This window comes from Embiotoca jacksoni, unplaced genomic scaffold (genome assembly GCF_022577435.1).
Source record: "Embiotoca jacksoni isolate LCO1_2020_lvr unplaced genomic scaffold, fEmbJac1.0.p SCAF_14, whole genome shotgun sequence".
Classification (NCBI taxonomy): Eukaryota; Metazoa; Chordata; class Actinopteri; family Embiotocidae; genus Embiotoca; species Embiotoca jacksoni.
Window position 1 is genome coordinate 3919975 of NW_027185274.1, and position 272584 is coordinate 4192558.

Here is a 272584-nt window from a genome sequence, read left to right on the forward strand (position 1 = left end):
AATGCATTAATTATGACAACATTTCATCAACATAGGATAAAATGCTTATTATAGCACCATAGCTGAGGTTAGAAGGAAATAATATTTCACATTTTTGCCAGATACTAAATTGGTGACATTACCCTGAGGTGTCCATCTTGAAACAGATTGTCATTACTTGTTTAAATGTACTTTGAATAGATTCATGATTACAGTTGTTGGTAAAAAAAAAAAAAAAAATCTAAATATGTGTGTCAGACATGGACTGAGAAGAACAAGGGGACCCACAGATGCTCCTTATGTATAAGGCCCAGAATTTGGGCGACACCACTGTTTGTAAGTAAGTACCCCCAAATTCAGAGTTACACATGGGGCGTCGGCGATTCTTTACGCACTTGAAACTTGATCAGAGGTCCTCTCTGATCAAGTTTAGGTGCATCAAAGTTTGTAACAAATTATTGGGGAACAGAAAGGAGTAGCAGGGAGCTAAATCCGACGAATAGGGATGGTAGGGAGTGACGATTTTGTTGTTGTGGGTGATCAACTTCATGTGTCATGTTGGAAAATCCAAGCGTCATCACGCCACAGTTCAGGGGCCTCATTTATAACCATTACGTACGCGCAAAACGGGGCTTGAAAGAGGCATTCGCCGCTCCAAACGCAAAAGTCGAGATTTATATTAAAACAAATATGAGGGTGAAATGTGCGCACCTGTAGGCAAACTGTGACCTATCTGTACGCACGTTTTGGAGACACACAGTGAGGTGGTGGATTAAAGCCAGTTTGTAGAAATTGAATGTGAGAGGCATCATACGTATTACGAAGCCTCTCACACCTTTAATTTCACTTCATATCACGTTATATGGACATGGGTCCACTGTATCATTTACATTCAAGCCAGCAGTGTAAGTTTTGCTCGTGACCTATAATTATTCCATAAGAAACTTTCAATTATAAATGATAGTAGCAAATCTAAATCTCAAATTTAATTCCGCTCATTATTTCATACGCGCTGTCTCGCCATCACGTTCCACCGGGCGCAGAGGAGCGGCCTGGATTCCCTCTGGTCAGTCGTGGAGCTCTGCAGCTGATGAAATGCAGGATGATGTCGGGATTTGACAGATCGGAAAAGCCTGACTTTTTTTTTCCCCGACATGAAGACTGAATATACAAAGTCCTTTAGACCCCGTTAACATGGCAAACTGATCATCATCATTCTTTGTAAAAATCCAAGATAACATCAAATATCATTCAGCTAAAGAACTGCAGAACATAGCATCAGTTTTTATTATCCATCCATCCATTATCTATACCCGCTTTATCCTGAACAGGGTCAGAGGGGGGCTGGAGCCTATCCCAGCTCACATTGGGCGAAGGCATGGTACACCCTGGACAGGTCACCACTCTATCACAGGGCCCAGTTTTTATTATCTTCTTATATTGTGTTTAAAGTTTTTAATATTGCCTAGTTTTTGTGTGTAAAAGTGCTGCAGTGAACACAATTCCTCTGTCAAGCGCACAGAGCGAAGCGGTGGCACCGCTGTCTCTGTAGTCGTAACATTTTGCCACTCGATGTGTTTTCTTTCGTTTTTGACCCCACTGCTGCGACCACCAAACAATCCGAGCCAATTCATATCCTCCACCTCGTCCTTAAGAAACCCCAAACATATAGTTACTTAATCAATAGTCATGTTTTTATTTTTATTTTAACTATTCTAGATTTAGTGTCCTCTTAACAATAAATACGACATGACAAAACCTGGTTCAGGACTTCCACAAATAGTCAACACAAATGTGCTGGTTTCCACCTGTTTAGCCACAGTGTCAATGATCACAGGCTGCACTGAGTGAAAACGGAAGGGACCATTGCTTTTGTCATCACTGAATGGATATGTCTGCATGATGGTTTGGAGCAAAACACAGTAATAACAGTGCAGGTACATGGGAAAGTGTAATTTATCTACACATCACAGATGTCAGTCAAAACCACCAACAAAAGCAGAGCTTTTCTACTGAGCTTCAGCCACACTGAATCAGTTCCACAGCATGTTAAATTCAAGGTGTGGCTGTTACACAGTGTAAGAATGAGCAGAGAGCAGATGTGTGCTTTCACAGTAAAGAAAAGGAAATGATAAAGGCGACAAACAATCAAAAGCAGTCACATTTTCAGAAATGCTTCATTTTATTTACAACAATATTATTCACATGATTTATGTTGTAACATAAAAAAGTGATGAGAGTCCAAAGTCTTTTTACAGATGTCCCCGCTCCCGCTGTCTGTTGCCTCCATATTGACACAATGTACTGAGTTTTTGAAGGAAATGAGCACTACTTTATGAGCGGTACATTTGTGCACTGGACACCAGGGACCACGAGCTTCAGATATCCTTGAACTGGATGTTGTGCACAAGCTCATGCAAGTTGTGTTGTTTGCCCAGACATTTAGGTGTGCCAACTTACATTAACAACTGACTGACATGTGGGACTCCGGCCCAGTTGTTTCCTTTTGTGTGGATTGTCCACACACAGAAGAGCAGTGAAAGTCTAACCTTCAATTCAATCTGTCTTTCCATCTGTTGAGACTGCAGTTGGAGCCAAAAGGCAACATGAAGACCTGAGAACTGACAAAAAGTAGCTAAACAAAAACTACAACACGGGAAATGAATGCATCAAATTCAGCACTGTGAAAAGTTCTGATAAAAAAAAAAAAAAAAAAACTATTAGGGGACTTATACTTCCCTGCTGCACTGCAAGATGCCAACTTCTCATCAGCAATCAAGGGAGACATTGGAATAGGAACAAACCGGAAATGTTCTGGTGCAAAGTTTTCTGGACAGATGAGACCAAAATAAATTTCTACCCAAGTGATAGAAGACACAAAGTGTGGAGAAAAACAAGAGGAACCCAGGGACCAAATGATTCCAGTTCATCCGTGAAGCATGGTGGTCCTGTGATGTCCTGGACACGTGCGGCTGATTGTGGACCTGCCTCATGGGACAGACAATGGCAGCAGCAGAATGAATTTAGAAAGGTTCATACACATTTCTTCTGACTATGTGCAAAACAATTCCTCCAGTCTCAACAGCAACATTACTGATAATTCTTGGGGTAAATATGGCTCAAGGCCAAACTCATTATCCTCTAAGGGAGACAAATTCAAAGAAAAATGTAGCAGCAAGCGGCAATCTTTGGGTTGAAGCCCTTTTGCTTTTAACAGAGAGAAGCAGTTCAATTGGGCAAAATTAAAGCCGCAACCAAGCAAAGTCACGTTATTTAGGTCTGTTTAAAGGAGTACAAACACACAGTTGTTCCATCATCATAAAGCCTGCAGTATTTCATAATTGTGCACTCATAGTTAAACGAGAACCATAATCATTAATAGTTTGGCTTGTGTTGTGCATGTATGTTTTTGTGAGTGAAAACTCCTCCCAGATTGGTCATTTTGTAGTTTAAGAAAATACTGATGGATATTTGCTGTAGAAAAACAGCTGAGCGCTAGAACCCCAGAAACACAAGGCACAGTCAGATAGATATATAGGAGATAGACAAAGCAGTCACCAGAAGTCAAGATCGATTAGATAGAGCACTAGAAATATCAAAAGCCACAGAGAGAGATGAACATAGTGACCAAATTAAAACCAGGAAATAAAGAAAATGTCACCTTCTGTTTGAAGATCTACCTGCAAAACAGTTATTGCACTAATACTGAGCTGATGGACGATGGATCACTCATTTGTCTTACCGATGACTGACAGTCATCACGATGTACACCGGTAAAATGGGGAAGTGAGTATGTGGGCGGTGATGTGGCTGGTACTGGGCCGAAGACAAAGACACAGACAGAGAAATCAAGGGAGGGGGGAGACAGACAGATAGAGAAACAAACATAGACAAGCAAGGAGGGGGGCAGACATACAGAGACACAAAGGGAGGGGGACTGACAGAAAAACAGACAGAAAGACAGACAAATAGTCAGAAGGAAATGAAATACAAAAGGACAGACAGACAGAGAGAAACAAACAAGGGAGGAGGGAGACAGACCTACAGAGACACAAAGGGTGGGAGCGACACTGACAGACAGAGACACACAGAGAGAGGGGAGACAAAAAGACAGAGACACAGAGGGAGAGGGGAGACAGACACACTGACACAAAGAGAGGGGGAGACATAAAGAAGACAGGAACACAAAGGGAAGGGGTGGAAAGACTGACAGAGACACAGAAAGAGGGGGGAGAAGGACATATAGAGACACAAAGGGAGGAGAGAGACAGACTGACAGGAGGACAGAAAGAGACACACGGGCAGAATGGAGACAGACAAAGAGGGAAAAAACAGGAGGGGAGACACAGAAGAAGGGGGAGACACACAAAGGGGGGATAGAGAGACAGACAGAGAGACAAAGGGACAGACAGAATAACAGAGAGAAAGACTGACAGACAGACAGACAAATAAACACAGGAGGACAGACACAGAAAGAAAAAGAGGGGAGAGACAGATACATAGAGACACAGACAGCGGGAGACACAACTGATGGAGACACAATAGGAGAGGAGAGAAGGAAGACAGATAATTTTGGGGAAGAGGAAGAAAGAAAGACAGACACACAAAGGGAGAAAGGATACATACAAAGACAGAAGCAGAGGGAGGGGGAGAAAGACAAAATGACATAAACAGGGATGGAGAAGACAGATATGCGGAGACATACAAGGAAAGGGAGAGAAAGACAGACTGATAGAGACACACAATTGGGGGTGCAGACATAAAGACACACAAAGGGAGGGGAGACAGGCATACAGAGAGACATAAACACAAGGAGGGGGATAACAGGTAGCAAGAGAAACAGGGAGGGGGAGACAGACAGAGACACAGGTAGGAGGGAGAAAGAAAGACGAAAAGAGACACAGGTAGTAGGGAGTCAAAGAGAGAGGAGGAGAAGGACTGAAAGAGACACAATGGGAGGGGGGAGAAAAATTGACAGACAAACTAACAGTGAACCGGGAGACAGATATACAGTGTAACAAAGGAAGCAAGAAAGACTAATAGAGACACAATGGGAAAGGGGAGAAAGACAGAGACACACAGGAAGTGGGGAGAAAAAGAGAGAAAATTAAAACTGCAAGCAGTGATACGCGGGCCCTCGCCCGGTGAACGTCGGGGAGCTGGCGGGTCGGGACCCCTGGACTCCCGACGTGCAGCGCGAGAGAGACCGCATATCCCAGTTTTAATTTTTATCTCGTTTCCTGCCTCCAGCAGGGGGCGCTACGACTATGAGCAAATATTACCATACAGGTGTCTTCAGGACGGGACTGTTATCAAAGATGTAATGTTTGAGGAAGATCGGAATATGTACGTAAAAGTAAAAGTTACAGCAACTTGTAGTTTCATGGCGAAACGCTCAAAATGGCCACCATGCCACGTGCACACCGTTGGACGAAAACAAGCCAAAACCAAGAGACTATTTTGTACATCTGGGTGTTATACACGTGTCCAACAAATTTGGTGCATGTAGGTGAAACTAGGTGCCGATCGCCTCAAGTTACTTCTCACTGTGAGGCAACTGCTCTAACCAGTTAAAAAAAAAAACCTGCAAAACCAATGAAAAAAAAATAAATCATAATAATAATAATTCCTTGAAGAACAATAGGGCTTTTGCAGAATCGGTGCTCGGGCCCTAATGAAGGGATGAAATGATTCATATGAAAACATATATGACAAAAGTCTGCTGTGTTTGTGTTTGTGGGTTAATGTCCACAGACAAGCTCGTCTCTGATTGGCTGACAGCTTATCTCTGCAGGCTGCCACACCTTGTGAGTCGTTACCATCAATGCACCTGGGAAAACACACACTGAATGAATCTTCATACAGGTGGGGGTGCCCCCCTCCCCCCTCACACACACACAGGTATCCTTGTTAGGAATTGTATTGACTTCATAAACCTGCTTTAACCAGAACCTCAAACTGGACCAGACCATTTTACGTCTTAACTTTTCATTTTAACCAGAACCTCAGTTTTAATCTTAGCTGGAACCAGAAACAGCACCACGCTGGATGTATGTGCTGCGTTTTATGATGTTTCAAGCATCCTTTGACCTTAAACATCAACTTCCTGTGTCACGGCGAAACATCAAACTTTGCCGCACCGCCACGGTGACGCCCTTTGATAAAATTGCATCAACTTCTCAATATATCATCATCAATGTCTGAAGGCTATTCTGACCCGGCTTTAGGTTCATGTGATCAACCAGCTTGACGTAGCATGTGAAAGTATGATATGAAAAATATAAAATATTGCCACCAGGGGGGGCTATGACTATGAGTGAATATTACCATACAGGGCCCCCAGAAACCAATGTCACTGACCTCAGAGTCACCCAAGTGGGCCCCTAGAGTCATTAGCCAGGCAGGCCAGAGAGTCACCCAAGTGGGTCTCCAGACTCACCAGTCTCACCGTCACCAAATTGGCACCCAGAGTCACCAGCCTCACCGTCCTCAGTGTCACCCAAGGGGGCCCCAACAGTGACCAACCTCACTGGCCTCAGAGTCTCCCAAGTGTGCCTCCAGAGTCACCAGCCTCACAGGCCACAGTTACCCTAGTTTTTCTATATTTTTCAAAATTTAGGTTATGTTAGATTAGATATGGCTTGCATCTAGTCACCGTACCTTAGTGTGCACTAAGTTAGTTGAAGTTGTGACTCGATCTCATTGGAAACCGACGATACTACGTCCCACCCATCGGTAGCCGTAACCTGACTGCACCACAGGCCTGTCAGTCAAACAGACACGCCCGCAAAAACAAAAGGAATTTTTATTTTTAATTTGTAATTAATGACGGTAATACTTTCAGACTGACCGCCAGAAAATGAATATGAAGGAGTGACTATTTTGCGAGCCAAACCAAAATAACTTGTGGTAACAAAAAAATTTGATTTACAATTTTATGAGATTCGGTGAATGGCACTCTATCCATTCAAAGGTTTTTTGGAGCCAACCCCTAGTGGCACTCAGCCGTATTAAAATGTAAGAGTCTTCCACATCGGCCTTATTTTTAAGACCCACAAGGTACGTCCAGTTTTATATACTGTCAGTGGTCGGACCTAACAACTTTATTTCCTTGCTGTGAAATGTCTTGTTGAGAGAGTTAATCTGTGTCCTACCTTTGTGCTGCTCTTCATGTCTTGCTGTCTTACACTCTACCTTTTTTTTCTTCATTACTCTTCACGAGCCTCAACTGGCTCCATTTCCAGTATATTGCTTGTTGGTTTCTCAATAGACAAATCCTTTTAGAACAGTCCTTCAACTTTTTACCACCTCCGGTTGAGTAATGTCACCTGAAAATAACACAACACCAAAGGTTAAATCTGGACTCCAGTTTTAACCTTCACCAACAGGAAAGAGTGGACATACCACAATGGTATCATTTACATAGCCATAGAAAATGCTTGGGTTTCAGGTACTTCATGCACGACTACTCATTACCATCGTACTGTTGAAACTATTGCATTTAATTCAACAAATGATACTAAAGTTGCACTCCTACCATTTTTAGTTGCAACAAATTTAATAATAGCATTAATAATCATCAGTATTGGTACCAATAATCAGAAAGACTAAAGAATACAATATATCTCAGGGAAGAATTAAAACATGCGCCTCCACAATTAGTTCAAGATATTTTTCTGTAACACACAAGAAAACCTTTTTATAATCAACAAACAGCAGAGAGATTTAAAAAAAGAATGCAGCTATATTTAGTTTTATTGAGTAAAAGTAATCTTTTCAATAAACTTAAATTTGTACATCTCTTAAAATAGGCAGCATTACATCTCCCCATTACAACAAAAGATTCACATCTTACTGTAATGTTATTTAGGATGCAAATGATGAAAGAAGTATAATTTACCTGAGCAAATACTGCTGGGAAAATAAAAGTAAGTCCTTATCTAGCACAACTCAGATCCACTACACAGAAAAAGGTAAGACAGGAACAGCAGAAGAGTGGTCTTACCTCTCCAAAGGTTGATGTGGAAATGAGGTTGGAATTTGTCCCCCTGCACTGAATGCTCGTGTCCCTTTATGATGTCATCACTGTCACAGAGAACAGAACACCAACATGCTGGTGCTGAACCCTTAAACAAACACATTCTGCCACTATGACGACCAAACGTTTCCTGCAAGGCCAGGACTTTGACTACAGACTTTCTGGTCGCAAACACACCTCTGTAACATCTGGGCCCTCATTAGTGCTGTTTATTCTGAATCAATAGTGTGGCACAATAATCTAGGACCTGTACATGAAGTCACAACATGCAAGAAGACAACAGTATTATTCAATACTCTGGCTGTCAGTTAGAATAAACCGTAGGCTGTTGGACTAGTAAACTTTCCAGTCATTTTTCATTTTACAGATAATTTTTAAACATAACTAAAGCTTCAAAACAATAGGAGAGTTGACCTGATGTCGCTCCAAAGACGCTGGAAAAAGCATTGACTCAATGGATCCACTTTTTCTTTGAATTCCTCCCCCAAATAACTAAATAACTAAATCAACAAGTAAACATATGTATCTGCATTTTGGGTAAAGAGTTGAAGAAATACATTTCTGCTTCTGTGTGGTTGAAGGGACAATAATAAACAAAGTTAAACTCATTATTACAACTCAAAGTTAGTGTGAGAATGTTCCCCATAATTAAGAAATGTCTTGACTTAAAATGAAAAAGACAAATAAAACACGTGTTGGAAACAGGCCTTGTATTGAATAAAAGTTGATTGAAGTAAAACTAATTTAGTGGAGGAGACACTCATTTTGGCTTTTTGGCTGCATTTAATATTATTGTGGATTACTATAATATCAGGACGGAACAGGTGCCAAGTTTGAAGAAAATTCCCTCAAGGTGTTCATGAGATATCGCAATCAAGAGAACGGGACGGACGACCAACCTGATGTTATGATGTTATGATGTTATGTCTCTGGCTGTCGCCGGCGTGGAGGCATAAAAAAAACGCAGGATATGAAAGATTTGTCAGGACACAGTAAAAGACATTTTTCACTCTTCTGCTCAAAACATAATCATTTACAAGTATTTTTTTTTCCAGCATGGGATATGAGTAATATACCATAAATGAAGGTATGCAGGTTTAAAGTATGGAAAAAAAAAAAAAAAAAAAAAAAATTTCAAAACTATCCTATAAAAAGGCATAAAAATGTATTATCAAGACTTGATTTTCAAAATACATCCCTTTATTCTACTGTCACGCCGGCTTTCTGAAAACACTATACAGTGCGCTGTATGTTGTAATTGTAGAGTCCGTGGCACGTACATTACTGTCTGCTACCAATCCCACAATGCAATGCAAAAATGACCACTGTCGATTATTCAGAGTGGAGAATGAGTGAGAGCGAGTGATGTCAGACACAGCCATCGTCTTTATGATCCGTCATCTGGCTACGTGAGCAGCGATGGTTAAATCAGAGGTGACTGAACACAAAATCGTGCCGTTATCTTTATTTGGATGAACGTCAGTTATTAAAGAAAAAAAACATCAAGATTGTCAGTTGCTAGATTTGACTGGAAAGCATCTTTGAGACTCAGGTGGTTGTTTTTAGACAGAATTAAAGCATCCAGGATGTTTACAGAGAAAGTCCTTTTTCCATGAATCTGTTTTCATTGGTGTGTATATTTGAACTTCATGTTGCCAGGTGATTTTATTTTTGCTTATTTCAAATATCAACAACTCAACAGTCCCAAGACGAGCGTCTGTGTATTCGTGATTATTAGACAGCCTCCTGAAGCATCACCGCTTCACTTATAGTAACCTCAGAAAAGTTTAATCTACATTATCATACAGATATTTCTATAAACCGGAATGTCTAAAGGTGTTTAGCTACACATTTTATTCTCCCATTCATTTCACCATATTGCAGATACAACTGTATATGAGTTAGAGGAGCAAAGCTGTAAATTACATTGCTCTGCAATTAGGCACAAATAATCTCATTAGTCCTTGTACATAATGGAGGGAATCCCCCCCCAAAAACAAACCTTATGGGTGATAGAAGTGGGCGTTAAGATGCCCATGAAGGCACACGCTGCTGCAGATTGTGTTTCTCCGACTTGAATCTCTCTCTGCTCCGAGAAACGCAGGAACATACCGAGTTACATTTTTCCAAAAAGATTTTTCATTAACTCTCTCTGCCAGGATCTGCAGGAGAGAGAAGTCAGAGGAAGATTTTGAGGAGATTAATATTTACCTCACGTGATCTCAGTTCTTCTGAGTGCAAGAGTAAAAAAAAGAGACCGTGCGAGTGGCTGCGATGGCTTGATACATTTTTTTTAGCAGATAAACTGAGAGCAGACAGACGGCTGCAGGGATGTGCAAACAGAAAGAAATGAACATTGAGGGTCAGAGTGCATTTTCAGTGTTCAAGTTCTGCTGTTATAATGAGAGTTAAAGGGAGGAGAATGTCTACATTTTTAAAAGCAGTCAGTTAAAACCACGAGTCCAGGTTGCCATTTGTCCAGTTAGCCTCAAAGCAGTTTGACTGGTCAAGTGGGGCTGCTGTGACGGTGGTTTATGATACGTTTCTCCCAGTAATGGATAGAAAATCACCTGGTTAAGAAAGGCAAATGAGATGCAGCACTGATCCTAGGTCAGTGCTGATTAGACATTGGACCCCAGATGGTGCTCATTTTTTTCTGTCTTTCACACATAAGCAAAGCTGATTCAAGTTCTGCCGTAGAAGTCGATCCCCCTTGTTCTCTCGGAGCAGCGGTGCCGGGATTCACAGTGTTTTCCTTCAGCACTTTGAGAAGGTTTTCCTCGTTGGTCACAGGGTGTCTGTGCGGGCGTGGCAGCTGTCACACACTCTGACCGGGTGGTCCCAGCCTCGAGAGGGCACGGGCTTGGTGTGTGTGGAGCAGGGGCCACACACACCCTGCCCACAGGCCCTGCAGTGGTGCTTCGACATGGCTGCAGTGAACGTTTTGGAGCACTGGTAGCACTGAGTGATGTTCTGGTCCGGCACCCAGTAGTCTGGTCGAGCAACGTCCTTCATGAAACCTGAAGGGAACCGACGGAGCAGTAGATATTTAGTTTGTCATCGGGGATTGTATATCATTTTTATAAGAACATAAATATAAATATCATGAACAAACATGCGGAAAACAACAAAATCACTCCACGTAAAATAAATTGTTCACATGATTCTTTTCAGCCTCTCTTTGTTGGAAGTATTTTGTTACTTTACTTTAAACTATAAAATACTGCAGAGGTGAAAATACTTAAAAAGTGTTCTATTGAAGACTGGGAGTCATCTTTTCCTTCAGTATTTGTGTATACGAACTAGCATGCATTTCCATCTACTGTATAAATATCATCTCCCCTACATCTTCTTCACTCAGGCAGCCTCAAGGTGCACGATTAATTGTATTAAAAAAATCTTTTGCACAGTCTGAGCAACACTGAAACACCCGTTTCCACAGATAATCCTTGTGCCGAGTAGGAAGAACTGTTTTTCAGTGCAGATCTGTGTAAACAGTAAATTGTGCATCAATCAAATACCCCAAACCTCAACTTTAAAATGACAGTTATTGTAAGATGGTTATTAAACATTGAAATTATATTTATCAGAGGTGTGGATATGGTACACTGAGGCTGGTGTGAATCACTAAACAGGTTCCCACGCTTAAGTAACGTTTATGAAAACAATCTCCAATTAGTCAGTCAACCATGTATTAGACGGAGGGACAGCATGGAGACCAGAAGATATTTATTTATGTCATTTATTCCTTTCAGGTGAGCTGGTGGGAGTTGCATCTCCACCTCCATGGACAGCATATGAAGGCAATGACTTCATGTGATCATGTACACATTGAGGGTTTACTACAACATTGCTCACGTCATATTCGATCCGACACAACAAGAAGCACGACCATGTGAACATGTATATAGTTGGTGGGACACAACTTAAGTTTCTCTAGAAGTTAACGTGTCGGTGATACGACAGACCAAATCAGTTTTGTCCTGTCATTTAAAAAAAAAAAAAATAATAATTTTATAGTACTCTATTAATCCCCGAGGGGAAATTTCTTCGCTACAGCAGGGGGGCTCTCAGGGGGGAGGTGCTGCAACAGGCTGCCACTAGCGCGGCGCCAGGTAACCTGACCTGAGGTGCATGTTTTTCAACATGTAATTACAATCATCTTCAACATCGGATTGGTCAAGCGACACTGGACCCAGAGATACAGATGTGCAACCAGCTGCAGTGAGCTGACAACGTGAAAAGGCTGCTTCACTTACAGAGAGGGTAGTCCACTGCTGTGGTGACCATGTCCAGTGTGGACTGGGCCACCTCCGTCACCCTGCGAGCTATCAGACCGCGAGGCTCCACCTTACAGACTGAAGAAAACAGGTGTGTGTGTGTGTGTGTGTGTGTGTGAGAGAGACAGAAAAGTAACTATAACAATATTTCAAGCCAGCAGCTGTTACAGACACAATCAGCATCAAACATAAAAACAGGGATCAATTTCAATGATAAAGCATTTTGTATACCTTAAATACTTCCTGCCTTCTTAATGCTACATGTAAAAAAACAAGGAAGAAGAAGACAGAAAGAAAGAAAGAAGCCTAGTGCACAATGCTTCAGGACACGTCTCTAATTTAACCCCCGTTTATCCACAAGCTTCTCTGATAGGCTGCGTGTCTCACCCTGGCTGTTAGTGTCAGGAAGGCCTCCCTGGCGGTAGCAGTCCTCACACACTCTCACGGGACCGCTGCCCCAGCCTCTCTCTGGCACCGGCATCCTGTGACTGGAGCAGGGATGGCAGAAACCCTCGCCGCATGATCGACAGTGATGCTTTCTCTCCGCCTCCTCGAACACCTTCTGACATCCATGACAGCTCTGAGGGGCAGCGGGGAGAAAAGGAGGATGCAATGACAGCCGCGATGACATCACTGTTGCAGGTGCTGAGTAAATAAGTTCGTTAACTTGTAGTTGCTGGTGTCATGATAGTTTCTTCTGCTGTATTAGTTGGGAGCCTCAGCTTGAGTTGTTCGTACTCACAGTGATCTCCGTGTTGGGTCTCCAGTACGGAGGTGCCACCTGGTCAGTTAACCAGGCCGTGACAGCTTTGGTGGGGCCGGTGCCGTACTCTGACACTGACTGAATCATGTAGTTCATCCCATCCAGGACCCTCTGGGCAGCGTTCTGGTGGTTGGTCAGGAAGGTGTCAAACTGAAAGAGGAGATGGGAATAACATAATAGCTAGTAAGATGACCTGGCAATACATACAGTACGTTGATCCAGTAGAATCTCTCAATTCCTGCATGTTTTCTTTACGCGAAAGATGAGGAAAATGCAGTACTTTAAAATTTGAATTTTTTTTTTTTTGGGGGGGGGGCTTTTCTCTCCACCTACTAAATATTTGTAATCATTTGTGAAATGAAACCCAGAATGTACGATGTGTGATCAAAAGATTTTGAGACCGTTCCTCTTCACAGTAATGCACATGGAGCTGTTAGGAAAAATTACTCAGAGGCTAGACTCAAAATCAAACATATCGGACATTTATTCTTGCAAGAAGGAGCAAATACATGTACACTCAAAGAGAGGTGTCCAGCATTGCTCAACGTCACTCAGGAACAAATGAGAAAGAAAGTAATTGAGATCTATCAGTCTGGAAAAGGTTGTAAAGCCATTTCTAAAGCTTTGGGACTCCATCGAACCACAGTGAGAGTCATTATCCACAAATGGAGAAAGCATGGAACAGCGGTGAACCTTCCCAGGAGTGGCCGGCCGACCAAAATTACCCCAAGAGCGCAGCGACGACTCATCCGAGAGGTCACAAAAGACCCGACAACAACATCCAAAGAACTGCAGGCCTCACTTGCCTCAGTTAAGGTCAGAATGTCCGGCCATCTGTTCGTGACCTCAAGCTGAAGTCAACTTGGGTTCTGCAGCAGGACGATGATCCAAAACACACCAGCAAGTCCACCTCTGAATGGCTGAAGAAAAACAAAATGAAGACTTTGGAGTGGCCTAGTCAAAGTCCTCACCTGAATCCTATTGAGATGTTGTGGCATGACCTTAAAAAGGTGGTTCGTGCTGGAAAACCCTCCAATGTGGCTGAATTACAACAACTCTGCAAAGATGAGTGGGCCAAAATTCCTCCACAGCTGTAAAAGACTCATTGCAAGTTATCGCAAACGCTTGATTGCAGTTGTTGCTGCTAAGGGTGGCCCAACCGGTTATTAGGTTTAGGGGGCAAACACTTTTTCACACAGGGCCATGCGGGTTTGGATTGTTTTTTTCTCCCTTAATAATAAAAACCTTCATTTAAAAACTGCATTTTGTGTTTACTTTTGTTATCTTTGACTAATATTTAAATTTGTTTGATGATCTGAAACATTTAAGTGTGACAGACATGCAAAAAAATAAGAAATCAGGAAGGGGGCAAATACTTTTTCCCACCACTGTATACAGTGTGACAAACAGTTGACAGTCACCCCCATTCCCTTTGTATCTGCTTTCGTATGGTACTACCGAGTTGGTTGCAGGTCACAAGATAAGGACACAGGGGAGTCGTCAATTAGATGCGGAAAGTAAAACAAAAGGAACATTCCAGGAGTCACTTGCAAATAAGAGTAAAACAAAACAAACCTTTCGGAGCCTGCTAGACAAGAAACTTTTCGGAGCCACAATGCAAACAAGAAGAGACAACTTTTTCCTTCCATCAGGAGCATTGGTCGCTGGATCAATATCATCCCCCGAGTTACAAATGTTCTTTGACCAGCACTATGTGAACATCTGCAGGTTCACCCTGACTCACCTGATTAGGCTCCCTGTGAATTCCTTCTGTTCCTCCAATTTTTACCCATAATCTGATGTTTCTCTGCCGATGTTTCAGGTCCGAGGTGAAATCGCAAATGCACACAAACGTGTGAAACTCAGGTGCTGATGTTGATCAAGCGATGTAACTTCTTCTTTCTCCTGCTCCATGCACATCATGGTGCTGCGTTCCACTACAAGATCAGTCTCAGAACTTTTTGTAAATTGTCAAATGAAATCCTTAATATATATCTGAAAATCTGCAGGAGATACAAATTCTACTGGTGTACATGCGAGTAAAAACAAAAAGTAAAAAAAAAAGAAAAGCAGGCTGAAGAACTCACCCCCTCCCAGACGTGCTTGACCTCAGATCGCACCACGTTGCTCTCGGGGTCCTGGTTTCCCATCCAGTACTGTCTGCTGCGGAAGATTACACCACAGCTCCCACACTCTAACACATATCTGACAGAGAGCGAGGCAGGAGAAGAGAGGAACAAGGCAACACACAATGGGCATGAGATAATTGGCTGAAAGGCGATGAAAGGAGTGCGGCGTGTGTGTTTACCTACCCTGACCAGGCGTACTTTGCCAGTCCAAACCACGGGTTGTCAGTGGAGGCTGATGTTTTGGGCACAACAATCACCTCTCTGCCTCCTTCATAGCACCGCTGAAGGTGCAAGACACAGAGAGCAACACGTAAAATACATAAAAGAGAGCATGTAACACGGTATTACGGAATAATCAGGAAGAGGAGAACAGAACAAGGCCTGAAACAGTGAACTGTGGGAAACAATAGCAGTTCACCTGGACTGGCTGTGAGGCTCCTGTCTTACCTTACAGATGAGGACCTTGTTGTTGTACTGGTGTGCATATTGACACAGTCCATCTGCCATGTGGGGGACCCTGTCTCTCAGGTGGTTCATTCCATTTTTACAGCGAATGCTGAAGGTTCAGACCAACACGACAGACGTTAGAGGGGGTGATGGGGGAAAGGATTTGTTAATATGTTTAAACTATGTGTACAGTTCATAAATCCAGAACAAGTCTTAAAGTTTCAGCCACTCAGCAAAGAAATGCAAAGAGTCAATTTTCACTTTTCCAAAAACATTGAAAAGACATCGACCTTCATGTGTGCCACTGTGGAGCGGGTTTGTATCAGCGACAACAACAACAACAAATTTTTGCTGTTGAACAATAAATTCCAATACTCTGATTCAGCCGCAGACAACATGATTTCTGTTTGGCTGTTGATGTTTCCACACAGAAAAACTTTAATTAACTGCTTACAAATGATTAAAAGGTTAATGTAAAGAGGGAAATTCTTTTAGCTCCAATTGCCATATGACCTGTCTCCATATCTTGAGGGCTGAATAAATGATATTCTTTGAGAGGGAAAAAAGCCATCTTATTTATGCAACACAATACAAGTCAATCAAAGTGCTGTACAACATCAGACAGAACAAAAACAATCAGATAGACTTGAACATTTTAAGACAATAAAGACAAAATTAAGGAAGTTAATAACAATATTAAGTCAAAGCAAACACATAAGGATGTAAGAGGAGTAATTAACAATAAAAAAAAAAGTGAAACAAAGAGATGTGTACGGTTTGCAGCTCAATAATTAAATGGAGGTGTGATACAAACATCCCACACATTCCTAGCTGTCTGTAATAAATCTTCACATCATCTAGGGATTATTCAAATTTTTTGTCAATGAAGGATGTGCAGGCAACAGACTTTTAAAAGACTAAACATTAAAGAAGGTTAGTGATGAGTTGAATTTCATTTATGCACAGATATAGCAGAGTTATAACTCAAGTCTTTAGAAAGGACTGGATCTACTTTTGGGGTTTATTTTTGCTTGAGTCAAAATTTCCGGCCCATTTCGAGCTCTCAAGTAAACACGATGATATCGACTTACTTGCAGCTGAGGCAGACAGCCGAGCAGGTGAAGTACTCGTCTGGGAAGAAGGAGTACAGTGTCATCTTCTCGTCTGATAGTTCCCCACAGAAACGCTCACTCAGACCCTGGAGAAACCAGAAAAAAGAAAGAAAGAGGTTATAGCAAAGAAAAATGGACATAAAACCAGATGAAAGCTGTTAAAGCTCTCTAAAAGTCGACTCCACCACTCACTTCCAGAGCATGAAACACGATCCCGGGCTGGCGGGGGGAGCGTGTGTGAGTGTTCTTCACTTGCTGCCGGACGGCCTCCAGCAGCCTGCTGTAGTCCGTGGGAGGTGTGATGGTCTGAGTGCCTACATACTGCACCGAGCTGAAGGCCTCCGTCCCCAAACACAGGTCGTGAAAACGCTTCTGTAGGAGCGTGTCGCCTTGGCCGGCCACATTCGCATCTACAACAGAGAGGAAAGACAAAGAACCACAGAACAAGACATGAAAACCAAAAGACAAGGCAATTATGCTTGCAAAAAATTAGATATGGTTTTGTAGACACATATGCATGCAGTTTACTGTATTTCCTTCCCTTACCATGGCCCAGCAATTGGGTGTGTGTTGTTTCCTGGAAGACAATGACAGCAGGCCCAAGGCAAGAGAGCGGCACATCCAGACCGCACCGGCTGGACAAGGCCCTCAGCTCCGGGGTGAAGTGCTTCAGGTAGGCTCCCGAAGCACTACTCAGGAACTGGAACATGTCGTTGTGGAGGCGCTCTGCACGTGTACGATAAACTACGATATCAGACACCGCCAATACCTAGAAAAGAGGATGGAGAAAATGGAAATAAGACTGAAGTAGCATCTTTGCATTAACAAACCCAGTTCTGCGTTTATTTCAACAAAGCCAACCAGCAACCACTAACATCACCTTCAGCAGCAGCCGCATTCTCTGGTTCTGATGGGCTGCGGCTCCCAAGAGGCCCTCCGTATCCAGGGCGACCAGGTTGAGACCGGGGTTGTAAGCGGCCCATACTCCAACGGTACAGGAGCTGGGGGACTTGGAGGTGTAGAACACAGTCTCGCCACCAAACAGGATGTGGTTGAGCGTGTGGGACTTGCCGTCGCCGGTGTTGCCGAAGATGGAGAGGACCTTGACGCCCGCCACGTCCGCGCAGCCGAGCCGGTCCACGAACTCGGCCTCATCGTGGACCTGGAGGAAGCGGAGGGGAACACACCGAGCAGAGAGCAGTTACTCTATAATCCCTTTTGGTTATCAGGCCCCGCAACTGTGGACCCAGCTCCCAGCTCAGGTTTTTCGGGGCTGACACGCTCTGGATCTTCAAGTCGAAGCTGAAAACTTTACTTTTTCATACGTCTTACAATTACGGCAGGCGTAACAAACGTCCTTGAACGACCCCCTCGCTGTGCTCTCCCTACATTTGCCACTATTGCATGTTGTGTTAACATTTCCTTCAGCCATTACATTTTATTGACAGTTTAACATTTATAATTAAAAAGTCTATCTGTTACTGTCATCACTGCAACTGTAAAAGTGCATAACCGAGTCTTTTAGTGTTTTTTAGTTCTCACGTTTCCTTCACGTTGTTATTTGAACGTGATTGATTTCGTGTTTGTAAAGTGTCACCAAACCATGTTTCAGGGAGATCTTGCAGGAGTTTGTTTGTGGACACACACTGAGGACTAAACTTCACGTTTAATGGATCAGTACATAATAAAGATGATTGCCCAACCTTTGTACAGCTGGAGCAACAGCACCGTTTAAAGTAGCTCCCCTCCCCTCCCCCCTCCTCCTCCTCCTCCCCTGCGGGTCAGCTGTGCGGTCGGACCCACCAGGGACTTTCCCGATGAGAAACCGGTTTGTTATTCCGCCTCCTTCAGTCGGAGTTGACGCGTTTCATCTCTTCAGGGTTTCTGAGCCTTTTGAACGATGTTAGCAAACAGCGGCGAGAAGGACGCGAATCACCTCAACTTTAGCTCAACGCTTGTTGAGCCATGTTAACAGCGTACATCCAAATAGTGACAAAATGTAGTTCGTGGCGTTTTTTTTATTTGTTTTTATTTTTAGAGTATAGGCGTGTTGTCTTAGCCTAGCAGCTAAGTGTTAGCAGCCGTTAGCTCGGGCTAACTTTACCTTCAGTTTTTCTTGCTCGTCCACCAGCAGGAAGCTCCGGCCGCCGTCGCAACACTCGTCGGGCTGCAGCGGGCTGAACGATACACTCTCCATTTCTTTCATCAGCGTGCCGGACATCGCTTTCCCCCCCCTCCAACTATTTAAAACATCTCTGTTTACGGCAAAAGGCAAAACGAAAGTTCAACATAACTGCCGTCGATCACAACATCAGCGCGTGTGCTGCTCCCCCTCCTCCCCCCCCCCAGCGTCGGAGGAGGAGCCAATAAGTACGCAGGCGGTGACGTCATACGCAGGAGTCTGTGGTTTGGTCCGTCACACCAGCACCACCGTGTGGTCAGAATGCAGTATGACACGCAACCCCGTCGTTGATTCAGCAAACTTCTGATATCGAGAGATAAGAAATGGTCAAATTAGATGAGATCACAGTCCGAGTTGTACACCATCGTGTAGTCTGTAATATAAGTTAAAGTTGACATTAAATATGGAAACAGTTCAAGTCCATGTATTTGTTCTACTACACTAAGCTAAAAAAAAAAAAATGGTGTAGAGCTATATTTTTTTAAACAGCAACTTATTCACAATTTCAGCAATAAGAAATTAAAGTTTCCATTTAACTGGCAGAGAGTGTTTTATTGGAGCAGTGCTGCCATGTTAGAGCTGCTTGCTAATGTTCATTAAATATTTGTTAGCACAGATCTATAAATATCACATGTCACTGAATGGCTTCAGCGTGGCGCCACTGCTGCTAACATGACATGGAGAAGAAGAAGAAGAAATTCCAGCATCCAACAGTTCTGGCTGAGCTTCATCCGACTATACCTCCATCCATATATCCTTCCTTCCTTCCTTCCTTCCTTCCTTCCTTCCTTCCTTCATGTAGGCCTATGCTGGCTAATTAATATTGGGCAAAGTTCCAAGAACCACAGAAACAATACTTGAAATAAACCTTTGTAGTAGCCTAAATCACGTTAGTCTGTATAACCTCTAAAAAAGGGCTGTCTGGGTTAGATTTCAGCAAAAAGACAGGGGCAAGAAAAAAAGCAAGTGGGGCAAGGATGCAATAGAGGGTGGAGTGGTGAGGGGTTTGGAGAGGGTCCCAGCCTTTCTCTGGGCTCAACCATGAGAGACAAATGTCTGAAAGAATCAATTATAGGGCTACTCCCAACCATCACCCCTGATTAATGAATAATTAAAGCTGCTCAGTGCAGGGCTATGTAGATAGGCCTAATATAAGATTAACCACGGGTCTATTAAGATGCCACCACTAACGTAAGATTATGCAGAAACAATGTCTCTTAATTTGACCTTTAAATTACTATGGGAACTCCTTATGTAGGCTATAATAATTCAGCATAGTCAACTTTCCCTTGGCAGAATACAATAAAATACCTTTATATGGTTAATTAGTAAGTTTGTATATTATAATTGCCCTAGTATGAGCATACAGGTGAGACACCTGGCATAAATTTGCACCTATGTCCATATTCCTATTCTGTAAATCCACATATAAATCCACCCTATTCCAAACAAAATTAATCATTTCTTGACATGGTTTTTAAGATAAACTCGTCAGCAGGCCAGTGTGAGCCAGTGTAGCCAAAATTCAAACCTCACCCATCACCATCATCATCCAGACAAGGCAACAATGAAACTGGTATCCTCAGACTGACAGCCCTGCAACCCATAACTGTAGACGTTTTTTTTTTTTTTTTTTTTCTATAAATTCAGATTTTTTTTTTGCGGGGGGGTCGGGAGGGGGGGGGGGTCGTTACCCTTACACGTCCGAGGCGGGACTGTGGTCCACTCAACCCGCTATTCCCGCTGGTACTTGTAGTGCGCTGCTCCCCGGCATGTTTCATGTTGACATGCGTAAAAAACTACACTTCCCCAAAGCTGTCACGGAGCGCTCCCGCCGCCCATTGGCTGCTCGCTCCAGCCGCAGCCCCAGAGAATGAATGAAATTGAAATAGCTGCTACATTACATGTACAATACCGGGCTCTGCAGTGTTGCATTCTATCATACTATATCAAAATGGCCACAGCGGTACAGAACCCCCTCAAATCGTAAGTACAACACATCTCCTGGGTGTTTGCACGTTTGTGTATTTTGTGCATGCTGTCAGTGCAATTTAGGGACCCTTAAATTGCCAGATAATTCCCAGCGTGATTTACCAACACGTCTATACATGCAATGCATACAGCAGAGACTGAGATAATGCCAGGGGATGAGACTCAGCCCTGAAGAAAAGTTGTATTTGAAGCTTACGGAGGTTTCCGTGTTTTTGGGCATGGTGGGGATTATTTTGCACTCCGATGCAATTCATATAATCATTTCCCTGAGCCAACAGCAGCAGCAGCGCGTGTGTGTGCAGGGATATGGAGGAATGCTGGAGGTAGATTTGGGTGACCCGGTATGTCCCTTGCCAGTGTAGCCAGCCAAGATCACGGTCAAAGCCAGGCTGGAGTGGCAGGCTGGCCGGGAGGAAAGGGAGCTTAGATGGCCTTAGAGTACCTCTGTGCAAATTTTTTTTTTGGGACACAGAGGGGGTAAACAGGTAGGCAGAATAAAGCTCGCTGTCCGGGTTTTAGGCTGCGGCGTTACCTTTACTGCCGGACCTCTCGGATATGCATAGGCTGAGGTAAATACGCGTGTCCGAGACTTGCTTTCATCTTCGGCGCCTAGAATAAAGCCCATAATAAAATCTCAGCATTCCGGCGTTTTATATTTAACGTAGCCCCATCACAGCGGACATTTATCTCCACTAAGGGATTTTTTTTTAAAAGCGTGGATTCCCTGTGAACTTTCTTCTGTGATGATCCCCTTTGTGCAAGAAGGGTTTTTCGGGGGTCTTTTTTTGTTGTTGTTTGTTAGTTTTCCTACGACCGGTTTCAGCGGAATGCAGACGCCTGCTGCCCGCCTGGGCTCTCGGCCAAAAGCTGGCTGATGTGTGTCTGTCAGCGGGTACACTTACACAGATCTTGCAAAAAAAAAGAGAGAGAAAAAAAAAAACCAATAGCTCCGATATAAACCTACAACCGAGGAGTGTTTGAGCACACCAGCTTAGGCAGTTTGAAACAAAGAAAAGTCACAAGACCTGTGTGCAAAAAGCCGAGGCGCACATCGGATGCTGTGCAGGTTTTACCTGAGCGGGGAAATGGGATATAGACTGCCTGTCTGTCTGTCTATCTATCTGTCTATCTGTCTATCTGTCTGTCTGTCTACCCCTCTGAGATGTAGACACAGGCGACATTTCGTGCAATTCCATGAACGACTGCCCTGTACGTGCCTGCTTTGAAGAGCACTTCACAGGAAAGAGAGCAAACTGGATTGCAATGGTATAGTGATTGGGCATCTGCCCCTGACTTGCTGTGATGGTATTTTGGTATTTTGGATAAATGCATTTGTATTGTAACAAAACAAAGACCTCAGTAATAGTAAAATGTACTGTGAGATGGATAATTTAAAGTTTTTTTTTTTTATTTTATTTTTTTTAAAGATATGTAGTAATGTTGCATCATTATGGGACAGGAATGGGCAAGTGAACCGGATGGAGGCTATACCCCTTGAGTTCACAGCTTTCTCCTCCTCTCCTCTCCTCTCCTCTCCTCTCCTCTCCTCTCCTCTCCTCTCCTCTCCCTCTTTTTCCACCATGGGATGCTCACCCAAGCAAAGCAAAAGTGTGGCCAGATTGCTCCCAGAGGCCCTCAGTGACACCATGTCAGGGGATTAAATGGACTGATTTGCATGGAGTATATACCAGGACAGAGGTTGTGGTACAAGGAAGAGGATAGGGGGGGAAGTGTTCAAGGAGTAGATGGTTAAAAAGAGTCTCAGAGCCAGTGACTATAATGAACTGCAGCCCAATTTCAAATGGTGGTCTTACATTGATTTTTAAGTGCTTGAAGTTAGACAAAGGCGAGGAAAAAATAAGGTACATAACAAAGAAGCCAAATTGTCAGCCAGTATCAGCCCTGCAGGGATGCTGCATCACTGTTTCCCCATATCTAAAGCTGAATGTACTTATTACACAAGGCCACAGCAATCAAAGCTCCCTTTAACATCTCACCAACTGTATAAATGCCATCATTACGCAGTATGGGTTTAACGATGTTCCAGTTACCACTCTGCAATGGGCTTTTAAACAAGCCCTGGTAATTAGCATGTCTACAAACAAACTTGCTATTAGAGGCTCACAAATTAGAAGCCTATCCAAAATGGGCCAAACAACTTGCAAAATTTGGTTCAAAGTCGGCCCTTAATAGGGTGGCTGGCTGGGCGCCGTGGAGACAATGCCTGTTGTGTCCCTCAATATCCTTAAATCTGGTTGGATCTCTGCAATAAATCACAGTTAACACAGTGTATGCTCGTTCTGTGGGAAGCAGTCGATGCCCACCGTCCAGCTGAGTGTGAGCGGGCCTTACAGTGAGCCATGTTGATGCGTGTGGAAGTACAGTGGAGGCTTCATTTGTGCAAATCAGCGGAGGAGAGCAGCTATAGATGCTCCAGTCTACCATGGCATATCCATACCAGTCCTCTCCCCGTCCATCTCTCCGCTGGATTAGAGACTCGTTTAATCTCTCCTTCTCTCCTCTTTCCCCCTGCTTCCCTCTCCATCTCTCTCCCCTTCGTATTTCCTCCCTGTCCTCCCATCACCCCTGCTGCCGTGTCTTCCACTTTGCCTCCCTCCTTCTTCATCACTTTCTCGATCCATCACTCGTTTGGCCGTCTCCCTTTTGTTCAGCCATTTCCTCTCTGTCTTGCTCCTTTTTTTTTTTTTCCTATTTTTCTGATTTTTGGCCTCAACTCCTCTTCCTCCTCCCCCTCCCCCACCAACCACACTTCTTTACATTGTGAATCAAGGGATGTCACTGTTTTAATATTCAGCAAAAAAAAACTATTGTGATGGAAATGTTCTATGCATTTTGTCAGATCCCTTTAAATCTTGCTGGATTTCTTCTACCTAAGAGTTCCTTTAGAGGGATTTACTGTAGATTTGGACCATCTACTGACAGAAAGGGTTTATAGTCTACTGTTGCCAAATGACTCACATTACTAAGAGTTATGTTTACATAGAAGATACAAATATCTAACCTCTAAATGTTTAACATTTCATTCTGATGAAATGAAAGCATTTAAGATGAAAACATTTGAGGGAAAAAGTGCAATTAAATCAAGCTAACAGCAGGAGTTTGACTTCAGGACAATCACAGGTTGTCAAAATGGCAGTGCATGTGGCATATATCTCAGTGATATTACTTCTTTGTGCTGGTTAGAGGGGGAGATGTAGATCATCTTGTGCTGTGGTATTTGGCAGCAGTTGTGGCAGGGCCTATGTGATATTATTTGTGCCCTGCCTGACTGAGCCGAGCTAAATGAGTTCCATGTAATAACCGGCTCTGTGTGCAAACAGCCTCGCGTGATGGCTGAAGCCACAAGCCTGAGCATCCATTTCTCGATCTTTCTTTCTCTTTCAATCTCTCCCCTTTCATTCCCTCACTCGCTCATTTGTGTGGTATCACTCGTGTGTGTGTGTGTGTGTGTGTGTGTGTGTGTGTGTGTGTGTGTGTAGAGGCACGCACATATACAAACGCACAGACAGGGAAACACGCACACTGTTGCACTCTCCCATTTCCTCTCTCACTCTCAGTTTTTTTTCTTTCTTCGTATGGGAGTAAGCCTGAGGTCTGATGTTTTTAAGGGTATTTCTTTTCCCGAGTTATTCTTTTCATCATCCCCTTATTTAGACTTTCTATCTGTTTTAGTTTTTTTTTTTTTTTTTATTTTTTTTTTTTAAGAAGACGGCATACAGAAAGACTGAGGGAGAGGGAAAGAGAGAGACATAGATAAGTATTTTTAGCTCTATGACCTATTTCTCCAGTGCTACCTAACTGACTGACAGTCAGCTCCACTGCTTTGGGACCTTGTGTGGTTTCCAGCCAGGAAATTTGGAATTTGTAGTTCTGTTTGGGTGTAACCTGAAGTCCAAAAGAAGTAGGTGCGGTAGGAAGAGGAGAGAATATAGCTCAAATATCTCCATCTCCTCTCCTCTCCTCTCCTCTCCTCTCCTCTCCTCTCCTCTCCTCTCCTCTCCTCTCCTCTCCTCTCCTCTCCACATTATTTCTACTCCCTTGTCACTCCCCATTTATATTATTCCCAGTGCCTGTGCGTGTCCAGTGGATCCCTATCAGGAGTTGTCGAGGGAGGAGTCAACAAAAAAACAACAACGGCTGCTTCCCTCTGCAGCACTTTAATAAGGATGCAGACTGGGGTGGAGAGGTGTGTGTGTGTGTGTGTGAGGGGGGGGGGGTGGCATGAAACCACACACACACACACACACACACATAGCCACACATGCACGCACACGTGCACACCCAGATACAGAAGGTAGGGAATCCATCGCCATAATAAGAGGCCAAGTGCAGTGGTGATAAATCTCACCTGAAGGAGCTGTTCAGAGGCAGATTGCCTTACCCTGATGTACTGCCCTCAATACACACTGCAGCCAGCTATGGGCTATATACACCCACACACGTGCCAGGACCGGGAATACATGCACATACAAATACTCAGCAGGCATTATAAGTATGTATGAATGATAATCATGTGGAGACACAAACACGTGCAAACAGGAAGCATACATGTACAGGGAGGCCTGCGACTCACAGACTTCGTGTGACTCTCAGATAACCACACCCAGTGGACAATGAGGAAGATACACACAGGAAATGGGATGCAAGTCTTCATTAATATCACACACAGCAGGTAACACAAAGCCCTGACAGAAATGACATGATCTGTTGCACGGCTCTGCCTATGTCTGCCGTCCTCACTCTGCCTTTCTCTGTCACATCTCGCGTCATGTTCAAATATACAAACAGTCAGTTGCAGATTCACAGACACACACACACACAGACACACACACACACACACACACACACACACACACACACACACACACACACACACACACACACACACACACACACACACATCTACACACATCTACACACATCTACACACATGGGCAGAACCAGTGCTGTGACAGCGATTCGAGGAAACTGACGTTTTCCAGCTGGTAATGTGGCAGACGTTCGCTTCTGCGCACACACACACACACACACACACACACACACACACACACACACACACACTCCTGTCGGTCCATCTGTCTGTCTGTCACTGTCAAACCAAGTGTGTGGCCTCTTTGTCTTTCCTGACTGACATGCACTCTCTCTTCTCTCCCTCTCACACACACACACACACACACACACACACACACACACACACACACACACACACACACACACACACAACACCTGTTCTCCTTTTTCTCACAGGAATTTGACGACATCATTGTGCATGAGATGATGAGAGTGCGTGTGCGTATATATATATATATATATATATATATATATACACACACACATATATATCTTCCTACTACTGCAGCCTAGCAATCTTCTGATGAGCAGTAAAATGTGTTCACGTGCACTTTGCACTTGCACACACACAGATTGGAAGAAGAGAAGAAAAAAAAGACAAATCATTTGACTGAGAGAGAGAGAGAGAGAGAGAGAGGAGAGTGGAGAAGAAATTGAATTGGGGGTGGTGGGGGTGGTGAGGGTGGAGGGGAGGGGGAGTTGGATTGGGAGGAAGAGGAGGGGTGAATTGGTAAGGGTGATATTGCATAGTTTAATCTGTTGAGTTCAGCCATGGCAGGGCTCGGGTGGGGGAGGGGAGCAGCAGGAACAGTAGTAGGCCGCCTGATATTAGTCCTCCGCTGTGCATACACACACAAAGCTCTGTAGGCCCAAGTGTGTGTGTGTGTGTGTGTGTGTGTGTGTGTGTGTGTGTGTGTGTGTGTGTGTGTGTGCATAACTGCACAGATGGACAATGGCGGATGAGACAGGTGTGTGGACCAGGTGGGCAGACTTGAGTATGGAGGCACAAGTGTTTTTACAGGCTTAAAACTAACCCAAACACACACACAGACACACACAGACACACACACACACACACACACACACACACACACACACACACACACACACACGCACAGACACGCACACACATAGAGCTCACAGTCACAGCGTCGGCAGCATTTGCTAACAAACCTTAAGTGGAGCACTCGCTCTGCCCTCAGCCCTCATAAAGACATTTACATGTGAACTACTTCATTTCCTTCCAGTTTAATTACCTAATTTCACCCAGTTGGAAACCACCATTGAATTGAAATCCTTGGTTGGCTTGGACGTTTCTCGTAATTGTGGACACATTTTTATGATTCCCTCATATTTCTCTTTGGCTTTCCCAATGATGAAGTCATCTCACCTCTAGGGGGAGCCCTCTGTTTCCCTATTGGGTGGAGAAGCAGCTAATTGGTGTGGTTAATTTGCACCATAACCAGAAACCGCTGCCGGCAGTGTTCGTGTGTTTGTGTGTGTGTGTGGATGCAACTGGACTGAGACTCAGTATGTGCTGAAGTGGACTGCTTGTGCTGGATGGGACTTGAGGGATCACCCAGAGATTCAGACAATAGCTTACCCAGGGTGGGCCTGGTGGGGTGGCTGTGCTTTTTAGGACGGTTCTATATCTACTGCCTGTCAGCTACACTAGTATGTTTATTTGTGTGTGTGTGTGTGTGTGTGCTCCCACTGATACCAGTTTCCTTAGTGTTTTCGTGGAGGCCTCTCCCTCCCTGCTGTTTGCTTAGCGCAGGCTGAGGCAGACAGCTCTGTGTGGGCTTAAGATTCATACACACATATACACACAAACACACAGTCTACATGCTCCAGGCACGCTCATTCTCTTTCCTCATCTAATCTGGAGTTGGCGTGTGTGTGTGTGTGTGTGTGTGTGTGTGTGTGTGTGTGTGTGTGTGTGTGTGTGTGTGTGTGTGTGTGTGTGTGTGGGTGCGTGCGTGTGGGTGCGTGCGTGTGTGGGTGCGTGTGTGTGTGTGTGTGTAGTTACAGGTTCATTGTCTACACTGTGCGTGCATATATGCATGTATGTCTGCATGCATATTGGCGTGCATCCTCGTTGAATACAGTTTAAACATACAGCATACATGTTTCTGGTCTTCCTCTGTGTGTCTGAGAACATGGATGCGTGCACAGGTGTCCTTTGTGTTTTTGTGCCCTTGCAGAGTGCAGCCTCGTGATTGTCATTTTTGTCATGTCTGCCTGGACATTTTTGGTAGTCAGCTCCAGTTTGTTGGAGAGTTGGCTCTACGCCAGTTCATTACTAAAGCTGCTAGTATTTCTCTCTGCGCTTGTGAGTCTGTTTGCATCCATTAATGTCGAATATAGCCGAAATAAACCAGAAATTGAAATAAATGTTGAGAAACATCACCTATAAAAAATGATCAGAGTTGTTGAATTAGTTTTCATGCTGACTGAGGCTATTGTCTGTCGGTGTGCAAGTGTGTGTGTGTGTGTGTGTGTGTGTGTGTGTGTGTGTGTGTGTGTGTGTGTAGGTGTAGAATCCGGTTTCGGCTTTCCCTTCATCGGCTGTGTGGTTTGATGATGAGGTAGCTTGGTTTCTCGCTGCCTCTCCCTGTGGTCTGTGTTTTCAGCAACTGCTTGGCCGATAGGACCACAGTGGCCACAAGCCAGAGGGCTGCAGCTGTGAGACTTTCCCTGTGTATTTCGAGGAATATCCTCTGTGTTAAACATCTGTCTCGTAGCTGAGCCTTTCTCCCTTGCAAAATAAATAGTTCAACATTTTGGGGAAATGGCCTTCTTTCTGAGAGAAATATTGATGCCACATTTTGTCACCTTTGCTGTTCCCCGTTTTCAGTCTATGTGGTAAGCTCAGTTAATAATCTCCTAACTGCAGCTCCATATAACAAACAAGCCTTACTGTCATCACGAGTGTTTTTTAAAGGACTATCTGTGTTGCACCTGCAGGTGCACGAGGCAGCACAGGATGTCCCCCGCTGAATTGAGAATAGCTTTATTTCTCTGCCATTCAGGTTTGCTATTCTATTAGCAGGCTGGCCAGTTAGCATTTTGAGGGAATGTTTGCTGATCACGCTCTTTCCGCTGCTGCCACCCACTCAGTGTTATTCTTTCGAATCAAAAGTAAGAGCTGGCGATTATTATTTTTCAAATCGGTGTTGAAAGTCTGACGACCCTTTCATTGCTATTTGCAGCTGAATTAAGGGCTTCATGGTGCAGAAAAATGTGTCTGTAGCTCTCTTTTAGATGACAGAGAGCTAAAAAATGAGGATGTCATCTGTGAGCCGCGTCCAAAAAGTGAGCTTTTCAATAAGTTCGGTTAGATTTCAGTACTTCCAGCGTCCATCACGCTGTCTTTCAAACTTTTTATATTTTCATCACTTCCCTCCCTGTTTGTCTGTGTCCCTGCCTCTTTCTCTGTCACTTTCTTCTGTCTCAATCTCCCTCCCCCAGCCCCATCTCAGTCCGTCTTCAAATGTTGCCACCCAATATTCGGTCTCTGTTTCTCTCTTTTTGGGTATCTCCCGGCTCAGCCTCCTCTTCGAGTGCCTCGGCTCTTCCTCTGTATGTGCCTCCAAAAAGGCAAACAGTCATGCAGCTCTCCTATCACAATATAATGAGATTGGAGGCACCCAAATTGAAAGGAAGCCATTTTCTACAGCTGTCAACTTATTATCGAGGGGGGGACCGACTTATTCCAGTACCTCTAAAGGCAGTAGAGGAAAGAGGGATGGAGGGGAGGAGATTTGAAGTGAGAAGGGTGCTGAGGGAGTATATCTTCCACTCCTGTTCTCTCTCTCTCTCTGGTATTTCTGATTGGTCACCTTTGCAGCCTTGAAGTCCAAGTCTTTTACTCACTATGTTCCTCTTAATATTTTAGAAAGCAGCATGTAGAGCTGGCTGGACCGGTGCCTTTTGAATGTATGTGACTGTTTGAGCACCTCTCAGTGTGTGCGAGTGTTTATTCTCCCTGCTCATCACTATTTATATCCAAACAGCAGGTACTGTATATTTGTCTCTAAGGGGAATGGATTTCTCTATTTTGGCCAGGCCTCTGCTGGCAGATGTAACATTCAGGCATTTAGGTGTCACTTTTACCCACCGGGCCTCATAATGGGTGAGCAGCATCTGACTGGCTGTGTGGATCTAACCTGCTATTTTTTGGACAGGCCTCTATCCTGCTCCATTCTTCATGCGTTTATTGTGAACTGCAGGAAGGATCAGAGGCACCGCACTAAAGCAAAGTGAAACGAGGTGAGGAAAAGTTCTGGTGACGTGACTCCAACGCAGGCCATAAAATAATGTAATGGTCAAATGCGCCGCCAACTGCAGGCGCTGAGCTGTAAAGAAACATATTCTCTTCAGCAGAAGACCGGCGGCTCATTCCCAACGACACGTTCACGGGCACGAGCGCAGCATGCCCCACATATTGACGCCCCAATCACATCCTTTAAATGTCACACGTCCAGCGGTGGCCCGCGAGGTTGCAGGACTGGTTTAGGAGGTTTTGAAGATGCCATGCACAAGCTGTCAGACCTGACCAGCATCTGCTGGGTCTGATGGCCCAGCAGAATTTGTCCATATTTCCAACCAGGACAGCTGATTCTACTTGACATTGTCTCAAGAGGATTTCCCCCCATCTTTCCTCATCTAAAAAAAAAAGTCCCATCTTTTCAAACCTTATTCTCCTTCCATTTTGCATTGTGATGATATGCTTTGTTTGTACTTCTTTAGTGTGGCGTAGTGTGCTCTTGAGGCACGCTTCAATAATTAACTCATTGAGCTTTTTTAAGGCTGTGAGTTGGTTTCCTTTTTATCTGTTCATTAGTAGATATATCAAAAAATATTTAACAGATTCCAGTGAAATTTGGCAGAAAGTTTGCCTTGGGCTGAGAATGCACTGATTAGATTTTGGTGAAGATAACCAAAAGAAAAGTGATGGTTTTTTTTCCATTATATGCCTGCAAAAAGTAATTATTTTTCTCCTGAATTGCTTCTTCTGCAGTAAGACAGTTCCATGAGCATAAGCTTGCATTTTTTGGTCTTTGCTGCTGTGGTGTTTTGTGGTTATGTTTTTTTAAATTTTGCATATCCTGGACGAGCCCCAACCTTTGACAGACCATGCTGTTTTTTTCTATAATTGTTCACCAGATTCTAGTGTATGTATCTTGTTTGTAAATGGTTAATACTCAAAAAAAAGTTGTAGTATTAAGAACTAACTTGACTTGTGGCCTTCATCAGGGAATGGGAACTTGTCCTCCCAAGAAGAATGACAGAAGCAGTGTCCTAAATGAACACATGTTTACACTCAAGTGATGCAGGCATCTCATGGTTTTGTTATTTCAGACAAAAGCAAATGACAAAGTCAAGTGACACTGTGGCAACAATATCCAAAGGTAGGGCAGGTTGAGGTGGATGTATGTCACCAAACTATCAAACTTAAATGGAAGAGATGGAAAATCATTTTTCATTTCTAACAGACAGTCAATTTTGCTTTTTTTTTTTAATTTTTTTTTTTTACCATTATCTACAACCTAATCCATACACCGACCAGCCGATTTGATCCTGGTTTTACTGATCAAACATTTTTTTGAAAAAGAACAACGTACAGAAAAATATTCTTGTGGAAATTTAAAAATGGCGAGCAGTAGAACAGATACAATGAAATGAAGCAAACGAAGCAAAACAGAAGCAAAATCATCTCCACTAAAGAATACAAATCTTTTTTACTCTAAAAATCTAGTACCGGTCGGGCTCTACCATGAATGTTCCCTAACTTCTTTCTCCAAAAGATTCCTCCAGCTCCGCTGTCACAAGGACAGATACAGGAGATCATTCCTGATACAGGAGATCATTCCTGATCCAGGAGATCATTCCTGCCGACCGCAATTAGACTGTACAATAACTCACCTCTGGCAAAATCCATCACACAACAATAACACTGTTGTCTGTGTTTCTTGGTTGTTTGTATATAATGTATATAGATATATACTGTACTGTATATACTGTGCATTTTATATTTTATAGTTTTTACTGCTATTTTACTGCTATTTTATTGCTTTTCTATTGTTCTATTATTATCTTATTGCTTCTGTATGCTGCTGTAGTGAAAAAATTTCCCCTCGGGGATTAATAAAGTAACTACCTAACCTAACCTAACCTAACCTAACCTAACCTAACCTAACCTAACCTAACCTAACCTAACCTAACCTTAACCATGTGTTTAATTTTGTAACCATGACAACAGAGATCCCCTAACCTTAAAGTGGTCACCTTAACTACAACCAAAATGTTTCCTTAAACACTTCCATGAGTTGTTCTGAAGGACATTGGCAAACAGATGTTTTTGTTGTCTAATTTGTTGACTTGCTAAAGGAAAGCTGTGATATATTAAAATTCTATAGATCAAAGTCTGTTTCAGGTGTCAGGCAGCACAACTAAAATGGGAAAAGAGTTGTAAAAAGTCTTTTGTGCCTCCAGTGGTTTCACTTGAGTCAGCTTCAGGTGCAGCTGAAGACCAAAATGGGGGTTGAGTTTCGACAGACGTTAGCTGACCGGACCTCTGTGGCTCACTCCTCATCTCTAGTTGTGGCTAGAAGCTCAAGGCTAGCTTTTACAAGCATAACACTCCGACTCTCTGAACTGAAGTGTCAAAGGTCAAGTTGCATTGTGGATAATGCAGGTGTGAGGTTTTGACAAGAGGGAATTACACGAGGAATAAAAAAAGACTCTCTGGCTCTGCTGCATGTATTTTGAGTCTGACAATGCTCTTGGAGAGCAATGCCAAATTGTTGGAGCCCTCTCATCAAAAACTAACAGCATGCAGAAACACATTGTGCGGTTGCAACCAAATTCTCCACGAATCCACATACAATCTGAGCTTTCTTCCTAAATGTCTTGCAAAATTAATCGTTCAATTAATCAGTCACGCCTTTCAGAGGCAGCACAGAAAAGAAATCCAACAAATCGTTATGTGGCTACACTGTACTGTTTTTTGCTGGGTTGCTGTTGGCCTTGCATTGTCGCTTAATGTGTGCATGTGTGTGTGCGAGTGTGTGCAGTTTTGTGTGTCCTGTATCTACCGTCTGTATAGCAGAGTGACCTTGATGTCTGCACTCAGCAGGAAGACACTAGAGAGGAGTGATTAACAGGAGAGAGACAAAAAGAAGAGAGAGAAGTGCAAAGGAAGAGGAACATTTCAAACAAAGAAGAAACAAGAAGTGTAGCGAGAGGACGTGAAGGTTGTGAAAGTTAAATTTGCAAATAAAAAACAGAAAAGAGACATAATTCCAAATAAAATGAGTGAAGGAGCGAGAGAGTGACGGAAATGTGTTGTAAAAGAAAAGCCAAACGAATGGTGGAGAAAACAGGGTGGGGTGGAGGAGTGACTCACCACACATCTATTGGTTTTTTTCTTCTTCTCCCTACAGGCAATCTGGAGGTGCAGTCATCAAGAACAGGTAAAGGGGGAGGGAGGGGTGAGAGATGGGGGGTGTAAGGGGTGAAGGGCAGGAGGGACATTGCAAGAATATTACACTGAATGTTAATCAAACTCACACTTGTACAGGTGAGAAAATACAGTGCATACATTGTTCTCGGCGAGGAAAAAATGTGTTAGAGACTCTTTTACTGTACAGTGTGTGCGTGTTAATGTGTGTGTGCGTGTGTGTGCGTGTGTGTGTGTGTGGTGTTAACAGTGTGTAGCTGCCAGCTCGTCTGCTGCGGCCAGGGTTAATAGGACTGTGCATCTCCACCGCTCGCCTACACACACACACACACACACACACACACACACACACACACACACACACACACACACACACACACACACCGTAACTGTCCATGACTCTGCACCCACTGCCCCTTTTGACTTACACACACATGTACTCATGCTACCATGTGTGTGTGTGTGTGCGCAGTGTGAAGCTTACACACACACATACACATAAAAATTTGTCCTACACCTGTCCATGAAAGTCCATTTGAACACCCTTCCACTTCTTACTCACACACATCATCTTTTAGTTGACGTTCCATCCTGTCCTTGACCTTTGACCCCCCTCCTCACACACACACACACACACACACACACACACACACACACACACACACACACACACGCACACTCACTTTAACTTCCTTCTTTGTCCTGTCTCAGTCTCGGCGAGGAGTTTTATAAGGAGGCCATTGAACACTGTCGCAGCTACAATGCCCGGCTGTGCGCAGAGCGCTCCATGCGTCTCCCCTTCCTGGACTCTCAGACCGGCGTGGCTCAGAGCAACTGTTACATCTGGATGGAGAAGAACCACCGTGGACCAGGTGTGTGTCTGTGTCTACCTGGGCACTCTATGAAGTGGTTGTCTGCGTAGCTCAAGAAGCACTCTGAATTGTCTTCTTCTTTGTTATACGATTGTGCGTGTGCGTGTTGTGTTTGCCAGCTGTCGTGCTACACAACAGTCAGCTTCCCTCTGTCCTCTACACTGCTTGTTTCTGTCTCTCTTTCCTTCCTCCCCTTTTCTAGGCCTTTCACACCTCAACTTAAAAAAAAAAAAAAACTTTCCCCAAAGGGTGTTTCCTCATTTTTTTCTTGCTCTGTAACATCAGTGTATTTTAGTAGTGAATCAGACACCCCTGTAGGCAACGATCCGCCGCTGGCGCCAACTATTCCAGAGAGAATGCACTTCTGTGTGTGTGTACTTGTGTGGTGCATTAACGATTGTAGTGTGTAGGCTGTGCCTGGTGTTTGCCACTGGAATTTTGTGTTTTGTCTGTTTGTAGTTACGGCATTAAATTGCATTGGAAAGATTTTTTGATTTGATTTTTATTTATTTAATGAATTTGAGTGTTCGTGTTTATTGTTTTTTGTTGTATTCATTTACAAAACGATTTTAACAATTACATTTTTGGTTGATCAACACTTCACCCAACAACACGACCATGAATACCACATTCGTTCATGTTTTTAGCCATGTTAAGTGAATATCTTAGCTACTAGATTAAAGTAACATTGTGCAGATGTTTGTGATCCACAGAGTGAAATATCGCAGTAAGTAATGGATGAGTTGCCATGAAATCTGGTTGAGAAACATGTCCCCCTCATAAGTGATGATCATACACTCTGGGAACCCAACAAAGCCTCATGATACCTTATATAAGGAAGCTCGAAGAGGCCTTACTTCAGGGTTTTTGGGGACAGCGACGGTCCACTTTATAATCGTGCCTTTATGGGAGGTTTAAGGGGGTTTATAGTTTTCATTGCCTAATGTGCCCAATCTGAATGACCATGGGGGGGCCCCTTTACTAAAACTTTGTTTGGGGGCTCCAAACATTTGCCTGGTTTGCATCTCTTGACTGACTGCCCTACAGGATAAACTGAAATAACTTTGGAGATCAATTATCTGAAAACACCAGAAAACCTGATTGGAAAATGTTACGCAGTAAATTAAGATATGTTAACGTTTAGCTTGAAGCTCTACTTTGCCCAAGTATGATACAGCACCTCAGAGTTTGGCATGCTAGAATTATTATGATCTAACTAAAACATATTATTATTATTTTGCACGTATCAATCATGACTGCATGTCCTATAACTACACAGTGTTTCCTCCTTTGTTTCAGGTCATGCGCCGGGTCAGTTGTACACATATCCCGCGCGCTGCTGGCGCAAGAAGAGACGGCTAAACATCTTGGAGGACCCACGGCTCGTACCAATAGAGTTCAAGATCGGTAAGTAGGAAATGGGATTGAACATTTTAAGAACTTCTATATTTTTTTTTATCACTGACATAATTTCAGTGATAAAAGTTTAGTCTATCTATGAGTTGAATATTTAAAATTGTAAATGAATGCTGGCCATTAATTTTGAACCCCACAACTTGCTGTTTTTGACATTTATATCTGCTAAAGCAAGGCTAATAATACCACATATACTGCATATTGTATGTACGTTTGTTCCAGCAGTCACTGAAGCGGTATCGTTCTATAAACATGTCGCCAAATTCAGGTATTTGGTACCTTTGAAAAAGTTTTGGACTTCAGAGTAATTTCCCACTGACCTTTGAAATAACTTGTTGGTTGTTTATGGCTGTGTGGTGTCACTGATCTTTGTGCTTGTATCATCATTTTCATGTACAGTCATAGTTTTTGCTTCAAAACCTGGGTGTTTTGATCATTCTATACAGCAACTGCTTCACCTGAGAGTACAAGCGGTACAAAATCGTATGATGCTAACATGCAGATGATCATTTCAGCCTCTGCAGAAGCTGAAGTCCTCGTGGTTTCGTGAACCAGCCAAATTTTGTTTCCTCAGGGCACTGTCAGCTCAACTGTGCATGTCAGCATGAATGTGAGATCTCCGCTGTTTCCTGATTGTAATTGTCTCATTCTCCAGACTACGAGGCCTCGCTAAAGAAGGAGGGGGGGATCCCAGATGGTCCCGTGTTGGAGTCGCTGCTCGCTGGGGAAACCCTGGACAAGAAGGTAGAAACTAAGGAAGAAGAGCCAATGAGCGAGTGTCAGGTGAGACTCGGGTTCCCCTTTCTTCCCTTCTCTTTCTTCTCTCTTTAGTTCTTTGATGTTCTCTGTGTCTTGTTGTTTTCTTCGTATGTCAGGCTGTCTATCTCCTTTCATCTGCCTGTACTACCCTCTGTGTTTGTGTTTCTTTGTCTGTCTCTGCCTTTGTCTCTCTCGGAGTGTGTGTTTTGGCGGTGACACCGGCTCCCGCGGCTCTGACAGTTCCCTCCTGGCACCGTGTGTGTGCGCGTGCTTCCGATTGAGTGTGATTGCGTGGCGGCTTGTTGTTTTACAGTGATTTTATTCCTGTGTTTAACAAAACAGCATTCAAAGTTGTTTTTTTTACCTTTTTTTTTTTTTTTTTTTTTTACATTGAAAAGAAACTTAAATTTTGTGTAAAATCTTAATACAAATCTGTCTGAAGTATTTCACCAGCTCGAGGCTGTTGCTCTTGAACTCAAATGGACAGTTAATCAATCAGCCGTGAGTGAATGGCGCTCACAGTGGCCCTTTGAGAGCTGGAGGAGTGTTTAGGGCCTTTAATCCGGGGCTTCCCCTAGCTGAAACTCTCACAGTCAGGCCACTGTGTCCGATCATCGCTCCATGTCCACTCCTTCCCTACATTCTCTTTCCATTTCTTAGGACTCAGAGTTGAACTTAGCCAAGCCACAATCTCACGAGTGTCTTTTAACATAAAGCTGGTGTTTCCCTAAATATTCCTGAGGAAAAAATAAATCCGAAAGCCTCTTGTTTTAAAGGGGCCCTCCACTGATTTTGCACATGAAGTTCAGTTTATTCATCTAAATGATGTTGACCTGTGGAACGTTTCTATTAAAAACTGCTTTACACACTGCAGGTGAGGGGTTTGAAAGAAGTGGACATCTGGGACACTCAGGATTTTAATAAAAGATGCTATCAAGTTGTATTATGGGAATTGTAGTATTTTTTTTTAGCTTGACAGAAAAATCAAGATAAATCTGCCTGTGCTGCTTGGTTTTTGGTTCTTTTTGATAGTCCTCCTGTGATCCCCCTAACTTTATAAAACTACATTGTATTAAATTACACAGTAGCCTATACTTGTTTGAATCAAATCTTAAATCAAATATGATTGCAATTAAATGGTGACACATTTGGCCGTATTTAGTGTTAATGGTTCTGTTTCTGAGTTTTTTTCCCATGCTGAGATCATGCAAATATCCTCAAAACCAAAGAAAGGAAAGGAAAGGAAAACAAAAGAAAGGCAAGGAAAAAAAAAAAGAAAGGAAAGGAAAGGAAAGGAAAGGAAAGGAAAGGAAAGGAAAGGAAAGGAAAGGAAAGGAAAAAAATAAACTAGCTAACCTGTTTTACAGTCCACCTGTCTCTCTCTCTCTTTCTCTCTCTCTCTCTCTCTCCATATATATATATCACACATAGAAGTTGCTTGTCGGGGATTTCCCTCATGAGCTGGAGGTGGACGAGCTGGAGGAAGACGTCCCAAAGCGGAAGAACCGTACCAAAGCACGGGTAAGACAACAATGGCATTTCATACTTCATTTTACTTTTTATACCTAATAAGTCAGGAAATAAACTGTTTGACTGTCAGTTTGAAAGGGCGAAGTCAATATTACACGTGTCCCAGATGTTGCTCAAAGTCTCAAGGTGATGGGCCTGAGGTTAGTGTTCAGCATCCCCTCTGTTAGATACATAAAGACATACATTGTTCTAATAAGACAACAGTTTATAAGGTATTAAGGGCTATTATTGAAAAGTCTCCCGTGTATATTAGAGAAACTGTCACTATTTTTTAATTCCTCGTCTGAGAATATGCCATATTTCACACAGTGTGAAATATGGTATGTCAGGAAGGATTTCGTGCTTCCTCTTTATACCAGACTCTGTAATGAAATACCATCTGACACACCAACAGTCATTACAAATAAATGCAGACGGATCCAGTGAATTAAATCATGCTGGGGTGACCTCTTTTTTTTTACAACTTTGATTAGATCAGACACATCTTTCCCCCCCACCACCCTTTTTGGGCATCCTATGGGAAGATAATCAAGTGTTAACAACATATTCTGAAAATCATCATACACACACATTCAGTGTGCGCACACACACATACACACACTTGCACACAGACACCAGGGTTGCTAATTGGAACTGTTGCTCCCCTGCTAGGTGTCATCAGCCCCCTCCTGTTGGAAGTGGAGCTTTACACTGAGAGCAGATGATTAGAATGCACGTTTGCATAGTGTGTGTGTGTGTGTGTGTGTGTGTACGTGTGTGTGTGTGTGTGTGTGTGTGTGTACGTGTGTGTGTAGACACTTGAACATTGAAGCGAGGACTGTGCTGTTATGCTCTTTTGATTGTGTATGTGCGTGCATTCAAGACTTATGTGATGAGTCTGGAATTTCAAACTTTTTTTTTTATCTTCCATGTGTACTTTTGTATGTGGCTGATATCCATGTGTGTGTGTGTGTGTGTGTGTGTGTGTGTGTGTGTGTGTGTGTGTGTGTGTGTTGTATTCTCCGCAGGCCTGCGGTGTCGGAGGCATGAGAAAGAGACAAGAGCTGCCTGCCATTGAAGACAGAGACAAGCCTTACGTCTGTGACAGTGAGAGTCACATCCTTCATGATTTCATCTATCTCTTTCATTACTCTGTTATTCTCAACTCACACACGTATATATAACTAATATGACACACTGCTGCATGTGTGTGTTCCAGTCTGTGGAAAGCGCTATAAGAACCGCCCAGGGCTGAGCTACCATTACACTCACACGCACCTGGCAGATGAGGAGGGGGAAGAAGACTCTGAGCGACACACACTACCCTTCCAGCGCAAGAACAACCACAAGCGTGAGTCTGCAGTCTGAATATTAAACTTACTCACGATCGTCCATCACTCATCCATTATTTACTTCCTGTGGATTCTGGTTGGCTGGACAGACTGATTCAGGCTCCTCAGTTACAGAATGAATGAACCGCTGATTGTCCCGAAGTTCCTCCTGCAGCATTACACTCGGATACAATGCTGACTGGACCGAATCTGAACTGTGCACCTACCTGCATGAAGGATAAGATTTCTCCCCGTGGACTTCTGAGTTCAGTTGACTTCTTTGACTCTCTATGATTCCCTTTTAAGACTTTGACCTGGGTTAAACAGGGGTCAGGTTATTAGGTACTTATTAGGTGATGCATAATCTTTGCAGTAATTATGTTGTTGCAAATGGGAGCAAGAACGACAACAGCATCCTCACATGAAAAGGGACAAACAGGGGAACTGAACGTTTACACTGGTTTTACTCTGAGGGATGCTGACTATGACACTTTTGCCTGTTGTTCCCTGTCAACACAAAAAAAAAAATCTACTGCAGGTGGCACATGACACCTCGATATTAGCATGATTGCTCCAGGGCTAAGTTAGCCCAAGGGTAATTTTACTCTGTTTGCTTTTGTTGCAGTGCAGCGTCTAACCTTTCACTGTGTGGGCTGCTGTAGCCCTGAGCTAATGTCACTCTCAGACCATGTTTAAACTTCTTGTACTATTACTGTATTAATACTGTGTTGAAACTTTTAAAAATGCTAATGGTCGACACATATATTGTACAATTACTATATAACATTTATCATAATGCAGTTTAATTAAGGACTGGCTTCACCTTGCTGAAAATGATGAATGCCAATTCATTCAGACAGTGCAAAGGACACTTCAATCAGCTCTAAAGAACTGCTAGTGAACAAACACTAGTTACACACTCAGAGAAATGTCCAGTGTCCTCTACATTCACACGTGTATCTCAGCTTCTAGTGTATCAATCTTTTAATTTACAGAACACCGTCTGGCTGTAGCTACCCAAGGCCCAATGAGTGTTCATTAATGCACTGGTCCATACTATCACGAGGTAGTACACAGACAGTATGTGGATGTAGAAAGGTGTTTTTGATCCAGTGCTGTGTTGTAGGATTTGGTCTACACTGAAATATCTTAATTACTTAACTTGAATTGCCATGAAATGTGCAACCCGGTATCACAGCAAAACGTGAAATGGCGACGCTTTGGCCTCTCTAGGCGTGACAGTTTTACATTTTCCTGTAGTGGACATGCATACAGCCATGTCATTTACACTGCTTAGGGTTTACTTTGTTGATCCCTTGAATTTTCCTCTAGTTCACATTTGTGTTTTTTTGGACTGACATGTCTCAACAAATATTAGATGGCTTTACCTCTAACACCATCAGTGTTTTTAAAATATCTAATGATGGTCCCATCAGCCTCAGCTGTACGTGATGTTTGGTGCTAATTAGCAAATGTTAACATGGTGACGCTAAATTAAGAAAATTGTGAACATGATAAACATCATACCTGCTTAGCATCAGCATTATCACTGGGAGCATCTAACTACGCTGATGTTAGTTCTTAGCTCAAAGCACCACTGTGCCTACAGTCTCACCGTAAACTGTAAGCTCCAGTCTTGTTACTAATTGATCCGAGATTTTGAGTGATGTGATTTACTTCATGTCCTAACAATAAATCATTAGCACAGAGTATCAGTGCTGTTGCAGTATTCGCTGTCAGGGAGCATACCCGTCAGTATATCTCATCCTAAAGGCTCCAGCCCAGTATCTTGAATTATGAATGAATTGCTTTCATATTGGACATTTCCACACCTCATGAGTTATGACCAGTGCAAACGTTCAGTTCCATTTCAGGGTGCAGTGTGTCCTTTATGAAGCAGGGCAGAGAGTGTGAAGGTCTGAGTTTGACCTTCAGAAACAATCCTTCAGTAACCTTAAACAAGTTTGTCATTGCTTAATCTGAACCAAACTTTTACCACAGTTTGTTTGGCAAACGTGCAATATTTCTCTGACTTTACTACTGCATGTTGGCATGTGCAGCTATTGTCGAAAACAAGAATAAAAAAACAATAACAGTTGCACTGGATATAAAAATGCACTGCCACAGAACATCATCTGGAGATTTGAAGAATTATCCAAAATCCACCACCGCTGTTGAATGATTTTTGAAAGCTCGCATTGACAGGAACAGCGTCATCACCTTTTGACTGAAGCGTTCAATCTGCAGAGTTAACACTCATTTAGTTTGGTGTCCCAGTTAGCTAGCAGATACAAAGCTGGGCCCTTTTTCCCAAAAGTATATTAAGTCCAAGTTGATTTTAGTCCCATTGTAAGTCTACTGAAAATAATCTTAGCATAAAGATGCTTTTGTTAAATGTACTGCAGGTCGAAACATGTAATAGCCACGTTGGTCCACAGTGCAAAACATTAGTTTCACAATAACAGCTCTAAAAGAGTAAGGGTGGTTGGATGGAACAAACACAGGACTTTCTCCCAGGAGACTGCTGTTCATGTCCGTGAGAAGGCATACAACAATGTGAATATATTTTAAGTAACGCAAGTAAGTAAAGTTTTGTAACATTTTTAACTTACGTAATGCACGTAACTTAACCTACAGTACATATGTCATGTTACATATTTAAGAAAAATGCCTTTTTTAACCCTTTAACAATGATCTTTTTCTGCACCTAACAACTCGGTTTAGGTACCTCAACCAGAGGAACCTCGGTCGCTGGCTGAGATGCCAGTGGGCCTCGACAAAACGGTACTATCTGATGCTTTGGGATGAGAACGGGTTGGACAGTCATGTCACGTCATGTGGATGTAGACCAATAGAAAAGAATGGGCCAAGGAAAAACTGAGCTGTTATTGTGAAATTACTACATTTTGCAACGTGGACCAACACATCTATTACACATGAGACGTTATAGTGCCCATCATAAAAGAAGAAACATCTCTTTGAATATCACCTCATGCCACATGATTCCGTGTGATACTTTTACCTTACAGTATGCAATACAATGAACTGTAGGTGTGGGAGTTATTGAGTGCTGGCAGACGTCCTGAAGCTATAAAGTGGCCTTATGCAAAACCTGGAGGGACGCAGGTTTGTGCAGGCATTTAAAGAAAATTGTCCAAAGATCACCTCTGCAGTGAAAAACCTTGAAATGTACTGTATGCATAACACTACTGTGGGTTGTAGGCATCCCAAGACTGCACTTAGCACAAAGCTACAAAGGTTCTGCTAAATGTATCATGGGCACAGTAAGAGAGTCATAAATGCCAGGGAACAACAAGTAAAGCAAATATTTAGGTTTCTGTGAACAGGTTGTGAATCAGACCTCAAACCTCCATCCTGTCAGCTCCAGCAGCCACATTTCTTGCTGTCTTTGTTTCTCTGTGGCTGTTTATTTTCCTCCCCAGGGCCACTTTTTCTATTGCCGCGTGGTTTTCGGTCAGTGTTGTCCTCCGTCTTCGTGCTTTGTTTGTTTCTGAACTCTTCTTTTAAGGACAATAGCATTCTGCTGCATTTGTCCTGCGGGAGATTTTGTTTTTGGTCAGTAATCATCAGTGAAATGTCTACAGTTGTTCACACTAAAAAAAAAACAAGAGAAATAGCTGTGGACATTTGAGACAGACAAATCATCCACTTTCTTTGTTCCTCCTGGTTTTAAAACAAGCAATTTGCTCAGAATAGAACACAGATAAACACACAAAACATGCACACATCCACATGATCAGTGTGTGTGCTGCACTGCAACAACGTCCACACTGAAACTATGCTGCCTTGCAGTTAATTGGCAGTGTGTGTTTTTAAATTGGCCTGTCTGACAGAGCAGACCGGCCCAGTATGTGTATACTGTATATATGTGTGTGTGTGTGTGTGTGTGTGTGTGTGTGTGTGTGTGTGTGTGTGTGTGTGTGTGTGTATGTATGTGGCCATGCTGCAGTCTTAGGTCTCTCCAGTGGAGGAGAGCAAGAGAGGCAGCATTTGAATCGTTTAATATCCCCCATCACTCCCTCCCAAACAGTCAGTAATCACGCACACGCACAGTCACACACACACACACACACACACACACACACACACACACACACACACACACACACACACACACACACACACACAACATCCAAAAAGGCTAAGCTTCCTTTTTCATTTCAGCAAAGAAGATTGCATTTTCTGAGGCCGTGTGTGTGTGTGTGTGTGTGTTGTGCATGTGTGTGACGCACAAGTGCACATGCATTTGCAAGGCTCCGTAAGTGTGTTCATACGAGTGAGTGTGCTTGCAGTGTTTTGTGTGTGTGTGTGTGTGTGTGTGTGTGTGTGTGTGTGTGTGTGTGTGTGTGTGTGTGTGTGTGTGTGTGTCTGTGTGAGAGTGTCATTATACATTTTCCCAATTTGCTGAGTGTCATGGACAGAGACTCCACCAGCCTCCACCCTTCGGTATATTGCCACATATGTAATAATATTAATATGGCTACCTTGAATGAGAGCAGCCCTGCATGCATAATTCATGCTATATTCTGTCTGTCTAGACGCAATAGTATATATGTGCAGCTCCCACAACACAAATGTGAGCCGAAACACACAAAAACTTATCACAGAAACTATAAAAGTCTGTCTTCTCTGGACCTCGCCCAGCTCCATTCTCTCTCCCTGTGTTTCCATCAGTGATAAATGACAGATTATTCCACCAGGAGATGAGATTTTCCTTCCTTCTTGTTCTCTGTCCATCTCTCACCCGTTTCTTCTTCTCACTTCGCTCTGCATCCTCACTTAACCCTCATCTCCCTTCCCTCTCTGCCCCTCGTCTTCCATCCTCTCTTCGTCTTAGTTCTCTTCATCCATCAGCTTTGGCTTTTTTTCCTCATAATTAATTTCCTTGTTTTGTGTCTGCCATCGCCAAAATCAGCCACCACTACTTACCCTCCGCGTATATCTGGATCCTAGCCGATAGACTGTTTACTCAAAATGAGCAGCGCCCATTAAAATTCATGACTGCACCACATACTATGTTCCTTTTTCCTCCAAACAGGAGAAGAAGAGGTTGGAGGTGCAGAGGGAGGGAGAGCAGGACGGAGGCTGGAGGTGTTGGGGGCTGGTTTGGCATTGATGTGATGGTGGAATGGGGAGAGGTGGGGGGCAGAAGACGAAGAGTATGGAGGCTGAGGAGAAGTGGATGAATAAGGGGGATGTTTACTTTAGAGGTCGGCCCTACAATGTCCACCTGAAAATTGGTTTTGTAGGTACAGTGAAGGGAGAGAGAGACATCGAACGAGGTCGATGAGAAAAGAGAGAGAGAGGAGAATAATGGTGAAATGGCAGGAATAGGACAAACTGAGAGACAGCAACTGTGAATGAATGAGTGAATGGATGAATGAGACAAATAAAAAGAAAGACGGATAGAGACAGAAAGAGAAAACAGAGAGAGGAGGGAGGGGCAGGAGAAAGAGGAGGAGGGGGTGTAGTTGTCATTAAATCCCCCCTCTCAAATCAGAACTGAGATTCAGAGGCCACTTTATCTGGACGGACAGACGGTCCTACGGTGTGGAGCAGCAGGGACACTGAGTGTGTGTTTCTACATGTGTATTTTTTTTTTAAAACACACACACAGACGTACATTTTCTCGGTCTGTGTGTATTTGTCCCTTTATGTGCCACTGAATTGTGTGATTGTACTATATGGGCAATCATGCCCAACTTCATGTGTGTATGTGTGCGTGTGTGTGTGTGTGCGCGTGCGTGTGACATGTAATTGAGCCCTTTGAAGGTCAGCATCCCTCTGTTCCTGCTCACCATTGTTGGTTGTTGTGTGCCCCCCCCCTTTCCATTTTTTCTTTTTGCCTTGTGTTTCAAAATGGCCTCCCTGTTCTCCTCTTTCTGTCTGCAGTCAGAGGAGTAAAGGACGAATTTTGATCAACCAACATCAATACACGACAACGTTGAAATGGCCGCTCCCTGCTCTCTGTCTGTTGTCACTTCACATGTGCAGCGCGGTCTCTGGTTTTTCCCTCTTCATTTATCTGTCTTTCTCTTCTGAATAACAGCAAAGGTTATTTGTGGTGTGGTGAGACTCCAGCTCTTGTGTTTATTGCTTTGCCATTTATAGCGGTGTCACTGGGCAGATGTGTTTCTTTACAGGAACTATGGTTTTTGTCAGTTCACGGAGTCTTGTAAGTTGTGAAGTCTTTGTACTGAAAGCAGTTTGTTGGCAAAACTTCCCAAACGTGAAAATTCTGACTGAGATTTATTAGGACAAAGTCGACCAATAAATCGTGACCTCATGTTAAATGCATTATAATTCTGCCGGTGTTATAAAATGATTCAGAGCTGCACTGTGGAACTTTTGTCACCCCCTTCTAAAAGTGGACATAGCTTCCAGGTCTGCAAAAAATGAGGCCGATGTGGAAGTGCCTTAAGCTGCAATACCACCGAGTGCCACTGGAGAGTGGCTCCAAAAAGCCTTCGACTCCATTGACTCCCATTTAACTAGTTGACTAGTTTTTATTCCACTCGTCATTTTGGTCTCATTCCCCAAAGTCGCTCCTTCTCCTTAGTTTACCGGTAGTCCAACTGAAGATGATCCCATCATTATTTGGAAAATGGGCTTCAAAATGCTGTGTTTTTGTGGGTGTGTCTGTTTGATTGACAGGCCTGTGATGCAGTCAGGTTTCCACTATCATTGACAGAACGTAGTATTGCTGGGTTCCAGTCAGATCAAGTCAGATCCACCGCTTGCTCCTCCCCAGCTTGTCCCTGCTCCAAACTAGTAAGATGGCGAACTTGAGACTGTTCACAAACCGATGCATGACGCCACTCTTGGTTACTGCTTGGTGCTTACGTCATAGGGTCCACCATAGCCTACTCCAACGCTGTACTGTTGCAACTGTAAAATAGTGGATCGATGAAATGAAAGGCATCTGTTAAATGACTTCCTTCATTCTCAGAATTTGATCCAATCTTTCCGATAACATGTGGAGAGTCCAGAAGGGCCAAGTGATTGAATTATTTTATCTCCATACCAGTTACCATAGGGCTAATTCAGAAGTTAGTTGACTGGGCCGATGGAAGTCTCTGGTGTTCATGCTTGTTTCATAGAGCATGACTTGTTTGCATCCATGTGGCCAGCGTTGGAATATCGCACCAGATACCAGATTTAAAAACTGTGAAACACAGACAGATTCATCCGGTGGATAAATTGTTTTTTTTACTTCATCTTGTATAATTTGGAAGCTCGTAGACTGCCAGGACCGGCCAAATTGCCCAAAATACTAATGTTTAATGACTCATCTTTAAAACTTCTTTCCAGTGGGCCCCAGTGGGGTGTAATTGTATGCTAATAAACAGTTGTGCCTCCAATACCTATTATTTGTGTGCTCCTGTGCACACCAACAAAAACAAAACTGGTTTTGTTTTTCACATTCAGATGAAAATCCCTCTTAATGTATTTTTATTGTTTTTTTCTGGGCCTACCCAGCCTGATAACACACGATTAATTTTAATTTCCAAAGACTGATTGATCTGCTGTACATTAATGTGATAATTGTTCATGTTAAGACGGAACATGTGGACACAGACAGCGTTCGGTGTTTTCTGAATGTCTTCTGAACTTTTCACGTACTCCGAAATGCATCCTCAGCTTTTGATTGGTTGATTGTTGCCGCTGCTGCACGGCGCAGGAAAGGAAGGGAGAGATGGCTGTTGCCTAGCAATCCGGTTGCCATAGATACCGCCAGGGCTCCCTCCTAAAGAGTACACTGTTATGTACATTGAAAAGAGAGAGAGAGAGAGAGATGGTGGAGGAGGAAGAGGAGGAGAGTTGTGGAGAGAGCAGGAAAAAAAAAAAAAAAAAAGAAGGAGTGGATGGCAGGAGGGGGGAGAGAGCAGAGAGAGAGGGAGAGAGAGCAGAATGGGAGAAGTTGAAGTGGAGAGAGGGAGCAACGGGAGAAGTTCATTAAAAATAACATAAAGAATGAGAGGAGAGAGGAAACAGACAAAGAGAGAAAGCAGAGCGAGAAGCAGAGAGTTACAACAGACTGAGAAAAAAGAAAATCTCTTCATGATTCATCATATAGATTCCCCCAGACAGTTGGAGTGGTGAAGGCAGGGTAATATTGGAGTCTGCTTCATTTGGTATTCTGTCTTAAGATGTGGTGCTGTGGCTTGCCGGCTGGTTGTTCTGTGGTCCCTCAGTTGTCTTGGCCATGTTTGGATAAGCCCCCGCACCACCACAACCCTCCCCACCCACAGTACTACCCCCCCACCCCCCCACCCCAAATCCATCCTCAACCCTCCATCCATCTCCTGTTGTCTGTTTTTCTGTGTAACAGTGAGTGTGAAACTCAGCGAGCTCAACAATACAGTAGCTACATGCCACATTCGTGAATTATTTCTATAATAATACACACGTCTAAATATCAATAACATAAGGTAGTTTATAGAGATCTGACTGAAGAAAACTTTTACAAATTAAACAAAGCCTGATGCATAAAATGATACCACTTGAAAGTCTGGTTTGTTTAATAAAATTGTAATTGGTAGTTAACACAAGCTGCAGCGATAGCCATCATGGCTGAGCACACAAAGAAAACGGCACCTACAGAAACTCCAACTCCCCATTTTAATCCAAAAAATAGGAGGCAGCTTTCCACTTTTCTTCTTTTTTTTTTTTGGGGGGGGGGGGGGATTTCTCCCTTTATTGTTTTATTCCGACTGGTCATTTTGTGACATTTCCACATGACAGTGCAGGACTGACACACAGCCGAGTGGACCATGTGAGGTTGGGCACGATTCAAACCGGATTTCACAGTCACATTCCCAGCCGGCTCTCTCCCTGGATCAAAATAGGATTAATAATTTGCATTTTAACTCTTCATTGACAGGGGCACAAGCCTGCACTGGCTAAGTGGCTCTTTTTAAGAGTGTGCAACTGTGAGTACATTTGCCCAAAGTATCGCACACATAGGCACGGGCTGTGTGTGTGTGTGTGTGTGTGTGTGTGTGTGTGTGTGTGTCTCTGTGATTTCTTTACATGCATGATTTATGGGGGAGGTAGTGCGTCTGTGTGCGTGTGTGTTATTTATTTGCATGTGTGTCTATTTGCTAAGTGTGCACATATCGTCAGACTGCAGAGCCTGACGGATTGTGTGTGTGTATGTGTGTGTGCGTGTGTGTGTGTGTGTGTGTGTGTGTGTGTGTGTGTGTGTGTGTCTATGCGTGTGTGTGTCTGTTTCTGTGGGTCAGTGTGATTACAAAGCAGCCATAGATCAAGTTTTATTATGCACCAAAACTGCTTCTGTCCTCTTTACTTTGCAATGTCATCTCTGCACACAAGCTCACATTGCACCCTCTTTCACACACACACACACACACACACACACACACACACACACACACACACACACACACACACACACACACACACACACACACACACACACACACACACACACACACACACACACACACACACAAATGCATGCATTCAGTCCCAGAATGCACTGGGAGTTACGCAACCTGCTGACTGGACATGAGTGAAAGTAGTACTTGTGTGGTTGTGTATGTATAAGGGCGCAGGGTGGGGTTGGTTTGGTGGGTGCAGAAATGGAAAAGGAGCAGAAATGGGGGGGAAAACAGAGGAGGAACAGAGCATGGTGCACTGGTGCAGACATTAGTGTGACAACAGATGGATTGCAGGAAAGAGTTCCAATTTCCTCTTTGAGAGTAAAGCAGAGGGAAGAAAAAAAAATAGCAAGACCAAATAAGGAAAGGGAAGCAAAGAAAAAAAGAAGAAGAAGAAGAAGCACAATGAAGCGCAGAGAAGAGATCGAATCAGAGGCAGAGAGAGGAGCAGCAATAATGAGAATGCATGAGAGTGCAAAGAGAAAGAGAGGAAGAGGATGGGAGGAAGAGTAAGAGGAGGAAGCTGGAGAGAGAGAGAGAGAGAGAGAGAGAGAGAGAGAGAGAGAGGAAGGAAGCCAGTGACTTTTCATCTGTGACTGACGGTTTCCATCTGACTGCATATCTGCCTCTTTGTCTGCATAAAAAAAACTGAAAATGTCTCCTTGAGCATTTGGGGGTTTTGTGTCTGTGTGAATGTACGTGTGCTTCGTATGTTGTTCATCTCTTTATTTTGTTTCATGTTAGACTATGTACAATATTTGAGACTGGAATTATGTATATGTATATGTATATGTATATGTATATGTATATGTATATGTATATGTGTGTGTGTGTGTGTGTGTGTGGCTGCACGGGGTCACGGGGACTCTCATTCATCACATTAAAGAGAGCAAGTGGGGGATGGGACTGAAACTGGACGGCAAAAGTTATTATGCAAAGGCATGGTTGTAAATCTTTGTGTGTTGCCTGTGCGCTCTACTGTATGTGTATGCTTGTGGGTGTTTTCATCTGTGTGCTTGTGTGTGCTCTCATTGTGTTTGTGTGTGCGTGCTCTACTCCTGAGAGGCTCTCCTCATTAGGCGGCGAGGCGACAGGAGTGCAGAGTGTGTGTTTTCACACACCGCTGCTCCGATACAACAGGAGCCACTTTTTTGCCTCCTTTCCTTGTCTCCCCCTTTGTGCTTCCTCATCATCCTCACACCCTCATCTTCCTCTTTCTCGCTTTCTCTCTCTTTATTTTTCCAGCTTCTCCTCATCTGTTCTTGCCACCCTTCCCTGCCTCCTCCTTTTTTGTTGTTCCTCTTTCACCCTCATACCTCCTCTTCATCCTGTCTACACTTGCCATGCTGGAGCATGTGTTGCACTCTGTAACTGTAAATAACCAATACACTCTTAAACGAAAACATTCATACATCACTTGTTATTTACCATCGAAGCCTCAACCTTGATTAACCAAGTTTTGTATTTTTGTGACAGTGGTATCCATGGAAACAAGCATGTCTTTGTTAATGGCTGCATAAATGGTAAGGATGGCAGTGTAAAGAAGCGTTTTCAATTGCTTCAATCAGTTCATGCAAATGTCACAGAAATGTCACGCTTTATAGGTTAAATCAAACAGAAAAAAAAGGAATAAATATGAGAAAATCAAAAATGTGAGGTGGAAAAGAAAAGTGAGAAAAGCCAACAGGTAGGCCTTTTATGAATGTGTGTGTCGAGAGGCCACGGTGATTCTCTTGTATGGAAGTTAGAGAGGCTTCCACTGTAGCCCATGTCAGAGTCTTGGAGGAAGATGAGGAGGAGGAGAGATTGGAGGGCTAGAGAAAAAGGGAGAGTTTGGAGAGAGACATTTAAGGGTTAATTTAATGGGCCTTAAATTCAAGATAAGGAAGTATGACAAAAACAGCTGTTTTCATTTTACTCCTTTTCTTTATTACACTAAGAGATTTAGTTCTTCCAGGACACTATAATCTCTACATAGACCTGTTTAAAAAATAAATCAAAGAGTTGAGATAAAAATAAAAAGTCTAATTTAAATTCACATTATTTTTCAGTGCCAATAGGGAAGATATCCCCATCCAGTTAAAACCACGTATCTCCAAATGTTGTGACCTTTTGTCAAACCCAAAGCATCAGTTAAACAATCTGAGAAATGTATTACTGAAAATAAGCTTGTTTTTCTTCTTAAAGAGTAAAGTTATTGGACATACATGTTTTTCAGAGGACAGCTATTTAAAATGATGTAACAGTGCAAAGAGTTTTAAAAACTGAATTTATTATGCACAATTTCAAGCAGTTTGGTGAAGAAAATAAAAAAAACATGACAACAACATGGTTTCAAATGTGAGAGTTTCAGCTATGGAGCTACTCCCCCCCCCATCCCGCTCCCCCTCCTCTTCCTCCTCTTTTGTCTTATCTTCCTCACAGAGAGCTATAATTTATCAATGTTCCCTAGCTTGACCAGAAAAACTCATTTGCAGTGTTATTTTCTTTTTAAGAATTTCTTTCTCCAACCCCTGAAAGACATTGATTATAAAAAAAATAATAAATTAATGAAAAAAAAAAGAGGAAGTATAAGAGAAAACAGTTATTTTATTAAAAGTGAAAGAAGCGACACTTCAGGTGAAATAGGAGCAGGGCAAGAGGTAGCTCAGAGGGTGAAATAACAACACGAGCTACTGAAGGAGCTGCACGGAGGAGGGAAAGAGAGAAAATGAGACGAGTGGGGGGGGGGATTATAAGCAGAGGGAGGAAGGATGGGGAAGGGTAGGTGTTGTGGGGGAGAGGAGGTGGAGGGGTGAGGAGCATTTGAGGATTCATCTCTCGCTGGATAATTCCCAGGAGGATCTCTCTCCAACACTTGAAAGCTGTGAAGTGTGCGGTTCTGCTCATACTCCTCCTGGTAATTGGAAGAGGAGAGGAGAGGAGAGGAGAGGAGAGGAGAGGAGAGGAGAGGAGAGGAGAGGAGAGGAGAGGAGAGGAGAGGAGAGGAGAGGAGAGAGGAGAGGATGGTCAGGTATGGGGAGATATGGAGGTAAAAAAAAAAAAAAAAATGGTGGTTGAAGCAGGTCCAAATTAGGAGAGGGAGAAGAAGGAGAAACAAAGGGACAGGAGGAGAGGTAAAGGTAGAACAGAGAAAAAAAGCCTGGGTGCCTCGTGATTGCCACTCTTTCTTCAATTTCTCTTTATTTATTTTTTACTTGGCATATATCTCTTTTATTTTTGCTCATTAGCTCACTCCTCTTCCTTTCCTCCCTCCCTCCCTCCCTCTCTTTGCCGGCAATGGCGTGTCTGTGGTTGCAGGCGGCTTCTGAAACATGGCCACGGGCGTTTAATCATTGATGGAGTTTTTTTCCTCCACGCAGGCAGGCCAGCGGGCAGCCCCGAATCACTCACATGCGTCAGGACCTGCTGATTCACTCTCTGGGGCCTCCGCCCCCCCCCCCACCCCACCCCCTCACCACCACACACACACACACACACACACACACACACACACACACACACACACACACACACACACACACACACACACACACACACACACACACGTAGAAATACAAAGTTAAACAAAGCTACGCACATGCACACATAACTATAGCAGATGAAATACAGCCTGAATATGTTTCATTTGTGTGTGTGTGTGTGTGTGTGTGTGTGTGTGTGTGTGTGTGTGTGTGGCTCCCCACATGTGTGCCTTTCTAGTTTATCCCACCAGGAATTGTGAGGCCCAATCAGCAGCAGCGAGCCCAAGTAAAAGCAGCGAAGATAAAAGCAATTTATTTGACCAGAACAAGAAGACAAAAACGTGTTTGCATTGGCTCCCGGCCGACACGGCACATATGTCTCTACAGCTTTATACATCCTCCTGCTCCACTCAGTAAACATCTGACTGTGTTGGTTTCTCAAAAAGTAAATACACTTATAGACTGTATCATCATCCAGTATCGCTCTGTTCTTGATGCTCTGTTCCCCCATCCACATGGAGCAGGAGCTCCTGCACACAGTCCAACATCCCGCTCTTTAGCCATGTTAGCTGTGTGGCAGTATCGATTGGTCGCTGCACCACTTTGGTTCACCCTGAAATATTTTTGGACAGATGTTCATTCTTGCTGACTTTAGTTGACCCTCCGATTCTTCCTCTTGTGCCTCAATGAGGTTGATAGTTTTGATTTACAGTGAAAATGTCCCTACAATGAATGAAAGGGTTCTATCAAGTTTGGAGCACACAATCATGAACCCCTCAGGTGATCAGTTTACTTCTCATTTCTCACCATCTTCTGGTCAAAGTTTTTATTTGGGCAGTACTTTGGTTCATGTATAAATACCAAGTAGCCTCAACTTTCACTTTGTTTTGTGCTAATTGGCAAGTGACAGCATGCTAACACTCTAAACTCAGAGCGTGAGCACGGTAAACGTTACACCTGAGCTGTGTTTAATATTGCTCCAACACATTCACTACTAATGATGACCTTTTAATGGTTAACAGTGAGCAGCATTTATGCCAACATGACTGGAATTTTCTTTACTGTGAAATAATTCAGTCGTTGGACACATCGTGCACATTTCACCTGCAGAGTAAAGACAAACAAATAGACTGGTGGACGGTAAAAAGAGTGCACCGTATGAGACGAGACATGAACCGAGAGTACGATGGTCAACATAAACGTTACACCTGCAAAGCATCAATATGTAAATATTATCAGTGTGAGCATGCTGTGTTTATTGACCTTATAGCGCTCAGATCAAGCCACAGCTGTGCCTCTGGACAGTCCCTCACACTGCTTGAATTGCTGCAGGGTATGTTAACTTACAGGGACTACATTTTGAAATGTGTTGGATTTACAGTAATATACAATATGTTAAATATTTTGGATAAAACTAAAATGTAGCAGGATTTAAATGCAGCTGGGCCAATACTGTATGTATACTGTTGTTTTCTGTTAATGTCCCTCTTCCTGTCTAGTGCTTACACAGAATTTATTTGGACTGTATAATTTCTGCAATATCATCCCACAAACGACCACTCTGACTGACTGATGTTTTTCAATTAAGGGAGAAAAAAAACAGGCCAGGACATATCTGTCCAACCTGATGAGGTGCAGGTAGCGTTCGTTCTCTAAAATGAAACAATTAAAAAAACAGCTGACACCAGCAAGATCTCATAATTTCATCACTGGTCAAAAGAGATCATTGAGAATAATGATGATGGAGCCATTTGTGTTCAAATACTAACTTGTCAATTTCATGTACTGGATATAGGAACTCTTTTAATCTGACATGCACACCACTGAAAATCCCTGTTAATGTCCCGGTCAGGAGTATGTTGCAAGTTAATTCAGTTATTATTTTTTAATGATGGTTAAACCCTAAATTTTCTCATCACCTTGGTATTCATTATTCATTTCTGAAAGTGTACAGCCCAGCACAAAATAGATGACAGCCTCTTTTATGATTTCTGCTCAGCGTAACCCTGTTGAATTCTTCACTCGCAGGTACTGCCTCTAATTTCCCTCCCCTCCTCTGTTCTCCCTCTGTCTGTCTGTTTGCCTGTCTCTCTCATCTCGATCAAGCAAGAGGTTTTGGTTTTTTTTATGATGATTATTATTATTATTATTTTATTTCTCAGAGGATTAAAGCCAGATCCTGTTGAGTAGAAACCCAATCTCTCCCTCTCACTTCTCCTTCCCGTTCTCACCATCAAATTCCATCAAATTCACCCCCTCCTCATCCTCCTCCCCTTCCGGCCAAAGCAAGACTCCACCCTGAAATGGATGGATTACTGACCTCTCTGTGTCTCATGTGAGCATACGCTCAGTATCACCTACAGCGCTGTCTGTCCGCTTTTGTTTCTCTGCAGGATGAATGGTTTTCCTATGTCTGCCCGTATGTAGGAGTGTGTGAGTGTGCACCTGTGTTATCCACTCTATTGTGTTCACTGTCCGTCCTGCTGCCTGGTGACTCATTGTGAACGACCCGACCACTGCATTACATCTTAGACACAAAAGCGCACATACAAACTAGTCTGCAGCGGTTATGTGATTGCTTCCATTAAAGTGATTATGCAATCAACAGCAGTAAGACAGACAGGAGGCAGACAGGCAGATAGACAGAGAGATGGGGGGTAGATGTGAAACACACACACACACAAATGTGCACACATATACACAGCACTCAGGCAGGCGGGGGGAATTTCTCTCTTGTTAATAATTATTATGAAACGGCTTCACGTGGAGTGCTTGCCTCTCCGTGCACAGCATGACGGCAGGTCTGTCCCAGCAACCTCCCATCTCACACACACACACACACACACACACACACACACACACACACACACACACACACACACACTTTCTTAAACCCTTCCTTCTTCAATTTCTCCCTCTCCTCTTTCTTCTCCTCCACTCCTGACAATATTTACCAGACCCCAGGGGCTCCCACCAGACATCCTTCTCTGTGCCTCCCTGTCTCCCCCCTCTCACTGCCCGGGTGAGCCGGGGTTTGGAGAGTCCCAGGCTCCAGTGCAGGCCTGCTGCGGTGCTTGTTTTTTACCAAAGTAAAAAGATAACGAGGGACAGTGGGGACTTAGTTACACGTCTTCTTTCTTATTCTTTGCTGTACATCTCAACATTTTATCTCTAATCACTGTCTCACAGCAGTTGACGATGAATCTTGGCACACGTCGGTGATGACTGCTTTGTTGATCTGTTAGGACTTTTATAGTTTTTCCTTCTTCAATCTGTCTTTATGTTGAGAGACTGATACAGCCTCATCACTCCAGGGCAACATTTCATATCACTGACTTATGAGTTCATCCCCTTTCCTCAAGAGTCCAGTTTGAAGTCCCAGTTTTTCTTACGTACCGTCTTTTCTCTTTTTCTTCCCACAGCCAAGAAAGCAGCGGATGGCTCCGTCATCGCCAACGGTTACTGCGACTTCTGCCTCGGAGGCTCGAAGAAGACTGGCTGTCCTGAAGACCTTATTTCCTGTGCAGACTGTGGACGCTCAGGTAGGGCACCGCTGAAGGGGATGATTGGCAGGAGGAAGGCGGTCCTCTGTTGATGCACAATTTTGAAATGCTTCATTTACTGATTTGATATTTACTAAATAGTAAATGCAAGTTTTGATTCCTTTTGATAAATCTTAAAATGGATGGACCATACCAGTGTTTTTTGTTTTAGCCCATCTAATACAAATACAGTATACCTAACTGCACTAATAGCCATTTGATGTAATGTTTTACTTTTTATTTTATTTATTATTCCACCACAGTATGAAAATCAGCTTGTAGAGACTTTAAATGACTTAATATTAATAAATAACCACAATGAAGACATAAACCTTAAAGAAGATCAAACATACCAAATCACATACATACTGAGGTGGGAAAATGAACTCACTAATGTTAGTCAACAAGTGAGCGTCAAACTGGTAATTAGTGACGTAATTCAGGTGAGACAGTTCTGAAGAAGGAACATCATGTCGGCTCTTTCTTTTCACAGTTATTCTGTATGTTTTGGTTCACACTGATGTGATGAGCCTGCACAACATCACCGTGCAACAGTAACATGGCTTTGGCAAAAATAGAAGAATATTGAGATTCATTGTGATGCAAATGTTTCATGATTTAATATCAAGCATCTGCAAGTTGAATACTGTATGGAAATCAGTGGAAAATAATGACTGCCTGGTAATCAGAAAACACATGAACACAAAACAGCTCCAACAATATGATGTGGTTTGGTACGGTGACTGTCGAGTAAATCACACTTACAAATCAGTGGCTGTTTGCATTAATACAGTTTGAATTTATTTTTTTAAAGGACAAACACGAAGTAATGAACAGCTTTGTAGATGATCAATTGTTAATTAGCAATAATGAAAAGTAAATATACTTGGGAAAATATATTTTTCACCTATGACCAGACTTTGAGCAACAGTTTGTATAATGCCAAGAATATCACAAGATGAGATCATAAGAAATATGTATATATCTGGATGTAGCTCCCAGTTTACGCATATATTTGGTCATTTAATGGAGTCGTTTCTGCTGATGCTACCTGATATCACTATAAACCCATTGGTCCACCAGAGGATACCACTGTCAGTGTCACGTTTAGCCTCACTTAGGTATCAAAAGTAAGGTGCCCTAAGTTTAGTCACCAAAACAACTTGGTTAAAAAAAAAAAAAAAAAAAAAAAAAAAAATCACTATTTGGGTTAAAATAAGTAATTTTATGTAAGGAATGTTACGTATCATGTAAGTTAACATACGTCATGTAAAATGACTATGTTACATAACATAAGTAGCTTACTTGTGCTACTTTAAAATAAATGCTTGTTGACTTTTGCTTTCTGACTCAAACACTGCTCATCCAGTTGAAAGTCCTGCGTTTATTTATTCCAACCTGCCCGACCTCCTCTTCAAGCAGGACGTTGTCACTCTTTCAACTTTGTCACTTGACCTCCTTATTCGACCCTGTTCATACATGCGTGTAGTTTCACGCCCAGGCGAGGCAGAGTGTGACACTGACACGGTATCCTCTGGTGGACTAATGGGTGTATTACACGCTTTTGTGTGACACCAGGCTGCCTGAGCACAACGTTCTGCTCTGCAGTTCATATAGAACATTTTTACTGATGCTGAAATATGAATGGATCCAACATTATGTCATCTCAGTGTGACCTTTTTGTCTGGCAGAAAACACCAAACTGTTTTAAACCTTGTCTGCTGCACGCCTTTTAATCCTGGCTTCTTGTACATCATCCTGATGTGATTATAAAACTTTGTGTATTTCTTCTTTTGAGAGGGTATCCAATTGTTACAAGGAACTTACATGAGTTTGTGAGAGAATGATCTCTCCTTAGTCTGTATTTTGGTTGTGAATGGCAAACACTACTGGTTTTATTGGAGTGGATTTTTTATTTTTTTTAATATGGTTGTATTATTTTTTTCCCATCATAGGTTTCACTTTTGTTTTGGTATGCAATGTGTTTGTACATTCTGGTTGTATGTATAAATGCAGAGATTGCAGTGTACATGGTGTAGAATTTGTGTACTTATTATTTGATTGCATGTACTGTATATACATCTAAATATTTATCTATATCACCACATGTTTCTTTTCATCTGAAAAATAAAAAAAGAGAACGAAAAAGAATTATGTGATTTGTAGTGAATGGGCTAATGCATGCAAAACATTGGTATGGTCCTTTTTGTTACAACCACTCACAAAGATGACAAATGGAAGGTCAGGAGATGAGGATGACATAATATTTCTATTGTCATAATCATGTAACAGCACATACCAGGAAAAGCTCAGATAACTGCGTAAGAGGAAAGATTGGTTATTTTTAAATGGCAGAGAAGTGGACTGGAAAAGGACAATTTGTTTTCTGTTAAAGTGGCGGAATTGATGTTGGATTTTGTTTCCACGTTGATTTAAATTTCAGCAGTTTTTAAGGGTTTTTTGAGACTAAATCAAACACAAGTTTACGGGGTCCTGCAATAGCTCGATGAATTCACTTTACTTTTGCCAAATAGTTTAATTCTTTTGTCAAATTCTTCAATCTATATATTAATATAGTGGGAAAAAGCTGCTTACAGTTATATATAAAACACCAATGCCGAATTACCATTCAAATAAATCATCCATATGAAGCAAACAAATTAATGGATAGATAAAGTAGGTGGATGACTGTCCTCATAATACAGACAGCGATAGTGAAAAACGTTGTGGCCATGTGGTTGTGCGTGTGCGTGTGTGCGTGTGCGTGTGCGTGTGTGTGTGTGTGTGCGTGTGTGTGTGTGTGTGTGTGTGTGTGTGTGTGTGTGTGTGTGTGTGTGTGTGTGTGTGTGTGTGTGTGTGCATGTGCGTGTGTGTGTATGTGTGCACCCAGGCCACCCGTCCTGTCTGCAGTTCACAGTGAACATGACGGCTGCGGTGAGGACTTATCGCTGGCAGTGCATCGAGTGCAAGTCCTGCAGCCTGTGTGGCACCTCTGAGAACGACGTAGGACCTCACTTTATACTACATGTTAGCTCTAATCACATGTGGCTGCACTCACGCAGACACACACACATGCACATTTTTGAATTTGTTTTTTTTTAGGTTGATCCACATTAGATGATACTCATATTTATAATCTTGAAGGGATCCATTTTTCAAACAGTGATGCAAAGGCTACAGTTTCACAAGCTTGCTCATGTACTTGAGGGCCTGGAGATTATACTCGATATGACTGAAGGACAATGTTTAACCAGGGTTGTCCAGTTAGTTTTGGATGACACCGGTTTAAAACCATAAAGATTCCAAAGACATAGACCAGAAATTCATTTGATTTATGTTTTTATTTACACTCAGTGTAATGCTATTTTTCTATGCTATTTATCTCAGTGCAGATTATTACAAAGGAAAGTTTTTAATTCAGAAATTTTAACTGCCAAACTGATGTTTTTTTAAGTAGTCAACTGGATTCACAATTCAAAAATAACTAAGAGAAGACATATATTACACCCTAACCTCTTGACTGATGTATATATAGTTTCATATTTTAAAGCACCGCACGTATTACCTTTTTACTGTTGTGTCCTCTGCTTTGATTTCTGTTCTTCTCTTTTGTTGCAGGACCAGCTGTTGTTCTGTGATGATTGTGACAGAGGCTACCACATGTACTGTCTGAGCCCTCCCATGTCTGAGCCACCGGAGGGTATGAATAACAATAAGCTCAACACAAGCATCATCATCATCATCATCATCCAGAGATGCTGCACATACGGGGGAGTCCTTACGAGTGTTCTGACCTGTATTTGGTCAGACTGCACAACCCAAGGAAACTCATCGGAGAACATTTTTGTTGTTGCGACTGAGTTATGTAACAGTCTGTACTGTAGGTGGGGAGACAGTCACACAGAGGGGAGTGAAACCTGCGGTCAGAGCTGCTGGGTTTTGCCTGCGCTGACTTTTTTAGGCAGTGAAAAAAATTTAACCATCAGGATTGTGCATCTCTTTGTTGGAACATTTATATTCTGACCAGGCCGTGAGAGGCCTGATGCTGCAGCTACAATCACAGAAACCGAGCAGGTACATCTATTTAAATCCAATTGTCATTCGCCACATAAGATGGCTGCCTCAGGATGTTTGATGGCGTTGTCATGGAAATGAGTAGTGGAAAGATAATCTGTTTCCATGGCAAAAGTGTCACTTGGCTGAACATACAGTAGCGGTGCCACTTGTGCTCAACACTCATTAACAGTGTCAAGCTCTGCCCACACACGCCATGCTTTTGATTTACAAGAAACATTTTTGAAATTCAGCAGCATTCGGTTATTTTAGGTTTACATGCTGCCACATGCACAGTTAACTTATATATTTTTTTGTAGCGTCTGTGCTGAGCTTCATGCTCACACATCACCTTTAGGCAAGATTCACATTCACTTTGAAGTATTAAGGTTGAGAGGTAAATTTGAGCATCTGTCTGGAGTTGATGTTTAATTAATGTCACAAATCCCATGCCAGAATCCGAACCAAACTACTTGTCAAATCCCCTGCATCTACAAACCCCAGGCACAGCATGTGGTGTTTCAACACGGAGCTTTAATTTACAGTGTTACTTAACACTCTGTGTGAAATGAGGGATTAATCCACAAGGCTTTACAATAGCAGTGATTGACCTGCCGATCCATGATGTGCTGTCTCTCTCTCTCTCTGTGTGTGTGTGTGTGTGTGTGTGTGTGTGTGTGTGTGTGTGTGTGTGTGTGTCTCATACAGGGAGCTGGAGCTGTCATCTGTGTCTGAGACAATTGAAGGAGAAGGCCTCAGCCTACATCACCCTCACTTAATCTGCGGAGCTGCGCCTCATCCTCTTGGCCCTTCATCCTCTCCCAAACCACCTCTCCATCACCCCTCTCTCTCCGCCTTCCTCCCTCCACCCCTCCTCATCCTCCTCCAATCTGCTCACCGCCGCTTCCTCTACAATCTGTCCTGGTGAACTTTGACATGACTGAGCACACAGCACCACAGCGCTGCACCCATTCTTGAACATCTCTCCGGCGGCGAGCCAACCTCCGTCCCCCTTTTTTTTTATGTCACTCGAATTCCCTGTTGTACTTGACCCGAACCTCCTCCATTCCTGCTCCGTCTCAACAGAGGAATTCATCAGCTGGCAATAAGTTTGCTAGCAAGACACACACTCCAGCCTGCCAAGGGCACTTCTGAGGCATGCTACTCCACAGGAACCCTCATAAGGGCCCTCGGATGAGCCCTAATGATCCTCAGCTGCAACTCAGTCAAGTAGTGAGTGAGAATTAATAAGATGGATTGGTGTTAGGCAGAGGACAGGGCACTGAAGACCCTGAATAACCACGGAGCACTATGTTTCGGTGTTAGCCAACTGTGAAATATACACCTAACCAAAATTGAATTTACTCCCTCTGTCCGTTACCGCGTGTGGCAGAGCCGAGACGATGAACTCTGCTCCGTTGTGTGTCTGCGGGGCATCCCGCCCTGTGCAGTTTCAAAGCGGGAGTGAATTGTACAGAATTGAGACGGATTCTTTATCTACACACATACATACTCCCCTCACCGGAAAACAAGGAGCATCTGGCCAGGAACTCAGACCATCTTTGACCTCACCCTGTCCTCTCTCCTTGCATGGAGGTTTCCACAAATTAATGATGCATTCTGGGATTGACACCAAGGGTTTTAGCGTACGGATGAGACGGATTTTTCTCTAATCAGCTATCTCTGATCAAACAGTGTATTTAAAAATGACAATTTAGGCTTATCATCTCTCACAAATCCTTTACCTGAACTTTATTTGACCTTTCCTTCTATGAAACAATGACTGTGAAGCCAATGTGAGACTGAAACGCTCCTGGTGCTTGGTGTGTATTATCTGTGTGTTAAGAATGTAGGATTGATGTGTGGACAATGCAGATATTTGTCTGGCCCATGCTGAGGCCCAAAAACTTATTTTTTATGATTCCTTTTTTATTTATTTTTTTCATTTGCATGTTGTTATTTCAATTGTTTTGGAAAACGTTTAATTGAAATTGAAAAGAAAGCACACTTAATTCGCAATAATGTGTTTGTGATATGAACTCTTTTGGCCAAACTTGGTGTGTTTTAAACTCTGTGTGACTGTGTGTCTGTTTGTGTGAGTTTATTTGAGCACTACAGTAGCTCCACACTAGATGGGATCTGTTTGAGGGTTTTGAGTAGCAGGAAGGTGACGTGAATGTGAGGAAAGTCAGCATTTTTTTCTTGTTCAGGCAGTCTGGCAGCGGTGAGACAAGGCTCAAGTCTTGGTACTGAAGTCCTCAGTCAAGACAAACAAATGTTAAAGGAGTTCGTTTGAGAAGTTATGGTTTCACACAAGGTTATGTACCACACTATTTCTTGGCAGTGGCTTTAGGAAGTCGTTGTGTCCAGCAAAGAAATAGTCTGGCACATAATCCATCATGAAAAACATAAGCCCCTGGTTGCACCCTTGGCTTTTATATAATATGTTAATCTTTGAGCTTTAGAGGTGCTGGTAGGCAGAATGTGTTTACTTAAGACAGCAGCCAGGCTAGCGGTTTCCCCAGCCGGAAGTCTTAACGCCAAGCTAACTATGTCATAACCGAAGCTTTATATTTATCTGACAGATATAAGAGTGGTGTCAATTTTCTTATCTAACTTTCTGCAATATAGTGAAATTCACAAAAAGTCCCAATCCCTAATATTAGGCCATGCTGTCGACCAACTTTAATGCCATTTAATGCTACACAGTAACATCTGCCTTTTATTTAGGTTCCTAAGGAAGGTACGGGACTTTTCGTGTGAGTACTTTGCCCTTACAAGCTTCAATGTTATTAAATTGGCCAAATCTATCAGCAGAGTTACAATGTCAATGACACAAGCGGTCGTCAAAAAGTTCAGAGACTCTTCCGGCTGCGAGTGAATTGAGCATGGCACCATGACGTGTACGGAGGAGGGGGAAGCAATAGCCTTCATGACTAAGTATTTCAAGTTACGTCTGTGTGACGACTGGCATGGGCGCATCTGCAATTTGAACATGAACCTTTAACTTGAGCAGAGCGCACATAAAATTTTGGTGTCAAACTTTTGAGGAACAAAAAGAAGTTGCAGGAAGCCAAACTCGACGAGCAGAGTATTGTTGGTGGGAAGTGAAAATTGTGCTAAAACTCGCATGTTGTCATGTTGGAGAACCCTGTTGCCAGAGCAACACGAGTTCTGATTGTTTGCATCGAATGTTTTCCCTCAGACACCACAGAGCGTCTCAGTGCAACTCGGTGTTGACAGTCTGGTCCTCGGGGACAAATTCACGGTGCACAACCTTACAAATGTCGGAGAAAACCTACCGGCTTGTGCTCCTGACCTGATTTTCCTTCCTTGGGTGTTGGACAGTGACGTTCTGCCCCTCTTGAAGCGCAAATGCCACTCAAAACACCTCAACCGGATCACTGCTTCAGTGCCATCGAGGGTCTCCTTTGCTGAGTTTGTCAAGTTTGACACAAAATTTGATGTGTGCTCTCTGCTCAAGTTTCAGGTCCATGGTGACATCGTAATTGATCACACTGATGTTCATCAAGTGAGGAAACTTGGAATATTTACTCATGAAGGCTTTATCTTCCACCCGGTCCATGTACGTCATGTTGCTGCGCACTGTTTCACTGCAACAGGAAACAGTCTCAGACCTCGTATGTTCGAAGATATATATTTCTTTGTTGCATCACCTCAAAGTGATGCTCAATTAAATTGTCCTTTTGAGATCAAATACACCTTAAATGTAGACATTAAACCAATCCTGTTACTTAATTATCTTCTCCACTTTGCAATTAATAGTCATAGTATCACCACAGTATGGTTCAGAGAAAGCACTGCTTCTGTTTGACATGGGCAAACGTGTAGACGTTCAAGACCCCAAAGAACAAACGATAAGTCACATTGGTGTTAAGTCAAAAGCATAAATCCACCTGTTTTGTAAAGTAAGTAAAACACGGATAGGAGAAGATGTTCAAGGATGTCTGCCATCTGCCAGTCTGCTCTGCACGTTAGAGGCCAGTATAAATGTTGAGGCAGAGTTTATCATGATGGGATTATTATGCCAGCCAGCATGCTTTTTTGTGAGATGCACTGAAAAACAAACATTTCTTTTAACTCAAAGGACCATTTTAGCTACAACCAGTTCAGCTGGTTTTCTCTTTAAAGGGCAGAAAGCTGAATTGCCAGTTTGGGAGGACGCGTTGAACATTTCTAAACTGTCGATCTGTTAGTATGTAGAGAAGGCATCCATCCACTGAACTGTGAGATTTAAGCTTGGAGACAATAGCTGTAAATATGGGATTGAGTTGAAGGCAACAAATTGCATAATACAGTATTTCACAATCTTGTGTTCACATCCAAGTATGAAATAGTTCAGATTCAGTTGGCTTCGGTTTTGAATAGACATCTCATTTTAATGCTGCATCATGTCTCTTAAATGGCATTTGTACGATCAGATGGCTCGTGAGAATGTACCGAAACTGTAATTGTGTTTGCCATCTGATACAGAAGGGCAGTCAGTGCAAATACTGTGCTGCCCCTCAATTCAATGTAACTCCACAGTTGCATGAAGACACCTGAAATGTTTCTGATTTCATATTTTGAGAGCGTCAGTCATACTTTTTAAATAACGATGAAGAAAAAAAACCTTTAACTTTCTTGTTTGTTTCCTCGTTTGTTTGTTTGTTTCACATTTTGCACAGTGTGGCTGCATTTGCTCTCCAAGTGTGTTGATGCCTCTGTGTGTGTATGTGCGTGTGTGTCTGTCTATGTGTGTGTGTGTGTATGTGTGTAGAACCACTTACGACTACTGGGAGGTCGGCGAAAAAAGCAAACCGAACCAAAACAGTCAACTGTTATTATTCTGCAGACATGTTCTTCTCAGTGGATCCAGTTGCATGGCACAGCACTGCTCGAGGATTGTAATGTTGAATACAGATTACAACAAAAGTGTACTTTGGCGTACACATTTCACACACGGCACTTGGATTATGCTGTTTCATTTTATGGTGTGCTATATCAGTGTTACATTTGCCAACAAAACCAGTAGTATCCAATCAAAAATGGTTTATTCCCATTAGCCAATCAGAGCGAACATCTCGACTTAAAGTGTGTTTGAGTGCAAATCGTTTGATGATGAAGTGGAGATGTTTAATGTTGATTGTCAGATTGAATATAATGGATATGTTTTGGATGGACGATGATGACGATGATGATGTCAATGGTGACTGAAAAGCCTTTATATCGGGAGCTTTCCTGGCACTTAATAGGAGAAGCATGGTGGAGTCAAACTACTTTTGATTGTACTATCTGGGGAGGGGTGGGGAAGCCATGTTGGGTTTTCTGAAAATTTAATGAAACTCAAGCCTTCCTTTTGTACAAATGGACACACCGAGGTGAAGGTGATCGGGGTAAGGGAGGTATGGAGTCAAACAAAAGCCACACCAGGAACCTACAGGCCTCAAGGTGATGCCATTATCCCCCACCATCTCCCCACATTTTGGGCTGTTGCTGGCTCAGTCGGAGGGTTGAGACTTTGGGCCACTCTGGGCCTCTCTTGTAAATTGTCATTCTGTGATCTTGCTTGCACTTTTTTTTTCTCCCTTTCTCCCAAAAATAAGAAACTAATTGTAAGTATGTGTGTGTGTGAGTGCGGGTGCACTTTTTATTTTCAATCTTTGCATTTTTTCAATGTGATTGTCTGTTGTGAACAACACTGGATAAAGATGAGTTTTTAATTTGTATTTTTTACCTTGAGAGGAAGATGAAATCTTCTTGGACATTTTTTAACCCCCCTCTTCCCTGCCCCTCTGTCCTCCCTCTTTCTCTTTCTCTGTCTGGTACCTGGGAATGCTTTGAAATGTGGACTGTGACCGCATTGCTGTCATCACTGCTGTCAGTCATTCTCTGTGAATTCATTCGGCTTTCTCAATTTACCCAGTTTTTTCTCTCTTCCCTTGACTCATTTTTTTTCCATTAAAAAGATGAGATTGAAAAATGAGCCCTACCTCTGCATTGTGATTGTGTGTGTGTGTGTGTGTGTGTGTGTGTGTGTGTGTTGTGCAATATTTGCTCTACTTCCTGTGGTATAAATCACTGAATATTTGTGTGTTTTTGGACAGTAGTCAGTCTGTCTGCTCGTCTGTATTGTTGCCAACTAGAGCAGCTTAGCTATTTTTTTTTTCCAGGTGCACGGGGAAGACTGGTCCACATAGTTCTTCTGTCATGTGTAGATATACTTGCGGGCTGGAAGCTGAGTCCAGCACCAACCTTCCTTGTCCTCCTTTTCACTGTGCAGATTACAATCTACCAAAGCAGCGTGTTCAAAGTCAGCTTTCAAACCCAGAATAACCAATTATCATTTCACATTTAAATTATACACTTTTCAGCTAAAACATACCAAACACAACCTTTTTTTTTTTTGCGCAGTGCTCTCCAAAAATATTTTTACCTCTTTATGTGTTTGAAAAGGGGAAGAAAAAGGATATGAACTAACAAAAGATTAAGGGACGGCATTGTTTTGCTTCTGTGGCTGACCTGAAAAAACTGTGAATGTAGGACAAAAGACTCCCATCGTCCACAATTGTTTTCGAGCAACACTGCAGAAGAGAATATACTTTGCTATTCAGGGCAGGTACAGTTTTGCTATTTGTGATGTATTCCTGGAGATGAGACATTCATCATAGCTGCTGTGTTGGCCAGACCTGGCTGAGCAACAGCAGCAGGGTGAAGTCAAGCCGATCAACAGTTCCATTTTTTTTTTTCTTCTCCGCTTCCTTCTACAACACAGAAAACTGAAAACTAGCGCATTCTTGGTTCCTTGGGGGAATATAGGTATTTTTAACAATATGTTCCAAAAAACCAATTCCTCCATCCATCCTTTGGCAGAGCTCCAACCTTATCCAAAATCCTGCACACCACCCCCAACCCGAGCCATCCTATGCATACAGAGACCCACACAAAAAACTCCTGTGTGTGTGTGTGTGTGTGTGTGTGTGTGTTCAGACATGTGTGCACACACTTTCATTTCTCTCTCTCTCTCTCTCTATTTCTCTCTCTCTCTCTCTCTCTCGCTCTCTCTCTCTCTCTCTCACACACACACACACACACACACACACACACACACACACACACACAGCCTAGAGCCCTCATCTTCTTATGAGCTTCATTACTCTGACCCCGGTCTCCCTTTCATATCTCTGAGGATGTTTATGCTGTGTGTGTATGTGTGTTTTAATACCCAACAGAATACGGGTATGTATATTTATTTAGGCCCAGAGTAAGTAAGTGTGTGTATTTGTGTATACTGTATGTCAGGTTATGAATACTGTACTGTGTGTATGCGGTGTGTGTGTGTGTGTGTGTGTGTGTGTGTGTGTGTGTGTGTGTGTGTGTGTGTGTGTGTGTGTGTGTGTGTGTGTGATGACTTCCCAGCCAATTACCACATCTCCCAGACAGACTGAGACTGCCTAGGCCCTGCCAGCCAATCGGAGATGGGCTGCGCACTGCCGGGCCGGAGGTGGTTGCTATGGTAACCAGGAGGCCTGTTTGCATGGTGGCTGATGGAAGAGTGATGGATTACAGTAATGGGATGGAGGGAGGGAAGGAGGGAGGAAGATAGGGAAGGAAGGGAGGAAGAAAGAAGGAGCGAGGCATGGGAAGAGGTAAGGATGGGAGGATGAGAGAGAGGGAGACAGAAAGAGAGGAAATGGGGGAGGAGATAAGGGAGGGGTGAGGGGGAGTGAGGAGGAGGAAGGGAGGGAGGGAGGCAGACTCATACATAAAGATATTGGAAATGTATGAATGCATCTGAAATGAAGCGACTTAAAAAGATGAAAAAAGAATGAGAGAAAATGATAAAGGGGGAGTGGGGGAGGAGATGGAGAGGGGGGGGGGGGTAGAAGATATTGGGAAATTGGGTTGGGGGGGGTGGGGTGGGGATTGGAGGTTGGAGGGGGGGGGCATGCCGTGGTGTGTGATTGAATTCCTCTTTCCTTCTTGTGTCTGGGCTGAGACGTGTGTCTGGCCATCTGTCCTTGGAGCAGACAGAGAGGTAAGTGTGTGGAAAGATGCAGTCTCACCTTTTTGCCTCCTCAGCAGCACTGCAGTCTGTTTGTACAGGAGCCACTTCAATGTGTTTCCACCTGGTCACTGCAACCCGCTCCAACTCAGACTGGAACACGAAGGCCGAGATAATGCACCTCTATAAGTCAGAGGAAACCTTACAGTCGTGCATGTTTAATGCCACGTGATGAATTTTGCTGCGTTGGCAAAACACAAACCAGTATTAAACTCTACTCGAGGACTTTTATTTTTGTGGAGAATCATGTCTCGATGTCTTTTAACAAAGAAATAAAATCAGAGTTTAACAGACTGATTGTTCGCTATTGTGTTGTGTTGACATTGGATTCACTTCCTCATTGTTCCAGACTCCATGGATTCACATATTGCCTGTGTGAAAAGAAAACAACAGTAATTCATAACCAACCATTTTCAAGTATATTTTCTTTTTGTCTAACTTTCAGCAAAAAAGAAAACACCAATTTGTGTAAAATTATTCATGTACCCTTTACAACAAACTCGTCTTGAACATTTGATAACGGTGAAGAAACAGAAATGACCATGAAACTTTCATGTTTTATGTTTTTTATGTTACACTGGCTCTTAATGTGCACCTTTATCATTTTGTCTCATTCACAGGCAGGCCCTGTTATCCTCTCTTGACAGTTTGCATGCATGACCTGCGATATACTTCCCCATTGTTGTATTTAAAATATATGTATTTTAAATAAATATATATATATAATGTATAGTGTAGTTTTTTGGCGATTTGGCGATTGCTGCTCCATACGTTGTCCTTGAGTTCATTGTTACAGATCAATGACACAACAAATCACCATTGTCATTAGAAGATGTGAAGTGACATCTGTTCCACTTCCACACAATATGATTAGTTGATGCCTTTACTCACGGTGGTAAAAAAATTGGAAAAATCTGCCTCCTTCTGAAACATGCCTCCAAAGTGTAAATACAATTCAACTCTAAAAACGAATAAAAAAAAAAAATTTAAAAAAAAAAATTGATGTGATTAAACACTCCCTAACAGCTAAAAAAAAAAAAAATGTAAACTGAGGTGACATGGTTCATTCAAATCTATTTTCGAAGTGAAAAACTAAATCTACCCCATAGAGTTTTATGTGGGACCCCTCAGATTTTTCCTGTGTCCCCTTTTGGGTGCCCCAGCCCTCTGGTTGAGAACCACTGGATCAGACCACCAAGAGGTCAAACTCCCTGTTCGGCCTTTAATGAACACACCATTTTAAACTCCTACTGCAGAAATCTTTATTACTATATTTATTATTAATCGGGTTTTTGGGGTGTGGTGCTGCATAAAAATCACTGTTTGCATATTTAGTCAACACAGAAAATCTATTAAATTTAATTATGTTTTACAGGTGGAGTCATTTCTTTAAATTTTCAAGTCCAAAGTGTTGAAACAAAATCACGTTTAGTGAACAAGGAAAGACAAATTTGAACATGAACAAGTGAATTTGTGAACAGTTTGATAAGTTAATCAGTCAAGTGAAAGCTTGGGAACAACAGTGGCCAAGATCAATTTAAATCAAAGGATGTAATTTCCTGAACTCATAAGAAGCAAAAGGCGAAAGCACTTGCTCATTCAACAGCCTTTGAACAGATTTTTTTTTTTCCTGTCCGACCTAAAGTCTCTCACACATGCAGTTTTCCTGTTGAACCACACTCAGCTTCCTCTCTTCAACAGACAGTGTCTGAAGATGCTTTTGAGTCAAGGATTAGGCTAAATCTGTGTCTGGGGAACCCAACTCCCTGTGATCTTTCCAAGCGACAAAGCGCTATTCAAGTCAATTAAAGATGCAGTCCACTAAAATTAACTTCTGGGACAAATCAAAAACATAAAAGACCTCGCTAAAAATCCGTCATAACAGCAGCTCAGTACCTGCTCTTTTCATTCAGTGTCATTTTTAATGATTATCTGCCACGCGCCTCGCTTTGAAGGCAGCTTTGAAGCCATCTATTGAGACAAATCTGTAATTTACTTGTTTTAAGTGTTGATAACACAGCCCATCAATGATTGGATCAGCAGTCAACAAAAAAAAATATTTTCCAGGTGGACAAACACTTGAATAATCTGGAATGAAGTAGTGTTCAAAAGAAGAAACACACTTCAAAGGTTCAACTTGAAATCACAATTCAACACTGCAACCTAGAGGCAGAGTTTGGCAACAACAGCAGAGGTGCAGCAAATAAATAAAAAGAAAGTCATTTAATCAATATGCTGCAGAAAAGGAGGGATTCTCACTAATAATTGATAAGAAAAAGAAAAACATAAAGGTCTAGTCGAATTGCTGTAAAGGAAAAACTGCCTCATTTTTCTGTTTTATATGTTTGGTTCAAGTGCAATTTATTTATTGTCTTTTATGTGCTGCTGCACTTCAAACAACAGCTAACAAAGGGTATATTGGTCAAATGCTGCAGGTTCTGTCCCCTTTTTTAAAAATCCTCATCTGAGTCCTTCTCTTCTCTGGATGTTTACACTATTTATATCTGAAATCATATACAGTAGAAAGACAAACACTATGGGTCATTAATTACTATATTGATTTGGTTTTCTGAATAATAAAGCAACTACACTGAGCAAACAGTTATAACATTGTGTACTGTCACGTAACGTCGTGCAGTCATTTGCTGTGAGATTTACACTGATCGTTTAATGTGAAAAATGAATGTCAGCAGAGTAATGGGGAAATACAGGCCTGATTAAATAAGTCACTTTATCTTATCAATAATGTTTTTCTGTTTTCTTTGGCATCCACCAGCCTATGTGGATTTAGTCCAAAATTATTGTTATTCAGCTCTCAGTGTCCACTTTAACCTGAGAGGACTTTAAGGACTGACAGACACAAACTTTACAAATGACATTAAAATGAATTTAGTAGCTCAGAAACTGGAATAAACGTACACAAATACAGTAGAGCTGAACTAAACCGAACACTTGAGACTTGTACAATTCAGATTCTCTCTGAAAAGACACAAGTGTCTGAAAATTCAAATATCCTTCAAAAACAATGGCACTTCTCTAATATAAATATACAAATACATGTATTTCCTTTCAACTGCAGTAGGACTGAAGGTTTCTGTGCACTGTGTATACTCTGATATTTTCACATTTATATTTCCACATCATAGAGAGAGGATGGTCATATTACAGAGTATGTCATGTGCTTACAGTGAGCAATTAAGTATATTTCATTGTCATACTGCACACATTATTTAACATCATAACTAACATAAAGAGAAGGGAAGATTGTGTATTTCACATTTGGTCAGATCATAAATTGGTGACACTAATCTTGGATGTCCTTGGATGCTGATTGTAAAGATCTTCTGTGCTGTTGAAGATGTGTGTAAAGCCTCCACGTTTTATAACTTGTTCTTTGCAGCAATATTAAAGCATCATCTGCTGTCAATCAGCATTTTTAACTAATGCATGTGAACACAAGGATTCCTTCAAAGTCTTCACCACATATGTGATATAACAGACATGGCTGTTAACTGTGACTTGACTGTTGGAAGAGGCATACAACAGCGAGATGGTAATTCTAGTTTTCTATGTTTTCATTTCGTCAATCAATTCATGGTAGGGTTTGAAAATGATCAGAAAATATCACAATGACCCAAAAGTGTCCACCATGTTTGCTTTGTCAAACCAGTAATAGAAAAATATTATACAAAAAAAAAAAAAAAAAAAAAAAAAAATTATTAAGAGATAAGGCAGAAGAGAAAAATGAATGAATGGTTATCAGTAGATTTGGAAATGAATGCCAATGCTGCAATTATATTCAATAATACGTGAATCGAATTTTAATTGAAATTCAGGTTTAATGTGCAAATACTTTAATTTACTTTAATATGTGAAGTAATAATACAGTAAATGTAGTCGACTAAAAAGTACAATATTCCCCTCAGAGATGTAGTGGACTATACAGTGGAAGCCCTTTCTACCCACCGCCCCCAGCCGGCCGCCAACCAGCGGACCAGCCCGTCTGGGGCGTATCTGCTCTCCACTGGAAACGCTCCCATTTATTCAATTGCGAGACGTGACCATAAGGTGACGCTTCCTTCACAAAAACATCATTCACATAAACCGTTGTGTGACGGCACACAGAACTGACCTCAAAGATAAGAACAGATCCAAAACTGGCTGAACCTGACAAACACTGAGGACAGTAATAATTGAAATAATTCCATTATAAAGACAGATCAAACGTCTGCAGAGTGAGAGCTTATCTTGACTCATTTCTTCACTGACTTTCAAACTCCTTTCACGAAAGAATATGTCACGAAGTCCCGATCGCTTTCATGAAGCCGACCGAAAGAAAACATATTAACAGCGGAACATCCTCTGTCTGATGATGCTGGTTGCTTCGATGTGTCGACTTTTCAGGCTAACGTATTATATAATTATGATTATAATATGCGTTAGTTGCTTCAGGCAAAGGATGAGTTTATTGTATGTCGGGCATGAACAATAATCATGATTTTTTTTTTTTTTTTTAAAGTATAGATTACAGCGGGGTTATGCGGTTGTTGCCGAGACAAACTTGTGAATTGTATCCTCACTGAGTTTGCATATGTTTGACCCGTCATTAAAATGTGATCTTCTGCCAGAAACTGACTGTCGTTCATGGGAGCGCGCTCAGCCTGTTAAAGCAGTACAGCCAGTGTCTACATGTCTGTAGCTGCTTTCATTGAGATCTAACCCCAATAACGTGGAAATACACGTTACTTTATATCCATGATAATAGCAAAGGATGTCTTTGTGAAACTCTCCGGGTTCTTTTGACCGAATTTTCACAATTGTGGACGAAGAAGTATTTGCAATATTGCGAATTTTCATATGCATTTACATGAAGATGTACGCTGCTTTCCGTGATTTTGTGTTTGGTATGTTTCATCATTTTTGACTATTAGACTAATTGATTGTAGTTAATTAAAAGAGGCGATATAAAATAAAGAGGTAACCTTTAACACAATAACCATGAGGACTGGTTTGACCTTCTCTGTGCCCTAGATAATAACTAATCCGGTCGTTTTTAGTCTATTTATAGCAAAAACAAGGTTATATTATGTTGGACAGATCATAGCTCAGCCTATTTTTTTTTTACCTGCTGAAATACTTTGAAAGACCCAATATTACCAAAAATAAAATAATGCCGTTTTTTTTTTAATGCAGTGATTTCAACTCCTCCCTGTTCACTGAAAGGTTGTTTCTGCCTCAAAGTGCCTTGATATAAATGAGTAGAGTTATATTAGACAGATTATAGCTCAGTCAGTCCTTTTTACCTGCTAAAATACTTTTAAAGGGCCAATATAACTAAATATGGCAGTTTTTCACCTGCCAAAAAGTGATTTCAGTTCCTGCCTGTTCACTGAAAGGCTGTTTCTGCCTGAAAGTGCCTTGATTTCACTCATTACAGTTATATTAGACTGATTATAACTCACTCAGTCCAATTTTTGGCAGGTGAAAAACTGCCATATTTGCATATCACTGCTTGCAGTTTTAATTTTATATTGCCTCTTTTAATTAATTACAATCAATTAGTCTAATAGTCAAAAATGATGAAACATACCAAACACATAATCATGGAAAGCAGCGTATATCTTCATGTAAATGCATGTGAAAATTAGCATTATTGCAAATGCTTCTTCGTCCAGAATTGTGAAAATTCGGTCAAAAGAACCCGTAGAGTTTCACAAAGACAATCTTTGCTAATATCATGGATATAAAGTAACGTGTATTTCCACGTTATTGGGGTTAGATCTCAATGAAAGCAGGTGCAGACATGAAGACACTGGCTGTACTGCTTTAACAGGCTGAGCGCGCTCCCATGAACGACAGTCAATATCTGGCAGGAGATCACATTTTGGCACGACACCGAGCGCAAAACAGGAACTCATTCAAGCCATTGAGACCTTTTGGGAGACGAGAGTGACACAAGATTTCTGCAACAGACTGATTAAAGGTTTGGCCAGCTTTATATGACCTTTATTTATGACCTTTATTTAACCAGGTAAAATCAATTGAGAACCAATTCTCATTTACAATGATGACCTGTCAGCACAGTCCAATCTCCAAAGCTTTATCAGACTGGTTGTAAAAGAGTATGTAAGTATAAAATAGCATGGAAAGGAAACAACCCAATACCGCTTATTCAGTAAAATAAGAGTCTTCTAAACACTTTAACCCAGCACAGTGGGTTATATGAAGAAGTTGAATCCACTTTTGTATATCTAAGTTTTGTTCTCAAAGAAGACAATTTTGCGAGAGATCGATAGGAGATTTAACTCAAGGGTGGATGTGTTGAACAACTGGACAATTGATGACCCAAATATAATATTTTGGAGCATGTCATGTTTTAATTTTGGTAAGTGTACGTAAGAACAAGCCTCCAGTCTGCTGATGTTTCAGGATGCAGATCTGTTTACGAGCAGCTGGATGACTGCTCCGTCACTGAACCTGTTCTCTGAGGGCACACAGAGCAACTTTAAAGCATGGATTCTCTCAGGAGTTCTCACATTTAGTTTTGTGTTGGGTGAAGTTAGATAACTGGGAGGAGTCCACATGTGAGGTTCAAACGAAGCTGGTGCTGAGATCGTGGGAAAAGCAGCACATGAAGAGATATGTCAGTGTTACCTAACCAGGAGCAGGTTGTGGGAAATTGTGAGTGAGTCTGTCAAAAGCACATGTTATAAATATTTCAGGAGGTGATCATGAGATCAAATAACCACAATGAAAATTAAAGCATTTATAGCTACAGTGTCTTATCTCACCATCACCAAAGCGCTGCGACTTCCTGTATGACTTACAGTAACAGTACAATGATCTGGTTTCCCAGGAATCGGACAGGAGCTAAAAATAGTCAACCATGTATTGGAAATATGCTTGATTTCATAGAGTATTAGTTTAATGCTTTAAAACCAGAGGAAGACGAAGTACTCAGATCTTTTACTTGAATAAACACAGTGTAAAAATATTGTGTTAAGTAAAAGACATGAAATACAAATTTTACTTCTTAAAAATACATTTAAAAAGTAAAAGTACTGATTATTCAGAACTGACAACTTTAGAATAATGTATTAGTGATTATTGACATGATCATGCGGTGCTGGGGTGGGCCTCATTTTAAATAAATAATGGGTAACTTTTTTAATTATAGGGACCAATAAAATCTTATCTTAACATTTATCAAAGTTTTTCTAGAGGAGTCGAAGTAAGTAGCAGAAAATGTACCTCAAAATTGTACAGTATTTGGATTACATGAAGTGTTGTCATCGTGATAACACATCGATGTCCTCTTCATATGCAGGATGTTGTCACATATCCTCCATAAATTATATTCCACTGGTGCTAATTTTAGCATTTCTTTATCATTGTTCCATTTTTACACACCCACTCACGCCGACATCGCAATATGTGGTTGCCAAATCCTGCCTCATCCCATGCAAACATTACATGTTAACTAACAGGAGTTCAGGTACGAGGAGAGGACAAACTGGGGGAGAGGTGGTGAGCAGAGGTCATATAAAAGTCAGTTTCTTCAGGGAAAACTGTAGCGACAGACGGGTGCACCAGTAGGTGAGTGGAAATACACACACACAAACACAGATGGCTCAAACAAACTGATCCTCCTGAGCTGTGAAAGTAGAGCTCTTCACCACACACTGCCCTGTTAAATAAAACTCTACTATTTGTTTTTAATTTAATTCTAATGGACTCTTTATCCAGAATGGACCCCTTGGAAACTTTATGCGCTCTTCTCCTGCTCCTTTTTTCTGTTCATGCAGATGTTGTGGAACGTTTTGAGGTTTGCGTTCTCTTCTCAGTTCATTCACACACTTAAGTAACTTTAAATGTGTGCATTGTGTAGGAGGTTCACTTGTGTTATTTTGTGGCAGGATGTGCCGGACTGTGTGAAGTACTTTTATAAAGAGAAGGTGCCGGAGTGGGGGGCCTCTACATCCGGTGCTGTCCGTCTCTGTCAACGCTTTGTCAACAGGTAATTAATGGGCAGAAATAATACTTTACACCTGCATGCTACAGTATACACAGCACTATAATGTAATCATCTAAGGGTAGTTAGATGGCTCTTTATATACGGTATCTTTTCCATACACCTTTATTTAAATCTCAGAAAATCTGTCTGATCTAATATTGCAACTAATATTTTTTAGCACTGTTTCCTTGGTCCTCGTTTTCCATAGCAGCACCTCTAGTCTCCCAATCACTATTGTTAACCTTTGCACCATCAGATACCACTTTGCCACCCTGTATGACACCAACCATCGCATTGCTGTTTACTCTGCCTACCAATTCCAGCCCAGCAACGGAGGTGGCAGGGAGAGAAGGTGGTTTGTGGAGCCTCAGGTTGGTACTGCATGTACTGTCTGAGTGCAGTATTTAATGTGCTCACAATAATCAGAATGGGTGTTATACAAAGGTATGGAGAGCTCTAAGGCATTTAATGTGCTGTTTTTGTTCTTTTGGATGAGTTTGGATTGTAAGGACTGAACCATTAGCATCATGGATTGTCATCATTTAAACCGTTTGCACATTAATATCTCAGAGTTTCTCATGTGCCCCAGCTGGTAAATATGTCCTGGCAAGCAGAGATGAAGGATGGCTACTGGCTGGGGAAGGACCACCCTGGGGTCTACCTTGGAGAGAGACAAGCTCTGAATGAAGACTACACTCACTCTGGCTTCGACCGTGGTCACCTCAACCCCAACGGACACCACGCAGGTAGTGGAGGTTGAACATGGCTGTTTTTTGGGAGTAGAGACAGCAGGTGGCACTACAGTACTTGAGAGCTCTGATGCAATGCATTGATTATTGCAATCTAAGATGTAGAGCAGGATTCTCCTGCTTCATCATGCACCATTCGAAATCACCTACATGTCTTTTGAATTAGTTCATTATGAACTAATATAAAGTAAACAAATGTATGATAACCATCAGGCATATCCAGCAAATTCATCATAAAATTGATATTAGGGGAAAATTTGAAATTTGCACACACAATATATCTATTTTTTTGGGGCTCAAGTTTCTGAGATAGATTATGTCTTTAAGAATACTGTTCTGAGACACATTAAGGAAAAGAGACAGCATTTTCTGTGCTTTGCAGCCACGCTTCACATTCATCTGTAACACAAAAGCATGGAAAGTATTACTTTATGATTTCTGAATCACAGTTTGCAGATGGGATGTTTGTTGTCATTGCAGCCTCTAGGCTGGGTACAACCAGAGAAATATGGTGTACAGCAAGCAATATCTTCAAGATTACTTTTGCAATGTATTTACACCTTGTAATTGTGGCTCCAACTAATCAGTCACTCCTCTCTCTGGCAGTTCCCGGTCGCAACGCCACTTTCACCCTGACCAATGTGGTTCCTCAGAACCCCAAGATGAACCAGAATGCCTGGAGGATCCACGAGTCCCAGCTCACTGACCTTTTCCGTGACAAGTGCTCGAAGGCCTTCGTGCTGGTTGGTGCCGTCCCCTCGGCAGACAACTGGATCGTCAAAAACAACGTGAAGCGAGTCAACATCCCCGACTATCTGTGGAATGCCTACTGCTGTGTGGACAACAATGACAGGCCCGTCCAGAGTGGCGCTGCCACAGTGAGGAACACGGAGGAGAACCGGGTGGAGAAGCTCTCTCTGGACAAACTGGGAGAGTTCCTGCAGCAGTTCTCCAATCAACCAGTAGGGGAGCTGTTTCACAACAACTGCAGCGAGTAAAGGATTAGCTAAAGGATTAGCATAGGATGATGAAAAAAGAATTTCAGGTCCTACTACTGCTACTACTTAAATTTTTAGCTTTTAATTTTTTTTATATTTGGGTAAATACCAGAACATATTTTTGGTATGGATTCAGTTGCAGGAATATAATAAACAAATGTTTCACTTTGTTGTCAGCATGGTGTTTGTTACCATTTAACAGCTTTAAGACTAATGAATTCCTTATTCCGCCCCTCCCTAAACACTGATTAGATGATTAAAACAGGCTGACGATTAAAAACAGGCTTTTTATTGGAGTCTTTTTCATTGGCAGTAAAGACAGATATCAACATAATTAAGTGAAAACCATGAAGTGTCAATCTTATCGACAAAGCTTGAATCACTGACTGTAATAATGCAGTCTGGGAATGAATAAAGAAATTACACAAATTTTCTTGTCTTGTCAAAAAGATGAGCCACAACTTTCAGAGTTACAGTATGAAGTGTTTTTCTCTCCATAGAAATAAACTAAAATATAACTTATTCATGACACTGACAGTTTGAGTGTTTATTATTTAATTTGCAACCTACAAGATAGTTTTGCATTTACTTGATACTTCAACAGGAAAGCAGGAGTGCGTCAATAAATCAGAACAACAACCGGAGGGACAATTTCAGTGAATAAAATGAAGACAATAAGAGGAGGGAGATTAGTCATCCAGCCCAGTCAATGAGGCTATTGAGGTCGAGATCAGTGGAAAAATCATTAATTAACCGACAGAATGGACTTCAAAATCTACCTGTCAACACTGTATACCAGTACCACATAGTATACGTGTTAGTTAGTACACGTGTACTATACGTGTTAGTTAGTCACAGTCAGGGTGTACCCTGTGTGACTGGACAAGAAACCTGTTCATCAGTTGGCACAAAACACTTTGTGGGTGTGGCGCCTGAAATAATGCATTTAGACAAATGTCTGATAGTGTCTTTATTTCTGGAGGACACCTACTGAGACAATTTTGTTATTTTCCATTGACAGTAATCAAATATCAGTGCAGTAAAATTACAGACGTGTCTTTTTATAAAGCCCAGCTGGCTTATTGTTTCTCAGTACAGTAAGAATTGAAACAAGCCCCTGTGTGAGGCAGCAGTTACAGTTCAAGAGCCAAGTACAGGTTAAGAAGCAGAATCAAGTAGCTCTGAGTCAGTGAGAGCTGACCGACCGCTGCAGAAGTATTGATGGCGAAGGTTCAGATGAAACAGATCTCACTGTCAGAGAGTCTTGGTAGCTGAATGATTTAAGCACATGCAACGGAACTGCACTGTCTGGTTTGATGCCAGCTAAGGACCTGTGCAATTTGTCATATCCTCTGTCTCATCTCATATTTTGTGTCAGCCCCTTCACTACCAACTGTCCAATAAAGGCAAAAATGAATCCCCAAAAAAGGATAAAAAAAAACAACAACCAAATAAATAAGTAAAAACCTCACTGTTAAGTAATCTTAAAAGTCTAGTCTACCTGACAGAAACTTTTGGTTTTTGGTATTTTGGTTCTTAAATATTTAGCTGTATTTCCACCACTAAGATAACGATAATCAATTTCAAATCAAAAATGTGTATCTAGTCATTATTGCAGCAAAACAGAGACAAAGTATTGTAACTTACTTCCCGTTAATATAGTTTTAAAGTATGTCTCTGGTCTTTAATCTGCAGTACTTTAGTTGTACTGGACCATGGGGTGATCACTCCAGGCAGGCAGATTGGAGAGTTTCTCCTCAGTGGCTGTGTCTATGGGCCAACCCCAGGCATTAAAGAACCCAGTCAGGTTCATCTCCACAGTCTGGGAGAAAGTCTCAGCATACAGGTTCATCTTTCTTTTGTTGTCTTTAGGAAAGCTGCTCATGCTGTGGTAGGCAGCAAACACCTTCTTGAAGGCATCCCAGCCAAACTTGTCCTGGAGCTACATCGAAGGAGAACAAAGGAAAATCTGAAAATAAATTCTTTTTTTTTTTTTTTTATCCTGCATTGTTGCTATCTGAGTATGTTCCTTCACTCCAATGTGATTTCAGCTCAGAGCGTTATTCTCTCACCTGCATATACGTCTCCAGGGCCACCCACACAGTCCAGGAGCTGAAATCCTTGCCACCCTTAGCGTACTCCTCCGCTCGCTTGTTTCGGTTTTCTAAAGTCATAGCTGAATGAGCCTGCAGTGAACAACATGAAATGAGTCTGTGAAATACTGTAATCCCAGTGAAAAGCTAAACATTCTCTGGTCATAGGATAAAAGAAGAAAAGTTGTCTTTCACGTGAAGCAACACGACCTTAGACTTGACCTCTCTAACCGTTGGTTTCAAAGACACAACAGATTTACTCCACCTGTGCTCTTTTGATCCCCAGCACCATCTCATGCACATACACGGACCACAAGTTGCATGTGCACTCTGTGGTGTGAGGCGGGAACTCCCAGCAGCCTCTCTGCTGGTTGTGTCCCAGCTCGTGGATCGGGCCCCACAGGCCTGCAGTCTTAGCATGCTGAATGCTGACCAGCTGAGCTGCTGTGGACTTGTGCGTCATGATGGGATAACCTGCGTGCATCCAACCTGGAAGACATAGGAATGCAAACAGTGGTGTAGTAATTGCTTTTGTAGAGAAACATAGAACAAGCATATCCAATCATAGCAGAGAACAAAACACAAGCTGCATATTAGCGAGGGCTGTTATAGAACTCCTCATTTATTTACTTATTCTATTTCATGATGCAGTCTGCACCGGATATCATGAAGGTTCAGGTAATGTATTTTTAATATCCAGTGTATTGTATGCACTTTACACACAGTCGTAGCACTAAGCATTTGGTGAGGCATTTGGGATTTGTTGAAACTCTCAATTGGTATAAATGTCAATGGCTCTATGACAGACTGGTCCATGTTGCCCTGCCTGTCACTTAGCATGAGATGGGACAGGCTTCATGTCCTTGAAACTTTCAACAGGATAAGAAAATAAGAGGCAGGTGTAAACAGATACAAACAAACTTACCATGCGAAATCTGCACATCCGCTACAAAACGCTCTTTGCGAGGAAGTTTGTGGGGTATGACAGCCAGGTCGGCTATGGCCTTCATGATGTCATTCCAATGCACCGCCAACTCATCGGGGCGCTCCAGGTTCCGAACGACATCTGACGGCACGGTGAGGATGATGTTGTCAAACTCCAACTCCGCCCACGGTGAAGGAGCCGTGCGCAGCGAGGACCATTCGGCTGCTGTTGTCACACCTGAAAAGAACAAATGAATGGGTGGATTTGAAACGGAACAAACGATTATAATTTTATTATCTTGTTAAATGTCCCATTACAGGAAGAGTACTTCAAAATCTACATCTCCAAGAAGAAATCTTCATAATAAGGAATCATTTGTACCTTAAGTGCTCGATTCATTGAGGATATTATACAGTAATACAGAAACACAGTCAGTAGCCAGATTGCAAACAGGTCCATTAAAAACATGCATTTTATATAAATTAATTGTCCAAAAAGGCCTGTGGTTTTATAGATTTTACACAATGTGTTACATCTGCAGTATTACTGGCCAAGACTTGTAAACACACTCTGAACTATAAAATGGTGGTGGTGCAGTAGCCCTGATTAAGCAAACCATGTGAGCTATTTAAGAAGAACACTTAAACCAGTGAGTCTGAACAGGTCCAGCTGCAGGACCCACATTTATGAGCCTCTCATCAACAAAAAAAGTGAAACAACAAGTTCTACACAATCCAACTGAATACAAATGCAGTCCTAGCTTGAATTAGAGGTATACATGCTTTTCAAACAAATTTAATCGGGGGATGCTCATCAAGTTTCAAGAATCTACATTGAAATGCATGAAATAAAAAGTCAGATTTATCAAATCCTGACCACTGGTGTGATGACTTTAGTTTTGGTCTTTACTATAATGACAACGTGGGCAGAAAACGGCTGTAGCACACACACTGCACAAGAAGACATGTATCCTTAAAAAAAAAAAAAAGCACAGCATTAGATATCTCTACAGACTTCAAAATAAAAGTATAGTTGTTTTTTTCACACAAATTTGCAACCTACTGAAAATAGCCCCCAAAATAACCATATTTATCTCCTATTACACAGACCATCCACCCAGCACAGACTCACCAGATTTATAATATGGTGCAGGTACAGCCATCTGTACGGTGGCCTCCACCCCTTCCACCTGTGTTTTGGGTGGGGCCACCAGGTAGATGAGTCCCCCCCACAGGTTCCACACCTGCATCATCTCTGAGGTGACAGGAAATCGCTCATGAACACACGGTGCTCTCTTCAACTCTGTGGCCTTCAGATGATCTGTTTGACAGCCGATCTGAATCTGAGGACACATTGAATATGTGTTACTGCTTCGTAAGTATGGTATGTACCATAAATAAAAGGATGCGAGGCTGGAAAGATGGATAAGTGGATGTTACATTGACAGCTGTGCATGACTCAGTGACTTGTAGTGTCTGACACAAAGTAGTTTTTATTTCCTGGATTTGGGGATTTTGAAGAAAATTACACCCGAGCATTAAAGAGCAAGTGGATCGGGACTCTGCAAAGAAGCTTTCCAGATGTCTTGGTGACATTTTGTTCCCTGGGGATTTGCACTTAAAAAGCCAGGCCAGGCCTGCAGAGGGTTAGGACAGATAATGGGGTCAGAGTTGGGTCATCGCAGGCAGTCCACCCTGACCTAGTTGTTGGTGTGATTTTGCTGCTGCTGCTGGTAGATCTCTGCTGTCAGCGGGGTCTGAGATTGTCACAGGGGTGGGGATAAGACTGATTTAAATAGTGGGTTGTGCTGCCATTCCTTTAATATTGACAGCCACCGCAGAGGGTCTGCTGCCACCACACGGGGTGGGACAGATGTTGGGTTTGGGCTGATCCACTAAATGAAACAGGCCCTGGCTGTAAATGCTTTGGGACCTGTTGCAGTTGGATGAGGTAAGACTAGGATTGATATTAGGGGTTTGGACCACCACATTATCAGAAAGACAATGCAGTCATTCATTATTTGATTTCGTGTACAGTACCTTCCATCCCTTGTTGACAATCCCTGGTGGAATGGAAATGTAGGTCTTCATACCGGGAGAGAGGTAGAGACCTGAACTGATCCACTCATCCTTTCCTGATATATACAAACACACACGCACACAGTACAGATATTACTGCAACACACTGACTCCTGCTGTGCATACCAAATATGTAGTGTTCACATATTGCACGCATGTTGAAGTCATGACAATGAGATCTGACCTGCTGTATTAACATTAATCTTGATAGTGTGGTTGTAGACAACTGGCATCAGTGGGTTATGCTTGATGAGGTAGGGCAGGAGGGCATCAGGGTCCGGGCACACCTTATACACCTCAGCCCCCACGCTGAGGAGGAGGTGGTCTTTGGGGCTCTTCACAGGGCAGCTGTCACTCACCTTGAAAGAAAAAGACGTTCCTCTAACACATGTGACAGCTGTGGTATAATGACTGATGAAGAACAGAAAAATGTTTGGTCTTCTTACCTGCGGCAGGCCCGACCTCATTAGGATGTGAGTGAGCGTGGACACCACCTGTGTGTAGGAGGAGCAGTCGTGAGCCTTCATGTGCAGGTAGTTGGCGCAGTCGCTGCCCAGCTTTTTAAGACACTCCTCCTCGTGCTTGTTAAGTTCTTCACCCGCATTTACGTGACCAGCGAAGCGGTGCAGAAGGTGCCGGAAGTGGTAGGTGTCCTTGATGGCCTGGCTGGGTATCAGCGCCTTGAATACACCTGCTTTGATTGTTGCCGCCAACAGGCTCAAGCCCATTTTGTTCAGGATCTTGTTCCCTGAAAGACATTACAGCAAATCTGACTTTCTCTACTGTGTTTGTGGATTAAAAAGACACTACTAGTATTTTTTAGTTTGAAGACCAAGCTTAAAAGTGAATTTGATACTCAGCATTTTATAAATCTCATGCAGTTCTGCTAAATATATAACACAGTCACCTATCATTAACACACAAGTATGCTCCTTGGTATATCTTGTGCCTCTGGATATTTTCTTGTGCGTAAATCCTGTAATTCCCCACTTGCCCTCTCGATGTCCTCAGTGCCTGCCTGACATCCTCACCAACTGTGGTTCACATGATTAATTATCTTCCCTTGTGTGGCTGCTGTTCATGTACAGAAGATTACAAGTTACCAAATATACTGCACATTCCCTGTTGCATTCACCTTTGACAGTATTTCTTGTGTGTCCCGTCAGTTTTCGTCCCAAATGTTTTAGTTTCAGTTTAGTTTTGCACATTCAGGGCTGCTTTCCTGCTTTGAGGGTTACACACTATCTTAGCCACACAACGCTGACATCTGACTTCATGAAGTAACTTAATGTTTTCTGGAAATTTGCACAAAAAACATTCACACTCAGGGAAAAGTTTTGTGCACATTTGTTTTAGATGATGTGCCACCACCAAGCCGCTTTCTTGGTATTTTCTGGCGAATTCCTTAATATTGCCTTTCCCTGATCCTCCAAGCCCACTTCCTGTTTTCGTGCAGGGGAACATTGTGCCTGTTTCCTCAGCCACCCACCCAGACTGGTTTCACTTGCATATTCTGAGCAATGTAGCTCCTAGTGCCTAAAAAAACTATGGATTATGGGAAAACAAAAGAGAACACCAGATGTACAGTAAAGGCCATGATCAGGCTGTAAAATGCTGGGGAAAAAAACAAAACTATGCTTCATATTTCCCTTGGAGGAGGACATATTCTTTATATTTCTTTCAGTTTTACAATGTGGTTCAGGTCTCATATTTTCAGATCCTTCTTCTTCTTGTGAGTGTCATTTGTGGGTATTGTCTTGGTTTGGTCCTCCATAATCCAGCTCTACTGTCTCTGTTTCCAAACTACATTTAACCAATACATTAAAACGTTACCCTGAATCTGCTCTGCGGCATTTAAGTCTGCACTGTTGTGAGGATCCTTGCAGCCTGGTTCCTCTCAGTCCTGGCAGTGCTACTCTGTGCTGTCTGAAATATTTCCCTCTTCCCTGAAACACTCCCCATCATTTCCTCTCAAAGTCTAGCTGCCAGTCGAAGCAGCAGGTTACCAGGAGAGTTTTATTTCTCTCTGTGGCTGCCTGGTACTCCCTTTCACTCTTCTTCACTTCTATGACCAGTTGTTTTAACATCATTTAAATGCTGGTATCATTGAATTGAGAGGTGACCAAAGCCAGGCAGGTGAAAGTCATATTATCAGGACCAGAACCAGCCAGATCTCCAGCCTACCACTCTGTAATGTTATCAGACTCTTATGGTGCATCGTACCTGCGAAGTCTGTCAGTGGGTTTTGTCCATGGTGTGTCTGGGCCCAGTACCAGGCATGTCCACCAATCACCAGGCCTCCCCCCTCTGCGACAAATTGTACAATTTCCTCCATGTGGTCGTTGGTGTACGCCGTGCTCACAAAAACACTGAGGTCGTCCCTGAATTTGCTCATCTCACACTTCATCCCTGACTTGCTGAGAGCTTGGAAGGCTTGATCCTGCACTGCACCAACAACCCCGTTACGGCCTTCATCCAACCAATGAAGGGCGTTGGTCCAAAATGGAAGCATTGACTGCAATAAAAGGAATTATTGCAGTAAGTTAGTTCCATAAAAAGATCGGCACACATTTAGTTTTTAGCACACTGCAGACAGCTTGGCCAGAAGTTTAACGTGTAACAACATAAGTATGGAAAATAACCATATTTACTGTCCAAATTAAATCATGCTCTGTATGAAATATCAAGGCTTGTACTGGCACAATATGAGCTGATTGTAATATGTTCATATGGACTTATTTAAGCTTCCTTAAACCAATATTGAAGATTGACTCTACCTCTTGTCTCAGAAGTCCTTCATGTGTAACCACGATGACCCGTCCCTGCCCGTAGTAGGCTCCGGCCAAGAACGCCCGTCCTTCGCCTGTTGTCCCGATGGGAAAGGTTAGCGGGCCGTGGACCAGAACCTCCGAAGCTAAAAGTCCAGGCGGGATTTCAAACTGTGAAACCCCCTTGAGTAAGAACTCCAAGTCATCCTCAAAATCCTTCCCTATTCTGTATTTGAAAGGAGGAAGAGGCAGAGGGCAGCTCAGTGTGGATGTGTTTTAACCAAACAGTTATTTGGACAGTGATTACATCCATTTATTTTGATATGATTAGAATAGGAAAATTATTTGCTATACACGATAATCTCTCATATTTATTATAGCCTGACTGAAACAGGATTTTTGGGGCTGATAAGGAGTAAAAAAAAAAATTCTGATACGATATGTCGGACGATGTCTTTGCATATATCCTATATATGCAGTATTTGTAAACCAGCTCCGTATCATGCCAAAGCAGGTAATGCTCCCATCAGTCCACCACAACATACTGCTTTAGTGTCATGTTTGGCCTTGCATAGGCCTTGACCCTGGTCATACATGCGTGTACTTCTCACATTTAGGCGAAGCAAAGTGGACTGACAGGTGAATTTCACGCTTTGGTGGGATACCAAGCAAATATGGACACTAATTTTTTGCAATTATCCCTCAAAAGTTGTTATCGAACACTTTTGACACGTAACATAGATATGAAATAGAGGCGGGATATTTTACAGTTTATTATCCACACTGACATCAGTGCATTGAAACAGTAAATTTGACTGGGAATATAATAAATGTAGATAAATACATAAACACAAAAACACAAATAAAACAATTTATAATTTTATTAATTAAATAAATTAAAACTTTTATAAACAAATTTAAGTATATTTTTCCCCACAAGGTTCTGGAAATTTTTTTTTTTCATAATGGTGCCAATATATATGCTGATACCAATAGATTGATGGTCATAATCATGGTCATTATTGAGTTTATATCAGTTGGGCTCTCATATTTATTATAATAAATAAATAAAAAAAATTGTAAATGGCTTTAATGATAAAGTAAACATTTAAATGTGAATAAAGCTATCTTAATAAGGAGGGCCAATTCTGTGGAGATGTTTTCAGATCTGCAAAGTGGAACCTTTCTAAGTGTGCAGTAAAAGAGAAATAGAGGATACACTCACAGTCCAGCCATCCAGGAGGACGGGATCTGAGGGTAGACAGGCAGGTTCTCTCCCTCACAGTGATGGTCAGAGAAGTAGATCCCCGCCACACCAGCCACCTTATTCCCTCCAAACTGAAGCAGTGTGTTCTCCTTCGGGTGATCTGCAGCCCAGCTCCATGCCTGTCCCGCTATCAGTACTCCTCCTCCTGCTTTCAGGAAAGCCACCAGATCCTTTGTGTCAGCACCGACACTGTAGGCATCTGTCACATACACACCAACCCCCAGTTTGTCATGAAAGGCCCCCACAACTTCTGCTTTGAAGCTGGACTTTCTGAGGTTATCAGCAACCGCCTTGACGTTTTTGTGCACCCCGACAGACAGGTTGTCAGATCCATCTCCTCGCAGCCAGGTCAGAGCGTTCTCTACCAGAGCAGGAACGGTGGTCAGGTAGCCCTCGTGACCCAGGACCACGATCCGCCCATGTCCATATAGAGAGGCGGCCATCAGGACCTGGCCTTGGCTGTTCATCGCTAAAGGAAAGGCATGGTCTCCAATCAGCACCAGGTCACTGGGAACGCAGGAGCCATGCAGGTTCAGCTCTCTCAGGCCTCTCAACAGGGAGGAGTAGGCCGTTTCATGGATGTTTTGGGTGGAGTGGTTGGACATGATGTGAAGGGTTTATACTCTGCAGATTAGTGAAGAAGGTGGAGGGCAGGATGGCAAACAAAGATTAATTGCGTTAGCACATAAAGTGGTGTCAGTCAGGCTGTCCTGTGGGAACAGAAAGAAAGGTGACAGTGATTAAAACATAAAATGAAAGTACAACTGATAAGTTTCACTTTATGGTAATGATCCAAGAATTCAAAGGTTTTCATGAAAAACAAACACTTTTTAAAAGCACAAAGTGATTTTAATTTTACCTGAAAGTTAAATTGTCCTTCTCGCGGTATATCTAGACTCCAGCACGACAGGTTTTCAGACAGGTTTCAAGAACACGATCAGCCAGGAGGGAAGAAAGAATGTAAATGAGAGCAGGAGAGGGAGTGCGTACTTCAGGGGAAAGATAATAAGAGGAGGAACTTCAGAGAGGAGAGCCCAGCAACAGGTTGTCAGTGATGATCCTTTATAAAACATTAGTGACGACACCTGTGTGTCAACATTCTCCGTGTGTGAGCTTTTCTAATTACACATGCAATTATAGACCAGGATACACCCTAACTGAGACTGTGGAAAACCTGCTTATCATGTAGGCTTGGGTCAATATCTCATGATGTTGGGAACACAACAGAACACTTAAATATACACATCTGTTTCTGTTTATTAGTTGTTATATAGCTATGTTTTGCTTGTTTGACTTTGTGATGTACTCTGGTTTGAAAAGATTAACTCGTGTTTGTGTATGTATAGTAGCAACACGGAGAGACATATAAACAGTATGTTTAAAGTGAAATCATGAGAAAGGTATATCCTAAATTGGTATGGTTTTGATCTAGTTTCACAAAAACCTACAAATTAAACTCCATTAAACATGTATTATTAAATAAATTAACTTAAAAAGTGAAAAGATTTAATCAAGCCACCAGACGCAGCCATATTGACCAAGTGTATCATTTGTAATTGTGAAAAACACCACCTCCAAGTTCTAATGTCTGCTGATGTGGACTTATATCAGTATTTCTTTTGTTTACATTTTTTTTTATAAAAACTTTTGAATGTAACATGTTACATTTTAACAGTAGCTATGTCACTAAAACAAACAGGTACACTTGCATAAAAAAAAGTTTCACTTACACAACTAAGTTATCCTCTAAAACTGTTTGTGAGATGAAGCACAGGTAAAGGTGCCGAACATAAATCTCTTCGTGCTTCTACTAAATTAGAAAATTAGAGTGCATATAAGCATCCAAGGTACACATACGTATAAACTCGAGATTTCCTATTTTTTATTCTCTATTTCCGCATAGTTGGTTGTTGGTCTCGTGTGTCTGACTGGGTGGAGGATCAAACAATCAAAACAGTGACTCACCCTCTACTGTCCTGCGCAGCATTCAAAACCTAAACTGCACAAGAAAAAAAAAAAAAGTACTGCAAAAAAAAAAAAAAAAAAAAAATTTTTTAAAATGAAAGTGTTTTTAAAAAGGAATCTAATTTACCAATACGCTTTCTTATAAATGACTAGAGTCAACAAATAAATAGTTTAAATATATTAAACGATTTGAATTGGTGCGTTCGTAGGTAGCATCCCGTCAAGTCCGGGCGGAAACTTTATGGGGAGCACGTTTCCAGACGAACATATTTTTCCGATGGACCTCGCGGGTCCGCAGCAACACAGGCCCCATCCGGTTTATTGTCCCGCTAACATCCTTAACAACCAACCGGGGAAGCCGACTGGGCCTGCAAGAACAAAAATACTTCAAAATACGAAGTTGTTGTCGTCACCTTACACCGCCTGGTGGATGTTGAACTTTCTGTGTTTCGATTCATAATTACATGAAAGGAGTTCTCGAGCTCCTCGTAGCTCACATGTCGTGCACGCTGGTTGGCGCCTCTGGAGCGCGGATCCCTCTGCAGGACGGACGGGCTGTGATTCTGGGCCGGGGTCCGGACACCGGGGTCGCCGACAAGAAATGCTCCAGACACCAGGGTGAGTCAGCGCTGCTCCTCACGCTGCACCCCGGGGGTCGCTTACATGTCAGGTTATATTGATTAAAAGTGCTTAAGATGCAGATCTCGTCCTCTGTGAGGTCCCTGCAGGAAGTGTTTGTACAACGCATCATGAGCTGCTCAATAAGAAGCAAAGACACGGTTTTAATGTGACTAGCAGCTTTGTTTTAATCGTGCATTCAAGACAACAAGTGAAGGAAGTGTTTAAAGTCATGTTGGTAGGTTGTGTGTCAGTATTTTGTGGTTGTGACACGAGACATATCGCGAGGAACACAATTCAATTCATCTACATTGGTGCTTGAAAGTTTCTATAAATTTGCAAAATGTCACCTAAAACTTCCTTAGATTTTCACACAAGTCCTAAAAGTAGATAAACAGAACCGATTCAAATAAACGTGACAAAAATATGACACTTGATCATTTATTCATTGAGGATAATGATCCAATATAACAGATCTGTCAGTATGTGAACCCTGAGAATTAACAATTGATTTGAAAGGTGCTATCCGTTTCAAACTCATAAAAAAACCTTTTTCACACTCAACACCAGGGCACCCTCGCACCGGGGACATGGCATTGAGCCTTTAGGCTTAATAAAAGCCATAACATTTTATGTCTTGTCATGTCAGCAGTGTGTTCATTTTGGGCCAATGCAAATATTTAATATTAAAGCCTTAATCAGCTGATACCAGTTTGGCGATTTTATGTGCGAGTCATTTTGTTTGCAGCCACTTAAATGTGCAGCTTTGCTTCGTTTCTCTGTTTTGTTTCACTGCAGACTGAATATTTTGGGGGTTTTGGGCTGATGATGATAAAAAATAACTGTTATTGTGTTTATGTGCAGGTAAGTTACCTTTCCCCTGAATCAGTGTATCACATTACAAACTGGGATAAAAAGGTGTGACTATCTAAACCATCTTTGTAGGCCTTGGGTGTGCATATTTCTTGATAAATCTGTCTGTGATTAGTCAGTTAGTCATCTTGGCTTTAACATTTGTGCTTCTGTCTGTGAGTACATCTTTTAATAATCCTTGTGTTTCTCTCAGTGAAGGTGGTGGCTTGCTTTGCAGACCAAGATGTGGTTGTTACTCAGGTATGCAATCAAACACTTGAGTGATATAATGAGCCTCACTGCACTCAACTCAACCATGGAGGGTTCATATTTGTCTCTGCACAGTCAAACAACAGCGTTATGGGTATAAAGAGGACATCATCATACCTTTGTCTTTATTGCCTGGACACACCTTGGTTATGTTACAGTCCATAAACTGAGTAAAAGTGTGTAAATGCTACAGTCCACAGTCCATAGTGTCGTGTTTTCCTCCACAGCTGGGTCCCAATCCCAGCTCCCTGGATGGTGAGAAGCTGAGCCGGGGCCAGTCTGGTAGACTCGCCCATGGAGCCACACTCTACCTGGTTAACCAGAACCACCCATTCACACTGAGGTACTCTCTGAGCTTCAACGGAGCCGCCTGCAGTGCAGCACAGAGAGGCCCGACAGCCACAGACAGGACCAAAGCAGGGAGGAGCGGGAGAGAAAAAGAGGCCCAGTCGAGTCCAACGCCCAAGCGCAGTATAAAGGATTTCTTTTCTACCTCTCCCATGAAGGTAACTCATCTGGCACTGTTTGGTTATTGATTTGAAACTTGTGTGGTCCATTCTTATTTGCTTATTTCTGTAATGTTACAACATATCAGATATTGTTTATCATATTTGATTTGTATTGAATTTGTTTTGTTTAGTCAGCTAAAAGGCAACTGAGTCCAAAGAGGGCGAACCCTGGAGGGAAGCGCCAAAGAAGAGACGAGGATGCCTCTGATAGACAGATGAAAGAGGAAGAGGAGGAGGATGAGGATGAGGAGGAGAGACTGGCAGAGAAGAAGCTCAAACATCTGCAGGAGTTGGCAGGAAAATCTATGCTGAGGAAGAGCAACAGCATCCAATCTTCATCTTCCTCATCGACTTCAAAAGCGTGTCTGAAGAGCAGCTGGCAGCAGATCGGCAACCTGATGCTTTATACTGCTGCTGGTGTCAGAGGGAGTGAGAAGGTGGGGACTGTTTCACACCAACACCTTTATTGCTTCTCTGATTTCCAAACTCCACTGTCTCTGTCAAAGAAAAGCAGAAAATAATCTTAAAATGAAAACATCTGGTTTAACTGATTTATTTGAGGCCTCAATAAAATATGTTTAATTGCATGAATAGTAAAAGCTACATTTACTTATTCAGGTTATGACATCATACAGCTAATGTGTCTCTTCTGTGCCTCCAGGTTGCTGGGTTCGACATTGATGGCTGTATCATCACCACCAAGTCTGGAAAAGTGTTTCCCACCGCACCAGACGACTGGAAGTATGTCTGCACTCATGAGGGTCCCCTGTTAAATTGTTAGCTACAGCTAAACAGTGTAACAAATGACTCTCCTCTTTCACTTCATCATGTCTGCATTTCCTGCTCTGCTCAGCTGATATAGATTATATCTGTTGAATTGCCAGGATTCTGTTTCCTGAGATTCAGCCCCGGCTGGCCAGCTTGCTTAAAAAAGGATACAAGGTGGGGAGGAGCAAAATGATTGCTAATGTTAATAATTCTTGAAACTTTGCAAGTGATGCGAGTGTGCTTTAGTAGCGTGTGTCACTGAATGTCTCTCTTCCTGCAGGTGGTGTTCTTCACCAACCAGTTGGGGATCGCTAAAGGCAAACTGAGACCTGAAGTCTTCAAGTCTAAAGTGGAGGACATCCTCGCCACACTGCAGCTGCCCGTGCAGGTCGGTCATGTTGCAGGTTTTACTCTCATCACTAATCTACATTGTGGATTCACAGCAACATCTGTATCTCCTCCTCGTCTGTGTTTCAGGTGTTTGTAGTGGCCGGTCCTGGTATTTACAGGAAACCAGTGCTGGGAATGTGGAATCACCTGTGTGAGAAGGTGAACGGGACACACACCCACACACACATCCATGTCATTTAAGGACCACACCTCACATATGGTATTTTCACTGAGATAGGCCAAACGAAGAATTAATTACCAGTTAGACTGAGTCACTTCTCACAGCTTTGTTTACTGTTTTCTTTGCACTTTTTCTGATTAAAATCGTCTGTTCTAGTTGAACTGTATGAGTGTTTACATGTATGTTTCCTGCTCAGGCGAATGATGACGTGACTGTTGACAAGACACAGAGTTTCTATGTTGGAGGTAAGTGACTGTTGTCACAGTAATAAACAGCACATATTTAAAAATACACGCACACACACACGCACGCACGCACACACGCACACACACACAATGTTGATCTACATTTTGGAAACTAAACTTTTATTTTAGATTAAAAAAAACAAAAAACTGAACAGTTCCTAATTTCTCAAAATCTTCCACACTCTTCAACCCGTAATGAAAACCAGTGTAAACCTAACATACAAGAGGAAACAAACATACATACACTCTATCTCACTTTACTTTTGTGCCCAGATGCTGCAGGACGGCCGGAGAACTGGGCTCCTGGGAAGAAAAAGAAAGATTTCTCCTGCAGTGACCGGCTGGTAAGAGCTTCGATTTTTACTACTCCTCCTCTTCTTTCTCCGTCTCCTCCTCTTCTTCCTCCATCTCCTCCTCCTCTTCCTCCTTCTCCTCCTCTTCTTCCTCCTTATGTCATGACTTGCTGAGTGGGCTAATTTGCCATCACACAGGTCTCTTAATGATACTTTAATGGGAAAAAAGTGCTCTAAACTGTGTTCCTTCTTCTTGTTGTAGTTTGCTCTGAACATTGGGCTGCAGTTTCACACCCCAGAGGAGTACTTTCTGGGTTGGAAGAGCGCCCCCTACAACCTGCCTCAATTTGACCCTGTGAGTACGGTGGAGTCGGTCGTGTGTCTTAATTCTCATACTTGCGTACATACACTTGCTATTTTGAGTGAATAAGCGTGTTCACACTGACCGGTATGCAACATGCAGTTCAGCTCAGTGATGGCTCTCGGCTACAAACTGTTTTTGAGCCTGCAGTCGGGTCTTTAAGACCTTGTAGCACCTTTCAGATGGCAGCAGAGAAAAGAGATGGTGAAACGGGGGAGTAACATCCTCCAGGATGTTGTTTTATCTGAGTATGTCTTCCAGTGAGGGCAGGAGGAGGCCGAATTTTTTCTGTAATGTGCTGACAACCCTCTATTGTGATGTCAAGACACTTTCCATGAGCAGCAGTAGAAAGACAGCATCTTCACGGACTGGTTGGTTTTGTGCTTGAACTGAGGGCACAAAACAGGTTCATATCTAAGCAAAATGACCAAAGCGGGCAGATACTTTGTGGGGCGATGCCTTCAAATGTTGAGGTCGTCACTACCGCAAAGTGCATAAGAGCAGTGTGAAATTTGAGACAACACAAACCTGTTATAATTCACGCACTAACAAAAGTATGCACATTGAGACATGGCCCAAATGTGAGTGTTGTCTGTGTCTGTATTTTGTTAATGTTCTCTTTTTCTGAGTAACTAGAGGAAGCTCGACTCCACTGCGCGGCTGTACGACCCACCGTCCGCCTCTCTCACCTCCAGCAGGACAGAAGTCATTGTTGCCGTGGGTTTCCCTGCATGTAAGGAAAGCAGTATATCACCTCTCGAATGTCCATTCCCACAAAACCCTCTTCTGATCTTCATCCCTCTCCTTTTTCTCTACAGCCGGTAAATCCACCTTCTTCCACACCCACATTGTTCCAAAGGGCTACGTCTACATCAACAGGGTGAATGGAAAAACAACTGGTTTCATACGAAACAATATTTTGACTTATTTCCACTATTTAAATAATGACAATAATTGCCGACATGATTGTGAGTATATTCCAGATGTTAGTGGGTCCTCTCCTTTTGTTTGTGTTTCAGGACACACTCGGTTCATGGCAGAAATGCGTCTCGGCATGTCAGCGCGCTGTGAAAGAGGGCCGCAGCGTCGCCGTAGATAACACCAACCCAGACTCAGAGTCTCGCACGCGGTAAAGCACAAGTGTACTAGTCCATGTGTGGATGCACATGTGTCAGTGTGTGTGTGTGTCCTAGCATGTTTCAGTATGCTCAACCTCACTGGGTGTTTACGCTAAAGTCGGATTTGGTTGATGCCTTTTAGAGTCGGCTCAGGATGATAGATGACCTCATGTGCTGACGGACTACCGTCTTAGTTCTGTATCTCACAGCTAAAAACAGAGAAGTGATGGAGCAGCACACAGATGTGCAACAACTAGAGTAGGAAAAATGTCTCGTAGATTAGTAGAACCACCGACCAATCCTGCCTAGTAATTCAGGTGAGAGTCATCATGCATCATAGGTTTCTGTTCCCATGGTTACTGTTTATTGCAATAACTGAACTTATCGTTCTCAGATACAGCAAAAGTATATATTTTAAATCGAGAAGCAACAGATTATTTTGTAGAAAAGTACGTGACACATTTGTTTGGTTACGAGAAATGTCATGTTAAATGAATGGCTATGGTGGCTCTAAATATTGGCAATACACACCACACTTTACAACAAAACAAGGTATTATGATGAATTTTTGAATTGCAGTGATGAACATTTGTCTCCCCCTTCTGCCAGTGGGAGTAATTACAAAAACCCTGTTAACAGGTGCTGACCTCACAGGCTCCACCGTGGCGTACTCTATCACTGCTGTTAATGGATAAATGAAATAATGAATATAATGTGTGTGTGTGTTGTAGATATGTGGACGTGGCCAAGGCAGCAGGTGTGCCATGTCGCTGCTTCCTGTTCACCGCCTCTCTGGAACAAGCCAAACACAACAACAGAGTACGGCCGCTCTCTCCACACTGCTCCTCTTTACCTTTGGTTTTGTTTTATCCTGGTAAAGGCCGTGTTTTTAAATTCTATTTTTATTATTGTCGTTCCCAGTTCCGTGAGATGGCTCCGTCAGACAGCAAACATGCCAAGGTCAATGACATGATTTTCCACAGCTACAAGTAAGTCAAACTGGCCAGGAAGAATTAACCTTATTCTCACACTTAACAGTATTAAAACATATTTGTTTCTTGCAGCAGAAAGCCCATATTTACTGTGTTTTCTATGTTAATAAATGTACAAATCCCATTGTTTTATCTTTGCTACTTGTTCAAATTAAAATCTCATGACATTGATTCTGAATTCTGGTCATAAAATCATTTAATAATGATAGATCTGATACTGAGTACAGCCCACACTGATCTGTATCTCTCTCTGGACAGGAAGCACTTTGTGGCTCCTACGCTCTCTGAGGGATTCTCCGAGATCCTCCACATCCATTTTGTTCCCAACTTCACAGACAGCCAATCAGAAACCCTGTTCACACAGTTTTCTGAGGGCTGATTGGACAAATTACACCCAGTAAAGTAGCTGAGTAACAGTCATGGATAAACACACCAACATGTTTGTCTTTATTCCCACTGATGGTCTGTCTGATGTATTGGCTGTATCTGTACACTGCCTGTGTGTCCAAGTCTTTACGCATACTATATAGTTAATGGCCTCTAACTACAAAGAGACACCAGAGATTTTAATCAGACGTCAACACAGTCAGGTCCTTTATTCAAACAGGATTCATGAATGTAGATGTATTTGGATTAGATTTAGAAAAAAAATAAAGTGTAAGTAACAAGCAGAATTATTTTCATACTGTATGTTTTAGTAACTAAACTCTTCCAAAGTATGCAGGTTTATTGCACCACAGATATACATACCACTGTTGCTCAATTTGACAATAAAGCTTTGAAATTCAACTTGATATTATTATTTATGTTTGCTGTGGTAGGCGATCACCCCTCCACATTCGCTCTATTAAAATCTGTGTTAGATCAGTTGTTTGTCATCATGGCTTAAACCAATCCGATCCCCTGCAGTCTGATTCTGGATCCATTCAGTGGATGTCAGGCAGGAACGGGATCTCCTCCCCGATATACTTTTTCAGCCACGGCATTATCTTAAAGAGGTCCACGTGAAAGTCTCGAGCATCAGGAGGCGGCCGGTTGCTGCTGTACTGTCCGGACGCTGAGCTGAAGGGGTCACATACATCTGTGATGCCCCAGCTCACGACTCCCACCTGGGGATGGAAGCAGGTGAGACGAACGTCAGGCACTGGTTGCACAGTGCACGATCAGGCTCTTACAGTAGAAATGGAGAACTTTTCTGACCTGAAAGTAGCGCTTTCTTTTTTGCAGGACCAGGGATCCACCAGAGTCACCTACAAAAAGGGAGATATGAAAGTGTTGTGTGACTCCTGTATTGGTTAAACTGTTATGATCTTATACAGGAAGTGTCCAGACCTTTGCAGGTGATGGCGTCCTGGTATCCTGTGGTGCCTCCTGAGCAGAGGAACCTGTCAGGTACGTACTCCTCCAGAGTCACGTTTGTGGGCTCTTTCAGTACCTTCCTGGCCTTCTCCACACAGCCAGGCCTCTGCAAACAGGCAAGTAACACAGTGTACCACTGTTTATATTTTACACTGATCTATCTCCATCTCATGCTCAAGCATGAAATCAGCCCACTGCCTGAAAACAGCAGCCCTCACCTGACTCTCTGTGTGAATGTGTGTTGCTTTACGGTCCGAGTGCTTGTGGATGAAAAAGGCAGGAGTCTGCTTGTGCGCAAGCAGTTCCTTCCCTGTTTGAACACATTCATTTTATTCCATTTAACCCATTGTTTACATGGAAAAACATGGAAATCTTTAATGCCTTTGTAAAACGGGCACAAAACATTCTTGTCTCATTTGTTACGGAGAGGTTAAAGGTCACATACGGTGCTCCTTGCAGGTAGAGTTGATTCTCTTCATGGCTCGGTCGGCTGGTACGGTACACGGCAAGCAGATAGGTCTGTTGTACAGCATGCAGGAAACGCACACACAACACGTAGGAACACATGGTACTTTTCTTTTCTTTTGCAAACCACACAAAAATGCACACCTGCTTCATACTTTACACCTTTTAGGTGACTAAACGGTGCTACCAGGAGGTATCACACCAATGCAGGTTTGGGTTAAAATAAGTAATTTTATGTAAGTTATGTAAATTACGTCACATACGTTAAGTTATTCTTAGTACATTACTTTTCAAAAATTCAAACCCTCGTCTCCTGGCTTAAAATCCTGGGTTTGATCCATCTAACTGTCCCTGACATGCAAACCTATTTGGACTCTTATCACTCTTTGTATTTGGTCACATGACCTCTTTTTTTGACCATATGTGCGTGTACTCTTCACTTCCAGGCAAAACAGACGTTTCACTGACACTGTTTGCTTTGGCAGGATACGAGGCTGGTCAGGGACACGTCTCACGGAGCTCCTCAGACGGTTAAAACATCTTTCCTTTGGCCCGTCTTACCTGGCACTCCAGGACAGAGGGATGCTGTTGTTTGTCCGTAACAGAGCTACATCATAGTCGTAGAACTCGGATACATTCCTGTGTTTAAGTGCGTAGATGTTGTACTCGGGGTGCATGATCACTTTGTTGACCTTCACCGAGCCACCACCTGGGAGCCAAAGAAACTGCTTGTTATTTCAATGTAAAACGGTGTGAAGTCAACACAATAGTTAACTTATGAAACTTATGATAGAAATAAGATTCATCTAATGTTCACCAATCTTTTGATTGATCCCATCCTGTACTTTTCTCTGATAACATACTAACCATACTCTATGTCCACTTCCTTTGGGACTCTGTCTGTGCTAACTCTACCAAAGCAGTGAGCAGCTGACAGCACCCAGTTCTGGCTGACAATGGATGCAGAACAGGACTTGTCCCTCCATTCAGGCTGTCGAGCAGGAAAGGTTTTAATGTGAGGAAATTCATTCAGAACATCAAGCAGATCGAGGAAAAAAAACCTCACTATGTGTTCAGGGAGAATGTTTAAAGCTCTTACTGATTTGAGAGTGACGTGCCAGGGCCTGGTGTAGGCTATTTCCCCATCCAACTTGTCGTCCTTGGAGATGTCTTCCTGAGCTATCCCACACATCGTCACGCTCTGGTCACCTGTTTTATGAAAAATGACCATTGTAATGTACTTCAGGAGCTAAAATGATCATGTTAACTTTGAATAAGAAATACATTTGAAAAACAGTTTCCTACTTACTAATGATGTGGTTGAACACTACCCCCAGTTTTTCGAAGTCTTTCAGAAAGAAGACGTGACTCTCGCCGCGTTTCTTTGAGGCCAACGAGTTCAACTCCTCTTTGTTCACTAGTTCCCCAACGCCAAATACATAGACATCTGAAAACACACATACAAATGTACACCGTGTGCACAGGCAACACGCATGAAACATGCAAAAACTTTGCATGTAACTTTCCGATTGTCTGTAATCGTGGTGAAGCTGTGGCTGTTGCACCCAGTGAAAGTAAACTTAAAGCTAAAAATCCACACTGTGCATCACTTTATTTCGAGTGTGATACCTAGCATTGTCTCGTGTGTGTGATCGTGGGCTGTGTTGCTGTAGCCCAGAAAGTGCCGGATCTGGGCCAGGGCGATCTGAGGCTTGATCCCTGTGTTGGAGTAACCTGCAGGCAGAGAGACATCAGGAGAGAATCAATGCTATTTCAAAAATAAATGAACTGCTATGTTTCCTTTTCTAATATTTAAATAGCTCTTATGGTTCAGCCCAGTATCAAGCCAAAGCATGTAATGCACCCATTAGTCCACTGGAGGAAACCCTGTAAGTGTCACGTTTTGCCTCACCTCAGCGTGAAAAGTACACGCACATATGACCAGGCTTGAAGATGGAGGTCATGTGATGGAGGTCATTTGAGAAAGTACAAAAGTGATGAAATGTTAGTAAGGAGGTTTGTAGGTTGGATGAATCGTGTGATTCATGACTTTTACCCAGGAGACCAGGGTTGGTGAGAGTAACATGGATTTCTTTATAGGTGTTTTGCAAACCTTGACCAAGTAATTTTGGTGCCAAAACACTTGGTTTCATTTTCCTACATTAACATGGTTTGGCCAAGGTGAGGCAAAACTTGCGGCTGACATAGTATACTGAATATGCTGTAGTGGACTGACGGGTGTATTAAACGCTTTGGCGTGTTACTGGGTTTCATGGTTGTAAAAGACGTGATCACACCCAGCAGATGGATTTGATTGTGAGTGTGTGAGATTCTTCCTGTGTTTTTACCATCTGTTTCTATGATGATGATGTTCTGAGTTTCATTAAAATGGTTGTTGGCTCTGTCTTGCTTGAAGAAGCTGACCAGCTCACTGACACGGTGCAGTGCAGAGTAGAGGTTGGTGCCGGTCTTACGCCCGTGGCCTGCACAACAACACGCACAAAGGATGGAATCATTAGAAACTATTTAAGTGTCATGACAGTACTTCACTGGTTCAGGTACACATGAGGAGATCACCAGCAGCATATAAAAAAAGATAACGCCATTAAATGAGAGAGGGAAGAATAAGCAGAGTCCTACTACGATAGTTGAACGTCCTCAGATTCCATACGACGTCCGCAATACTTCCACTTATATCCGTGTCTGTGATGTCGACTATGTCTTTAACCTCGCTAGCAAATGACAACACATGGAAGTTCAGCTGTACGTCGTAGCTGTCCAGCTAGAGAGAGAATCAGGAAGTTGGATCAAAGCAGCTCAAAAGACAATAAATCTGAATAAAACCTTTTTTTTTTTTTTTTGTGAGGCTCAGCCTGTTGCACTCAGTTTATTTGGGACAGACCTTTAGGATCAAATCAATGGTGGCATTCCTGGATTTTTCAAAGTCCTCCTCATTAATGCTTCCTGACGTGTCCAGTAAAATGTAGATATTCATACGACTCACTTCAGCCACACGGAAGGTTCGGCCCAAGGATATCCTTTCAACTTTAACACACACACACACACACACACACACACACACACACACACAAAGCAGATTATCTTTTTGCAGCTGATTTCCAAGCATTTGTCCAACAACTTTATGCACATAGACTTAAAGATGTCCTCTTTTCTACCCACTTTTCTTTTTAGAGTCTGGTGAGAGTACGTCCATCACTCCTGCAAGTGATCCTGCCATGGCTGCCGCCACAGTGCTCGGGGAGTCAAAGGTATTTGGGCCTGCGGAGAAGCACAGATATCACATGAATGGGTGTTTAATATAACAGTAGATCATGTGCTGTTGTGCCACAATACTCCATCAAAGAAACTTTTCAAGTTATAGTTGTTCAGATCAGATATGCTTTTTTGGTCTTAACAATAAAAATTATGTCATATTAAAGAGGAAAAATAAATAAATTTTACAATACTTTGGCATCTTGGTGTTGAGCCACTCCACTCCCTGTTCTCCAGGCAAAACCTTTCAGCCGACCCGAGCAGATTCAGGCCAGTCTGACACCGGTAAGTCATCTTCTCTCCTGTGTAAAAACGACCAGCGGACCTCTGGGCCCCGGGCGGGACCCCTGGGTCATCACAGTCGTCAGCTGCATTAATAAACAGCAGCAGTGGACAAAATGCACAAGAGTTATTGATTTTTTTTTTTTCATAATTTTTTAAAAGGACATTTGTCTTTGTGCTCCTGATATTTTTGTAATAGACCTTGTATTTATAATAAAAGATGATTATGAAGTACTTATGTCTGTGTTCATTCATCAAAAGCTGTATTACAATACAAACCTCGGTAAGTATGATGCACTGGCAACAGGGACTCCTGTCAGTGGATATTCTCTTATTGCACTGATGTAAAATGGTAAAAAAATGTCATGTAATGTTATGACTTTACTGTCATAACTCTAATAATCATTTAAATGATTTGACCATAATAATGACCGTTCACCATGGTTGTCACAGACAGGAGTGTCTCCGGTCCACTCTCCAGACAGAGTGCAGTTCCTCTGTGCTGACCCGTACAGGCTGAAGCCTTCATGGCAGGAGAAGCTCTGCGTCGTCCCAACATGGAACCACTGGTGTCTGGGCCAGAAGTCGCCGTTATCCAGCTGGAGCTGAGCCGGACACAACATGTCTGGACGGGGTAGGATAACAAGAATGAGAAGCTCATTGTGTACGCACAACGGGACTGAATGCGTGCATCTATCAAAGTGTTACCTTTACATGTGGCCCGTGACACAAGTCTGCCATTGGCTGATCTCATGGGTGACCACTCTCCATCTGCACCGCAGAGCCTGTGGCTGACGGGGAACTGGTACCGCCCCGGGCCGCAGTGATAGGTCAGCGTGCTGCCCTGCAGCCCTCCCTGCAGGGGGAGGAAACACATGCTCACTTTTTACAGTTAAATTAAGAGCCTTTCCAGTAAAGAGATGTTGTTTCAATTTCTAGTTCCTTTTTATCATTACCAGGAAATCAACTTCCAAAATTAGTGGCATCAATTTGACATAAATGCTTTCATACCAAATTTGTATTTGCTACTTTGTCACTGTGCCTCATATATGATATTATTTTTAGCGTCTTTGTGCCTCTATATAAGGCTACTTTATCATTTTTGTTTAATGCTTCTGCTATCAACAACTTTAGCTGGAACGCCATCACTTTGTTTACATATACATTCATATTGAGATGTAATATGTAACATAGCAACTAGACATGAGAACTAAAACAGGCACATATACACTATTTAAAGTGCTTAATGTTGAGTGTAAAATGTGACATGTTAGCCTTTTACCAAACCTTTTCATCCTGACTGATGTAAAGAAAAAGTAAAGGAGTACAATGAATTATTTTTACCTGGGAGTAGGTGACGTGTCCACCTTTGATGCTCTCTGTAACGGAGCAGTTGAGAGGCTGTGAATCCTCGTATGTTTCATAATCATAGCTATAGTCCTGCAGCAGGGACACTGGAGCACAAATGGTAAAAATGTCAAGGATAAACATGAATCCTTGCACAGACACACACACACACACACACACACACACACACACACACACACACACACACACACACACACACACACACACACACACACAAGAGATACGCAGCCACATGGCACCAATCCATATTTATTTTATGTAAGTAAATACACAAGTAAAACTAAAACGCTCACCCTCCTGGATGAAGATGAAGACTAGGATCCAAAGTATGGACTTGACATACATGACCAGACTGTGTAACCGCTGTGATTTTGTCTTTGAAGTGACAAAAAACACAACAAGAGTGTTTGCATCGACCTACAGTCAGCTGCTTTATTTGATGACTGATTACCCATTAACACAACAGCACCAAACAGGGAAGGAGGGATTGAGCAATTTAGGACAGAGCACAGATTTATGGCCACACTTTCATTTCTGGTAAAACTATCTCTTTCTCCTGCTCCAGTTTTCCGTGAGGTCTATTTGTAATGTTGAATCAAGCGTGGTCTCCAAAGCTTTTTACCACAATGTCTTAAACCAGCTTTGGGTAATTAATGCAATTTCAAATCTCACAAATGCTTTTATTGCTAGTATTCACCATTCTCACACCAAACTTCACCAAGTTGTTGTTTTCATGCTAAATCACCCAGGATTAATACTAAAGGTCTCTGCGCCACTGTTCTGTGGATTTTAAATGGTGTGCAGCCGCTCACGTTTTATTTGCACTTGTGTGTTTGTGCACCTGCTCGCTCTGGCACGTAAGAGTGTGTTACAATAAAACATTTTAGGAGCTCAATAGATCATTATGGGGATTATAGTGATTTAACAGGGACCCCCACCTCCACCCTCACCCCTTCTCGACCCTTCCAATTCCTCCCTCCTCCTGCGGGGCTCAGTCCTCTCAGCTGACTCGGCTTTGTTCAGCACGGTGAAGGAGTTTCTGAAATTCTTTTATAACCATTCTTTATAACACATTCAAAAAAAATCTAGAGAAATATAGGTCGAAGCTGCATGTGCTAAACTCAACAAAAGGACAAAGAATGACAGCAAACATGGATATTTTGATGACTGGAGTCTAAAGATTCTTTATGTGAATTATATTCTGTTTTTGCCTTTCATTTTTTTCTGGATTATGTTGATGGATTTCCAACAAACGACTGTGCTGTGCTGGATGATTGACGGCTGGAGGCTTTCACAGCTACAGAGGAGGTTTACAGTCGGCGCAAAAGGTGAACAATGATAAGAAGACTCTGGAAAATATCTTTAAAATCTCCTCAAGGAGAAACAGCTCTCTTTAAGATATCATCCTGGATGTTTTCATCACAACGCCGGGCTCTTTGTGAAGAGGCGCACCGACCAGAGTCCCTCTTCTTCCCCTGAGAGAGGGGACAGCGGACTAAATATGTCTGACCTCAGCCACGTTGCTGTGTACTCAGACTCCTCAGAAATTTACAAGGTGAGTGGGAGAGTTTAAATTTGAATGACACTCCTCGGTGGGGAACAAACTGAAGAGCTGATTTAATGGTGTTTAGTAGTTGAATTCCTTATAGGGCTCTCCTGCTTGTGTAAGCCTTCACAGTCCCGGCTGGATTACCAAACATCCTGGGGCCCCGGACCCCCGGACCGCCAGCTTTACGGCAGATCATTTGGATTCTGGTCATAGAGAGGAGCTTTATTAACATTTAGTTTTACGGCCTTAACTATTTTATCATAACAAAACAATCCCAGCTCGAGGCCTCTTCTGTGCTTGTTTTTCCAGACAGATTCACAAGTGGATGGAGTCTGTTCAGTTGTCACGGAGATGGACGCGGAAGTTCAAACTCAAAAGCACACATCGTCTCACTTTTTTTTTTAAACTCATTTTACTGATGAAGACCATCTACTAGGTTTTGAAAGCACAGCAATGAGCTAGAAAGCGGACTTTGAGTTGGGACTCTCATCTACAAGGTCCATAATAGGAGTCCAAGCTGTTTTTAAGTATTTTAGTATCTACTGTGCTTTATTCCTGCATACGCGTGGGGTAGAGGGAGTCCAACGGCAAAGCTGTGACCAGGTAACAGGTTCATCAGGCTTGTTTCAGCGTCCTGCCTCTGGTTTGAACCTCTTGTTTTTTTAAGCTGGAAACCCATTTCTCATACTTAAATGTACTAGTTAACATTCACAGCTAAACTTGGTTACTTTGCTGACCAGTTACTCGATGATCGCCCAATGATATCTGCACATTTCACCAAGATTGTCCTCAGCAGGACAACTTTGATTTGACATGTTTGCATGTGAGAATAATATGACAGTGTTAAAGGGGTCGCTCATCGGATGAACCTGTACAGAATCATCCTGAACCTGAACCTGCAGCTCTCCTCTATCTCACTGAGTTAGTGTCCTGAAACTTAATGTTTTGGTTCACTTTCACCGCTCTCCTTGTTTTCAACCAAAATGTAAAAAAAAAAAAAAACTACTTTCTTGGCACAAGACAGAATTAGATAATGAATATAGTGGAGCATTTAGCTAAAAAAAAAAAAAAAAAAAAAAAAAAAAAAAAAAGCAATTAGAAACAAAAGAAAAGCTAGAAGTGAGAAAATATAGATCTTTAAAAGGTGACATGTCAGTGCTATCTTCATGTCATTAAGCGGCCTGACGGAGACTAATGGGACAATAAACAGAAACTGAAGTTGATAAACTGACTCATTGATGTGTGCTGTACATACATAATGTTTATCTTAGCAGTCACCCGACAGGAAGATCAGACCTGGAATGTGTGTTCCAATCACTGAAGATGTGTTTCATTGTTTATGAATTCAACTTTTCATTTAAAAGACGAATGATGTAATGCATTTTTATCCCATAAAGAGTTACCTCGTGTTGTTTCTAAATCGACATGTGCACATCTTTTGTGGGCGTGTAGATGAGGTTTTTATTTAATTGATAGTTTGTTCATTGGTGCCTGTTTTTCCTTCCACAGAATGTGTTCTGTAACCCTGCCTTCGAGCTGGAGGGGGAGCAAGAGGATAAGGTGGAGGGATTCATAACATCCTCTTCCACCCCTGAGCCAATCAAACCACCTGCAGCTCGTGAGTCAGCCAATCAGCTCGCTGCTTGTGTGACTAAATTTAAGTTGTTTTCTTCTGGTAGAGTAAAGAACTATGTTGAAGTATATGGTTTTCATGGTTCATGACCCTGGAAGGATTAAAGGTGCATATGTGCAAATGTTAATCCTACTCAGGCTGTGAAAAGATCAGGCCACAATTAATGTCTTTTGTAGCTCTGAGGGGATTTTTTTTTTTTTTTTAAACAGAATATAACTCCGATGATGCCATTGTGATGTCATCAGGGTAATCTCAGTTTGGATTTGGAAACTACAAATGTGTTGCACAAAGCCTGTATTAAAAACAGGATGAGTGGACGTTGAAAGACGGATGTTTACCAGGCAGTGATGGTCCAATGACAAATACTACACAGTTGCATTATGGGAAAAAGTAGATTCTGTGTTCTGAAGAGGTTTTTTTTCTCCTGATATGGACTCAAAGTATCTGGACCTCTGCTGCTTTGATTTTGAAAACTTAAATTACACAATGACTGCAGGATTTGTTTTGGTTGCAAAAGCAGTCAAACTCCAGCAGTTTATTTTAAAACTTAAAACTTAAAAATCTTAATTACAAGCAAAAAAAAAACCCCATTTAATCCTAATTTCTTTCCTTCCACATGTCCATGAGATACTGTCTGTGTGCTCTATCACTCAGGCCTCAGCCGGGGTCTGTTTGGGGTGTGTGTGAAGCGTCTGCGGGGCCCAGATGGTGGCTGGGGGGTGCTGGTGGTCTCCTTCGCTGCTCTGCTCCTGTTAGCGGCCCTCGGACTGGCTCTGGCCCTCATTCTCACACGTGAGTTCCTGCTGCACCTCAACTCAGTCATCACAATGAAAAAGAAAGATCTCAGCCCGGTTTAAATTCAGATAATAACTGTTCATTCAAACTGTAAACATAAAGTATTTGAGATTTTACCGATAGGCCGTCTTGGTGCTTTTAGTGTGTTATCAGCATAATGTCAGTGTTCCGCCTGTTTCTGTGCATCGGTATAAATGTACTGATCAGAGAAAATATTTCTATTGTTTGTTTTTGTTTCCTCATTTAGAGATAAAAAGCCCGGCAGTGGAGGATCCGTTGCTGTCCACCGTCACTCCGGGTCTGCAGAGTGCAGAAGATGAAGTCTCTCATTCTTTCCCCCCAGTCCCAACCAACACAAGTCGAGGGGACAGTACAGCAGCACCGCAGCCTGCCAGGACCCCCCCGTCTGAAACAAGTAGATCTATCCTCACTCTACAGAAATGTTGCTTTTTCTTTATTTTATTTTATTTTATTTTATTTTTTTCCGTCTATCTGAGACAGCATCCCTCTCTGCCTCTCAGGTTGTGGAGGTGTTCTGACTGACTCCGAAGGCAGTTTCAGTTCCCCAAACCACCCGGGCTCCTACCCCCCCAACTCACTGTGTGTGTGGGTGATCCAGGTCCCGCCCCCCTCCTTGGTCCAGATTCACGTGTCCTCTTTGACCGTGGAGGGACCGTCTCCCTGTCTGTTCGACTGGCTGGAGGTGCAGGAGCAGATCGAACAGAGTTCTGTGGTGACCAGGTTGGTTCGAGGTGCCAGCGAGGCAGAAAAATAGTTCCCTTTTACTGCCAAGACTCCCTTTTACCTCTGCTTGACCCTTGCACATGAATCTTAAGTGAAGAAACATTGTCATTACCTTAAATAATTGGTAGATGGCGCTAAAGGTAAAGAATTGGTGAGCACTTGGAAAAATGTCATTACATGTGAATACTTGTGGGAAAGTGTTGTAACATGATTCATGAACTCTTACGAATATTCTACATAAATCCTGCTGACAAATCATTTTAAGAATTTATAGTTACACTGTTCAGACTCAAAGTTCAACTTAAAGCTGTACTAGAGAGGAAGAAAAAAAAACCCTGATTATTCAATGTGTCTCCTGCAGGTTCTGTGGTAACGTAGCTCCACCGACTGTCAACACAAACAGCAGCACAGTGTGGGTCACCTTCCGCTCTGATGGCAGCATCGCAGCCGGCGGCTTCACTGTGCAGTACAGGGCCGTGCTGCCCGGCCACAGTCAGTAGTCTGCATCTGGAAGCACATGCATAGGCTACTCGTGGCCATTTGCATGTATATGCAATGTGTCTGCTGTGTGTTTTTCCTCAGAGAGCTGCTCCAGAGAAGAGTTCATGTGTGACAGCGGTCGCTGTCTGCTGCCTGTGTCTGTGTGTGACGGTCATCCCAACTGTCACGACCAAACAGACGAGGCAAACTGCAGCCACAAACATACGGGTGAGAGCTAAAAGCAGAAAGTTAAACACACGAGAAAAGGGCCTCAAGGACACAGGAGTGAACTTGTTTCTACTCTGATGTTTCACAGAGTGTGGCGGGCAGGAGACCGGGCCGTATGGGTACCTGGAAAGTCCAAACCACCCCAAGCCTTATCCTCACCAGCAGGTAGCAATCAGAACCACTTTAGATGGGAAACGCACCCCGAAACTGGCAAAAAAAAAAGAGGACAGCGACACGTGTTTTTTACTGATCTTGTGTTTTTTTAGTTGTGTGTGTGGTATATATCCGTTGAGGAGGGCCACGTCATCACACTGAGCTTCAGAAACTTCAGCCTGGAGACTCAGGACGTGTGTGAGTTTGACTATGTGGAGGTGCACGACAGCGTCAGCACCGGAGCTGGAAGAGTTCTGGGACGGTGGGAGCTGCCACACTCTTTTATTCTTACATGTTTGTTATGATCATTTCATCCACTCATACAGTTACTGCGGTGACCCGCTCCTAGTTCTTTAAACCCTGCATGTTGAGTAATAAGGATACGTACGGTGTGCGTCTTCCTTAATGTGAATTACATAACCAGAGTTGGCTGAAGCAGCTTTTGTTTCCTGTGCCTTCGTGTCAGGTTTTGTGGTACCACCTTCCCACCAGACCTGACCTCCTCGGGCCCCCACATGACCGTGATGTTTGTGGCAGATGAGGGAGTGGCCGACAGCGGCTTCAACGCAACATACCAGGCCGTGTCTGTACTGGGCAGTGAGTTTTTTTTAAAACTTTTTTGTAAAGCTTATTTATGTTTAACCAAAGTGCTACTGGTGCGTTTATTTGTTCATGTTTCTGATCTTCTCTTCTTTCCGTACTTTACTCATACTGCGACGCCCTTTCTTATATTTTGGGGGCAAAGGGTCACCCTGACCACTCAAAACACATTTATGGCTATAACTCAAGAATACATACGCGTAATTTCACACAAACAAATATCTAATATCTAATATCTAATGATGACGTGATGATATTTTATATCCAAAACGTACGGAGCGCGTATCTCAGAAACACCCTGAGAGAATTTCTTTAAATTGGGCACAAACATTCACTTGGACTGGAGGATGAACTGATTAGATGTTTGAGGTCAAGAGGTGAAGATGTGCGTGAAGCATCCACGTTTTAGAATTAGTAGCAACATCTACAGCATCTATTTCCTTTACTTTCTTCCTTTGCTCTTCACATTATGTCCTTTACCTCTCGATAACTTTCCCTGCGTACTTATACTTCTGTATTTTTTAAGGGACGTGTGGTCCCAGCCAGTTTGCCTGCAGTACAGGGGAGTGCCTCCAGCGGCAGTGGCTGTGCGATGGATGGAACGACTGTCCTGACGGAGCAGACGAACAGGGCTGTGGCAACTCCACCTACCCTCCCTTCAGTGAGTCCATGTTATCGCTGACCTCGATCGCAGCTGGTTTTGTGTTATCTGCCATTGAGAGGAAGAGGCAGGTGGAAATTTGCTTTTGAAATCGATGGAAGGGGAACAACTGAAAGATCAGGATAAAAGTCAAGCTGCAAAAACAGACATGCTTCAGATGTAATTTGTGATTATATAATCATTTGAATCTGTGTATATTTCTAATTTCCTCTCACCATGAAAGCAGCTTCATCATGCGAGCTCATAGAGGTGGAGATGTGTCAGGGCCTCAGCTACAACTTCACCTCATTCCCCAACATCTGGCTGTCCATCGCTGACCAGAGAGAAGCTGGCACACTGCTGCGACAGTATCGGGTAGAAGTTCACAACTTATTGAAAACAGGGCCCACAACCAAAGCGTCATCTGACAGCTACAGCTGTTTCAGGCCCAACAGTCAACCTCACTCTTTTTTTTTTCTCGGTTTTGTCGCCCAGGTACTGATGGAGCTGGCGTGCTTCGAGCCTCTGCAGAGGCTGGTGTGTGGGATGTTTCTCCCCCACTGCAGCCCTCAGGGCGGCGTCCTCCAGCCCTGCCGCTCCGTCTGCTCCTCGGCCGAGAAGCAGTGCAGCCAATCCCTGGATCTCTTCTCCTTCAGCTGGCCCTTCAACTGCCACCTCCTGCCCGACTCACAGGACCCCATGGAGTGTTCGCTGCCTTGAAGCTTTGAAGGCGACTATGTACTGCAGCTACCTTCGTGATATTAGCGAGAGACCCCACTTTGTTTTTCAAGCAGGAAATACCACATTTGCTGGGTAGAGCGTTGGACTGTGCTGGACTATACACACCTGGAGAGCAGCCTGAAGCCATTCGAGCTGGTTGTACTGCATGTGCGGATGATTGTGGACTAGTAGCATTTTCTTCGGTACAATTTTAAAGTAGATGTTAAGTAAAAGGTTTTGGATTTCCATGTGATTCAGATTCCAACTGAGAAAAATGTTAAGTTTTCAATCTCCAACAGGAATCGCATTGTTGAACTGTAAATGATCTTTTTGCACTATTTATTGCTTTGGTGTCCGCCATGTAAAAAGAATAGAAAAGACAGCGAGAGCAAGTTTAAAACAAATTTTATTGCATTGTTCTTCAACGTGCCACATCATCCCGACGGGCTTCTTTTAACTTCAGTGTTTGCAACAGTCCAGGTTTGATCCAGTTTGAGATAACGTGGGAAACATGAGTGTTGTAGCGGCGCATCAGAGAACTGATATGATAAAAATGTAACAGAACTGAGCCTCGTGAAAATCTTTATTTGCTAAAGACTCGACGTGTAACTGTCAGTACATACGAATATAAAGTGAATTAAAGCATTTGTAATTCACAAATTTAATTCAAATAAGAATTGATCAGGTTTATTGCAATATTGGCCCTGTCCATCGATGCTCTTACTTTATTCTTGTTTTACAAATAAAATAACCAAAGATTCAAGCATCTGTGACATCCATGCAGCAGGCCACTGTCTTTATTCACATTGTGAATGTTTAATAGAGATTCTTACACATCCGAGGTTCAGAAATTGCAACAAAAGAAAAATAATTTGCCTCTTTAAATGAGAGTGGGATGAGAACTAAAAATATGTATTGTTCACGTCGATTCCTGACGTGATTTTTCCACACAAAGCTTCAATTCACATTAATCGTTCAAATCCTCGAGTCCTAGTAAACCTGAGTGTGTGATCGGGCTGCTATCGAGAGATGATGAGTTTCAGGGTGTGGTCCAGGGCGACAGCAGTGAGGCCCCACACTCGATATTTCCCGTTACAAAACACGGGAACTGTGTATCCGTACTTGTCACCGGTGCGGAAGTGTGTGTAGCCGCGGTTCAGGGGGTTGCACAGGTGGGACAGGGACAAGGTGAAGATCTCCTCCACCTGGGAGGGAACCGGACAAACGAAGCACAGGTTACAACTTCACAGATGGGCTTCTATTTATTTATTTATATGCTTATGGTGTCACTTTAAAAAGTCGGGAGAAAATGTCAGTGAAGAAGCCACCAAGTGACATCGGGAGATCATGTGGTCAAAGTGCAAAATGACCACAACAACAACATGCCTCTGATGTATTTAAGGGTGAATGTGTGGTATGACATCACTCGAGCCCGGCCAATACTGAATTTTTGGGGCCAATAGTGATATTAGCGGGTAGAAAAATTCTGATATCAATATATCAGCCAATATTCTTTACATGTATGTACTGTATGTTTTGCAATGATCCCTAAAATGTGGCACTTTGTGTCGGCATTTTTGATAAAGATATGTAGATATGGAGGCAGGACATTCTGCAGTGTATTTTCCACACTGACATCAGTGTACTGAAACAGTGAACTTCACTGGGAATTTAATTATCATAAAAAAAACAAAAAACGATGAATCTTTTACATATAAATAGAACAATTTCTAATTTACCCCAAACATCTTTTTCTGAATTATGTTTTGTAAAGTAAATGTTTTTAAATTGGCCAACATGTACAGCAACACAATACATCTGTGATCGGCAGGTATATTGGCCAGGCTCTAGACATCACACCAACGTGACTTCATGAATATATCATTTAACCACCATGTTGAAAAAGTAAACTTCCAGTCACAACCTGCCCATGTCAAGTAAAAATGAAACTGACTGTACCTCTCCAGGGTTTGGTTTAAAAGCCAACTCCTCCAGAGGACCGAGGTTAGCCAGCACAGGAGCAATCACCATCCCTGACTGGACAAACACACGAAAGACACGACGACATCACAATCACAAACAGATGTTGTGTTCAGAATATTCTCAGTTTGAAAGGCTCTGAAAATGTGAGCGTTTGGAGCTCTTCTCCTTCATATTGCTGCCATTATGGCTTTTAGAATTTCCGATGATGGGCTTTCATCACTATCCTTTATCCACTGAATAATCAACAAAATATGGACAGATTAATCAATAATTAAAGAGATTGCAAACCCTTATCAAAATGAAATATAAAACACCATTTTGCAATCAATCACAAGCGTTTCTCCGACAGTGATTACGCCACAGCTTCATCAACAGTAAGAACTTGAATTTAATTCAGATCATCACAAAGGGTCCCACTCACCATGTCCCTGAGAGGCTTCAGGACGCCCCAGACCCGCTCCGCTGCCACATGAACGCCCAGCTCCTCCCGGGCTTCACGCAGCGCTGTGGCCACCACATCTCTGTCGGAGGGATCGCTCTTTCCTCCAGCGAAGCTACGCAAAGATCGAAGAGAATTCTCAGTGCTCTCAAAAGCCATTTAAAAAAATAATGCAGCACGTTTGTAGCCTCCCACTGACCTGACATCCCCCTTGTGTCGGCCCTTCAGTGTGCTGGAGCGCAGAGTGAACAGGAACGCAGGTTCTCCCTCAACAGAGCAGAGACACACCAGGACGGATGCCCATCTCCCCTGGCTCTTTCCTTTGCTCTCACTTGCACCTTTTCTTCCCTTCTCCACCTCGTAGAACTTCAAGTTGGGCCCCAGACTCTGTCGACACCTGTTTTCATTCTCGGGGGACAGGCAGTCTGTCCAGGTGTCGGCCACGCGAGGGGCCGCCCGATGAATCGCTCTGGTTTGGTGCAAAGAGAGGCTGAGCGGTTGTGGTCTTCTGTGAAAGCGGCCTAAAATCTGCGGCGTGCGAGTTGTCGAGCTGAAAGCTCGAACCACGTGCTGTCTGTGATGTAAATGGCTTCGAGGAAGATTACTTTGAGTCTTATTGGTGCAGCTGAGGGAAGGCTGGCTACAGTCCCACGGCCTTCTCCAACGTTCAAGGCAAGTAGTGTTGACTACACAGTCCCAGGAAGTGCTCCCAGGCTCAGACGCTTGTTTGGTTTGTGCAGGCGCCGACGCCCGAGGACGGTGATGGTGATGGCGTAAAAACGTGGCTTTGGAAAGCTTTTCAGATGAAGCCTCTCTCAGCTGATACTCGTCACGGTCCCAGCTAAAACCAAACAGCTGCGCTGGACAGCAGACAGTCTGCGCGCTGCCTCTTCCACATATTTCTCCACGTCTCTTTTCTGTCACGTGTCTCGCTGCCTGCCACCCGGTGTGATCAGAGAAAGCAGAAAGATGTGATTCTCTCAGCAGCAGCAGCGACCTGATCGGACAGGTCAGGATCTGAGGGCCCCTGAACATCCTAGAAAACAGAAACAGACACAAACAAAGACCGTTTTAAACGTGTCAAGTCAAAAAAAAGGGTTCATCACACCACCGGGGTGAATGTTTTACAGGTGAAACAAACACCTGTCTCACCTGCTGAGGAGGGAGGAGTGATCACGTCTCTGAGTCACTGCTGTCAGCTGATCTGAGCTCAGAGGTTCACACAAACAATCGTCACTAAAACGTGTTAACGCGTTTCATCTCAGTGACAAAGTCTCCAAACACGTGACGATCAGCTGTTTCTGAAGTTTACCAATCCACTTCCGTCCAACAGCTTGTAGTTGACTTGCTAACTGTGTTTTTTGTTGTTGTTGTTGTAAAGTACGTTCAAGCTTGTGGCTTCTCCACTACGAAGTAAAGTTTTCAAAGCCGGTTGTACAAATCTTCTTTGGCTTGAAAGCGAGCTGTTAAAGAGGACACACGCTAACCAAACCGGCTAACAGGTTAAGCCAGAAAAAAACAACAACAACAGCAAACCAGAAAGCGAACAAATTAACGTCGTTCGTATCCAAAATGCTCAAATGTGGTCGATGGCAAGGACCCGACATGTCCCACCTTAACTCGGAAAACAGTGACCCGATTTTAAACGTAATTTGAAAGCGGAAAACACTCACCTTGAAAGTTGAATCGGTAGCAGCTGGCCTCTCGCCCACTCAGCCGGCTGCCTCTAGTCAACATGGCGGAGAACGGCTTCACGCGCGTCAGTGTTGCCCTCACTGTGACGTGATGACGCAAAACGATTTCGCAACTCTTTCACATTTAGCCCGTTTTCTCTCAAAATAAATGGAGGGCGGGGGTGAGACAGATTATTTAGCGATGAAGTCATTGGGAAAGTTTTCAGTTTACATCACAAGGCTTCAGAGGCACAAACCAGTCTGTCTTGTTTGGACTCTGCATTAAATAGGCCGAGTTCCTTTATCAAGTACACTCAAAGAAGTGCTCTTTACAGTTTTCTAATTTGTCTCAGTGACTGACTCAAATTCAAAACAAAGTCTGATTTCGTATTAAGTGAGTTGTTAATTTTAACAGTGACATAAACTGTGAATATTTCATGAAACCTACCAAACTGGGAAACACCTACAACACAAGAGAGAGAAACTCCTCACCCCACCTGTTCAACCAGCTCCACCCTGAGCCAGGGTTGCTTCAGGTTTTTTTTTAGTCGCATGTCATTCATGTGAACTGGCATTTCAGACTTGCCATCCTTGGGTGTCTTTTCAGTTCTGTGACCTGTTCAAACAGGTAGTTTTGTGGACGTCCGTGTACATCCTTACTTGACCTCTGGAAAGTCATTTTTCTCCTCTCCACTCCACCCAGCACCACATGGCCTCAGCCTGGTCTGAAGAGGAGAGCTTTGCCTGCTCAGTATGTCTGGACACCCTGAAGGACCCGGCCACTCTACCCTGTGGACACTCGTACTGCCTGGCTTGTATCAAGCGCCACTGGGACAAAAGAGATAGCAAGGGACAGTACAGCTGCCCCCAGTGTAGGCAGGTCTTCAACCCTCGGCCCTCGCTGGCCAAGAGCACTTTGTTAGCGGAGGCTATGGAGAAGCTGAGGACCAACAGCCTCAAGCAAAGCTCTTCCTCAGCCCCACCATCGATGCCCGTCTATCTGGAGGTCCTATCTGATACAGGGCCACGGCAGCGCAGCGTGTACCCACAGCTTCCCCCTGTAGACCCCAGGTCCTGCCCTCAACACAACCGACCCCTGGACCTGTTTTGCCATGAAGACAAGGAGTGTGTGTGTGAGGTGTGTTGCCATCTTGGACACAAGGGACATCGAGTGCTCAAACCACAAGAAGAGAGAAAAGAGAGAGAGGTATGCAATGGAAAGGATCATTTTTACCAGGGCAACATTTTTAGTGTGTTTTTGTAGGATTTATTTTTGATTCATGTTAACTTGGCGTAGAAAATGAGTTGCAGGTGAATCCAGAACTTTGTTTTCACAAGTGAAACATTTTCAAAATATAGCTGAACTAGAAGTACTTGTAAGACAAGAGTCTTTGCTGTGGAGTCATCTCAATTTTGGAGCTGTTCTTCCTCTTTAAGAGGATTTTTCTGCCCAAAATATTTTACAACAAATTACAAAGTACAATAAGGCCATCACTGCCCCAAAATGTTTTAAAGTCATGATGTACTGTGTTTGTGTGTGTAGAAAGAGCTTGTTCAGATGCAGGCAGAGGTACAGAGGAGAATCCAGGAGACTGAGAAGAACCTGAAGGAGCTCCCACTCGCTGCTCGGCAGCACAAAGTAAATACAAATGAGGAATGCTTGTTGTAGAAACCTTTCTACTTAGTCATCATTTGTGACATCTTGTTTGTGTATGACATGCGTGTATACATTCTTTGTACCAACATTTCATAACATCGTCATCCTTCTCCTCTCTACACTCGCAGGCCTTGGTCCAGGCTCTGGAGAAGGAGAGCACAGATTTATTCTCGGAGCTAGTTGAGAGCGTGAATCTGACAGGCTCGCAGGTTGGTGAGCACCTTAGCACCCATGAGACCTCCTTATGCAGCCAGGTTGAGGGGCAGATCCACAAACTGGAGCAGGAGGTAGCACAGCTCCACTGGAGGAGTGAAGAGCTGAGCAGACTGGCTGACATGCAGGACGACATCTGCTTCTTGAAGGTAGAGAATGAGAAGCAGCAGAGTGTCGCTGGAACGTGGTTTCATTCAAAGTTCACTGTAAATTAGTCATTTCAAATTGTGAAACTTTGTGACATTTGTTCTCAAGAATTTCCTCATCATGGAGACGCTGGGTCAGACCGGTGCCACAGGAGAGTCAGTGCTGAGTCAGGAGGAGGCCTTGGTCGCCTCCGTCCGCTCAGTGATGAGAGAACTACACGAATCAATACAGGATCTCTGCAAGGCCAGCCTGGCCAAGATCATCACATTAGGTCAGTGTTTCTCTTCTCTTCTCTTCTCTTCTCTTCTCTTCTCTTCTCTTCTCTTCTCTTCTCTTCTCTTCTCTTCTCTTCTCTTCTCTTCTCTTCTCTTCTCTTCTCTTCTCTTCTCTTCTCTTCTCCTCTCCTCTTCTCTTCTCTTCTCTTCTCTTCTCTTCTCTTCTCTTCTCTTCTCTTCTCTTCTCTTCTCAAAACGTCCCTTTTCTTCGTAGTGAATCTTGAATCCGTGGCCTCAGTACCTGATGATGCGGGAGGAGCAGCAGCAGCAGCCCCAACACCAGCTGAAGTCTCTCGTCAGGCTACTGCACAAAATGCAGGTTCGGTAACTTCAGCCATGTCACCTGGTTCAACACAAGTTCAAAATAAGTTCCGGCTGAGGTTTTTTTGACTGGTAGACTTTGACTAAAGAACAGGGAACCTTCACACCTTTGCTCACAAATCCTCTCTCCTCTAGTGTATGAGACGTCAACAAAGCCTCCACCTATGCCACCTTCACGGCCTCAAGGTAAGTTACTTTAAAAATCAATATAAAGTAAATCTTTGAATAATAAAACAAATGCTCTTGGTCCTGATGATAGTCCCTCAGTTAATATTTTACTTGATATATTTATTTTTTTACCTCCAGAGCATGAGCCTTCAAGGCCAGTATATCTTCAAGGTAAGAATAAGAATACCTGCAACAGTAAGTGAAAGATGTCATTGAGTATACATTTACTTTTGATTTACCTGTTTCTTTTGTTGCATTTCTTCCCTGCACATGAAGCTTCAGCCCCCCCTCCATCCTTTCCTACTCCACAACCTCAAGGTAAATACAAACACATTAGAAAATGCTTTTTTGTATTCATTTTCCCCTCCCTGAGGAGTTGGACCGTGTATTGTAGATCTCATTTGATGCATGATTTGAGACTGGTATACCTATTTGGGTGGTAGTACAGCCTGGGAATACGCACTGCCTGCAATTTTTCCATGTCATTTTTTCCAATGAATTGCTGTATCTTCTTTTTTTTTTTTTTTTTTTCCTCTTAGCTTCCTTTGTAACAACAGAGGGACCTGTTAATCCAGAACCAAAGACCAGAGAAGAAATGTTAAAATGTGAGTCTGTCTAACTCAATAACATAGACCCATATCAAAGCCATCTGAAAGGGGTCCTGAGTCTTTACTAAAATGCATCTTCTTTCATCAGTTCGTTTTGAGCCCACCATGGACCCCCACACGGTGTATCGCCATGTGCAGCTGTCAGATGGCGGTCGTAAGGCCAGGATGCGGGCTGAGAACCTGAACCCACCAGACTGTCCTGAACGCTTCCAGTTCTGGAGGCAGGTTCTCTGCAAAGAGCCGCTGGCAGGGTGTCCATACTACTGGGAGGTGGAGTGGACCGGCCAGAAGGTACATCCATTACTATAAAAACATGTGGTTATCATGAAGTCTTTGTACACAGCTGAGACCTGTAGAGTCAGTCTGTTGACTGAAAAGTCCTTTTTGCCCAAATTACTATTTAGTAATGGTTAAGAAAGAGATCACCAGCGACAGACAGAGACTTCCTTCAAATTTGAAAACAAAATAGAAGCATCATATAATTGATAATGATAATCAATATTAAATAGTCTGGCCATAGAAAGTTTAAATTAGTCTGAGGATTACATTTATCACTGCCATTTGTAGCCATCGGATTTAGCTTCCTTTCTAATCCTAATCTAATTTCCTCTGTCCCACGGTACAGATCACCATCGGCATCGCCTACAAAGAGATGGCTCGTAAAGGTTCTGATGACAAGAGCCGTTTGGGCCACAATTCTCTGTCCTGGAGCCTGTACTGGTCTGGAACCGGCTTTTCTTTCTGGCACGATGGACAGGAAAAACTTCTGGGCTCACCAAAGGCCAGACGGATCGGCATCTATCTGGACCAGCATGCAGGGATTCTGGCCTTTTACGGCATCGTCCACAACCAGGCTAACCTCATCCACCAGCACCAGGCGCAGTTCATTGGCCCACTGTACCCGGGATTCAGGTTCTGGGCAGGAGTGGGAACTACAGTGACTGTTTGCCAATTGGACTGAGTTGTATATGAATGAAGGGCTGCTGTTTTTGATATAACCAGGATGTCTGGTTGAAGGAATGTGACCCTGACATTTTAATTGTCTTCTTGCTTCAGAGTGAGGTAACAAAAACGTTCAGGAATGTCTGGTTTGCATAATGTTCTTTTTGCAGCAACCTCCATTCAAGTGATTAAAGTTTTCTAAATATGTCTTTGTAAATAAACAAAAGGATAGTAAACACATTTCATCTGTAAGAGCTGTTCTGCTTTAACATCAGCAGTGAATGGACTATTGACGGTTCAGTATTTATTTTACATGTAGATTCTCTGACTGTACTTCTACCCTTCTATGTGACCAAAGGAACGACCAGCTTACTGCTGATCTTATCTTTCATCTTTACACGTCACTGACCTGGATGCCTACTAAAGCTCGTCCTCTACGTTGCAGCGAGCTCTTAATATCTTTAGTGCTCCTAAATGGATATGGAACAAACTATTTCCACCATCGGAGGTCTTTTGTCTACCCATTTCTTTCTCTGGACACAGGCAAGATGTTACAAACGTGTGATGAATAGTCGTGAATTGTTTTGTCAAAGATTGATTTTCACTCAAATTTTAACTTTCCAACTCGTTATCCTCTTGAAGGAAACTCATTTTGTGAGTCCAAACATTCATAAATAGTTGCCGTGCTTTGTGCTAGTTAGTAACCCAACACTATTCAGAGGAGGACAATGAAACTCTCCTATTACATGTGGTGGCAACAGCTTGTTGTGTCCTGCCCTGATTAAATAAAGTTGGACAAATCAGACACAACAAACACTGATGACATGGTGTCCTGCAAGGTCCTGGCTTCACAACATCGAGAAGGGAAGATTAAAAGGAATTTTCTGGTATAGAAAAACAAACTACAATGTCTTTGAAGTTTCTCAGTCATCAAGTTTATGGTCAATCAAAGTTTTATCCAAAGGCAACTGGTCTTGTTTTAATTTCCTCAAAAACATTCACCTCATCTGAAAGGCTTCTTCAGTTCTTAAATTAAAGAGTGTCTTCAGGAAACTGTAACAGGTCTGGTTGACTTTCCATAAAAGTTTGACTTTGCTACACAATAACGTATTTCATGCGCTGGAAAACACAGAGGAAAGATGCTATCTTTGTGTTCTGATGGGAACACCGGACTACGTGGACAACCTGCCTTAGAGGACAGATAATACCTGACCTACATTGACAGCACAAAGACTTGTTGGGTGTGTGTGTGTGCGTTTGTGTGTCTGTGAAGCCCCACTCAATAGAGAATTGAGTTAAGTTATAGGGCATAGAGGCTTGCTATAGGGGAAACAGGGAGGAGCTATTCGAAAGCCAGAAGAAAGCCAGAATGTAGGAACCGTACATATATAGCTGTGACTCTTGACCCTGCATCAGTCGATCATACCTTCTGAAGCCATCATCAGTTGCAAGCATCACCATGCGAGGTGAGACAACATGTAATTAGAAAAAGGTTGTAGGAATTAACAAGTGGTAACTGTAGAGTAAATGTAGGGAGACTTCTGGAACTCTTCAGATAGATGTTAAGATGTGTAAAGGGGTACAATTTTCACAGGAGTCGCTGATTTTGATTGATGCTTTCAGGGTTCATTGCTACATGTCTTTGCTCTCCTTCTCCCAGCTATTGTACTGCTGTGTCTGCTGGAAGCAACGTTTGCCCTGGTTGTTGATTATAGCTGGGGTGGACCAGGACAAAGCACAGATAATGGAGGCGTCAATCTCAGCACAGAGGATGGTGAGAGATCTTTTATGAAAAGTCATTTCAGTAGTAGGATGTAGTCATTATTTCTGCATACACGCTCCTCTGCAACCTATTCATGTGTGTGTGTGTGTGTGTGTGTTCAGTATGTCTTACGGACCAGGCGTCGTGTGGCTGCTGTCTCATGCAGCAGCAGATACACCGGATGAAGATGTTTTTTAACATGAGCCTCAATGAGCTGGAGAAGGAGATGATGAAAACAAAAGCCGCCCTCAACAATGTCAGAGGTGAAACACATGCTGGATTCACACAGAAGAGAGAGAATATCAATGTTTCAAACTTTATCCACACATTTTACACATCTGGTATAAAATCTAGTTTGGGTCTTTTCCCAGTGCATCTTCCTAACATTTCTGTTGTTTCCCTTGTGCATCTCCAGCCAGCCGCAGTGCCTTCTCCGTCGCTCTAACCAATGAAAACAGTTTGAGCTGCATTGGCCCCTTCCGTGACGACAGGCTCATCGTCTACAGACACGTCTTCATTAACCTCGGAGACGGCTACAGCACGGACACCGGTGTCTTCACTGTTCCCCGCTCAGGCGTCTACAGCATCGCCCTCACCGTCTACAGCGACGCCGGGTCTCCTGGCAACAGCCTGGCCGCCTGTGCCGGCCTGCAGGTCAACAGCCGGGTGGTGGCGGGACCCAAAGAAATAAATATGCAAGACCAAGAGGACAGTGCCACTATTGTTGTGGCCCTTCACCTCAAGGCTGGGGACAAGGTGGCGGTCAACCTGCCCGTCGGGTGTTTCCTCTGCGACTACAGCAGTCACTACAACACTTTCACTGGTTTCCTTCTGTACGCTACTGACTAAGTTAGGGAAAGGTAGCAGCTCTGGGTTTTATATCAACTGTTACCCCACTGACGAGGTTCGAATGGAACACGTGGAATCTTTGTGAGGCGACAGTCGTGCCTTGTAGCCCTTAATCTATTTGATTCTGTACTCTCAATCATCCTAACACTATCCTCATGCCCAATGTTGCTAAGGTTTGAAGTCTTTTCAAGCATGCCTGTCACTACTCTCCATGTTCTAGCTTGTCTCACAACTGACAGTTTTTATTCAGCGTACCTGTCTTCACATCATTTTTGACAGACTTTGTGTGGTGGAAATATGTGGTCTATAAAACGGCAAGAAAATAAATCTGGATTTTGAAATAAATATTTGCATTGTGAGGTAGTTTGATTTATTCATGATGTTTTTGAGTTAACAACTGATTAGAATTAGTTTTTTTGTCAGTCACCATGGATAGTTTAATGAAAGTATAAAAATAAACAGAGCAGAACCAGATATAGTATTGTCTTTTTTTAAAATATTATTCCATGCTTCTTCAGCTTGTTAAAACCTGACTCCTGTATCATGTACAATACAACCAAATCAAGATCAGCTCAGTTGGAGATTTTGGGTGTATTATGCTAGAAGTGAATTGTGCAGCCTCATGTTGCAGGCCCACACTGCAAGCAGAGATGAGAGTTTGGCTAGTCACTGGAAAGCTGGAAATCTCACTCTTTTCTAACTCCACATGTCAGATGTTGTAGTTGTCAGCCCCAGGTGACGTTGCCTTGAGGGACATAATTTGAGGATGTTTAGAGGATTTTGCAGAGCTCCCTCTGGAGCCACTAAAGACTGTGCAGTAGTAAGTTAGCCTGGTGTTACTAGACCCACATACACTGTGTGCATATATGGTTCTGGTCACACCCTCCATTGAGGACTGTTTCCAGTCGTTGCATCCTAATGGTCGTAGATGTTGGGTTCATTTTGAGACTGTTGGAGCAGTTTTTAACCAATTGGTATTGATCACTTCACAGTATGGTGTGGAAATAAACTCTCCCACCGCTGCCATTGTAGGAACTACTTCGAAGCCACATACTGGTCACTGATTGGTCCACCCTTCAGAGTGGCTGAGCAAACCTTAATCCAAACAGGGTTTGAAACAGAGTTTCCAGACTATAATCACAGCCGTGAGCAATACTCTGGTGGAGTCAGGCAAGGAGTACGCACTCTTTTAAAATGGATGTCCATTGATATTAATCGATGGCGAACAGCGACTGAACTCTTTAAAACTGCACTTTTAGCTCCAAGTTTCCTTGAATACAAGAACTAGACTTATTTTCCTGTAGCCCTTTAGTTAAGCAATCAACCACATTTTATCAGAACTCACTGAGCTCACATGCCAGCAGAAGAATTTCATCATACTTACTTATACTTGTTGAGTCACAATACAGAGAGAGTGCACCGTGGTCGAGCTTCCTTCTCAGGACTAATTTACAGACAGAAAAGAAATTTAAATTTAATCTGCATTTCCTTGGATTATGTTAACCCGAAGTGAGCTGGCCAATTTTGGGTCACACCAGCACCTTCTTGCTTTAGAGTAAGAGCCTTCTGTGTACATTAATCCAATTGCTAAAAGAACTAAAATGCATCATAGCAAGTCAAACGTATTACTTCATCTCCAGGCTAAAAAAAAAAAAATCCCACTTTTTTCGGTGGCACATTGAAGAAGAGCAGCATACTGTAGACTGAGCACAGAGGACCATCCAAATGAAGCACATGAAAATGGACCAGCAGATCTTAGCAGCAGGAGAAACAGCGTCAGCAGACTTCATTCAGAGACTGGACAGACGAACAAGTCCTGTTTCATCCTGCCTCAACTGCTCCACGAAGATCTGCTTCCACTGAGGTAAGGAGAAACCAAACTTTTGATAATGTGCTGATGTAAACCAAGCTGCATGTTGTGTTGCTCTTGCACTATTGTGTTTAATTGTGATGCTTATTTCAAACATAGTGGAAAAAATTAGATTGAAAATAAAAACAGTTACACAGAGTTTATTTCTCAGAAAGAAAGTAAACAGTGAAAATAACATTAAAAATGACTGCATTCATCATATCCTTCACTGTAACAGAAACACCTGTTTTTAACTTTGTCCTTTTTAATTTAATTGTTATAGACTTTTTTTTTTTATGCTGCATGACTAACAATGTAGTCAATTATTCTTATATAGTTTATTAAGAGAATCAGCTGGATACGCTCCAGCCCATTTGTGACCATGTAAAGCAGATGTAGATAACAGATGGTTAGAAATGCTGATTTCTGAGCATGCCAGAAATGAGAAATGCCACACATGGAGATATTATTTGTTGTCAAATAGGCAAAATTAATTGGGAGCTTTTGCTTAGTAAAAGGATAACAGAAGTAGAGTATGGTTGTTACTAAAATAGCGCGAGGCGCCTCCACCTTGGCAAAGCCGGGTTCACGTTGCTCTACGGAAATTGCAACTCGGTGCAAGCACTGAAAAAACCACTAGTACTGCACAAAAATACCAATGTGCCTGGATTTGCGCTGTGCCCGTGTTGCTCCTGTGTTTATGTATTTCCATTAGTACACTTACTGTACACAACATGTTAGTACACTTAGTGCCTCAATTTTTACAGGGTAGTGTGGTCTCATACTGAACACAGTTCAGTCAAAACAAGGACAGACAATATTTGAGCTCATCACCAGTGAAAATATCTGTTGGCTTTATCCGCTCATTTTACTAAAAAAAGAACATGTTTTTGTGCAGTCTGTTTAATGCACACAATAAACATACTCAAAGCTTCTATTCAACAGTAGTGTAGTGGTACTTAAAGAAAAAATAAATACTTTTATATGGACTGGACACATAACGTATATTTGTGTGATGCGGTCTGCAACATCTGCAACTTCCTCGGCCGCTAATTTCAGCAGTTTGAAAATAGGTTGGTGGTCTCTCTCCTTCCGCCACACCGCCAAGATGGCGACTGTTTAAGGTAAGATGTGTCCAGTGTTGAAATTCAATGTTTTGACTGTCAGGAGTTCACCATCCAGGTACTCATAGTGCTCTGCATGTTGCCATACTTGTCAATGTGAACACACTCATGCACTCCAAATAGCAAGTGTAGGTACGCAAAATGAGACACAGCCTCCGTCTTTTTGATAGTTTGTACACACAAATAAGTATTTTCTGCCCTCAAGCTGCATTTATTTGTTTCGACCTCCTCTCGTCATGGCCTCTTGCAGATCTCGCTGAACAGAATGTTATTTTGCAGCGTCGGCCTGTCAATGTGTTTGGGTCAGTGGTCCCCAACCACTGGGCCGTGGACCAATACCGGGCCATGGATGATTTGGTACCGGGCCGCAAAGAAAGAATAAAAAACTTGTATTTATTTATTTTGATTTTATTTACATTAGCCAGCATGGTATTTCTCGTAGGTACCAAGGGGATCTGCGAGGCCCGAGAGCCGCAGTGGATTCTCAGTTGAGCCTTCCCCAAACCGCATGTCTTGCCCAGCTCCAGTGCATACCACCATATCATAATTGATAAATTCTGTATATACTCAATTGAGATGGATGTCCTTGCTCGTGAAGTGTCAGATGTCCTCAGCAGGAGCTTAATGTAGTGTCGCTGTGTGCAGTAATCCACGCTTCAGTTTTTTTTCATTCTAAACAGGCAAGTATGATCTTATTCAGCTGTGGAGACACAGTAAACAGCTGAGAAGTAATATACAATGATCTATATTTAAAAAAGCAGCTCCATGAATCATAATGTTTGGCTGCTTATGAGAAGACTAACACCCACCGCTGGTGATAGTTGATACCTGGGTATAGCATCAGTAACAAAGCCCTGGAGAATGTGTGTCTGCTTGATGTGAGAGCCCCTAGTGATGAAGAAATCCATCTGCACTTATAAAGTTATGAAGCCAATTGGTTGAACATTAAAAAAAAAAAAAAAAAAAAGGAGGAGTGATGTTTAAAGAGGTTAGAAGGGAGGAGCTCTGAGATAAATAAATATCCATGACTCGTGTCTTATGATCAGTCTTCACTCTTTCCATCCGTCAGAAGCATCATCATCGTTTACGAACATCAACATGAGAGGTGAGGCTGCAAGTTGTAACTTCAGTGGCATCATCTTTCGGAGATAAACAGTTGGGGGGGGGGGGGGGGGGGGGGGGGGTCATATACGAGGATGCCGTTTCCATCGGAATCGATTTAGTTCAGTCAAAGTGTTCAGACTTTAGGCGGCTTATTTGTGATTAAAGTCTTCTATTATATGGTAAGATAAAATAGTTTATGAGTAAATATTAAGATTAAAAATGAATATAAACCAATCAGCATTAAAAAAAAAAAAAAAAAAAAAAAAAAAAAAATCAGTTTAAGGAATAAAGTAGTGTTGTGGAAGAATTTTATGACTTGTTTAGTTTTGAAGGTCTTTGTTAAAGCTTCTCTGCCATAAAGTTAGAAAAAGGGGCACAAATCAGTAGTTCAGAGTCAGCTCGGTGTCTGTGAATAGCGAAGGCATGTAATGCAATTTTTGGCAGTTTTTAATGGTAGTTGTGTTTGCTCTTTTTTTCCTACAGCATTTGTGCTGCTGTGTCTGCTGCATGCAGCTTTTGGTCAGGAAGACAAATATTCCTGGGACCCAGTGGCCGAGTTTGTACCGTTTGATGACGGCTCTCTGGAAACAGGTGAAAGATTGTTAAGGAAACAAGTCTGTCCTGTCTATCTGCATAAAGTCTCCACATACTCTCCATCTGGAAACTAATACATTTATGTGTGTGTGTTTGTGTTGGCAGTGTGTCAAGCTGACCAGATGTCGTGTGGCTGCTGTCTAATGCGGGAACAAATTGGCAGGATGGAGTGGCTCTTTAACCATACCTTTGACCATATGAAACAGGAACTGCAGAAATCCAAGATGGCCCTCAACAATATGAGAGGTGAGTGACACATTCATGACTCAGGCAAGCCAGGACACAGTGCAGAACATCATCTGATCCACTACTCATTGTGCTAACCTGAGTGTTTCTTCTTCTCTGCATCTCCAGCCAGCCGCAGTGTCTTCTCAGTCGCTCTAGATGATCCAAATCTAAAGATGGCCCGCTCCAGCCACTTTGAGAATGACAAGCCCATCATCTACAACCGAATCTTCATCAACTTGGGAAACGGCTACGACACGGAGACTGGCATCTTCACCGTTCCCCGTTGCGGTGTCTACAACTTCGCCGTCACCCTCTACACTAGTTGTACTCCAGATTTAAACTGGGATATGTGTGCCCGTCTGGAGGTCAACGGCAAAACGGTGGCACAATTCATCGAAAGGAGTCATCAGGACCCGGAAGACAGCAGCACTGCCGTTTTGGCCACAGAGCTGAATGCCGGGGACAAAGTGGCTGTCATGCTGCTTAGCTCATGCCACATCCGTGAAGACGTCAGCAACGGCAACTACATGAACACTTTCACTGGCTTCCTGCTGTATGCCACTGACCACATCGACACAGTGTAGCTGCTCTGTGCTTTGTACCAACCTTTTACTTGTACTGACAAGATTCAAGCCTGCTAGATGTAATCTTTCAGTGGTGACAGTCATGACTTGTAGCCTCTGATTTAATGTACTCCCACCCATCCCAACACAATGTTCCCATCCTCATTTTATTCCATCATGCGTCACAGCTCTTCTTAAAACCGTGTCCCATTAGTTATTGATATTAACTTCTGATGAAAGATGCTTAATCCATCCTATCTGGATCTGAATCATACATTATGTGAGCTTGCAAAATATAAAAAACAACTTTCTTGTCTTTTTTTGCTTTAGAATTTGAGTATCTTGGTTGTAAAAGGTGTTGATCTTTAAGTACTGAATCAATGTGATATCAACTGTGTGAAATCTCTCTAAACTACCAACAAATAAACCCAATTTTTAAACAAATAGTTGGCATTGTGAGTTCTTTTGTCGAACACAAGTGAAAAAGACCCAAAATATGACATTTACATTGAACATGTTGTTGTTGTTGTTGTTGACAAAGTTGGATTAAGAAAATAAGGTTGGTATGTGTTAATAAAATGACTGAAGTTAAGCATGATCAGCCTGGAGTCACTACCTTCCATAAAGAATATGAAGATAATTTGAAATGGAATCCATTTCACCATACTAGTGAGCGCCCATCATAAATAAAGTGTGACCAAAATAGGATACACATTACTTTGTGGTCTAAATAAACACAAATTTCATCATGAACTCAAATATATTACTGACTTTTTGAAGGTCATTCTGTACATACCTCTGAACACATCATATCAGTAATAAAAGCGGTGAAGGAAACAGTGTCAAGGTTAAATGAGGTGCTACCTACAATGTGTCTGATTGTAGGTCACGATAACACATTGTTTCTGGCACACCAACAGAAAAGTCACGAACAGATTAGTGGTGCAATCAACCACTCTATTGCACTGGAAACAGTACATCCATATAAAAGCACCATGCAGCTTCCTGAAGCTCACTTGTGACTTTCTGCATGTCAAAAAAAATCCACACAGAATTTAGCATTGAAACTATTGTCTGCTGATATGACAGCAGACACCTCTGTCCAGACGATAGACAACACCCGATCGCGTCAACAACAAAGCCCTGGAGGGCATGTGTCTGCTTCTGTGTGTGTTTAGAAAGTGAGAGCGCCCGGTGATGACAATAAAACATCCCCAGTTGCACAGATATAAAGGCAAACAGGGGCGGACAATTAAATAAAAAAGACAAAACAAGGTGGAGCGATGTCAAAAGAGGAGGAATAAAAGTGAGAGGGAATAAGGGAGGAGCTCTTAGAAAAATATATATCCATGACTCTTCCCCTACTGATCAGTCTATCACACCTTCCATCCTTCTGAAGCTATCATTTTTTAGCGTCAGCATGAGAGGTGAGACTGAATACATCGACACTATATAATGTGCAATACAAAGCCTATAGCGGTTTTAGTGGAACTTGACTTGCACTCTTTCCTCCCCAGCTCTTGTACTGCTGTGTCTGCTGCATGCGGTTTTTGCTGATGACGAATACTCCTGGACCGGACCTGTACGTGGAGTAGTAGACAATGATCCCAACCCAAGCAGTGGTGAGGAATTGTGGCTGCATAATATGTGTGTTGTCTCATCTGCAAGTGTATTTTATGTGCCTTTTGTGTTCAGCGTGCGGCATGGACAAGTTCGCTTGTGGTTGCTGCGCGATGCTGCAAGAGGTGAACAAGATAAAGATGCAATATAACGCAAGCCTGATTGAGCTGGAGAAGGAATACACAAAAACAAAACATTGCCTCGAAATTATTGAATGTGAGTGACGTATCCACGAATTACACAACACAGGTGAGACTGTAGATGGTAAAAGCCTCTTCTTCTAACTTGCCGTTTTCTCTTTGCATTTCCAGCCAGCCGCATCGCCTTCACTGCCACTCTATTCGCATCAGAGAAATTTAGGTGTTTTGGCGACTTCAACGTCGACATGACCATCCGGTACGAACTTGTCTTCCTCAACCTGGGAGGAGCCTACAATGCGAGCACTGGTATCTTCACGGTGCCCCGCTCTGGTGTCTACAGCATCACAGTCACCGCTTACAGCGACGCCGGTTCCCCTGGTAGGCATCTGGCCGCCTGCGCCAGTCTGCTGGTTAACGGCAAAGCATATGCCAGGGTCAGCGAAGAAAACGCTAAAGACCAAGAAGACAGCGCCACCATGGCGGTGGCCCTGTCTCTGATGACTGGAGACAAGGTGTATGTCAACTTAAGCCCAGGCTGTTCCCTCTGCGATGAGGGCCACTATAACACTTTCAGCGGCTTTCTGCTTTATTCTAATGAATAATTTAGGAGGATGGTTTTTGCACCAACTCTCACCCCACTTACAGATTAGAGTCTGTGGTGTCGTGTGGCCCCTCATCTCATGCCAGTCTGCTGTGTTCTGTAATAGCTTATATTTTTCTTGCTGAAAAAGTGGCATTCAACTTGAGAGATACACACTTAAACACCCCTACACCTGTTTATTTACAAGGAATTCAATCAAGATGTTAAACTAAGCTGTTAGCCTTACAGTTGATTTTGTTTAAACTGAAATGTGTGACGTCTACACTGGAGAAATTGTTGATGATATTAAAGTATTAAAATAATACCTTGTCTTTGCTGTCTATTTTTATTTTTATTTTGGAGGGAAAAAACTTTAAATTGAGTGAACAATTAAATAAAGCACTTTATCTATAATTTAGTTACCTCTGTGTATGAACTTTCCCCACATAAAATCTCAAGGTGAAAATGAACCATATCAAACTACATCACCAGCAAGGTGTCCATAATAGAGTGAAGATTACAATATGATACCCAAGTACAAGTAGATTCATGTGTTAACATGTAGTCAGTTTAATTTAAGACTTTTTTGCCATGTTTACTATATTAAACTCAATGTAAGCCACATTAAGCATTTAACTAAAATAATGTTGTTGTTGTTGTTGTTGTTGTTGTTTTTTAGAGGAACCTTTTACACATCAAATACTACGAGCACTTGATGAAATCTGAAAAATTGCCTCAAATGATGGTACTTGATTGGTCTGAAGCTTGAACATTAAAAAAATTGTGGGGTCTGGAGTTAAGAAGAGGTTTTGAGGTTAGCAGCTTGAGGCTATGTTGAATCTCCATATTGAACTGAAAGATGCAGTTTGAGTAACATAGGTGCCAATACATCATGAGTTTTACAGAGGTAAAGGTTGAGTACTTCAGCATTAACAGGGCTCGACATTTAACACGTTCAAGAGTGGATCAAAAACATCCAAGACTGCTCCTGTGACATGCACAGAGCAGGGCAAAGCTAAAAACTTCATGAAACATTTTCCAAGTTACGTTGCCTGGTCAACATCAGCACCTGACTTTTGTGAGCAGTGGTCCGGGTGTATCGGTGATTTCATGAAGCTGGGATGGACAGACAGACGGATGTACTCTCTGAAAACATAACGTCACTGGCCACTGCTGTCATCAGATGTGTGTTTAGAAAAACAATCTTCCAAATAGTGGAGCGATGTGTTAGATAGCAGTTTGACAGTCTTAGACATCATCAAAATACCAAATGAGTAGATATCTTTTGGAAGAAGGGTGTTCCAACTTTCAAGCAGACGACTACAGATGCGTACGAGGGTGCATCAGAAGGTTCCCAGCCTGCTCCTGTTGTGTGCAAATCAGCACGGAGCTATAGACGCAACAAGCCTGGAGAGGTGTTTTGAGTGACTTTCACGTTTCCGAGGGGCAAAACATCACTGTCCAAAAACAAAAAAAAGCGCATTAGGTCGGAAGTGGGTTTTCTTTGTCATTCGCGGGGTTAAATTTGTGGCACGATGGCACAGCGCATCGAAAACACACAAGTTTCTCGCCCCTACTCGGCGGATTTGTCTCCCTGCTACTTATTTCTGTTCCCCGATAATTTGTCACACACTTTGATGTGCGCTCTCTCAAGTTACAGGTGCATAAAGAAATCGCCGACACATCAGGACTACTGCTCACAAAACCATGTCTGACTCAGGTGCTGATTTTTACTAAACAACGAAACTTAGTATGAAAATTAGACCCCTTCATGAGTACTTACTAAGATTATAGCTTCTCTGTACTTCTCGCTCACAACTTTCTGATCCCCCCTCAGAATCAATGCCGATGAGCATTGAGGCTGTTCTGGTGTACCGTGGTGGTCTGACACTTAACAAAGACATTTATTTAGTTTCTTGTTTAATTTGTCATCCACCTGTGACAAATGTCCTTACACATACATCACATAATGTTAAATATTTAATTGTTTGATTCAATGTTCATTAAACTATCAAGCCTAGTTTACAGGTCACCACTTCAATGCTTTTCTCCACATTGTATTGTAATGAAATCAGAAAACAAACCATAGAAAGAGAAAAAAAATATTAAAAATATTTTTTTTAAGAACTTTGCATTTTTTTTTTGTAATTTCTTTTTTACACAAACAACTTTGGGATCAGTGGGACCTCAAACAATGAGAAAATAAGTTATTTCACTCAAAAGAAAAACTCAGACCTCAGAAAGCAGTTCTAAAAGGTACTTTTCTGGCTGCCACTGAAATTAACTTTTTCACTTCCATATCAAACAATCTCAAACAGACCAGTGCAAAGTAATCCAAAGCTCTGGTTTGAAATCACATCTGAGGTCAGGGCGCAGCGCACGGCATGTCATCTTTATCCCATGCTGTTATGGGAATCATATCAAGGGCGCTTCTATTTTGAAGAAATATGTGCAAAGAAGACAAAAACACTCCTCATACCACGTGGTCCCCATCTAATAGATAAGAGGAACATGAGACAGTATGAGAAGATTCAGGTCAGCTGACTTGACTATACACGCAGGTGGTTAACAAAAAAAAATAAAGACAATGCAGCGTCCCAGGAGAGGACAACCTTCAAAACAGGTGTTAATGCAGGTAACACCCTGTTATCTAATAGGACTTCAGGAAAAGCAAGGACAGCCACAAATGACTGTGCAACTTCAGGTTATAAACAACCAGTCGAGATGATTGACAGCAAGAGCAGCTGCACATCTGACTGACATTTTACTTATGAAGACAGCAGCACAAGCAGGAAATACTCCATCACTACAGAGACTCCATGGAGGCTTTAGTCTTCATCTCAAAACATTATGTTAGCTAGCAGGCTGCAAATTAGCTTCAGCTAGACACCGTTAATACATTACATCTGTTCCTCTCCAACATGTATCTCCATGGTCCCGTATGTTGAACAAAAATCAATCTACAGTACAGTGATAGGGAGTGGGATTTTTTTTGTTATACTCTACTGGTTACATATTTGATATTTGGTATGTTGGGCACGGGCTAAATTGAAAGAACAGAAAAAAGCCACTCCTCATTCTGATTTGAGATTATATAAATTACTGGTACTGGTTAAAAAGTCAAGAGATCAGCAGTCCTGGGGAACATAAACAGCTGTACCAAATTTCCTGGCAATCTGTCCAATAGTTGTCCAGATATTTTATTAAAACCAATCTTCAATCTTATGGTTCCACAAATAAAAATGTCATATCAATCAAATACAAACCGAAATCAATTTATCGACATTTGGGAGATTATGCACCTTAGACCAAAGTGATGGACAGACTGACTAAACAGCAGCGCAGCATTGCTATCCCTAAAGACATGTTTGCATGGCTTGAAAAGTGTCACTGCAAAACTCTTGATCCTTCACAAACCATAAATATGACCAGATTTTTAAGCTATTTTTCATTGTCTGAATCTTTTTTGTTTTTTTGTGGGCACTCTGCTGTGTCCTCAGTAAGTCATGATGGCGCAAAAGTTAAAGGTGTCTTGTTTCCAAACTGCTCCCAAAGAACAGTAATCAGGATTTCTCATATGAAATAATCTAGAACAACCTAAGACCCACTTGGCAAAATCTTTAAACCAGGTACTATGTTTCCTTCAGAAATTGTCTGTCTCTGAATCTATGACTGAAAAACAAGATAAAAGCTGAAAAACACCAAGTGATCCTCGTGAATGTCTTCATGACTTCATTGTTGCATTGTTTTGCCCCTTAACAACAGATAATTTAATTGGCATGATGATAGAGTGTGCCAAGTAACCATCACGTAACTCAACCCACAATAAACTACAATCAATATATCTGGTTTTCCAGCAACGTCTGTAGAGAAAGTGATTATGGGAACACAAAAGCTCTCCCTTACTTCTACCATGAGAACCAGATGACACTGGATATTGTTGTCAGATCTAGGCCTTTATCGATGAACTGATATATCAGCTTCTTTTGTTCTCTTGTCTGTAGACTATGATATCCTCAGGGACCTGACTTCCGTGTTCTCCATATCAGCATTCCTATGCAGCCAACATCCTCTGGAAAGATCGCAACCAGACACTGCTGTCCTAAATAAGAAGTATTATGGTGCTGAAAGGTGCAATGAGATGACTTGTTCTTCATCACAATAAAGGTAAACCATCTATTGATCTGTATTACCAGGGACGTACAGTATGTGGCTCTCATTGTGGGTGGATTGGAGTGTCAGTGCGTGCGTGTGTGCGTGCGTGCGTGTGTGTGTGTGTGTGTGTGTGTGTGTGTGTGTGTGTGTGTGTGTGTGTGTGTGTGTGCGTGTGTGTGTGTGCGTGTGTGTGTGTGTGTGTTGTGCTTACATGTGAGGAGGTGGAGCTCCCGTCATTCACCTCCTCCTGGGGTGGATCACCTGAAGATCATCAATAAGAAGCTAAAACACATCCCCTGCTTTAAGCTCTCCGTTTCATAAACTCTCCAGAACTTGACATAGTATTTCAGAACAAGGAGAGGGAGGAACAGAAAACACCGTAAGTTTTTTTTCTATCCTTACATAAAGCTCACAATTGTATCAATTAAAAAAATAATAATGATAGAAAATTGGTCAGTCTGGCTTCAACCTCTGTCCAACGCAATGGCCTTGATAAAGAAAGTGACCAACTGGATATGTATGAATTTACATTGCTATTTGTATTGTATAATGATTAAGAGATTGTGGTTTTGAGACAAGAAAAGAACAACACATCTTAAGTTGGAGGATCATTGTTGAAATGTTAATTATATAGCTGGAAGCACACTTAATGGCATGATGCAAGTGGATTCATCAGTAATTTCCACTTCTACTTACTTACTTTTAGATAATTTTACCTTTGTATTAATGTCTTAGTATTTTATGTGCTGATTTATATCTACATTAAAGGTTGTGTGTGTAGGTTTTAGGGGGATCTATTGGCATAAATTGTGTATAATATTAATAAGTACGTTTTCACTAAGAATCGTTATGTTTTTGTTACATTACAATAATTTATATCTCCATAGGGAGCAGGTCTTCTTCTATGGAGTCCACCATGTTGTCCCATCATATTTCTACAATAGGGACAAATTAAACATTGGCTCAAAAAAGCACCATTGACTTTTTTCAGAAGTTTTGCGGCCACCAAAACCTCTCCATGAGGGGAGGGTGATGCGAGGAGTGTTCAGTTGGTTGCAACATCTGCAGATATGCTAGATGCCACTAAATCCTACACATTTCTCCTTTAAGCCATTTGTGACCACTCGATTGAAGCACAAAGCTACAAAAACTATGCATGGTAAGGTTATTGAGGCAATAACTTGTTTAGCAAGCAAAGACCAGCTTAGAACAACGTGCTCATCCCACTATGAATTGTTTTTTTGACACTTTAAAGATTGTATGTGCTGGAATATCCAAAAATTGCTTAATGCATGTTCAAACAGATTTAACAGCCAACTAGCAACACGTCTTCTCAAACTGCTTTGAAGTCTGTGCCCGATTTTCAAGGTTAAATATGAACCTGAATAGTCCCAGTAAGTGATATTAAAGATGAGTAATGGAATTATGTTAGATTTTAAGTTGACTTCCTGATGCGGCTCTGACCACTGAGCCGCTCTGGTCCAGTCCAATACTGACTACCACTTTTTTTCAGATGGTTGTAATACCAGTTTTGTTGCTGTTGGGGTCGCTGTTTCTCTGTGGTGGTGTAGAAGCCCAGACCGAGACCCAGACCATTGGCGAGATGCTGAAACAGGCTGCACGTAAGCCATACAAACGGTCATAGTTCATTCCTTTAATCCAGCACTCACCCACACAATACATTCATGTCTACATCACATTTATGGATTGTGTTATCCACATCTTTTGCGAATAATTTGCAACACAAATATGTGCTCTATCAGCTTGAATCGCTGCTGACACAGCAAGCATGTTCATCTGCAGCAACATCCTGCTCCAAGCTGACACAGCTGAACCCACATCTGTGATCCATATCTTACCCTTCTTCCATCTCTGTCCAGTCCAATGGAAGGGACCTGTGACCTGTGACAAGTGGGACTGCAACTGTACTTTCAAACGCCAGCGTGGCTGCTGCTGTGCAACCAATGAAATGCACGAAATGGAGGAGGATACCTTCATAAAGGTTAAATATTTGTGGCACGAAATAAGCAGACTGAATGACAGAGTAAAAGCTGTCACAGGTAAACATACTGTTTAGAAAATCCAAATATCTGTTGAGGACCCTGAGCTTTGTTGTACAATAAATCTCTTTCATACTTTCAGATGCCACCAAAGTTGCCTTCACAGCCAGAATGAATACAAATATCGCCACCACAATTTCTGGATCTGCTCAACCTTGTTTCGGTCCTTTCAATACTAATGTGCCAATGCCCTTCTCCAACGTCACTCTCAACAATGGCAATGGATATAATGCCGCTTTGGGTAGGAAACAGACACAGAAAGAGTAAATTCAAATGGCTTATGAGAGCTTTACCCAGCATCATGTAAGGCGTACATCCCTAACTCTTCACCTCCCTCTGCAGGTGCCTTCACTGCCCCTTGTTCGGGTGTTTATGTCTTGTCTTTCACCGTTTACTCATCTGTGGAAAAGGGTGGACGCCTCTACCATAAAGTAAACAAACCAGATTGAAACCAGACTCAGCAAATCTCTGATTTGAAAATACACTTCACTGCTTTACCTGCATAGCTGAGGAGTTTATATAGTAATTTTTGTGTTATTAATGGTATCTGTAGGTCCAGCTGATGATGAACGGGAAGCTGGTGGTCAGTGTGTGGGAGAACAATCGAGAGGATGGAGAAGACAGCGCCACTCAGGTGAGAAGTTTGTACAATCTGACTGCACAAGAACATGGTAGCCACACATAAAGTTATGAAATGTTACAATTGTAGCTCTAAGTACAAATTGGAGGGAAACAATCCTTCCTATTATGTGATTTTGTCATGGCTGTATTTACTCTTTTCTCAGGTTGTAACACTGAAGATGCAGCGAGGCGATCAGGTCTACCTGGAGCTGATGTCCGGGAGGAAGCTCTGTACATCTCCCCAGAACAACATCTTTACTGGCTACATGTTGTACCCCGGCACTTATGAGTAATGCATCAGCCGGAGATCCAGACTACTTCAACTTTCTCATTCCACCTCCTTAAATGGATCCAATTATCCTAGCACAACCGCGATCGAAAAACAAGCGCTCTTTGACACACGTTGACCCACCACTTGTAGGTTTGTGATGTATTGAGACAGTTTAACAATCCTTTGTAGTAGATATAAACAATATAAGTTGTATGTCAAACACACGTGATCATTTGCAAAGAACCACACATATATTTCTACATAGTGTAAAAACAGAAAGTTTTGCTTTTAAAATAAATTACCATGACAACAATGACAGTCTGTGTAAAGAGGAAGCGTGAAGTTTTGATATGGATCTAATAAAAGTTTATTGGACAGGAGATGTACCTTTGTTTTTAATTTACACAAACATACACATCGCCTATGAATGGATAGGTAGCAGACTGAGGCTTTTATATGATTTGGGGATGATGACTGTAGGTCATAACACTGCTGCTGCTGCTGTTGTTACAGTTTGACCTATGACAGTATAACAGTGTAAACAAGAGGCTTTCACGGAAGCTCATTACACACAAATATAAACCACTGCCGGACCAAGAAAATTCCTTCAGCTGAACAAACACATGATGTAGGAGCAGGTTACACACATCCAGCACACACTTTCACACACACTGAGAGTTTAGACATACCAGTCATTCCAGCAGGAAGCCCCCATGAGCTCACAGGAAGCACTGCCTTGTTGTTACTTTAAAGGGATAGTTTGGCATCGAGACCTCTTGTTTGATTTAGATGAGAGTTGGATGATAAAAGGTTTAGTGCTCATTCTGTATCTGTGTCTGTTATATAAGAAGATATGTAGCCAGGATACAGCTTAGCTTAGCTTAGCACAAAGACTGGAAACGGGGGGAAACAGCTAGCCTGTTGTTTTCTCCAGTTTTTCGATGCATTAAAAAGGAAGAGACACAACATGTTAGGTGGATTCTGTCACCTGTTTCCCCAGTTTTATATCAAAATGAAATACATGAAAATTGTATTAAACTAAAGGGAGAGAATGAGTTTAATTTCGCAAGGAGCCTCAAAGCTAACTCTCAGACAGATAATAGTGTCACTCAGTTTGTCAGGATCAGAGGACTCAAGGATGAGCAATAATATATTTGAAAATCATGATAAACGGTGAATATTATCAAAGGCAGGCAGCTGTAGACAGCTCTTCATGCACTGCTAAGCCAAGGCAAGGCAAGTGCATTGAGGTTATATTATAGCACCACTCAGCCACAAGGCAGTTAAAAGGGCTTTACAGATTCATAAACATCTATTAAAAATAAGACATTCAGGAAGAAATGAACATTGTGTATACTTAAAACAGATTATAGATTTAAGACCTTCATTCAAAAGGCCATGTGAATGAGACACTAAGTCAAAAACGTCCATGTCAGTGTGCACTTGTTTTGAACCAATCCTGTTTCCTCGTCTCTACTTGACTTTGTCTGTTGTTTTACCTTATTCCTGTGTCTCTGAGTTGTGCATTTAAGTCCTAAATTTTGTGTCATGTATCATGAGTTGTGTCATGTATCATCTCTTATCTTCGTTTGATTTGGTTTTCATTTGGGCATTTTAAATCTTTCACTGTCCTACTCAGAGCCAACTATCAAAAGAAAAACCTATCGCATAAATACACACCTAATAAAAAAACGAGAGAGTGAACAGAAACATCTGGCTTTACTCTTGTTACAGCAGATGGAAACAGGATTAAATGAGAAGCCACACAACTTTAATATTGCTGAGCCAGAAATGTAAAGACAGATCAGACTAAATAGTTATTATTTGATGTTGTTGGGGTTTTCTGATCACCAAGGAGACATTTTGTACAACAATATAAAAAAATAAAAAAAGTTTGCGGCAAATGTTCATTATTTACTTCATACACGTGGAAAAAAACTTGAGAAATAATTTTAACTATGACTTCTGTGATCAGCTATGTCGCTACAGTTAAATATAATTGCCAATACTGAAATCTGACAAGGCTTTGTCTGTGAGTTTAAGTGAGGCTGGTTATATGAGCTTCACATCCTGAGTGTGCTCTGTCCAACTTCAAACTTTCCACTGAGAAGCACATTCGACATCTCATATTCAAACAGGAGCGACATGCCAAAAAGTGTCTGTAATGGAATGGAAGTGATGGAAATGTCATGAGAGGTGGTGGTGGGGTGGAGGTGACACACACAAACACACACACACACACACACACACACACACTGGCTGGAGATACTAAGGAGGGACCCAGGACTTACATGGAGTTCTCTGTATGAATGATGATGACTCCTCTCCTCTCCTCTCCTCTCCTCTCCTCTCCTCTCCTCTCCTCATTGTGCAAAATAGAGTGTTTTGACATTCTTTCGCTACAATAGGAAAGGACCAACGCCTTTATTCTCTTTCCCACATCCAGTTGTCTTTTTCTTTATTTTCCTTTCAGTACAATCTCCCTCACTCCCTCCCTTCCACCCTTCTTCCCTTCCTCCTTCCAGCCTCCTTCCTCTCCCTCACCATCTCCTTGCCTGTCTGAACGGGGAGGGATGTGGCGAAAGTATTTGGAGAATTTGCGCTGACCAAACCGACGCTGCCTGGCCGCCGTCTCTCTCCTCTACATGGAGCAGCTCTACCCAAATAAGGCTGGGCCTTTTTAACTAGACGTGAGGGGAAGAGACGCAACAGACAGGGAGAAAGGCCATGCCCTTTTATGGATGAAGTTTCCTTTTTTTTTTCTCCCCTTCCCCTCACTCACTCCCTCCTATTTCTCCTTCCCTCTTTCCTCTTCCCTCCCTCCCTCTCTGCCTCACTCTCTTAGCAGACTATAGTGAAGTCATCTCGCCTCATCTGCTCCTTTTAAGCCGGCATTTTTGGGAGGGAGGTCCCTGCGAAGCATATACAAACACTCAGTCAAGCATCCACACTCACCCCAAACTCTGCACTAGTGGTCGGCAGAGAGCTCACCTACTCCTTCAGACAGTAAGTAGTCTTTTCTTTCATTCCTCCGTACAGGATACAGCTCCCAAACGGAGCTTTAAGGTGGGACAGTCAGTGAGGCAAAGTAATGATTGTGTGAGTTATGACGTCATTTCGTTGTGCCGGATCAGGCAGTTACCAGGCCTTCATAACTTTGAATTAAAAAGGTACACACAATGTTTCTTTTAATGTCTGGGTTTGAATCGGAAGTGATTATAATAGAAGTCATTTAAGAATAAGAGTTGTGTGATGTGACTCAATCATGAGTCAAACAGTGGTTGTGACATCTAGTATGTACAAAATATGTCGAGTTATTAAACATATCTAAGTTTCCTTAAGTGTATGTGGACCCAAAAATGTGCCTGTGTGAATGAATTGGATGAATGATATTCAGCTGTTTAGTAAATGAGTAATCCGCTGTTAAAAGCAGATTTTTTTTCTAAGGAGTTTGGTTGAACACAAGCTGACTGGGTTTACTGTTTGGTTTTTTTCTTGCACATAAACGACTGTAGACAGAGGACTGTCTTTTATAGGTTGACTGTGTATCTTTATTATGACTCTGATGTTATTTCAGAGTTCATATTTTTCCACGCAAAAAGAGGTGAGGAGCAGCAGAGAAGAGAGCCAGACCGCGATGCACATCTCCGTCAGTGTAACACATACATACTTTTATTTGCACAAGGAAATGATCCACTGCCATACAAAGGCGTTGGAAGCATGTGTATTTAAAGACACTTCCTCGTGTGGATGTGCAGTACAGCTAGAAAGTATAATTTCATTTACAGGTTTTTTTTTACACATCCAAACCATCCATCTGTCTTCATGAACATTTTCAAAGCTGCCTGATGTCGGACAGATTTCTGCCATGTTTGTTTGGACTGAAGTTAACACGCAAATCATTCAAGATGGCAGCACACCCAGTGACTCCAAGTAAAACCAGGCCCGCAGTAGCAGAGTGGGAAGTACCAGTGGGCCGCAGCATCGGGAGGCGATAACACAATCTGCACTGCCAATCCTGTGACAGCATACAAAACACAGCAGAGGCACAGTCATTTAACCACATCTGTGTAACAGTGCAGGGGCTCCGGGGCACTGGGTTTAGTCGGTCGGCTCTATCTACACATCAGAGTCAGTAGAAACAGAGCAGTCATCCAGTTTGTCAGAATAATCAGAACCATGAAAGAACTTGGCAGCAGTTTCTGTACTCATAAAAGTCTGGCAGGTCAGAGCAGAGCAGTAGTTTTCTGTGCAGCTGGCACAAACCAGAGACATGTAACAGCAACAAAAAAACAGCTCTAACCAGCAGTGCATCATCTCACTGGGGCAGCATCCTAACAACTGCAGGGCTGCACCTAATTAGATATCTCATCTAGCTTTCCACCGAAACCTGACCTCTTACAAAGGCGTACCGAGGAAGAAAATAATTACAGCGACTATTTACACAAATCCCACGTAGTTTATTCATCCCCAAATCATTACATGGCGGTTTAGCTGGTTAACTGTGGAGGAGGCAAGGCTGCATGACGGCACGTCCCCTCAGGCTGCCGCACTCGCCACAGCCCTCACTGGTTTCCTGTTCTGGCATTAGGCAGATTTACCATGGTAATAGAGCAACAGAGCAAGAAAAACAGAAGTGAGAGGGATGGACGGAAGTGATGAAGTCATGTTTGTAGGATACAGCACTTTGGGATGAGAGGAGCCATTAGAGGTAGTTTTATTTAAACCTCAAATCTGTGGTTTAACTCATTTAAGGTCTTTTTTTTTTTTACTTCATTGTGCTTATTTTCCTTTTTGCATTGTATTCTGTTCTTGTTTATTGTTTTCAAAGCCAAATCTTGAAAATCTTTGATGCCCAGTCATTTGTCCTCCAATTCTTTTATAATTACAACTACTTATGGCAGTTCTAGTACATGTAGCAGTACTAGTAACAGTTGAAGTGGTCAAGTAAATTATTATAGTTGCAGAAACAGATATTATGCATGAATAGGTTGAGTTGAGTGGCAGAATATAAAATCATTTGCTTTATAAATAAGTGCTGCTCTACATTATGTTAACTGAAAGGCTATATTATTTCATATTATAGGTGAGGTGAACACCATTGTGAATATTTAAGGAGCCAGACGGCACAGAAGCACAGCTTGTTTAGCAGATAACTGTTGGACCTGGGCCGCGTCCCAAACATAACAACATGTCCCTGGATACACATTAATATCCGAAATAGAGACCAGGCCCTACCGGACTCACTTAGCCGCCAAAAATATGATGTGATCTTTACATAGTTGTCATGCAACGTACATTCTCTTCTCTTCTCTTCTCTTCTCTTCTCTTCTCTTCTCTTGTCTTGTCTTGTCTTGTCTTGTCTTGTCTTGTCTTGTCTTGTCTTGTCTTGTCTTGTCTTGTCTTGTCTTGTCTTGTCTTGTCTTGTCTTGTCTTGTCTTGTCTTGTCTTGTCTTGTCTTGTCTTGTCTTGTCTTGTCTTGTCTTCTCTTCTCTTCTCTTCTCTTCTCTTCTCTTCTCTTCTCTTCTCTTGTCTTGTCTTGTCTTGTCTTGTCTTGTCTTGTCTTGTCTTGTCTTGTCTTGTCTTGTCTTGTCTTGTCTTGTCTTGTCTTGTCTTGTCTTGTCTTGTCTTGTCTTGTCTTGTCTTGTCTTGTCTTGTCTTCTCTTCTCTTCTCTTCTCTTCTCTTCTCTTCTCTTCTCTTGTCTTGTCTTGTCTTGTCTTGTCTTGTCTTGTCTTGTCTTGTCTTGTCTTGTCTTGTCTTCTCTTCTCTTCTCTTCTCTTCTCTTCTCTTCTCTTCTCTTCTCTTCTCTTCTCTTCTCTTCTCTTCTCTTCTCTTCGAGCATTCTGGTGAACTTAACTTCTATTTCTTCCCTAACAAAGAGTGTAGTGTGTGTTATTCGCAATTGTGGTCCACGGCTCAGTTTATGAGGCAAGGAACTAGGGGCCAATGGAAAATAAGGGCATACCAGACAAACATTACTCTGTAATAATGATTACATGATGATGCGTGTCAGTGAAAATAACACGGGGAATATGTGTGTGTGTGTGTGTGTGTGTGTGTGTGTGTGTGTGTGTGTGTGTGTGTGTGTGTGTGTGTGTGTGTGTGTGTGTGTGTGTGTGTGTGTGTGTGTGTGTGTGTGTGCGCGCCAGACAAAGATAAAATATAGTATCTGAACTCGTGGTTGTGTGTAAGTGAGCGTGTTGCCCAGCATGTGTTTGGTTTCTTGCGGTCTGGAAAAGAACCCATAGGGAATGCAAGAAATATTAAACAGGGTTGGCGGTAACACGCTGTGGACACTCTGGGCAGGAATCCATTAATGTTTCTGGCACTCAGACTCTAATACGCAGACATGCCGTATATCTGTTTGTAGTATATAAATGGTTTATTTAGCAGCACCAAACTACCTTAAGAACGGACAGAGTGCCTTTAATCCAAATTTGCATTTGACAATGGAAGCAATGACTAGCTGTGATGTGAAAGAGGTTTCACATAGCAATGAACTCTTTCAGCTTTTTGTTTTATAACCCACAATGACAATGACTCATTCTTGCCACTTTCGTCACGTTGTTTCCAGCTACCTGTCCAGCGCCAAACAGCAGACAGACAAACTTGCTGAGTATCTGGTGAACACAGAGGGGCGTTAAGTGAACCGGGCTCCACCGTTTGTTGCTCACAGCTCCAGTCTTTTTTGGGATTATAGTCTGGAAATCCTTTTCGCATTAAGGTTTGCTCAGCCACTCTAACATACTAAAGCTAATAGGATACAACGACTGGGAACAATCCTCAATGGAGCGTGGTCTGGTATTCGCAGGTTAGCGTTAAGTAGCTAAATCACCAAATATTTCCACTTGGAGTCGGTAGCAACCAAAAATGGAGCTAAGAGTAGACTGAATATTGTACTTACATTACTAACGTGGAGACAAACACAGCTGCATGTTTTTCATTGTGTCCTAAATCTATAAATAGAAATGCTGACAAGTTTGCCAGGTCAATTCAAAAGAGGAAAATGTACCAGAATTGTGTTTGCACATTGTTTCCACTGCCCCTTTGCAGGTTTCCACATCCTCAAATCAGTTAAAATGAAAAGCAAAGAAATAAAGAAAAGGAGAAGAAAGATACAATAAAGCAAAAGAGAGGAAAAGTAGGGAGGATCAGCCCCACTATTCTCTGTATGTGCCCACTTGTTCTTTCTTTAATCAAATTTGTTTAATGAGGCAGATTTATTTGAAACAAAAACAAAAAAAAATCAACTCATTTCATCTTCGCCCAACTTTTTTTTATTCTGTCACTTTATGCAAATTAAACTTTTGCCAGTTGGAAGAATCCGCTGACAAACAAAAAAAAAGATTTGTGTACTGTTTATGAACAGATGTTTGCTGTTTGCCCTGGCAACAGCATTCCTCTTCTGATGCCAGGAATCTCCTCCAGTCGGCCCTGGGGTTCTACCTTTAACATCTTAACTTTGAAATTCCCCATAGGAACAGGAAGTCGACGTGACCTGACAGCAAGATGGCAACAAAGGTTGGACGGTGCAGACAGCACTCTGATATGGGTTTTGCACTTGGCTGTTGGCCCAAAGGCAATACAGACGCATAAAACTGAAAAAAAAAAAAAAAAAAAAAGCTGGCAGTGTGTATGTGTTGAAAGTAACTAAAAGCCAAAAGGGAGAGAGAGAGTGTGTGTACGTGTGTGTAAAAGAAGAATATATGCAAAAATCATCTGGCTGGTAGAGAGCTCTCACTGTACACCATTTTGCCTCAGACGTGCTGTAGGTCCTGACAGGGCTGAATGGTGTGCATTAGGAGACACAGCGCTGTTAATGCCACTGTTCTGGGAAAGGTATTTAAAACAAGTGCTGAGCATTTACGCTTAAATACACGCTTCTGACCTGCATGTCATCAATGTTTGTACTGATGTACATTGTATGCAGTGTATATACAGGATGGAAGGAGTTACTGTATGTGTCTTCATAAGGAAATATGACTTTATTTTGATTGTTTCGCACACCTATGCATGTTTATGCTGTAGGCTTCATATGAATTATACTGCAATGTAAACAGGTTGTTTGTATTGCACATTGGTATCTGCAGTGATCAGATTAACAGTATAGATAACAGTCTGACCAATGGTATATAATATTGGTGTGAATATACCAGCCCAATATCACACCAACTTTTGTAATGCACCCGACAGTCCACTAGAGGATACAGTGTAAGTGTCAAGTTGGGCATAAAAAGTACACATGTATGACCAGGACTGAAGACAGAGGTCATGTGTACTTTCACCCAAACGACCGGTGACTGAGCCTACGAGAAAGAAAAAGTCAATTTTGAGTTCTTTCAAGTAACCAAAGTAAGATACGTACATAACATAACATATTACATGACTTATGTTAACCATCTTATCTTACTCAAACCGTCATTTTGTCCAAACCGTAACCAATTTGTTTTGGTGCCTAACCAAATTGCAACTGTGTCACATTTAACCCAGAGCATGAACTTTTCCTAAACTTAACCACATGGTTCTTGGTGCCTAAACCTACATTCCCTTACTCTGTCACACCTGGGTGCGACACAGACTAGTGGACCTACGGGTGTATTCGTTTTGCTGTAATATCGGGTAGAATACACACACTGCTAGAAACTGATGGCAGGTAACTAATCAACACGTACTCTTTCTCCAAAGGTCAACAAAGGTCTCATGTAGACATTGTTCATTTTTCTTTGACACTTAGCATTATTTCTCTCACTTCTCTCATTCCATCCCTCTCTCCACCGCTCTCACCTCCCAGGGTGTCGGCATGGCTAACAAAGGTCCATCCTACGGCATGAGCCGGCAGGTTCAGGATAAGATCGACAGCAAGTATGACCCTGAGCTGGAGCAGATCCTGGTGGAGTGGATCAGCCGTCAGTGTGGTTCCGTGGGGAAGCCAGAGCCTGGCAAAATGGGCTTCCAGGCCTGGCTGAAAGATGGCTGTGTGAGTGCACTGATTCTGATTGACTGTTTTCACTAAACATTGTTTTAAGATGAATGATTTTTTTTCTTTGCACTTTCTTCACCTTCACTGCATTCTCTTTTACCACCTTTTGTTCCATCTCGTCTCCCCAGGTCCTGAGCGAACTTATCAACAGTCTGTTTGCCGGAGAGAAACCCGTGAAGAAGATCCAGAGCTCACCCATGGCCTTCAAGCAGATGGAGCAGATCTCCCAGTTCCTCAACGCTGCAGAGAAGTATGGCGTCACCAAGACGGACATGTTCCAGACTGTGGACCTTTGGGAAGGTAAGAGCGGTTTCCTGGTCTTCATGCCTTGGTTGCTGCAAACATTTAATGCTAGAAGACAAGTTTAAGTACGATGTTAGTGTAATCCTGACTGTGTGTTGGGACAGGGAAGGACCTGGCAGCAGTGCAGAGGACCCTGTCAGCTCTGGGCAGCTTGGCCGTTACCAAAGATGAAGGCACATACAATGGAGACCCTACCTGGTTCTTCAAGTGAGTCCTACAAAATAAACAGAGCCTTCCTTTTTTGGACACCAGCAAGAAGAATTATTCTGCAACAGTGGAGTGTAGCGTCATTTTCTACCTTTTTGTGATATTATCTCTGTTATGTTGCAGGAAAGCACAGGAGAACAAAAGAGATTTCAGCGATGACCAGCTGAAGGCGGGCAAAAATGTGATCGGCTTACAGATGGGGTCCAATAAGGGAGCCAGTCAGGAGGGCATGAGCTACGGAAGACCTCGGCAGATCATGTAAAATCACTGAGCCACCAACACCCGAAACCTCTTTATCCCTCCTTCTACCCAAAACCTTTGATGCACCGTAGACCCTCTTAAAGCCTGTAATCTGGTCCCCTTTCCTCTTTAGAGTTTAGTGATGTGTTAACAACTATCTTCCTCCTTAGTCTTGACACTCACCCTGAAGCCCTTATTTACATGCTTGTGCTGGTGACAACTGAAAAGCTCACCATGCTTCGTCTTCCAACTGCAATCAGGACCAGTACAACCGAATATTTGTAGTCTTAAACTGCTATGGTAACCATAAATATGACCAAAAACCTACCTTGGAGGTAAACCAAACCAAAATGATCACATACCAAGATTTAATTGTTCCCCTCTACAAGGTTAAAGAATCAGCACTCATGTAAACTGGAACCAACCAGATTCATGTCTGTGACATAACAGATGTCTAAATTACATCTGTTTTTCCTAGGTTTTAGAAATATTGGTTCTGTACTCTGACTCAAATATGAATTTGTTTAAATAACTTGGAGAAGGGAAATTCTTTCCAAATTGACAAGCACAGCCATGGTGTACCAATGCTCCTTATTGTTACTGCTACAACATTGTTCAACACCTACCACATCCCATTTTGCTATGCCTGCTGTATCAGCGCCAATATTTTTGTACATTGTCTTATTAAATAATGACTTTGAAATACTTCTCTGATTTGCCTTTTTGATTCTGTATATTTCAGTGTTAATCCAAGTTCTCATCCTGTGTAAATATATTCTCATATCTTTCATAGGAACAGGGTTACTACAGAGCAAAGGATCCACTTCCGCATTCTCATGTACACGTGGCCATGAAAGTATTGATTTAATTTAATTTTCAGTCAGACTTTTACCAGTTTAGAGATTTAACATTTGAAAGGCAGCACTTAACGCAGCTGTGCTGCAAAGAGGTTGTAGCCTTAATGTAATTTTAATTTTAATTTTATTTTGTAGCCATGCTAGAGGCATTGAGGTGTCAATATCCTGCCGATACTTTGCTCTCCGACCGAATACTTGCAAAACTAATAACATTACCATTACCTTAAGCTGTAGCCCTACTTTGTTTGGTGTCAGTGAGAACTAGCCAGCAAACATGCTAACTAAAATTATATATTAAAAAAAAAAAAGAAAAAAAAAAAAGCATTTTGCCATTTCTCCCATCTTAGATCAGTTTCCTGCTATGTGATATCCAGAACCCTGCTTGCCCCACACCACAGCCACAGCCCTCCACAGACCTACTGGAGGGAACATGCCCCCACGGCAGAACAGCAGTCCAAAATATTTTAAATAAAATCAGAACATATAAAACAAATGCATTGTATTGTTGTTGTTTTTTAATGGGAAACAACTGAAATTTCATAAGCTAGTCATGACCTGTGGGGTCAAACTCTTGATTATACCAAATATGGTTTCAATTGACATTATTTGAGCTAAAGATAATGAGTATGCAGAAAAATATATTTGAACTACTTTCAGATGGTTAAAAATGCACAGGAAAAATTAGTGCTGTTCCCGACATCTGAAGTTCATCCTTTTATCATCAGAAGATTTTCTTGTTACACCACACATACATCAAATGTCTTCATACAACATTAATTAATGCCAACAAACTGTTGTTTCACTGATTCCCAAAGTGTGTTATTGTGCGACTGTTTTAAAACACCATATGATCAATCTCCGCGGATATTCCATCAACCGCCTTTTATTATTGAAACCACTTATGACTTGCACAGCAAAACAGTTTCCAACTTCACTCCAAACACTCCGTTTACATTAAAAAAGTATAGCTCTTAATACATTCTGAAAAGCAATTTGTAGAAATCATTGATCACAGTCGGTATATGTCTGTACAGCAGGCACACATCGCGTATATATTACACTTTATATCAAAAACAAAAAATAAAAATTGCAAATCCCACTTCAAGTTTTTATCAGTAGTTGCTTGATAACCCACAAATAACCCCAGACTTAAAAATGTAATGTAGAAAACAACACCCCAGAAAATAAATCTTATTATGAAAATACATAAGTGCCCTCTTTAAACCACACATTTTAGGACCCTTTTTCATGGAAGACCTTAAATATTACAAGTACAAGCACTCATGTCATCACACAGGAAACACAATCTCAAGGGAGCACACGCACGCACGCACGCACACACATACACACAGACACGCACACATACACGCATACACACACACGTACGCATACATGCACACACACATTTCTATAGTGCACATCATAGTTTTTAGAGTCCCTTTGTACGCGTCCCTAAAGTGTACCCCGTCAGTCTGAGCTCAGTTCTTTGGGTGCACATTTTACAGACATACAAGCCTGTATTCACTTTCAAATCATCACACATGCAGTTATTCTGGGACATTTAAACCCAATCAGGTCCCTCTATAGTTCGTGTCTGACCCCTACCTTAACCTCAACCTACTCCTAATGCCAAATTTAAACCCATGACAAGTGTACAACAACAACGAGCACACAAACACTGTCACAGTACAAACATGTACAAGGCCACTTGTGAGGGAAATGCAGAGAAGGACACTCTTGATTCAAGTACATCTGCAGTGACCCTCCAGCACTACTGCTGAGAGTTGAGTGGGATCCCAAGTGGTAAAGGAGGCAGGGAGTAAAGGATGAAGGCCTGAGACATCATGAAGAGGGTTTGGACCCAGCTCAGTGCTATGTTGCCAACCGTTCTCCAATGGTGAGCGGCACTTTGGACTCATAGTCCAGCACTGCCTGCAGCTCCACCCCCGAGTCCTGCGACACTTCATCCCTGTCCTTCTCCTCTATCATTGCCTCCTCCACGCAACTCGCTGGGCGCCCCCTCCTGGCCGGGTAACCACCCTGTCTCCTGGGCAGGCAGAGAAGGCCCCTGAGGTCCACGTAGGCCAGCGTGACCTCCAGCGTGTAGTACAAAGACCAGAAGAGAGCAAAGCAGCCCAGCAACAGCAGGAACTGCAGAGGAGGAGGACAGAGGTAGAGAGTCAGAGGAGGTGATTCACAGCAGGAGGAGCACAAGACTCTCTAAATCACTGGTGGCTGAATGTGTGAGGTGCAAGACAGAGAGCAAGAAAGGAGAGGGAATGGATCGGGTGGGACTACTTTGAATTTATTATCCCCTAGGTTATGTTTTCAGTGCAGTTTGCCAGCTTGCCAGCAGGATTACAGAGAAAGCTCATGAAACTTGGTGGGAGGGTGTTACATCAGCCAAAGAAAACCCATTCAATTTTAGAGCAGAAACAAATCAGAGGGTGGATCCACAAATTATTTTTCACTCTCATTAACAATGTGACGAAGGGCATTTGGTCTCAGCCAGGCTCCACACTCCTATTGCTCAAAGCTTCAGTCTTTGCTGTGATTACAAACTGGAAACTCTGTTTGCATTAGGGTTTGCTCAGCTACTCTGAAAAGCGGATCAATCAGTGACCAGTATGGCTGAGTGCGATGCCATTGAAGTCAAGCGTTTGTTTCATAATGTTGTCCCAACGATGGCGTTGGTGGGAGAGTGCTGGTGTACAGTATTTGTGATATATGGTGGTCACAGCCAACTGGTTAAACGTTTCTCCCGAGGTCAACGCACATCAGGATGCAACAACTGGAAACAATCCCTAATTGTGCGAGGCATGACCCATGTGTTCACTAAATGAATTTGGGTTCTAAGAACACATCTTAAAATCCATTAGATAGAAGTAGAGTTCAACAGTGACGAAACAGACAATCCTAGAAACACGATGACTCCATGTCACAATCCACATTCACAGGTACCAGTAATCCTCTGGGATACATGTATTCAATCAAACTTAATGCAGCCAGCGGTTGTTATGGAGCACTCAGTGGTTTCATTGAGGAAAACTGTAACTGGTAAGATTGTTACACCATCACAGTTGCTGCCTATCATGTAAAAGTGGGCTATTGTATTTGGAGGAGGTCTGTGGTCCCCGAGTGCCCTTCGAGTTTCCTCCTGTTTTAGTTGAAGGAGCAATTCATTGCTAAATGTTTTGGTGGATATTTTTCCACCCTTTTATCAATGATCTGATGCAGTTTTTGCAGCCAGAGCTTCCCTGCATGCTTCTCTCATTTCCATCAGTCCCATTGCTGTGTTTAGATTGAGGTTTTAAATGAAAGGTTTTAAATGTAGACATTTCTCTAATGTGTCTGCAACCTGAGAAGAAGCACTGCCTGGAGGAAATATCCACACGTTACTTCTCTAAAAGAGGTGAAGTCTCGGACTCAGAGTAGTTGTACTTGCTGTGTGGAACACATTATATATTTAATCCAACTTAGTCCAAATTTTATTGTACTTTCAGACATCAGAGAATTCATCAAATACTTCCCAGATAAATGGAAAAAGAGCCATAAGTGTTTAAACACGTGTAATCATATCAGTTATTAACATGCTGAAATGCTTTCACTTCGTGTGTGTGTGTGTGTGTGTGTGTGTGTGTGTGTGTGTGTGTGTGTGTGTGTGTGCTGCCGTATTTACCTTAAGGCTGTTGGAGGTGAAGGGTCTGATGAGCTCTGGGGCGATGTCCAGGCCCGGAGGGCAGGGCGGAGAGAAGCTGCTGTCCAGGTACTTGCCGCTCATGGCCTCCTCCACCAGCCTGCCAATCAACGCACAGCCAATCAACTCGCAGAACACGCTTCAGTCAAAACACCGAGCGCGTCACGATCACGGCACCGGGGTTATATTTGGATCAGTTGCTTATGAGTAACTGTGTATCATATCAGGAAATAACGGCACCTCTGTCTGTCCTTGACTTCGCTGTAGGTCATGGATGAACCATACAGGGTAAACTTCCACTGCTGCAGCACTCCCGCAGCGGCACACTGGTCCAACATGGAGTCTTCTACAGAAACGGAGTGAAGGGAGGAGCATGAATTCACAAGGAAGCACCAAACATCCAAACAACCATAAAGAAGACAAACGAAATGTGTCTCCAGCTCTCCCCCCTGCTGTCACTTCACAGTACGCGTGTGTCAGTGTGCATGTCAGCAGTCTTACTGTGGTCAGATATCTTGAGGATGTACTGGCCCTCGGCTCGCTCTCCCCAGCAGCGCACAGTGGAGAAAGTCCAGTCCTGGTAGCCGGCAGAGTCGCTGGGTGCACAAAAAGGATTTTAAGACTGCAGTTCAAACTTTTTGCCTGTATGATGATGAAGTGACGTTAAAACATTAAAACATTAATGCCGATATAATTATTGCACTTTTCCACCTTAATCAAGGGATGCGTCATCAGATCAATACAAATGCAGGTGTGCGTGTACCTGTCGATGGCACGACGAGCTCCGATGACTGACGTTATACCACTCGGGCAGATCAGCACAATCTCGACGTTGCCGCGGCAAGGGTGGGTGATTGTCACGGTAACGGCCACGTGCTCCAGCGTCTCCATTCCAGACTGCTTCAGGTCGGCAGCAGAGACTGAGAGTCGAGGAGAGAGCGTTTATTCGAACGATGTAAACAAGCAAGAATATGTGAGCTACCATTGGGAATAGATTTTAAAATAGGTTCGTCACCAATTGAATTTTAGAACAACAAAAATGAAATCTGATGTTCAATAATCAAACCATGCAAAGCGTGAGGGTATGATGGGAAATCAACAGGGATGATCAGTTTTTAGGACCTGCAGGTACCCAGTTAAAAGAAGATTACACATTTTAGAGGCAATTTAAGAATGTGTAAGAATATAGCTATAGAAGTATACACATCTCAAAGCTTTTATAAGGTGATATAAAAGACCTTAATTTATTACACTTGATTTATTATTTGTACAATTATATTATGGCCTTTGTCATGTAATATTGACACATTAGTATAATTAGCCAGCTATCATTACATTATTCACCACTTTACCAACACAATTTAAATACCATTCACATTTAAAATGATGACATTGTTTGGCTTTTATTGCACATAATGTGACAGAGAGAAAAGTAGACGTTACCCAGGAGATTTGATGAAAAATTGATTAAAAACTCAAAACCAACTCGATCGTCTCTCATACTTTAGATTTCTCCTCCCCGTTTTCTGTCCTTGAAACTGTTATCAGTCTTCCAGACCACCTCGCACCCTCCCAGTGCGAGTGTTTGGTAATTTCTCAGTATTTCCTGGGCTCAGACAACTAATGAGCCGCGGCGCTCCCGGACCATGTAGGGCTGCACACATCCTCAGGGTAAGGAAGGACGCAAAAGGGGACCAGGGGAGGAGGAGTGTAAACAACGGCGTGGCAGGGGAGAAGGTGGACAGATGCAGAGGAAAGAAGAGGAGGATGGAGGGTCAAAGGAAAGAAGAAAAGGGATGGAGGGATGGAGGGAGTGGCTGCAAGCAGAGAGGACATGCGGACAGCGGGGGCAGAGCAATGGAGGGAAAAGGATTTGGTGGAGATGCATTCCTGACGCTGATGCTGTGCCATCAAAGCAACTTCACTGTGGTCGGTGGGCCGGAGGCTTCGTGGGCATGTTGGAAACTCTGACACCTCAGTGTTAGCGGCAGAGTTTCAGTCAGCCTCTAATATACAGTCATGTGTTCAATTTGATTTCCCATGAATGCACCATTCTGGTCATCTGCATTTCTATGCAGAGATTGAAAAAGAAAACACCCACTGGATAAACTCTCTCATCTGTTTGGTTACAGCTGCTGTTCTCATTTCATATGTCCATGTCTATTTCCTGGGCTGTGATATGTACACGGAGACACACTACACCCAGGGTGTTCTAACAGCCTAGAAGTGCTGCCTACTAAAGTCACATTCTTGAGGTTAACAAAAACAGCCCTTAAGCCAAATTCCTTGGATGTGTAAACATATTTAGCCAATAAAGATTCACATGAACTAAATTCAATTCAATAAATTCTATACGTGATTGTAAACTGAACATTAGTGCTTTAAATTTAAAGTGTTTAGCTATACGTCGTCTTATGTGTTTTTTCAATTCACACCGTCACATACAGTCGTGGATGTATTTGTTGGCAACCCAAACGGATCATTCAAAAAATGTTTCATTCCTGCTGAAAAGTGAGGAAATTAAAAGCAGTAGTTTCACGTATATGTGTGAAAAAACATAAAATGTTGCTTCTTCTACACAAATTATTCTAAGATAGCCTTAACAGATTTTTTGATACTCCCAAAACAAAATGAGAAAACAAACTGTTTTCTTTAATTAGTATCAAACATATCTTCAATCTTATAATCAGTCATTCAGCTCATTTAATTGGAGAGATGTGGTCACTGTTTGGTGTCATTGTTTGAACCACACTGAACATGGACCAGAGGAAGCAAAGCACAGAGCTGTCTGAGAAAATCATTAAGAAAAATATAGATGAGCATTGTTAAAGGTAAAAGCTCTAAGAGCATTTCCAGGTTCCTGTGGCCACAGCTGCAAATAGTATTAACAAGTTTAAGGTCCATGGGACTGTAGCCAGCCTCCCTCCTCCATCCACAAATGTGTAGAAGAAACTTTTCTTTTTCTTTCCTTCACTTCAGAGAACAACCCAAAGGAAGACCTGTTAAAACCTGCGGGATGTGATTGTCCATTATCTGGTCAGTGTGCACTTACGACACAGGCACACGTCAGAAATCATATTCTCACGAGAAGCCGAAAATCTGAAATGCTTCAGGGCGGTGTACTAACCAGCGAAGCAGCCAAAACACATAGAAACCACAACAACAAACACTGAGGGGAGTGACAGACAGATCTGAACAGTCAGTGACAAAGAGCTGGTCCGGGTATTTGACTGAGGTTGATTGACGAGAGGTTTGAAGGAGAACATGCAGACTACAGCAGCCGCATGACATTTTATTTATTCTTAAAGAGAAGTGCAGTCACACCAAGTGAGTCTCTGGAACTGTCGGCAACTCTTTGCTTTGTCCTTGAGAAGCTCCTGTTGCATGAGACTGCACACACACACACACACACACACACACACCCACCCACCCACACACACACACACACACGTCTCTGGCTGCACTCCTGACCGCAACGAGGCCATAAAAGAGGGAAGATACAGATTGAGGGAGGAGAGGAGAAGAGAAGGAAATGTTTCTGCTCGAGTGAAGTCACCATGAGCATATGTGAAGAAGTGTGTGAGGGACAAATAACACACACACACACACACACACACACACACACGGCTGAGAACGAAAGATTCAGAGCGGTGAGAAGTGAAGAAGAAACAAAATCTACTGAGGACAGACTGATTGGGAAAAAAACGAAGAAAAAAATAAAACAAATCTGGAAAAATGTGGGCAGACTACTCACAAACAAGAGAACATTACCTAATATGGACAACAGACTGACTGAGGAGCAGCAGGGAGGGATCAGCTGCACAGCGCAGTGTGTAAACTCGACAGGCAACTGTCCAACACGGAGGTGAGAGAGTGCGATAGAGTGAGATAGAGTTACCTTTCCAGGTACGGACCAGCTCATCGGGATATGTCCTGATGGACGCCTCCTCCGTTATTCCTGAGCTCTGATAGGACACGAGGAACGGCACCGACTCCCACACCTGAGACAGACAACAGATACTGCTGGGCTAACGTGGGGTCTCATAATATTTCCTCGACCTTATGATTTATTTACAAAAATCAATAGTTTCATTACTGGTGAAAGTAATGTGTTGACTGTGCGCGTGTACCTTGGCAGCATTAACGAGTCTCCAGGCGTTGAGCAGACCGAAGCCGTGCTGGTGGCTGTGATTAAAACCGGCTCCGTTCATCTTCCAGTCTGCACTGCTGTCACACTGTGAACACAAACGCAGCCACAACACACAGACACCTTTACTTTTATGTTCTTTTGCAGCTTGATGAGCAAGAAAGCGTCTCGGCATCAAGGTGCGGTTCTCAGGCAAATACACACGAGATATAAAGTGTTAATTTGTCAGCTTTAGAGGTGCTGGGAGGCACATTTTGTTACCTTCGACCGAGGCCGAGAAATCGGTTTCCTTCTTTCCAGCCTTTGTGTGGATTAAACAAACTAAACTAACTGGCTGCAGCTATGAAATTGACATCAGTCTTTTCATCAAACTGTAAAAAACAATTGTATTTCCCCAGGATTACTCTCCTATCTATGACTACTGCTTGGGAAAATATACAAAATCGATAAGTGACTTTCTGAAGATGAGGCGTGTCATTTGCTGAAATATCCTGAACATTACAAACTGATGACATCAATCACCTGAAACAATGAATTGTCTTTTCGAAGTTGAGCCTAAGGGATACTGCATTTTTGGGGTTAATATAGATATTAGGGAGTAAAAAATTATACAACATATATATATATCGGTCAAAATGTGGTTGTCAAACACTTCTGAAACGTTACAAGTTTCAACGATCAATTCAAATCTCAGTAATTCATCGAGCACAAGTACCAAACATCTGCTTCTTTTCTCTGTTTTTTCTTTTAGTAGATTAAAAATCATTCAGTTTTAGACCATTTGTTAGACAAAACAAGAAGTTTAGAGTTAACTGTGGACTCTCTCTCTACTGGTCTATTTAAACAGAAGCAAAAATGCCACCACATATATCTTAAAAGACAAATATTGTTTCAGTTTTAGCCAGGGGAATAATTCTCTGTTGTTAGTAAACATAAATAGAAGATTTGAAACAATGTATGTCAAAAGAGCAGAGGCACAACTGTGAGCTAAACTGTGCAAATATATCTGCACACATTACTTCAAATGAAGCTATACAGTTGGTTATACAGGTGGTCTATTTCATATTCTCTTTATTCACATTGAAAAATGTGAATTAACAGGTGAGAAATGAGGAAAAATGAAGTTATCGCACAAGCTGAGCTGTTGTATGGAGTGTATGGTTGTGCTTTGATTCAGTTCTTGAGTCTGTAGCTGGAGTGAAGGCTCGTTGCACCAAACCAGACAACAACATTAAATACAGTAACTGTGGACCCACCCAGGTAAATACATCACTGGTCTTGAAGAGCCCCCAAAGGTGAGCTTTTCTGAACAGTTCAGATGTCCAGTCAAATGAATCATTTACACAGGTTTGAATACAGTGCTGTACTGATTCAATGAGGGATTTCCTCCAGTCTACCTTGGTGGCGGTGAAGGTGATAATGTGCTGGACGTCCCTCCAGCTGAGGCAGGGCCGGACCTGCAGCATGAGGGCCACCATTCCTGCCGCCAGCGGGGCCGCAGCGGACGTGCCGGTGTGGCCCTCGGTGCAGCCCGTCCCCTGCTGCATGGACCAGTCGGACGTCACCTACAGAAGCAGACAGATGGGTCGAGAGTTGGAAATGCAGCTTGGAGAATTATGCACAGTGCAAACAGTGCTAAGATGGTAACGGCTGTCAGGAGTCCAAATATAAACTGTAATCAATAGACGCTCGTGTACTGCACAGATACACATTAGAAGGTACATTGAAAACAAGTGAACGAAGCCATGAGCATGAAGGTCTGATGCATAAACTAGTTCTTTACTCAGGCGCCAGCGTCATGGAGCCATCCTCACAATATGAGATACACTGCAGGTGGTCAGAGTGCAACACGGTTTGTGTACATTAGGAGTGTGTGATGAGGCGTTAAGGCCTTGGAGAGTTGGGCTTTAAGGAAACAAAAGGAAGTAAAGAGAATGTGAAAGCAGTTGTACCAATAAAAATGAAAGAGTGGACTTTAAGTGTATTTACAGCAGAGTATTAATTCTGACAGATTTATGAGCCAACAGAGCACTGTAATTGTGTTTTACAGCTTTATCTCTCTCAACATGTGTGTGAGATCGAGTGGACAGTCAAATCCAGTCACAGGATAGACATACAGTAAGTCCAGGTCCACACATTAGCAGCAGCCTGTCTGACATGAGGACCACAGGGTTGTAGGATGAGGGATGTGTTTACATGCTATGCACATGTGGGTCTTTTCCAACAGCTGCTTGATGCAGAAGCTCTTCCAGATACCAGTGTGAGTCTTGTACTGGGTTTCCCACCAGGACCAGTCGTGTTCATTCACACCAGCTGTCCATGTGCTGACAGTGTACAGGCATCATCAGAGACACAAGTGTTTACAGGGTCCACAATCCCATTAGAAACACCCTCAGCCCATTCAACTCAAACACCGAGCGTTATATTGTAATGGAGCAAGTGCATTTAGGACGTGTTGAAATGCACTTTTTACATTTGTTTTAGGTGCACCAGAAAAAAAGTGTCATCTGCCATTTCTTTTTAAAGCCAGGTGCATTTGCACCTTCGTAGATTGGTATTGTGATGGTGGGTTGGTCAAGTAGTAGGAAAGAAAGCTTCTTTGCAGAGGAAACATCTGCTCATGTGCAGACTGACGTTCACAATATTAATATTTCACATTTAAATATCTTTGGCTATCTTCTAAAATCCGGGGTCATGTTTTTAGTCAACCACAGCTTTTATCTAAGACTTACATGTCAGGACTCTTTGATGTATCCTGCAGAATAACTTCAATTCATCACAAGACCAGTTGCACAGGCTACCATTAAATGTTCAGAAGTGATCTGTGAATGTCTGACTTTCCCATGACTATTCCAGATGTTACAGACTCACAGCTCTGTCATTTTTGAAGGCAGCTGTTCTTGGTAGACTCTAAACGGCTTCTGCAGAAGACCAACTATCAGGCAGTGAGGTAAGCACTTGGCCTGTGAGCGGCTGTGGTCGGTGGTGGATCGGTCCTCTGCAGAGACGGCCCAATCCTGGCTAAGCTCTTCGCCCCAGGCGGTGACATCCCGAGTCCAAACTGCGTTGCCATGGTGACACCCGCAAACACCAGCAAATAGAGGTCAGCAGCTTTCAATGGGTTCTTGCTCCTGTCACCATCAGTCATGGTTTTCAGATGGGAATAGTCTCCTGATGCAGAGCTGCTCTTTTCTCTTTTTCACAAGCTTTCAAACAACCTTTTCCATCACTAAGTTTTAGACCTCTTCAGCTTTCATAGTGACATGAAATATGTTTGTTTTACATGTCTTGTTGAGAGCTATGGTATCTGCCTGGTTGCTGCTACAGCTACTGTAAGTATCTCTCCGTTTTTAACAAGAGCTCCTTAAACCCAGGGTAAAATAAAAGCACAACACACACCACTTTTGACTACCTGATAATAGAGGCATGATACTTGTGCTCACACGTGCAGTATCTGGTAGTGTGGTTGCCAGATCTTGCATATCACAGATCCTGTCTTCACAGATCACTTAGAGCACTGAGACAGTCTCAGTCCCACAGTGTGATTTACAGCTTTCATGGTTCAAAAACCACAAAACACACCTGAGTTTGTTGGAATTCAACCGCACAAATCAGGTAGAAAAAGATAGAACCGTGTGCAGACGATTTTACCTGATGACATCATCTATTCAAGTCCTTTTTCAGCTCATAGTAGCCACCATTCATGCATTTCCTAGTCTAGTCATCCTTTGTGTGTGTGTGTGTGTGTATGTGTTTCAGTAAGACCTACAATGCTCCTCAGCTTGCTCCCCCCACTGCTGAATGTGACAGCCAGCATGGACGCACACTCCTCAGCGTAGAAGGGCATCCTGCCTTTCTCATCGACCGCTCCTGCAACAAGAACACGCACACGCACACGCACGCACACACACACACACACACACACACACACAATGATGTTCTCATGTGCACATGCGCTAAAACACAAGGGCACTTGCAGATAGAAACGCTCATACGTCTGAGAGTCTCCGTGTCTTACCGATTGTGATGGTGTAGATGGAGTTGGCGTAGCCGTCGTAGTTGCAGTTGTCGTTGTACTGACCTCCGTTGCCACTGGCGACCACGAATATGCTCCCGAAACCTCGTCTGCCTGCAATCACCCCGTGCTGCAGTGCTGCCTGTGGAGCAAAAAACAAAAAAAATTGTCGTGATAAGAAGAGGAATCAAGAAGCAGAGAAAAATCAACCAAGTGAAGCCACTGTACACTCTGTTCTTCTACATGTCTACTCTGATCCATTTAAACCACTGCATTTTACTGCCCTCTGCAGGACAACAAGAGTGCTGCAGACAAACTGCCTGGATTACCTTGCCCAGTGGATGAGGTCCATCCACAGTGTGTCCATCATCATCTGGACCCCAACTACAAGACACAAAAGTTTCAATCAGAATGCCAAGGACGATTTTTATTTTTGAAATATCCTGTTAAATTACCCAGGAATTTAAAATTTCAAATAGGCGGTGAGTGATATTTTATTGTTTAATCATGTAAAATCAGACAGACATGTTGGTTACCTGCAGCTGTAGATGTCATTCACTTGGTAGTGCTTGTTGAAGGCTATGGCCTCCAGGCTGTCTGTCAGCGGCCCGTCCAGGACTCTGATACCTGAGCAGAAAGCGACAAGTGAAAAGTTTTCACCGCACGAACATTTATAGTAGAATCAGTATTGATCTCAGAAGTTTTTAACTCAGGGAACTGCACGTTCTTTATAGCAGAATATTAAAGTCCCTCATCTGTACCTGCCACCTTGCTGCCGTAAGCCACCCCCACGGCACAGAAGCTGTTGTTGGGAACGGCTGCGATCTCTCCAGCGCACCGAGTCCCGTGGTGGTTGTCGCTGTGGATGTCTGGGTGAGGCATGGGGTCGGGGTCGTTGGAGTTCAGGTCATAACTGCCCTCGGGACTCTGAGGGGGACAGAAAACCAATCAGGACCGTATGTGGTGTCAGTGTTTCCCACAGGTTGAGAATTGTTGGGTGTTGGGTGGCTTGGTGTGTGACCGATGTGCATTCAGGGGCTCATGCAGATTAGAACAGGAGAGTGTAACCCGGGTTATTTTCTGTGGCTATAATTTACATATGTCCCCTAAATGCCTCACATGCTGGCTATCAGTAGACACTTGCTAAGCGGCTGTGCACAGAAAAGCCTCTCGTTTAGTCATAACCGAAAAACAAACAGCCTAAAGACAAGTAACATCAACAGGAATACATTATTGATCATTGCGTACAATATCTATCCCAATTTTGACTTACATAGTTGGGCTGAATGTCCTGGTGGGTGTGTTGCACCCCGTCATCTACGACCACCACTGTGACTCCCTGGCCAGTGATGTTGCGCTCCCACACTCCTGTCACGTTGATATCCATATCCTTATTTATGTCATTATGCTGCAAGAAAAAGAAGAGGTAAAGGATGAGAAGGCGAGAAGGGCGAGAAGCAGTACAGGATAAAGATGAAGAGTCAGAGTCAGGGTAAACAGTAAATGGTCAAATCAGAACAGAGAGCAAACTGTGAAGGAAAGCTCAAGTGGCGCACAGGTTTGTATTTTTGCAGCGGCAGAAGGATTAACGTAAGCAACACAACGAGGTATTTTCATGACCCTGAAATGCACTTTGTTCGATGTTTTATAGCCACTTAGTAGAAGCAACCAGGAAACACATTAAACTTGTGAATTATCGCAAACAGGAAATGAGACACCCAATTACAATCATGTAAAAGGATCAGAGTCATTGCTTGCAATCATACAAACACAATTTTGGCTGCAGTAGAATTATTGTAACATTTAAATGAGCCCAAACGTAACTGAATGCAGTTTTATCAATTACAAACTGTACAACACTGTGAAAAACATGGTCGTCAGACTTCAGCTGTCGTCGCAAACTAAACTTCAAGAGGCACACCATCCATCTACCGTTGGATCAGATATCTGAGGCGTCTTGCCTGCATCTCATCCTCACTTTAGACAACAAAATGACTTCTCTTCTCTCTGTTTGGTAAGTTGTTCTGACATTGCTTCAATGTGTATTGCACTTCTGTCCTGTAAGTTATATTCTGACTGAGTTGTTAAAATAGTATTCAGTGCCAAATTTCACAGCTTTTTGTAAACTCTTTTTTTTTCGTATTGTTTTTTTTTTTTACCTAAAAAACAATTCATCGCTTACCTCTGAACACCTAGTAAGTAAGCAAGAAAACAATTAAGATAGACCGTCATCTACGTCCTCACCAGGTGCCACTGTTTAGGGTAGTTGGGGTCGTTGAAGGCCATCGATCTCTTAGAGCGGCTGAGCAATCTCTCCTGGGAGTACCACAGGACATGAGGGTGGGCTCCGAGAACATCTCCCGGGTGGACACCTTTTCTCCAGATACTTCCCACAGACCCGGCACCAGGCTTTACCGAGCACAGCAAGTAGTGGCCTTCCAGCTGCCCGATCTGGCCCTGGTTCTGCAGCCCGGCCTGACCTGCTATCTGGGATGGAGAGAATGAAAACTACTAATCAAACTGGGATGAAACTTCTAAAAGTGGCCAAAATATGTTTCTACACAGGGAACTTTAAAACATGTTAGATGAAACTTTTACAATCCCGGCAGCGAAATGGGGGTGTTGCACAAAAAAGGAGACAATTGGAGAACGATAAAGATAACGCAAAAATGAAAATATATTGAATTGAAATGTTTCACAGCAGTGTTGAACAATTGAAAAGCTACATTACATATTCAAATGTCTGTTACACATCGAGAAACAAGACAATAGTGAACCAATCATGTTTAACAATAAGTATTAGACCAATATACTTTGGACACGTTAGAGAAAAGAACGGAGTCCCTGAGCTTTAGGAAAATTACAATTTGACTCCCAATACTAAGTGGAAATGACTCTGAAATAAGCATTACCTTAAATGTTCAAAATTCAAATGGAAGTGCATGAGATGTCCTATTATTACAACAGAAAAAGCTAAATAAAAAACTATCAGAGAAACTAATGATAAAGTAATGTACCCTGTCGGCTATCACGTCCAGGTGCACGGCGCTCTGTTCAACATCGTCTTCCTCATGATGAGGCCCAGTGTGGAGCCGGACTGCCCAGGACTGCCCCGGGCTGCAGGCGGCTGACAGCCAAGGCGAGGAATGAGAGGAGGCTGTAAAGGGAATTGAGGGGGTAACAGTGGGTAGAAGGGTGAGGAGCAAGAGGGCGAAGGAGGACAGAAAAATGAGGAAGAGGAATGTGGGGAAATAGGGCGCTGCCATGGCCAAGAGGGGAGACACACGGGGTCAACCAGGCAAGGCCTCCTCATCTGAACAGCAACCTGGACAAGAGACAAAGACGAGACAAAGAAGAACGTCTTTTTGTGAGTGAGGACAATCCGAGAATGAGTGGTTGGTTGCTTGTCATCCGTGTGCAGCATTCGGCAGCAACTTATTAAATTCACAGCATCCCACTGACTGGAGGACGGTTCAGAGAGCTGTGGCCGCAGCACATTTGATTAACACTGTGGTTACAACATTCCTGCACAGACAACTGTGAAGAGGTCTTAACATATGAATGCTATTATATTAACAAAGGCAGGTGTGGAAAATCATATAACACAAATAAATACGTTCAAGTGAAACAGTCACTCAATAGCCTATCATACACCTGTTTGGACATGAACATTTGAAGAACGCATGCGTGAACGACACTTCAGCTGCGTAGAAAAATGCGTGTGTTGGAGTTGTTTGTCGGTTGGGCTGCACAGCTGCTGTCACTCAGGGTAATTTGCACACACACTTGTGGCTTCACATTTCCCTCTACCTGTTTACTGCATGGCCAGACTGAGCCACAGTAACACAGAGGGTGAGTTTGGCTCTGGTATTTTCAGTTAACCGTTATCGTTACCTTACGTCGGATACATTTTTGTTTGCTTTCCAGGATGCGTCTGTCTTTTTGTGTTTAAATGTTTCTTTTTTAAAAACCTGTTTCTTGCCAGCTCGTTTTGCATTTTTACTCCACTTTTCTTTTTTGGGGGGAAGGGGTTCAAATAATAATGAAGAGGGAATTTTCATTATGCATAATCTACAATGGAGGCAATGCATGTCCCTTAAAAGTTCAGTATAGGTATAGGGCACACAGTAGATCACACGCTCAGTATTATTTCGTATACCCAGAAAACAACCTGCACCTTGTCCATTTAATTACATCACATACGGTCATGACTACCGGGAGCAGTAAATGGAAGTTCAAGACAAGAAGTCAAACGTGTGCATCAAAATATAAACATGATTGTGACCATGTTTGCCGACACTAAATGTAAAATGGCGATAATAACATGACAAAAAGGTCCTCTTGATATAAAAAATAATCGCTGTGCAAAATGCCAAAAGCTCCTCCAGCTGCTCCTGACATCTGTCGTCACACCACGAAAAATTGATTGATGAGATATGATTTTAATCGGACTACATTAGTACCACTGGCAGTTTAAATGTCGTCTCCATTGCCAGCGAACATAACGTTGTTGTGAGCCCTCAGTTTGGCTGATAGTTTTGTTTTTATTTAGCCTGCAGGTCGGCCAGCTGGTTGGACGGACAGCGGAGGATCGACACTTGCTGAGCTGCGTCTGTGAAATGACTCTCACACACTTTACATTAAAAAAAAAAACACCCGAAAAACAACAGTCAACACCGCGGAGGACTCGAGTTTCACCCAAAGCCTCGTTGTTGTCATAGCTTACTGACTTAGCTCCTGACGAGGACTATTCATATCGTTATTTATTTATTTATTTTTTAATTAAACCAGGTAATACGAATACATAGCCATAACAATTTATTGAATACATATACAGTTGTATCTTACTTTTCCACTGAAGTCGATTTTTCCCGTCTGTGGCGTGTGAAATTTAAGAGTAATGCTGAGCTTGTCATCTCATTTCCGTAACACACGGGTGGTCTCAACGCGGAAGTATTACGTCATACACCCATTGCGCGAACGTCAAGCGTGCTCCCTGATTGGTCCAGAGCCATAGCACAGCACGGGTATCGCAGCGGTTATACAGTTGTTGTTTTTAAATGCACAATTCTCTGTACTGAACACTGTTCACTGTACGTACGGTATGTATCTATAGAAAAGCTGCAGATAAAGAAAAGAAATAACAACGCTAGATTACTATGTTCTCTACGTTTGATCACAAGCTCTCATCCAGCTTCCTTTCTGTATTACACCTGGAAAATATTTGTTTTTGTTTTGTTTGGTCTCTTCTATCTCTGGCAACTTCCCTGCAGACATGTCTAGGGATACATCATTTTTTGCACTCAATGGAGTTATTTGTTCATGGGGCTGGTGGTCCTAAACTTCATCTGCTATGCAGAAAGAAAGAGGTTTGCTTTTTTAAAAAGCTGGGAGAATAGGAGTTGCTCATTAATTTATGTTAGACTTGCACTGTTTGAGAGCGGTAAATAAAATAATAAAGGACTTGTGCCATTCCCTAGGTCAGAACAGTTCAAGCCATACTTTTTCTTAAAAGGAATTTAATTTTTTTGTGGTCCTAGTTTAAAATAATGTATTAAAAAAACAGTTCCATCCTACTCCAAATATCTCCAAGAATGCAATCAGATGGGGTTCACGGGGAAGTTTCCACCATCAGTATTAACACTTTGTGTTAATATTCACAATATTTCATCAAATAGAGGAGAAAAAAAAAGTCATGGCAAATTGTGAATAATTTATGACGCTTAAACTGTTACATTTACCATTTTTTTTGCCACTAGAAATAAAAATCAACACCTATTACAGTTACAATAAGTACTTTATTGGTTGAACAGTGCTGCCAGCGCCTGACAGATAAATATACAGTTTTGAGTTGATCTATTTACAGCTTGTTCAGAGACAATACAAACTGTCCCTTATAGACATACATAGTGTTCTTTAGTGTATAACATACTTTGGGCTGGTTTCCTTGTCCGAGCATAATCATACAGTATGGTCCCCGTTGAGAGCGGTGGTGAGTTAGGCTGTTTGCGTGTCTGTGAGAGAAGCCCTATCGAGTCTGGGGTTTCGTTAACATGTAGATCATCAGAGGGTGCCGCAGTAGTTCGCAGATATAAGCACTGTGCGTTTGGCGCGTGTGTGCCAGCGCAAATAGAAGATCTGGAATGCACAAAATTTGATGTAGATAGATAAATTTAAGCTATTAATATAAGAAGAAAAGTGACATCGGATATCGACTGTTCCATCGTCTCAGTTTCGCACAATGCAAAACTGATTTTAAACTCTTAAATGCTCTTACAATGTGATGTTCCATCAAATTAGCCTCTTTATTTGATTTGCATTGCAGAATTCTTTGCTGGCATATGCGATAGTGTAACTTCATAGATTCTAGTATCATTTTCTCATGTTCATAAGTATCTTTATTTTCATTAAATCTTTCTGTATACTTTTCACTTACAGTACAGTTCAACACACATACAGGCATGCTCACACAGATCCAACCTCATTCACTCATAAGCCACAAACAGAAGATCGAGAAACACACACACACGTGACCACGCGTTCATATTGTTTAGATCATAGAAACAATCCCGGTTGTGAGTTTTCTCCAAATTTCAAATCACTCGGTGTAGAGCTTTGCAATATTAAGAGACAAATCTTTTAAAGTTCCAAATCCAATCCATCCCTGTGTTTTTTTTGTTTTTTTTATACACTATTTATAACAAAGAACAGATTTTATTTGTTTGCTTTTCCCACATCTGTTCCTTTAGCCATGCTGATCTGCATAAGTAGCTTAAACAAGCAAAGTTGATGCTGATGATAACACCTTTCTCCTTCGTCCCCTCAGGTTAGTAATGGCTCTAGTTATCCTTGCAAACAACTTGAGGGCAGCACGGCTCACTGTATATGAGCATTTTCTTTACTTTATATATCATATCCCTGAAAAACCTTTTCAAAGCTCTCTTTTAACAGCACCAACATTTTGTAACATCGTACATTCTTTCTTTCTTTTTTTTTTCTTCTTCTTTTTTCTTTACCACAATCCATCTCTGTCCTGCGTCTCAAGTGTAGGTCTCGGAGACTCCTGTCCTCCTTTTTCACTTTAGGAGCGATATGTCGTCGGCAAAGTCCCCGTTCGGGTGGAGGCAGCGGGCGAAGCGCCACTGGCACACCATGAGACACAGCGGCAGCATAAAGAGAGCGCAGATACCCGCCATGATGTAGGCGATGGTCATGAGCGTGGACTCGTCTGTCTGGGGGATGTTGTAGCCGCAGTCCTCCAGGTCGACGCCGTGGAACGGGCCCTCCACCGACGCCGTGCGGAACTCATCGTGCACTGTGAATGGGAGAAAAGGATCGTAGGTATTTGAGAATCAGAAAAACAGACGCAGTATATTTATATTACTGTAAATAAAATCATGTGTTGTGTGAGATTGTCCTGCATTTTCTTCTTGTTTCCCCTCTTCTCCTCATCATCCCTCCATCCTCACCGTGGCAGGTGCTGACGGCGAAGCCGATGCGTTTCTTCTCCCGGTCAAAGACCACGTAGAAGCCTTCCATGATGACGGCTCCCATCACTGTACCCGTGCTGGACTGGGACACGGCGAACTTGTAGCAGTCCTCTTTCTCAGAGGCCACATCCTCTACTGGCCGCAGGTATTGCTGCACAGATGAAAATAAAAATAAGAAGAAATAAAAAAAAAAAAAAACGGAGACAAAATGTACGCAGAATAGAACCAAGCGAACACACTCTTGTCTGCCCTTCATGATTTAATGCCTACAATACCAGCATTAGCTCTCACTTAGATTGTACATGTAGAGCATTAAAAATGCTGCAAAATCGTATGTGGGGGTAACAAAAAAAACAAAAAATCACCATTTCCTGTGTTATACTCATAGATTCCCTCACAGAAAAAACAATCCGTGTTTATTGGAGTTTCACACAGGAACTGAGGGTAATGAAGCAGTGAATGCTCCACAGGTAGGTTTATGCATGTCTATATTATCTTGTCGTACATTCCAGAAATGATGTATTTACTACCCTTATGAGTATGTTTATATTTTGTAATGTCAGTGTGTAATACCCTTCACTTCTTTTCATTTGGAACATTTTCCTGGTAAGTCACAGGGAACAATTATGTGAGAGAGACCCTGGGAATTCTTAGTTTCCTATATTTTGTATTATACTGTTGCCATGTCTGAAGCCTCACAATTAAATGTTGAAAGCACAAATGCATAACCACCAATGACTGTGTTGTATTTATTTTATGTATCATACTGATTTGAATAATCTCACACAGATGGATTTGGTGTTATCAGGCAGTTGTCCACTAGAGGGAACTCAAGTTTTCATCTGTTAGGTGTTTTATTTAGAACAAATAAAAATTAGTATTAGCTGATATATTATCAGAATATTATAACTCTTAAACACTGATTGTGTCTTGTCGGTATTTAAAATGTTGTATTTCATTGGCACATACAGTGAAGGAAATAATTATTCGATCCCTTGCCGATTTTGTAAGTTCGCCCACTGACAAAGAAATGAACAGTCTATACTTGTAATGGGAGGTTTATTTTAACAGTGAGAGACAGAATATATATAATAAAAATAAAAAAATCCAGAAACTCGCATCATATAAAAGTTATAAACTGATTTGCATTTAATTGTGTGAAATAAGTATTTGACCCCGTACCAAAACATGACTCAGTACTTGGAGAAACCGTTGTTGGTCAGATGTTTCTTGTAGTTGGTCACCAGGTCTGAACATCTCAGGAGGGATTTTGGTCGACTCCTCTTTGCAGAGCTTCTACAAATCCTTAAGGTTTCGAGGCTGTTGCTTGGCAACTCGAAGCTTCAGCTCCCTCCACAGATTTTCTATGGGATTAAGGTCCAGAGACTGGCTCGGCCACTCCATGACCTTTAATGTGCTTCTTCTTGAGCCACTCCTTCGTTGCCTTGGCCGTATGTTTTGGGTCATTGTCCTTCTGGAAGACCCGTCCACGACCCATCTTCAGTGTCCTGGCTGAGGGAAGGAGGTTGTCGCCCAAGATTTCACAATACGTGGTCCCGTCCATCCTCCCCTCGGTGCGATGAAGTCATCCTGTCCCCTCAGCAGAGAAACACCCCCAAAGCATAATGTGTCCACCTCCATGCTTGACGGTGGTGACGGTGTTTTTGGGGTTATAGTCAGCATTTCTCTTCCTCCAAACACGGCGAGTCGAGTTGATGCCAAAGAGCTGGAGTTTGGTCTCATCTGACCACATCACCTTCTCCCAAAACTTCTCTGAATCATTCAGGTGTTCATTGACAAACTTCAGACGGGCCTGTACATGTGCCTTCTTGAGCAGGGGGATCTTGCAGCGCTGCAGGATTTTAATCCATTACGGCGTAGTGTGTTACCAATGGTTGTCTTGGTGACTGTGGTCCCAGCTGTCTTGAGATCATTAACAAGTTCCTTCCGTGTAGTTCTGGGCTGATCCCTCATCTTTCTCATGATCATCGATACCCCACGAGGCGAGATCTCGCGGGGAGCCCCAGACCGAGGGCGATTGATGGTCATTTTGTGTTTCTTCCATTTCTGAATAATCACACCAACAGTTGTCTCCTTCTCACCGAGCTGCTTGCCGATGGTCTTGTAGACCATTCCAGCCTTGTGCAGGTCTACAATCTTGTCCCTGATGTCCTTAGACAGCTCTTTGGTCTTGCCCATAGTGAAGAGGTTGGAAACTGATTGATTGATTCTGTGGACAGGTGTCTTTTATACAGGTAATGAGTTGAGATTCGGAGTACTTTCTTAAAGCGAGAGGACTAATCTAACCGGTCTGTGGGAACCAGAATTCTTGCTAGTTGGTAGAGGATCAAATACTTATTTCAAACAATCAAATGCAAATTAAATTATACCTTTTACATGATGTGATTTTCTGGATTTTATTTTTAATATTCTGTCTCTTAAAATAAACCTCCCATTACAATTATAGACCGTTCATTTCTTTGTCAGTGGGCAAATTTACAAAATCTGCAAGGGATCAAATAATTATTTCCTTCACTGAATATTTCTTTGTGTTCAAGTGCGTTTCAAGTTCATATTCCCAGTTTGTATTTTATGTCCTGATTTAAAGACCCTTTATAACCTTGTTAAAATGTCCCTGTGGTGTTTTTTAATATGATACAAGACAAATCATGAGCAAAATAAGCAGTTAAACCCATGCCTGAACATTTCTGTTTTGGAACTGCAGTGATTCAATCCGCAACCCGCTGGTTTGTGAAGTGCCGTTTTGGAAGCCTGGAGTCTGGCATTTTAATTTTTTTGGAGCCCGCCACTACTGGCCCTCAGTGGTTTTGTACTTCAAGCCCCCGTCGCACTGGCTTCACTTTGGAGATCCGGAGGCGACGTTCATTTATACAGACTGTCTGTGCAGTGACATTCTGACAGTCTCAGAAACAAAGATTCAGACAGCAAAGATTTGATATGTCATATACCAAAGGAAGCAACTCCCCCAACTTGTGGGGTGGAGCTGGAGGTGTGTAGCAAAGGACTAGGTGCAGATACAGGTGAGGACTATTTGTATATTCATAGAGCCATGTCAACTAAATGAAGGTAAAGGTGTCAAAATACATCTAAGCCACGATAAGGCATAAGGAAATTATTTTTTTCTTGGAAAAAACTTTTTAACAAGTAATTTTGATGAGCAGAGAGGAGTTTTTGGAGGTTCAATCAATGACAGGAGAAGAACTTTAATGATAACAGAAGGTAAAGAAACTTTCTTCCAGCGTTTCATCTTGCTGACAGCATCAAGGTCACAAGCCTCCCACAGATCTTCACCTCTAAATCTCAAATCGTATTCATTCTACCACCATCAAGGCCAGACTGAGTGGCTTTGAAAAGAAAATGTTTAAAGACTTTTCACAGCTTTAGAAAGTGTAATGAAAGGTAATTCTCTTTCATCTGAAGAGGACTATATAGAAGAGACTGGCTGAGGGATGGAGCGACTTAATTGTGGCCAGAATTCCTGTCAGAGAGCCCAGGAGGATGAAATCTCTGCACTTATTCATAAATGCAGTCAGTAAGTCTGAGACCATTTCATAGGATGCTCTCAACATACATTATACCACAAATCTGGCCGCCTGAGCTAGAGACATTCGTTAACTCCTGATTTATGTGAGCACGCTGAGATCCAAAGAAAGAGACCGTAATTACCTGCGGTAGGATGGAGATTCTGAAGGACTGGTTGCGGTTTTCACTCATCAGGTAGAGGGAGATGACCGGGAAGATGTGCCAGGGTGTGGTGCCGGCCTGCCAACATACCAGCTGCTCCCCGAGCCAGAAGCCGGAGGGAAACTGCTCTGTCTGAAAAAACAGGGTCAAAAGGACGATCGTTGTGATTCTTATTTAGTTTTTGTAAAGGTAATTGACGGTGGAGATAGACAGGAAATGAAAGACAGTCGGGGTGCGACAGTAGTAAAGGTGCCGCCTTCCTTGCATGAACACTTTCTGGTAGGCTTTCATCGTTGCATTCATAAGCTGCCTTCAACTCGTGAGCTCGTGGTTACGACATGGGAAGTCATGTGCACGTTATACTTGGGGCTCAAGTGGTTATGTCGTGAGAAATGATAGGAAACAACAACATGAACGCTAAAAGACTCCTCAATGTTCTCATGACAAAGAAATGTTAACCATCAGCATCTATAAGCCACAGAGGTTAAAAATTTTGCAAGCTGGCAGGCAGGTAACATAATGCAGGAAATGCAAAGACGTGAGGCGTTGGGAGGCTCAACATGTTCCTCAGCAGAATGTATTTATTATTAAATAATGAAGAAAAACTCTACATGACTACAATTACAATATACTGTATTAACTTAGCATCCAACAAAAAATAAACTTCTCTGGCCTCAGTCATATGTGCTCTTCCCGTGAACACAGCAAACTCGACCCGATTCGAAGGCAGCAACACAACAGCGAAAGCAATCCGTAAAACATCCTTCGAAGACGAGTCTTTCAGAGTCAATTCTATTCTCTGCTTTCATCTGTGATCTCAAGAAATGAGTGATGACTGGAGCAGCGAAATCAACACACAGAGACGCAGAGGGTATCTACAGTATAGTGAAGACTGACCGAAGAGGCTGCTTCAATAGCCTTGACTGCAGCCTGGAAGACTTTTCTAGGGAGCCGCAGGTTGGTGGTGCCGCTGTCCACAATGCTCTTGTCATAGTTGTACTGTAGAAGACAAGGAAATAGTAACACGTTAGAAACCTCCTATATAGGTATGATAAACCATGAAATCATCCTTTCTTTCTTCGGTCCTTACCTCTTTACAGTCCATATTGAGGTCCTGTCCGTTCACCTCAATACGTACGATGATAACTTCATAGTACCACTCCCTGCGGATGGGAGTGTACCAAAGCTCTCCCACGTAGAGTGATGGGTCCACTCCTCCGATGATCTGGGAGCACAGGGAAAAATAGAATCCAGAGCTGGATTGAAATACAATAGTAGATGAGTTGTGTGTGTGTGTGTGTGTGTCTCTGCATGTCTCACCATGCTGCCGCCGACTGTAGCGCTGCCCAGGGAGTAGTTCTGGGTGAAGCCCGCACCACACAGCTGGAGAGAGAAGAGGTTGGGGACAGAAGTCTGGCGAACCAAAGAGTCAAAGAACGGCTCCAGTGTCTCATCGGGCTAGAAAGAGAAAGAGAAATCAATGAGATGGCTTTCTGAAAGGCCAAAATAAGTGTCTGTCTTTAGCTTTCAGTGTCTAAAATATCCTCATCCACCAGTCAGCGCACCTGCTGTGAAATCACATATGCCGAGCATTTTCTTTTTTTAAAAGTCTGCCCTGGTCATTTACCAACATTTCGGCGTTCTTTGCTCATATTGAGGCAGCTGTTAACAGCTTGCTGAGTTTTGGTTTGCAACATATGGTGCATTGTCAATGTCGATTGGTTAAAGGCTGCTTCAGTAGTTTCAAAATTCTGCCAAAGGCCATTAGGACTTGAAACAATCCACAGATCCGCCTGAGTAGTGATGGGATGGTCGTTCTGCACAATGTGATTGATTGATGCTCTTATTCGCAGCGTGTAATATTTGCATTTTGTGTGAAAGTGCTTTTATGAACACAAGTTTGAAAAAAAACAAAAAAACTGCAAATTATTTGCACAAATAAAACACCTCCAGTATGTAGAGACCTTAATGAGACTAATAATTTTAGTTTTCGTCCCTCAATAATTCAGTAGGCATGACACAAAGTCATTTCTGGGTATTGTCCTCAATTGATTTGATAATCGTGAGCACTGGTGTTTTTAAAAGTCTTGTACAGCTTCAAACTGGATCTATTCGACGATTTGTTTGCACACATTGAAAGACCAAGTGGTTCGCTCTTCTTACCCGGGCTATGTCAGCGTAGGCAAGTCCCAGGATTCCCTCCCAGTTGGATCCATTGATGAAGAAGCGATCTGACTGGGTGATTGCAGCGATGTTGGCACGCAGCGTGGCGTTGGGGCCGTGCGGGACGGAGACCAGGTCGGTGCCCAGCTCCCCTTCCCAGCGGCCCTGGGTGTAGGGCACGTACACACTCCTACCCAGGTCGCGGTACGAACTGGAGCTGCGAATGGACCGAGGAGAAGAGCTTGACTTTCCTCCAACCTCAGTGGAAATGCTGTTTATGTATATTTGAACTGTGATTGTGTCTCTACTCACAGTGAACGATGGTAGTATCTGCGGAGGAAAGGGTGAGCAGCTGCCCCGACCGCGAAGTTACTGCTTCCTGTATCCACCAGGATATTCAACTAATGAGAGCAGGGCAATGGAGAGACAGAGATGTATTAAATATATACTGTGTGCAGAAATCAATGCGTTTGTAAAACTGGTGCTTGGGTTCGATTGATTATGTTCTGTGTGTCTCTGAAGAGCTACTTTAATTTGTGTCTTCTCTACTTAGGAGAAAAATGTCCATTTGTAAAACAATTTTGTTTTATATCTACTTATTTCTCACTTTTTTTTCTTTTTACAGTTTTGGCCTCAGGTCCTTTTTTCTCAAATTATTTAGCCCCTCCCCCATCTGATATTCATTTTTCATCCCTCAGGCTTTCTCCATATCCATTTCTCTTTCGTTGTAATGTCCTGCGATGCTTCCTCTTGACCTGAATGTCCTTCTGCGTCCCGTCTCCGTCTCCACTCACCCTCCCTTCCTCTCAGGTTGCCCATTCAACTCCTCTCCTCCTGCATCTCTACAGTACGTGAGTATCATATTTTGCAAACAGTAAGTGAATGTGTGAATGGAGCACAATGGCAGACAGCGATGTCAACAGAAAAATACAATACCAACTATATATTCATTACATAATGTATTATAATCCACAGTTTACTACATATTGCCTACTGTATGGCGCACTGTATGTCAAATAACGTTTCTAATTTCATTTTATCCGTGACTGACAAAGTGAAAGAAGACATTGGCAGCGAAGATGGACAGAAACATTCAAACAGATGAGACAGGCGGGCAGCCACAGCAAGCTCTTCAATAATGGATTGGCTCTTTAAATATCCAGAGAAGCGCTACTGTCTCAAGGGCCATGCCTGAGAGCCCAGAAGAAAAAAATCCTGACTTGGTCTACCTTATTTTCTCCCTAACACACACACACACACACACACACACACACACACACAGTATTTCCACATCAATGATAAACACACAGCCCTGCGTATACTTCATATCTCTACAAGCAGCAGCACTATCAGCCATCATGCTGTACACACTTCTGTCTTCCTCTCTTGGACAGAAATCTGCTGACTGCACAGGATAGATCTGTTGCTTTCACACACACACACACACACACACACACACACACACACACACACACACACACACACACACACACACACACACACACACTTCCCGAGTCACCAGGGTCTGCACACAATAGTGCACACGGTCGCTCACAAATACCGAAGGCTGCATCCTGACACACTGAGACCTCCCGTCTTTCCCGGCACTGTCTCTGTGTGTCTTCCTGTCCTGCCTGGCTGAGGGCCTGTCTGTTCCAGCCATTATATTTGATATAGTTGATTTTATTGTATTTTACACACATATTTTATCCTTTAATGAATTTAACCTATCTGTCTGATTCTTGATTAATGTATTATGTGCTGTATGACTGAGTGGTTGTACTATTTTTGTCTTCTTTGTGAGCTCACAAAGAAATTCCATTTATGTATATCATTATTAATAATGTCGATACAGCAATAAAGTATTGGATCTTGAATTTCCGAGGGCCCGACACAGAGTGTATGTTTTCACATTCAGAATTTGAACACCTAAATAAAATGGTCAGGGTATTTACAATGCTCTGTACAGTAAATGCAGCTTTTGAGGTGGATGGGGCTCAGTTGGAAAGTGGTGATGTCACATCCTTCCATGCACCAATAAGGATTTAGCAATATTTCAATCAAAACGTTTGCTAGCTGATGTTGACAGGCCACTGTCACTGAAACCTGTTCAAACCAGACCTACACAGCTCTGAGTGAAACATATTACCTGTTATTGAGTGTTAAACTTAACAGGAATCCTTTATGTACACTTTGATTCTTGGTTAGTTATCCTTAAATATTGAATGTCAGAAAGATATATTTCATACTTGAAACCAAGTTTTAGTCGATTTTAAGTTTGCTTTATTTTTGTATATTTTTTACAGCTGAAAAATATAAACATTTTAAAAAATGCTTTCAATGTTTGGTTTAATGCTATAAGACAATGAATGCAACAAAAATGTAAATGGTGCATAGACCACTGGCATGCATTTAATTAACTTGGATTTTTGCCCATAACTGCATTCATATTGATTACCCTTTGGTCAAAGGTCATGGAGCTGGTAGCAATCAGACTGCCATGGACAGTGTAGAGTCCATGTGGCCCATGAAAACATTATGACAAACACATCCATTACAAAACAAAAAAGTACTGCTGCAAGTAGAGCTCACTGGCTCACGCAGGCTGAAACAGACCTCTTTAGTACCACAGTTTAGAAACATTAGACAGACATAACATGGGGCTGGAGGAAGCCATTTACACGACATCATGGGGAAAATAGTCAAACTTCCACAACCAATCAAAAGGCCCCTGTGCTCGGTAACCTGCTCGCGTCCTGACTCCATTTAAGATGAAAATATGTCGGTGTTTTGGAGAGAAATGTTTATACATCTCAAAGAACAAACCGCTGATTGAAGGATATTCACTCTCTCGCTCTCCAAAACACTGTTGTCTGTCAGTGCTGACAGACCTCAGCTGACTAGTGGTGATATGAACCACACGCGTCTCTCCCTCACTCTTTCTGTCAACTCTCATTGATATAAATGCCTCAGTGGCAGAATGACACCTCCACTCTGCACCCTCCATCTCCCTCATCATCTGGCGACAGTCATTCCTGTAGTTCCTGAAAGCTCCCTGTCAAACTCCCACATCCTCCCTCTGACACACAGTTCCTTCTCCTACATTATCAATCTCTTTCTTGTCTTTGACACTTTTTTTGTTCTCTCCATCTTCTCCCCTCTCTCTGCTGTCATCCACTCTCCCTCTCCTCATCTCTCTCTCTGTTTCTCCCTCCGCCGTCGCCCTCTGTGTGCCAGCCTGTACACCGCAGCTGCACCCAGCTGGCAGTCCTCACTCTGCAGAATTAATGGTTCCATTATCTGTCTGTATCATTCAGGCCTTTCTCTCACTTTCACACACACACACTCACACAGGCCATCTGTCACTATCCACAGTATAGAACAATCGGACGGTATATTTCAAGTACTTTTCCATCAATTTAAAACAAATGTAGAAATCTTATATTAGGAAACATACATATATCTACAATGTAGTTAAGCACATGCTGTAGGTGTGTTATCAAAGTGGTTATAAGTTTACAGTGATATCACCTCCCATGTAATGTCAGAGTATATTCTATGGTACTTTCATAAAATTGCTGTCACCCTTAAAGTGTGTGTGTGTGTGTGTGTGTGTGTGTGCTGCGTACAGATGAGTTAAAACGCCTGTTAGTGTTGTAACCTGTTGTGTAATTATTCAAAACAGGTGAGAGACACAGACACACACATATAGTCACACTGATGCAAGACTGAGGTAAAAGCATAACGCAGGTAAAATTGCACATCTTTGCTGTTCATGGTCTGGCAGTGTTGTTCACTTTTATATATTTGTGACAATATAGGTTACAAGATTCAGTGATTATTTGAAGGGGGCACATGGTCAAGAGACAGAATAGAGTTACGAAGAACACAAATACAAAGTACATTAAGTACACCTGGTATTTAATATAATATTCATTCAAATATAGTAGACTTGAAATCAGCTGAAAGAAACAGGGAGTGACAGACAAAAAAAAAATGGTAATTAAATTTGCAAGGGCAGCAGAAAGTAAGAATACTGAATGCCATCCTTAAATAAAGACTCTATTGATTGTTAGGGTGTCCCTGGTTTTAATTCATTTGATTTGGTGATAGTAGATCCCTGTTCAAAGGTCAAAAAAAGTGCACACAATACATAAAGAAGTCAGGGAGACTACACATTAATCACACGGACTGAATAACACCTTTACCTTCTGCGGAGGAGAACCCACGGCCATCTCCACGTAGTACCCCTGGCCGGACTTCCCACGCAGATTATCAATCATGTCCACGAAGCTAACACCACCCGCTGCCGCTCCTCTCCGCCGGCGCGCAAGGTGCCGACCCGCGGTGCCGCGTTCGCGGTTCGAGGCAGCGGCGGTGGCCGCGGCAGGTGGCGGTGGAGGTGGAGGCGGCTGCTCACTGCGAGCGCCTTGCCGCAGTGGCACGCGGATGGCTAGAGACAGGCCCGAGGAGTCAGGGGCGGATTGACCGCTGCTGAGCTGACACAAAGTCGTCCATATAAACATACCCGTCAACCAGCGAGGCTGTGACGTCGACGCCTCCATGCTGAAACGCGGCTCGGTTGTGTTTTTGTTTTTTTGTTGTTGTTGGTGTGTTTGGCTTTGACTTCAAGGCGCTCCCTTCAGTTTGACACCCAGCCTGCAGCAGCACAGGAGAGCAGATCAGGTGGCGATGGTGCTAAAATGACGGCTAAAACCATGATGGCAGTTCAACCGTAAATAAGAGGGACGAGGTCACTATCTTTCACCCTGTTTTCTTTTATGTTAAATGGACACGAGGCAAGAGTTTTGGAAATAGAAACTAGTAAATACGAAACAGCCCGCAGTAGAAATCAGATCACCTTCACAATTATACCAGGCAACCCTCCGTGTCACAGATTATTTGAGGCAACGGGTAAATTAGAGATTTCCCCCCCCGTGCTCCGCAAAACAACAAACCGCAGGCCGGCGTGGTTTTTTCCGCGCACCTTCATGTCAAGCGACCGAGACCATCGTCGGTAAGCAGGCAGGCCGGCAGGCTACCGTAATCCGCATCCTTCCCGGTTTCCGAGCCGTTCATTCTGTTCTCCGCCTCCCAGTCCTTCACCTCTTCCTCCTCCTCCATCTACCCCGCTGCATCCCTCAGAGCTGCGAGCGCAAGCATCACCGCGGTCAAGTAAAATGGCAAAACCACGCGAGTTCCTGTAAGAACCTTTAAAATAAGATAGCAGCGCACTCCCAAACTCCCATCAAAGTGGTTTATAATCTATCAAACCAAGTAGTCCACTTTGATGTCGGGTTATCTAGTGCGAATGATGCGATAACGAATTTCGCTTTACTTTATTAAGCGTGGTTTCCACTGTTGTTATCACATTGCACCAGATGTCCATGTTTGGTGTGGAGCTGTTTTACAAAAGAACTACTTCAATAGGATGTATTACTTGAAATGGATTCACTTGAAAAACATTATCTCTTTTACTCTATGTGATTTACATGCACAACATTTTCCATTTTTCCACAACGTCTTTTAGTTTGAAGGCGACATCGCTGTCATGTTGTGTCCCCTCTCCGCCGCTTCTGCCGGAAATAACCTAAGAAACACCGCAATCTGGGTAATGTAGTTTTCACCGGGACTTCTCTGCAGATCACGAGGTTTCTATACGCATAACACATAAACACGCTTATTTAAACCTAAATGTTGGAAAAGTCACAAACTAAGAGTTCAGGGTGTAATTTTATTAACTGATACAACAAATCGATGCATTACATTTGCACAAATATTACAACAAGACTTGAACATGTGATTTTATTGAAATTGCCATTGATTGTGACTATCATGTAATTGTAATTGTGTAATTGTTCTCAGTTGTAAGTTTGCAGCGACTATGACTGTTTTATATATGTTATTCATTTATTATTTACAACGCGTGTGTGTGTGTGTGTGTGTGTGTGTGTGTGTGTGTGTGTGTGTGAGACATAATTTAAAGAAGCCATATACATTTAAAAACACTACAACCTTTATGATATCAGAAGTCAGCAATTGCTGAAATTTAATTTTGAATACTGACACTTTTCTCTCCTCGATTCCTGTGACAGGTTGGCTCTCTTTAAGATGATCCTGCACATTCCCAGTATGAAGGGATATGAAGGAAGCAGTCTAAACTGTTCCCATCCTTCCTCTCCATGGTGAGACCCACTGAGTCTTTACTGTGGTGGAACAGTTCACACTGCTCCGCCAACAGCGGTGCTGGGTCCTCCTGTCCTGAGGATGCAAAAGAAAAAATATTTAGACAGGTATTGATGAGCATTTAGACCAAAGTCTGGGTCTATCTAATTTAAATCGATAGTTCACTGCTGATTTAAATCATCAGATTTTACTTATTAATTGATCCAGCTTCACAACACAGGAGTATTAAAACTGATGAATACATCATGAAGGTCAAAACATTGCTGGATAAATGAAAAAAGAGAGCTTTAAGCTGTGTTTTTTCAGTCTCATCTTTAATCCTCCTTCTTATATCAACAAACTCAACCAAAGATTCACGAGTGGAATTCTATTTTTGTTTGTTTGTTTCAATTAAAAAAAGAAATCTGAAATCAAAATGTGTACGTTAAGAATGTGGATGAAATGTGGTGTACTGTAAAATACTCAGAGATACTCACTGGCTGAAGTCTTTGGACCACATCGCTGCTCTGCAGGTTTAGTGGTGAGGGGCTCAACTCTGCCCTCTGGTGGACATAACACTGCAAGTGGGCTGGTATTACCACCCCTACACACACACACACACACGCGCGCGCGCGCGCACACACACACACACACACAGTTATAGTCAGACAAATATTGCAGACAGAGGGATGCATGCCTGCACAAACACATATCTCTCAGGCTTAGCTGAATAGTAAACATGGTGATATGGCCACTAACCTGCCATGCATGAACCTACTTTTCAATCAAAGGTCAAAGATTAGCTATCACAGAGACTGCAGGCTTATCACTATTTGAAAAAGATACACTGTGGTGTTGACATGATTTCATTCAGCCTATCCAGGAAAAGCTAGGTTCTTAAACAGTCAAAATCCGTCTGAATGGATGAGACACTCACCAAGCCTGGTCTGTAGTCCTGAAGCCTTTAGCAAATGGATTGCTTGCAATTTTCAGCTGAGTGATCTGAGAGAGACAGAGAGAATGAGGATGGTGGATAAAAAGCAAAGACAGATTTTTAGTTTTTGAAACTCCGTTACCTACCCTGTGGTTTTGATAAGCAGTGACGGCCATGAACCGTGTCTCGGGAAAGTAGAAGGAGCAGAAGTTCCTATATGCATTTAAATGGCTGTTCGGCCCTGGATCTGCATACACCACATGGAAGCGAGGCTGGTAGCGATGCATGGAGTTAAGTATCATCTGAGGAGATGCAGGAGAAAACACATAACAACCAAGTCAGAATAGACAATTTTATGTCCTCTAATGAATAAAAAAGTAAAGTAAAAGCATGAGTCACATTAAAGACATCGACTGACATGTCCGTTGTCATCCAGCAGGTTATTGGTGAGCTTCAGAGTGTCGAAGGATACGGTCTGCTTCATCCACTGGGCTCCACGCGCAGGTGAGTCTGGGTGGAAATGCATCCTGCTCGGGGCTGCGACGTCCGCCCGCCCAGCCACCAACCAGGATGAGCTGTGGAACGCATATCTGACACAAAATGTTTGAAATAAGACTTATTGGGTGAGACGAAACGGGGTTTGATGTACAACAGATTATAAATAAGCTAAGTACATTTGTGTAAGTCGTCATACTACACATTAAGTCCTGCACCGCTGACTCTGTATGTGTCACACCTGTATCTTTTGTCGTCAACAGGGATGAAGTCCATGAGCAGCACATATTCAGCAGAAGGATCCATCCCTGAGATTCGCACCTGGAAGGTTGGAAACATCCTCCTGTATATAAAAGAATATAATGTATTAAGAAAGACAAAGAGAGGTACGATAGTTAAAAGTAAAGGTTTTTGTCACCTTCCAGCTTTGGTAACAATCATCTCTGTGCCCAGCTGGTCAAACTGCTGCCAGAGGGACTGCATCTCCAGCTGAACTCTGACCCCGCTGACCTGGGGGGCCTTGGTGCTCGACAGTGACCCCCCGTCTGCGCAGCAGGGCAGAGATAGTTCGCAGCTCTGAGACAGCTGAAGACCTGAGGAGAGCAGAGGACAGATGATGTGCGTGGTAAACGTGTGTTTGTTTAATCATCATCACATAACTACACAGTTTTTAACATAAAACACTTACCATTCATATTTTCAATGTCTTCAGGGTTGATATCATGAATGAAGCTGCTGTTTTATTTCTTCCTTTGATATTTTTGTTCTCTGGTGATCTGTCCAGGGTACATCCACATAGGCCCAAAGTCAGCTGGGATAAGCTCCAGCCCCCCGTGACATTCTACAGGATACAGCAGGTACAGACAGTGGAGAGACAGATATTTGTGTTCCTCTTCATCCACTTCTAACCACCAGTCGTACCTCCTGTCATCACGTTAAGACCAGCGGAGAAAAAAAAAAACACAACTTAAAACTGAGAACAAAAAAATGTCTCCCTCATTCCAGAGGCAGGTGCTGCGGTAGATGTACATCCAAGCCTTGGGAGTGTCTGTTTGTGGCGCCGAACAAGCTGGTTTTATACACATCACACTCTCACCGGGGACCTCCATGCCGGCCTCATCCATTACAATACTCACAGTGCCACTGACATGCACTAATCACAGCTGCACACACTTGCATGCACCAAGAATTGTGACTGCACAACACACACACACACACACAATGTTTTTGGAGCATTTAGAAATCTCTGCCCTGTTGCCCATTGTTTCTCATAGCCTGAAGCCTGAAGTGGAGCTTGTCTTGACCGACCCTTGAGCACATTAATAACCTCCTAATCAGGACAATGTTACTGGGTGTGGACAGATGAAGCCAGCAACAAACTGCTTGTATTATTCATAGACTTTTTTCTGTGAGCAAATTTTCAACACCCCATTAATTGGGGAGTCCATTTTTCCTTAAGACTCGCCAAGGCAGATATTTCTGGTTTTTGTTAGTGAGCAACACTATGGCATATCTAATAAAATACAACATATAATACAGTGCATTCTCCATTGTCGATTTAAAGTGGATTATCTCGTGCTTTCTCAGGCTGATCATTTGAATTAATTCAATGAAATATCACTTGCCTTTTACTAATAAGTATCTTACTTTTAACTAGATACAAGGGAAATGCCTGTAAGATATTCACTTCAAGGCTACAGAAGCCTTACTTTAAGTAGTATGTTTTGACACTAAAATTACATGAAAGACTTTCAGACTACTTTTAATTTTTAGTAGTGAACTTCCGTGTTAGCTGTGGCTCAGATGGAAGAGCAGGTTGCCCAGTAATTGTAAGGTCAGTGGTTTGGTTCCTGGTTTCCCTGGTCCACATGCTGGAGACACTGAATGCCAGGATGTCCTTGATGGCAGGCAGAACTCCTCCATTAGTGTGTGTGTGCGTGTGTGTGTGTGTGTGTGTGTGTGTGTGTGTGTGTGTGTGTGTGTGTGTGTGTGTGTGTGTGTGTGTGTGTGTGTGTGTGTGTGTGTGTGTGTGTGTGTGACCTCATGCGGCTCTATGATGGGGCCGTGTTGAAATATTCCCACCTGAAGGATCCAAAAGTAGAAAAAAAAATTCTGCTAAAGAACAAGAAGACTTGATTTTGTCAATAAGCCAATAATTCACTCTCTGATCGACTCATTAATCACCAGCTTTCAGTACCACAGACATAAATATCTCACATGCCATCGGATGCCAGGCTTAAGTAGAACAGATTGTATTAATATTGTTTTCCAATGGACCTTTTTGATCAATGATGACCTCTCAAAATAATGTGTGTCGGTGATGTGACCTTAGGTGCTGATGGAGGTCAAAAACATTCCAATAAAGCTGAATGTGTACTCTTATTCCTGCAGGTGTATTTTTTAACATGGATTTTAAGAGTTTGGAGTAATTACAAAGTAATGCTTACCTTAGATGGGGTAGACATGCATGTATTGTTGTAGATCATTTAGAAAAAAAAAACATTTCAGCAAGCAGAGTAGTATCAACAGTCAGATGTTTATTGAGCTGTATTTCATCAAAGCACAGTTTTCATGAGACAAGCATCATCACACAGAGATTCAAGCACTTGTGATCATTCACGTACACTTCTTACACAAAGTGGTGTCTAGCCACGGCATGTGAAGAGCAAAGCAGGTGTGTGCTGAGTGTGTACTCGTCTGAGTGTGTGTGGGCTTGCGTGTGCTTGAGCTTGTGCGCGCGGAACAAGTTTGCGAGGCGAGAGAGAAAGAGTCCTGACATTTTTGCTCATCGGTTAGGCGCTTCATTTGGAAAGGTGGTCTGTTTGTGAGGAAAGAGGGAATGGAGAGAGAAAGGTGGAATGGATCTAGAGGACGGACAGGAAGTGAGGTTAGTTACAGGAACAGGGTGGAGATGATTTAGCTCTTGGACATGGCTTCGCCGATGGCTGCGAAGATGGCTTGGAGCTTAATCTTGATGTCTTCAGCCATGGGTGCAATCTTTTCCCTCAGGGCAGTGACCTGCTCGGCGTCGATGCCCTGAGCCTGGCTGTAGGCCTGCTTCAACTGCTCCTTGTACTCGTTAACGTAGGGGGTAGCCAGCTCCCTCAGATTCTCCAGACGCTCAACAAGCTTGGTGCGCACAGACTCCACAATGGGCATCAGGGCTTCCCTGGTCTCGTCCACATTGGTGGCCACCTTCTGGCGCAGCTCGGTCACAATGGGCTCCAACTTGACCCTCAGGGCTTCCATTTCAGTGGTGTGCTTGTCATAGTACTCTTTGATGATGGGCTCCAACTGGAGGCGGTAGTCGGCCAAGTGCTTCTCAACGACCTCCCTCAGCTTGGCGCGCTTAGGCTCGAGGTCAGCCTTCAGGCTGGCAATGTCAGCAATGACAGAGGCACGGAAATCAGCGGTGGCTTCGGAGATGGTACTGACAACGCTGTCGGTCATGGGGGAAACACTTTGCTGAGCTGCCTTGATCTGACTGTGCATCTCATCAAGGCGACTAACCAGTGTGACCCTGGCAAAGAACAGAGATGGGAAGGCAAAGTCATATTAGCAAGATTTAAATAAACACACCAAAGAGTGAACAGGGACTGGAGAACTGTAAAAGGCGACTAACACCACAAGTGACCATCAAGCAAGTGTAGATAACAAAAAAGGGTGCAACCGGTTGAGATTGCCTTACTTGAGCTCGCTGTATGGAGTGTCATCGAGCTGGTCCAGAGCCTTGACGGCACCATCCTTAGCCATAGTCATGTACATATCCACAACACTGCGGATATGTTGCAGATGAGAGGGTGCATCAGCCTGCATGGTAGCGGCATGAGAGCCTGGGATGAGACAGAAACAAAGAAACCATCATGTAAAATAGATCTAGTGACTGAACAAAGCTGTACATGCAAGTTAAACTATCTCCTGTAAGTAAGAGAGGTGCTTTCGGTACTCACCGACGGCCAGCAGAAGGACAAGAGCCAGGAATTTCATGGTGGTGGTCTAGAAGAAGCAAAAAATAAGCTTATTATTGAGTTGCAACGTTACAATCCCAGTATTGCAGTTAAAGGAGTTTCAGAAAACTGTTTAAAAAGGAGAAATTAACAATAAAAAAAAAACCAACTGAAAAGTGGGAACCCTTTTATCCAATGAATCTTGATTCTCCCACCTAAAGGAGGCTTAAAAGTCTTAAAAGTGACAACGCCGTTGCAGCCCACTCATCCCTGACTTTGCCCAAATGAGTTTGCATGCAGCATATGGCCATCTATTCAAAGAAGCTATAATCTGGGACGATTAGAGAGGCAGTTTAAGAAGATCAGCTCTGACCTGCTGTGTAATCCTGTTTCAGGTTTTGCAGTAAAATACAGTCACAGAATTAGCAATTCGGCCGTCTGGATTCAGAGACAGACGAAGAGACAGACTCAATCCAGACCCACTTCACTTTAGAGATATCTCTTTTAAAATGAGGATGATATCACCTCAAGCTGACCAGCATAACCCCCAAAGTTACAACTAATGAAAGAAATATCTTAAAGTCACAGTTTAAAGTTGACTTTTCTGAAGAGACGTCATTAATGCTGAGAGAACAGAGTACAGAAAGCTCACTCTGGCAGACACTTATTCTTTCCTGACATCCTAAACTACAGCCCGAGAGTTCCAGTTATAGCCACAGCAGATGCTTGTCTTACCTGGTGGAGTTGGTGACGAGACTGAACAACTCCAGCAAGAGCAGGACTTTTTATAGAGCCCGGCCGAGGGATGAGTCGGCATGGGGAGGAGGGAGGAGGGAGTGGAGCTGTGAGGGCTCTGTGTGTCCGTGGAGGTGGACCTCACCCCCCAGGCCTCTCCCTCAGCAAGGGGACTTGGTCGAGAGTTCAACGGTCACCTGCCGGGAGGCGATCACTCAGCAACAACAGGCTCAGCCGCAGATTATCAGTGTCATATCAATGGACTGTAACTTCTACAGAAATATTTTTTAGCAGGAACCCAGCTATGCTACAAATTCACCACATCTTATAGGACAACTCGTGGCTCACTCTGGGGCAGATATCAGCATTTTTCTCCACCTGTTAGAGGCCTTTGTCATGAAACAGACATGAAAGGCAGACATAAACAACTTACGGTGTGAAGACAGAGTCAGGGAAATGGTGAAATTAGAAAGGATGTGTGAGAGAACTGAAGATTTAGTCTGTTTTATGACATCTGAGACGCAGTGAAGGGACAGGAGAGCTGCATGGGGGGAAGAAAGGGGGATAAAACGAAATACAATCAAGTTGATATGAAAAAATAATGAAGAAAAGTTTATAAAAAATGTTCCACATTGCTTCAGTAATTGTTTTCTGCAGGGTTCTGTTTTAGTTCCCTCATTTATTGCAGCATACACTTCAAACAGCAGGTTTAGGTATACGCCCATGGAGGGCCTATTCTTGCATACCATTTATTAAAGATGAGTGTTTAAAAGCTAGGAAGGCCACATTATTTACAGTCCTAGTACTTCCAAAAAGTTGCCAAGACAAACAAGCGAGAGTAAACAGGACAGTGACTTGATGCAATAAGCTTTCTGAAATGTGATCGCATTCAAGCTAAAGTCACTAAACTGTCAAATATGCACACACGTTCATGCACTAACACGTGGTAATGTAAAGCGTCAAGACAGACTTATCTCAGTTTACAAAATTTAGATGATCAAATTTGTCACTGGTGTGTGTGCGATGATTAATAGGTCAAAGAGTGGTATGTGTGTTGTTTGTTGTCCTATCACAAGAGGACTTTGTCACCGTGGTTTCATGTTATTTGAAGAATAGGAACGACCTGAACCATAGAGTGGTTTCTAATGGTGTATTATAGATACAACAACTATCTACTTTATATGAAATCGGTGTCTATTCACTGTATATATTCATGACCTTTCTTTTGAGATTCACAATAAGTACGATTTTATAATTGCTATAAACAGAGATGGTGACATAATGCATTCATATTCAGTCATACTTGACATACTCATTAACCATGTGTGTTCATGTGCTACAGAAATAACTCACTGCACAAGCGTTTGTATGATCTGATTTGTCCACCAGGACAGAAGACAAATGTTGCCTTCTGTAAAGCGGCTATCAGAAGAGTGAAAGCTGCAGTGAAATAGTGCAGGGTTATTGGGTGCATGTTAAATTATTGTTATCAATGGTCAATGGCAACCAAATGTAACCACTAGTTTCTTGCACAATAGCCTATATAATCAATGCATGTTCCTCTGAATACCAATACTCTCCAATTTTTTTGTACTGTCAGTACTTTCCCTGTGTGATTGCAACATTTCCAGTGCATGTCTTATGTAACATGTAAGATACTACAGAGATCCTTCAAATAATACTAACATATTGGTATACAATATAAAGACAGTATAATTATTTACTTTAGGTTTTCATGTGAAAAAAGTTCACTGCTGTGCATGAATCTTGAACAAAACATAAAAACTGTGTTAAATGTCTCGTAAAATGGGAACATGTTCTCCACCAGCACACAGGCACAATGTAGGTCAAAGTAATTCAAGACAATGAAAAGGAGCTAAGTCAATAAAGTGGACATTTTTAAGGATCTTTATGTGGCCCTAAAATCAGTTTTTAATATTTTGTCCACCCTTGTGTGTAAATGGGGTAGCTCATGCAGCTGCTTCACTCAGTGTGCTGCCTTATTTGATTTGAACTACTACACAAGGTGGAAAAGAATTTGGAGGAAATAGACCCTTCACAAACTGGGGAGATACTGGCAATTCTTCAATAGTCTTTATGATTTTGTAAAAACGTCCCAAATAGTCATGATAAACAGTGTCCCGCCTACTAGAAGTGTGCTTCTGCAACTTTTATGGTGAGCTAGAGGTGGGACCTTAAATGATCAGAAACTAAACCGATATGGAGGATCTAATTGTTTGCAGACAATCCTTACATTTTACTGGGGTTCTATTTTTCCACAAAGCACCTTCAGCAATTCCTCAATACTTATTCAAAAGCCATATCACATTTGACTTCACCTTTTTCTTTCTTACTTCCATTGGCTTTTGTTATTTATCATTTGACACTATAGTGTCTGTCTTCTATCTCAATCCCTACCACACTCACTTTGTACAAACAGAAGTCGAGCTGAGCCTGATGACTCAGTGAAGACAGAGTCACCCAGTCCTGCCACGTTCACAGTGGTGTTATCAGCTCCGACCACTTGTCTGACACCAATTAGCAAAATACAGCAGACGATGTGAAAAATTTAACAGTGAAGGCATTACAAGTGACAAAACAACTGCATGGAAACATAGAAGGGAATCACTTAAAAAACAATACTCATGCTGAATTACTTCATTAATGAATTAGGCGGCTTGTCACTTAAGACCAGACACTTCAGTTGAATGGGGTAAAACATTTAACTAATATATAAACATGAAACTTCCCCACTTGATTATTTGTATTAAGACATTTTTTTTTGTATTGAGTTCTGAAATTTGATGTTTCACGATGCAAATGAGGCATCACTTGCTTATTTTGATACATTTCCAGAACAGAAATCTGAAATCTGAATATTGGATATGGCCAGGTTTCATGTTTCATGTTGTGGACATTTTAAAATCAAATATTTTATTGAGGAGATTTTTGGGTATCTCTTTTTCTCACTCCATAAATCAGAGTATGCTATCAACAGCCATGCAAATCAATTTTGATAGCATGTTCTTTAAATCAGGCTATAAATGGTCCTATAAATAGGAACAAACCCTAGTTCTACTGAAGCGAAGATTTCTGAGAGTGGGAATAAACTCCTTTTGAAAAAACATTTTTTAAACATGTTGCAAAATTGAAGGCCACACACCGAGTGTTATCTTGTGTTGTTCCTATTTACATTCTGCAGGTTTTTAGAGCGGAGTTTGTTCATATTCCATTCAAAGCCTGATTTATATAACATTTTATATGTGCTATGCTGTAAAAAATTTAATTAACAGTGAAGTGCTGTAAAATCACAAAATCATAAGAGTGTAAATAGAAAAACAATGGAGCTGTGTATAATTCACTGTAATAATTCATAATTTATAAAACACTGAATCAAACTCAACTGTTGATTTGAAAGTAAGAATATGTTAAAATATTCATATATGTTTTTAGATTGTACACCTTGCTGCAGTTTAAACAGAGAAGCTGTAATACAAAATTCAACAATAGTTAAAAAATACAACATGACAGTGTACAAATAACGTTTTTTGTCAGTTAGATTTGTTATACATCTGAATTAAAGGGAAAGCTACAGATGTAAATACAATTCGGTGCAGTAAAATAAACACCTATATTTTTTGTATGTTTTCTTTCCACTATTCTGAAAGAAGACATGTTATGGAAGTGAAATAATCCAACGTATTAAAAACATATATTTTTCCCTGCAGTGTCTGATCTTAAATCACACAAAAAAATGTGTTTGTTGATTCCTACCTCTGAAATATGAAATATTGTTGTTTTTCTCTGTTTAATATACTAAATCTAGATTTAATGTGTTTGGGTTTTGAAACCGTCTGGCTGAACAAGCGACTTGAAGATTCTAACTTTTTCCCCAGACTTTCTGAGGAATCGATCAATAATGATAATAATGATAATAACGATCAATTTATCGTTGGTCACAGGCTTTCCCTCCACACACTAACCACAGGAAACAGCACACCAGATCACAGCACATGGCCCATCTCAACACCATACAGTAGTCTTCGGGGCTTTTGCCCCCGACCCATGAGATAAGAGCTCTCTACATATCAGCTGCTCGGAGCTGCTGACCAGCAGTGAAATGGGCCTCGTCAGAAGAATCGCTCTTATCTGGAACAGCAACCTTTGAGACTTGCATTGCACCATGTCGATTCAGCTTCCACGCTGAGCCGTCTATCTAAATTACTGCTGTCATAACTGTTATCAATGGGACCTCAAGAATGCTGGCTGGCAAGACAGTTGCTGAGGTTGCAGGTTTTGCAACAATGTCCAATTCTTATAACAAGCAAGAAGATTGTTTTAAACAAGAAAAATTAGCTGAGAACATACAAATTAGAGACATTTTAACACTTTAAATGCCTTCCAGATAACTATTTCCAGCTGAATCATACTGTCAGTTTATCGGCAGCACCACTACTGAGGTACAAATATTGTCTAGGCTTCATTTAAACAGACTCAATTTGATGTCTACTTCATGGATTTCAATAGTTCCTCCTTCAGTTAAATCAATTATTATATCCAAGCTATAACACATGTGATGTAATTTACTAATGCCTGAATAAGAAAAGTAACTTCTTCGCCAATGATCCAAGAACCAGTTTTACAGACAGGCACATGTGGGGTAATTGCCTGGAGCTGATAAATATTTAATCAGCGAATCGGTCATTTGATCAGGCCCTGGCTGAGGTTCAAAGGTCACGTCACTGCTCCAGCTGCCTCCGTGATGGAGCACTGTTCCCAGACCAGCAGGGAACGTTATTTCAGCTGTAAGCAACAGTGTGGAGCTCTCACTCATATTAGACAACACACACACACACACACACACACACACACACACACACACAATTTCAGATGGCTATACCCAAGTCTACTTAACTGCAGTGAGGTGGTTTTGCAATTTCACATCTGCTGAGGTCACTGCTTTAAAATACCGATATTCGGTCACTGTAGGTTGCATCGCCCTGAGGGCTGTGCAGCTTGAAAACCCACTCTGAACTCAGATAACCCAGAGGAGTACAAGTAAGCTGACACACAGTCATGAAGAGCTCTTGTTTAATCATAAAATAATCCCCACACTCTTAGCACACTTTCACATATACACTGGCGTAATCAGAGAATAATGAGGACACCTTCTATGCCAACCAACAAGCAGTGAGCTGTCGTCCTGATCAGCGATAGGAAGCATTATCTTCTCTGTTTATGAGCCATATGCTGTTCTTCAGACTGTTCCATAGATAATACAGTTCATCAGAAGTGCACAGTTTAAAGTTTAGACATGCCAACATGAGACAAACATGGCGAAACTTTACACTTTACACAAGTTTGAAGCAAAAGCTGAACGAGTTGAAATGGTGGACAAAAACAAAATCTACATTGTACACGACTCATCAAGAAAGGACGCTGCCTGAGAAGTAGTTTCAGGATGAAAAGGCCACTTTATGGTACTGAAATGTTACTTTACTCTGACTGATAACATTTATCTTAACAGACAACAGAGACGTGAGATCCTCCACCATTATGAGCGAAAAAGGCTGAGTCGACTCAACTTTTAACATAAAAAAAGAGGAACTTTACAAAGTATGGAGTGCAAACATGTTTGGGGTCCCTCAGATTGCATGACACACTGCAATGTCACATCAGAACTGTGTGGTTTGGTGCGTAGGTGTTGAGTTGATCATCGGAGTTTCAAGGCCTGTTTGTAATTCTAAAGCTACCATTGCTCAAGACGCAGAGGTTATTCACCCTGATACGAGACCCAAACCACCCACACCACAGACAAACACAGGATGGAAAAGAGAAGTCCGTTTTACCTGGACCCTGGACAGTTTTTTGTACCTATCATTTAATTGTACACGACTATTATTTGATAATGCATTGGTTTTTATGTTTTACTTATCTAAGAATATGTAACCAAGTCCAAAGAAAGCAGCATTTCTAGTAGAGGTGAGGAAATATATGTCGAAGAGCTGGAAGTATTTGGTAATGTGATACAATACAGGCACAACATTGATCCATATACAATTAGAATAATTTACTCTGTTCAGTGCGTTACTACAGCAATTATTATTTGTCAGAGAGGGGTGCAGAGATTACTTGTTAAGAGAACTAGACACGATGCATGAGTCCCCTCGTCTGCCCTCTTGTGGTTAAAACTCTGAGTAAATAGATCGGGAGTTATTCAGTTAGTCAGTGATTTTCATTTAACGCGATATTCCTGCAATCCTTTGCACGTACAAAATATATATATATATATATATATATTGTGGATTGTGGTAGGAAACTTGCTCTAATTTACTTTGCTGTAGACAACACTCATCAATGGAGAGAAGTGTGAGCAGTGCTGATATTACAGCCTGGCCCTGGGACTGACAAAGGCATCATTTAGCAACACAGTGTTAATTCAGCCCCCCGCCGTGCAGCGAGAGGCTTTTGGTGCGAGAAAGTGCCATTTGACACACCACAGGGATCCTTATGTTTAACCTCCACCAAAAAAAACCGTGCAAATCACATCATCCTTTCCCACTTGTAAAAATAAACTCAAGTTTAAAAAAAACATTGGTTCTTTGCATCACAAGTCATTTAAAAGTGCTAAAATGTGGTTTTATACATAAACTTTTTTATGAATTTTGGAGTGCCTTCAAATTCTCCTCATATATCAGCGTCATCTCTATGGACCTGCATTTCTCAACTGAGGAAAGTAGAAGCTTATTTTTCAGAAATTAATTTAAGAAAATGCCATTTCTAAACAGTTTAAAGGCTTTCCTTTTTAATACTACGTGCCCTATAAGTGAAACATTACAACAGGACCAACTACAGTCCTCCAACATGAAGGAAGACATGGGGGAAATATAAGATTTTTTATTTTTTAATATTTAGAGGAAATTTTAAACTAAGTCTTACCCAATGCAGATATGGCAGGAATAAAAACATGTGTCTTTACATGTAGACTAACATCACAAGTAGCTACTTCACTCCTATTTTTGGTCTCCTAAATTGCACAGGAGAAAATAGTGAGAGGAGGATGGACACAGTAAACATGACTGTGTAACTAACAAAATGTAAACTTTGGATTTCGGAGGGGCCTTCGACAGCTTGGAGCCCGTTTGAAAGCTAATTTCCAATAACATACGCCCACACTTGTTTCATCCTTAAGGAAAGCAAAAAGAGATGAAAAGTTTTGCTTTGGGAATTCTGAATAAAGTGAGAATACAGTCTGAAGATGTAGAACAATTGGTGCTTTCAGGTGCAGTACAAAATATTAAATGGGTTATAGCGAGGGTCCCAAACAACTGAGCTAGATATACGGGTTGTACAATCCTACTGTACAGAAAACATTTATTTCATTCAATGATTTCATCATAGGTTATTAGTATCTTCTCACAATAGTAACGTGCACATTTCAATCCATAATATTGAATTATCAACAAGAACAACTACAGGGATCTTTTATGATGTTTTTTTCATTACGTTTTCTCAAGTCCAACTAAATCAAATACGTTCTGTCACATCGTTATATTAAAACAACTTTACTATAACACTGTACTGACACAAATGTGCCGGATTTGTTGACGAGGCACGATCTTCCGACGACCCGTGAACGCCTCACGTGGCTCAGCCAATCACAGCCACGCCTCCATCGTCAACAGGAAACGGGGGAAGCGTCCTTGGAGATGCTGCTTGTTGTTAGTGTAACTTTGGCACCTTTCTCCAGCCTGCGTACACAATGTCTCCGTCAAAGCACTGACAGCTGATCGATATTGCCGCAGAGGCTAATGAAAAAACTATTGAAAGTTTGGAAGGTAACTCGGTTGGCACGAATACGCTTTTCTCCAACTACTTAGCTTGCTGAGCTAACGTTGAGCTAATGTTAAAGTTAGCTGAGATGCTAATTATCTTATCTCATCCTTAAGCATTACTGGTTTTTTGTTGTTGTTGTTTTTAAACGACTTAACGTTGTTATTTTTCGTTTAATTGCGGTGTTGGTGTGGCTTTACTGATGCACAGTTTTCCACAGGCTCCAAAATGTCCTTTAACAGTAAAACCCTCGCTGTTCTTTTTAAGATGCAAGAAGTTAACCTAATTTATTCATCTTATCAGATCAGATCACGTTTCCTCTCTCTCTCTCTCTCAAAAAAAAAAAAGGTGTCTCTTACACAGGACAACGTAGACGTGAGGCTGTGCGACCTTCTCGTTATAAGACGCAGTTCCTGTCGATCTGTCCTGATGTTTTGTCTCCTCACTTGTCTCTGCAGTAACCATGACTGCAGCTGCTCTCATAGGAGACCAGCTGATCCTCGAAGAAGACTACGATGAGAACTATATCCCCTCTGAACAAGGTACTTTGGGGTCGCAGCAGACGGGACGTGTTTGGTTTTACTTGACTTCATATGTCCTTATTAGTTTAATATGTCCTTTAGTTGTTCCGTGTCTATTCATGTCTGTTTCCGTGTGTGTAAACATATCTGGCCAATAAAGCAGATTCTGATTCTGATGTACGAACATGAACATCTTGTTGTATAATGGCCTCTTTTAAATACTCTCCCTGAAAGGGCTCTTAAATCCAGACCACAATGCTGTGTAGTTTGCCACATCTCCATTCAGCTCCTGTCATATCTCACTTTCTCCGTTTCTCCTTCTCTGATCAGAGATCCAGGAGTACGCGAGAGAGATTGGCATCGATCCCGACGATGAGCCGGAGCTCCTGTGGCTGGCCAGGGAGGGCATCGTCGCCCCTTTGCCTCCCGAGTGGAAGCCATGGTAAGTGATCGGAAAAAGTCTGGGGAATGGACCTCCGGCATCACGGCTACTGAAGACAGAAGATGTTTAAATTTCAGCCCCGCTACACTGGCGAGTCAAGGAGGGGTTCGTCAGGTGAAGGTCTGGTCTTGACACCTGCAGCTGAAGCCGCGTAGTGTCCTTATCTTAACAGCGTCTCCGGGGAGATGTCAGCTGCAGAGCTTGTTAAAACAAAGCCTCTAACTTTACAACACACTGCTGACACAGCAATGTGAAGCATTGTAGGGACTTGGAGAGACATGCTCGTCATTTGAACTCTTTGTGTAGCACTGAGAAAGCAGCAATCAATCCAGAATCTAGATGCACAAATCCATCATCCATCCATCCATCATCCATCCATCCATCCATCCATCCATCCATCCATCCATCCATCCACCCACCCATCATCCATCCATCCATCCATCCATCCATCCATCCATCATCCATCTATCCATCCATCCATCCATCCATCCATCATCCATCCATCCATCCATCCATCCATCCATCATCCATCCATCCATCCATCGTCTATCCATCCATCCATCCATCCATCCATCATCCATCCATCCATCCATCCATCCATCCATCATCTATCCATCTATCCATCCATCCATCCATCCATCCATCCATTTCTTTTTTGAGGTATTGAAGTGACCCACATTCTCTTTCCTCCTCCTCCTCCTCCTCCTCCTCCTCCTCCCCCCTCACAGCCAAGACGTGACGGGGGACATCTACTATTTCAACTTCTCCACGGGCCAGTCCACCTGGGATCACCCCTGCGACGAGCACTACCGCCGCCTCGTGGACCAGGAGCGTGAGCGTGCCCAGCTCACCGCCACAGCTGGGGGCGCTGGGATGAAGAAGGACAAGAAGAAGAAGAAAGAAAAGAAGGAGAAGAAAGAGAAGAAGAAGAAGGAGCCATTGAAGACTCCTCGAGTGAGTAGTTGTTGCACTTCTTTTACAGGTTTTGTGTTGTATTTTGCTGCTTTTTGTGTTACCACCACACGAGAGAGAAGAGGAAACTCATTCACGAGTGCAGCAGCAGACAAGAGTAGTCTAACAGTACACTTTATGTAGTTTAAGGTTAGGGATTTACACTGATAAATGCTTCAGTGCAGGACTGTTTCTTTATCCACTGTTATAGAGTAGTAAGAACACAAGTACATGCAATGGAAAAAAAAATCAGCTGATTGTGACGATTCCCTCTGATTCCGTCTGCATTGTTTTCCCGTCACCTTCTAGTATTGACTTAGTGTGCTAGGAACCCAGGAGACGCAGGTGCTAAAAAAAAATATCTGACAGTACTGTCTACAGACGATGGAAAACAAAACAAAAAAAAACGCAAATAGAGCTGAGCTGAGAAGGGGCTTTAGTGGCTGAAGATAGTTGGCTGGATGTTCGGACTTGTTGTCCTGCCGCAGAATGAATGCATTTGGGAGATGTGTCCTTGATGGTATGGGGTGATAAAAATGTAAACATCTGAAGTAACATAAACATCTGAAGTAACGTAAACATCTAAAATGTTGGCCCTGTGCTTGATGTTTTAAATGAGACCTGACCTTGTTAGGTGTGGTCCTCCTAAATAATGTCCTAGAAAAATATCCTGGAAAATGATTGTCTTGAAAATAGTTGGAGCCCTGTTTTCATTCAGGTTCTGTGTCCCTGTTCATACAGGGATTCACTTCAGCTTTGGCGCCATTACTGTCCCCACTTGGCAGCTTGGCTCCTCTGAGAGGTCTGGACGGCCCCGGCCCAGGTCCTCTCTCCGGATCTGCGCCTGCTCTCCGCGGGTCCCTCGACAGCTCTGGGGGGCTGGAACCCCTCAAGCCATCCCTTCGGGTAAAATCCTGTTTCTATATGAAAAAGTGTATGACGTGCTATGGAGTTCTGATCCTCTCCAAACCCTTACCGTCATTACATTCTTTCTTTTTCAGGGTCTTCGAAGCAGCGGGGCTTCTAGCGTGTTAGGCAGCAGGAAACAGGAGAGGGTGTCGCTTACTTTGCCAGATTTTGATGATGACGATGACAACGATGAAGACAAAATCTCCGAAAATGAGGTTGGTTTGGCTTCCTGTCGTCTCAGAAATACACTTCAAGTTGTTGTGAAACCAAAACATGTCTCTTTTTCAGCCAAGTCCTCGTGGTACAGACAGACTACTGAAGAACCTCCACCTGGACCTGGATTCCCTTGGAGGAGGCCCTCAATATGAGGTAGACAGGATCATTTGGTTAAAACAACAATGATTACATAGTAGACATTGTAAGGCATATTCTGATATTGGTTGGTAATTCCCTGGTATATAAATACCTGTATTGGCCATTTTCTGCCTTTAATCTTCTACAAGAGAGAATTTGATTCATATTCATTCCTGAAATGTACCATACGTATTAGGCAGGAATATATTTTGTCTTATTAAATGGTTTATGGAATCCAGAGGAGAGTTTGAGCAATCTTTGTGAATGTTTGCTTCAGGACAGCGAGGCCAGCGGTGCAGCTCCAGCTGAGGAGAGGACGGAGCCAGAGTTGCAGGACTTGGCCCTGTCTGGAGACCACAGCCCTGAACCGCCGTCCCAGCAAGTAAAAACTCACAAATCCTCTTCTTCAGCCACTCCAAGCATTATGTTTGTTTTTCTTTCTCGCATCGAACAGTCGAAATAGAACATCTCTGCCATTGCTGTACTCTTCACATATGTGTATGTGCGTACAGTATCAGATTCTCTGAATGGCTGTAGTGTCTTGTCTGTTGTGATTATCAGAATTTGTTTAACTAAGAAGAGCATAATAATGTGGGATGTAAGTGATAATATATAGTAGGTTTACATGTGTTTTAAGTTGTGGGTGAGTCCTACTTGTCTGTGTGTCAGTACCGTAGTGGACTTTTCTTCTTGTCTCATGTAACTGTGATTTCTAAACCATCTGTTATTCCTTCTCTTGTGTCTCTTTGACCTTTGAACCTCTCACCTTTGCACTGCGACCCGTATGTGTTCGTGCAGCTGCTGTGCTGCTGGGATCTGTCCTACGGGCACGGCTGTTACTGTGTCTTCCTCTTTGTCCTGCTGTCCTCCTACTGTCACTGTTACTGCTTTGCTGTCTGAATCGGAAGAACACGAGCATGCGTCGTCACCATCGAAACAATGAATACTCGCGTTTTCCTCTGATTCATTTATTCATTTGCATTATTCACAGTACAACTCCATACCATCACCACTGAACAGTCAGTCCAAAGTCATGAATCATCTAAATTCTTCATATAACTTTCTCTTGTCTTTGTTGACAGAATTTTCCAGTGATTTAGCAGTGTTAGTATGTTGTAATTCAGTGCTGAGACAAGAAAATCATATTCATAAAAACAAACCTGCCCCAGTGTGTGTGTGTGTGTATGTGCCTGTGTTTGATTGTGAAAAAGACCCAGAACAAGAAAGTTTGTGTATTTTGTGTGTGCATACGTGTATGTTTTTATTCATTTTTATGTGTTGTGGAGCCCGACCGATATATCGGCCGGCCAGTTTGGTCTTCCGATATTGGCCTCTGCTTTATGTTTGCCAATTTGAAAACTTTTTCTACAGAACAGAATTCAGGCAAAGATGTTTGTGTTTTTAATATAAAAAACCCCATATAATAAGTTCCAAGTGAAGTTTACTGGTTCGGTTCACCGATGTTGGTATGGGACAATAAACTGTAACATACTGTATCTTGCCTCTATTACACATCTTTGCCACAAGTGTCAAAAGTGTTTGATAACCACATTTGATTATATGGCCGATATTACTCTCAAATATCGGCATTGACATCGGCCCCACAAATCCAGTATCTGTCGGCCTCCAACGTGTTGATTCTCCAACATGATTCATTCTGTTGTTTGCACGATCTGTCGGTTTTGCATGCGGTTGATCGAGAACACCACTCCTCCGCCCTCCGTCTGCGGGGGTCACAATCTTTTTGTCCGCCTCCTTTCCTCACCTGCCCTCCTCCATCCCTTCTCTCCCCTTTTGTCTCTGCACGCCTTCCTCCGTGCCTCTGTTTGGGACGGACGGACTGTTCCTCCTATTACCCTCCACCGCCAAGGACTCTGTGAAGGGCCGCCACATCCACTTCTCTCCCCACGCTGGCAGTGGAAACCACGTCAGTGAGGAGGGGGCCGGTGCTACCAGCCCTGAACCTGAACACTCTGCTCAGCACTCAGGAGAGGAGGTAGCAGAGGAGTTAAGTGAGGAAGAGGAGGAGGGAGAAAAAGCAAAGGCGGGAGGGACAGAAGAGGAGGGAAATGAGACGAAAGATGGAGACGAAACGGACGAGAAAGACAGAGAAAGCAGAGAGGAGGGGGACGAGACAGCGGAAGATCAGAGAGGAAGTAAAGCGGTTGTAGAGAGCAACAAAGAGGAGGAGGAGGGAGACAGTGATGAGGTAGAGGAGGAATGTTGTAATGAAGGGGAAGACGAAATGTCAGAAAACATGAAACACAGCCATAGACAGCAGAGGAATGAAAAAGAGGAGAACGACAGCGATGAAGAATTAGAAATGTGCATCAGAAGCCAGGATGATGAAAGCAAAGACAGAGAGGTGACTGTGGAGAGCGATGAGGCTGGGAAGGATTCTGTTGAGGAGGAAGACGAGATGCAAAATGTAGAAGAAGAGGAATCTGAGGAAGTTGTGGAGAAATGCTTCAAAAGTGAGGAAGATGGAGGGAGTGAGGAGGAGGACAAAACTGACAGAGAGAGAGATGAGCTCGAGAGAAACCCAAAAAATGGAAAGCAGGATGAAAGTGAGAGAGATGAGGAAGAGATAAGTGGCAAAGGAGAGGAAGAGGAGGAGGGAGAGAGTGATGAGGCTTTGGAGAGATGCTCCCTAAGCCAGAGGAAACTGATGGAGAGTGAGAAGGAGGAGCAGGAGGAGGAGGAGGAGGAGGTGTTGGTAAGTTGTGTGCAGAGCGAAGGACAAGAAACAGAGAGGGGGGGAGAGGAGATAGAGGAGGAAGGCCAAAAGCCCCAAAGAGCGTCAGAGAGCGAGGAGGAAGTCGTGGAGGTTTTTAAAGAGGAAACAGCTCGCGTGCAGCCAGCCAAGCTAGACCAGAGGAAGCTTTACCAAAAGAGAAAAAGTCCCGGTGGCCAGATGAAGACAAAAAAATCCCCCCTTCCTGCAGAGGTAGGGTTTGGTGTTGCCTCTGTGCGTGCTCACCCAGCATACATCCCCCCTCTCTCATTCACTCCCCAACCCCGACCCTGGTCCTGCCTGATCTGTGCAAGCAGGTGCGTGTAGCTCCCAGAATCCAACACCACTGCCTTAGGGGCTGCCTCATCCTGCCTCGATAACATCACTCACACTGGACTATAAATTCAATCTATTTGAGCCCCTGAGGACTGGATTGGAAAAGCTCTGATCCCGTTGACAGTGCCTGCCTTCTTTTAGATTGGTATTTGACCAGACACAGGTCTCTTCATCTCCTCCTCCCTCCTTCAGAGTCTGCTTGCTTTGGTTACAGATGTCTGATTTTACCGTGTGCCTGCTTGCACCCTGGTCTTGGTTGTGTTTGTGATGTAGGCGCTGCCTCGGCCTCAGCGTGTCTCCGTGTGTCTTCGGTGTTGGCAGCATGCTTCGATGTCCGGTGTTGCTTGTGGCCAGTTTGGTTTTGTACAGATGTGCATGTGGGTTCCCATTTAGAGCGTTTAACTTTTATCGCTGAGTGTGTTTGTGTGTTTGTGTTATTGCAGGTGTCTAAAGCCAGTAAGAACATTGAAGAGGCTTCAACCTCCATAGATGTCAAAGTACTCTGATCATGCACCGCGACACTTACTATTCATTCATTCCACTGTTTATTGCCAGCATGTCTCGTTATGGTTCTTGTTTTTGTGTCTTTAAGCTATCGGAAAAGGTTCTAGACATCAACGACCTGTCCGGCACGGTCAGTCCACTGGAGAAAGCTGACAGAGAGGACACGCAAGAGGACGAGGAGGATGAAGAGGATGGAAAGACGGAGAAGGCAGAGACCAACACAAGGTTCATCGTTGTTTTTATATCTTCTTCTGGAAAACAACCAATGGGCTCAGACTAGATTGAATCATTTTTACAAGACGTTGTGTGCCTTTTTTGTGTTTTCATTATTAAACTCAGCTGATTTTACTTTCCCATCGGCCAACATTATTAGGTACCAAACGTATCTTTGTAAAGAAACATGCATCCACAATGTCCAGGGAATATCTCGCATGTTTGGGAAATCTATATAATTTTGCCTTTTCTCTTTTTAGGCGTATGTCGGCCAAAGACAATGACAACCCTGCAGTCAATAAAGTTGACCGACTTGTCCTTCACCAGTCCAGCCCTTCGCCCTCACTCTCCAGCTCCTCCCGCTCAGAACGAGGTGTCAGCCACCTTAAAAAAGTCCTCGGCATGTCTCTGGCGCTGCAGAGACCTGAAACCTCCAGGGGTCGGCTGGTCAGGAGCTCCAACAACCACGTCGAAGAGGCTGAACTCCCCTCAAAAAAACAAGAGACTCCACTAGAAGAAGAGCCAAGCTGGAGAATCCTGAAAGACAGGGAGAAGAAAGAGAGGGAGAAAGAGGATGAGGAGGAGAGGAAGAGGGCAGAGATGGAGGAGAGGAGTCTGAGAGATAGGGAGGAAGAGGAGGAGGAGAGGAAGAGGGTAGAGAGAGAGGAGAGGAGTTTCAGAGACAGGGAGGAGGAGGAGGAGAGGAAGAGGGCAGAGAGGGAGGAGAGGAGTCTGAGAGAAAGGGAGAAAGAGGAGGAGAGGAAGAGGGCAGAGAGGGAGGAGAGGAGTCTGAGAGACAGGAAGGAGGAGGAGGAGAGGAAGAGGGTAGAGAGAGAGAAGAGGAGTCTGAGAGACAGGGAGGAGGAGGAGGAGAGGAAGAGGGTAGAGAGAGAGAAGAGGAGTCTGAGAGACAGGGAGGAGGAGGAGAGGAAGAGGGTAGAGAGAGAGAAGAGGAGTCTGAGAGACAGGGAGGAAGAGGAGGAGAGGAAGAGGGGAGAGAGAGAGGAGAGGAGTCTGAGAGACAGGGAGGAGGAGGAGGAGGAGAGGAAGAGGGTAGAGAGAGAGGAGAGGAGTCTGAGAGACAGGAAGGAAGAGGAGGAGGAGAGGAAGAGGAGGAAGGTTGAGCAGGAGATGGAGGAGGAGAGGGAGCGTGTACTGAAGGAAAAGGAGAAGAGGATGCGTCTCCTCCAGGATGAGCTGAGGAGAGAAGAGGAGGAGGAGGAGAGGAAGCTGAAGGAGGAGAGTGAGGAAAGACAGAGGTAGAGTGTAACACTGTACTTTCCCTATTACATTACAGCCCTCATAGAAGTCCATTCAACTGAGATACTATCACTTAAACAGTGTTTTTGTTTATTCATAGTGGTTATTTCTCTTTTGAGGTTTGAGTCTAATTTATATCAGAGCAATAAGATGTCATTTTATACAGGTCCTTTGGTTAAATGAGACAGTTATCAACAGTTTATTGAAGTGTGTGTGTGTGTGTGTGTGTGTGTGTGTGTGTGTGTGTGTGTGTGTGTGTGTGTGTGTGTGTGTTCTCCAGGGCTGTGCGGCAGCATCTCCTGTCTAAGAGGAAAGAGGAGGAGGCCCGGCTGAACGACTCTGATGGATCGCTGGAGGAACTCAGAGAGTCTGCCAAGAGGGAGAGAGAGATGAAGCAACTCAAGCTCAGGTCACACATTTACACATGCAGTAAACAAACTAGTGCAATAAAGCTGTAGTTCCCAAAGGGGGGCTAAATTCAGTCTTTTCATATCATCGTGTTGACCGTTACAAGAGAAGATTTGTATGACCCTTTAAATGCACAGTGTGAATACAAAGTTAATCATCTATAATCCCCATATTAACCCTGGTGTCTGTGTCGCATGCTCAGGGAGGAGAGTGAAATCTTGCTGAAGGAGTTACGTGTCACTCTGGAGGAAGAACGAGCAGCGGCCCGGGACAGACTGGAGGCCCAGAAGAGGCAGGACATCGATTGTCTGAAGGCCGAGTCGGAAGAGGAGCTGCAGGCGGAGAGGAGGAGACTCCAGAGGGAGAGGGAGGAGAAACTGAACTCTCTGAAACAGGAGGTGACTGAGGATGATGCCGGCCTGCTTCGGGTCCAGTTTGTTTCTGAATATGATATCATGCAGTCACTGAAATGTTGTCTTTGCACCGGGCATCACTGTCTCAAGACAGCTTGTCTTTACAATTAATGAGGAACAATTCACTCGAAACAAACTGAAACTAAAGCTGAGCACGAATACTTGAAATAGTTCAGTAAACAGAAAGATTCAGATGTTGTCACTGTTATTTAGCACACTAGATGTTAGCAGGTGGACATATTAACTTGATCTTTGGTTTCATGTGAGGGGAAAGGGACTGGAGAGGCCTTTTTTGTGGGAGACTATTTGTTATTTTAGGTGACTCACAGTCCTGTTAGCCTCTTCAGTGCAGCTTTAGTTTTATTTATTTCCTCTCAGGTGTTATTGGCAAACAGCAAGAGCAAATATTCTTGGTTTAGATGGCACTATCAAGTGTTTTATTAACATATTTTGTGTTACAAATCCATAAAGATGCATTTTTGGAATTAAACTAGTGGCAAAACTGTACAGTTCAGAGTGATTAGACATTAACAGTCTATACGCAGTGTATACCCATATTTTATTGATGTTATTGTTACTAAGGTCAACAGCAAATCTAACTGAAAACAACACAAGAACCAGAAGTTTGTTCTGTTGGATTTTGATGGTACATGGTGGTATTGGACCCGAGGAACACAGATTAATGATCTCTGTCTGTGTTTGCACTGTTTTGTGTGTATAAAGGTCAAAACCACGGAGAGGAGGAGGGAGCTGATGATGACTCCACGACCTGAACAGCAACTGGCAGAGTACCACCGCGAGGTTAGAGGACACACAAATATATGTACAAAATTACATCATCGTGGGTATTTGTTCATTTTGTTCTAGCTAAAGTTCAAGTAAAACTTCAGTGGATAGTAACTTTTTGTTTGTGCTGTCTTACACTGATACGCCACCGCCGATGCCCAGTTGGGTGACGTGCTCCAAGAAGTGCGGGAGGAAGTTCAGCGGGATCACGAGAGGAAGCTGGAGCAGCTGAGGGACGACCACAGGAGAGAGATGAACAACATCAGAGAGAAATACCTCGATGAGGTCAGACAGAGTTGCAGATTTACCTGATACACGCCGACATCCTGTACAACTGTGAATACTATATTCAATACTAAAAATAGTAGATCATCTCTAAATGACTGTTTGGTGGTTTTGTTTCCATTGTATGTTTTGACAAAGAATGTCAGGCTTAAAATAATAATATTATGTAGTTAGCAGTGACAAAATGATCCTTGCTGGCACTTAAAAACAGAATCTCATCTTTGTCCTACAGAACATTTTCTTTATATTCATCTTCCGCCTCAGTGTAAACTCGGTTGAACGAGATAAGCCTACAAAGAGTATCTTCTTTGATGGAGGCAGCCTTGTTACAGTTAAACCAAAAAAAGGCAAAGAGACTGTGTTGACATTGCTTGGCCTCCTGAATAATGGAAAATTGCTGAAGTGTAAAAGTAAAACTCCTTTCTGAAAGTGTTACCTTTGTCATTGATAATACATAATATAGTATATGTTTTTATCATTCATGACAGGTCTGTGACATTTCGTTTGTTTTCCAGGAGACCGCTCAGAGGGAGCGCTTGCTGTCGTCTCTGCAGGAGGACAGAGAGCGTCTCCAGGCCTCACATGCTGTCCAACTGGAGAAACTCCGCCTGCAGCTCAACACCGAGACACAAAAGACTCAGCTGGGACTCTCGCGGAAGGTGAGACAAGATGCCAACTAGGCAGTGCGGCACATAAAGAACACAGCAGCTGTTACAGTTTGTCTAGTGTCTGGTTTCCAGACATATCTAAGCGGATGGTTTACATTGGCACCTGCCTTCTGTGTATGGACTGGAACCAGATGATGCTCCAAAAAGGAGGGAAGCCTTTTCTAAAAAATATAATTGTCTTATTTCTCCCTGCAGGAGTCCGAACTGCAGCGTCTGTCAGATCAGTTGGAGCTGAGAGCCAAAGAGCTGAAGAGCCAAGAGGCCATGCTGCAGACTAAGGTATCTCTCCCGAACTGTATGTATTATTAACACGAAGCTAAAACACATGGACTCATCAATTCTGTCTCCTGCCAGGCAGCCGATCTGAAGAGGAGGAGGAAAAAGCTCGCAGGCGAGGAAGAGGAAGTGGACAGACAGATAGAGGTGAGAAGTCCGACTTTCTCCTGATGAATAGATTATATTCACCGGCTCTACCATCTGTCAACCCTCTTATTTCCCCACCTGTGTGGTCAGGCCTTACCTCGGCTGATCCAGGAGAGAGACCAGCTGAAGGAGGAGCTGGAGAGGATGAGGGAGGAGAAAACTCAAGCCCGAGAACTCCTCCACATAGCCAGGGAGGAGAGGAGCGAGGCCAAGGAGCAGGAGGCGAGGCTGAGGCTGGAGAGAGACAAAGCCAGGGAAGAGAGCTGGAGAGCCAAGGAGGACAATGAGCGACTGGAGAGCAAGGTGGCGCTGCTGCAGGAGAGATGCGAACGTCTGGGCCGCAGAGTCAGGTACATTCTTCCGCCACAGGACTCGGACACACCGGAAGAGGAACAGTTTCCAAAATCAAAGTTCTGATTTGTGTAGAATGTTGGAGGTTTTTGCATCTTAAAGGGTTTGTGGTCTCGTTTTGTCAGTGAGCTGGAACAAGGCGAAGGAGTGAGCACTTTCCCCACATCAGAGCAGGACACAAGGAAGGCAGAGAGGGGGACGGTGCCCTCCAGTGACAGGAGAGAAGCATCACTACATGTAGAGGACCTGGACGACCCGCCTCTCTCCCCGGTATCCGACAGCCACAGCAGCATAGACGAGTAAGGAGACACAAAGACACAAATCTGTGGTCATAAATGCACGGTTATATTTATTTTGTGTTTAGTACAGTATAGAAATTAGGACAGTCGTCAATTCTTAATGGACTGATGTCATGTTGATGGTTTAGTACGTCGCAGGGATTGATTGATATCAACTAATAACTACATAGCATGTTTATTTCGATTTTCTGATATTCTTTCCCATTCATTGGATGATGTGGCATTATAAGAATACCTTTGAGGGTAATAAACACACAACGCCAACCAGACCATCTTGTCAGTACTCATCTGCGTGTAGTGGCATCACATGCCTGCCAGCTGAGATGATCGAACATTGCGGCCAATGTAAAATAAACAAAGGATTATCCTTTGTTTACTGTTGTTCAAAACGTGAATGGTTTGGATGCACGTTGTTCGCGTGTGCCTGACTACAGCTGCTGTTCCTACACCTGTACGTGTCCAGGGTCAGGCGGTACATCTCCTCCCACGAAGCCCTCAACCAGAAGACCAAACTGTTCCTGGAGAGGGAGAGCAGCCGGCTGATGGAGAGACACGCAGCTCTGCAGGCAGCCCAGACCAGTTCCGCTCAGGCTCCCGGTCCTGGTGGAGGAGTGACCGAGGAGATGATAAGAACCCTTCAGCAGGTAAGGAGGAGTGGGACCCAAGTCCTGTGCAATATTCATTGGACTGATGTTTGGCAAAGTTGATTTTAAAATACGTGCCTAGTGATGGTTGTTTTCCTTTGTTGTGTCAGGAGGCCAGAAACGTGACGGAGCTGCAGCGGACGGTTCAGAGAGGAAACACTCTCCTACGGAGGAAAGAGGAGCAGCTTCAGCAACTCGAGAGCTCCATAGCTGAGGAGGTCAGGAGAAAAGATCAGCCTACGTATCGGATTAGTCCAAGTTCACTTTAGTATTTTCATTGTAGAGGATCAAACCAAATCTATAAACAAGAAAAGCTATGAAAGTTACCCGAACACCTGACACACTCACTGCACTGTGCTCTCACTCTTAGGAATAGTTTTCTTCTAGTGATTTGTGATCAATTAGTAAATGAAGCTAATCAATTTGATCAGTTTAATGATTAAGTTTGCTTTAAATGAGACTCTGACCAGTTGTGCACGTGAAGAAACTTTATATGTGTCCAAACTGTTTTCATCAGGATGTCATTAACGAGTCTTTCTTCGCTCAGCCTCTGTTTGAGGATTTGTCTCAGCTGGCAGGAGGAAGGAAGGTGACCTTTGATGTGACTGAGTCAGACCTGAGCAGCACTGTGGACCCACCCAACGGGACAGGTAACATCTTTTTTTTTACCTGCAAGTAAAAATGTAAATAAATAATTAAAATAAATTCATCTTTTTCAACTCTTTTTTACATATTTACACTAATTTCATTTCCGATTTTGCTGATGATAATTTCATATACTCATAATAAATCAGGGTTTTTCAAAGTCTGACACGTTCCATGTCATCCCATCACCATCACCGAGGCATTTTTTTTTTAAATAGTTAGACTTTTTTATGTCTGTAGCTTCACATGTTTTATACACAGGTCAAAATCTCTGTATTTGAATGGAGTGTCAGTGTTTCAGGAATATGTGAACTCTGTCAGCAATGTTCAAAAATATTGATAGTGCAGCATGAAAAGGTAAATATTAATGAAATTGGTCACTCCTGTTATTAATTTTGTCAATTGTGCTCTAAGTGTCAGGAGTATAGTTTCCATAATTTGGAGGGATGTAAACAGAAAGTAATATGTTGCCATGGAGTCTGTAAGTTAGCTGTGGGCTGCAACCAAAGTCCCATTAAAAGTATGCCGAATTACCTATAAGCATATCCAGTTTGTCATGTAGGCATACTTGAAGATACAGAAGAACATTTAAAAACATGGTGATTCTTAGGCAAGTTCTTACAGAAGCACGTTATATTTACAAAAGAAAAAAAACATTGGAAACCTGATCTCCTAATGAGGACGTTCTATCAGACGAGACGGGATGTTTTCTTGTAATTTTGAGATAGTAAATTCTATTTTCCTAAGTCAGAGACAAAGTATGGATTTTGATGAAGTTGCAGCAGCCAGAGTTTTGAAGGACTTTATTTGCCTCTATGAGCTGTGTGTCACAGCCAGTGCTGCTGCAACTGCTCCTCCTGTCTCACAACTTCCCCTCTGAGCCCCCCTCCAACTGTGTAGTGCCTCCCCGGGCTGCTGCCCCTCCCTGTCTGAAAACCTCACTTTTTAAAAAATTTTTTTAATCTCATCTCTTCACATGTCAGGAGGTCATCCCACTGTCCCGGCCAAAGTCCAGGAGTTAGGAGATTCCCTGCAGCAGATCTCAGGCCAGCTCAACACCGTCCTGAGTGCACTGGGTTCACTGGCCCAGAGGCAGAGCACCATACCTTACGCAGCGTTCCCTCTCTCCACCTCAACTCACACCTCCTCCACCGCTGCCCCTGGCATCCCCCAGATGCACGGTCTGGGTCCCAGCTCCATGGCCCCACCTCCTCCGGTGAGGCTCTCGGAGCCGAGCTGGAACTGGGCGCCTCAGGGCAGCTCTGCAGCCGCCCCTGTCTTCAGCACCCCCATCAGCAGTGGGCTGAGGGCCTCTGAGGACCTCATTAACAGCCGGTGGGGCCAGATATTCCCGGGTACGTCAGTGAATCTGTGAAGCACCAATATTGGGACTTGTTAATATCTGTTTCAGTCACTGTTGTTGGTCCTGAACTGCTGTTCCGTTCTCCAGGAGCAGCTATTGACCCGATCGTTTCCAGCAGCACCAGGACCAACTCAGCGTACTCATCATTCACTCCCGTCAGGTACTGCAACCTGCAATACACCTGTAATCCTACTATCCTACTCGCTGTCTTAAATTTACTTAAAACACTCCTTAAAATCTGTGTGAATGTGTGTGCACGTGTGTGTGCACGTGCGTGCGTGCGTGCGTGCGTGCGTGCGTGCGTGCGTGTGTGTGTGTGTGTGTGTGTGTGTTTTAGTGACCATGGCTGGAGCCTGCGGTCGATGCAGAGGTCAGTTGAGGTGGATGGCCAGAGGCTGCAGGGGCTGATTGACGGCAACAAGAGGTGGCTGGAGATGCGTAAAAAAGACACCAGCATGTATCCTTCCATCAAATACACTCATCCACACACAAACACAAAATATAACTGCCATACATCAACATACAAGGTGCGATAACAACATTCCCAAAAGGGTTCTTTTGCACACAAACAGAGCAGCACAGTAACGCGCAAGTCTCAACATGAGTCTCTGGGCTTTTTTCATTATCACATCATCTCAGGGTCTCTGTTTGCGTCTGTATCTATGGAGCACCAAAATAGACCAAAAGTTGGTCAATACAAAAAATGTATTGACTTAATTCTGTAGTTCATTGCTCTTTTTCGCTTTCAACTACTATATTTCCGTTTTCTTTTTTTTTTTATCGGCGTTCACGTTTAATAATTAATCTATTGCCTGTTTTCCTTCCTCCACTCATCTGATAACCTTTAAATACTTCATATTACTGCCAATCTGTTGTTAACAGCACACCAGTAATAACCGGTCTGTCTGTCTGTCTGTCTGTCATCGTCTTTAACTCGCCCTTCCAGACCTCTGTTCACGCGCTATCAGGCTCCCTCCTCCAAAAGCAATCTGGTGCAGCTCGGACTGGACGATAACAACCAGATCAGAGTCTATCATTACTGAGGACAGGACGCTCAGTTCACTCCCGGTGCACTCTGAGGACTTTGGAGCATTAATGGCTGTGACAGGTCAACACTGGGATGCTTACATTTCTCTTTTTTTTTTTTTTTTGTAAAAGCTTCCAGTGCAAAGGTTTTCAGGGATAGTCCCGCCTCCCCTGCTGTGATTGGCGGAGAATGTGGCCGTTCAGGGGCCCCACATGTCACAGAGGGCTGAGGACTTTTATCCTCCAACATTAGAAATGACTGAGAAACAGGTGAGTTTTACAGCGTCCTCCCGTCTCAGGCCAAACTGTTTTCTCATGGTTTACATTGGCAGATCAGAGTCTGTATTTTATGAACAAGTGGAGGACAATCAGAGAAGTAGTTTAAGGCCAAATTAAAATACATTTCCTTTTTCTGAAAACTCCTTTTATATTTATTTCTTGATGCTCGTGATGTTTTTTTATTTTTTTTCAACAATTTCTGACGTGTTTATTTTAGCAACATAAGTCCCCGTTAGATTCAGTGTTCGTGAAAGAAGTGACGCCAATCCCCTTTTTAATCTTTAATCTTCTTTTTCACACTCCCTCAGTGTTTACGTCGCAGTAATAGTGAATCGTTGACTTGTGTAAACTTTACACAAATACGTGCAGAGAAAACTTGTCCTTTGTGTACTTATATTTGTGTAAATAATACTGTATTTTTATATGAAATATTTTAATAAATCAAATTTTTGGGATATATGTTCACTTATTCCTCGTGTACCAGTACTATTGCATGTATGTACACACATTTACTGATGACTGTTTTGTTTTCACATAGAAACTTTGTGGCTCGTTAACTTTTCTGTGAGTTTCTTCACAAACGTATCAGTTTTAAAGCTACTAGTCGTCACTACATGCAGAAAACAGTGGGAAAAAAAAAAAAGTCCCCATACCTGAAAAGGAGACCTTTATTCAGTAACCGCTCAGTACAATGTTTTACATTAAAATCCTTTTATCTTACAGTACAGTGCAAAAGAATACCTTCGCAGTAATACTTGAGGGCAGTCAAGAAGTGAATACAATCATCATCAAAATTCTCCAATGAGAAGGACGGCAAGCTCAAGGATCTGACCAATCAGAGCACAGTATGTGACTAACATGATTAGAACATTGAAGGCCACTGACAGACTGGACAGGATTCATGTTTGTCGGCACGCACTCACACACACACACACACCTGTACAAATGCACGCACACGCACACACATACAGTCACAGCATAAAAACAGCCTCCAAACAGGAAACATTGTTAACTCGTCAGCCAGATGTCAAGCAGACAATACAAAATAAGTTAATTTGGACAGTTTTTTTTGTTTTTTTATATCATCGTCAGCAGTACGTAAACATCGATTACAACAGTTACATCGATGATGGCAGCGAGAGGACGAAACAGTTCAGCATCGCTCGACACTTATCCAGCTCTTGATTGGCACGTTAGTGTCCGTACAGGTGGAGGGAGGAGCTTACTGCCCTTCCCTGATTGGCTGGGAGAGGCAGAAACGGCGCTCATCGACGGCCTGAGAAACAGGCGACTGGCTGTGCTGTTCGACAAACAGAGAAGACGCGAGCGGAGACGGGAGGGCAATAAGGCAGAGAGGAAGAGCAGAGTTCCTCGCAGAGGATCGAAGAAATCTAGAAGACGTAGATCTTGTCTCTCTGGACTCTGTCGAGGTCGTCGTCCATGGTCAGGAGGACCTACGAAGGAACAGGGTGAGTACACAGTGTCTAATTTGCAGTTCTTTAAAATGTATCTTTGTTCACGTGACTGATTTTTTCATCGTACCAGGAAGGATCCAAACATGGCGATGGAGGAGAGGAAGTGCCAGATGTCGTGGTCGTCAAAGAACGACAGCAGGATACAGTCCCTGTTGTGCTCCCGAGACTCTGCTGGAGTTTTCTGTGTCAGGTGAAGGAAACACAACCATTCAGTACACAGAAGAAGAACACTGAAAGATCTGATGTGTGTGTGTGTGTGTGTGTGTGTGTGTGTGTTAGCGACCTGCCAGGTGCTGAGACCCTGGAAGAAGAAGTACAGCGCAAAGCCCCACACGACAGCCGTGAAGAGAATACACACCAACGGCAGACACTTGATTCTCTCACCGCTCCGCAGCTGAACACACACAGAAGAAATTATTTTTAAAATGTGCAAGACATTTTCTAAAGTCTAAATGCCGCTCACAAGGTCTCATACACTGAAAAAACACACACACACACACACACACACACACACACACACACACACACACACACACACACCTTCATAATGATGTAAAATGCAAAGTAGAGCAGCAGGTTGCAGATGGCGATGGCCAACAGGTAGGAAGCAAAGTCATTCGGTCTCTCTATGAGGCCGTAGGCAGCGCTGCAGAGAGGAGGGAGATACATATAACAAGGCGTCTCTGCTCACTGTTAGTTTATTAATGTAGCTATTAAGTACCAGAGGAAACACAGGGTTTACTTACAGAGACCAGTTAACTATGTTCCCCATCACGAGCAGAACCATACGGTCCTAAGAGACGCACGGCAGGGAGAAGAGGATTTACAGGCAGGTAATCTGGCCTCAATACATGATGCAGTCAGCTGAGTCACTGAATACATGCAGATGAATAACACAATCTTAATGTTCACCAACGAAAAGCTCTTCAACGCACAATCTCTGGTCATTACTCACAATGTACATGGGTCCACTGCACTGTCTGATGCAGTCTGTGTAGACGATGTACACCATCCTGCGCAAGACCCCGGCGTCTGTCACACAAACACACGGCCAGGAGGGACATGATGAGCGATACGAACACAGTGCAGTATGTGAGCTGGTACTTTAAAGGTACCGTATTTTATAGCTTCCTGTGTTTTATTTCCAGTCTTGGTGTACGATCATAAAACATTTCTACGTAGTTTTACACCTCCTCTCTTAAGCTTTCTCACTGGAGCTCTGCCAGCAACAGGCTGCTTTGTATCTTTAAGGTGCATCGATCCTCTCTTCTGATTGGCTGGTTCTTTTTTAAAATGATGTTTTTTTTCCGGCCTTGCAGCTGGCTGGTGCCAGATTGGATCAGTAGGAGGGGTGCTATGCTTGTGATTGGTTGGATTGTGAAAAGGGTTAGGATTCAGGTTTGGGACCAAGTGATTGACAGTGAAACAACCAATCAGAGCAGAGCACCTTTTACAATCAATCTCAGCAGTGTACAGTTTGAAACATGCATTGACACTTTCCCAGTATTTATAAAGCACATGGGCCCACTTCATAATCAAAAAATAAATCTGATTTTATCCAATATGGGACCTTTAAGGAAAAAAAAGCCTCTGTTTTTCAATCCGTAAGACATCACAACACAGTTAGCAACTTAAAAAGGATATTTTAAAGACCAAGTTTGAGAATTTATAGCAACAAATTTACATTTCTGAACTAGTTACACACAATAATCTTAACATCGTAGACTGCGTTAGTTGCAATGAAGCACAACACTCTAAGATGACCTCATTCCCGTGCATCAGCCGGCATATTAACCTATGAAGCCTGTGAAACCGCAGCTGATTTACATGAATCACAGCTAACTGTAAATTCTTCAAACTGCAGCCAGTTTTGTTTCTTGTGATCTTACCGAGCCTCCACCGGCCCATGTAGTAGAGCTGTGTGCTGAGGAGGAGCGTGGCCAGGATGTGGATCACTGAGAAAACGATCCAGAAGACCGTGTTTCCCCTCCCGAACACCTGAAAAACAGACAACACGGTGTGAAAGGTGACTTTTGCTGAATAAGCCAGGTCTTGCCTGCAGTGTGTGTGTGTGTGTGTGTGTGTATGTGTGTGTGTGTGTGTGTGTGTGTGTGTGCGCACGTACCACTCCCAGCACGGAGAAGAAGATGACAGCAGCCAGACAGGCGTAGGCAGTGTAAGCACTGGCGTTGATGTCAGGGTGTCTCTTCTGATAGAGCTTCAACATACACAGCCCAGCAATCATGTACATGAAGGAGGTGTCTGCACCGGAGGGAGGCAACATTACGACACACGGATGGAAGGTCAGAGGTCAGATTTACTGTCTTTATAGTTACTGCACTTTTCCAGCTTCAACGTTTTAAACTCCGTCGTACTAAAAATTGTTCCGCATCGTCTCACGATAACAAACAAAAGCTGCGTAATGGATCCAAATAGCAGGAATGTAATCGGTCTTACCAAACTGGAAGTTAGTGTAGTTGGGACAGACGTGGTAGCAGGCACTGAGCAAGCCCTCCATCATCAGAGCTGTTCCCATGGCATAAAACAGACCAAAGTGCTTTGGGATACCGCACTCCTGAAGGAGAAAGGGGGAGGAGGGGGGTCACAGTGGGTGACAGTGTGTCACAGTGTGTCAATGCTCTGATTATCAAAGTTGTTGACACGGCTTCTATTATAAGCTCTGCTGTGGTTTACCCTGTCGTTACTGTTGCAGCTTTAAAACGGAGGATAAATGGTGGATAAAAAGTAGAAATGTTAAATCAAAGGTGTCACATGACTCGTTTCATTATTCAAATTTGGAAAGTCTACAAGAGCTGCATGATTGAATTATTTGATCTCCATTATTTGATTTAGATTAAATTCGGGATGAACTGGACGTTTGTTGGGTCGCATGATTAATCGTATTAAAATCACGACCTCTGTGGGACCTTATTTCTAAATGACATGGATTCCTCTGCATGTTTATTTGGGGCATCAGCTGCATCAAAACAAGCGCTCCTGCTCTCTCAACCAATAACAACGTCGAATTATAGCAAGTGATTCAGAGCAGCACGTAGCGTCCTTCTCCAGTTCCCTCTTATTTTACACTGAACAACAATAACGAACACTAACGTACTATTTTCCATGACAACATATAGAGGATGGCAGCGATCCTGTTGAATTGTGAGTTCTTCCTGTGGTGCTGTACATCTGTTAGTGTGCCTCACCAGCGCGTTGAGGTCGTTGCGGACCAGAGCTCGATTGTGGACGATGTCTCTCTTGAGGATGATGAGGAGGAAGAGGAGTCCCAGCAGCACGTAACCAAGGTTACTGAGGATGTTGTTGAATGCACTGTGTAGGACAGCGTTTGCAGGTCAGTCCTCGCACACTTTCCCTCGGGCGCGTGCAGTTATGCTGTTGTAACATTACAGACAGTACATGTACGCTCAAACACGTGCTGACTACGCACCTCAGATCTCCGAGGGGGTGCGCGCACAGGAAGTTGTAGTAGCAGATGTCTTGATTTCCTGTAACGTTGACAACCTGAAGAAAAGAGATTTGGATGTCACATCTTCATTTTCAACACAAGCAATTTAGGTGTAAACACACTTTGTCAAATCACTGTTTATTTCTCATCGGTGTACCGTCTGATAGGTGATGACCAGCTGGATGACCGGCAGAGCGTAGAACACAGCAATAGTAGAAATGTTCCTGGAGAGAGGACAAAACTTTTACATTCATGCTGTTGTTGTTTTTTTTTAATGCACATTTCACGAGATTGAATCAAAAAGTGCGAAGACGGAGCGCAGCGAGGTGACGTGACGTGCACGGGGGCAGAGAGGAGCTATAACCTTCAAGTGACGTTGCTCGATTCACATCGGCACCAGAGTTACGCGTTGTTTTTTTTCGGGAGCGCTGGTATGTGTGCATTTGTGATCTGAACATAGACCTGAAACTCGAGCAGCGAGCAAACATCCGATTTTGAGGGAACAGAAAGAAGTCGCAGGGAGCCGAATCTGGTGAGTAGCGGTGGTGTGGAGCTACAATTGTGTTGTTGCGGGTGAGAAACCTGATTGTTTTCAACGCGCTGTGAGCAGACGCACTATTATATCGGGAGAACTGGAGTGCCATCGCGTCAAAGTTGAGGTTGTTGGGACTGAACGTTTCCCCCAACAACGTCACAGTAGAACTCGGTTTTGAAAGTCCGACCCCGAGGGAGAAATTCACAGCGCAAACTCAGCAAATTCAGTCTTGAACAGTGACGTTGAACACACTTCATCCAGCTCATTTCTTCATTGTCGCAGGCTTTCTGAAGGCTTTCTGAAGCATTACAAAGGTCTCTGTTGCTGATTTTCTGAGTTTGACACTAAATGTAACGCGTGCTTTCTGCTCATATCCAAAGAAAAAAATTACAAAAACACATGAAATACAGGTGTTGATGTTGATCAAGCACAAAACAACAAGAACAGTCTCTGAACTTTTTCATTGCACCTCATTCGACATCATGGCTGTCGACAAGGCTGATTAACTATGTTGTTGTTTTTTTTATTTAATCTATTTAACTAAGAAATCACTGTCTCTCTTTGACGGGTGTCAGTCAGTCCTGATCGGACCAGCGTCCTCACCAGAAGTAGATTTGGTATTTCTTGCTGAGGATCCTCTTGTCTTTGCGGGACAGATCAGACACGCACAGAAATTTCTGTAACGAGACGAAGACATAATCATTGATGGGCATCAGAGGAAAAGGACCGACATTTGAAAAGCTGACTTTCACTTTAGAAATAATGAATAGTGAGCACGGAGTGAGACGGACGAGGCGTACCTTGGTGCGGACAATGTTTTTGTCTGAGTTGATGTCGTCCAGCGTGTCGTAGTCGTCCTCCTCCACGGAGCTCAGAGACTCGTGCCTGCTTCGTCCAACGCTTTCCAACGATCGCTCTGAGGGGGGAGGAGATGGAGCGGAGAGGCTTTTAGCTGATTGGAGAGAGAATGTCAGCAATTGGACGGACGACTAGATTTAAGTGAAACAATGCAAATGCATTCAAAGCTGTCACACCCTTTAGAGCCGATTTGCAATTTAAAAAAAAAATATTAAAAGGAAATTACAAATAATTATTGGCTTTTTTTTCCTGCTCAGATGAGAAATCTGGTCGCATTCGTTTTCATTGATGTTTGATTCACGAGGCCCTGATTGGTTTTGTGCAAATCTGGTGGAACCGATTCAGCCAATTGTATGGCAGAGTGTCACCGATGCGGAGGGCTATGTGGTGAAGGTGATTGAGGAATGGTCGACGTTTGAAAGGCTCGTGTCCTAATGAACAGAGAAAACACACAGGACAGCAGTGAGGGGACCGGAGGTGCTGGCGGGGAAGCCAGGCTGTAGAGAAATACTGCAGAGCGACAGTGATGTGCCGCAGACCGCGTGAGTGTCATACCCAGGTATCCGTAGTTGTCGGTTGACGTGGCGCTGTCAGTGATGGCCTCTGAACTCAGCGTGCTGGCGTTGTCAGCTGGGGAGGAGAACAAATTCTCAGTTCAGTTCATCTCAACTCAAACAAAGACGTTAACAAAACTAAAAACTGTCCAAAACTCACCAAAGGAGCCGTATTCATACGGCGAGGCTGGAGTCTTCCCTGTGGACACAAGTGCATATATTTATAAATCCCAAATGTTAACACATTTCACAAACAAGCATCACTATCTTAAAGCCCAGTTCAGACCAAAGATTCAAGACGAAAATACACCGTTTTAGAAGGTTGCAGGAAATCTTGCAGCAGTGTGAACTGGCTCCTCAGCTCGACTCGAGCCAGCTGATGGAGTCGCCTGTAAGTGGGTGTTTTAAGAATGTAGGACACAATAGTTGGTGATTTTTTTTTGGGGGCTTATAGAGGAGGCACAAACGTATCCAAATGACAGAACTGCTCTGGAAAAAGACAGGAGAAACTGAAAAAAAGAGGGAAGATCCCCTGTATCACATTCACAGCAGTAATGTGGATGAAGCACCCGTCGGCGGCTCCAGATTTACGGTTTCATCACAACTAAAGATGGAACCGTAATAAGAAACTCTCTATCCCAATCCTCATTCATGTTATAAGACACCACAAATTATATCCAGCTACGAAAAAGCCTGAAAAGCCATCAGTTAAAACGGTAGTAGAAAGCCGTTGCCATGGAGATGTTGCACCGTCTGGTTGCTTTGGTCTAAACTGGCAGGTTACAGGACGTTGCAGACAGTCAGATTGCGAGTAGTTTAAAGTCATCTAGTCGCGAATCCTTGGTCGAAACAATGAGCACTACAACACCACTTGTTAGTGAACTGTTAGTCTGTAAACACAGACAGGAGAGGGAGGCATCAACACATGCAGGGATCCAGGCAGAAAAGTGGAGCCTAAAAAAAAAAAACACTTAGCTGAGGGCTGAGAAATAGTGAAGGCATGCTGCTATGAAAGTAACCGTCTCAAAACTGAAAGTGTCTTTTGGTTTAAAGTCAAATCCTGTCAGCAAACAGTGCAGGGAAGAGACACAGATGCACAGAGAGGCAGTCTTAAGCTGGAGAAGCACCTCGGCACACGTTTCACATTTATCTCAATCACTGCCTCCATGTTCGTGTTGGTCTCGTGTTGTTAGTACTGCTGACGATATCATAATCTGCTTACGTGTTTCTTTAGCCAGCCAAGGCGGGTGTATATCTGTACCTCTGTATCTCTGTGAAGCCATAAAAGCACTATGACAAAGCACTGGAGCTAATTACATCGTATCTTGCTGTCTGTGAATGCTGTCCATGTGGCGAGGGGGGTAAAGTGTGCGAGCTAATGCATGCAGAGCATCTGCAGACAAGCAACACAGTGTGAGAGAGGGCAGCGAGTGCACGGGAGGAGGAACTGTGTCGTTATACCATCTCCGTTCTTTCCAAGCAGAGAGGCTGAACCACACAAAGGCATGAGGGAGAGAGTGAAAGACACATTCAGTACACACAGGCGTTAAGTTCACCGTCTTTCATACTGCGAGTTAAGTGTACATCTCGTATATGTTGGCATTTATCTAACACAACATGTCTGATCGTTTGTTTTGTTTTGAAAACGGTGCGGCCCGCGCACCCGCCACCGAGCCCCGATTGGGCCGGTCCGTCCGAGCTGGTTGCTGGGTTACCTGTCTCAGCAGGCGACATGTCTGCAGGATTCTCAAACTCCTCTCTCTTCTTCATTCTGCAGGAACACAAGAGGAAAAGATAGAAACATCATTTGTATTCAGCATAGCGTCGCTGCTGCAGTGCAGCGGTTTGACTCTCCGCTCTTCTGGCAGAGATTCAACCTCCTGCGTTGAACTGGGACTATTAAATTACACTTTGAACAGTGTGGGATCACTGTTAAGACTTTCCAAATACGTAAATACAAATATGTCAGCAGGGAGAGAAGCCTGTATGGATGTAGTGCAGGACTATTCTTCTCTAAGAGCAAGTTAGCCGGGAAGAAAATCACTTCGACGGAGACATTTTGAAGCTTGTTGTTAGCTTAGCTGATGTAATGTGAGTTTTATTGTGTTCCACAACTAACTAATGTCGCCCACAGGTTTCCTGATGACTGGTATTAAAGCTCAGTTCCGGTTGTTTCTGACCCGTCACCATCTTGGCAGTGCCTGACTCGAATTAACTGGCTAATCCAAAAACGGGCTGAGAGGTGGTGCGTGGGTGGAGCTGAGGCTCAGAGCCTCTGTCTGACATAACTCTCGGTCATTATTACGTTACTGGACATCGTTTATTACTCTTACGTCCATATATGTCAACGGTTCAGGACGTTACGCGAATGAACCCGACGTAGAGGATGAACGAGCTAACTGATGTTTTGGATGCGGAGACCAAATTGAAAATCTTACCGCTTGTTTTCCAGACAAGCAACCAGCAAGGTCAGCAGGTAGAAAGAGAGGAAGATACCCAGACAGAAGAGCATGCCCATCACGTACACTTCAGCTGTGGACAAAGACATTTACTATGAGCCAAAATACAGCAAATAACACCGACAGCTTCCATCTGAAAGAGACCGTATGACGCAACAGTTTATATCCTGTCAACATGAACTAGTTCAACAGGCAAACACAACACAATCAGACATTTTCAACGGCATTTCTATACGTTTCTTTTGGCAGCAGCTATATGGTGTCCAACAAACCTATACGTGTAACACTGTACATATGTGACTCACAGTTGATGGCGGGAGTGACTATCACATTGACGACCTTGCTGCGATTGCCAGCATTAATCAGCTCATCGGGCCGCAGAGGGTAGAAGCGCAGCGGACCGCCGCACGCCTCGTCCTCGGTTTTCACCACGACCACCACGTAGAAACTGTTGCTCGGAAAATCTTTTCTCTGGATGACGCAAAGAGAAGACAATAAGATATGATACGACTCCGTGTGGTGAGGCTTTGTTTAATAACTACGTACACGCCCGTGTGTGTGTGGAACTACCTGCACGGTGATGGCGCCTTTTTTTGTCATAGTCTGGTACATCCCAATGAAGGCCACATTGTTGTCAAGGTCATAGACGGGGCACTGAATAGAAAGACAGAAAATAAAATGAGAAACGTGAAACATTAACAGCTTAAACAATAAAATTGACAATTCCTGCATTGCAAGGAATCCGTTACAGTGACCTGTGTGGTGCCCTCATGTGGCCCAAGACTGCTAGTGCCTGCTGACCACACGGCCGGGGGCGGGGGCGGGGGGGCCACTTCAGGACAGCAGCAGTCTGGTGTGAGGGGACGGGGAGTAAAGCTGCATTTGCGTTCTGTCTGAAAAGAGAGAACCTGGCCCTAACTGTACCTGGATGTCCTGGATGGACATGACCGAGCAGGGGAAGGTCATGTCCGAGTTGACCTTGACGATCACAGTGTCCACCCCGTCCGGAAAGACGTACTGGAAGTACTGAGAGAAAGAGGAGGAGGCCAGTCAGGATGCAGGATATTTAGAGCAGATGTGGATTAGAACACACTTTGGTTTGTCCACCTCAGGACCGAGTTATACCCGCTGAAAACCTGATCAATTGTGATTTATTAACAGGTTCAGACACAATTGATTTTATGCTTGCTGTCTTTCATCGCTGTCTCGTACGTCCTCACATCAGGGTGACAACCAGAACTAATGGATGACGAGGATTAACTGACAGGTGCTACAAACAGAACACACAAGCTGACTTTAATTCGTGATGTCCTGAGTCGATTTAAGATCGATAAGTATTAAGAAGATAAGTATCAGGGCTGATCAAGGCTTAATTAACTGACTGGTATCAGCTTTGCTTTGTATATCCTTTGTTTTATGTCAACTGTTGCACAGGTGTCATAAATGGAGAGCACACTTTGTGTCAGGATGCAGAAGTGTACTCTGACATGTGGCATATGTGCAGCCACAATGTGGTAATATTTTAAAATCAAAAATAGCACAGCAGCTACTTGTAATGTCTGCAATGCAGCATTCTGCAGGATGGTTGTAACAGAGCTGCGCTCAATACTACTAATTTGATACAACACCTTAAAAATAAACACTGAACTACAGGGAGTTCACAGCTAACTGTGATACAGTCTTAATGTGATTTTCATTTGATGTGAATGTAACAACACTGTTGCACCAAGATAAAAAAAAATAAATAAATAAATAAATAATGTTTGTTCACTTTGTTATTTTGTAAAAAAATATATATAAAATAAATAAATTAGGAAACAGCGTGGATTCAGCCATTTTCTTTTCTTAATGCACTGTGGATTGAATTTAATAATTTGAATGAACTTGAAGGGAACACAATGCAGCAGTATTATGGAGGAAAATACAAGTATTGGATCAGGACTCAATATTAAAAGACTCAGATTGGGGAAAAGGACTTCCCTAGTTCTCACATGCTGGAAAGCAGAACTTGCAGGAAGAAAAGAGTCTTGCTAAAACCTTAATGATGGTGTAAAACCAGATATTCTCTCCATTCATACCATCCTCGTTTCACATGTGTTCCTTCCTCAACTTCTGCTGTGGACTTTCCTCTCTTTAAACACCCTTGTTGTACAGCAGCACTGACTGTCATACACACACAGAGCTGCGGTATCCGGCTGATTACCTGAGGTTGGGACGGCGATGCGGTGAAACTGAACTTCTTGTCTGTCCTGAAATCAAAGTCAAACATAACATGTCAGGGATACCAGAGAATCACTGTTTGATGACTATAAAAACCAGCGGGATGTCAAGTGCATTAAGCCGAGAATACAGGCGGTGATTGCAGAGTGTGTTTGTGTTATTACATCAGCAGTCACTCACTGGAGGGTGAAACTTTCTACTCGGCTGACTCTGAGCTGGTAGTTTGTACTCTGACTAGACAGGGTGGACACGTCAATGAAGAAGTACTGAGTCTCACAGGCGACCCGGGTTGGAGGTTGGCACAGTGTCCGGCCCACATGATTGTAAGGGTACTTCCTCTGGTAGCTGCAGAGAAAGATACAGAGAGAGATGACAAAGAGTGAACAAGAGAGCTCAAGTTTCAAAAATAAATTATACACAATTATGTAACCAGAGATCTTTTCTGTTGTGGAGCATGAGTAGACACTTTGAATGAGGTAAAGGGTAATTATGGGAAGACAGAAATCAAAGAACAAGTCAGACTTCTCAGAAGAAAAGAGGGATTTTTTTTTTTCTCCACTTCAGAGAGTCGGCTGAAAGCAGACAGCCGCAGGAGTCGACTTTAACAACAACATGTGAAGGAAGCTACATGAAACTGAAGTAACGTTACTGTGGCCATTGAACGACAGCTCATTTTCAGTAAATGTGGGTTCATCAGATCACGGTTCCACCTCAGAGGAGGAAGTGAAAGTCCAAAGTTCACTGGTGATTAGCTGAAACAGGCGTGGCCACGGGACCAAGGCGAAGCGATTCTAATCTTACGCAACCTCTGGAGTGTGGGAGACACGGATCACATCCCAGATGGGCTGTTGGCCAATGGTTAATAAACCTCCCAACTTGTTATGAAATAACCGGATTAGTCCTCTTAGAAAAGTTGCGTATCCCGTAACCACCAGGTTACAACGCCGAGCATGCTCAGGGAAGAGGACTTTGCAGTTTCCTCCCCACAAAGTATATCATCTGACTTTGATGCTGGTAACAAGAAATAACAACCGCAATTGCTCAGCTGTCCAAAACGGACTCATATCTTCTCTCCACCACATCCACATAATTCCAGCTTGCATTAGCAGAGCTGAAGTCATCGTTGTTTACCATGTAGTTTAACAGCCTGACACTCCCTGAGAGGAACCTTGGATGCTCTCTGTGTGTACAGTCTGTGTTTGTGCTGTTCGGTACAAGGACACTCATAATGGCCTCGTATAGAAACGGAGTTGGACAGATATTGGTCTACTGGGTGTTGTGGAGACTTACCTTCAAGTTCCCTTACAATCAATTTGGTCAGACATAGCGTAGAGCTAAATCCGTATTTACAGCTGTTGTGTTTCTTTATTAATTCTCTTCTGTCGAGTGAGCATCTGAAGTCCAGCGTTTGAATGTGTTTTGGCACAATTAGAAACTAAACCAGAGAGCATTAATCACTAGTTTGCCATTTAAAGTATGTGACTTACAAACTGACATGTTCCTGGAAACACAGGCAGTAAAACACAGTGTACGGTGCCAATTTCACCACAACGTTTGGAATAATATTCACCGATAGGATTTAGGCAGTTAGGAGCTGGTGATCGGCCTCAGAGTGGATTTGCAGCACAAATGGGGAAGCTGAGTATGTGAGAAGGTAACAAGGCGGGTTTAAAGGAGAGAGGAACCGAAGCACAGCGAGTTTCTCTCGAGTTGATTCTGATTAGAGGAGATAAGATCGTGCTCACGATGTATGTAAAAAGAATATCTACTCACAGGCCTCTCAGTATGAGTGGGACTTGAAAAGAAAGCACGGCTTGCTTCTGTCGCACCACAAACAGGATAGGACTCTCCAAATCCTGTGACAGCACATCCACAGTCACACGCACTCCCTCCGTCTGGAAGTCAAACACAGGAACGAGATCAACACCACAAAGTGAAAACACGTCCACAAGCCGCAGGGAGGCAAACTCACCTTGTTCCTGGAGACCGTGTGATTGAAAGCATAAGTGGTCTGATTCTCGCTTGTAACCGTGTCGTTGTAGGTGACATCAAACTCTGCATCTTTCTGGACCACGTTTTCCCCCACCGCCCCGCCGCTGCAGGCTAACTGGGTCACCCAGAACCAGAACAGGGCTGCCGACCCGGCTCGGGTCCATCCGGCAGCAGGTCCGCAGCTGTTTTTATGTCGAGATTTCCAGCAACTCCTCCGCACCATTTTGGCCGACACCGTCTTCTCCGACGGGGACTGATATCTACCGTGATTGTAAGAAAAACCTCAACCCCATTAAAACACGACGACGAGGATCCGTCTGGTTTCAACTTCCACCGTGAAGACGCAACAACAGGAGCTTGACTTGACGAGCTGCAGACACAGCGAGGTGTTCACGTGTGTTCACGCAGACTCGTTGTTAGTCCCAGACAACAAATAACACAAGTTTAACACAACAAAAGGACAGCGGTACTCGGTCTCTTCATCCGGCAGGCTAGGCGACATTAGCACGTCTGATGAGGACGCAGCTCCATGTTCTCAGATCGGATTTCGGCTCCAGCTTCGCTGACGTTGTCTAAAAATAAAACCGCAAGAAGTGTCTTCTTCTTTTTCTTTTCTTTTTTTTAAATACGGTCCAGCCTCAAAAAGTTGTCAGGGCCTGTATCCGCGGTGCCGCCGCATCGTGCAACGACTTCTGTCATCCGCAGGGTGAAGAGATTCAGCGTGTTTACAGGAGCGCCCTCCACACTCAGCGAGTAAACAAACCGACGTGACGTCATGACGTCATGACGTCACGCCCGGGCCCTCCCCACCACTCAAATTACCTTTTAATATTTATTTATTTTTTTTAACTCTGTCTTCCTCTTTTTTTAAATTTATTTATTACAATTTAAGTACCCCTAACAGATATGTTTGCCTCTGTATTGCTGAGATTTGCAGTATTGTTAAAATAAATAAATAAATAAATCTAGGTTAGGTTAGGTAGTTACTTTATTAATCCCCGAGGGGACATTTTTTTCTCTACAGCAGCATACAGAAGCAATAGATAGTGATAGAATAATAGAAAAGCAATAAAATAGCAGTAAAAAAATATAAAATATAAATATAAAATAAAAAATGCACAGTATATATAGTACAGTATATATCTATATATATTATATACAAACAACCAAGAAATGCACCTCAGGTCAGGTTACCTGGCGCCGCGCTAGTGGCAGCCTGCTGCAGCAGCTCCCCCCTGAGAGCCCCCCCCCGGCTGTAGTGAAGAAATTTCCCCTCGGGATTAATAAAGTGAATAAAATAAAAAAAAAAAAAAAAAAAAAAAAACCACAGTCAACAGTGTTATTGTTATGTGATGTATTTTGCCAGAGGTGAGTTATTGTACAGTCTTATTGCGGTCGTGGAGGAGTCTTTTAGAGAAAGTGCTCCTCTGTCCCTGCAGCAGGTGGTGGAGAGGGTGGTCAGGATTATCCAACATGGATAATAGAATAAAAATCTCGGTTTTAGTACAGGGGTAAAGTTTTACCAACAGGAAGTTTGACCTGTATATTTGATGTGATGCTCTACCTTGAGATTGATGGGTAAAATATTTTTAAAACTGTAGGCCTGTTCAATCTACCGCCCACCTTTAGACTACAAGAGCGTTTAAAAACTGATGTAGGATTTATATTTGTAGTAACGCTGTCCAGACAGGAGGGGCAGTAATACGCCTTCGTCGCGCCTAGTCAGCCGGACAAGACGCAGCCGGTAGGTGGCAGTGATCCTCCTGTAATCTGGCTGCTGACTGCGGAAACAATCCTAAAAGGAAGAAGAAGAAGAAGAAGAAGAAGAAGACGTAGAAGAAGGCGAAGAAGAAGAAGAAGAAGAAGAAGAAGAAGAACACACCGCCTGCCTGTCGGTGAATGAGAAAAACAAAGAGCCGGTGACTTTTTTTTTTTAGGACAACAGACAAACGCTCCTCAAGCCTCTCGGGAACATGGAAACCGGTAGGTCGAGCGGCACTCGCGGTGGTTTATTTCGCCGGCTGCGGGAAGCACAGTCCGCTTTCGGCGGCGCGAGGATGACAGCTGACGGAGCTAACCGGCTACATTAGCATTCCTTGCGTTAGCCCGCTAGCGTGACTTTCGCCTTGGTTTCGTCAGCCAGGTTTGACAGTTCACTGTCAGCACCGGTGTCTCCGTGCAAACCGGAGTCACGTGGAACTAACACACTCGTTTAGAAACCGTTTGCAGGACATGTGCATGTCAGCCTGTGAATGGACTTGGAAAATGCCAGAAACTCTCCAAACTCTTTTAAAGTGGTGGAGATTTATTAAAAAAAAAAAAAAAAAGGAAGGTTTTATAACACTTTTATTGGGTTCTAGTTATGACTGAACCTGTGGAAGTCAACCTTTAAGCCTGCCAAACTAGTTGACCAACATTGCTTCCTACCTCAGGTTGTATTAGTCTTTATGTTGGCAGGCACATGTTCGGCTTTGATTTCCTGTTTGAGACCTGGTTTTATTTTACTAACTCATCCAGACAGGCAAGTTGCTCCCTGCGTGTTAAGCTTTAATTCAACTAAGGACCTTGATAGAGTCATAATATCCTGATCTTTGGACTGTGACTTTGTCGGCTACACCAGATCTACTTGGTCTCCTCTTTTAGGCTTCAGTCCAACTGTAGTTGACATAATAAAGTGCTTAGCTAATATAAATCCAGTTGTATAACCACTGATGTGTAAATTTGCATGTCACCCTGGCTGCCTGTGCTTGGCCCCTCTCCATAGAAAACCAGCATGATGTCTGCCCTCACTATTCATACCCTCACTTGTTGAACAGCAGCCTGACCGACTAACTTAGTCTTCATGGCATCTTCCTCGACACCCACCCTTCACGAGAAGTGTTTGAATAAGCTGCTGTCAAGTTTTACAGCTGTCTGCTTCTACTCTGTTACACAATGTGCCTTCTTCACTTACTTCATAACCTATCCACACTCATCAGTGTCAAAAGAAATTCGGCAGTTGTGCCATCAGGAGAACGGTTGACATGGCACCCGGTGCAGACGTGCTCTCAGAATATCCTCTGCCTTTGGCTTGCTTCTGTTTTTTGTTTTTTTTCTCATAAGATGAGCATGACAGTTAATGAAGTTTGACACTGTCCTAATCTACGGCGGTCAGTGCTTTTCAGCTTTGTGCCAATGGAAAATAACAGAATGCCTCTGAGAGGGAGAGAGAGGGGGAGACAGAGGGAGAGGGGGGAGAGAGAGAGAGAGGTCGAACTCTCAGCAACATGCATGACTAGGCAATGTCCCTCTCAATGTTTAATTGCTCTGCACCATTATTTGACAGAATTACAAACCACACACCAGTTGCCAGGTTGATTCTATCAAAGTGTGTACATCCCTCCTTCCTCCCGTCCAGCGCTACTAGACAAGCTTTCCAGTGTGTTCCTGTCCCAGATGGAGCCGTTCTGTGATGCCAGCCAGCTCTGACCAGCCATGAGCTCCTCTGGGACACTTATAGTACTACTAGAAAGCAGTCTCCATTTTTGTCCTTGTTTGCTGCTCCTATCTCCCTTTCCCAGTATGTTCTTCATTCTTTATCAGAGCTATAATCATAATTGTGTTAAAAATCCTTAATAGGCTATTGACAATCATGGTCTCTGCATGGATGGTGGAAGAGGAGAAGCACCAGGCACTTGTAGTATTCAATAAAGGAAGTGCTGTTGTTTTATGACTATTGATCTGGTATTTTACAGGCATTATTGTGACATCTGAGTGCGTGAGTGCTCGTAAACCAGATCTGAAATGGGAAGTGTGTATGCCTAAAGTGCACGGTGGAGTCATGGCAATTAGGACAGATGGGGAAGTTCCTCCCCTCTAATATAGACATCTAACTGTGTAGCTATGAAAGTCTTCCCATTACAAGTTAATTGTATTAGTGTTTGCCTTTGCTTCCTCATTCTTTCACCATTAATTTCTCCATCCTGTCTTTTTTATTTTCCCTCTGATCTGTCCCGTCACTCCCTCCCCCCATCTGCTTCCCAAAGGTTTGAGTCAGGAGAAGGTCACCACCTTCCTGAAGCGGCTGCGGGCCGAGCCACGTTACCTGTTGGCCCAGAACGTGTCCACCTGCATTGACCCGTTGGAGGTTTGTCTGCACCGGCAGACTGTCCAGGATACTGTCCACATCTTCCAGCACTCTATCCCCACAGAGGGCAAGCCCATCACCAACCAGAAAAACTCAGGTAGGACAGACTGTAGTACAGATACATTCATGACACGTAGGTCACGCGTACCTTCTACAGGATACACATGTAAATCAGCCTTTGAGTCAAAACGCACAGATATTGCAGTCTGTAAACATGTATTGTATACGAACATTATTTTGTATTATAAACAGTACAAACAATTGTTATGTAGTGCACACTGGTAAGAGGAAATATTTCTGAAGTAAATAGATATTCACAACAGTTATACATCACAAATGATTGATACGCATGCTCTTCCTTGAGATGCAATATCACACGTCTGTGTTGTGGCAGTGCATTAGTAGGAAAAGTAAGTTCCAGACTGATGGTGACTGAGAGCATCCAGCAATTACAGCAAATATCACAGTATAACTTTACACCCTCTGTTTTATTCCTTAAAATGCTGACAGACTGTAATATTAATTTGGAACATTTATTTATTATATCCTCATATCACCGATTGGCCCTTTGTGCTGTTGTCTGTGTTTGACTCTGAACTCTGGCAGCAGCGACACCGAACAGGTTCTATGTTTGTGGTTTTCTCGCTTGTTTTGGAACAAGGATTTAAGTGCTGCACACCAACGATGCAGCCGGACTGACTTTATGTGTCGGTGGATATTGTGTGGGCTACAAACGTTTGTGTGAAAAAATATAGTCGGTGTCTCCCCAAAAAAAAAATGGATGGATGCACTTAAAGCATCTCGAAGACAACCCACACCACATGAAGCACAATGAAGCAGACTGTAGGTTGGCAACTGATGAATGCATTTATCTTCCTCCTCAAATAGCTTTTGTTGCCCGTTTATTTCAGAAACACAGCATATTTTGAGATGCTTCCAACTCCTCCATCAATCTAAAAAAACATCAGCAAGCTTTGCAGGACATCCACATGCATTTGTTCGTGATGAGCCACCAAATCAGATTCAGTTCTTCAGGTACCCATTGTTCATCGGAGGGATTTGGACGTGCTAGAGGACGTGTGAAGAAGTCCACGTGTGTGCTTGTGCAGAACTTCGGCTACTCGTACGGTCACGTTTGAAGTCCTTACTAACCTGCAGTTTTCTCCAAATCTTTCTTTATTCTGTGACTAGGGAGATGTTGGATCTTCTCGTGCCTCAACGTCATGCGACTTCCCTTCATGAAGAAGTTTAATATAGAGGAGTTTGAGTTTAGTCAGTCCTATCTCTTTTTCTGGGACAAGGTAAGTCATAAAGTGAAACCACACGTCTGTCAATCGGTGTGTCTTTTTTTTTTTTTTTTTTTTTTTTTAATACTTGTGGCCTCTTTTTTTATTTGTTGTTATTTTGCGGTTTTTAGTTCCATATTTTGTAACATTCTGGTAAAGGGATATTTGAGTTGTTTTGCAGTGAAAACCCTGCGTGTGTGCACGTATGTGCATTAGTTGCAGCACTCTGCTACTATACAGTCATTGTCCACCTAAAACCCCCTTTTGTGTGTTGTGGTCAGTGCTGACGTCACAGTGACGCCTAGAAATGTTTTTACTGCTCTCTCTCTCTCTCTCTCTCTCTCTCTCTCTCTAGCCTTGACTCTGTTTCTCCTGCATGCTAAGACAGATAATAGTAGTGCCATGAATGCACCTTTTCTTTGTGACAAGTGTGAGCTGCAGGGATTTCTATTGACTGTAATATTACTCCTAAAGAAGGAGACCGTGAATATCAAGCTGTAAGAATATCCTGCTCCCTCTCAGCCAGTCCATTACTTTACGTCAGAGGTGTAGAGTTGTAAGTCTTTTGGCGCAAGACTACGTCCAGTCAGCCAAAGTACGTTTCTCGTGAAATGTCGAGTCCCAGTCTCCTCATCCGTCTGTCAGGCCTCTGAATTTGGATGTTTCAATGACCCAATGTTCTTTCAAAGCTGTGGTGTTAATGTTCTTTTACATAGCCGCAAGTCTTATAAAGGTGTAGGTCTCATAATTAATGAATAACTTGATACTTGAATGTTTTTGGTTTTAAATCTCTTGTTTGGTTTCAAAGAGCGTTAAGTCCTCATATTTGTATGCTACAGGTCCTATATTGTAAACTTTAAGATTTCTCTGTTTTTGTTGATTATAAATCCTGTGAAAGTGTCAAAACACTCAGTCCATGGAGAACCGTATCCAGCCCTTATTTAGCAACTGCTGCCTTTTGTACGTCCATAATTTTGTGATGTCACAAACTCAACCTCATGTCTGCTCTTAGCACGACCCACTGCCCATCCTTTACTGTGGAAGAAAACACGCAGCTTTTATTTCGCGTGGAGCTAGCAAGCTAAAACACAGAAAAAACCTGGTTGGCCTGAGCCTGCATCAGTCAGAAAAGAGTCAGCCAATCAGAAGAGAGGGTCATTGATATCAATACACCATAAAAAAGACAAAAACAGCCTGTTCCTGGTAGAACTTCAGAGAAACCATGTAAAACCATATTTAGATTGTTTTTTTGGTACTTCAACCCATAAAAATATGTTTTAATGAATATCAAGACAGCCAATAAAACAAAGGAAATCTAAAATATGGGACCTTTAAGTCAAACTTGGGGCAAATCTACAAGTGTGCATTACATAAAAAAAATTTCCCCTCGGGGATTAATAAAGTAACTACCTACCTACATGATATGTTGCATTGAGTCTCTCTGTTTACTTTCTGCGTCTCTGCGTTGTGTTTGTTTTCTTCTCTCCAGGTTGAGCGTTGCTACTACTTCCTGCAGGCCTGTGTGGAGACGGCTCAGAGGAAGGAGCCGGTGGACGGACGCCTGGTCCAGTTCCTGCTCTCCAATCCAACCAATGACGGAGGACAGTGGGACATGCTGGTCAATCTCATTGGTTGGTTCTCATTATAACACACATATAGTAGAGCAAGGTTCATGTTGATTGTTTGAATTGCCTGTGCAGTCTAAGAATATGTGCTTTCTGTTACAACACTAGTTGTGCTGAACATTAGCTGTCAAAATAATTGTACACCGTCCTGTCCTTTAGAAAAGTATGGCGTCATTCCAAAGAAATGCTTTCCAGAGTCACACAGCTCAGAGGCCTCTCGCAGAATGAATGACATCCTCAATCATAAGGTACGTTTCCACATTTCCTTTAGTTCAGAATAATTCAATTTCGCTCGCGTAAAGTCAGAAAATCAATGAGGCGGTGCTAACTGGTTTTTGTCTCACGGTGCATTACAGCTGAGAGAATACTGCCTAAGACTGAGGAACATGGTGGCCAGTGACGCCACTAAAGCCGAGCTGTCTGATGCTATGGACACCATGATAGAGGAGGTGAGACTCACAGCGCATGCAGCTGTTTTCTGTTCATGCGTGTTCATTCGCACCACAGAAACCTTCCACAGTCCTCCTGTCCTGTGACCACAGACATTTTGAGAAACTCAGGGAAATAATGAGTGTTTGATGAGAGGAACTACAGACTGACCGCAGTTCTTCTTCAATAGTTCCAGGTGCTAAGAACGGTAGTACTTTCCAAAAGTTTGCGGAGCTGATTTTCCGTCCAGCCCGGCCCTCCACATCCTCTCCCATCCATGAAGACAAAGATATGTAATGCAGAAAGGATATTTTACTGTTAAACGATGAACTTTTTTGTTCCCAAATTACATCAGCGCGCTGAAACAGTGAACTTCACAGGGAATGTAATAATTAGAAATAACAGTAAATTAAAAAAAACAAACAAACACACAAATAGAGTAATTTATAAATTATTCCAAGCAAAGTTTTCGGCATTATGCTCTGTAAAAAAAAGTTTTTATGTCAAACAACACATTCACTGACACCAATATATCTGTGACTGGTGGATCAGTCTGGCTCCGTGTCTGCAGTCATGTTCATTGACCACCGTTGATTTAAGAGGTGTGAAGTTTCCACACTGAACTGTCGCTCTGCCATCCGAGAGGTCAACGTACTGAAGGAACTGCAGCTGTCACTTTTATACCCGGTTCTCCTTTTCACCACAATAACTACTAATTAATGCAAGCTGTAACTTTCCACATAACGTCCCTAATATATTTTATTTTGTATTGTGTCCTAATTTGTCTGGTATTCATCTGTTGTCCCTATCCCTAAAACCCATTCAGACAAATATGTTGAAAAGAAATGGAAATATCCACAATATTTCACTGAAATTTCCATTTTCCTTTTAAATGAGTGCTGAAGGGCAAAAAGGCCTGTGGGACTGTAAACACTGCTGATTGCTAGCTGCTAAAATTATAAAGCTTTATTCACAAATGTCGGAAGAAGTAATCAACTCTGGAGTCAGTTTTAACTTAAGGGACGGACATTTCTTGCAGTGGCGTCTTCAGCTTCCTGACCAGACTGATAGAAACAAAGCTTCATTCGTTAATTGTTTCACAATAGTTGTGCACTAAAACAGAAATAAGAAAACTGTAAAACATTTACAGATTTATATTAAAGTGTTGGAGGGAGGATGGAGTCATCAGTCGGTTTAACTTGCACGTTAAAAAGAAGTTCCTAAGTTTCTATTTCCTTTCTTTTGTTTAGTTCCTGCGGCTCCATAGTTTAATGGAGCAGTTAAGAATCACTGCCTCTGTGTAGTTAGTAAATATGTGCTGCAGAAAATAAAGACGCATTTAGATAATTAATTAGACAATGGAAAGACACACGGCTGAATGAAGACTTGTGTAGGCATAGTTGACAGAAAATATTTTACAGTTTGTGTAACATTACTTCATTTTTACCAGAAGAGGGAGCTGTCAAATAATATATCACTGAGATGAGCAATGATTAGTCAGAGGTGGTTTCTAAAAGTGTGCATGTGTTCAGTGTTTGATTTAGAGTAAGAAGATAATGTTCAGGTGATCGACTCAACGGTGCAACGAACAGTCGTGTAGTCATACTTTGTTTAAAATACATTTATTGTCTGTAAAGGAAGTGTGAAAATGACTCCGTTCAAACAGGACAGATGAATCTGGGCAATTCATTTCGTCCCGAAGGAATCCCCACATTTACTGTCATTTCATACCTTCACAATTAGGATTTAATATCACAATGATGCTATTCAGCCTACAAGTGCTTCAGCAAAAAAGATGTTTTAACCCATTAAGTCCTGGTACATGGAAGAAAACAATGTTGTGTATCGTGCAGTAGAAGAAACACTAGTTTAGGTTGACTTCAGCTAACAGCGACTTTGTCTTTCTTTAATAGCCTAAATATCATTTCCTTTAAACAAATTACCTGCATGCTAGTACATAGTAAAAAAAATTATTAGGGTTTTTCCCCTCCTTTTTTTTTTTTTTTCTTTTTTTACAAAAGCAGTAAGCATATCTTCTGTTTTCTTGTAGTGAGCTTACAGTGTAGGAGGTGTTAAAGTACCTATTTATTAGTGTAATGGAGGCACACATGTAAATTTCTCTTGAGATGAGCACACGTCATTTTTTGAGTGTTTAAAAGCAACAAATAAACAACATCACCTGCACACCGCCCAGATGATAAAGATCCTGTTTATGGAACTATGTGTGCGTGCGCATCTCTGCGTGTGTGTGTGTGTGTGTGTGTGTGTGTGTGTGTGTGTGTGTGTGTGTGTGTGTGTGTGTGTGTGTGTGTGTGTGTGTGTGTGTGTGTGTGGAGCCAGTCAATCAATCTCCCATTGAGACAATTGCACACTCTTGTTAAGCAGCCTTTGTTGTCAGCTGTTATGTTGTATTGTGCTGGTGGCTGGATGCTTGTTTAAACAGTCACTTTTATCTCACTATACCTACAATGGATGCCCAGCCATCACACACACACACACACACACACACACACACACACACACACACACACACACACACAGCCAGACTTGTGCATACACGCACATGTTGTGTAACAGTGAAGACTGTCCGCTGCTCTGTGTGTGTGTGTGTGTGTGTGTGTGTGTGTGTGTGTGTGTGTGTGTGTGTGTGTGTGTGTGTGTGTTGTTTGTCCACCTGGAAGCGGTTTGTTTTGCGAAGCAGCACTCAGTCACGGCCGGTCGGGATGGAGGATTCGGTCATTTCAAAAGAACGCCGAGCGCTCAGAAAGCCAAATTGTTCAAGGATATTGTTGCGAGTACATTTTGCCTGCATTATTTTCATAATTAGCATTCATAATGCTGCAAAGATCTCTTGATTTCAATTTTTTCAATCCCAAATTATTGAAATCACGAAACATAACCTTTCCATGTATTTGACACAGCAGTCAGAGTTGTCATGTTCTCCCATATTAAAGGTAGACCATATATAAGTAAGATCTATTTAGGTCTCGGAGAATGCCTTTTTTAAACTCCATTTATTATTGAAAACATCTGTTCACAATGTGTTGTCAACTTATATATTATATTTTAAATGGTTGATCACTTCACTGATGAGTTGATCAATAGAAATGATGAAGTATTGAGTACGATGCTGGTCACACCTTCCTAAATTGTCAACATAAAGATATTCAATTTCAGCTATTTGAATGTCATTTAATAATGATGATTAAATGACGGATCAAATAGTTGATTATACAATTATTATTATTTTTTTTTTTTTGCACCAACCTTGCATTGATGCATAAACACAACGAACAAGCAGAACTTCATCAAATTAATCTAAATCACCATTTAAAACACTCCTTTAACAGTGTTTCAGTGCCAGAGTGCTTTTGAAATGACATCATATTTGTGAGGTCTGAAGCTGCTTTGTTCTGGAGTTGGATGTGATTCCAGCTTTAACAGCTCCGTTCACTGAGCTCTGTAATTCATGATGTGACCAACCTCAGATGGTTCACGGTTCTGACGGCCATGGTGAGTCCAGAGCTGCATTAGCATCAGTGTGCATGAGCCTTTTGGTGCTGCGGTGTTTTCGTTTCTTTCTTTTTTTCTTGGTACAGCACTGTTTGTGTAGATCAGGTTTACAAATTAATTTCACAGACCATAAAATACACATCCTTGGGTCCAAAGCTGTGTTTGTGGACACGAGCGCCTGCTGTAATTGCAGGCTGACGTACGTTGGTTCTCTTGGACTCGTGCAAGTGGGAAACTAATGTTTCCTCGGCATGTTCACACGCGGTTGCATCCATGTGCATCTGCACACGTGTTTCTGGAGATCAAAGTGTCGTGTCAGTCCTACTTTGGTGTGCGTGGAAGTGATGCTGTCCACCTGCCCCACGTGGCGGCTGCGATTGTGCCCTGGTCTTCGTCACGCCAGCCCCCACGCGCACTCCCGTGACAGGCAACCGGGGTCAACGTCTCTGCTTCCACTTACAGTGCCCGGGGTGCGCTTGATTTAAACGAATCGCTTTGCGTGTCAGGAATCTAGTCTCCTTGTTAACACCGGTCTGGCACGTTCACCCAAACCGACCACACAACATGTATCCAAGAACTTTGGCAAAAGGCGTTTTAGCCCGCGCCATGCTGCACCTGCGGGGGCGGTGAGGGAAACAGCAGCGACAGCTCGTCCTCCCAGACGTTGTCAGGATGACGGTAGCCATGCTCGGCACTGTTACAGCAGAGAGGATGAGCTGAAAGGGCTTTCTCTTTCATGCTATATCTCTTCTATTAAGAGCAGACAGCGTGCACAAATAAAGCCACGATCACTGGAAACTCGACATGCAGTTCTTCACACACATGAAACACACACAGATCGCGTGTCCATGCTGCAGCCCGTCCATGCTCCATTGCGTCATGGAATCAGAAACACCGCGTGCGGCTCTGGTCTTGGCTCCCAGCACACGGAGAGTGATTCTTAATTAATTAGACGAGTCTAATTCATGAGACGGCCATCGGCCGCCAGAAGAACTGTCCCGCTGCAGGTCAGAGGAACTGTCCCGCTGCAGGTCAGAGGAACTGTCCCGCTGCAGGTCAGAGGAACCGTCCCGCTGCAGGTCAGAGGAACCGTCCCGCTGCAGGCCGTCGGCTCCGGGGTCGCACTGGTCGACGCGGTTGGGTTTCCGTGTCGTCGTCGGGGGGCTGCGGGAGGAACCTCGGGATCACCACTTGTGGGATGTCCACTCGCAGTTCTTCAATGTCTTCGCACAATTGTTCAAATGTAACAATGACCACATGTGTTGCATGTTTACAAAACATGGAAGTTTAATCAAACCCTCACTCACTTTTGTCTAAACTGTTTGCATGGTGTCATTTGCTTACACTCACAAGTCCAGCTTCTAGACAATTCTTCTGAATTTACTCCAGAGTAGCAGTGAGGTGCATGTTTTGCCTCAATTTGGCATTAACTGGCTGAGAACCATTGTGAACCCTTAATTAGTCATTTTCATGGTATTTTAAAAGTATTTTGTCACCTTCAAAACCAAAAATAGTTTTGCTAAACACGTACTTTGATTTCATTGTTTCATATACTATCGACTTAATGCCCTCGGAGGATGGTTCTTTTCACTTAGAAAACTGATCTGGTAAAATCCATTATCCCATAGTTGTTATTAAATCTTTACCAGTGAAACTAAATAATGAATCAATAACGTGCCCAAATTTCTGCACGATTTTTGAACACTTTTCTCTAATACAGGAAATGACAAATGCAAAGAGAGTTACAGTTTCTGTTTTATTTCGAGAAAATTAGTGGACTTACCAGAAAACAAGGCCCCTTTTCTCATTTTAATATTTTAGATTGTCGTTAGTTGAACTGGCAGATGCACTAATAACATTCACCTTCACTTAAAATGAATTTCAGGAATTGTTGAGTTGAGCTACTCGGTCATCGTGCACATGAAATGTGTCACCAACAAAGAAATGATCACCACTTCTACCTGCGGTTGAGTCGTTGTTGACTTCCTCAACCTGCAACCTCACACATGAAATGGCAATAAGCGACTAAGTCATTCAAACGCAAACACAAATGTCTGCTTTTCCTTGACAAAGTGATCCCGGAGGTTGTTGTTTTTTTTTCCCCACAGTTTTCCGGAGATCGTCTCATCTTTTTGTAATCGCTGCAGTAGTTTTCCCTCCACGAGGTCTCCGTATTCTGGGACTCGCTTTGCTTCTGCATCGGTGCCTCGTGGAGACCGACCTGCGCACAGACTCCGTTCTGCGTGTGCGCACGCTGCACCGGGCTGCAGTAGATCAGACCGCGTGGACGGTACCGGAGTGCTCGGTGGGCCAGAAATAATGGCGCTATAGTGTCACTCGGGAGGGTCAGCGGAGAAGTTTTATATTTCGACATACTTTTACACATCCTCCCGTTTTGCTTTTGAATGCCCATATGCGGTATGATGCGTTGTCCTCGACTGACTTTGACTCTGCTGAGTGGATGCGTTAGTCTCACTCCTAACTCCAGGTGATTTGTTTGTTTGGGTCACGTAAAACAAATAAACATGCAGAGAGAGACGCCAGCTCGTCAACACAGGAACGCAGATGCTATCAAACGTTAGCCGCGGTTAGCTCCAATGGCGTGCGGTCATTTAGCTCATTGTTTATAGCGAGACATGCAAACCTCCTCCGTCACAAGACCGAGACACAGACCTGAAGTGGACCTTCTGCTCGAGACCGACGAGTCGAAGAGAAAGCCACATGTTAACAAACTCCCATCTCAATCAGTTGCAACAGCTGGATCCTGAAAGCTGTCGGCAGCTCCGATGTTTAGAAATATTGAGATATGAATGACGTCCAAACATGAGTCAAGCCCTACACATTTTATGAAAGATGTCTGTAGTTTAATGAAGAAACTTAAGTCTCCCCTCGAGGGCTTCGGCTCAAATCATTTTAAATTCTGTTTTTAAAATGCTCCCACTGTGAATTTTCTGTCCCCCAAAAAAAATCCTTAATAATTATTGGAATTGAAATTTTTATTCAAGCATTGAAAAAAATGTTTCGAGACCAATTTTTCCGCTCCGATATCAAACATCAAGTTTTTAAGTAACTATATGAACTGAGAATATTGTTATTTGGATTGCAAACAAGTTCTCATCGTTTTTTGGGGGTTTTTTTTAGTATTTGGTCACGGTTGGGCAAATTTTTGGTTGATTTGGTTTTTGATTGCCGTTCCAGCAATTTTCCCTCAAAACAAAAAGACGCAACAGTGCCTTCATACTGCATGTCCCTTTGGATCCGAGTTGTGCTGCCACTCATGTCTTGTCTGTCACCGAGGCGGCAGGTGTTTCAATATTGGTTCTGCTGTGATGTCCCCGTGGCTGTTTATTCTCTGACGGAGGTCTCTCCGCATCAGTCCCCAGCCGTTCCCCTCACACCCACTTTATTTACCTGGTGAAGGTGGGATGACCCGGCTGCACGGACGATGCGTTCAGTGCGTGTCGGGGCATCTGAAAGAAACGAATGCCAAGTGAGTGGAAAGGTTTAAAGTTAGCGGGAAGAGCAGGGTTGTTATTGAAAGAAAGAGACGAGGAGGAGGAACGAAGAGGAGTGGGCGGCGGTCAGTAGGTAGCAGAGATGTCCTGTGAAGGTACGCTGAGCATCTGGACAAACACAGACCAGACAAGAGGACGGACACCTCGGTGTGTCCTCACAGGGCAGTCTAAACAAAGTAGGATTGGGAAGAAGGTAGTTTGGAGGTCGGGGGGCGAGAGGGTTTGAACAGATGCCTTTGTTGACTCAGCGCATGTGTGTATTTTTGTGCGTGTCTGTACTTTTGTGACTTTGCTGTAATGAAGAAGGGCGCCGTTTGTTTGAGTAAGCCGGGCCTGGACGTATGCATATTTTCTGTTGCTTTTCTCAGTGCATCTCGGCCAAAAGTAAGAATGTCATCTTTATGTAGGGGGAATTTAATATGTGTCGGCTAAGCGTGAGAAACGTCTGCCATGGCTGCAGCATTTCTAAAGATCTGGCCAAAAATAATCCCGCAGTCAGCGCTACAGTCAGCCTGGCAGAGAGGTCATTTCTCTGGATATCGGTTGAAGGAGTCAATAAAACTTCTGTGTAAAAGTCTATTGGGAATGTGTCCTTTCTGACATCCACAGTGGAGGCCGTGAGAGCGTGATGTTTCACCATTGGTGCATGCAGTCAGGACAGTGTGACTGTTACTACCCTGTGTTGTCGACACACTGTAGATGTGCGTCCCTGTCTAGTCGCACTTCTTTTGTCCAACACTAACAACGGTCCGCGCTGCGTCTTCATTTCTCGGTGCCTTCTTAATTGTATTTGATAGGGACGTGCTGAGTCCTGCGAGGAGGGGGGGGGAGGGGGGGAGGGCAGAAGTGCAAAACAAAAAGGGGGGAAATTCCAGAGATAACTATATCTGAGGTTAGAAGGGCCGGATCGACAGACGGCCCAGTCCAAACAACCCGATTTAGCCCACAGGAACTCGGTCTGAACTTTTGCGCAGCAGGAAGACACACATGGTGGACGGGGGAGAGGGAGGGTGGGGTGCAAACGGAGGGCTATGGAAGAGATGGAGGGGAGGGAAGCACTGGAGAGGGGAAACTATTCGGAGGTTCAGGGGAGCGGTTCAATGAGCACACATTAAGAATATCATTTGATTAACGGTGGTTTCTTTCTCTCCTGTCTCGGTGATGTAGCATCGTGTCAGGATGCACAATAATATTGAAATAGCATCAGTATTTGACAACTTTTAAATAAAGTATCGACACAAAATTAACATTTCGGCTGATCTAAGGATAAATAATCTGCAATTTCTAACTCCTATTCACCTCGGCAGTCTCAAAGCGCTTTTCAATCTGCCTCCTGTTCTCACACAGATGGCGGCAGAGCTGCCGTTGAAGGCACTCGTCTGCCATCGGAAACAGCTTAAGGTTCAGTGTCTTGCTTGAGGACACTCTGGCATGTGGACAGAAGGAACCAGGGGTTGAACCAACCTTATGATTCGTGGATGACCCGTATTAATATCTGAGCCACAGCAGCCCAGAGCAAAGAATGCTTTGGTTTTACCGAAATGCTGGAAGCTTGAATAAATGCTGGACGTCATGTCGGCAGTGGGAGGGAGCAACAATATGGAGGGTTTTTTTTTAAAGCGAGAGCAAAGTTGCTATTTCCAACAACAGCTGAGCGTCAGTCAAGCGAGGAGAACAACACCTTACTTGAACACTGCTAATTTAACTGGCCATCTTAAGAGCCATCATCCCAGTCTTTACAACTAATCGAGAATAGGTGCATAAATCTGGTATCTGAGGGATTTGAGAGAGAGTTTTCTCACCCTGAAATTTGACATCTGACTTTTTGACTGCCTGTGAATATTAAATATGAGAGTAACGTGGATTTGTCTGTCTTAAAAGCCACATTTGTAAAGTCTGAGTGCAGTTTTGTGGAGTTGATGTTCAAACTGTGTGTGTGTGTGTGTGTGTGTGTGTGTGTGTGTGTGTGTGTGTGTGTGTGTGTGTGTCTGCCTGCCTGCCGCTTGCAGGTGTTCCGGGTGGCCAGTGTTTGTCTAGGCAGCCCTCCTGAGACCATCGGCTGGGAGTACCGGGACAAGGACAAGAACTTCCATCGCATGGGACCTCTGACCCCCCAGGAGTTCTACAAGGAGCACGTCAAACCCCTCTACAACATCCAGGACAAAGTATGTGACTCGTCGGACACAATGACCTCCGTTGCAGACTCACTTTGTGAGGCCGTGCCGTCTCTGAGCTTGTATGTTAAACTCCCTGCCCTCAGGTCTGCCTCGTAAACGACCCTCGACCCCAGAACCCTTATGGGAAGCTGTACAGTGTGGAGTTCCTGGGCAACATGGTCGGAGGTCGCAGCACCCTGTACAACAACCAGCCCATCCAGCTGCTTAAAAAGGCCGCGGCTGAATCCATCAAGGACGGAGAGGTAGGCTGGGACGAATGGGCGTGACGACTGGAGACGTGTGCGTGTGTGTGCGTGTGCGTATGTACGTGCGCGTGTCATGACTGAACATGACGACTGATTTCTGTCTGCACCTCTTATCAGGCCGTGTGGTTTGGTTGTGACGTCGGGAAACATTTCCACGGCAAGCTGGGGATTAATGACATGAATGTGTGAGTATAAATATATATAAGTATAATTCAGATTGTACGCTCCGTCATCGTTAAACGTTGGTAGTGAATTAGGAAGAGTGATCACAGCGAGCAAAACCTGTTGGAATATAGGGTGGTTTTTTGGGGGTTTTTTTTGTCAGGACAGCGTTAAAAAAAAAATGGCGACTCGTTCCTTTAAACATCAATCAAACAATCATTCCCATGTGTGCGACATCATCACACGGCCGGACCAGACATCATCATGTGCCTCTAAGAGGTGTCAGCCTCTCCCCAGAGGAGCAGTGGCTAGTCTTTGCCCTCCAGGTGCAGCAGCATCTGTGTCTGGGCTGCTGGCGCCAGGCTCAAATTTGTCCACTGAACCAAACCAGCACGGTGCCGAACGTCTGCTATCATTTCCGCTGAAGCTCATCTTTCAGTAGATTGAGGTTGGAATGAGGCTCGAGGCTTAATGCAGCCTCATTTCTCTCCAGCTGTGCCGGAGGTGGAAATGAAAAGGTGAGCTGTCTTTCAGCCGCTGTGAAATCCCAGACAAATGAAGGCAGAGCTTTTTGTCTTTTTATGGTCAATCACAGCTTCCCTGCTTCCACTAAAATAGATTTGAGGATTGCTGGAATATGATACAGGCAGTTACCCGTGGAGATATCAAAGCCCTTTTCTCTTGGAATGAGGATAGAGGTGAAATCAAGGGCACAGTTTAAACTTCCTTTTGTCACCGAGGGAGGTTGGGAAATGCGATATAAAAATATACATGTATTATATATATATATTTTATTTTATTTTATTTTCCCCCTGTGTGCTGCAGGTTCAACCATGAGCTCGTGTTTGGAGTTTCAGTGAAGAACCTCTCGAAGGCCGAGAGGCTGATATTCGGCGACTCTCTCATGACCCACGCGATGATCCTCACTGCTGTCACAGACAAGGTATGCTCACACAAAACATGTATGTAACCGCTCAGCAAACTCGTGCATACATACAGCACGTATACAAACTAACGGATACACACACTCCGTTTCCCAGGGTTTGATGCATCAAAGTCCCGCCGTCTGTTTACACTGCTTTAATCCACTGCAGTTTTTCACAGTGCTGTCAATCCCCCCACACACACACACACACACACACACACACCACCTCCCTCCCCCTTTTTAAGTAAGCCCAGCTGTCAGGACACTTTTCTTTCCTTCTCCCTCTTATCTCCCTATCGTCTTGACTCGTGTTCTCTCCCTCAGGATGGGAAAGAAGGCTACGAGAAGTGGAGGGTTGAAAACTCCTGGGGCGACGACCGTGGGAACAAAGGTAACGCCAAGCACCTTTCCTGCCGTCGTCTTCTCCAGGATGGGAATTTCCTTGTTTTGCCTTTCAGTTTAACATGTGATAAAGTGCGACCAACGTTAGAGTTAACCTGTTGCCAAGTCACAGTGAGGTCTTTAAATCATTTACATACATTTCCAACAAAGTCATCTGGTCTGCTTACAAACCATAATTTTCCTGTTTGTACTTCTTGAATTAGGAACAGGATTAGACTGAGAGGTTCCCTGTGTTGCTGCGTTATGAATTTGTAATTGGCTGTGTCCTGTTTCATAAAGACTCCCAGACACACGGGTCCAGCAGACCTCAGTGTTTTGTTTTTTTTGTTTTTTAAACTCAAAGGCTCTGGGGCCAGTTGCATAAACTCAATGAGCTAATCCCCAAGAACAAAAAGTCGACGCAGATCAGACAGTTTATTGAAAAAGATGCAGTTCAACCGTCGACTATTGTCTCATAACAAACAAGCAATTTTGTGTATCAGTTTGTGTTTTGACAGAGGAGGCAAAATAAACCTATAGAGCAACACAGCTCAGCGCTGCAAATCCGTGGGTCAAAGTTCACCAAAATTGGAGTTCATGGGAAAAATCCTCACTGATTTTCGAATCCATGAAAACGTATCGTCTAACTGCGACAGCTCTATCAGGATGAATCCATTTTGCAGATGAATCTTCTTATCTGCTTTAAATGTTGTTGTGTCTGGTAGAGGTTATAACTTTAACACAACACCGACATCACAAAGTAACAAAATACCTCGCAGGTGCCACCAGCACCAGGTAGATATCGACAATGAAGCAAAGCTGAGCACGTTTTCAGGACGATCGTTCGCTGAAAGGAAAACGGTCCTGAAATTTAGGTGGCAGAATGAATGACAGCTCGATCGCCGAGAGCCAGACGCACAGAAACCTGCTGACGGTGCACAAAAACACATGTTGGCATGTTTTACCTCCACGACGGAGTATCAGGACCACGTTGAGACAGGAAAAATCAGAGGGGGGAGATTTTTTTATTTTTATTTTGCAATTCAACAATAAAGAGACAAATGTCGAGGAAAAAAGTTTGACTTTAATCCCGTAGTTTGATTCTGGAAATATAGTTTCAACTTTATTCTCAACACTTTTTTTCTCGAGAGCAAAACTTAAAAAACAAAATCCTCTTCTGGTGTGTTTTTTCTTCACGTGGCCCTCCGACTCCGTCTTACTGCTACAAATCCATCCGACGGGACACATCGAGGGTTCATGTGGTGACATACAGCTAGAGGTGTGTTTTGGTTCTAACGTGCTGAGAGACGGACAGTTTTAAACTTTAGTTCCTAACACACTGCAAGCCGGTGAAGTCGAGTAACTTTTGAACCTGACAGTTTATTTTTTTTAGTGGTCGCTTGTTTCTTGTTTCGTTTTTAACCACAAATTCAAAACGAATCCGACGACCGAAGTCAGTCTCGGGCCAATAACCAGGAAGACATTCAGAGTCGTCTGGGAAACATGTCAAATGTTTTTCATTAAGTAAGTAAGGAGGGTTTACTTTCTGAAACGGCCCTCATAACACAGCAGCTACTCCAGCGCTGCCACACACTACTGTTGATATTCCTTCTATCCTTTCATCAGTGTTTCTCATCTTCCTCTCCTCTCCTCTTCATCTCTGAGCTCGACATTCCTCTGCAAATTATAGGAGAGTATTTAAGGTCAGTCATGCATCGTCTGGAAATACACACACACGCAGTGCAGGACACACACACACACACACACACACGCACACGCATACATACACACACGCATACACACAAATACAGTGCAGGACACACACACACATACTGACAATATTTGCTTGAACCCACAAACCTTGGTGACCGTTAGGAAAACATGTGAAAACCCCTCCGTCAAATCAAATGTATTTCACGCATATCTTATTCCATAAACAGCAGCAGAAGAGGGAAAGCCGCGGCCCCCGGCCCGTCCGCAGCCAAATTAATAACGTTTGTCAGGACAAACGTTTGAGAAGTGGAGCTTATGTGAGAATCCAGGGGCTTTGTTTGCTTGAGGAAAAGCTGAAGAGGCACAAGGAGAGAAAAGGAGAGGGGAGCAAGCAGGGCAATGAAACGGACATCAAAGATGTCCTGCAGGTGGAATCGGTCAGAAAGAAAAAGGTGTAAAGTGGATTTCTGGAAAAATGACAAAGTAATTGAAGAGTAGCGGTAGAAAGAAGGAGCAGTGAGAGAAAGTGGAGTGTTTGTTAAGACGTAATGTCTCCCTTTAGGCCTTTTCATTTTCCTCCCAACCCTGAAGGAGTCTCTCGTGAGAGGTGTAACTTTCACACGGCCGTCCACTCACTCCACAACTCATACTTTTACGCCGTTTAAGACAAATGTTTGGCACCGCGCTCTGAGGTTTTTGTTTTTGGATTTGAAAGCTGGAGTTTGATTTCCTAACATTTGTCATGACTTGTGTTTGAGCTCTCAATTAGTTTGACAAGGAGTGACGGCAAAGTATTTTCCTACCGCTGGGATTATTAAGTAAGTACGAGAAGAAGACGTTAATGTGGATGAAAAAAAATATTTTGGAAGAGAATTCCTCCAATCCATTGCTGTTATTATTCACCCAAACGCATCTCTGTGCTTTCACCTCTTTTAAAGTCCCTTCACCAGTGTCAATGTTACTTCTCAGATGAATAATATTTGGTGTATTTTACTTATGTACTTATGTCTGATCTAAAGTAATTTAATTTAAAAACCAGCATTTTCTACTTCCTTTAAAGCTTTGAACACCTGTCAGAGCTTTCATATTTCTAGACTGTCAAATAACATGAACTCACTACATGAACAGATCAGATCATTTCACTGGTATGAAATCAGTAACTCCTCAAATTCTGTGTTGTTGGTTTCTTTCGTATTTTGGCTGAAGCTTTTTTGCAATGCGACATGGCTGCTTCACAGTTTTTAGCTTTCACTACATCCATCTGTTCTGAGAGGACAGTCAGCCTATCCCTAAAAACAAATAACACCCAGCATTCACACACACACACACACACACACACACACACATACATAGACGCGCCATGCCACCCAACACGCGGGTTCCAGGAAACTCACATCAACACACACACGGATACCGCAGTGAGAACCAGGCAACGTGCCATGTAAGATTTGCGTACTTGGAAGAGCAGCGATACACAACACACACGCCACCCCGATCCGTTGTTTTGAACTGCGGCACGTTCTTGCGGTTACCCTGACGTCTTTGATAAGTCAACTCGACGGTGGGAGGGATGCTCTTGTTTGCTCAACTCTGAACACACGAGACGAGGGAAGGAAGCGTCGGAGGGGAAGGTGGTATCCGAGGGGAAAAAGAGAGCAAGAGAGCTCGAGTTCAGTGCGAGATCTGGTTTGAGTTCGGAGCTCGAGTTCAGCTACAGTTCTGGCACGACGACGCTCGCGCGCACGCGCAGCTTTCACTCTGATGAGTCGGTTCGGTGCGAGAGCGCATCCTCATCCAAACAGTTCTCCCAACGTCCCTCCTCTCCGTGGCAGTTCAAGGTACACGTTCATAACCCGCCCGCCCTCGCTCGCTCGCTCATGCTGGCCTTGTATGAAAACACGGAGAGAAGCGGACACATTGTTTGGTTTTTATCAGGGCGGGCGTGTGTTGAATGCGTCCTGCGCTGAGAGGCGGTGGTCCTTCTGGTCCTCCACCCGGCTTCCCGTTTGGTGACGAAGAGAAATTCAAACGTACACGCATCGACAAAGTATGTTTGAATTGTTCTTCCTCTCCACGAACCCGCTCCGTGAACGAGGAGACGTGATACTCAGTTTGACACTTTTCTTAAATTAAAAAAGAACGTGTTGTTTTTGAGGCGTTCTGTGAAATGATCAACTTTACTTTTCCCTCAAATTCTGCTATTTTAGCAAATACACATCAAAAGGTTGGATCAGTCTCCTTTATAGAAAAAGACAGAGATGAGTGAGATGAGGAATCTTGCTAACTCAGCACGGCTTGGACTAAAGACTGCTGGAAGAAAAAGTTTTTTTGTTTTTTTTAAAAAGCCCTGCATGGGATCATAACACTGAGTATGAGATGCCTCTTTGTTTTGTCATGCATTTTATGATCTATGATGGATCTCAAAGGGAATTTTGCTGCTTATCACCTATTACAATCATATTTATCCCCCTATGCTTTGTATCATGAAACATGGATCAGCTCAGGAAATGTGTTAAAGGAGGAACAATGTAAATATAAACTAGTCGGAGATGGTTTTAGGTTTCATGCCAGTGAGTAAAAAAAAAAGAAAAGAGACGGCTCTGATTTTCAGGGTTTGTATCAAGACCTTTCTGTGTTGTAATGTGCAGACTATTGTATTTTAGTTACGTCTGACATTGTTTTTCCCTCCTAATAGATTTCTAAGAAGGTTTCCAATGATTTTGTGAATTAGTTTTTTCAACAATATAGCAACTTCTGTGATCACGTCCAGGAGTTTGCCTTTTGTAATTTATTCCAGTTACACATCTGATTTGCAACATTGTAAAAAAAAAAAAAAAAATTTAAAAAGCTTCCCGCCACCCAGCATGAAGCTCATTTAGGTGAAATCAAAACCACCGTAATGTTCTAATTCCACCGAGATTAAATTGTGAGTTATTTTGTGGACAACTGATTTGTTGTCTTCCTGTCTGCCTTCTAGGTTACCTGATCATGACGGACGATTGGTTCTCCGAGTATGTGTACGAGGTGGTGGTAGACAGGAAGTTCCTCCCCCCTGATGTCCTGGAAGTGATGCAACAGGAGCCCATCGTACTTCCTGCCTGGGACCCGATGGGAGCCCTGGCGTAACTACCTGAATCCAGGTTTTAAAGCCCCAGCCTCTGGTCTATTTGACTCCGCCCTATTCCTCGGCTGCTTTTACCTCCAATATTTCCCCGACACCTCCTTCCAAAACAGCCTGTTTCTTCTAGATAAAAATAATAAAGATTTTGTTTTCTTTTTTACTGGACTGCCTGCGTCTTTTGTCTGCTTTATTTCCTTCTTTAGTTGGACTGAGAATTTAAGAGCAGAACTACAACCCGAGCTGTGGACACGGTTTGTATACTGATAAATATTGTACAACACTCTGCTGCTGGATATTTTCAGTTTCCCCCCTCTGTGCTCGTGTCTTTCAACGGGTTAACATCTTGCACACACACAAAAAAAAAAAAAAACCAGCAATGATTTACTCTTCTTGTAAAAACACTTAAAGAATTTCCAGTAACACACAATCTTCTCAAAACTTCCTCTCTGCAATCTACACAATGTAAACCAGGAAAGAAGCAAAGGTGTGCATGTGTGTGAGCGACTCCTGTGGGTGTATGCATCCCCATATTTGTTATTACACCTTCTCTCTGTATCCCCCCTCGATTGGGTATCCAGGAATGTTAAAAGCAGGAAAAGGCTCCCGCTCGCTCATTTCTACACTTTCCAGCTTCGTCGACCTGTCAGGTGAAAATCCTGCCGCCTTCCTGCAATCACTCCTCTGCGATGTTTCTAGCTCACGCCGCTTTAAAACACTCCTGTCGAGGTAAGGACGACCTCTGACCTCCCAGCAGTTGGCGTGACGGATGAGTTGTCGCAGCTCGAGCAGAAGAAGGGTTAATCGGCACCGCACGCGGGTCGAAGGTGGTCAGAAGACCAGGAGCTCGGCGGCGTTTGTTGTGACAGGAGTGTTTAGTTTGGTGATGAAGTCTTACTTCACTGCAGTTTCACTTCCTCGTGGTTTAGGTGACGTTCTCTTGCGTCTTTCCCGTCACCTTTACTGCGTGCTGGAGACAAATTAGTACAATCCTTCACGTGCACATACAAAAGACATGAACTCCCACATTTCCTCCCCAGCAACTGGAATTTTTCCAGCTGATTTCCTAATCTCCTCCCATGAGTACCTCATCTGTCCTGTCCTGCGTCTGGCATTTTGTCTTTATCTGCAGCTGTCCTTCTCCTTTTTAAATCGACTCTTCTGCTTTGATGCAGTTTTTCTTCATTCATTTCGTCCATATCTTTCCGTGTTTGCAGGTGGACTTGAACCACTCTAAAGATTCACATTTGTATTATGTGAATTATAGACTGTGAGGTAGTTTCGAAATATGCACTTGCTACAAAGACTTGATAGATGTTGCATTTATCCGTTGGCTGCCGGTAGATTGATAACAGGCCCAGCACTTTCTTTCCTAGAAATCTTCCCTCAGAGGAATGGTATTTTCTTTTTTCTGGCTTTATTTAGAGGTGTATAAATATCAGCAGACAAAACTCCAAGTTTCACAACACGCTCAAGAGGAAACTGGAAATTATTTCTTCTTTTTTTGTATTTTATCTTTGCCTTTGTGACGTTTCATAAAGTGGGTCTAAAGATTTACATTGATTGGTTTGTTTTAAGGTTAGTATAGAAAGCCTAATACCCATGAAAATAAATATTTACTGGAAACTAATGATTTTAAATGTTTGATTGAAACTAATTTAACACAAAAAAAAAGGAAGTGATTTTTCTTTATTAAATGTATCGGTTATAATAATGTTATTTATTATTGTCACAGATACATAAACTAAGTATTTGAAATAAAAAGTATTACTTGGATGTACTTTATTTTTTGTACATTTTGCAAGTGATTGAAAAAAAAATTAACTAAATATTAAATATTTGTATTGTTTCTCTACTTGGATTGTATAATAAATAGCCTCATCAGTTTTGTTATGTGTGTAATATTGTAAAAGAATAATAACCGGTCTGTAAAAGGATTCGATTATGGCCATTAATAACGAAAGCCATTTTTAAACATATAGTAGTCTGTTGCACAGGCTTCATTATTTTTCAAGCGAACGTACCAAAGAGGCTTTAATTCGTTAATTAATTCATTAGTTTTAAGTGCGCGACGTGAGGCAGCCAATCAGGAGTCAGCAGGCGGTTTCGTCCTGGTTCAGCAGGTGGGCAAATTGTTTTATCTTTGGGGGAAATCCGTCCAGCGGAGGAGTTCAACACTCAACACAACGACTTTACGAAGGCAAGTGAGGGTTTGTGTCGCAATCTCTCAACTCTTTGTATTTATATTTGTCTGCTTTCACCCAAATGCTTTATGTAGCTTTTACTACCTTAATTGTGCTAATTGGCTAGATAATGCTTCATTTCCTACATATATGCCCAAATATAAAATACTGTTTGAAAGCATTTGTTATTGATTTATTTTTCAGAAGTGTCTTGAGAATTTAGTTTTCATTGAAATGCTTTTGAGTTTTGTCCTTTTGAGTGGCCTCCAGATCAAAGTGCTTCCATCCTGCTGTCCCGCTTCACGTGCAGAGCTTTAGGCTGCGTGGCAAAGTTCAACGGAGACTTTAATTGTGAAGTAATTAAATTGTATGGACAGTGTAAAATCACCACGAAGCAGAGTCCCCGGACACTGTACTAACACACCGCATTTCAAATGTCACCGCAATTTGAAAACAAAGGAGTTCAAACAAACAAACAAAAACACTGTCAGCTGTCAAAGAAATTGTAAAATCAAACAAATGAGGCAATTTACGACTGCAGTGAATAAGATAAAAAAAAAAAAAAAAAAAAAAAAAAAAGCCACCGGTGGTGAAATATTAGCCTGTCTCTGAAAAGTAAACTTTTCTTTGTATTGGGGAATGGAAAGAGGTTTTTTTTTTTTACTTGGCAGAGGTTGGTTACCAGGTCAAATCTAAATTTAATTTGTATTCCTGAAGGTTCAATGTGCATGTTGTATGTTTTCACAGTTTCAAAAGCCTAAATAACCTTTCTGAATGTTGCCTCCCTGGAAGACGGCCTGTGAAGGCTTATTGTTGAAATGTTTTCAGGTGACGCAGAACAAAGCGGGATTGAACTCATGACCCAAACCAGCCTGGCTTCAAAAATCAGTCTTATGACAGCTTCCATGTAGCAGCTGTTTGTGTCTGACTGGAAGAATTAGCCCATCGTTCATCATCACATAACAGGTCTCATTAATGCCTTCCATTTTTTCCCCTCTCTCCTTCCCAGTTTCAGTTGCGTGTGTGTGTGTGTGTGTGTGTGTGCGCACGCCTGTGTGGTTTGTGTGTGTTGCAATGAGGATTAACCTAGTACTTCAGCTGATGCTGATTGGAATGACGTTCAACACACACACAAGCTGGCTTTTAAAGGAAGGAGACTGTACACTGTGTGTGTGTGTGTGTGTGTGTGTGTGTGTGTGTGTGTGTGTGTGTTTTTAGTCTATGCCCAGGATGCCCCCTTTTTATTTCTTACACTTGCCCTTCTCTCCCTACTTTCTACTGACACACCCAATGAGGGTTAAGTAGACTGACTGGACCACTGTACCTGGCATGGGGCCTTTTGGCACGGGAGGTTGCAAGTGGCTATAAATAGGTTAGTTAGTTAGTTAGACCAGGGCACAGACTTTAAATAGTCTGTCTCACTCTGACATCATAATGTTTGTGTTTCATCTCGTTGATTTTTCCTGCTTGATTTATGTATACGTGTCCCTCTTATAGCGCTCTCGGGCCCTCTTATAAATATGCATCAAGGAGTCTTGGATTAGGGGCAAGGATCCTTTTTTTTTTTTTTTTTTTTTTTTTTAAAGCTCAGCGTGTGTGTGTGTGTGTTTGGCTGAGAGTATGTGTGAGTGGGTGCATGCCTGCTTGAGTATGTGTGTTAGTGTCTTAAGCCAGGCAGAGCAGAATACGGCCCGCTGTAAGCCCAGGCATGTGCGATTTGTGTGATTGGGTTTAGTCGGTGCTGATAGGCGACGTCCTGGGCTGTAGATGACCAGTCGCTCCGCGGACAACACGAACCGTCCCGCTGAAAACACGGAGGTAAGACCACACTCCTCACCAGCGGGTCCATCATGCAGTTACTGCTGACTCTAATCACATCTCGACTGTGATTAGAGATTCATCGCCATATGTATCGTGTCAGTGTGTAAGATCTGTATGTCGGTGTTGGTGCTCAGCAACGCGAGAAGTGATTTACCAGACGAGGTGTTTCTTGTGTGCGAGCTTTGGTGTGCGAGTAGTTTAGTTTCTTCTTGAGACTTCTTAACCGTCATTCATCCTCATCTGTATTATTTCTCTCTGAGGACTTTGAATTGAAATTGTTATATTTTGTCACGTTTGCAACAGAAAACTTCCTTTTTGTTTAAAATGAAAGGTACAAACTGATTTCAAGCAACTCTTTCTTTTTCTTTTGTTTTCTCAATCAGTCTATCTGATGTTTTGGTAACAATGAATGAATAATAGCATGGGGATTATAACTTTTCAAATGCTGTTATCTGGCACTGCTTCACAGGTCGGCGACCGCTGTTCATTTAAGCGCGCACAATGCAGGCATTAAACCGTTCAGTTTTAATGAAATCTCAAAATAATTACCACAACACAGGTGATTACCAACAACCAGCAACAAGTCACGCCTCTGCCACTTTTTAAAATGAATCTCAGGATTGTGCTTTAAAGTTTTCAGCTCAGGAATCTCTTCAGGATGGAAACGCTTACTTGCATGAAGTGAGGTTGTGTTCTTCTATTATAATTAGAAATAATATCTACAGTGCAACCTGCCAGAGGCGCTGTGTGCCGAGTCACTCCCGCCTGTAAGGGTCAGATCATAACTGGAGGGCCATTAGGTTTTGTAGCAAAATGTGAAATGTATGCATCATCATAAGATGCAGAATAACAATGATATATTTTCTTCTTGCCTTCTGTCGCTGCTGGTGTTTATTCTCCAGGTCATGTGACATTGTTCGTCTTTCTTCTAATGTCTTGCATGAAGAAATGCTCTGCCATTTTTTAAATAGGCACATTTGATGTTTAATCAAGAGCTTAAAAGCGACATCCTTGTTGTTTAGTTAACACTCAGTAGCTTCTGAATGATTGTTGCGTTTTGAGTTTTTACAGTATAACTGTGTATTGTTTTCTGTATTTGCTACCGATAGTTATTCTGCCATCATTACACTCAGATCAGCAGCAGGCTGTAATGCGTCCTCAGCTGCCCTGCGCACTGCCCTTAGTTTTAGTGTGTTGCACGTCACTGTTGTGGAGTTGGAGGGATCTTGTCCAGCCAGGGGACAGCTTATGTCAGTCATCGAGGTACAAGGAAGAGGTCAAGCCCCTAAGTTGTGCTGGCACTGTGTGTTGTTTTGGCAGGTAGTGGAGACAGTTTAGCATCCTGAGATAGACCAGAGTCGAGTTTCTGCAGCGGCACAGACCGTTAAAAACACAGATGTATAGAATATGATTTATTAGAGGTTGTAGCTGCATCAAAGCCAGTAGTGAACAGGAAATATTCAATAAAAAAAAACTGGACTTGAACGTCATTCATAGAGAGAGCACAATAATTATAAAATAGTTTTTATTAAAATGTGTCAACTGTCTCAACGTTTACTGCAGCTTTGTCAGTCGCAGAGCTTTTACACTCACCGACCACTTCGTTACACTGGTCATGGCAACACTGGCTGGTAGACATGGTCCAGAGGAATTACTGAAGTTCAAATCAAACCTCTTCTTTGGAGGAAAAAAAAAAGGTGATTTAAGGGACTTTGAATGGAGCCTGGTTCTTGGTGCCAGATGGGCTGTTATTTTAGAAACTGCTAATATGCAGAGATTGTCACACTCGATCATCTTAAGAGTTTACAGACGATGGTGCCAAAAAGAAAAGGAAAAAAACCATCCAGCTGAGGGTGTTTGTCTTGCTGAAAATGCCCTGTTGAGGGCAGAGGTGAAAGAAGAATAGCCAGGCTGGTTCAAGCTGATCGAAAGATGACAGCAACTCAAATAACCACTTGTTACAACTGAGGTGTGCAAGAAGAGCGTCGTTGAATGCACAACACGTCAAAGCTTCAAGCAGATGGGCCACAGCAGCAGACCACCCAGCTGTGTGCCGCTCCTATCGGCTACTAACAGGACGGTGAGAATGCAGTGGGCACGGGCTCAACACAGTCTGACAACGGACGATTGGAAGAACGTTTCCTGGTCTGATGAGTCTTGTTTTCCTCTGCGACATTCAGCTGGTGGCATCAGGATTTAATCGACATGAAATCATGCATCCGTCCTGCCTTGTATCTACCAGTCATGCTGTTGATGTGTGGTAATGTTGTGTGGGATGCTTTTTTGGCACACTTTTGACACCTTAGTACCAACTGAGCAGCATTTAAATTCCAAAGCATTACTGACCACGTCCATCCCTTTATGACCACAGTGTACTCATCTTTAAACAGCTACTTTCACACAGTACCAATCATCTGTCCATCCATTATCTATACCATCTTTATCCTTTATCCTGGTCACCATCCCAGCTCACTGAGGCTGTGGCTCAGATGGTAGTGGGTTGCCCACTAATCGGAAGATTGGTGGTTTGATCCCCGGCTCCTCCTATCCACATGCCTAAGTGTCCTTGGGCAAGACGCTGAACCCCAAGTTGCCTCTGATGGCACACCATTGTTGTGTGAATGTACTCCTGACGGCACCTTGCATGGCAGCTCAGTCTCTGTTAAATATTAATGTGTGAATGGTTGAATGGAAACGCTGTGTAAAAGCGCTTTGAGACCGTAAGGTGAGCTATACAGGTGCAGACCATTTACCATTACTGCCAGTCCATCACAGGCCCAACACAGAGACAGACGCAAACAAAGACCATTCACACCTAGGGGCAATTTGTAGAACCGCCAATTAACCTGAGGTGCATGTTTTTGGACGGTGGGAGGAAGCCGGAGTACCCGGAGAGAACCCACGCAGGCACGGGGAGAACATGCAAACTCCCCAAAGAAAGGCCCAGGCCCGGATTGGAACCCCGACCCTTTTCGCTGTGAGGCGACACTGCTAAGCACAACTGGCACGCCCCGCAGTACCGATCATCCCAGACTCAAACAGCCTCTCACTCCAAACACACCTCTGGTTATGTGGTGGAACATCAGATTGGACTCCTACGAGAGTGCTGCCTACAGATCTGCAGCAGCTGAGTGATGCTACCTGGTCAATATGAATCCAAATCTCTTAGGAATGTTTCCATCACCTCATTGAACGTATATGTCATGAAGAATTAAGGCCGTTAAGAAGACTAAAGGGAATCCAGCCTGGTGCTAGCAAAGGTGTACCTAACAAAGTGGTCAATGAGTGTATTTCACACCATCTGACTGACGACGGTCTCACTGGTGACACAAACAAGACTTTCTCAATCAAAATTGCGCAGTGGATATGAAAGTCTTCCTCGCTGCTTAACGCTTCATCTTTTGGCTCTTAGATTATTACTTGTAGTTTTACTGGATGTCACATGTAAGCTTAAAACACAGAAAGATGTTCTTACAAGTTGTAGGGGAATCTACAATGAAAAATGATGACATAAAGCTGCAAGACATCAAGGCAGGCGGTTGGGAATAAGACACCGAGGTTCTTGTCTGTTGGATGAATAGTGAGAACAGGATTGTAGGAGTACGACAGAGTCGAAAGGAAACCACAGTAACTCGTACATCATACAGAGGCCGGAAAGCGATAGAAGCCGGACATACTGTCGAAAGTCTTTTGCTTGCATGACCACGTGTAATTGAGCCAGTCTCTGACAACACGGCTGTGTTCATGGTGACCGTCTGAGAGTAACGGGTGTTTGTATATTTATGAGTGTCGTAGGTTTATGCAGACAAACTAGTAATGTCCTCATTACCGTTTTCCATCTTCTCGTGTAACAGCTGCTGGAGGTACGCCAGGTTGCCGTGCTCGTCGTTGGCCCCTTAAAATGTGTCTGCGTGTCCACTTATAAGGCGGCTCCTCAATCTCAATATGTAAAAGATAAGTGTTTTTCTTCTCTCCCGGGAGTAGTTTCCTCTTAAAGTGCTACAAGTTCCACCGGCTAGTTTAAGTGTTGTTTGTGCAGATGTGGTGGCAGCGCAGGTCTTCGGGCTAACAGCTCATGCGCCGAACGGTTTTCTGCCCTCACCTCTGCCTGCACAGTTTATTTTTCAATAAGCCAAGACTCAAGTTGGCATGATGTCAGGCAGGCATGAGAAACTGTAGGCCACACTTGTGGAGCAAAACAAGGACTTCATTAATCAAGACTCTTTAGATCATTTTGTTTCTCTCTTTGTATTCGTACCTTCATGACTGCGTTGGTGTCAGTGAAAGACTGCATTCCTCAAAATGTTGGTGTGAGTCGGGGTATTGAACGTACCCCTATATATGTGCGTAAGAAATTGTGTTTTACTTGGCACCTGTACATGTGTGTATGTGTGTGTATTGAGAGAATACATGTCCTCTAAAGGTATCTGTGCATAATGGCATTTTAGAATATGATAAATATACAGTAATTACAGTATGTTTGTCTCCATACTGTATCACTAGCAAGCAGACAATATAGAACAATAGTTCAGCCAGGTAGGTGTAGAGGCGGATATTAGCTTATCACAGATCCGTATGGGCGTGAATGTCAGCCAGTATGTGACAGGAAATTGCAAATATGTAGAGCTGATTATTTCGAATAAGTTCTTTAATTTTAAACCGTCTTCTCAAAAAGTCCTCTGTTCGTCACAGTCGGATCAATAGACAGCCAGGTAGATACAGTTCAACACTTTATTTTCCACTTGTCAGCGTTCAGTCTTCTGTCAGGTCTGACCCATAGAGATTCAAGTCTAGCAGAAAAGGAATGTTGGCTAATGTTGCTGCAAGTGCACAACTGTCAGGAGTCCAAAATGGTTGAGGAACCCTCCACCCCCCCCCCCCCCCCCCCCCCCCTCCATCCCTGGGGATTTGCCCAAGCAAACTGTGATAAGCACATTATTTTTACCCAACCATTGCTGGTGTCTATAGTCCGGACTTTATGGTGTTGGTCTGAGTTTAAAGCTCACAAGCTTACGAAAGCTGGCAGTGAGCCCAAAGCTTTACGAGTTGTGTGAGAGGATACTTTGAGCAGGAAGCCTTTGAGATCTGTTTGGGATTTAAGGAGAAACGTGCTCGTCAGATACAGTTCATGGGAAGGAGAGACTTTCAAATATTTCATATTTCTGTTATGGAATGTAATTTAATTACTCACTTTACATTTCAGAAGTGACACACAGGATTTCTCCAGCTCAAACTGTGTGATTGCAAATATAGTTTATACAACATGGTTATGTGTAAGAAGATCTGTGAACAGGACAGTGGTGGGAAGCAATGTTCAGTCATGTACTGGACTTCAGTTCATTTTTAAATGTAGACACACTTTTGAGTATTTACAACTTGTCAATTTTCATATCTACATAGCCTGTATGGAAACATTGTACTTGTACTCCCCAATATTTACATACTTAAATTAAATTTAAGATTTTACATAAAATCATGCATCAAATGCATTATGGGAGATTAAACCGGTGGCTCCTCTTTTTGAGGCCCCTCTTGATGTTTCAGATGCCTACTAGTTGTTAGCACTTCCACCAAAGAAATAACTCTTTTTGATTGAAATAACTAAAGGCCAAAGAGGTAAAATAATATTTCACAAAAAAAGATTAATATTAATTTGTGCATCATAACTTCTCAAATTAATCATCTAACTGCCCCTCAGATTTATGTTGTGACCCTTTAGAGGAGCCTACCCCTATAGACTGAAAACTAACCTACCCCAAAACAACCTCATGCTTCAATATTTAATCATTCATTCAGTAGTAACACTGTAATACATTAACTTATTACTCAAAGGGGCAACTGAAGAATGATTGTTTACTTTTGATACAAGGTGTGTACCTTTCCTTAGATTTATTTAGTTTCATTTAAGTATGATTTCGAACTAGCACCTGATGAACAGAAGTCACGATATCGTATGAGGACTGCAAGTACAAAGGTTTTTCTTGAGTTTCTGTTAAACTGAATGCAGATTTTCAAAAACCTTTGATGGTGTAATGTGACAGTTTGAAGCAGTCTTATTTCATGCAGAAAACACTTTATTGAATGTTTAATATTTTTTAAACTGTTGCTCAAGTAGGCAAAAATGCTTAAATTGCAGCAATAACCTGGAGGAGTGTAGTTACATAGAACAAGGTTGGCTATCTTCAGTCAGTCCTCCCACAGCCTCGCACCCACATAAGTAAGCAACATGAAGTTTAGCCTTGCAGCAGCAAACTCACTTTTCTGAGTACATGAAGTGAGGAGATTGAGCTTTTATTTCTAAAGCTTTGTAACACATTTTAAACACAGAAGTCCGCTTGTAAATTCTTCAAATCACGTCTTTGCCATAAAGTCTGTGCGTTTTAAATTATATTTAACTCGTGAATTTGGGCTAGAAATCAGAGCTGAAAGCAGGAACTGTGTGACTGAACTAGAACAGGGGTTGGACAATATAGGCAGCAGGGGTCAAAGGAGAGAAGCCTTATCTTAGCAGGTGTGATAAAGAACTTGAAGTAAATGAGAGCGAAAATCTGAAGGTGAGATGAAAAGAAAAGAGGGAGTGTAAGGTGTGTGTGTGTGTGTGTGTGTGTGTGTGTGTGTGTGTGTGTGTGTGTGTGTGTGTGTGTGTGTGTGTGTGTGTGTGAGTCTGTGCGTGCGTGCGTGCGTGCAATTATGCGTGTGTCTGTGTGTGCGTGCGTGCAATTATGTGTGTGTGTGTGTGTGTGTGTGTGTGTGTGTGTGTGTGTGTGTGTGTGTGTGTGTGTGTGTGTGCGTGCGTGCGTGTGTCCATCAAGACAGCAGCGAGTCGCACCCTGACACTGAGCCCCTCTACCCAAACATCTACCGAGGGTAGGACTTCCCCCGTCTGCAGTGTGAGCTTTAATGAGAATTCGGCCATGACCAACAGCGTATCACTCTCCTGCACTACGCTTCATTATTTCTGTTTGTATTATTACAAAGAGACCTTGATAGAGTATTGCGCAGGTCTGTGCTTGCATCCAGTGTCTTCGTTATCTCCCGTCTCAGTGCATGCATCCGTCTGTGCATATCTGCACGGCTCTGCGTCTCTAAATGCAGCATGTGTGTAAGTGTGTGTGATTGCAAGTCAGTGGGAGAGGGACAACAAGGGAGGGAGAGAGAGAGAGAGAGAGACAGGGAGAGAGAGAGAGAGAGAGAGAGAGAGAGAGAGAGAAAGAGAGAAAGGAGAGAGGTTGGAGAGCTCAATGGGCAAACACGGTGTCCTGATGTGCGAGTGGACGCTGTTTCTACCACGGGATTCTTGAAGTTTTGGGTAGAAGTTTTTGCTGCTGTTCTTGGCAGATGTTAAAGGCGCCACAGGTTCTTCCTGTCCTCTTTTACCATCTCCAAAGGTAATGTATGCATGCCAGTTGGTATGAAATACTAATGGTAGCTTTGCATTTGCGGTTTGTTTCAGTGAATTTACTTCCAAAGTGTCAGTGACTAATGATTTGTCTTAAGTTCAAACGGGGATGTGAGATGCTCAGAAAACTCTCCAATTTTCATTTGTGGTGTTTTATAATCCCTCGTTGGTATTTTTCTCATATCTCGTCATTGCTGCAATCTTGATGTTATCGTCTCACTTTCTCTTTCTTTATTAAGAAGTACTTGGTGAAACAGTAACAAGACTTCAGAAAAATATGTTTTTATTTCCTGTAATAACTAAGAACTTTAAAGTTTATACCACAGGGTCGATGTGTCGTGTGGATTTTTAACTAGGGGAACACAGAAATAACTTATTTCAAGCTTTATTTCAATTATGTATGTTGCGTCTCCATGTGTTTTTTTTTAGTGATTAACTGTATCAGCACATGCAGGTCAATTGTAGTATTTCAGAGTCATTTACTGCTGTTTTTCTGGACCTTTTGTTGTGAGGCAGTGTGATACTTGATACTTTTGTAAACTTTATGGATAACTGAGCAAAGTGTCGCAAAGAAAGGAGCATTTTTTAGTTACATTTTTTTATATTAAAATAAATGCCCTTTTTTCTTTAGCCCCACTTTTAGGTTTCTACCGTTCAAAAAGCAGTTGTCCGATTTCCTTCTAAATTTTCATGTCAGACCAGAAGGAGAGCAGAGCACTTCCGTCACTGTGAAGATTCAGACGGAAATTCGAATGATGAAGAAACTGGAGTTGCTTTCATGAGGAATTAAAAATATTTTTTGTATTAAAAAAAAATTAAATAAAAAATAAATAAAAAAGAGAAAAGTTTGTATTGAATGGAAGGTTAGCCGGAGTTTGTTTTTTTGCGCTGGAGTCCAGGTACACGCCGGCTCTCCGGCTGTGTGGTAGTCAGATGTTAGCGTGCGGAGTAAAACTGTTGGACACTCGTTTTTCATTAAGATAATGGCTTTCCATGTAAATTGAGTCTTCCTACATTCTGTTATTCATTACTAATTGAGCTAACACTATAAACAGTCTAATCCAAAAGAATCTTCTTATTTGACCCATTAAACATGTGGTAGAATTTTATGTCAAATATTTATTGTCATTTGTTCTGATTTTTTTTTTTTTTTTTTTTTTTTTTATGCATACATACAGTTTTCCTTGTTGAGTTTAAAACTAATTAAAGTACTTAATCAGGAAACTTTAGAACAGTTTATAGTTTAGGTTCGAACAGCATAAAGTTTAAAGCACACTTTATTATAGTGGCGTTAATATTTAATGAAATGCTTGAACTAATATAGTAGGAGAATAAAGTAGAAAAATACTCTCTGTTCTGTGTTTGCTCTTTATACTGCCTTACACTTTTTTATTTTTCCGTTAAACTATGTATGTCACTGCCAAAACAACCAAGGAACAATCTGTTGAGCAGACAGTGTTCGACGGATGTCGAGGTTTTTGCCAACTGTTGTTGTTCTTTTTTGCCCCTTTGTGTTCTCTTCTCTTTTTTTTGAGGTTTTCTCTTGTGTTCCCTGCCTTCAAAAATGCTGCTGGTGCTTGTAATATGTTCCTCTAATTTCTTCCCATTATATGGCTTTGATCAGATAAGCACCAAAACAGGTTACGCAACTGATAGCGCAAAATGAAAAACATGAGGAAAAGACGACAATAAGTGACTCAACATGTCTCAGCACAAACCCCTTCAATTTGAACGGTTCCCAATAAAACTGTAGAAAGACGATGTCGGGGTGCTGTATTTTATAACTTTGTTTCATTGTCATAATTCAGGCATTCATGCAATGTCAACAGACCCTTTATATAAGTTGAAAGATGAGTAATAACGGATCAACTCTTTTCCTGTGACTTATCTCTGTATTCCCCCCTTCTGTGTTGCAGTTTGCTCCATCACTGAGTGTCTCACACGACGAGCTATTTGTGGAGAAGATCCAAGATTCGTGTAACTTTTCTGCTCGCCACATCCTGTTCAAACGCATCTCTCCTGTCGTAGACCCTCGTCTGTCTGTCGTAGCAGCCTGCTCTTACTGCCTCTTGCTCAACAGTCCTCTCCCACACACACACACACACACACACACACACACACACACACCTCCCCTCACTCTGGCCCCGCTCTCTTCTTTTAGCTCCGCTCTCCCGTCCCCCGTCTCCTTTACCTGTCCAACGAGGACAATCTTGTTTTTTCTCAGACTTGTGTTACACTCTCGCTGCACCATTCGCTCACTCTCCTAACCCCTCTGTTCCCCTAATGGGCACCATATCAGACAGCAGCACCACATTCCCTTCATCGTCACTGAGAACCTCTCTCCACCCTTAACCGCCTTACCGACACCAACACCTATACAGCCCAATGGAGACAGAAGATATGATGATGACAAGAATGCTGACAATGGACAAAGGGGAGAACGAGGGAGATGGGGACAAAGGGACAGAGGAGGTTGGTGGAGAAGAGGAGGGGACACAGCAGGAAAACGGTAGACCGATGCTGGCCGATGGTCTCGCAGACAGAGGACCCAAGAGCCTGACCTCCGGCTCTGGCCAGCAGGTGTCCAATGGCTTCACAACTTCCACCTCTCAGAGCCCCAGGGAGGGACCAGGGAACGCAGCTTGCGCTGCGGATGCGTCCTCTGGGCCCGGAGGCAGCACCGGGTCCTCGGCACCGCTGGGAGGCCTAAGGACTCTGGTGGTCCAACAAACCAGCTTGGATAGGCCCCGAGAAACCTGGAGCAAGAAGATGGACTTCTTGCTGTCTGTGATCGGCTACGCTGTGGACCTGGGAAACGTCTGGCGCTTCCCATACATATGCTACCAAAACGGAGGAGGTGAGGAAGCAGAAGGTGTTTGGAGGAGAGAAAGGCGTGAAAGCTGGAGTGAGATGAGGAGTGATGAGAGTACGTGAGATACCAGGCGAAAACAAACAGGTTTTTAAATATTGGAAATAAGAAAAGGCTCTTTAATGATTTTAATTGTACTGCAGCGTATACTATAATATAGAATATATGTAACTTTTGCATTATTAAAGATGGAGGGAGATGGAGACTTTTTAGTTGTACATCACCAAAAGGTGCATACAAGCAATGCACCAGTTAACAGTGTAGTTTATGGACAACGCTTTGATTTAGTTCATTTCTTGCACAGTCTGAGGTACAAAAAAGTGTCTCACAAAGTGTGTGTAGTCTGCGTGCTCTTTGACTACACAATCCTCACCTCGCGGCAAACAGGGCTTTCCGTTTTATTGAATTTGCAATAATAAAATCTTTGCAATTTCCTGTGTTCTGTGTGTGTGTCTCAGAGCAAGGGAGAGATGGAGACTGGGAGACACTTGATAGAGGCAACAGTATTAATTGTGGTTTTTATGAGAACACCTTCAGTCTCTTTCTCCTTGGTTAATAACTTGTCTCCAAGGCAGCTGCTCAATCAACCCTTATCTTTGCTTTCATGTCACAAAGAGGCACAAGCAGGCACATACGCACCGTGCTGCCCGCACACAGAAACGCACACGTGCACATGAAATAAGTTTATGATCAGAGAGAAAGACAGAAGGAGAGCGAGATGTGTTATCAAACTCTGCACGTTAAGCCAGAGAGCCCACAGATCTGACTGCCATCCTGCTGTTCACCTTTTATTGCTTTTACACTTTTCTTACTTGGCTATAACAAAGCAGACATCACAGTAGTTATATTTCATCATAGATTTGAAACAAAGTGACTCACTTAACGTGCGTTTCCACAGAGCACATTAAATGTAAAGTGATATGAAACGGGGGAAACATGCCTTGTTGTTTTTGTGAGGACTGGGGTTATGTCAACGAAAAGACTATTACAGTATTTCATGATTTTGCCAGACTGCTCTTTAGTGCTCTTCTGTTGAAAGTGCTTTGTTGAGGGGACTACTGAGGTTACAGATGGTGTGAAAGAGTAGCATTTCTCATGAGTGTAATGTGCTTTTTACTGCTCTTCCATAACTCTTTCTTTCTCGTGTTTCCCGCTGTTTTCCTCCTCCCCACATCCATTTGTACATTCCCCCCCCCCCTCCATCTCTTTCCACTCGTTTCTTTCGTCCACCCCCGTTGTACTCTTGATCTCTTTTTGTCCTTCCACAAATTTTACCCCCTCAATGTCTCTATTCAGGTGCCTTTTTGCTGCCCTACCTGTTGATGGCGGTGTTTGGAGGTGTGCCTCTGTTCTACATGGAGCTGGCTCTCGGCCAGTTCCACCGCAGCGGCTGCATCTCCATCTGGAAACACATCTGTCCCATCTTCAAAGGTAACAGGGGTGCGGCGCGAGAACAGGACAGAAAGAGAACGTCTTTAGAAACAGCTTGGACTAAATAAAAAAATAAAAATAAAAAAGAAGAGAACATGAGAGGAGAGAACAGGAAAAGTGACAGGAGGAGAACAAAAAAAGAGGAAGAATGACGTTGTCGAACCATCAGTCTGAGAGACAGCTCCCACCCTGCTCCCCCCCCCCCCCCCCCCCCCCCCCAGTATAATTCCCTTGAAGAGCATCTCTAGTTTCTTGTACATCGAGGGAGACGTTCTGACTCTGTTATGGAAATTGTCACATTTTCATGCCAAATGCCAGATTCTCAGAAATTTGATCGTATGTAAATTGTTGTTTGGAAATGTCACCCCGCTGCCCAGCAGGAGCTTGAATTAGTTTGAAAACATCACTGAAAAGTCTCCATAATACAGGCAGTGACTGACCGATGTCTCATATTACAGGTTATATTTTTTAATAAAATATAGATTTAAAGTTTACGCTCACGGTGGGTCTAGTTTTAATATCCCTCTCTTTTACTTCGTGCCAACAATAGTTTGTTTCATCTTCTCCAGGGATCGGCTTTGCCATCTGCATCATAGCCCTCTACATAGCCTTCTACTACAACACCATCATGGCCTGGGCCTTGTACTACCTGCTATCGTCGTTCCGGCCCACCCTGCCCTGGACCACCTGCACCAACAGCTGGAACACCGTCAACTGCAACCGCTACATGTCCTCCGACCACAACGTGTCCTGGTCCAACTCCTCCACGTCCCCCGCCGAGGAGTTCTATACGTAAGTGCATGTAAGTCAGATGTAGAGGCGTAAGGGAGGCGCTTACACAGGAGGGAGACGTGCAGTGAAGGAGGGAGGACGACTCCTAGAGAGCGGTTACAACGTCGACAGATTTACCAACAGCTCTTTCGACCAGAAATCCACCTGCATGACTGGTTGTGAAGAAACTGCATGTTGAAGCTCTGCAGAATAAGAATCCCAGAAGTACTGAACAACTCGTACACATATAAAGCTCAAAGCTGAGGAAGAAGCAGTTTGTGGAATAGTTGCCATTAAAGGTAGTTTTTGTTCAAATACAAACACTCTCAATACACTTTAAATTAGCCAACCAAACGAGGAACTGGACTTAAGCAGGTGGATGGCAAGATGTGAGGAGGGAGCAAGAAATGCTGTTGAGTTGTTCGATTATTGGTAAATAGAAATGTAGATGGGAAATTAGTAAAAAGACTGAATCAGATTGGATTTTTTTCAACTAATTATAATTGTAAATGATGAATAATCAATAATATATTATTTCTATTCTAAGAGACAGCCTATCTGAATCTTTCACAGTGATGAACTCAGGTCATTCGTCTCTGTCGCGTTTTCTCTGTAAACTTCAGGCCGAGCTCTTTCAGAACAATGTCTTCATTATTCTTAAGTGTTTTTGCTCTGTGGCTCAGTCTTATCAGCTGCTCGCTGCACTGTGTCTGTCCACTGAGACAGACTCAGGGTTTATCCGAAGTTGACTTTTTCCTAACGCGGGTTTAAATGTAAGAAATTCCACAACTTAGTCTGGCGCCAGAATTTCCTGTTTTCAGCATAAATCAGGCCTCTGTTTTCTCATCCGCGCTCTGTGTGCTTAACCTGTGACCAGATGTTGACCTTACTGTTCATTTCATACTTTTTCTTTCCCTCTAACACTTTTTATTTTTTTTGTGCTTTGGCTTGTTGACATAAATCTGCCATAAAGTCAGTCAAGGCCCTCTTATGTGGGGATGATCTTGTCACCATCTTTTTTTTTTTTACCTCCGGTAACTTTTCATTGTTGCTCATTTAGTCTGTCCACATGGTGCATGCTTGTGTCGCACCTCCGTATCAGATGAAGAGTATATTCTGTTGTTTTTACACCCTGTCCTTGTTTAATACACTTACTTTTATTTTTCTCCTCTTCTTTGTACTGTTTGTAGCCTCTGATTTTTTTTTGTTTTTTTTAACTTGTTCTTCATTTCTATATCACATCCACTTCCTGCTCTGCCCTTTTTCTCTGCTTTCCTCAATGTCCCAAATTGCCTCCTCTCTAATGTCTCTTTGCATTCTCTTTGTATTTCATCTTCTCCATCACTTCTCATTATTCTCCACATTCTTCTCTTTCTTTTACCTTCCTGTGTGCTCTCCTCTTCCTCCTTCCCTGACTCTCTTTCACTTTTCCTTCATTATAATGACTCTCTTCATCTCCTGTCCTCTCTTCTTATGTTTGCTTACATGCAATTTCACCTGTTTGTTCCTTGTCTCCCCTCTTGTTGCATCCTTTTCAAACCTCGACTCTCAACCCAAACGCCACCACACACACCGTGCCACCTCTCTTGTCTCCTCTCTCCAGTCGCCAGGTGTTGCAGGTCCACCGCTCCGCAGGTCTGCACCAGCTGGGCTCCGTCAGCTGGCAGCTGGCCCTCTGTCTGCTCTTCATCTTCACCATCGTCTACTTCAGCATCTGGAAAGGAGTCAAGACGTCTGGAAAGGTAACTGAGAGGGCGCCTGCATGGCTGATGGGGTGTCAGTTAGAGGGGATGGATTGATGGATGGATGGAGGCAGAGGCAGAGAGAAGAACAGTGGTTCTCATCTCCTTACCTTCATCATCATTCATCATGAAGAGTGGAAAAGTTGGTTAGAGAGGCTGCCTAAAAGTTAAATGGTTTATGGTTTAAATCTCCACAATCAAAACCAACTAAAACAAGTTGGAAGCCTTTTTGAAATGTACAGTTCTTGTCCGTATGTTGTCTCAAAGACATGAAAAAAACCAGATAAAAAAAAAAAATCAATTCTGATGCCTTCATACTGTAGCTACAGTATAGTCATTCAGCCTCTGTCAATGATACATCCTCTGAAAGTGTTTGTTACAGAGCTGCTCTCAACATGTGGTCATCTCTGTGACCTCAAACAGTTTTACCCAAAACTATTTGCACATGGAGCCACTGGCTGTAGTTTTACATTATCTCGCCCTCTCTCTCCCCCCAGTTTCATGTCTGTATTTCTCTCGTCACCATTATATACAGGAGAAATTCCAACAAAGTAAAGAAAGTAATAACATAATAGAAAATAATACATACTGTCTACGCTAAATTTATACACTGTAACATTAGTCATTTAATTAATGTACAGCTAATAAATTCAAAGTTTCAAACACTCTTTGTCCAGAAGCTCTTTCCTAGAAAGATCCTCTGCTTCAGAAGAAACTATTTTTGTATGTTTTCAGCACCAGAGAGCAAAAATGAAAGCTGTGGAGCCTGAGCAGATCTGCCCCGGTGACTGTCTGGACTGTTTATTAAAAGAGAAGTAAATCGGTTTGTTTGTTCATGTCCTGTCTGTATTAGGTAGTTTGGGTGACCGCTACCTTTCCCTACCTGGTCCTCCTGGTCCTGCTCGTCCGTGGGGCCACTCTGCCGGGGGCCTGGAGGGGCGTCGTCTTTTATCTCAAACCTGACTGGCAGAAACTGCTCAGCACTACAGTAAGTCAGTCGGTGCAATGTAGCAAAGCTGACTTTTATCCTCTTCCTTATGTTCATACTCTGTTGTCTTTAGACTGCTTTTACATCCTTAACATGCATAACAATCTCTCCATTATTCACCGTCATTGATCATTCACACTCTCGAAGGTGTGGATCGATGCAGCAGCTCAGATTTTCTTCTCTCTGGGTCCGGGCTTCGGCGTGCTCCTCGCCTTCGCCAGCTACAACCCATTTCACAACAACTGCTACAAGTAAGAACACACTTAACATTTTATCACATAGTTCATACATCTCTGACACGTGTCTGCTTCAGGAGCAGAACTGCAGTTCAGCTGAAATATTGAATCTTTTCAATCCTTTAATGAAATCATAACTTATCATTTGCAAATATCTGTGTCAGCCTGAGCTTTGAGATGTCTTCAGAGGTGGAACCGTCACCAAGTCAGACATGCCTAAATACTTTGCAGAGCCTCATAGATTTTCTGCCTCCCAAACTTTCTTCCCGATCAGAGATGCGTTGCTCACCAGCTCCGTGAACTGCCTGACGAGCTTTCTGTCAGGCTTCGTCATCTTCACCGTGCTGGGCTACATGGCTGAGATGAGGCACCAGAATGTGGACGCTGTGGCCAAAGATGCAGGTCGGACACCACACCAACACATGCACACTCACTTTGTTGGGAATATACTTATCCCAGATATGTTACCTGGGAAGGGTAAATGCTAAATATCTGCTGGCGGAGGCTTTGACACCCCAATGAAGCATCTACTCCAAACACGTTTGCAGCATAAATTCAACATGAATGTCATCCGTCTTCTGACCTTCCGCTCTATTTTTTCTTTTAGGTCCCAGCCTGCTGTTCATCATTTATGCAGAAGCCATAGCAAACATGCCCGCTGCCACTTTCTTTGCCATCATCTTCTTCCTCATGATCATAATGTTGGGTCTGGATAGCACGGTTAGTTTTGCTGATATTGTTTGCTCTGTTAAACCAGAAACAAAAGTTTCATATTCACTTTATCATATAGGCAAATGTCTCCTTGTCTTAGACTTGTACTTGCCTGTTTTTGCCTCCTTTTTGGTTTGAGGTATTATTTTTTCCTTATTTATTCTGTTTCTAATAGAACTGAAGGAAAACACTGTGATAGGAGTTTGATATCACTGTTGTGTGGTGGTCTTGTCTCCGCAAGTCTTTGTTTATCTGCTCCGAGGCAGCCAGCTGGAGAGACCCGCCAGCCCCTTATCACGTAGTGATAATCATTGTAGAATCAGCATCGAGGTTTCTCTGCTCCTTGACTTTCTGACGGAGGATATTACTGCGAAGCATGTCAGTGTATCTGAATTCATGTTGGACTGGCTCAACATTTTCTACCCAAGGATACACAGCTTTGATTTTTTTTTTTTTATCATTAGTGGAAAAGTCACACGATACGGTATTTGTAGTCAAGATATGTGGCTTAATCACAGCCTTAATGTTGCTTTTGAGTTTATTCTTTTCATTCTGCATCCTCTGATCCTCTTATTGTGTCTTTAAGCTTCTCCCTCTTGGTCTCCTCCTCTCCCAGTTTGCAGGGTTGGAGGGCATAATCACAGCCATGCTCGACGAGTTCCCTCATCTCCTGGCTAAGAGACGAGAGTGGTTTGTCTTCGGCCTTGTGTGTGTCTGCTACCTTGGTGCTCTCTCCACACTCACATATGTAAGTTAAATAACCACATTACAGACAGGCTACGTCCAAGAAGGGCCTAATTATTGATACTTATGATAAGTAATGTCTGCATGTCCAGCGTTACAGTCTATTCCATGTTTTGATTATTTAGGTTCCAAAATACCTCGAAGCTGAGTACGTGAGGTTGCGTTGCCATAAAATGCAACTTAAAAAAAACAACACGTTTAAAGTTTGAAGATCTCATTGTTCACTATCCAAAATTTCTCACTTTACTTTATATGTCAGTTAATATTTACAACTCTTTTAAAAGTCAATAAAAGTATCTCACACTGGTGACAAAAGTAGCTTTAATTAACAATTAGCTGAAATCTGATTAGAGCAGCCGAAGTAATCCCATTAACTCCAACCCTCATTATAGTAAGGTTGTTACTAGCATGGCTTTCTGCTCCATTAAACGCTCATTGTCTTAGATTTAGTAGATGAATCATGCTGCATAAGTGTAATTTGTGATTCGTTTTGAAGAGGTAACTCCATGCCCATGTTGTCTCAGGGAGGAGCGTTCGTTGTGAAGCTGTTTGAGGAGTACGCGACAGGCCCAGCAGTCATCACCGTGGTGCTGCTCGAGGTCATCGCTGTGTCCTGGTTCTACGGTGAGGATCACGGTGGAAATTAGTCGTGAATCACAGAGGTGGCGGTGATAAGGGACAAAATACTGTAAATTGCGTAACTGTGGAACCTCCTCCTCTCTTTGTCCTTTTCCTCTGCGTCTTTGAAGTTTCAGTCACAGACGGGGAAATGAGCAGAACGAGATCAATCGAGTCCTCCTGATATTTGACTTTGCAGGGACTGTGTGTGTCTGTGTTCTAGGTACCAACCGTTTCTGTAATGACATCCAGGTCATGCTTGGTTTCTACCCGGGTTGTTTCTGGAGGGTCTGCTGGGTAGCCATCTGCCCCTGCTTTCTGCTGGTGAGTTCCACACAGCGTTTTCACACAAACACTTAAAAGGGCGTTGAATTGTGTCAGCGGAGACAATCTGCTTTGCAGATACAGTGATTCGAAGCAGCTTCTGTTTGCTTATTTAGCTTTCAGCCCAGTTTGTCATGTGCATCCTGAAGTTTGATTCTTGTTATTTCTGACCTCTCATTTGTTCTCCTTCTCACGCTCAGTTCATCATCATCAGTTTCCTGGCCTTCCCTCCAGAGGTCAGGTTGTTCCATTACCACTACCCGCCATGGACCACTGTCCTGGGCTACTGCATCGGGGTGTCCTCATTCATCTGCGTGCCTGCTTACATGGTCTACCACTTGCTCAGTGCTAAGGGCACGTTCAAACAGGTAAAGAGTTTAATTTCTTTTCAATTTCCTCCTGTTCCTTCAGTCCATCCTCTGAACGGCTTCCCTCGTTCTCCCCACACATGTCTCTTTACTCTGTCCTTCTGTCCCGTATCCTCTCCTGACCTTTGTTCTCTAGCTGACGTGTCTCCAACAACAGGGATCGCTTCTGGTCCTTTCCTTTCCATACCCTCTCCTGTGAACACATGACTAGAGATCAGGATCAAAGGAGTAAGAAGGAGGCACAGGCCAGAGATTAGCGAGAAAAAAGCCAGGACGACGAGCAGAGTAGGCACCCTGATGTAGACTGTCAGATTGTCAGATTTGGAGACAAGGGTTAAGAACTAAAGGAGACCATGCCTCAGCTATCAGCAGTGCTTCACCATCACAACACCCTGCCTATTAAAATCAATGAGCCAAATCATCCTAATCAATAAGTGTTTTTAATCATGCTACTGTGGCTCCTACCTGAAGGCTGGTAATTATCCCTGGTAGTATATTGAACGTATTGTAGCTTACATAACAAATCCAAATCCAAAATGTCCTCCTCATTATCATCATCACTGTTATTATTATATGTTGTACCCCGTGTGAGAGTTGACAGAAGGCAGGAGGAGATCAAAGGGGCCGTTGGACGGACCATCTTTGGCTGCTGTCCAGTATTGACACTGCTGCCAGGGCACACAATGGTCCTGACACCCGTCAACAAACTGCAGTCGCAGTTTTGTGTACATAAAGAGTGTGAAAGGACACGGTGACCATGTAACCCAGGAGGACAGATGAGGCAGAGCAGGATCAAAATGTGTCTCTGTAACATTTGTTTACTCTCTCATTAATTTGCAACGGGTCCTGATACCAGTCTTGCTCTTCTCAGGTTCATTTGGGATTAGTCGAAAAAATAATCTCCAGCAATTTTGATAATCGTTTAAATCGTGATTTTTTTTTTTTTGCAAAATGCTGCGAATTCAGCAGTGCCGTCTTCTTAAGTATGACTGCTTTCTGGTTTTCTTCTGAACAAAACAAACAAAAAGTCTCTTCAAGCTCTGAGAAATTACACTGGACAGTTTCCATGTTATTGGACATGTTATACACAAAGTAGTAGGAAAATAATCCTCAATTGCAGCCTAGTTGGCTGGCATGTTGAGACACCATGTGGTATCATAATGAAACAATGCATACAGTACAAAATCATAGATGTTAATGGCACAATAATATTTTATCCTGCTTTGAGGTTGAATCCTTATCGTCACTGCAATGTTGCTATTAAAAGTGGTGTATTTATGTATCACTGATTTACTCTTTTTCTTTTCCCCTTCTGTCTGTGTCTTTCTTCCCAGCGTCTGTTAAAGAGCATCACTCCAGAGCCCAGCAGTGACAACCACAGAGACTTCATTGTGACCAACGCAGTCTGATCCAAACCCTGACCAAAAGAAGGCGCCAATCTAACTACCTGGAGCTCCCTCTTTTGGACACAATACAAAACTACAGGACAAGGGGGCTACCTTTCACCGTCTTTGCCTCTTTTCTTACATCTCCCACATTCGTTCTTCTCTCACCCACCAAGATCTAGGAATTAGGATGGAGTCAGGTGGAGCCAGGCTGCAGTGACTTTGTTTAGCTTGGTTTGGTTTGGTTCCGTCTGCTGGTTCAGTTTGGAAGGATTTTAGAGCTTAGTTTCCTATTTTTGCCTCACTCAAAAGCATCTCCTAAGTCACGTAGGGACCAATTTTTTCTTCTGGTTTTCCAGCTGTAACAAATATTTTATACACGTATATATAAAGTATGATACACTCTGTGTCCACACAGACAATAAAACATGCATTCAAACCAGAGATACTGCACATTGAACTCAGTTAGAGAAGGCCAGATAATTACATTTCAGTCCCCACTCACTGTTTACAGTTGTCATATTATGCTATTAAGTTATGCATTGTAATATGTAGCAAGATTCAGGTATCTTTTACATCTGTTACTGAAGCCAAATATACAATGTGTGTTCTGTTCGTATTTCTAAAGCTGTTTCAATATTGTAGTTGTCGTTTTGTTGTGTTGACTGTCAGCCTGTGTTTATTTGGTGGCGTCTCGGACGAACGACAGATTTGCAATGAGGTCCCGACACTGTGAAGCACCGTCTGGTAGTGACGTGTGTGTGTGTGTGTGTGACTGTGTGTGAGTGTGTGACAGAAAGAAAGACTGTTATAATACCCAGTGGGAAATGAATCACAGACAGAACTCACCGTGTGTATTCATTCTATAACTGCAATATAAGATTGTGTATTTATTTTCTGATGTTTCAGTTCTGTCATTTAGTCTTCAATCATTACAGGACATTGTACCGATGCTCCTTGTTTAATCACTCTGTCATCATACTGTCAGTAATAGAAGCCAAATATGGATCACAGAGCTAATAACATTCGGTATCACCGTCTGAAAATCACCGTTACCGCTCTTTACTTTTGACCAAAAATGTGTGTGTGTGTGTGTGTGTGTGTGTGTGTGTGTGTGTGTGTGTGTGTGTATCTGTGCGTATGTAGGAGCAGGAGTTAAAATATGGCGAGTACTGTACATCTACATGTGTATTTACTAGTGAGTCTGGTATTGGTGTAATCCTGTGAAAACCTGTCTCCTCCCTCCGTGTGTGTGTGTGTGTGTGTGTGTGTGTGTGTGTGTGTGTGTGTGTGTGTGTGTGTGTGTGTGTGTGTGTGTGTGTGTGTGTGTGTGTGTGTGTGTGTGTGTTTATGTATGTATGTGCGTGTGCGCATGTGTGTACACCTTGGTTAGTATGTGGGTGCATGTATGGTTTAGAGGTGTTCAACCCCTTAATGTGTGCATGCTGGTGTGTGTGTGTGTGTGTGTGTGTGTGTGTGTGTGTGTGTGTGTATACCGTATTACAAATGTGTGCGTGTGTGTGTGTCTGTGATGTGATCTCCTGTTGTCTTGTTAAATGCCAAAATATCATATGAAGAAAGTAAACTCCCTCTTGCCTCTCTCTCTCTCTCTCTCTCTCTCTCTCTCTCTCTCTCTCTCTCTCTCTCCTACCTCTGGAGCTTATGTAAGAGTATGTATGTCAATAAAAAAAACTGTATTAAGAAACACACCTGTATAAAATAAAGATATATAAATATATGGGAAATAACAGATAATAAAGATATATGGAAATAAATAATAACCTCTGTCATCTGTTACTTGATTGTTTCATACATGTGTCAGTCGGGTACTATGCACAATTTGACACGTTAAAAGTTATCATACTTACATAATGAAGTTAGCAAAATATTGTGTTCAGTAAAACGGATGTTTTCATGTGCCAGCTGCAGAAACAGATGCTGGACAAAGACTGAATATGAAACTTGGATTTAAAACTGACAGAAGAAATAGAGTTTGTATCGTATGTGCCGTGTCTTCAGTCCTGGCATCTTCTGAGTTTTAATTATTTATTTTGTGACTATCGTTTTATTGTGTAGCTTAAAAGAAAAGAAACAATCAAACCCCAAAAACTTTTGCAAGCACTATTTAAGATTCTCAGTGATTAAGTAAAAACAAAGTGACACCTTTAAAGGGCCATATCATAAAAGCGCACAGATTATTTTTCATAATTATTCAGAAAACGTATTTACATCCTCTTAAAAAAAAATATTCAGGCCCCTTTTAATTCACAACATTCAACTGTAGATTTAATTTTAGATGGATAAAATACACCATTCCATCAATCTGCATTTAATGACCAATAATGATAAAGTGAAAACATGTTTTTAATTTTAATGTTTGCAAATTTATTGAAAATACGAAACTGAAATCATTGGTTTACTAAAGTATTCAGACTCTCTGTGGTGTTCTTCCAAACAGTGATCAGGTTTATCCTGTTTGCTTTGATTATTCTTGAGACGTGTGTAGAACTGATGAACCGGAGTCCACCTGCCACAAATCACGGTGATTGGACGTGATTTAAAAGAAAAGGAGACTCTTGTGTTTATAAAGGTCCCACAAACTACACCGCATGTTGGGACAGAACCAAACCATGAAGTTGAAGGGCACGCTCTGTAGACCTTCATGATAAAACTGTAGCAACTTCAGGCTCAGATCAGCGTCAGGGAAGGAAATTATTTTTTTTTTAAGCTTGGAGAGTTCTCAGTAACACAGTTGCCTCAGTAAATGTGAAACTGAAGAAGTAAGACCTCAGTAAAGGAGGTGAACAAGAACCAAAGAGTTACTCTGAACGCAGCTTTGGAGCCCTCTGCAGAGATGGGAGAACCATCTCAGCAGCATTTACTCAACGAGGCTTTTATGGTCGAGCAGCTAGATGGAGACTACACTGAGTGAAAGGCTAATGACAGCCAACTAGGAGTTTGTCATATAGCATTTGAAGGACTATATATAAAAAAAAAAAGTGAACTATTTAGGCAGAACTCTCAGCACTATGTCCATTATACGCCAGGCACTGCTCATCATGTAGTTAACAGAATCCCTACAGTGAAACACGGTAGTGGCAGTATCATAATGTCAGTGTTTCTCAACAGCACAGGATGGGGTTACTGAAGGGATAAAAAGTTCAGCCACATACCAAAAAAATGACAATTTTATCCATTTAAAATTAAAATAAATATAAATGACATTCTATACTAAACCTCTTGTTATGTCTCCAAATCTCTCCAAATTGCATTTTCTTTGGAAATGGCTGGACATACCCTTATGAAACCCTAAGTAATATGTTCCTTTTCTGTGGCCTTGCTATCATATTTGAATCTGGAAGAGGTCAGACTATTTCTATTATTTATTTTATTATTCTGAAATTTGTTTGCAAAAAAAATTAGGAGGAAATTTAAAAAAAATGTCTGCTCAGTGTGTTCAAACTTCTATAACTCTGTGCCATGTAGCACCGAGAGAGATTTTGACTGTTGGGGATAAAACGTCAGAGTGCCACCTCAAGAAGAGACCGAATTCATGTCAGTACAAATGGTTCAAACACAGTTCTCAGCTCACTTTAAGTGAACCTTGATGAGGCGTTTTAGGGGGACTGAAGTTTTAAGGGGTTTTAACGGTAACAATTCTGTTGACCATTCTTAGTGACTGTATAATGAGCCAGCTCAGATCTGACACACAACATGTGATAAACATGTGAAAACAATGAATATGTTCTGTTATATAAAAAAATAATCCATAGACTGTGTTACGAATCATTTACACACAACAGTGTTAACTGAGTGCCATCATGATCAGAAGAGGTCTCTGTTGCACTGAGCCTCTTCAAATCCCGGCTGTCCCGACCAGTCCGGAGATAGTCATACATGTTGTGTGTGTGTGTGTGTGTGTGTGTGTGTGTGTGTGTGTGTGTGTGTGTGTGTGTGTGTGTGTGTGTGTGTGTGTGTATGTGTGTGAACACAGGACTGCTTGCTGGAGCTGCTGATTGCAGATTTAATTTACAGGATTAATGTAAGAGAGGTGTACACACACACACACACACACACACACACACACACACAAAGAGAGCATGCATGTTTGATTTCAGTATTGTTGAGGAGATTATCTTCAGCTCACCCTTCTTTGCTGTAAGCCAATGTACAACAGATGTGCACATCTGCATTGTGTAGCCAAGTGAGTTCAGTACAACCTGCAGTGAATTCAGTACAACCTGCAATAAATGAGTTTCGTACAACGTACATTAAGCAGAAGGAACTTTTAGATGAGTGTCATTATTGCAGTATGCAGTTCTACTTTTCCACACATCAGCAGTTCTATCTGCCAGGTTTGAAATGAAACTCCAGATTTCATGGTTTTAATTGCGCCTCCTTGGATGTGCACATAATCATCATCCACACTCTGAGCTGTGTGCCAGTTCCCCCTTTATGTGTCAGTGTGTGTGTGTGTGTGTGTGTGTGTGTGCGTGTGTGCGTGTGTGTGTGTGTGTGTGTGTGTGCGCGCGCGTGGTATATTGTGGCAATTTCCTCTGGACTCCCTTCCCCTGACTGATGGACACATCCTGTGTTCACTGCCTGGTCTTATCACTGCAGATCTATATTAAACAGCGCAGCACAGCCAGCGTATCCCTCCACCTCTGCTGTACCTGTCATCTCAGCATCTGCCAGCCAGCCTCTCTCACTATCAGGTGTCTATCAAGACCACCAGCTCATTTCATCTCTCTCCCAGCTCTCATATCTTCTTATTTTCTTCTTTCCTATATTAATTTGGGGCGAGCCGGCCTGGACTCTGTGTTTGCGTGTGCATCTTTGCACCTTCTCTTTTTCTCAGTCTGGCTGCTGTCAGTTTGAGAACTCCCTCACAGGATCACATGTGAACCGTGATAACCCCAATACTTCATGGCAGCAGTTCACTTTGACTTTCCACTTCTCGGCGAGCAGCTGAGTTTGACATATCTTTCAACTCCCTTTCTGTCTTCCTCCTCTCAGTTCTCCACATAAATATTTTTTGACAGCGATCCACAGGGTCACTCGTTATTTTCTCTGATAGAAAAATCCTGGCATTTACCTCTTTAACTTGC

The 272584-nt window shown here is 42.8% G+C and overlaps 22 protein-coding genes across 31 annotated transcripts; 13 read left to right on the top strand and 9 right to left on the bottom strand.

Annotated features, from left to right (window-relative positions):
• Nucleotides 1–9467: 9467 nt before the first annotated feature.
• LOC138197056 (zinc finger FYVE domain-containing protein 1) lies at nucleotides 9468–19084 on the bottom strand. The gene is made up of 12 exons (XM_069147521.1): nucleotides 18853–19084; nucleotides 17629–17910; nucleotides 17295–17517; nucleotides 16941–17158; nucleotides 16728–16834; nucleotides 15637–15745; nucleotides 15373–15470; nucleotides 15148–15265; nucleotides 13040–13210; nucleotides 12685–12877; nucleotides 12277–12375; nucleotides 9468–11037 (listed from the first exon to the last, which is right to left on the bottom strand). Exons 1-12 carry the CDS (start codon nucleotides 18967–18969, stop codon nucleotides 10805–10807), a joined length of 1968 nt encoding a protein of 655 aa, XP_069003622.1. The 5' UTR covers nucleotides 18970–19084; the 3' UTR covers nucleotides 9468–10804.
• Nucleotides 19085–20709: 1625 nt separating this feature from the next.
• Nucleotides 20710–65651, top strand: dpf1 (double PHD fingers 1). The gene is given in 13 exon segments (XM_069147522.1): nucleotides 20710–20724; nucleotides 20726–20916; nucleotides 33243–33272; nucleotides 33971–34131; nucleotides 35431–35538; nucleotides 36203–36330; nucleotides 37738–37827; nucleotides 38844–38922; nucleotides 39035–39166; nucleotides 55458–55577; nucleotides 58468–58580; nucleotides 59196–59277; nucleotides 60339–65651. Coding segments are annotated over 13 exon segments (1320 nt in total). The 3' UTR covers nucleotides 60410–65651.
• A 9717-nt stretch (nucleotides 65652–75368) lies between these two features.
• On the top strand, nucleotides 75369–77942 carry LOC138197061 (endonuclease domain-containing 1 protein). The gene is made up of 5 exons (XM_069147529.1): nucleotides 75369–75520; nucleotides 75612–75712; nucleotides 75966–76080; nucleotides 76299–76455; nucleotides 77065–77942. Exons 1-5 carry the CDS (start codon nucleotides 75425–75427, stop codon nucleotides 77454–77456), a joined length of 861 nt encoding a protein of 286 aa, XP_069003630.1. The 5' UTR covers nucleotides 75369–75424; the 3' UTR covers nucleotides 77457–77942.
• Nucleotides 77724–88856, bottom strand: LOC138197058 (TRPM8 channel-associated factor homolog). 3 transcript variants are annotated; one of them, XM_069147525.1, is made up of 13 exons: nucleotides 88553–88856; nucleotides 87447–87478; nucleotides 86546–87297; nucleotides 85330–85546; nucleotides 84776–85067; nucleotides 82999–83300; nucleotides 82737–82911; nucleotides 82514–82608; nucleotides 81606–81816; nucleotides 80475–80711; nucleotides 79815–80038; nucleotides 79529–79642; nucleotides 77724–79398 (listed from the first exon to the last, which is right to left on the bottom strand). In XM_069147525.1, the coding sequence occupies exons 3-13, from the start codon at nucleotides 87190–87192 to the stop codon at nucleotides 79156–79158; spliced, it is 2757 nt and encodes a 918-aa protein (XP_069003626.1). In that variant the 5' UTR covers nucleotides 87193–87297; nucleotides 87447–87478; nucleotides 88553–88856; the 3' UTR covers nucleotides 77724–79155. The 3 variants fall into 3 exon arrangements, with proteins under 3 accessions (XP_069003626.1, XP_069003627.1, XP_069003625.1); XM_069147526.1 differs by lacking the exon at nucleotides 88553–88856 and having other exon boundaries at nucleotides 86546–87211; nucleotides 87447–87783; XM_069147524.1 differs by lacking the exon at nucleotides 88553–88856 and having other exon boundaries at nucleotides 87447–87783.
• Nucleotides 88857–88888: 32 nt separating this feature from the next.
• Nucleotides 88889–95938, top strand: pnkp (polynucleotide kinase 3'-phosphatase). Its single transcript, XM_069147528.1, has 17 exons — nucleotides 88889–89170; nucleotides 90237–90283; nucleotides 90520–90798; nucleotides 90933–91238; nucleotides 91463–91542; nucleotides 91686–91743; nucleotides 91850–91957; nucleotides 92047–92118; nucleotides 92337–92385; nucleotides 92659–92729; nucleotides 92941–93033; nucleotides 93676–93772; nucleotides 93858–93919; nucleotides 94059–94168; nucleotides 94889–94976; nucleotides 95079–95146; nucleotides 95408–95938. The coding sequence occupies exons 1-17, from the start codon at nucleotides 89017–89019 to the stop codon at nucleotides 95526–95528; spliced, it is 1863 nt and encodes a 620-aa protein (XP_069003629.1). The 5' UTR covers nucleotides 88889–89016; the 3' UTR covers nucleotides 95529–95938.
• LOC138197059 (complement C2) lies at nucleotides 95727–102313 on the bottom strand. The gene is made up of 19 exons (XM_069147527.1): nucleotides 102190–102313; nucleotides 101873–101982; nucleotides 101237–101384; nucleotides 100968–101153; nucleotides 100441–100614; nucleotides 100154–100252; nucleotides 99876–100018; nucleotides 99614–99755; nucleotides 99322–99456; nucleotides 98603–98707; nucleotides 98283–98420; nucleotides 98073–98182; nucleotides 97841–97964; nucleotides 97535–97682; nucleotides 96954–97027; nucleotides 96727–96818; nucleotides 96482–96614; nucleotides 96350–96399; nucleotides 95727–96258 (listed from the first exon to the last, which is right to left on the bottom strand). Exons 1-19 carry the CDS (start codon nucleotides 102239–102241, stop codon nucleotides 96076–96078), a joined length of 2346 nt encoding a protein of 781 aa, XP_069003628.1. The 5' UTR covers nucleotides 102242–102313; the 3' UTR covers nucleotides 95727–96075.
• Nucleotides 102314–103397: 1084 nt separating this feature from the next.
• mfrp (membrane frizzled-related protein) lies at nucleotides 103398–109854 on the top strand. The gene is made up of 13 exons (XM_069148373.1): nucleotides 103398–103451; nucleotides 104955–105063; nucleotides 105733–105870; nucleotides 106121–106288; nucleotides 106395–106614; nucleotides 106979–107109; nucleotides 107200–107325; nucleotides 107414–107490; nucleotides 107592–107740; nucleotides 107945–108075; nucleotides 108605–108739; nucleotides 108963–109093; nucleotides 109214–109854. The coding sequence occupies exons 1-13, from the start codon at nucleotides 103398–103400 to the stop codon at nucleotides 109436–109438; spliced, it is 1794 nt and encodes a 597-aa protein (XP_069004474.1). The 3' UTR covers nucleotides 109439–109854.
• nudt8 (nudix hydrolase 8) lies at nucleotides 109827–113572 on the bottom strand. 2 transcript variants are annotated; one of them, XM_069147531.1, is made up of 6 exons: nucleotides 113534–113554; nucleotides 113013–113064; nucleotides 112060–112896; nucleotides 111843–111975; nucleotides 111398–111475; nucleotides 109827–110643 (listed from the first exon to the last, which is right to left on the bottom strand). In XM_069147531.1, the coding sequence occupies exons 3-6, from the start codon at nucleotides 112893–112895 to the stop codon at nucleotides 110458–110460; spliced, it is 1233 nt and encodes a 410-aa protein (XP_069003632.1). In that variant the 5' UTR covers nucleotide 112896; nucleotides 113013–113064; nucleotides 113534–113554; the 3' UTR covers nucleotides 109827–110457. The 2 variants fall into 2 exon arrangements, with proteins under 2 accessions (XP_069003632.1, XP_069003631.1); XM_069147530.1 differs by lacking the exon at nucleotides 113013–113064 and having other exon boundaries at nucleotides 113534–113572.
• A 670-nt stretch (nucleotides 113573–114242) lies between these two features.
• On the top strand, nucleotides 114243–118783 carry ftr86 (finTRIM family, member 86). The gene is made up of 11 exons (XM_069147276.1): nucleotides 114243–114740; nucleotides 115077–115172; nucleotides 115319–115552; nucleotides 115659–115821; nucleotides 116040–116144; nucleotides 116282–116332; nucleotides 116453–116485; nucleotides 116591–116632; nucleotides 116854–116919; nucleotides 117011–117213; nucleotides 117548–118783. Exons 1-11 carry the CDS (start codon nucleotides 114243–114245, stop codon nucleotides 117881–117883), a joined length of 1827 nt encoding a protein of 608 aa, XP_069003377.1. The 3' UTR covers nucleotides 117884–118783.
• Nucleotides 118784–119323: 540 nt separating this feature from the next.
• Nucleotides 119324–120475, top strand: LOC138197498 (complement C1q-like protein 4). The gene is made up of 4 exons (XM_069148374.1): nucleotides 119324–119330; nucleotides 119525–119638; nucleotides 119749–119889; nucleotides 120042–120475. Exons 1-4 carry the CDS (start codon nucleotides 119324–119326, stop codon nucleotides 120473–120475), a joined length of 696 nt encoding a protein of 231 aa, XP_069004475.1.
• A 4071-nt stretch (nucleotides 120476–124546) lies between these two features.
• Nucleotides 124547–126359, top strand: LOC138197499 (complement C1q-like protein 2). Its single transcript, XM_069148375.1, has 4 exons — nucleotides 124547–124553; nucleotides 125036–125143; nucleotides 125252–125392; nucleotides 125501–126359. Exons 1-4 carry the CDS (start codon nucleotides 124547–124549, stop codon nucleotides 125956–125958), a joined length of 714 nt encoding a protein of 237 aa, XP_069004476.1. The 3' UTR covers nucleotides 125959–126359.
• Nucleotides 126360–127520: 1161 nt separating this feature from the next.
• Nucleotides 127521–128571, top strand: LOC138196886 (complement C1q-like protein 4). Its single transcript, XM_069147277.1, has 3 exons — nucleotides 127521–127559; nucleotides 127633–127773; nucleotides 127869–128571. The coding sequence occupies exons 2-3, from the start codon at nucleotides 127641–127643 to the stop codon at nucleotides 128297–128299; spliced, it is 564 nt and encodes a 187-aa protein (XP_069003378.1). The 5' UTR covers nucleotides 127521–127559; nucleotides 127633–127640; the 3' UTR covers nucleotides 128300–128571.
• A 4180-nt stretch (nucleotides 128572–132751) lies between these two features.
• cbln18 (cerebellin 18) lies at nucleotides 132752–135764 on the top strand. Its single transcript, XM_069147278.1, has 7 exons — nucleotides 132752–132811; nucleotides 133946–134054; nucleotides 134313–134492; nucleotides 134575–134733; nucleotides 134835–134923; nucleotides 135046–135126; nucleotides 135278–135764. The coding sequence occupies exons 2-7, from the start codon at nucleotides 133946–133948 to the stop codon at nucleotides 135404–135406; spliced, it is 747 nt and encodes a 248-aa protein (XP_069003379.1). The 5' UTR covers nucleotides 132752–132811; the 3' UTR covers nucleotides 135407–135764.
• A 2542-nt stretch (nucleotides 135765–138306) lies between these two features.
• tagln (transgelin) lies at nucleotides 138307–145823 on the top strand. Of its 2 annotated transcripts, XM_069147533.1 has the most exons (6): nucleotides 138342–138390; nucleotides 142864–142906; nucleotides 144177–144362; nucleotides 144494–144665; nucleotides 144773–144875; nucleotides 144999–145823. In XM_069147533.1, exons 2-6 carry the CDS (start codon nucleotides 142895–142897, stop codon nucleotides 145135–145137), a joined length of 612 nt encoding a protein of 203 aa, XP_069003634.1. In that variant the 5' UTR covers nucleotides 138342–138390; nucleotides 142864–142894; the 3' UTR covers nucleotides 145138–145823. The 2 variants fall into 2 exon arrangements, with proteins under 2 accessions (XP_069003635.1, XP_069003634.1); XM_069147534.1 differs by lacking the exon at nucleotides 142864–142906 and having other exon boundaries at nucleotides 138307–138390.
• A 1016-nt stretch (nucleotides 145824–146839) lies between these two features.
• Nucleotides 146840–162769, bottom strand: pcsk7 (proprotein convertase subtilisin/kexin type 7). The gene is made up of 17 exons (XM_069147532.1): nucleotides 162680–162769; nucleotides 160849–161156; nucleotides 160076–160318; nucleotides 159105–159239; nucleotides 158593–158758; nucleotides 158368–158458; nucleotides 158161–158215; nucleotides 157835–157973; nucleotides 157586–157686; nucleotides 155214–155381; nucleotides 153800–153904; nucleotides 153568–153670; nucleotides 150433–150589; nucleotides 150171–150265; nucleotides 149910–150015; nucleotides 149652–149769; nucleotides 146840–148123 (listed from the first exon to the last, which is right to left on the bottom strand). The coding sequence occupies exons 2-17, from the start codon at nucleotides 161095–161097 to the stop codon at nucleotides 147845–147847; spliced, it is 2310 nt and encodes a 769-aa protein (XP_069003633.1). The 5' UTR covers nucleotides 161098–161156; nucleotides 162680–162769; the 3' UTR covers nucleotides 146840–147844.
• Nucleotides 162770–163609: 840 nt separating this feature from the next.
• On the bottom strand, nucleotides 163610–176356 carry bace1 (beta-secretase 1). Of its 2 annotated transcripts, XM_069147537.1 has the most exons (10): nucleotides 176177–176356; nucleotides 175398–175848; nucleotides 171502–171590; nucleotides 171190–171406; nucleotides 170347–170484; nucleotides 170117–170251; nucleotides 169924–170025; nucleotides 169009–169158; nucleotides 165301–165472; nucleotides 163610–165146 (listed from the first exon to the last, which is right to left on the bottom strand). In XM_069147537.1, the coding sequence occupies exons 2-10, from the start codon at nucleotides 175752–175754 to the stop codon at nucleotides 164908–164910; spliced, it is 1599 nt and encodes a 532-aa protein (XP_069003638.1). In that variant the 5' UTR covers nucleotides 175755–175848; nucleotides 176177–176356; the 3' UTR covers nucleotides 163610–164907. The 2 variants fall into 2 exon arrangements, with proteins under 2 accessions (XP_069003638.1, XP_069003636.1); XM_069147535.1 differs by having other exon boundaries at nucleotides 175398–176356.
• A 1054-nt stretch (nucleotides 176357–177410) lies between these two features.
• Nucleotides 177411–179907, bottom strand: LOC138197501 (T-box transcription factor TBX1-A). The gene is made up of 7 exons (XM_069148376.1): nucleotides 179880–179907; nucleotides 179202–179376; nucleotides 179025–179126; nucleotides 178707–178878; nucleotides 178435–178590; nucleotides 178292–178356; nucleotides 177411–177450 (listed from the first exon to the last, which is right to left on the bottom strand). The coding sequence occupies exons 1-7, from the start codon at nucleotides 179905–179907 to the stop codon at nucleotides 177411–177413; spliced, it is 738 nt and encodes a 245-aa protein (XP_069004477.1).
• A 1393-nt stretch (nucleotides 179908–181300) lies between these two features.
• On the bottom strand, nucleotides 181301–183492 carry LOC138197067 (apolipoprotein A-I-like). 2 transcript variants are annotated; one of them, XM_069147538.1, is made up of 4 exons: nucleotides 183466–183492; nucleotides 182734–182779; nucleotides 182472–182616; nucleotides 181301–182303 (listed from the first exon to the last, which is right to left on the bottom strand). In XM_069147538.1, the coding sequence occupies exons 2-4, from the start codon at nucleotides 182768–182770 to the stop codon at nucleotides 181700–181702; spliced, it is 786 nt and encodes a 261-aa protein (XP_069003639.1). In that variant the 5' UTR covers nucleotides 182771–182779; nucleotides 183466–183492; the 3' UTR covers nucleotides 181301–181699. The 2 variants fall into 2 exon arrangements, with proteins under 2 accessions (XP_069003639.1, XP_069003640.1); XM_069147539.1 differs by lacking the exon at nucleotides 183466–183492 and adding an exon at nucleotides 183104–183137.
• Nucleotides 183493–191147: 7655 nt separating this feature from the next.
• On the top strand, nucleotides 191148–207569 carry LOC138197068 (centrosomal protein of 164 kDa-like). 2 transcript variants are annotated; one of them, XM_069147540.1, is made up of 28 exons: nucleotides 191148–191303; nucleotides 191757–191840; nucleotides 192150–192261; nucleotides 192990–193215; nucleotides 193954–194118; nucleotides 194214–194336; nucleotides 194410–194490; nucleotides 194753–194857; nucleotides 196346–197422; nucleotides 197989–198042; nucleotides 198138–198274; nucleotides 198523–199521; nucleotides 199803–199931; nucleotides 200133–200328; nucleotides 201067–201144; nucleotides 201292–201414; nucleotides 201930–202073; nucleotides 202278–202361; nucleotides 202437–202505; nucleotides 202596–202855; nucleotides 202982–203155; nucleotides 203619–203799; nucleotides 203910–204017; nucleotides 204347–204449; nucleotides 205428–205799; nucleotides 205895–205967; nucleotides 206145–206264; nucleotides 206754–207569. In XM_069147540.1, the coding sequence occupies exons 2-28, from the start codon at nucleotides 191762–191764 to the stop codon at nucleotides 206848–206850; spliced, it is 5469 nt and encodes a 1822-aa protein (XP_069003641.1). In that variant the 5' UTR covers nucleotides 191148–191303; nucleotides 191757–191761; the 3' UTR covers nucleotides 206851–207569. The 2 variants fall into 2 exon arrangements, with proteins under 2 accessions (XP_069003641.1, XP_069003642.1); XM_069147541.1 differs by lacking the exon at nucleotides 196346–197422.
• A 193-nt stretch (nucleotides 207570–207762) lies between these two features.
• Nucleotides 207763–221420, bottom strand: sidt2 (SID1 transmembrane family, member 2). Of its 3 annotated transcripts, XM_069147542.1 has the most exons (27): nucleotides 220652–221420; nucleotides 220453–220574; nucleotides 218860–219024; nucleotides 218663–218708; nucleotides 217384–217485; nucleotides 217030–217113; nucleotides 216765–216930; nucleotides 216439–216532; nucleotides 215716–215771; nucleotides 215462–215488; nucleotides 214161–214199; nucleotides 214002–214076; nucleotides 213815–213877; nucleotides 213389–213504; nucleotides 213192–213265; nucleotides 212211–212277; nucleotides 212036–212109; nucleotides 211794–211917; nucleotides 211045–211162; nucleotides 210713–210849; nucleotides 210477–210585; nucleotides 209543–209619; nucleotides 209334–209380; nucleotides 209128–209233; nucleotides 208871–208981; nucleotides 208655–208768; nucleotides 207763–208566 (listed from the first exon to the last, which is right to left on the bottom strand). In XM_069147542.1, exons 1-27 carry the CDS (start codon nucleotides 220892–220894, stop codon nucleotides 208504–208506), a joined length of 2619 nt encoding a protein of 872 aa, XP_069003643.1. In that variant the 5' UTR covers nucleotides 220895–221420; the 3' UTR covers nucleotides 207763–208503. The 3 variants fall into 3 exon arrangements, with proteins under 3 accessions (XP_069003643.1, XP_069003644.1, XP_069003646.1); XM_069147543.1 differs by lacking the exon at nucleotides 215462–215488; XM_069147545.1 differs by lacking the exon at nucleotides 213815–213877.
• Nucleotides 221421–222490: 1070 nt separating this feature from the next.
• blmh (bleomycin hydrolase) lies at nucleotides 222491–244054 on the top strand. Its single transcript, XM_069147546.1, has 12 exons — nucleotides 222491–222654; nucleotides 224697–224894; nucleotides 225989–226098; nucleotides 227573–227714; nucleotides 227868–227956; nucleotides 228065–228157; nucleotides 237175–237330; nucleotides 237426–237584; nucleotides 237705–237772; nucleotides 238575–238692; nucleotides 238999–239065; nucleotides 243746–244054. The coding sequence occupies exons 1-12, from the start codon at nucleotides 222645–222647 to the stop codon at nucleotides 243892–243894; spliced, it is 1359 nt and encodes a 452-aa protein (XP_069003647.1). The 5' UTR covers nucleotides 222491–222644; the 3' UTR covers nucleotides 243895–244054.
• A 10977-nt stretch (nucleotides 244055–255031) lies between these two features.
• Nucleotides 255032–269236, top strand: slc6a4a (solute carrier family 6 member 4a). Its single transcript, XM_069147547.1, has 14 exons — nucleotides 255032–255278; nucleotides 257206–258146; nucleotides 259455–259589; nucleotides 260159–260381; nucleotides 261964–262102; nucleotides 262956–263090; nucleotides 263238–263341; nucleotides 263601–263728; nucleotides 263934–264046; nucleotides 264654–264785; nucleotides 265306–265405; nucleotides 265623–265723; nucleotides 265924–266091; nucleotides 267426–269236. The coding sequence occupies exons 2-14, from the start codon at nucleotides 257675–257677 to the stop codon at nucleotides 267498–267500; spliced, it is 2025 nt and encodes a 674-aa protein (XP_069003648.1). The 5' UTR covers nucleotides 255032–255278; nucleotides 257206–257674; the 3' UTR covers nucleotides 267501–269236.
• Nucleotides 269237–272584: the final 3348 nt, after the last annotated feature.

Coding starts and splice junctions, on each gene's coding strand:
- LOC138197056 (XM_069147521.1), bottom strand. CDS start 18,969: ATGTCCGGCACGCTGATGAAAGAAATGGAGAGTGTATCGTTCAGCCCG. Junction 17,159..17,294: donor CACCCAATTGCTGGGCCATG/GTAAGGGAAGGA, acceptor TCTCTGTTGTAG/ATGCGAATGTGGCCGGCCAA. Junction 11,038..12,276: donor AGCAGTGGACTACCCTCTCT/GTAAGTGAAGCA, acceptor GGTTCCCTTCAG/GTTTCATGAAGGACGTTGCT.
- LOC138197061 (XM_069147529.1), top strand. CDS start 75,425: ATGGACTCTTTATCCAGAATGGACCCCTTGGAAACTTTATGCGCTCTT. Junction 76,081..76,298: donor GGTGGTTTGTGGAGCCTCAG/GTTGGTACTGCA, acceptor CATGTGCCCCAG/CTGGTAAATATGTCCTGGCA. Junction 76,456..77,064: donor CCCCAACGGACACCACGCAG/GTAGTGGAGGTT, acceptor TCTCTCTGGCAG/TTCCCGGTCGCAACGCCACT.
- LOC138197058 (XM_069147525.1), bottom strand. CDS start 87,192: ATGTCCAACCACTCCACCCAAAACATCCATGAAACGGCCTACTCCTCC. Junction 83,301..84,775: donor CCCACTGACAGACTTCGCAG/GTACGATGCACC, acceptor AATGTCTTTCAG/GGAACAAGATCCTGAACAAA. Junction 82,609..82,736: donor GATTAATGTTAATACAGCAG/GTCAGATCTCAT, acceptor TGTATATATCAG/GAAAGGATGAGTGGATCAGT.
- pnkp (XM_069147528.1), top strand. CDS start 89,017: ATGAAAGGAGTTCTCGAGCTCCTCGTAGCTCACATGTCGTGCACGCTG. Junction 91,744..91,849: donor TGCTTAAAAAAGGATACAAG/GTGGGGAGGAGC, acceptor CTCTTCCTGCAG/GTGGTGTTCTTCACCAACCA. Junction 92,730..92,940: donor TCTCCTGCAGTGACCGGCTG/GTAAGAGCTTCG, acceptor TTCTTGTTGTAG/TTTGCTCTGAACATTGGGCT.
- LOC138197059 (XM_069147527.1), bottom strand. CDS start 102,241: ATGTATGTCAAGTCCATACTTTGGATCCTAGTCTTCATCTTCATCCAG. Junction 101,385..101,872: donor GACACGTCACCTACTCCCAG/GTAAAAATAATT, acceptor CTCCCCCTGCAG/GGAGGGCTGCAGGGCAGCAC. Junction 97,683..97,840: donor GGAAGTGGACATAGAGTATG/GTTAGTATGTTA, acceptor TTTGGCTCCCAG/GTGGTGGCTCGGTGAAGGTC.
- mfrp (XM_069148373.1), top strand. CDS start 103,398: ATGTCTGACCTCAGCCACGTTGCTGTGTACTCAGACTCCTCAGAAATT. Junction 106,289..106,394: donor GACCCCCCCGTCTGAAACAA/GTAGATCTATCC, acceptor TCTGCCTCTCAG/GTTGTGGAGGTGTTCTGACT. Junction 107,110..107,199: donor GGCCGTGCTGCCCGGCCACA/GTCAGTAGTCTG, acceptor GTTTTTCCTCAG/AGAGCTGCTCCAGAGAAGAG.
- nudt8 (XM_069147530.1), bottom strand. CDS start 112,895: ATGTTCAGGGGCCCTCAGATCCTGACCTGTCCGATCAGGTCGCTGCTG. Junction 111,976..112,059: donor CGACACAAGGGGGATGTCAG/GTCAGTGGGAGG, acceptor ATCTTTGCGTAG/CTTCGCTGGAGGAAAGAGCG. Junction 111,476..111,842: donor TGAAGCCTCTCAGGGACATG/GTGAGTGGGACC, acceptor GTGTTTGTCCAG/TCAGGGATGGTGATTGCTCC.
- ftr86 (XM_069147276.1), top strand. CDS start 114,243: ATGGCCTCAGCCTGGTCTGAAGAGGAGAGCTTTGCCTGCTCAGTATGT. Junction 116,145..116,281: donor GGCTACTGCACAAAATGCAG/GTTCGGTAACTT, acceptor TCTCTCCTCTAG/TGTATGAGACGTCAACAAAG. Junction 117,214..117,547: donor TGGAGTGGACCGGCCAGAAG/GTACATCCATTA, acceptor CCCACGGTACAG/ATCACCATCGGCATCGCCTA.
- LOC138197498 (XM_069148374.1), top strand. Junction 119,639..119,748: donor CAATCTCAGCACAGAGGATG/GTGAGAGATCTT, acceptor GTGTGTGTTCAG/TATGTCTTACGGACCAGGCG. Junction 119,890..120,041: donor CGCCCTCAACAATGTCAGAG/GTGAAACACATG, acceptor GTGCATCTCCAG/CCAGCCGCAGTGCCTTCTCC.
- LOC138197499 (XM_069148375.1), top strand. Junction 125,144..125,251: donor TGACGGCTCTCTGGAAACAG/GTGAAAGATTGT, acceptor TTGTGTTGGCAG/TGTGTCAAGCTGACCAGATG. Junction 125,393..125,500: donor GGCCCTCAACAATATGAGAG/GTGAGTGACACA, acceptor CTGCATCTCCAG/CCAGCCGCAGTGTCTTCTCA.
- LOC138196886 (XM_069147277.1), top strand. CDS start 127,641: ATGGACAAGTTCGCTTGTGGTTGCTGCGCGATGCTGCAAGAGGTGAAC. Junction 127,774..127,868: donor TTGCCTCGAAATTATTGAAT/GTGAGTGACGTA, acceptor TTGCATTTCCAG/CCAGCCGCATCGCCTTCACT.
- cbln18 (XM_069147278.1), top strand. CDS start 133,946: ATGGTTGTAATACCAGTTTTGTTGCTGTTGGGGTCGCTGTTTCTCTGT. Junction 134,493..134,574: donor CAGAGTAAAAGCTGTCACAG/GTAAACATACTG, acceptor TCATACTTTCAG/ATGCCACCAAAGTTGCCTTC. Junction 135,127..135,277: donor GAGAAGACAGCGCCACTCAG/GTGAGAAGTTTG, acceptor CTCTTTTCTCAG/GTTGTAACACTGAAGATGCA.
- tagln (XM_069147533.1), top strand. Junction 144,363..144,493: donor CCTGGCTGAAAGATGGCTGT/GTGAGTGCACTG, acceptor TCGTCTCCCCAG/GTCCTGAGCGAACTTATCAA. Junction 144,876..144,998: donor GACCCTACCTGGTTCTTCAA/GTGAGTCCTACA, acceptor GTTATGTTGCAG/GAAAGCACAGGAGAACAAAA.
- pcsk7 (XM_069147532.1), bottom strand. CDS start 161,097: ATGGCAGCGCCCTATTTCCCCACATTCCTCTTCCTCATTTTTCTGTCC. Junction 158,216..158,367: donor AATGACATCTACAGCTGCAG/GTAACCAACATG, acceptor TGTGTCTTGTAG/TTGGGGTCCAGATGATGATG. Junction 153,671..153,799: donor GACTCGTTAATGCTGCCAAG/GTACACGCGCAC, acceptor TGTCTGTCTCAG/GTGTGGGAGTCGGTGCCGTT.
- bace1 (XM_069147537.1), bottom strand. CDS start 175,754: ATGGAGGCGTCGACGTCACAGCCTCGCTGGTTGACGGGTATGTTTATA. Junction 171,407..171,501: donor AGATACTACCATCGTTCACT/GTGAGTAGAGAC, acceptor GTCCATTCGCAG/CTCCAGTTCGTACCGCGACC. Junction 165,473..169,008: donor GAATCTCCATCCTACCGCAG/GTAATTACGGTC, acceptor TCATCTGTGCAG/CAATACCTGCGGCCAGTAGA.
- LOC138197501 (XM_069148376.1), bottom strand. CDS start 179,907: ATGGATGAGGCCGGCATGGAGGTCCCCG. Junction 179,377..179,879: donor GGCCGGCATGGAGGTCCCCG/GTGAGAGTGTGA, acceptor TGCTCTCCTCAG/GTCTTCAGCTGTCTCAGAGC. Junction 178,357..178,434: donor CTGCTTATCAAAACCACAGG/GTAGGTAACGGA, acceptor TGTCTCTCTCAG/ATCACTCAGCTGAAAATTGC.
- LOC138197067 (XM_069147538.1), bottom strand. CDS start 182,770: ATGAAATTCCTGGCTCTTGTCCTTCTGCTGGCCGTCG. Junction 182,617..182,733: donor TGTCCTTCTGCTGGCCGTCG/GTGAGTACCGAA, acceptor GTCTCATCCCAG/GCTCTCATGCCGCTACCATG. Junction 182,304..182,471: donor ACTCCATACAGCGAGCTCAA/GTAAGGCAATCT, acceptor GTTCTTTGCCAG/GGTCACACTGGTTAGTCGCC.
- LOC138197068 (XM_069147540.1), top strand. CDS start 191,762: ATGACTGCAGCTGCTCTCATAGGAGACCAGCTGATCCTCGAAGAAGAC. Junction 198,275..198,522: donor AAGGCAGAGACCAACACAAG/GTTCATCGTTGT, acceptor TTCTCTTTTTAG/GCGTATGTCGGCCAAAGACA. Junction 201,145..201,291: donor TGGCAGAGTACCACCGCGAG/GTTAGAGGACAC, acceptor GCCGATGCCCAG/TTGGGTGACGTGCTCCAAGA.
- sidt2 (XM_069147542.1), bottom strand. CDS start 220,894: ATGGTGCGGAGGAGTTGCTGGAAATCTCGACATAAAAACAGCTGCGGA. Junction 214,200..215,461: donor GCTTGGAAAGAACGGAGATG/GTATAACGACAC, acceptor TTGTGTCCACAG/GGAAGACTCCAGCCTCGCCG. Junction 211,918..212,035: donor CACCCCCTCGGAGATCTGAG/GTGCGTAGTCAG, acceptor TGTCCTACACAG/TGCATTCAACAACATCCTCA.
- blmh (XM_069147546.1), top strand. Junction 226,099..227,572: donor ATCTCTTTTTCTGGGACAAG/GTAAGTCATAAA, acceptor TCTTCTCTCCAG/GTTGAGCGTTGCTACTACTT. Junction 228,158..237,174: donor TGGACACCATGATAGAGGAG/GTGAGACTCACA, acceptor TGCCGCTTGCAG/GTGTTCCGGGTGGCCAGTGT.
- slc6a4a (XM_069147547.1), top strand. CDS start 257,675: ATGGAGACAGAAGATATGATGATGACAAGAATGCTGACAATGGACAAA. Junction 258,147..259,454: donor ATGCTACCAAAACGGAGGAG/GTGAGGAAGCAG, acceptor GTCTCTATTCAG/GTGCCTTTTTGCTGCCCTAC. Junction 263,091..263,237: donor AGAAACTGCTCAGCACTACA/GTAAGTCAGTCG, acceptor ACACTCTCGAAG/GTGTGGATCGATGCAGCAGC.